Source organism: Epinephelus fuscoguttatus, linkage group LG4 (assembly GCF_011397635.1).
Source record: "Epinephelus fuscoguttatus linkage group LG4, E.fuscoguttatus.final_Chr_v1".
Lineage (NCBI taxonomy): Eukaryota > Metazoa > Chordata > Actinopteri > Perciformes > Serranidae > Epinephelus > Epinephelus fuscoguttatus.
Genome location: NC_064755.1, coordinates 30786372 through 31074729, shown reverse-complemented (window position 1 = coordinate 31074729; position 288358 = coordinate 30786372). Strand labels below are relative to the sequence as shown.

The 288358-nt window shown below is 40.6% G+C and overlaps 11 protein-coding genes, 2 long non-coding RNA genes and 1 other non-coding gene across 20 annotated transcripts in view; 9 read left to right on the top strand and 5 right to left on the bottom strand.

Moving 5' to 3' along the window:
• The window catches only part of LOC125887252 (uncharacterized), an 18358-nt gene extending 12060 nt beyond the window's left edge, over nucleotides 1-6298 (top strand). Inside the window, exon 3 of the long non-coding RNA XR_007449157.1 lies at nucleotides 4517-6298. This is a non-coding gene — a long non-coding RNA (uncharacterized LOC125887252). The remainder of the gene's footprint in view (nucleotides 1-4516) is intronic.
• Nucleotides 6299-10726: 4428 nt separating this feature from the next.
• LOC125888030 (neuroepithelial cell-transforming gene 1 protein-like) lies at nucleotides 10727-21648 on the top strand. The gene is made up of 12 exons (XM_049575198.1): nucleotides 10727-11006; nucleotides 13398-13464; nucleotides 13712-13771; nucleotides 14466-14567; nucleotides 16486-16653; nucleotides 17026-17088; nucleotides 17179-17275; nucleotides 17363-17439; nucleotides 17532-17789; nucleotides 17906-18076; nucleotides 18181-18367; nucleotides 20361-21648. Exons 1-12 carry the CDS (start codon nucleotides 10861-10863, stop codon nucleotides 20690-20692), a joined length of 1728 nt encoding a protein of 575 aa, XP_049431155.1. The 5' UTR covers nucleotides 10727-10860; the 3' UTR covers nucleotides 20693-21648.
• A 2627-nt stretch (nucleotides 21649-24275) lies between these two features.
• asb13b (ankyrin repeat and SOCS box containing 13b) lies at nucleotides 24276-35229 on the bottom strand. Its single transcript, XM_049574789.1, has 6 exons — nucleotides 30280-35229; nucleotides 28784-28983; nucleotides 28543-28693; nucleotides 27672-27806; nucleotides 25658-25849; nucleotides 24276-25560 (listed from the first exon to the last, which is right to left on the bottom strand). Exons 1-6 carry the CDS (start codon nucleotides 30320-30322, stop codon nucleotides 25307-25309), a joined length of 975 nt encoding a protein of 324 aa, XP_049430746.1. The 5' UTR covers nucleotides 30323-35229; the 3' UTR covers nucleotides 24276-25306.
• A 1201-nt stretch (nucleotides 35230-36430) lies between these two features.
• On the top strand, nucleotides 36431-62341 carry tasor2 (transcription activation suppressor family member 2). Of its 2 annotated transcripts, none has more exons than XM_049574782.1 (22): nucleotides 36431-36854; nucleotides 37159-37307; nucleotides 37632-37727; nucleotides 37823-37895; nucleotides 41268-41359; nucleotides 41460-41597; nucleotides 41773-41906; nucleotides 42013-42029; nucleotides 42254-42353; nucleotides 42465-42559; nucleotides 42670-42776; nucleotides 43261-43333; nucleotides 43464-43532; nucleotides 43627-45990; nucleotides 46403-47156; nucleotides 47374-47836; nucleotides 50520-54290; nucleotides 58610-58732; nucleotides 58820-58973; nucleotides 59088-59193; nucleotides 59446-59627; nucleotides 59876-62341. In XM_049574782.1, the coding sequence occupies exons 1-22, from the start codon at nucleotides 36821-36823 to the stop codon at nucleotides 59971-59973; spliced, it is 9192 nt and encodes a 3063-aa protein (XP_049430739.1). In that variant the 5' UTR covers nucleotides 36431-36820; the 3' UTR covers nucleotides 59974-62341. The 2 variants fall into 2 exon arrangements, with proteins under 2 accessions (XP_049430739.1, XP_049430740.1); XM_049574783.1 differs by having other exon boundaries at nucleotides 46841-47156; nucleotides 59876-62340.
• Nucleotides 62342-64274: 1933 nt separating this feature from the next.
• taf3 (TAF3 RNA polymerase II, TATA box binding protein (TBP)-associated facto) lies at nucleotides 64275-75940 on the top strand. Of its 2 annotated transcripts, none has more exons than XM_049574785.1 (7): nucleotides 64275-64652; nucleotides 65123-65365; nucleotides 66831-68659; nucleotides 68746-68828; nucleotides 70535-70790; nucleotides 70910-71016; nucleotides 75052-75940. In XM_049574785.1, exons 1-7 carry the CDS (start codon nucleotides 64487-64489, stop codon nucleotides 75164-75166), a joined length of 2799 nt encoding a protein of 932 aa, XP_049430742.1. In that variant the 5' UTR covers nucleotides 64275-64486; the 3' UTR covers nucleotides 75167-75940. The 2 variants fall into 2 exon arrangements, with proteins under 2 accessions (XP_049430742.1, XP_049430741.1); XM_049574784.1 differs by having other exon boundaries at nucleotides 70535-70805.
• A 5769-nt stretch (nucleotides 75941-81709) lies between these two features.
• On the top strand, nucleotides 81710-115423 carry LOC125887744 (CUGBP Elav-like family member 2). Of its 4 annotated transcripts, none has more exons than XR_007449200.1 (14): nucleotides 81710-81935; nucleotides 95200-95396; nucleotides 98539-98621; nucleotides 100345-100393; nucleotides 100939-101073; nucleotides 101999-102078; nucleotides 103268-103429; nucleotides 105963-106026; nucleotides 107207-107341; nucleotides 107977-108102; nucleotides 108476-108652; nucleotides 108770-108913; nucleotides 110643-110824; nucleotides 111769-115423. XR_007449200.1 is itself a non-coding variant. In XM_049574787.1 (13 exons), the coding sequence occupies exons 1-13, from the start codon at nucleotides 81823-81825 to the stop codon at nucleotides 110768-110770; spliced, it is 1596 nt and encodes a 531-aa protein (XP_049430744.1). In that variant the 5' UTR covers nucleotides 81711-81822; the 3' UTR covers nucleotides 110771-115423. The 4 variants fall into 4 exon arrangements, 1 of the variants encoding a protein (XP_049430744.1); XR_007449199.1 differs by having other exon boundaries at nucleotides 81713-81935; nucleotides 107204-107341; XR_007449201.1 differs by lacking the exon at nucleotides 81710-81935 and adding an exon at nucleotides 84268-84606 and having other exon boundaries at nucleotides 107204-107341.
• A 5666-nt stretch (nucleotides 115424-121089) lies between these two features.
• On the top strand, nucleotides 121090-146415 carry dhtkd1 (dehydrogenase E1 and transketolase domain containing 1). The gene is made up of 17 exons (XM_049574786.1): nucleotides 121090-121499; nucleotides 121678-121830; nucleotides 125411-125622; nucleotides 125713-125907; nucleotides 126098-126367; nucleotides 129156-129327; nucleotides 129494-129692; nucleotides 131808-132120; nucleotides 132211-132295; nucleotides 133651-133790; nucleotides 133921-134071; nucleotides 134166-134272; nucleotides 138576-138740; nucleotides 138834-138916; nucleotides 139155-139321; nucleotides 144415-144500; nucleotides 145405-146415. The coding sequence occupies exons 1-17, from the start codon at nucleotides 121328-121330 to the stop codon at nucleotides 145504-145506; spliced, it is 2772 nt and encodes a 923-aa protein (XP_049430743.1). The 5' UTR covers nucleotides 121090-121327; the 3' UTR covers nucleotides 145507-146415.
• Nucleotides 146416-149905: 3490 nt separating this feature from the next.
• Nucleotides 149906-187366, top strand: camk1db (calcium/calmodulin-dependent protein kinase 1Db). Its single transcript, XM_049574592.1, has 11 exons — nucleotides 149906-150639; nucleotides 166837-166968; nucleotides 168064-168138; nucleotides 173904-174042; nucleotides 174429-174555; nucleotides 174808-174883; nucleotides 178142-178254; nucleotides 179963-180041; nucleotides 180773-180860; nucleotides 180977-181139; nucleotides 183497-187366. Exons 1-11 carry the CDS (start codon nucleotides 150545-150547, stop codon nucleotides 183646-183648), a joined length of 1239 nt encoding a protein of 412 aa, XP_049430549.1. The 5' UTR covers nucleotides 149906-150544; the 3' UTR covers nucleotides 183649-187366.
• A 6-nt stretch (nucleotides 187367-187372) lies between these two features.
• Nucleotides 187373-199430, bottom strand: ucmab (upper zone of growth plate and cartilage matrix associated b). Its single transcript, XM_049574591.1, has 6 exons — nucleotides 198110-199430; nucleotides 197842-198009; nucleotides 197618-197683; nucleotides 197429-197524; nucleotides 190266-190364; nucleotides 187373-190183 (listed from the first exon to the last, which is right to left on the bottom strand). The coding sequence occupies exons 1-6, from the start codon at nucleotides 198129-198131 to the stop codon at nucleotides 190086-190088; spliced, it is 549 nt and encodes a 182-aa protein (XP_049430548.1). The 5' UTR covers nucleotides 198132-199430; the 3' UTR covers nucleotides 187373-190085.
• Nucleotides 199431-200266: 836 nt separating this feature from the next.
• Nucleotides 200267-247084, top strand: LOC125886881 (cyclin-dependent kinase 17-like). The gene is made up of 17 exons (XM_049573241.1): nucleotides 200267-200630; nucleotides 214444-214592; nucleotides 221328-221492; nucleotides 222319-222452; nucleotides 230064-230189; nucleotides 234137-234193; nucleotides 234332-234446; nucleotides 235414-235508; nucleotides 235716-235778; nucleotides 236213-236336; nucleotides 238022-238142; nucleotides 240614-240711; nucleotides 240871-240976; nucleotides 241389-241431; nucleotides 241626-241716; nucleotides 241888-241965; nucleotides 245776-247084. Exons 2-17 carry the CDS (start codon nucleotides 214466-214468, stop codon nucleotides 245811-245813), a joined length of 1581 nt encoding a protein of 526 aa, XP_049429198.1. The 5' UTR covers nucleotides 200267-200630; nucleotides 214444-214465; the 3' UTR covers nucleotides 245814-247084.
• Nucleotides 247085-247161: 77 nt separating this feature from the next.
• LOC125886882 (ETS domain-containing protein Elk-3-like) lies at nucleotides 247162-258089 on the bottom strand. Its single transcript, XM_049573242.1, has 5 exons — nucleotides 257712-258089; nucleotides 254653-254861; nucleotides 253480-254253; nucleotides 251603-251725; nucleotides 247162-247944 (listed from the first exon to the last, which is right to left on the bottom strand). The coding sequence occupies exons 2-5, from the start codon at nucleotides 254857-254859 to the stop codon at nucleotides 247846-247848; spliced, it is 1203 nt and encodes a 400-aa protein (XP_049429199.1). The 5' UTR covers nucleotides 254860-254861; nucleotides 257712-258089; the 3' UTR covers nucleotides 247162-247845.
• Nucleotides 258090-261487: 3398 nt separating this feature from the next.
• hal (histidine ammonia-lyase) lies at nucleotides 261488-270445 on the top strand. The gene is made up of 20 exons (XM_049573240.1): nucleotides 261488-261941; nucleotides 262144-262204; nucleotides 262617-262644; nucleotides 262725-262799; nucleotides 262889-262961; nucleotides 263088-263154; nucleotides 263241-263278; nucleotides 263408-263533; nucleotides 263677-263816; nucleotides 264005-264052; nucleotides 265970-266117; nucleotides 266221-266316; nucleotides 266728-266786; nucleotides 267386-267466; nucleotides 267812-267877; nucleotides 267968-268133; nucleotides 268373-268507; nucleotides 269415-269523; nucleotides 269650-269719; nucleotides 269854-270445. Exons 1-20 carry the CDS (start codon nucleotides 261695-261697, stop codon nucleotides 269983-269985), a joined length of 1965 nt encoding a protein of 654 aa, XP_049429197.1. The 5' UTR covers nucleotides 261488-261694; the 3' UTR covers nucleotides 269986-270445.
• LOC125886883 (uncharacterized) lies at nucleotides 266195-275645 on the bottom strand. Of its 2 annotated transcripts, none has more exons than XR_007449097.1 (3): nucleotides 275347-275645; nucleotides 273213-273264; nucleotides 266195-266330 (listed from the first exon to the last, which is right to left on the bottom strand). It is a non-coding gene; the product is annotated as an uncharacterized LOC125886883 (long non-coding RNA). The 2 variants fall into 2 exon arrangements; XR_007449098.1 differs by lacking the exon at nucleotides 275347-275645 and adding an exon at nucleotides 274484-275131.
• On the bottom strand, nucleotides 274636-274724 carry trnay-gua (transfer RNA tyrosine (anticodon GUA)). Its single transcript is given in 2 exon segments — nucleotides 274636-274671; nucleotides 274688-274724. It is a non-coding gene; the product is annotated as a tRNA-Tyr (tRNA).
• Nucleotides 275646-288358: the final 12713 nt, after the last annotated feature.

The window sequence follows — 288358 nt, the reverse complement described above, 5'->3', positions numbered from 1 at the left end:
GCCTGGTTCTATCCAAAGGTAAGAAACCGCAGTTTGATGATTAATATAAAGATATAAAATGGTAATTCAGAGGCAAGTTAGCCATTTCCAGCTGTTTCTTGTCTTTATGTTAAGCTATGCTACCTGGCTGCTGGCTATAGCTTCATATCGTAACAAACAGATACATGAGCAGTCTCAAACTTTCAGCAAGAAAGTGAATAAATGTATTTTTCCAAAATGATGAACTTCTCCTTTAACCCAAATGAACCCAGCTAGCACCAGACATCGATATGACAACAGAAAGACACTGGACTCTTACATCGGACAGACATGTTATTTTGTTTGAAACAAAAATTGGGTTTACAATATTTTAATCGTCTAAGAGCATTGTGATTTCACGTTCTTCATACCTCACAACTAAATGTTGTCATGCTACGTCAAGATGCAACCCGGTCTCAGTCCAAAGTCCTCGAAATCTGGCGCTTGCAGTGTCAGACACTGACGAAAAAAGCCGTCTTTTAATGTCGGCATGATACACAGCTGGTTGCCATTATAGTTTAATGGCGCTTGGCGGTGTCAGGGGGAAACACAGCAGGGCAAAAACGAAAGTTAATGCGGCAAAAGTCCCGAGTAGGGGGGTGGGAGTGGTGGTGGATATGTCCAACAAACACAGACTTTCAACAGGGAGAGCAGCATCCTGTACGATTCTAAAGCTAAACCCTGTTTTTTGCTAAACCCAACCGCGATTAGCTGATATGACTGGCGCATGGAAGAGAAAGTCTTGCTACACTAAGTCTCCTGAAAAATTGGCCAGTGCCCTCAGAGGCTTTTCATCATCAGAGTGATAGTCGACGGGTCCTGAGATTGTGATTATGCTAAAATATGTGGGCATGTCACATGAACAAAAAAGGCATTTTATTAGGAGTAGATCATCATCAGAATGATCCTCCAGTAATTTTTCTGCTTTGTTCCTGAAAATGGAGCTGTTGTTGTTGTGGAGGGTAAATGCTTCAAATAAATGGTGTGAGTCACCTGAAGGTGTGACTGTCACATGTCCCCCCTCACATGCTGAACTTCAAATTGACTAAATTCATCAGTCAGTACCTCAGGAACTTAAACGTCAATTCTGCTTTGCTTGGGTCAATAAGCCTCCATGCTCGTGTCATGATAAATAGAAAACCTTTCCACTAGATTCACTCCTTCCTCCCTTCCCTCATCTCGCTGTCTCACGAGCACATGATTGCACATATTCATGGGGTTATACCTTCCACCATTAAGGATAATTGCTCTGCTTGCCCCAGGCGTGAACTCACTTAAGCATGCTGAGGAGCATTCAGTCTGATACGAGCATGAAGCTGCAACGAGAGACACACCACCTTCAGGAAGAGCTCCAGGGAACAATACATTACAAGCATCATATCCTCCTCCTCCGTGAGTCTCTACTGGCTCCTGCTCCTCATATCCGACTGACTGACTCACACGCTCTGGATTCTTGGACGCTTGATGACTCCAGACAAAAATATTGAGAGTGATGAGAGATAAATTGATGACTACAGTTTCTGTGGATGCCTCCTGGGGTCACTCTCATTGAGCTGCGTCTCAGTCATCAGTCGCAGTTGGGTGATGCAGAGCATTTACCATCAAACCCAGAGGAGGGTACAATTTAATTTCCTTTCACTTAACTCATCCAGGGTGATGTGGCAGAGACTGTACCGTGACAAATCATGTCCTTGAATGGAAACACGATTTATCCTTTTGTCTCTGCGTGTTGTTTTTATATTTATTTAGATGGGATTTGGCTCATGAACGCGGTAGGAAAGAAGGGGAAGAGGAGGTGTGATGAACAGTGTGTCATATGATAAACCTTCACCCCCTTCAGCTCCTGTTCAAATTAAGCCATCTGGGAACAAACATGAGTCACAGCATTATTATTAGACCCGCTAGACCTGTTACCTTTATGTTGCACATTTAATGTCAACAGTATTTCTATAGCTCAGACCTGGTTATTCAACCATAATGCATGTTTTTAAATCACCTCTCGCTTCTCTTCCTGCTGCTGTTACCTCACAATATCTGTTGTCACATATTTTTTTCATATTAAGGCAGCAGTTCACATATGTCAGCAATGTTATAACACTGTTTTGACTAGTGTTTAACTTCACAGGCTGAGCCGTATGGAGGATTTGTCCTTGTAAGATGTCGACTGACACATGAGAGGGGCAGGATGGAGGTGTCCACCCTGCTTCTGCTTCCATTCATCCTCAGTTTGCCCTTTCCTCCAGCGCCTTCTACTCTTAAAGGAATAGCGTGACATTTTGGGAAACACGCTTGTTCACTTTTCCCCGAGAATTAGAGGAGAAGATCCACACCGCCCTTGTTTCTGTCTGTTAACCCTTTGAAAGCAGCACAAAAAAAGTGATGTTGCTCCAGGTTTCAGACGCCTTTCGCAAATATTTAAACCTTTGAACCTTGGTGCGATTTCTTTTCATTTTAAAATCATGTTACAGAATTACAATAATTTAACTTTTTTTTTTTTTTTTTTAGTAATTTTCTTTTTAATTTTCTCTTTTTACTAATTTCTTGCTATTTTTTGGGTCATTTCTTCATTCATTGCTCACTGCTTTCTTTCCATGTTTTTAAAAGAAATCAAGACAGTTTGCTCAGGTTTCAAAGAGTTAAACATGAATTTACAGCCAGCGGGCGGAGGTGCTGGTAGGTGGATATTGTTACCTTCAGACAGAGCCAAGCTAGCTGTTGAACCCTGCCTTCTGTCTTTAAGCTAAACTAAGCTAAGCTAACTGGCTGCTGTCAGATATCAGCTCCTCTCAGCCTCATTTCCACTGCATGCTTCAGTTCAGCTCAACTCACGTTTGGTACCAGGTGCTTTTCTCAATTTCGTTTTACACTGCAGATAGCACATGGTCAGTATACAGTGCACCAGGGATGAGGTTTGGCTGAAGGCCGATGCGGAATTTAGCATTGCACTGGTTCCCTCGTCAAAAAGCCTGTGGGATTTTTCCATTGGCTTTTTGATTATTGCCAAAAACAACCTCTGTAACAAACGTTTACGATACAACATGTTTTGTTCAGCAAAATAATCTTCATAAATGAACGCCACTTTCATGATTATTGAAGCCTAAATGCAGTCACCAGAGTTAAAAAGCTAACCTTAGGCTACTTAGGCTACTTATTAGCAACTGCCTTTTTAAAGATGCATAGAAGCTTCAAAGTTGACGAGTGGGTTGTTAGACATATTTTAAGTCATAGAATAAAAGGTGAAAGCCTCCGAAGCTTGTGTTAACCACCAACCTTATTTCAGACATCTAACCAAAAACCCATTCAAAAAAAAACATTGACTTTGAGACAAGGAAACCGTTGGTGGTAAAATGCTGACTCATTCCAGAGTTTCAGGACTCATTCCTAGAGCACTCTGTAGGCGGGATTCTTTACTGATCGTTACGGCCACACCATGTGAAACTGCCGTGATATTATCTTCAACGCAACGTGTGTTGCTCCATTCAGTTCCTGTTGGATCCTTTCATAGTAGTATTGCCAACTTGCCAACGTGACTTTTCAGACCCTCTTTAACAACTTTATTTCTAAAAAGTGACTAGTAAAAATTTAGCGACTTATCAGGGCCATCAGGGAAAAAGTAAGAAATATATTGTTAGTCAGGAGGAGATGTTGCTAGCTGTAGAAGTGGAAATTCAGTAGTAGTGAGTTTCCATGGTTACGTTAATGCTGAAATAAAGTTAAATTGGAAGCGCAAGACAGTGGGGTACTATAGTATTACCACCAGAGCTATCCTTGCATTTAAATGTTTTGCTGATGATTTTTCTGTTGAATCTAATTCAGTGAAGTTTAAATGTTTCCATTGTCTTACGTACAAATTAACGTATGATGATGTCATCAAATATATAAATGGGCATATGAAGTCGTGAAGGCTTTAAGCGACTTTTGGAGCTACTTTTATTGGCAATGTGCTGGCAGCACTTTTTTATCAGCAAATGGCAGGTTTGTACTGTGTTATGCAATTGACATTTCTAGTATTGATTCTCTCTGACCGGTCAGTGTTCTGTAGTGTTTTACTGTAACTCCACCTTTAGTATCGTTTCTATCTAAACCTCAACCAAGGTGGTACCCCTACCCCCTCTCTAACATGAGAGTGATTTTAATCTTCTCTTCTTATTCTAAGAAAGAAAGCCGGTAAGAAAAGTACCAAATGTCAAACTGTTCATTTCAAAACACCTCACCAATGCTAAAATGTCATGTCATGTTCCTGAAGTATCATAAAAAATGACACCATGTCAGTCTGAAACTTGATATGATTGTTTTTTACTGTAATGTTGTTGTTGTGATGAGTTTTGTCTCTTTAGGTGGAGTACCAGGAGACATGCGGGGGTTTCCTCCGCAGCTTGTCTCTACAAAAAATATCCCTTTGAACTTCATGACGTTCGCTTTAAACTCTCCCCCACTGCCGGGTCACTTTTTGGCACTGGCTTCTAATGTAACCACACCCTCTGCTGTTCGTTTGTAGAATGGGCCACTGTGCAGCGAGAAGAGCAAACACAGGACAGCCTCCCTCTGCAAACAACAGCTACTTTTGACCTACATCTGCATCCAATTAGCAGCACGAGGCCAAGACCAGTCAGTGTTACACAATACCAAGGATGTCTGTTCATGTACCCAACATGTCTTGTTTTGCTTGTCTCACTAATTCACTGTCGATATAAAATCAGAAGACTGCACTCAGAAACTGATTTCATCTGGTGACGTAGATGTTTGTACCCAGTCTCTAGCACCATATGAAATCAGTGCTCTGGGAGGTGGACTGTCAGCATGTACAGACTCTGTACATGAATATCCGAAATATGAGATGTTATTTTTGTAACGTCACAAAGTAGGTCACATTTGTATAAATTACTGTTCATTCACTAACTGCTCACAGCTGCTGTCCTGCTTATTGTTAAACCTTTTCCTCCCTTTCTCTGTCTCCCATCGACTCAAGCATACTTTTATCAGTAATACGCTTTCATTGATAAATTCTGAACCCATCGGCGTTGTTGTTTAGCACATTTTTGAATTTTCAAGCCACACTATGTAACTTTTCCTGAACAGTGGCCATAACTGGGATGTAAGAGGTGATGGTAAATGTAATGTAACATTCACAACAATACACAGCTTAAGCTTAATAACATTTGCCACAACAGGCCAAGGGCGTATATCTGGTTTGAAAAGTAAGGGGACCCATTTAAGTGTCAGGGGGTCCTCCCCCAGAAAAAAAATTGCAATTTAAATCCCATTTTCTGCATTCCTACATGGATTTAGGGACTGCTGTAACCAAAAACAACATCTGGGAAATATTTAAGTTGGTCATAATAATAAATTCTGCCAGAATAGTATTAAATATCCTGCTCCTTTGTGGCATTTCATCAGATCAAAGTTAGAAGCTCAGTTTACATTCTCAGCCAGAATCTGACAGCTAGCCAACCAGTAGCATATTTAGCACAATTTCTGTGGTAAAAAAATAATATGTTTTTGATATAGACTGTAAAAATAATAGATGTAGCTACTGTGATGTCACCTGCCTGTTCTGAAGCCTTGAGTTTGACATTTCAGCCGTCGCCATCTTGGTTTTTGGGAGCCAGAAGTGACCATATTTGGGTGACAAGCTGACACTGTGGAGGAGGGTTAGGGTTAGGCCGAGAACTCTATCAGCAGACATCCTGTCACTCAAATCAGCCTGCCCTTCATTATTCGTAACTTTAAGCCTTAATAAAATGTAAACGGGTGAGTTGCTTAAAAAAAACATTCACTCCCTACAGTTGTCGTAAATGTTGAAATTAGCTACAGAGACCAATACTGTTTTTGTACCAGGCTGTAAACACGTTTATTACTGCTGTGAAGTTGGGCATTTCAACATGAGGGTCTACAGGGATTGACTCACTTCCAAAGCCAGCCTCTAGTGGTCATCAGAGGAACTGCAGTTTTTGGCACTTCAAGTTGGTGCAAGTTTTCAGCCTCAGAAGTCAACTTTTTATTATTATTAGGGAGAATGATGTGTTTTTAAAAACTACATAGTCTCATTTAAAAGCTTCATTTCCTGACTTAAGTCTGGTACCACCTATCTTCATGCTTTTCATCCCATTACAAAGTTTTCTCTGTTTTTTTTCCAGCTGATTAAGAGATGTGCTATTTAGCATTTATCAGAACAGATGAATGCAAGTGATGGCTACCTTATACAGTTTTAAGACAATCAAATGTTGATAAAATACTGAAATAAACTTGTATTTTGTGGTAATAAAATTGTAAACTTACATTCAGGTGCCTGTTGTGTCCTTAATAATTCTCTCTTTGGCGCAGCTACAGTACTTGTCCCTGTTTACACTCATCTGTACTCAACAGGAGATGTAACTGCTTTGTTTCTTTATGAGCTCTCAAGGTTTTCTAGCTTCATCTGAAATCAGTTGAAAAGGCTGTACTTAATCCCATCTCCGTTGTTGAAAACATATTACATAAGAAACATTAAAAGCCTCGTCGCCTCTTTGATGGATTTAATACAACAAAAATGTGTCCAAATTGAGACTGAAAGTTCTCTTTGACCTCGGAAAGCTTTTTTGGAGCTGTTGATCCCTCAGTCTGACTTGTCATGGAGTTGTAGGTGTTCAAGTTGCTGCACTGTTCTTCTCGCCGTGTTGGCTTATAAAGTAAGAGATTAATTGTATGTGACTGAAAGCTCTGGAACAGCCACTGAATGGCCCCTGTGGTGAAATTATTTTGTCAAATGCTGCTTCCAAGTTCAAGAATGAGCGTTCACATTGAAGGCTCTCACCATAGAAGGCTGTTCAGTAGTCTTACATTTGCAGCCCAGAAAAACATATTGCTCAGGCGGGTTGATAACTCATCACCTACAACTGCCAGATGGCATAAAATAATATTTGAGTTAATACCAATGGAATATCTAACATACAGATTTGAATGTAAAGTGAGTCACTTTTTAAAGACTAGGCCATACTTTTTCAAATATAAACAGAAAAGACTCAAATACTATACTAAAGGGATTGATGGCATGGCCAAGCCATTTTGCCATGCTCTTTTAAGTGCAGCCCCCATGGCACGTTGAACTGACATGCACGGAAATTGGTAGGCACCTGTATCATGCCCTGACACACAATGAACCCTCTTGGACCCATAGGCCAAACCCAACAAGAAGTCAGCCATTTTGAATTCCATTATCATTTTTGGCATTTCCCACGTGTTGTATTATAACAAACTCCTCTGACAAATTTCATTGGATTGCCTTCAAAATTGGTTTGTGCAAGCTTGACTATTTTGTGATCAAAAGTTATCACAAGATCTACCTCACGTTGAAAAGCCCGCCTGCTGCAGAGCATTGAATTTTGATGTCTCGCCATGAAACACGAAATTGCTACAACTTTGGAGTAAATGGTCCGATCTGCACCAAACTTCACATGATTCATAATAGTCCCGCCTTGACCACATCTATATGACAATATTCAGTCATAGATATAGTGCCACCTAGTGGTGACAGGAAGTACGTCTTTTCAGACACTTAATTTTTGATTTACCTAAAATTTACATGCTGTGGTCCATATGCTGTACAAAAACATGATGTATCATTAGTGTGTTCTCAGGCGCCCCCTAGTGGATACAGGAAGTGGTACAAAATGTGAAATAGGTCATTCCAGTGCCCACACTCTGTGAAGCATATGCCATCTCACTCCTGGGTGCAGTGTCCGACTTTGACAGAAATGGACTCCCACGTCACCTGGTGTCCTGCCAGCCCCCCAAGTTGCACAGAGGTGCAAAGGCCCGTTCATCGCTGCTTGCAGCTTTAATTCATATTTATTTTCCTATCTCTTAATCAGATGTATTCAGTATATTGTGTGCCTTGGACATTTTGTCTGGGAGAGCTGGGTCAGATGTTTGGTTCTATTGGCCACTGCATTGCTGTGTTTGTGTTGAAAAACTATAATAAAAATATTGCAAAAAAAAAAAGGAACTTTCATTTTAAACTTTTTGCAAACATGAACAAGAAGTGTGCAAAAATAAATAAATAAATAAGAATGATTGATTCCAGGACATCTGCTGAGGAAGAGTGTCAGATACAACTGAAAGCTACTAAATGACCTTCAGGTGAGATTTTGTAAAATACATCCATGTGTTTGTGGGATTGTTTTTATTTCATTCAGCTATAAACACACACTGTGAGATGGTTTCTATGTCTTCTCACCCATAAATACCCATTACAAAATGCTTTGACTTTATGAAGACACTACAGCAGTGATGTCAGGCACCATATGTCATGTGACTGACATTTATGTTGATTAAAGTGGAGCGGATGGTCACACTGAGGTGATGATGGGCTCCTGAAGGACAGAGCTGTAGGGTCAGAGGAGCTCACCATGTCCTGTTTGACTGATGGTCATGTTGTCCTATGGGAGCTGATCAGACAGGCTTCTGTAAGAGCATCTGTAAGATCTGATCCTGATCCTTATGTGAGGGTAACAAAAAGGTTTATTGCCATCACCAGTCTTACATAAGATTATATTTTCCTTTGATTAAAACCATTTATCCAGTATCACCAAAAGCAATATGCATGAGATGAAAAGGAGCTACATGGAGGCATCCTGATGAAATATTTATATGATGACATAATTTTCATAATATTTGCATCCTTGCCTCTGAACACAAACACATCTATGTATTCAAATAAAATTCAAAGTATTTTCTTTTCCTTGTAATGCCTTACAAGCTTACAACCTTCTCTAGCCCTTTAGTTCAGCTCACACGTTGACTGTCATGGCAAAATTAATCCACAAGGGATAAAAATAAGATGTGGGCCCAGTTTGACCTCCTAAATTAGCTTTAGATCTTGAGCTGGTTTGCTCAGGATTTCTGGAACTTTGGTGCTATCTAATGAACCAGCCTGCGTTTCTACCAGTGTTGATCAGAACCTTTGTAATCAAGGATGAATCATCAACGGAGGGCGTTGTACGATTCACATCAGAAGCAAACAGTAGTAGCAAGATGGCAAATCACAATGATTACCTCACCTGTAAGCTTCACACCCGTTTTTTCTAAAGTTCTGGCACCTAATGTCTCTACTGTTGCCTTCAACATCCTCTATTGTTAACCCATAGAATATGACACACCCTCGCCACAGTTAACAGAAAATCTGCTATTCTGTGATTACAGCTGGCAACTAACTTTTTGAGTTCTGTACCAATTTATTTTTTGTGGACAGGCTCTGAATGGTTCAGAATTAGGTGCAGAAACAGGAACAGAACCCCATTTTGGTGGAATAGGGGTGTAAGTGTATGTGCCCTGTCTCCTTTATGGGTCCCTGTACAACACAGACAACGCATGGCAGCTGAATTATCAGAAATACAGTCTCAGTCAGAATCTAATTTATTGACTGAGTGTGTTTGCACATGCAAGGATTGAGTAGCTCTAAATATACAAAGCAGAGAACAAACATGATGCACAATATGAGATATACAGTGAAACAAACATAGTGAATGTAAACACAGTGAAGCTAAATATATGGCTGCAATGAGGAAAGTTTTTGACAACAAGCATTTAAGCAGCTAAACACAGGTCAAATTATCAAAGTATTTTGTTAATACAGAGTCATGGTTCAGTTGTGCTGCAGGCCTCCAAGCAGTGCAGAGACTAAGACTGTATACTAAATAAGTATTGTATTTATTTGGTTTTCACCTTATTGTTATTTTAGTATATTTGCACTCTTTGTATTTGCACTCTTCCCACTTTGTAACTTCTGCACAGCAATTTTCTTCAGGATAGATACAGTTTTATCTTTTAATATCATATTGCAATTAACAGATGCACAGCGCTATGTGCATTTATTGATGGATAGAGTATATGTGCAGTGTATAATCACTTCACCTTGTGCTCCAGAAACCCTCCAGTGCTCCACCTCAAGCAGTTACAAGTAATAATAAATGATTGTCAACTACTTTAGTACCATCTTCATTTTTGAAACTATAACTAAATATGACAAGATTATTTTTTAAAATTAACAATCTATCTATCTATCTATCTATCTATCTATCTATCTATCTATCTATCTATCTATCTATCTATCTATTTGATCTTTAAAATGACACACAGTAGCGGACAATGACCATCACCAGTTCAAGTTGATGTCTTTTGATTGTTTTGTTCAAAACCTAAAGATATATTCAATTTTGCAAAACAGAAGAGCAGCATTACATTTGAGGAGCTAAAATCAAAGGAATTCTAATTCTTTTGCTTCATAAATGACTTTATTAATTATAGATTAACAAATATGTTGACATCTTAATTTCTATAGATCAGTAAGTTAATTATTTCTACTGCTACTCTCTTGATGTAACATACTGTTTTTGGAAAAGAGTTTCTATGTTTGTGTTTATTCATTCCAAGTGGGATAACTTAATATATTTTACACACTGAACGGATAGTGTAGGTTTTATACAGTCCACCATTGTTTAATTCCCTTAATAAGATTCATTGAATTTGTAAATTATAATATTTTTCATGGTCGGTTTAGTTTCAATAATCCCCCGCTGGTTAGAAACACTGCTGTGCTACATTCAAGGTCGCTTTATATCAGTCTGCCGGCCCCTCCCACCTCCTGGTATCCTAGCAGCGGAGCTCTGAGCCCTCTCCTGATTGGTCCATTTCCAAAGATCCGCCGCATTCAAACTTCCGCCGTGGTGTGTGTTCTGTTGTCATCGGTCTTGTGTTTTCTTTGTACACATCGGGCCAGTTTTCATACGTCTTTACTTTAAATTTAGTCCGCTTAGCTATCAATACGCCTCCGTAAAAGTGATTTTAAACGAAGACTCCTGCAAAATGGAAGAAAATGAAGAAGTGTGTTTAAAGACGGAGGGAAACAAAAAGCCGAAACTTCGCAGGATGTCATCGAGGACGTCCAACACCAGTATCATCAGCGCCGCGGAGCCTTCTCCACAAACACTGCAGAGAAACAACTCCAAGAAGTGAGTAGAACACGGCAAATACATTCAATATACATGCATTTATTTATATAGAAGGTATATTTGTAGTGTAATATGACTTTAGCACATTGGAGCCAACGTTATGTGTTAAGCTAGCTGTGACGGGCAGGGCTGTTATTGTAACTGGCACATGATGCCTTCAAGTGCACCTCGGAAGCCATATTCGGATGTTGTCACCACGATTTGCCATGCTCTCAGCTGCGTGTGGTGTAACTAAAAGTAATTATAGTCTGTTAACACGATACACGTATGTTTTTAGTTGTATGATTCGTTTAAGAAGGAAGCAGAGACTTTTATATTTATGTCTATGATTTTATAATAATACACTGTTGTTAATTGTTTCTGAATTGTCACTGTCTTGAATTGTACTTGTGGTTTGGCACCACATTAAAATATCATGTCAATAAAGCTTATTAAATTAAATTTGGAGAAAAGGCTATCTACATCATGTGGCTTAACCTATTATAAAAACTACAAGTAAAACTAAGAATGAAGATATGATCACTTATGACTGCAATTACTACATTTTTTTAATCATTAATTGATGGATGAATAAAGTTAGATTTTGAGTAATCGTTAAGTCAACAAATAAAAAAGAAAAATCCAAAAAATACAACTTCAAATTGCTTGTATTGTTTGAACAACAGTCTAAATCTCAAATATATTCTGTTTACAATGATGTGAAATAAAAACAGCAACAAAGTGTCACATTCTATGAACTAAAACCAGCAAATGTTTGTCATATTTGTTTGATTGCTTGAGGGTTTTTTTTTCCTAATAAAATAACTTTTGTGTTGATTGTCAAACGCACTGACTTATCTTTTTAACAGCACAAGAATCAGATTGAAAGTAAGATGCCTCAATAAACTATAAGCATACTTTTAATATCTGCAGATCTCATCTCTATCAGTATGGTATTGTTTAACCTTTTGAAACCTGAGCAAATTGGCTTGGTTTCTTTTGAAAACATGAGAAGAAGGTAATGAGCAACAAAAGAAGAAATTACCCCCAAAATTAGCAAGAAAATAGTAAAAAGAGAGATTTTTAAAAAATGAAAATTTGTGAAAAAAGAAGAAAGAAAAGAAAGTTAAAAACAAACAAACAAGGAAATGACTTGGAAAAAGTGCTTGAAAAAATATTTTATTATTTTATATATATATGCATTATTAATTGTGGAACATAATTTTAAATATATGATAATAATAATTATTATTATTGTACATATATTTCTTTCCTAGCTTTTTTTCTTTTTTCCCTAGCTTTGTTAAAATAATTTCATTTTATGCAATTAGTGAAACATTTCTTACCAAGTTGCTCATTGCCTTTTTTTCCCACTGTTTTTGAAAGAACTTGCACCAATTTGCTCAAAGGTTCAAAGATATAAGTCCTGTGAAAGGCATCTGAAAGCAACACATGAAAAGTGATGTCACTCCAAGTTTCAAAGGGTTAAACTGCTGATACTAAGCAACTGTAGCATCGGCACTTTTTGCAGTTTATCTCTGCCTGTATTTAACTTAAAAAGTATCAGAGGCTCTTGAATGTCAACACAACATGTTCCTTGAGCTCACTCAGTTCCTGTAGAAGGTCATGTCTGCATTGTTAAACCTGTGCTGCACCTGTGTTTGTTCTTGCAGGCTGCAAATACAGTTAAGATAATACAGTATTTACGTTGGCTCGTTGCATTCCCAGAACGCAGTGATTACAAAGTGCCAAAATTAATACAGAAATATTTTAACCTACATGATTGTTAGCTTCTAATTATTACATCTCAATAGCCTGGCTTGCAGATAATTGCAACTTTATTAGTTATTTTTCATCATCGTCTTTAATCTTTCACTCTCCACTCATAATTCATTTCCAACACGATTTGAAGGCACGATTACAAGGAGTAAGTTGTGCAGCAGTGTGTTCAGCTGACCTTGGCCTTGACAGCCCCCTCAGGGTGTTGTTCGCTAAGAAGAAGACATTGTAGCGGCCTTGTTTTGCCACCATATCTAACTTTTTCCTGCAGCAGCAGAGAGCAGTCCAGCTCCATTTATGGTTTTAAATATTAACGTCCTTCAGTCGTCATCCACGGGGTTTGACATTTTTGAAACATAACAGGGACTGGAGCAGAAATGCGTTCAAAAGACATCCATCATATTAACAGGGCTAAGTGCATTTCCTATGAAAACAATGAATCTCTGCAGTCATGTCTCTGTTCCTTGACTTGATGTTTGCGGTATGTTTTAGCCTCTGTGTCTGCATGTATGATCAGATTCATCTACACAATAGAAGACAAAGAAACATCGTCAGCAGAGTGAAAGACAATGACTCGATATAAACTTGTCGTCATTGAGCTTGACCGTTGCTTATCTGTCCCATTTCCTGTAGACCGCCACTGCAGAGAGGCAGCTCCTTCACCTTTCTCACTCCTGGGACTCCGTGGGACTTCAGTCTAGTGAGTTACTGTTCAAAACATAACTCCACCATGTTAGATTGCAGTGGTAACATCCTTGCACCTATGATCTGTTAAAATAAATCCACACGTGACTGTTTATTCAGACCTTCTACATGTATTGCTAATATGTGAAAGTGCTTTGAGCTGTGACCCTTGCATTTATATTACAGATGTTGCTGCCAGTGTCTTGTTTGAATTTTCATCTGACTTGTAAAAGTAACCACTTTGTGTTCTTATGTTGCCGCAGAAGAGAAAGCGTAAAGAGAAGGATGATGACACGGTCAGTCTGTCCAGCTTCGACCTCAAGGTGAGAGTCAGGGCAGTTGGGCGCAAGTCTAGCGTAGCACCCTTGACTGTGTCCTCACAACAAACTATAATCCCTCTGCATGACTCAGGGACTCACCTCAGACAGCCATGAGTGCTCTCATGTGTTATGAGCTCAGGATAATCCCGCTGTCTGTTAGACTGGCACAAGTGTCTGTCTGAGGAAATGATAATGGTGACAGAACATCTGAGCCATGTTGTCCCTCAGCATGATCATAGTCTCTTTGCTCTGTGAAAGGGTTTTAATACACTTTCTATACAACATTTACAACTAACATTTCCATTTTGATACCATAACATTAAACTTTTATAATAGAAGCCAGCTGTAATATTTCAAAGCAGAGTTTTTTCTGGTGCATTTAGAGTGGTTTCTCAGCAGTACAAGTGACATCAAACAAAAGCATTGCTTCGTAATATGTCAAATATTATATTGTAAGTGATAAAGTGAAAAAGCAGATCTGCCAGAAACAGAAAATATCCAATTTCTGCAGCTACAGAACAGCACTTTTATCAGGCCTTGAACGGAATGAGTTGTTAACAGTTTTATTCACAGTATGTAACTGAGAGCATTGTTTAAAACAATACTGTTTTATTCAAGGTATTGTAAAACACTTACAGTATACCCGCCTTAGTATAACTAAGTGGAACTGACGGCATTTTATTTCCTTGATTCCCAGGAACCCAGTAACAAGCGTGTCCGACCGCTGGCCAAAGTTTCATCCCTCGTCAACTTGATTTCTCCTTCAAAGAATGTGCGCCGCTTTGGCCAGACCATCCAGGTAAATGCCACACCAGGGTTTGTTTCCATGTGTCCTGGGAAACCTTAAACAGCTGACTAATTTTCCAGTCATGGAAAACACATGGGAAATGAGAGACAAAGGAAAATTATTTCAACGTTCTCTTATTTTCCTTTAGCTGAGAATGAACTACTAGGCTGTCAGAGCTCCCAAAAACGGATAACATTACCATCTGAAAGAGTGAAATTATATTCAGGATCATGTAAATGTTTTAATGGTTTAAATGGTAGTTTATGGACAAGAGTATTTTGAGTAGGCTGCTCAGTTATGTTGTGGAATCAACACATAGCTCCAAGTAATGCCACATGATCAGGATTCAGTGTTAATGGTTTTTACACTTGTCTGTTTGAGCGAGTGGGTCAGAATTCTACATGCCAAAAATCAATTTTCGCTTGCCTCTGTGCAAATTGTTTTAGTTATTAGTGGTTACCTAATAACAACAAAGATGTAAGATTAAACGGCTGCTAATATGGCACTCCACCACCATGCTTCACAAACTTGACGTGCCTTTGTAAAACGACCCTGTTTTGTCCACCTTGCTCTCAGATTTGCAGCAAACTGTGTAATACATAGTCATTTGTGCTTTTGCCCATACACTTAAACTTATTTATCTGCCCATGAGTAGGAAGTGAGATTGCTCACACCTGAGCTACAACCATTATCAGCTCTGGAAAAAAAAAAGTGTCTCATTTATGAAATGTGAGCAGAGCAAATTTGTGTTAAAACTGTTAGCAGAAGGAAATTTACATGTATGTCAGCATTCATCAATAGTAGGCCATTGATTTACCTGTCCCTGTCACACCACTACTAACAGAAGAAAATAAAGGACAGGATACAACTATCCATAGTAATTATCACCTCCATATATGGTGGTCACTGGCTATTCATGGGTGGGGATGTATGCTAGTTGCTGACTAGCAGGAGCTGTCAAGTTACGATTGATTGACATACACACATGCCTAAGATCAAATCTGAGTTTTCCACAGCATTCGTGAATCCGGTGTAGGTTTTTAGTACCGAGATTTTTATGTACAAATCTACTCACAGGTTTACTAACATTTCATGAATGAGACACAATGTGTTTAATTCTTTTTACCACTTGTCTGATCAGTTAAGCTGTAAAAATTCACCTGCTCCTTCAGGCAAGTTTCGTCACGCTAGATTTATTAGCTAGATTTACTAGCCCAAAGTGGCATTTTACTCACCCCAGGCAATCCGGCAATCCTTATTGTTGAGCCCTGATGGTAGCAGCATGTGCAGGTTGGATGACATTACAACTTTAGCAGCTGAAACTTTCAATAATGTCAGTTACATAATCCTTCAAATGGAAATTCTAACTGTCACTGCAGGGTGGTCCCTGTGGTAGTTACCAGGTTCATAGATTAATGTTGCTTTCTTCCTAACTTGTTTTTAATGGTTAAATAATATTAAATTGGTTGTGTTTGGTTTAGTTAGTAAAATTGATATGCTTGTTATGCCTGCAAAGGTTTGATATTTGTGATTCAGCCTTTACTGGGAGCAATTCAAACGTGTGTCAAATGTTCAGATGTTTGAAATGTGTATTGGGATGCTGGGAATTGTCGATAGAGTTGGATAATAAAAGAATGGAAAGCCAGGGTCTAGGATCAGTTTGTCATAATATCTAAGCCTGTAAGACATGATTTCATAAATATGTTATAGCCACACACCGCACATCTTTTGAATCAGACGTCACAGAGAGGAACATATTAGTCTGTGTCAGGATCCCTGTCTGTCACAAAAGTTACATCGTCACTGAAAATGTCTGTAAAAATGTCTATGAAAATCATCTCTAGAAAAGAGTGGGAACCCTGCGTACTATATCGACACTGAGATCAGCAGAACTTGTGTTTGACTCTAAAACAATTTTTTTTCCTCCTAGTCAATGTCATTACGTTGTGACAGCAAGTCACCAGGGATGTCCCGCAGAGCCAGCAGCAAGGCAGTATGTCCCACACCCACTAAACGCAGAAACAGCACGCTGTGGTCGGAGACGCTGGACGTCCATCAGAAGAGCGCGTTCTCGACCAAAGAGATCAAGAGACAAGAGGTGCTGCAGTTGTCTTTGTAAAGTTTATAGTAAAGCTGCAACAATTGGTCGAATAATCAATTAGTAGATCAATAGAAAATTTACTAGCAACTACTTTAATCAATGAATAATCATTTTAGTAATTTATTAATTAGAAGAGCAAGATTTTCTGGTTTCCTGCTTCTTTATTGTGAAAATGTGATGCTTTTCTTTGTCATACATGATGATACACTGTATAGCTTTGGATATATACCATTTGAAGATGTCACCTTAGGGCATGTTTCAATATTTTCTGACATTTTATTGACAAAACCATTAGGCAAATCATCTTAAAAGTAGAGCAAGCAGAAAAAATTAACCTCTGCCGTTTTTCCTTTTGTGTTTCTTTTTCAGGCAATTTATGAGCTTTTCAGGGGAGAGCAGGATCTCATAGAAGATCTACAACTTGCACGAAAGGTTAGAACATTTTTATTTAAATTACACAAAGAATCCAAAACAATTATGCTCCTTTTTGTGCTCACACACTGCTGCTTTTCTCACATTCAGGCATACCATGATCCGATGCTAAAACTCTCCATCATGACAGAGGAGGAACTAGCTCACATATTTGGGGACCTTGACGCGTACATCCCTTTACATGAGGGTGAGTCACCACTGTCATGCTTGGACTTAAACTGCTTTAATCGATGCCTGAAGTGTGTTTGATCATGTGTGCTTTTTTTATTTGCAGACTTAATGATAAAACTGACGGAGGAAACTGGCCCTGATGGAACAGTGGCTCAGATTGGGCAGATCGTTATAGACTGGGTATGTGCTGATTTTTACCTCACATGCATTATCTTCAAATATGATCTCTTTCAGCATGTAAAATGATTATAACTGTCACTGTATCTTCTCAGCTGCCTGGTCTGAACGCTTACAAAGCCTACTGCAGCAACCAGCTCGCAGCCAAAGCCCTGCTGGACCAGAAAAAGCAGGACAAGCGTGTCCAGGACTTCTTGCAGCGCTGCCTGGAGTCGCCCTTCAGCAGGAAGCTTGACCTCTGGAGCTTCCTGGACATCCCACGTTCACGCCTGGTGAAATACCCACTGCTGCTGCGAGAGATCCTCAGACACACTCCTCCTGATCACCCTGATGTAGCCAGTCTGGAGAGGGCTGTAAGATATCCACACTGTTGTTGCTTACATCTAGCTGTTGAATCTAATAATAAAACAGCTGTTATTTCACTCTTGGGCATTTTGCCAAACTCACAGATCTTTCTGTAATTATCCAGATCACTATAATCCAGGAGATTCTGTCTGATATCAACGTGAGAAAAGGGGAGTCTGAGTGCCAGTATTATATAGACAAGCTGGAGTATCTGGATGAAAAGCAGCGTGACCCTCTCATAGATAACTGTAAAACCCTACTTTGTCACGGCGAGTTGCGGAACAAGAGCGGCTCGGTGAGAATCAGGATCACTCTCCTTATTATGAACATCCACATACATGTTGTTTGTCTTGTAATAAAACAGGTTTCATTCTCTATAAATGTGTTTCTTTTTCACAGAGGCTGCATGTGTTCCTCTTCTCTGAGCTCCTGGTTCTGACACGGCCGGTGACCCGGAACGACAGGAGCTGCTTCCAGGTGTATCGACAGCCCATCCCAGTGCGGGACTTGGCTTTAGAGGACCTGCAGGATGGGGAGATCCGCATGGGGGGGTCCTTCAGAGGGGCTTTCACCAATGGAGAGAAAGGTGGGTTGGGTTGCTCTCCACCTGGTGGCGGAGTGTGGCTAAGGCGTGATGTGTCGCAACATTTGCAGAATGACTGTTATTCAGAGAAAGCCATTTGAATCAAAATCAGAACAGCAATTGTTGCCAAAAAGATTTTCACTTAAAAGGAATTTGCCTCAGTTTGGTACATATAATAAACATACAATAACGTATAGAGTAGAACATTCACAATGAAATATGCAAAAATACTATATACTTTATTTGCAAAATGATCATTTGTATATTAGTTACTCAGCACGTTACATTCAGACTTTTTTTTTCCTGCACGCCTCCACAGTGAACAGAGAATCCAAATGAGGCGAATATTCCCGATGAATTGAAGAAAATGAGATACATGTTTGATAACAAGCAAAACTATATGAAAACATCAGTTTACAAACTCACAGCACAACTCATACAGTACTGTTTAAGTTTCATTTATCCAGTGGTATGCTCAGTACCTCCCAAACACATGCATTCTGCTAAAACATTACAGTTTAAGACACATTAGTACAAACAAGCTGTGTCTCAGTTCAGGGGCTGCAGCCCTCGAAGGCTGCATTTGAAGACCAATTGCTGAAGACCAAGGCTGTCCCATTTCAAAGGCTCCTTCAAGTGCGGCTTAGAAATGCAGCCTTCTTTCCCAGAATTTGGAGGATGCAACAGATGAATCCTTTGTGGCCCAGATCATCCCAAAATGCATTGCATGCTGGTGATGATTATATATTAAGTTAACTAAGGGTTGTTAATTAGCAAACAGATTAACTGTTGTTAACATTATAATTAGCAAAAAGCACACCGCTTAAACAATCTTAATTTAACTGAAAACGGTCCATCAGCCTGAAATATATCAAACAGCAGTGTCTCTGGCGGTGAATTATCAGTCTCTGGGTCCATGATTTAGGGCTACTAACTTTATAGCTTACTCCTTCTTTCGTTAAGCACAGCTGGTTGCTAGGTAACAGGAACACCGACAGGTCGGTGCAAGAACAACCGGTGATGCAACCAGAAAATCCTCCTCCAAACTGTCCCATTTTGGAGACCGTTTGGTTTGGCTGGTGCGGCCTTTAAAGGACCTCAGAAGATCTGATGCACTGCCAAGTGGCATGCCTGGGCACGCAGTCTGCTCAGGTGGAGCTCATATGCATGCTCAGGGTGCACCAATCATAGGTGGAATGCATGTGTTTGGGAAGTACTGAGCATACGACTGGATAAATAAGACTTTGATTTTACTGCAGGAGTTGTGTGAGAGTTTTTACAAAGATATTATAATATAGTTTTGCTGTTGAGCGCAGTCCTCGTCTACTTCAATTCATGATGAATGTTTACTTTTTGGATTCTGCGTTCACCGTGGCGGCATGTGAGAAAAAGATTTTCTTTGTGAATTAAATGTTACACACAGTGAGTAACTGATATTAGGGATGCACAATAATATCGGCACATCATTGTTATCGGCTGAAATCAGCTTTAAAATGAAATACTAGAATCGGTCAACATACTTTTTCTTATTTAACACAATGAATGAATATTACATACATTAAAAAGCATTCTATTTCATGTCTCCTGCTGGTGGGCCATCATGATAAGAGCATGCATGTCTGATATGATGTTAATTCCACTACGTAAGAGACTTAATGATCACTCAAATTAGGTGGGAAAGAGTAGATAAATCAAAATTGGGATCGGTCGTGCATCCCTAACTGATAGATAAATGTTCATTTTGCAAGTGATGTATTCTTTTCATATAATATGAAAATATCAACTAAAGTAGCTTAAAATTAAATTTGCTGTTCTGAATTGTGGTCCTTAACATTGTGTTGGAATTAAAATACATACTATATAGAAAGAATATGTGCAGGAGTTTATAATTCAGATGGTATGAGAAAAAAACTGTTCCATTATGCTTGATTTTGTATCCCAGGCTTTGCTGCCTTTAAAGATCCTGTTAACCGTATTTCTTTCTGTGTCCCTGCAGCTAAGAATGTTTTCCGTGTGAGTTCCCTGGATCCGTCCCACGGCCAGTCCCACACACTGCATGTCAACGATGTCTACCACAAGCAGCAGTGGCTCAACTGTCTACGCACTGCGATGGCCCAACAACAGGGGGCTCCACCCAGAGTTCAGCAGGGAGAAGCTGTCAGAGCCAAGCGTCGCTCCTCCACTATCTCAGCCACCATCTCTGACGAGGAGACAGATGAGAACTGTCCGCCTGTCTCTGGCCCAAAACTCAGGCCCCAGACACTGTCCAAAACCAGACTGGACCAGAAGTTTCAATGCTCGCTAAAGAGGAAGGAGACTGGAGTGTAGACATTTAACCCAGCGCAAGGGTTCCTCTCAGACAGACACGTGCGCAACATGAGTCCTGTTTCCTCACGTGTGTCTGGCAGTGAATTTTCATGCAAGTGCTGTTTTTGTGCTTTTGCTTCGTCCGTGTAGCTGCACTGAAAAAGTCTTTCCTCATTTCCGTCCACGTGAATTGTCAAATTTTAGTCTTTTAAAAAGTGTAATTAGTTTACAAAAAAAGTGATGTGTCTGAAATGTATGTTTACACTTAAATGTGTGTGAAGTTAGGGTTTTATTTGTCTACCTACATTTAAACAACTTTATACCACTTGTAGCAGAAAAGTAGTTTCATCGTCATTCCAGTGTCGACACTTTCAAACTTTGTGTGTCTTTGCTGCTGTCAAATGCATCTGTGTTATAGGAAGCATGTGTGCAGTTTTAAGTGTTATCTGTGGCTAGATAAGGGATCAAGAAACCGAGAAGCTGTGATGGCCTCAGCTGTCTGTGCAGGAAGCCATTGGGTGAGCTGAGTATAAAAATGTTAAAGATTAGACACGAGATAATGAGCCGAACATGAGAACACTGACCACGACCACGATAAGATAAAAACATTTCTCAGAAGAAAAAAAAGATGTATTCAGTGAAACGCTGTTAAATGGAAAAAGATAAAACGTACAGTTTGTACTTTAAAAAACAGTCATGAGTATGAGTGACCATGAGATTGTATGTTTCAACACACCAACGTCCTCCTGGTTGTACTTTGACCCCTCAGCCACTTCCTTCTGCTGTTGACAAAGCTGTTCAGCAGTGTGTTGCAAGATTTGTCACAAAACAGAAGCAGAGGAAAACTGATGTCTGCACACTTCCACTTTAGTGTGTTGAAATCCTTCATGTCCTTTATGTTTAATAATGTTTCAGTCCATAGTGATACAGTTGTAAAGACCATTTGATGTACTGTCTGGAAACATTAAAAACCCACTGGAAAAGACTATCGTTTTGACTTATTTTCAGGTCAGAAGAACGTTCAACTCCCATTTTTCAAAGCTGATGACTGTTTGGTGAGACTTGCTGACATAAGATCTGCCCAGTCGAGCTTGATTTTGACCTGAAAGGCTCAGAATACTGAAGACGAGTCTATGAAATGATTTGCATTTAAGATAGATTTACATGTAAGTACACTTAAGCTAAATACCCAGTGTTATGCATGTGTTTGTACTCGCTGTAAAGCCAATTATTATCAATGTTTGGTGATGCAACAGCGCTCCAAATATGACGTGATTTTATCAGACTTGTTTACGCAGAGAAAACAGCATTATAAAGTGTTTATAATCCACACAGACAACAAACTGACTACAGAGTTTCATTAGGAAATAAAAGCAGTTAAGGAACGGAAACTGAAAGTGCAAAGAGGAACTACCTTTTGAATCAATTCCTTTCTGGAATGACACAGACTCTAATCATCCTCCTGTGTACAGCTCATAGAGGAACAGAGTTGGATAGTTTGACTCATTTGGGTTATGAGACAAACTGGGTGTGACAAGATCAGGGTCCTACAGTTAAACCAAAGTGTCCGCAACAACCTGTGGCTTTTACAGTTTCTTTTCACATGAGTTACCTGGCTGCATTCCTCTCCTCCCTGATGCCTGATGGTCCTGCCACAACCCCAGCTGCACAATAAACCACCTAACCATTTGAGTGTAGGGCCTCTCGCACAGTATTTATAGCTCATGGTGAGCAGCCAACTGCTTCTCAACAGCCTTGCTGAAACCCTCTTCCTCAAAATGTATTTTTCTGCAGAAGTGAGACACGATATGCAGAATATTGCTGCCTATACAGTCTTTCTCATTGTCCCTGATTATTATTTTTGGTAAAGAGTTGCTCAGTGGTTCCCCAAGTAAAAAATAGTCTGCTGTCCTTGACACCCAACTCAAACACCTGCTTTCATTGGAGGTGATCAGTGGAAACAGCTGATATGGGTGCGACGGTTTAGGTAGGATCAAATGACAACAACTTCAGGATGTTTTAGAATTAACACCTTCAAATAATGTGGCTGAATTCCCTGTTCAGTAATTACTCCCTCTACTGTAACCAAGGCTTTTTTGATCTGCTTACACCTATCTGATCTTATCTTAGCTCTGGACTTGCACAAGTCCTGCCCTACTTCCTGTTTTTGGAAATACCCTTTATGTCATGTTTATCGGTCAGTTAGGACAATATCTCGAGAATTTTATTAAAATTATCATTCAGTATTGATTGGAGTTCATCATTTCAGCGCTATAAATGGGCTACAAACCCATACACTCAAGCGTGAAGCTATTGTGTTAGTAGGAACTAGTGTTACAGGTTGTTGTAGTCAGTCCGGTTAAACAGGAAGTAGCACCGAGCTGTTAGCATCAGGCTAGCAGCTGCGGTGTTAGCTAACATATAAACGATCAAAATGCTGACTTAACGCCGATATTGTCAAAACATAAGTGTTATCACATACGTCCACTTTGTCTTTGTTGCAACTGCAGTTTTTCCCGAGTGGTTTTGATGTTGCAGTTGACGTTATTTCTGTATTTATTTCCACTTCCGTAGCCGTCTGCTAGCTGCTAGCTAACGTTGGGCTAGTACTATTAACAGCCATCAGTCCAAGTCTAACCAGTCACTTTGATTTATTAGTATTTATTTTGTTTAACTGTTGAGGTATGTCAGTCTTTAATTCCGACAATTTTTACTTTCCAACATGAAGGTTTAAATGTCTTTGTTTTATTCTTGGCAATAAAATAAAGGGCACGTGGAAACCAGCCTGGGCTGACATACTTGGCCAAACTGATTGAATCCAAATACAGTTTGTATTCCCAGAGAAGAAATACTACATCCTTTTTATTACAGCAGGTTGACATCTTTATTTTTTAATTAAAACTGTTTCTGAAACCCAAAGTAGGGTGTTGTGAAGGCACACATTAATACCCAACTCGTGTCCTTCATCATTTTTCAGTTTATACATAACTGGAATCAGATAGACAACAGTTTTTAATTGTGGACTAAATTCCCCCTCCCCCCTTTTTAATATTTATTTTTTATCCTTGAGATCAAGTAGTCTGTAAAAACATCTTTTCTGTTCATGTAATAAGCCATCAATATCAAAGAATTTACACCTGTCAGGCTCTGTAGCCATGGTTCAAGTTCAAACATGTTTTTGGTGCATGTCAGACTGAATGAATGCTGTCATTGTCTGTGCTTGTGGGCACGCCTCACTGGAAATTGTGGCTGCAGGTTGCTCTCATCTAATCTTCTGCAGGTTCCCCTATAACCGACAATCCTGATATCTACACAGGGTATCGAGTATCGTTTACTAAATGAATAAGCAGACTCTTGAAACTTGCTTGAAACAGTGAACGTGTGTCATAACTTCTGACAGTGTTACATTACTATAATGGGCAGTAATGCATTTTTTCCGCACAGATTAGTTTGGAAAGTCTGGACTGAACTAACTAATAACAATGTAGTTTTGACAGGTGCAGTCCTTGAGGCAATATTCCTCTCAAAGCAACACTGTCATAAACAAACAAAAACAAGAACCAGTTTTGACTTTTGCTCCAACAGAGGACACAACACTGAACAATTCTTTTTAAAATTGTCCTGTAGTGGTCTATTTATTTATACAAATGTGAGAGGAGGTAGAACCATCTGTATTATTTACAAATTTACATGAAAAATAAATAATATATATACAAATACATACAGTGATATAATCTTCATAATCAAACTACTTCATGTTCCATCTGGGTTCAGTTCAGTGTTACAGGATCTATAATGAAATGACACTTACATTCACACTCAACTGGTCAGGATGAGTGAGCCAAGTTAATGTTTATATAGTTGACGCACCATTAAGCAATACTTTTTGACTCAAATGACGTCAAAATTGTTGTGTTGCCAAAGCTTCTTGGAATTCAAAGGCCCTACACACCCACATGGGTGTGGCTGCTCAGTATGAAGGTGGGCTGAGCTATGCTGGAAGTTATTCGAGGTCATCAGACTGGATGAAGCAATAATGAAGAGAATGAACCTTATAACTCGCTGCTGTTACGTGCAAAAAGATAACAGAACAGTCTGTGTCAATCAACAGTCTGTACATGCCCACACAGTCCTGAGAGGACGTCTGATCATTAAAATGATTAGTATCACCTGTGAACACACAGTTGATGTTAATTATGGGTGTGCATGGCCTTTAATTGCTAGGTGTTAAAGTCTTGTGCCCTTTACACAGACTGTATAGTTGAATTTCATCTCTCTTAACAGTCAGGAACAGCCTTTTCTTTTAAAAGAAGCTAAAGAGAAACAGTTGAAGTGGCTGGTGAGTGTATTTTCCTCAGGAGTCAGTGGACCACACTAGAGGTCACGTAAATACACATAAATACTGGACTCATCATTCATTCAGTGGCCTTTAACATGACTCCAGTGGGATGCTCCTGTTGCTTCGTGTTTGCTGGATGTCAAAACAGTCTTGATAAACTGATGGTACATATAAATCAACGCTGTCTAATTTACTTGGGTAAACAATCTGATAATTAAAGTTATAAAATCTCTCTGCACCTTGCTAGTGCGGCAGTGTTAAGACATTTCATCTGTGCTGCACTTCTGCCAACGTCATCATCCCGTCGTATGACTTTCTGTGGAGAGATCCACAGAGTCAGCAGGTGTAACTGGTCCAGATTTATCCTCCGAGGGGCTGCGGCTTAAGTTCCCTGTGGGTGATTCAATTTCTATAACCGGGGGTGGCATGTGAGAAAGAAAACTTATAATACGATTGGGCAAGTCGAGCTTGGAAACAACTTCACGTGCTCTTGCGCCGAGGGCCCCTCTCACAGCCACCCTGCTGATCTGCTGTAGACTGAGAGGGGTATCTGAGGAGGAGGAGAAAACAACAGAGATGACGTCTTTATCTGTGCTCTTAGATTATCTACATACTGGCAGTGACAGTATATAAATGAACAGACTCACTCTCATAGTACTCAAGGCAGAGATAAGAGGGAGATCCCTGACTGGTGTAGTGGATGGGTTTCTTGTTCAGGTTATCTCTGGCGTACACGTTCCCCCCAAACTCCACCAGTAGATCGATCAAGCTAACGCTCTTTGTTTTGGCAGCATGATGAAGGGCCGTCTCATGTAGCTTAGCAGCGTTCACATTTGCCCCTATGGGAGAGAAAGACAAGACAGTTTGAGAGAGAAGTACTTCTCCCGTCCATAGCATGTGCATGTACACCAACTAATATGGTGATGGTGTCATTATTCTGTGGCCATTAAAACAAAGTTGTCGCAAAAGTCTTGTATATTTCCACTTAAACTTTTAATCTAGGGCTGCCCATAACTAAGAATATTCCTAGTCGACCAATAGTCATCATTTAGGGCCATTAGTCGACTAGTCGCCCACATGTTTACGATACCAATTTGGGCAGGGCAACACAATGGTTTGAGTTGAAGGTGCGAGAAAGAATAGTATCGTTAACATTGTTAACACTGTGCTACATTACAGAGAAATACAAAACCGTACTAATGAACCTTCATTAATATAGGCCTATATTTTATCTACAAGTGCACGTCACACACTGAGCGAGCCGCCTGTTAATGACGCTGTGGGCAAAGCAGTAATGATTGTGCTAAGTGGCTAATGGGCATGTAGCTACTGACATGTTTCAGATGATACGTCATGTTTGTAGTCGACCAATGAAGATGAGTTTACATATCACCTTGGGTTCATCCTTCACCTTCTCAAAATGATCCCACACTTTGGATTTCCTGCCCGACATGTTATTAACTAGCCTGTGGAATAACTGCAGTTACCAGCCCTGGAAATTAGAGGCCATACACATGCCACATCTTTAACCACCTGAAAAGTGCGAGATCAGGTGCTGGGTGCTACTCTTGTGCCTTTTTTGTGCCAGCTTTCAAGAGCACGGTGGCAGGTAACAAGCACCATGTAGCCGTTTACCCGAAATCCTGAGTGCAGAGCTGATCTTCTTCTAGGTGCTGTTTATAAGTGTGTAGGCCTATTGTACTTGGGACAGATGTAAAGCTCTGGCTAGCCCTGCACTAACAACTTTTCTGTGTTTATCAGACTGAATATTTACAGAAGAAGGGAAAGATATCTGTCAGCTGTGATTGGTTTGTAGCGTGGCTCCTGTCTGACTGCTGAGTGTTGCTACTTCCTGTGTCTGTCGTTTCAAATTTAATTCCCACATGGTCCAGTCATATAGGTTTTGATTTATTTTGACAAGGAGCAGCTCCTAACAGAGTTTCACATTTGTTTTTTTTCTGTGACTAAGCAACCAATGAAATCTTGCTGACTGATGATTGTAATTAAAGTAATTTAAAAATGAATCCTTACAAAACAAACGTCATCAATACTGAGGGCGGGGGGCAGAAACTGTAGGTAATGTCTGATGACATCATGTCATGAGAAGACTGTGTGCTCTAACCAGTTAGGGCTGTTTTTTTGTAGTTACTGCTGTCATAGCTTGCAGGTGTTGGGAAGGGTTCATTTGACATGTAAATATAAACACACATGTTGTCTGGTGTGCCTTAGTATAATACTGAAGGCCTTTACTCTGGTGACTCTCTTTACAGCTGTCTGAATGCAGCAGATATCTGTTTCATCTGCTATCTCTAACTGAAATGATATTGCGCGCTGGCGAACCTCAGATCTGCTGCTTTCATTTAGTACAACCAGCATCTGACTGTTGTGAAATAAACACAGACCGCCCACCCTGCTATATCTTAAATGTCTTTTCTAAGATAACAAACCTTCAAAACATTTTATGACTGTTCTACAGTTTTCGAAAAAGTGGTTATTTGATCAGTCAGTACATAAAATATTTTTCAACTGCAGTCCCAACGACTAAAAAAAGACATCTACACAAAAATTGTTGCTGCCTTGAAATAAATAATATGAAGGAAGCACATTTAAGACATTTAATTATATCCAGCTCTGGTGCGCAGAGGACAAACATGAACTCACCTGCAATGAGGAGAACTTTGGCGCAGTCGTAATGTTGCCTCGCACAGGCCACATGGAGCGGTGTCCCATAGTGGCAGTCATGCGCCTCCATGTAAGCTCCTTGATCAATCATAAGCTGAACACAATCTGAATTCCCTATTGTAAGAGAAGTCACATAAAATCATATTTGATGAGTTAATATAGATACATTCATTTTCTGTGAGCTATACATGTGCTGTCATTTTTTGCAGGTTCATCCTTCACAGATTAGGGAAGCTGTTTTTCAGCATGAATAGATTTTGGCTGGAGTTTCACTAAAGCTTTCTCCTTACTGGTCACTTCAGTTTTCAAATCAATACTGCAACCATCAGTGTGTTCCAGTACCTTTGCCAGTACACTCTTGTCCCATAGTCTTACTGGTGTTTGTGTGATTGGGTTTCTGCTTTATCGCTACATCTTGAAAGGCTTTAAATTAACAATCAAGAGCTGGAGAGCTCTGGTATTGCATTCTGCTTCCCCTGCACTGCTCTCCCTTCCTGTTTTGTCTGCCACGTCCCTGCCTCTGGGAGAAGTTTCCCATCACAGGAGATTTTTTCAAATGTTTTCCAACTGGTTACAACACGAATTAAATGAGCCATGCGCATGAGCAAGCTGTGGTCCCTGCACTATTTAGGAAGAATTCTGAGGAACTTTGTGTAGTTACGGTCTGCCTTGATGATTCACTGATTCACTTTTTCCAGAAAGTTACTTAGTAGTCCCACTTTTCATCTGCATTAACACAGTACAAAAACACTGTGTGAAATCAATGCGAGACTGATAAGCGAATACATGTAGATGGACATGGCTCAACATTTACACATTCCTGTGTGATTTTGTACAGAACAAGACACACCTCCCATGCAGGCTTCATGAAGTGGAGAGAAGGTAAACAGTGGAGGATTAACGGTTGCTCCATACTCCAGCAGCAGCTTGACACATTCAAGGCTACCAGCTGCACAGGCATCACACAGCGGAGTGCTGCCATCAATGTTCCGAGCATCCACCTGGAGGGCAAAGAGCCATAATGAAGTTAAAAAAATATGCCAGTCATGCACTGACGAAGGAAGTCACCATCCTCACTGACGCCATCTCACCTGCGCACCAGCGTCCAACAGCAGCCTGACACACTGGGTCTGTCCCTGTATACAGGCCTCATGCAGAGGGGTGATTGAGTCAACTGCCACGATGTTCACTGCTGCACCTCCCTCAATCAGCTGCTGCAGCTGGAGGGCCCTCCCCTGTGCAGCAGCCTCATGCACTGCTGACCGGTCCGTCCAGAATCCAAGACCGTGAGCTGCAAATATGAGAGGTCAAACAAGACTGAGCCTTTGTATTCATGATGCTTACATTGTCTGGGTTACAGCAAGTTGACTTGTTATTAACATGGATCCCTCTTCAAATTCATGTTTATCTTTCTAGTCAAACCATTCAAACACAGCTGAAGTATTACTTATTTTTAGCCAGAGCTTTTCTTAGTATTCGTTCATTCGTTCGTGCATGAGAATTATAAGTGTGTCACTTCAAAAGCCCTAATTGGCAGCCAGTGTGAGGGATGATAACATTTAAAAGGAGAAAGCCATGAGTGGGCCGAGGGATCGCTTTATTGTACGGAGCAATTTGCAACTACGCACTAGCGAAGATGACCTACCACTGACAGAAAAGTCAGTAGACAATATCACAATATCTGTCTTATTTTTTATTATTTTTATTGTCTTATGTTGTGGTAAGAGTGATAACACATTATAGAAGCTATAGTGCACAGATATAAATACAGGTGTGCCTTGAGATTTTGCCTTAGGCTCAAAAGGTTTGAAAACCACTGCTTTACATAATGTATTATAGTGCATACACTGTACTCATATCATACCTTCAGCTGTTTGTTCTGTATTTGTCTGTTGTTAGCATCAACTGTAATTACACCTGCACTATATATTTTGCATTGCTTACCATGTTCATTCTGTCTATATCTGTATTCATACACACTATTAATGTTTATGCTGCTAATAATGTGTGTATCTAGTGTTCGTGTCCCTTACATTTTATTTACACTATATTTGATTGTGAAAATTACTGCTTTTTGCACCTACAGTTAGATGCTTAACTGCATCACTCTCAGTCGTGTCCTGTATTTTATTATGCTATGACAACTTAGTTGTATCTTATCTAATATGATGATGCAAACCCTAATAATAGCATTAGTGTATTGGATTGAATTACACTGTAATGTATGTGTTATAGAGTCCATTCACATGCACATTCATACAGTCTATGTTGTGTAACATCTTTAAGTGTGTCACATTCGCTGTTACACGTCAAAGCAAAGTGTACCGTTACACTTGTGCCTGCCGGCCTAACCTCGATAACGAGCTTACAGTTTGCTGCCATGCTTTCACACTAACGTCGGCCACTTTAATATAGCATGCTAGCTAACGTTAACCTAGCTATACGTCTGGCTAGCACTATAAGTTAGTAACCATGAAATTAAAGCTAATGACAGCTAGTGATAGCAGCTACCTGCTTCACCCGGTCACTCGGTTAGCTAGCTGAGATTTCTTGGGCTACCGTTGGTCACCAACTGTAAGCTACTTACCGATTTCTCCATACAAGGACGGTCTGGTCCGAGTGATCTCCATTTCATGTTACCGTTTTTTTTCGTCTCCGTTAATCACGTAGCTTCAGCCACACATGTCATTCATTTTAAAGCAGAAGAATAAAGACTCAAAGAGCCGCATTACTGTCAAAGCTGGGCAGCAGTGACGGCAGCGGAGGCTCAGTCCAAATAAACAATGGCATGGAATTCTGGGATATGTAGGCGACTGGCCTACAGAAGGCAGAGTCCAGTCAAGGTTTCCTTCAAGTTAAATAATTAATTAATTAATTTTTTGTAAAAAGACACCAACTAATAACATTGAAAAAAAAAACAAGACAAAAGTGTGAGGTTATTGATTATATTTTTACAATTAAAAAATAAATCCTTGTTTAGCCACTTGGGTTTAGCTAGCTTGCTTAACATTTTGGTTTTGCGCTAGCTAGCATATAAACCCATTCAAATTATATTTTTAACTAAATCAACATGATACAATACTGGACAGATGATAACATTTCTGAGAGCAAAGGTAGGAATTGTTGATTGTATGTGTTTTGTTTACACTAGTTAACATGGCTAATTTTAGCTAGCACTACCCTTGCTGACCTTGCTAACTCATGATTTGTGTCTTTTGAGGCTTTGGATTTGTTGTTTTTTTTCCATTAATTGCATTTCAACAGCAGCATCATTCATTTTTATGTTTGTTTGTTTTTTTTAAGTGTCATTTTTAAGCTGAGACAGTGTTCCCACTAAAAGCTATAGGCTAACTTAGGCTAACTTTGTGCTTTATCGCGTGAGAATTCAAAAGTTATTGTTGGGTAACGTTAATGCAAAATGTCTTGTATGGGAACGCATCATTTTTGCAAGGTACCTCAAATTATAGAGTACTGCAGGAATGGGTCATTAAACCCGGAGACAAGATAGAGTTTTTGCTCTTCCAGTTCCCTCTTCTTGAAGTCTGGGAAAAAAAATTTTAATGGGTTTTTGGTAAGCGCTAATGAGATTTTCACTTAACAGGCGGTTCACTTCTCTCCTACTTTCACGTTCTACGACATGAAATATGCCGGACTCATACATTTTGAAGCTTTTCAGGGTCTTTAAAAAGGTGGTTGCTTCCAAGTGGCTAAATAAGACTTCCCAATGTCATCATACAAAACAACATTGACAGTTTTACGGCCTCATTGTGGTGGCGACGTTGAAGTCATGCAACCTAGTGTAGTTTGTTTATAGCCTAACGTTTGTTTTTTATTTTTGGCAATTGCAGTTACGCTTCAAAAATCATGGAAATTACGTTCATGAGGATTATCTTGTTGAACAAAATCCAATGGAAAAATTCAATTGGCTTTTTGTCAAGCGAACCAGGGTGATGTTAATTTCCAGGCTGGCCTACAAATAAATATCCTGCACCACTTCATTGCAATGGAACACAAAACTTTTTCTTGTTGACTTTCAGCAACAGATCTACATCTAGTGTCATGATTTTTAACCTCCTATGGAGACGGAAATGTTGTTTTTCCCAGTGTTATCACAAATTGAAAATATCCAACATAGTAGATCACAGAGGTTTTTTGGAACTATGTACTTATTACAGTCTTGGTTTGTGGGTCATGTGATTAACTGTTCCAAAAATGTAGGCTAACTGATCACACTTTTAAGATCGATTTACCCATGTTGTTAGGACGGTACCTGGTCATATGTTGCGTCTTAGTAGCAACAGTTAAAAATAATCAAGCTTGAGTTCTAAAGAAAAGCTACAAAAATCCCCATGTCATTCAAGGGGCCAACCTTTAATGGCTACTGGAATGCTGTAACTAAATATGTTTTGGTGGAGCCACAGATGGCCCAGAAACTTTTGGAGTTCCCACTTTTAAACCATAATATTTGGGCAGGTATATGCAGTCCTGTGGTCTTACAACTCTGAGGTGTGTGTGCTGGATATAAGAGCTGTAAACCTATGCAAGTAGTAGATTAATTTGCCAGAACTGAATATATTGCGTATTCATTATGTGAGTTTTATGTATTTTGGTTTGGTAGGCATGTGGAAGTTTACATGGTCCTTCTTTAGTGTAGTCTCCATTGCAAGCATCAGGCAGGTGTGGTCATTATAATATTGTATTTCTGCGGCATTGAAAATGTCCTAACGTTGGTAATTCCAGCCGTCCATCAACAATACAGTGCTGCCAACATTTGTTTGTATTACATATCGGGCAACCAATAAAGCATAAAGTTGAAGGTTGAGGGCATTCCAGTCAGACTTTGTTGTAGCTATCTCATGTCTATACCATAACCCACGTGTAAATGTGAATTGTTGGTTCTGGTCCAACAGCGGCATCAGTCTATAGGTCAAAGAAGGACCAGTGTTTGTTTTGGCCTGTCATCGTAGCACTGCTCTTTTGGCCAAGTTGTGTTTGAAACTGCTGAATCAGTAGAGGCTTGATTTTATCAGAATATTAACACTGATATCAGAGTAAACAAATATTGTAAGTTGTAACTTTACATCAATCAGTGAAATTTTATGTCAGAATTTAGCATGACATTGTGGTCTGTGTGAAATTGACAGGCAGTCTCGAAAATTATATAATGCATGCATGAACAACTGAGAGAACTTAAACTTGTATTTACCCATATTTCATTGTGGTTAATAAAAAATGTATATCAATAGACCATCAACGTTTTCACAGCAGGTGAAGATGAGGCTCTGCTTAATGGGTATCCCTGCTACTCCCCGTGTGACTGCAGTAAAACTGCCATATCAGATAGTGAGAAGTCACTCTAACTGTCCCCACTGTCTACTCCACTGGCCATACTTGAGATAAAATTGCCAACTTTATCCAACTTGCAGTAGCTTAATACTCTTTCCTCTGTCGTCAAAATGTCATACCTGTCTTGTCCACCGTCCTGTCCTGCTGGGTGTCCCATTTACACAGACGTCGTTTCAGCACAGTTCTGCTGACAGTGTAAAGGCGAGCCCCAGAGGTTAATGTTTGGTCAGGCACTACTTCTGACCATTTAATATAGAGTGCTTCAGGAATGAGTCCTAAAAATGAGTTAGCATTTTAGCACTCCTGGTTTCCTTGTTTTGAAGTCAATGGGTTTTTCATTGGATGCCTGAAATAACACAAGGTTGTGATTAACACAACCTTAAGAGTCTTTCACGTTTTGTCCTACGACATAAAATAAAGCTTCTGTGTGTCTCATAAAAGCTGGTTGCTTACAAGTGGCTAAATGAGACTACAGAATGTCATCACGCCAAGCTGTGTCGGACATGGCTTTTCAGTGTATTTATGGTGGTTAGGTTACTACATTAGGTCATGTAACCGTAGTGTAGTTTGTTTATAGCCTAACGTTAGCTTTTTACTTTTGGTGTTGCTTTTAGGCTTCAGTTATCATGAAAGTGGTGTTCATTTGTGACGATTATCTTGATGAAAAAATATGTAAGTATCATACATGTTTGTTTGAGTTTATTTTCAGCAAAAATCCAAAATGGAAAAATCCTATAGGCTTTTTGACGAGGGAACCACAGGCCCCCAGGAAAGCTGCTCAGCCGTGCAGCAAATGTTTCCCAGTGGCCACTTGCAGTATTGCAGCTGAAAAAATCTCTTGCGGCCCAGATAGCATTTTCCCTACAGGCCACTATGAGCCTTGAGCCACGGTGGTTTTATATTTGTAAAACTTTCTTGGACTTTCTATGAAGTCATCACAATGTAAAGTCTATGAGCCAAATGGGAACTTGTGGGCGGAACCAGTGGGAGAAACATGACTTTTTGATGAGGGTGCCAGGGCGATGCTAACTTTCACATCAGCCTACAGAAAAACATCATCTTTGGAGCACTCTGAGTGTGTTTTGAATCGCAACCTTTGTCTTTTTACTTCTAGTAGGTTCTGCAGTTGCCCTTAAAAAGTATGTACTGTTGCATGCAGTATGGACACAATTGGGACATACTACTTTCTCATAACATTACGCCCTTAACTTTGACCCCTTTGCTTTTATATCCGTTACCTTAGATATAAAACAAACGCCACTTACAGAGTTCACTAAAGACGGAGATCAACCTGGAGAGCTCTGCTGTTCTTATTTTGCAATGTATGAAGTTTAACTTTAAAGTTAGAACTGCAAAGATTGTAGATTCTAACATATTATATTTGCGACAGTGAAATTACACCTAGAGTTCTTTTTCATTGTCATTTTATAGTTATGATTTTTTGTTGTATTAATGATTAGTTTGTTCACTTAATTAATATTCCTATTATTACTGTTTGACTGGTCATCAGTTACTTGAATGCGCTGTCATCCATCACTGCAACCTTTGTCCATCAGCTGTCAATGACTTGTCAAGCTGTCATCTCTTTGTGGCTGAGTCAATGTGACGTATAGTCCGCTGTGCAGAATAGCCAAAAAAGCATGCTGGCTTGCATACTGCAAAAACAGGCAGGATGTAGTAGAACATCCTGCTATTTTTGGCATTCTGCATTTGACACACTATGTACTAAATCTTATTTCTGGCATACTCTTTAGTATGATAGTATGGATATTGGAACGCACAGCGTGTTACACACAGATTCAAGGTCAACCTGTCAAATTCTGCTTGATGGAGCTTTGTAAGGTAACAAACCTCGGACCAGGTTATTGAAGACTTTGAATGATTCTCGCAGAATGGTCTTCAATCCAAATTCAGTCAGAAATCACCTACTAGTTTGTCTACATAAACACTTCACCCTAAATTATACAACTTGGAACTAAGGTTTGGTGGTGCCTCAATGAGTGTTTAAAATGTGTAAAATTAAATGTGTTAGCGCTCGTCTCAACTTTCCCTTCAATCTTTATAGTTCAAAAGGTGGTTATTAACAAGTGGCTAAATGTGACTACAGAACGTCATTACACTGAACATGCCTTTACTGCCTTGTGAGGATGATCTTGCTTACCAAAACATGTAAGTGTCATATACATTAGTTCGCCACAGAGTTTATTTTCAGTAATAATCTAAAATCCAAAATGGAAAAATCCTATAGGCTTTTTGATGAGGGAGCCAGGGATTCAAGGTCAGCCTATCAAATATTGTTTGATGGGGCTTTTAAAGGTACTAAACCTCATATTGGGTTATTGAAGACTGGATTGAATGGTCTTCAATCCAAATTCAGTTGAAAATCACTTACTAGTTTATTTACATACTGTAAATACCTCACCCTTAATAATGATACAACTGGGAACTAAAGTTAGTTGCTGCCTCACTGGGGGTATTAAAATGTGTAAAATTAAATGTGTTAGCACTTAGACTTTGACTTTTGGAAATTGCATTGAGGCTTCAAAAATCAAAAAAGTGGTATTAATTTGTGACAGTGATCTTGGTAAACAAGGCATGTAAGTACCATCAAGGTTTGTTCGCCACATTTTTTATTTTTGGCATTACTCCAAAATCCAAAATGGAAAAATCCCATAGTCTTTTTAACAAGGGAACCAAGGATTCAAGGTCAACCTATCAAATATTGTTTGATGGAGCTTTTGAAGGTACTAAACCTCATATTAAAGACTTTGAATGATTCTGGCAGAATGGTCTTCAATCCAAATTCAGCTAGAAATCATAGGCTTTTTGACAAGGGAGCCAGGGCGACGCTAACTACAGAATAACATAATCCTTGGCGCACTCTGCGACACAGGGATTCAAGGTCAAGCTATCAAATATTGTTCGATGGAGATTTAAAAGGTACTAAACCTCATACTGGGTTATTGATAATGTTGAATGATTCTGGCAGAATGGTCTAAAATCCAAATTTGGTCAGAAACTTGAATCTTAAGTTTGGTGCTTCCTCAATGAGGGTGGTAAAAATGTGTAAAATAAATGTGTGTAACCGCTGATCCCAACTTCCCGTTTAATGTTTCCAGTTACATTAAACTAGACTATACATAAATGGATATTACAGAATCCATATCATAACCTTCCAAAGACTGTCAGGCTTTACCAAGTTAAGGGTGGAAACAAAGGTTTTTATCAATGCCAGATCGTTTAGAGTCAGTAAAAATTCATTTTTCACTGGAAAGAGGAAAACACACTCACACACCCCCCGACCCCCCCCAACACACACACACACACACACACACACACACACACAGTAGAAGTGAACCGCAGGCGCAGACTAGCTTCAACAACTGCCTCACCACCACCAGTTTGGTGTAGACTTTCAAGATGGATGCTTTTGCGTCGATAGGTTTCTGTTTCTTTTTCGAAACGGACTCTACATGCGGCGATCCCCCCCACACGAACACTGAGGATATGTATTCACATTAACGGATTTACCACCCGTGAAACGATAAAAGTGGATTTAAGTGGATATTTTTGTGCCTACGTGTTCGGACTGTCGCTTATTTTGTAACTTCCTGGTTGTCGCATTAATATGTCTGTTGAAACTGCGGCGAGAGCTCAAGTTACGAAAGGTTTTCTGGACCCAGGATACATGGGACTTTATTATTCTGTTATGTTTAAAACCAGACACAGCTGTTTCCACGGAAGGGCAAAGGGAAAACGACAGATTTCATAAGTGCTCAGCAATGGAAAGTGGGAATGGTGGTGCCTCGAGTAAAGGTGACTGGCTTTTTTTGTAATGCCCTCGTGTAACTTTCATTTTAGGGTTAACAAGAAAACATAGGTTGGATGTTTATTTCCTTGTACGCATAGCTAGAAGAGGTATAGAGCTGCCGTTGATGCGTGATTAGACAGAAAAGGGACGCGTAGATAAGGTGTCGTGTCTCTCAGTACAAACAGTCCCAGCCTTGTGAAATATCTCGGAAACTTTTCCCCCAGCTGAAAAACGAAAACGCAGTTTGTTGTAATTTCGCCAGTATGGCGTGTATATTGTGCTAAAGTTTGCATTTGTGTCCACTTTTAGGTGTTTTAGTACCTGTCTCAGAAACTTCTGTCGTCTTTCAAAACAACATTTTGGCTCCACTCAAAAGTGCGTACTTGTATGAGGAGTCAAAGCAGTCTTTCAGATACAAGTCTGCTGTCCTGGTAAAGAATCCAGCACTGGAAGAAAAGGTCAGTCCACATCCTATTCCTCATTTCCCAACATTAGATGGCATTAAACATTAAGCCATGTGTAATGGTAAACCTTAAATGTGTGTACATGTAATCAACAGCTGCACAGGTTTTTAAAGCCTTTTAAATATCCAGAACACATCCTTATTTCAATTACTGTATCCTTTCACCCCTAGTAGTGATTTTATATTATATCCTGTATTTGAAAAGCCTTGGCCAAGAATAAAATGACTGCATGAACATAGGAACTGCCCCTTAATGCTATGAGAGGAGCTTCAAACATGACATTGACAGCTCCCAATCTGATTTCTTCTTTCGTGGTAGTATTATGCTTTCCGAGAAAATAGAAGAAAAGCAGGATACTCAGACGAGGACCTGAAGGAGTCCTATGGGTTTTTGCTGTTTGATGATGTCAACAAGGTAAAACACTTGAGACGCTGGCACACTTGAGACAAAAACATGCTCCAAAAAATCTCGCTGATGTTGCTGATATTGATATTTTTATTTGTTTAAAGGCTAATGCGCTTGGAGAAACCGGTGTGCTTACTGGAAACAGCACATGTACGACGCTGGGAGATCCTTCACATGGTAAATTATGATGAGTTGCCCCCCCAGTAGTGTGATCACAATGACATTGACATTTCAGTATGGGCAGCTCAAGCATGACCAAAAATGCAATAGTGAAAACACCAAGTTAAGATTTGTACACAAGAGTTTGTGTAGCATGTAACTCAGATATACTCAGTGTAGACTTGTTAAAAAAATTCAAAGAAGTACATCAAGTCTTTGTCATTTATTTGAAGTATTTTATTCAAAGTTATTACCTTGATGGCCTTATCCAGGACACTGCCCATGTATGCACCCTGTCCTGTCTGTAGTGCAGATCAAGCAAAGGAATAGTCCATGTTGAGTGTCTGGTGTTCCCCCTGCCTCTGAAAGTGAAAGCAACTTAAATAGCTGTATGAATGTCTGTAAATGAAAGTGGAAGAATTTCTGTTGTGAAACAGAAACTGTTGAGTTCAGGATATGCATTGTGTCGAAGGCAGAAAGAAGTTAACTATGTGTGTGACTGTGCACTGTAACATGGATCTCATTTAACTGTGACAAGTACTCCTATGATTTCTTTGTGACTGCACATTTAAAATGTTTCCTCTCAGAGATCCTGTCTAATATCTCTCAGCCTGCTTTAGGCTGTGATAAACATTGGTCAAAGTCCTTGTTTTCTCTGTGTACCGTGGTGCAAAATCACACTGGAGTGGCACATGAAACAAGAGCTTCACTGTGTCACGTGTAATTGAATGTTGTACAGGGTTAATCTGTGTTGTGCTTCTCACTCTGCCTGTTTTGATATGTTTTAGTTCCTGTGCAGATTGCAATGGTGTTATATCTTCTCATAACAGACACACTCATTCTTAACAGTATGACTGCATTTTAAATGGCTGAAAGAGACAGAGACATCTGGGAAGGTCATACAGCTAGTTTTTTTTTCTTCAAATATGTTGTAACTTTCTTCACTTTGTCAGCACAAAGCTTGCAGGGGAGTATAAAGGCTACACCGAACCTACCAAACCAGTTATTGGCTCTTTGTTTAGCCTCCTACGTTCAGAATTGCAACCTGAGAGACCTTATCTGTACCAGAGAGATCTTACCTGAATGTTGCTCATTGTTAAAAACATATTTCACTGCTTGAATGATGGTCTTTTCATAAAACTAGGCTGTCTGTGCTGTAGAAAGACACAAATACTTTTGACATTGGTGCTACATGACCATGACCAGAGAAAAAAACAACAGGAAAAGGGCTGTGGCCTTTGCTTTTGCTCAGGAGGTAGAAAATCTACAACTCCCAGAATGCACTGCGCTGCACTGGACCAGAAGTAACAGAATCTTGGTTCATATTTTATCAGCCCTGCTGAGTTTCAACATTTGATCTCAGCTTTTTCAGCCTCCATTTTTACAATACAGGAAATATTATGGCGCCTCCTTCCTGTTCAGAATTTTTTGTATTACAGCCAAACAGTGCACAAAAATATGTTTCAGAAGATATTTTAGGCAAGAAATAGGCAATACAGTAACAGAATCTTGGTTTATATTTGATCAGTCTGCTTGATCTGAGTTTGGTCTGAGTTTTAGAGGGAGCAATGGGTCTCTCTCTCAGTCTGCTACTATAGAGTTGTTTTTGTTTGTTTTTTTTTGTAGGCCGACACGGAAGTTGGCGTCACCCTAGTTCCCTCTTCAAAAAGCCAGTGGGATTTTTCCATTGGATTTTAGAGTATTTCAGAAAATAATCTTTGTGGCAAACAAGAGTTTATGATTCTTACATGTTTTGTTCAGAAAGATGATCTATGCAAATCAACCACTTCTATGATTTTTAAAGCGTAAATGCAATCGCTAGAAGTAAAACACTAACATTTCACTATAAACGAACTACACTACAGTCTCATGACCTAACATACTGACCTGGCAAATAAACTTTTATGATACTTGCACATTTTGTTCAGCAAGATAATCTTTGCAAATTGACCACTTACGTAATTTTTAAAGCGTAAATGCAATTGCTAACATTTGGCTAAAAACAAACTACACCACAGTCGCATGACTTAACGTCACCACCGCAATGCGTTTGTAAATCTATGTTCAAAGTGACAACATTCTGTAGTCTCAGTTAGCCACCTTTTAGCAGCCGCCATTTTTAAGACACCTTACAGCTTCAAAATTCACAAGGGGGTATTTATGTCATTTTATGTCATAGAACAAAAAGTGAAAGTCTCTTAAGCTTGTGTAAAGCACAGATCTTATTTCAGACATCCAAACAAAAACCCACTGACTACAAGAGGAGTGAACACGGAGTGTTAAAATGCTAACTCACCTCCTGGTTTTAGGACTCATTCATGCACCACTCTATATTCTCTGCCTCTGTGGTGGGAAGCATTCAAAAAAGTGCAATTTGTAGTTCAAGCCAGCAAAAATCTACAGGATGAGGAAAAAAATGCAAGTTTGACCTGAGAGATGGGCAGGCCAATCTGGCTGCTGGTAAGATGGAGGGAGGTTTACAACAGTTCATTTACACATACTGCCCACATTGTTATGAAGTTAGTTAAAAAATCTGCAAAGTATCCCTTAAAGTGTCTTATCTATCCCCATTCAGATGCCATTACATTGTGATTATTTAATTATACTGTGTGTAGTGCTTTTGTGTATTTCTAAAGCATGATTGACAATAACTTGACTTTTTTTTCTTCTTGCCATAATTGTCTCATGCCTCACCTCAGAAAGTACACTATGTTGTAAGACATGAACAGGCCTGTAAATGTGGCCTTAAATGAGGAAGCAGCAACACCCGCCCTTTGTCCTTCAGCCAGCTCATGTTGGACTCCTGTCAGTAATTTTAATTTTCACCAAGAGACAGTAGAAGAAGTGAAAGTAACTATTAAAGTCCTAGTATCTGGTGGCTATTAGAGGTACTTTCTGCTGATGGAAGACTACACTTTCTCCTTGTGGAATCAATAAAGTTTATTGATTGATTATTGCTTTGTGGGAACTGAGAATTAAGAGCTTGATTTTGAGTGTGAGATCTAGTCTGTGTAAAAGAAGCCTAAAGTATCTATAGGATTCCCTTCTCTTGTTGGTAAGCATAGAGAAATGTATGTATTATCACTTATCTAAAATATTTTTTACAAAGAATATAGTGTAACATTGTTTGGCGTTCATGTTCAACTGCAGGAACGAGGTCATTCAGATAGCTGTTAATGGTGTAGTGCGCCCTTGACAGCTGTGACACATTCATCTTTCAAGGTGTGGCCTTGCTGCTGTAGGAGTGTCAGATGTCTGTAAAGACACTTTGAAGTCGTGACTTAATAATTGTAGCTTTTTTATGGTTTCCTCAAATCTTCATAAGTGACCCTCCCTGTATTTATTTTTAATCAAACACACACTAAATGAAAGTTTTCTGTGTTCACTCAGGTGTTTACATATCAATGTACTCTGACTGTTTGGATCAAAATCGCTGGTATCATGGAAAATCTGGATACATTGCCATCATCAGGCTGACAAAGGTACTGAAGAAGAGCAATTGTGAAATATTTGTCTGAGGCGTTGTGTTTTTGCTCAAAGAAAATAATTAACAACAACACTGTCTTTTTGCGTCACCAACAGGGTAGAGTTAAAAAGGTTATAGAGAACTACACCCAGAATTTCACCGTGCCCACTGTGGGGTTTGACTGTCATGTGTCAGAACAGTTGCCTTCAGTGTCTGCCAATACCAGCTCCTTTCTTGCCTTCGAGAGAACCCAGGTGAGACGAGACATGTGACTAGCGATGAAACTGTGTTTCTCTCTTATCTGTCTGTGTGTAGATCTATCCTTGTGGGTGCATTATTGTTGAGTACATTAATGGATGAGTGCATGTTAAGAGGGTAAAATTGCAGAGACACCAGGCAGCTCAAGTGCCTCTTGTTTTGTCCTTGCAGTATTACATGTATGAGCGGCTAGATAATGAAAGCAAGGCAACGATTCAGTCTCCCAGCGCTGCCTGTCCTTTTGCCATTGTATCATTTTCATATACGGATACCAAAGCAACTTTTGCTGCACCACAGGAGAAAAGGTACTGTATCTCCACAGCACTACATTTACATGACCAAATACCAATTCATACAAACTGAGGGTAGTTAAATCATATTGATTTGTTGTTTCCTTATTTCTCTTTTCAGTGAGAAGAAAAAACTTGGTAAGTAACATGTAATTAATAGCATAGTTGTGTTTGTTTAAACATATTGCTTTCAAAAAGAAACAAAATAGCACTGCTATAAGGTAGATCAACCCAATAAACAGCTCATATGTACCACTGTTTAAAAAAATATGTCATTGTAATAAATATTTGGCAATATATTAATAAAATATTCTTACACCTACAGTATATCAATGTACTTATTTGATTTTTTTTGCCCCCAGTTCTTCATTACTTCCCATGGAAGGGTCAGCTTCAAATAGGCACCCAGTTCTATGATGTTGGGCTGAGGTCTACAGCAGGGGCCTTGATCCCTGCAGAACTGTAAGTTACAATATGCACATAGACATTACAGATGCTTTTTTATTCTTAACTGTCTAACAATTAAGATTATATAACCTATTTTCTGTGCTTTGTCTTATTTTTCCATTTAAGGCCACCAGTGGTGAAAATTGACAGAGCCATTTCCATGGTAGATCTGAGAAAGCTGTTGCCAAGGGCTGTCTTTGAAACCTGCTACTCTGGTGAAGGTGTGCTGTTAGAAAATGTTGAGGGGAAAAAACAGCCTTGTTGCACAGGATTTACATTTTCAAGGAGTGTCTCGACACAATTCTTAGATATACTTTTTGCTGTCTTTCAGTCTTTCTGGATGGCTTGTACTGCACCCTGTGTGAGCTGGTTTCTTTCGAGGCAGAAGAAACCAAATCACTCTCTCTGCTTCTGCGGGAGATCAAGGAGAAAGATCTTGTGAGTTCCTGTTTGTTATCAACCTTTCAGAGTTTGTAGGCCATAGTCAGTCATGCTATAAAATGTAAAAAAAAAAAAAAAATAATCACAAATACCAATCACAATTCATCAGAGCCCAAAGTTGTGTTTTTTTTCAGTGTGGCTAAGAGTCAGAAAACCTAAAGCACTTGATTTGTACTGATATGAAATGCAGAAAACTAAGCAAACATTTACATTTTTACAAATGTATCAAGGAAATGATTGTTTTTTGTTTTGTTTTTATCAAAGAATGACTTCAACAATTAATTGATTGTTAAAATTGCAAGTCATTGTCTGTAAATTGTCTAGTCAATAGTTATGGCACTGGCAATTTCCTTTGCCATACAACAGTTGGTCTACTTTTTATATCAGTATGCACTGCATAATAATGTTGTTTTTTTTAAGTTTAATTTTACTTCCTGTTCAACATCCAAAAACTCTAACAAACTTTTTCATATATGCACAGGCTCTCACCATTCAGCTGAATGATGGTGGTTTTCTTATCCTGTTGCACTCATCCCATTTCCTCACATATGATGGTAAGATATGAAAATGATGACATTATTTTGTTGCCAGTGTATGACAAAACTTGGAAAATTCTAACTTTCTTTACAACCATGATTCATCTTTATGTCAGCCACATGCAGTGCATTTGTGTTTTTTTTCCAGATACTGGGTCCAGTACTGATGTCCTGCAAGGCATGTTTGTGTTTCCAGTCTCACAAGTTATACAAAGAGGTGAATACAGCATGTGTGTATTAGTGGATATTTTCATTTGATATGTTGAAAAAAAGCAGAGATCAAAAACAAGTACTCTTTCTCGATTTTTCAGGCACAAAATCTGAACAGAAAAGGCCTGCCATGTCATCTGAAATCCTGCGGGTTCTACCAGTACTAAGTTATGCAGAGGGTGAGGTTGAGAAAAACCCCATTTATCCAGATGAAGAGCTGTGTGAAGTCTTGGCGCAGCATATGCAGAGTTACGCAGCTCTGATAAATCCTGGGTTGGCAAGTCCCTCAAGGGAAATCAGCATGTTTCCAGATCAGTATGATGTGCTGGATGCTCACAAGCACCTCTATTCTTCCCCAGAGTGGACTAACAGAGCATGGCAGAGCTTCAGGTCATACCTGAGCAAGCCAGTCTCTTTTCAACTGCCAGTGTCAAAGGCTTCTGAAATCCTGGCAGCCGGACAAGAGGAGCGAATGGAAGACCTTGATGATGATGTCTACATCTGTCTGTCGTCTCCTGAGGAGGCACCAGCCAATCCTGTTAGTATGGAGTTAGAAGACAAGCTGACAGGTCAGAGATCTCCTGTAAACATTGAAACATCAGTGGACAGTGGTATAACAAGTGTTGAGGCACAAGAAGACATCACACCTGTGTCCAAGAATGTTATACCAGATGATTTGCAAGATGGTGCAATATCTGTGCACAATGGTATAACAAGTGCTGAAGCACAAGTAGACGTAACACCTTTGCCCGAGAATGTTATACCAGATGATTTGCAAGATGGTACAACATCTGTGGACAGGGATATAACAAGTGCTGAAGCACAAAAAGACTTAACACCTGCACCTCAGAATGTTGAACCAGATGATTTGCAAGCTGGAGATGTTAGAAAAGACACTGGCAAATCTGATCTGACTGTGCTGATCACAACGGATAAGGGGGCAAGAAATCTTCTGATTCCCCCTACATCAGATGACCTTCCTGCAGAGCTGATTGTCAGCATCACTTCGGCAGAACGAACTGTCACTGATGAGAGTATAAGTATGATCAGTACGGTGTCTGCAACAAAGCATAATGACTTTCAGCTTTCTGGTGTTCCAGCGGCCAAATTGCAAACGGCAGAAGTGAACTCTCTGAATGATGACACTGTTACAACCAAAAAGGTTTTGGACTGCCCTGAGGTCACCAATCTCACAAAAACAAAACGGAGGAAATTACGCAGGGGTTATTACAGAAGTCGGAAGAAAGTATCAAAAGTTTGCCTTGAGACTCCCAGTTTGAAAAAATTCAAAACACCAGTGGAGTATGACAACTTGAACAGTCAGTTGGAAGGCCAGGCCAAGGAATCATCAGCCCAACAAGAGTTGAGTAATCCCTCAGATATTGGTAGAAGGAAAATACAAAGCGGAAGGCGCATATTTGGAAAATCATTGTCAAAAAATGTTGGTTTAGCAGTACCAGAGGAGAAAAAATCTGACGCGGGAAAGCAGACTTTGGAAAACACCATTTTAATGGAACTTGCAGCTTGTCCTCTGAGAAAAAAAATGGAACGCTGGGACTTGAAGCCGATCATCAGTGAATGTGGAAGAATCTTGGTTCCCCATGGTTCTGCAGATATTGCTGATCAAATTAAGTCTTTAAAGGATAAGCTTCAGCCTAAAAAAGATGAAGAGTGCCAAAGTAAAATGTCGATCAGTGCTTCAGAGAATGCTCATTGCGCAGTCAAAATGGAGTACAAGTCTAGCACAGCTCCAGAGACAGCAGTGGATGAAACAGAGGCCACAACATCTAAGGATAGAGGGAACTGTCTTCAAAATGGCAGTGATGTCAATTCTGAACACAGCATTGTGAGACCGTCAGATGATGGCAATGGTTCATTGACTTTGAATCAAGAGAGTAGTGTGCATTCTTCAAAGACTGATGGCACATCAACTCCTTCCTCAGAAGCAGTTCAGGAAAAACGCACTGATACCCTCTCCCCAGCAAAGTGTGCTACAAAAGGTGAATTTTTGTTAAGTAAATTGAAATCAGTTCTTCTAAGAGGAAAGAGAAAAACTGATAACCTTGCATCAGAGGAAAGACCTGCAGATACTGCCAAAGACACTGAGCCTTGTCTGAAGAAGTGCAAAATTGACTCAGATACTGGGATGCTGAAGACTAATTATGCAATTACAAGTGTCCAGGATACCAATGTGTATGTCAAGGAAGTTTCAAAGATGCTGTCAGTTGACCCTCTTTTTGCATATGCCCTTGGCCTTACCCCTAAAGCGACACCAGATAGAATACAGAAAACTGAAGGTCAGGACACTCAACAAAGGAAAGACTCATCAGATACACAAGAGCAAACCATTCTAGACAAACAACCTCAAATCATACAAAGGCCTCCTTCAATCTTTCCAAGAAGGGGAAGGATTAAAATGCTAAAAAAGCATCAAGGCATCTCTACAGAATATGTTAGAAAGAAATGTAAGTCCTATTTCAAAATTCTGAAATTTGGAATGCTTGTTTTTTGTGCATGATGTGTAAAATCTCTTCGGTATTGTGTATGACATTGAAACTAACTGACCCTGTCTCGGATCTGTCACCTTTGCAACTGTCCTCAGCATGCTATACTTGCGCTTGTTAAGTCTTTGCTAGTTCTTAGTTTGCTTTTGCTTTTCTCTTGCTTGAGCTGCATTATGCCTGTCCTGTGCATCTGCATCCAAACCTAACATTATTGGCTTAATAAACCAATCCAGTTGTTTGAAACGATGGAATATATTACATGTTGGTGACAGTTTCCTAATAGATATACATTGGTATATTTCAAATGCTTTCAATGTGCTACTTTCTATTTTCATGCAGTTTCTCTTTTTTCTCCTCTGTTTTGTCTTCACAGGGTGGTTGCATTTTCAAACCCCAGCTTGTTTTGCCAGTGAAAAACTCAAATACAAAGAGTGTACTAGGGATAATTCTATCAGGAAGACTGATAAGGAAAAAATGAACAGTGCTTGCTCATCTACAGATGCTTTGAACTTACTTGCTGACTTGGCACTCAGTGCCAGTAATGACCAGGTTCCACCACAACCAGACCCAGCACTTGAGAGAAAACCTGAGACAAGTTTGAAGAAAAGTGACCTTACAAACGATGTTACCAGTGCTGAACAAGAGTCAGTCCTTCATGCTCTGCTTAGACAGCCTGCTGCTAGACCCATGCAGCCTCTTGAGTCTCCTCCACCAAGCCATCTAATGGGAGGCAGTGAATTGGTTGGTTTGATATCTAAAGAACATGCTTACTCATTGCCCCCATCTTCCTCTCTACTGTTGGGTTTGCCAGGTACACCATTCCAGGTATCCCCTTTAAGTGGTTCTACAAGACTGCTGCACCATCACCAGACAATGTATGGCGATGGAATTAATACACTACACCCCTCTATCAGCCAGGATGATAGAAGTGAACAAAACCACAGGACTCCAGAATACCTGAAAAGACACATGGGGCACAGAAGAAAGTTCAGACAATCCCGTACCTTTGTTAGCAAGGATGGATCTATCCAAGTCACAAAGCAGTGGAAAGAAAACTATGACTTCAATCTAGACAGCAAGTTTACAAGTGACTCAAAGGATAAAACCATTGTCCGAGCCTTGCATGGGTATGTATGTTTTGTTACCTTTTTAAACAAGAAATTGCAACATAAAAGTAAAAGATGCATTTTACATTGACATAACTTCAGTACTATTCTTGTTTGTATCTAGTTGTCAAATGTGGGTGATAGTCAGTAAAGTTGACTTTTAGCTCAGATGACATGATCTGATTCACAATTATTTAACTGAAAGAGCTAATTTTTGTGCATCTCACATCTTCGATAGCCCATGGGATTTCTCAATGCAAGACACCAGTGAAGAGGTCCGGCTTATCGTCCACATGTGGATAGGTCTGTTCTACAGCAGATCAACAGCCAGACTCTTTCATGTTGACTCGAACTCATGTTCAGAAGAGAGAGATTCTTTGGAATTGTCCAATGGAATGGTATCAGCCCCGGCTCAGTCTGAGCTCAAGGCCAGTTCGTTTGCTCCTTTCCCGAGTGTAACAGACACTTCAGACCCTTCATTTTCAAAAGCTTTGGACCTCAGCAAAAAGGATGACTCTGTCTTGGACCAAGGACCTCTAATTTTAGACTTGTCAATGAAAAACTCCAAGTCAGAGATTGTCACTTCAGATCCACAATTCAACAGAAAAGACACTTCTGTGTCCGGTGATGGGAAAGAAGCTAGTGAAACGTTGAACACATCCAAGTCATCTGTGGGACTACCGGAGGCAAGCACAATGCAGGTTTGGTTCTAATGTTATTGTTACTTTAAAGACAAACTAATAAGGACCAGGTATGTGAACTTGCGACATAGTAGAAGACTTAGAATCATCAGCATAATTTATGGACAACTGATGAAGAACTACTGAAGGTAATAGGGTGAGTTGGTAGGGCGAATCCACTGTTTTCCGACAGTGATATGGCATCTGAATATTCACAAGCTCCTCTGCAAATCCCCTCAGACCTTTTGGCCACAGTTCCAAACAATTGTCTCTGCATTGGAGACTTTGAACATGGCTCTCAGACCTCATGTCTCCAGCTTCCTTTGGAATGCTGAAAAATCTTAGGCTGTGATGGACATCCAGAATTTAATTCACTACACCATTTAGGTTTATTCTGTCAATCTACAAGGCTCCACTACTATCTGATATAAAGATTCTGAATTGCTATTTGGCACATAGGTGCAAACCAATGGACTACCCTTTCAATTCCCCAGGGGAAACTCAAATGCATGAGCACACAACCAGAGCTTGAATATCCTCACACCCACAAGGCCAGCAGCCTGGACGACTCCGAACAAGGAGAGTCCAGTTTCGATCCACGAGCACAGAAATGAGCCCAACTAGTTGGTGTCATTTTGCCTCGTGGACAAATACAAATACAAATACAAATAGGTCTTTCAACACCAAAGGTGACAATTCACATATTGATTGCAAGTTTCAGTGGCTAGTGTTGAACTAGACAAGGCCTGCACCTTTGCTTGCTACTTAACATACCATGTACCAGACCCTTTATTCAATTTTTTTGGGCAGTGACTCCAGAACAGAAAAGGCTCTGCCTTTGTTCAGGCTCAGACTGGCAAAGCTGCATGGAGTGAGGCCAAATTACTAGGCAGTCCTGAGTAGACTTCTCTCCAAGGCTTGGCTTTACCAGGGATGCAAATATTCCACATTCCAGATAAGGTGGCTATGCCCTGTTTCAGCCTTCTCAGAACAACTTTCATATAACTCCTTTTCTGGCCTTTATACATGGACCAGTTTGCAATGGGAGACTCCGAAAAAAACTGTTGTCCCTGATAACACAGCTCCCACGTAAAATCTTCAAACATGGATACATGCTTCTGGTCCAGCAGAAATGAATTATTTACAGTTGACCAAGGTGTGAGCTTCAGAGATGGTCAACATCATCAGCTCCCTTTATCCCTTTTAATCTCCCCTTTTGGGTAGTCTATTGCAAGTTCATCCTACCACGCAAAGATGCCTCCTGTGTTCCTTATGGTTTGCGCTATATTAAACCATATACCACAATAAGTATTGATGATTGTGTACATTTTCCTAGAGCCCTGTGCAGTGTCTCTCATGTCACATTTGTGCCGTTTTCTGGTAATGCACAAATTCCCCAGATGGACTGCACAATCCATGCTGCTGACAGACTGTATGATAGCTACAGGGATTAAGCAAACTCAAAGTGAATACCTTCATACCCCAATTTGGTTTTTCTGAGCATAAAGTGACTGAATTTGGATGAAAGGTTGGAACTGACTCATGGACTGTGGTGACACCTTGTAGACAGCCTGTCACTTAAAGCAGCCATGCCCTTAATTATGCGTAACTTTAAGCACTGATACAATTTAAATGGGTGAGTTAAATAAAAATTCACTCCCTGTTCACAAGTCATGTACAGGGAAATTAGCCAAAGAGACCGAAACTGCTTTTCTTTATGAGGCTCTAAACATGCTAATTTTTGCTGCAAAGTTGGGCATTTTAACATGGGTGTCTATGGGGCTTGACTGGCTTTTGAGCCAGCCTCAGGTGGCTATTAAAGGAACTGCAGTTTTTAGCACTTCCTCATTGGCTCCATTTTTTTTCAGCCCCGGTGGTAGCCACTTGTTTATGACTGATGCACCTGCATGTCAGGTAGTCTCTTACACAGACGCTGAAGACATCAGCACGCTGGCTGACTCTGTCATCTGTGGACATTCCCATAGGAGAGTTGAAATAGAACTAGTGCTGGCTCCCAGCGGCAGTGATGTGATTGGATCCAAATCCATACTTCCTCGACCAAGGGCTGATTAGCTTTGCCTTACACCCGCCTACACCGGAATTGCTGTTCCTCGAATTGTTGTCCCTAGTACAACAGAAAATGAAGTGTTCAGTGCATCGCAAGAAGAGATTAAAATGTATATGATTTCATTTGATTCAGCTATATTGCAGAGCTGCAACATCCACAAGATTGGAGAAATTAAGGATTTACAGCGTGCTGTACCTATGGCAACGCCGTCACATGGTCTGGATATCCCTGCCCATTTCTATTACAAAACGAAAGACGAATGTCCCCAGACTCCATTCCGAAGTAAGGGAGGCTGGTCATGCGAGACTACATGTCAGGCAGCAATTATCTGGCCTCATTACGTCCACCAAAGGAGTTGTGTTTTCAGTTTGTTTTTCTGTTGCTGTTTGTTAGCAGGATTAGGGAAAAACTACTGGTCCAATTTTCATGAAACTTTAGGGTTTACCATGGGCCATGGACGAATTTTGTGTGACAGGGCTGATACTCTAATTATTTTTCACTTTTGATAAACATTGTTAGATGAGGCATTTGACCTTGGCGGGGGTCTGCCCTCTGCAAGTGCCCCTGTAGTTGAATGAAACACATTTGTAATAGATAATATGTCATTTTTATTCTGTTTTCTTCTTCATTTTCTAGTGTTACAAAAAGACGGTGCACTCTACAGAGATTATCAGTGAGGGGAATGATGTCAGAAGCACCTTTGAGGATAAGAGGACTTGTACCCCTTCTCAAAAAGCTGGGAGTCTGGACAACACAGATGTACCATCTTGTAAAGGAACATTCATTCTTGAACAAGAGGAAATTAAAAGTGCATCCAGTCAGCAAGAAAATGATCAGACAGGCCCAGGAAGTGGCCACATGTCATGTGAATGCAACGATAAGCCTGTTGGAATTGAAAATTCAGAACATACAGCTAAAAGCATAGTGCAAAAACAAGAAAGGAGTTCATCCAAATCTGTGACAGATGAAGAAGTAGACTCCAAAAAGGAAGCAGACGATGTGGTCCATGCTGTTGAGCATGATAAAATTGATTCCAAAGAGGGGGGAAACTTGGAAGTGAAAGAAAAGCCATGGCAAGAAGACAATGTAGAATCTTCTCCAACAGTTGTTGATACAGGTGATGATTCAACAAACACAGAATCCGGTGTACTCTGCAAAGGTCCTCTGGAAAATGAGAAGCAGTTATCTCAGGAGAAACCTACAGCAGTTTCCCCAGGCAAGGTTGAAAATGTAAATGAAGATGAGGGTTGTTCTGAAGTAAACACAGGTAAAGTGATGGAAGATGAAAATCACCTTGGAAAAGAAGACAGACTTGATGAGAAAGACAGATGTGATTCACCTGCAAAAGCTGACAGTGATCTGAGTGATCAGCCAGTACCTATGATGTGTGATGGCCCAGACTCAGTAAAGGATGGCATCATAGAGTGTTATCACAAACCACCATTGGATGAGGAACCACCTCAAGTCAACAGCGAAGAAGATGCTTGCCATGATTTACAGTTGAGACAGCTTTGTGCAACCAGCAGTGCGATGACAGACGAACAAGCCATTTCAGAAAAATCTCTTGAAGAATCCTTAAAAAAGGAGCCTATTGCAACCAGCAGTGCGATGACAGACGAACAAGCCATTTCAGAAAAATCTCCTGAAGAATCCTTAAAAATGGAGCCTATTGCTAAAGAAACTGCAGTTGAGGAACATTTGGAAAAAGATGTTTGTTTGGCAGATAAGACAATTCAAACGGCAGCATTAGCTATGTCTGATGAGAACAACTGTTCATTAGATGGCTCTAACTCAGCTGGGCTTATTCCCCAGACAAATGACAGTGTTGAAACAGGAAGCCAAATCAAAGTAATGGAAAACTTCAGTCTAAGTTGTGATGACCATGAAGATGGGGATACCCAATCATTTGAAGGAGAGCAAAAGGTTGATAATGTAACTGAGAAAGAGCTGTTTCATCATCAGTCTCATTCACTTCACAGTGAAGCCAAAGTGACACTATTTCAAGAAACAGATCTCAAACAGATTGACAAAATAAATGATGGATTGGAAAAGATCAATGGTCGGGTTGTAATTCCATTTATTGGAATAGACACCTCTGAAGACAATACAGTACAACCACATGGCTCACCCTCACCAGGCAAGGTTGAAGAAGTTGTTCAGGGCCAGGAAGAAATACCATTTATCAGTGGAACTAACTACCCTGAAACTGTCCTACCCACAGAGGTGTGCGGTACATTTCAAATGTACAGTAAAAAGGCAGAATTACCTGCTGGCAGAACATCACTATCACTTCTTCATGGAAGTGAAAACAACCAGCTGGTGGTTTCGGAAAATGAATATGACGACCGGTGTTCTACCCCAACTATGGATGAGAAACCATATGAGTACTTACCTTGCTCTGGCCCTAGTGCTAGTGCTTCTGATTTTAGTGGTGGTGAAACCACTGGAAACAAGGCTCATAAACCTCTTGATATAGGGCTGACATCTCAAAAGGATGAGATGTTACTTGAGAACAAACTTTGTCACAAGTCTACAGTAAACAGTGATGCCACACCTCATTGCGATCTTCACCCTGATCTTGAGCTAAGGACTCTAAGAGTTCTGCAAAGTATAGACAAGTACCTCCCCAAATCAAGCCACACTGACAAAACTAGCCAAATTGAGACAGCTGATATGAAACACTCTATTGATCAAACCCCTAATCCTACGAGCAAGTGCATACCCCCTTGCTTAGCCCTAAGACACACCTCAGCTGATGTCAACAACCAGAAAATAAGCAATACAAAGCCAGCAATGGGGGCAGCCCCTACCTCACAAGAACTGCAGACAGAATCAACAGGTCACTTTCTCATATCACCTTTCAAAAGAAACTTAGAGGAAGTACTTGGTGTTAAGTTGCAGTTTAAGAAAACAGACTCATCAGTTCCTCAACACTATTTTGAAAGAACAGATAAATTACAGGAAGCCTCGGTAGGGCAAGATTATTGTCATCCCTACAGATCCGTTCCCTCTACTGAGAGTTTGCAAGCTATTAAACCAAACATCATTGACCAAGATAAGCATAAGACAACATCACAGACCAATATAAGTCATGAATCACATTCGTACAGTCAGCGTCCTGTCATGGCAGTAAAACCATCTAAGAGTGATGAAAGTCAAGCAGACAGCATCTCTATAGACAGACTGATTGAAAAAGCTGCAATGTCACATTTCTTCAGAAATAAACAGGTTAAAACCCCTGTAGTCACACACACCACACCCACTACAATGCTCTTGGAGAAAAAGACAGAGAAACACAAGAGAAACTCTGAAAGACTAAATGATGACAAGCAAGAGACAAGTGAGCATTCTTCAATGAGCAGCTGGTTATCAAATGTCAGTGACAGTAAGTCTTACTCAGATAAAGCTCAATCTGTATGTCTAGATCCTTTCTACCAGCACCAAGGAAGGGGCAATTCAAAATTCAACAAAATGCCTTCATCATCTCTCCCTGTGCAGTCTTTTGAATCTGCAGGAAGTTCCTCTAAACATGTTGATGGAAACCAAGGTTTCATGACCTACAGTTTAGTTGAGAAATTTGGGCAAACAACTAAAGAGGGCATTGCAGTGGATCAAATAGGATGCTCAGACACATCGACTTCACGTGCGGATTACAAAGATGGTGGCATGATGGATGACAGTCTCCTCCTCGACCCTCAAAGCTCACTCATGTGTACGGTCTATAACACCAGCCGGAAGAGACCTTATTCTTTTCTTGAGCAAGTCTCTCGGAGGTGCCTACAAGATGACATCACTGAGGCATCAATGGAACAGGAGTGCCTTATCTTCTCAGAACAAATGAGACAGCTTTTGAAAAGAAGTAAGAGGGGACCCACCATGGACACACATGACAAATTGCACTTGTCTTGTGCCAGTCCTGTGACTGTGCAGTTTTCTAGTCTAGAAGAGCAGGAGGATGCAGTGGAACACTTGAACGCACACTTGGATCCACTGTCAGTTGTTGGACAAAAAATCAAGGTAGACATGTCAGACAGGAAACACCTGGCAGACACCACAAAGGAAGAAAAGACTTTTTACTCTAAAAAAACATCTCAAGGAACAGGGAACCCAATGGAACATGCTGGGATATCTTGCGTGACCTCAGAGTGTGCCAGGCTGTATGAGGCAAAGATGAATGATGTTTGTGCTGTCAAAAAGGTTCCATCCACACCCAAGCACTTCAAGATGGATCGAGGTTACCTGAAGACTGAATCAAGTAACCATTTTGACTTCTGTGATCAAATGAAGAGGGAGATGGATGAGAGTTTCCGCAGTAAACTGAATTCAGTTGTGAAGAAATCCTGTAAAACAAAGTACAGATTCTACATATTAGTGACATCAGATGATCCCTTCTTTGAGGAAACGAAGGTAAGACAAGTTTTCAACTAACTTCCAATGCAGTATTTCCTTTAAATATGTTTACTTTAATTTTCCAAAGATATACTTTTTATAACCTACATTCTTGAACTAAACCACCCCAAATGCATTTTTTGACAACAAAACACTTATCCCTTCTACAAAAGGAGCCAGTACAAGTTTGTCTGCTACTTATTGGAGTTTAGAAGTCAACTTGGATTCATGCCACATTTTCACGGCCAATTCCACAGCGCATTTTCACACAGGAAAAAAAAAAATCTAAATATCCATGCAAACTTCCAAGTCTTACCCTATAGAACAAGCTATTTATCTGCTGTCCATCTACAGTACAGGCCAAAAGTTTGGACACACCTTCTCATTCAATGCGTTTTCTTTTTTTTCATGGCTATTTACATTGTAGATTCTCACTGAAGGCATCAAAACTATGAATGAACACATGTGGAGTTATGTACTTAACAAAAAAAGGTGAAATAACTGAAAACATGTTTTATATTCTAGTTTCTTCAAAATAGCCACCCTTTGCTCTGATTACTGCTTTGCACACTCTTGGCATTCTCTCCATGAGCTTCAAGAGGTAGTCACCTGAAATGGTTTCCACTTCACAGGTGTGCCTTATCAGGGTTAATTAGTGGAATTTCTTGCTTTATCAATGGGGTTGGGACCATCAGTTGTGTTGTGCAGAAGTCAGGTTAATACACAGCCGACAGCCCTATTGGACAACTGTTAAAATTCATATTATGGCAAGAACCAATCAGCTAACTAAAGAAAAACGAGTGGCCATCATTACTTTAAGAAATGAAGGTCAGTCAGTCCGGAAAATTGCAAAAACTTTAAATGTGTCCCCAAGTGGAGTCGCAAAAACCATCAAGCGCTACAACAGAAACTGGCACACGTGAGGACCGACTCAGGAAAGGAAGACCAAGAGTCACCTCTGCTTCTGAGGATAAGTTCATCCGAGTCACCAGCCTCAGAAATCGCAAGTTAACAGCAGCTCAGATCAGAGACCAGATGAATGCCACACAGAGTTCTAGCAGCAGACCCATCTCTAGAACAACTGTTAAGAGGAGACTGCGCGAATCAGGCCTTCATGGTCAAATAGCTGCTAGGAAACCACTGCTAAGGAGAGGCAACAAGCAGAAGAGATTTGTTTGGGCCAAGAAACACAAGGAATGGACATTAGACCAGTGGAAATCTGTGCTTTGGTCTGATGAGTCCAAATTTGAGATCTTTGGTTCCAACCGCCGTGTCTTTGTGAGACGCAGAAAAGGTGAACGGATGGATTCCACATGCCTGGTTCCCACTGTGAAGCATGGAGGAGGAGGAGGTGTGATGGTGTGGGGGTGTTTTGCTGGTGACACTGTTGGGGATTTATTCAAAATTGAAGGCACACTGAACCAGCATGGCTACCACAGCATCCTACAGCGACATGCCATCCCATCCGGTTTGCGTTTAGTTGGACGATCATTTATTTTTCAACAGGACAATGACCCCAAACACACCTCCAGGCTGTGTAAGGGCTATTTGACCAAGAAGGAGAGTGATGGAGTGCTGCGGCAGATGACCTGGCCTCCACAGTCACCGGACCTGAACCCAATGGAGATGGTTTGGGGTGAGCTGGACCGCAGAGTGAAGGCAAAGGGGCCAACAAGTGCTAAACACCTCTGGGAACTCCTTCAAGACTGTTGGAAAACCATTTCAGGTGACTACCTCTTGAAGCTCATGGAGAGAATGCCAAGAGTGTGCAAAGCAGTAATCAGAGCAAAGGGTGGCTATTTTGAAGAAACTAGAATATAAAACATGTTTTCAGTTATTTCACCTTTTTTTGTTAAGTACATAACTCCACATGTGTTCATTCATAGTTTTGATGCCTTCAGTGAGAATCTACAATGTAAATAGCCATGAAAAAAAAGAAAACGCATTGAATGAGAAGGTGTGTCCAAACTTTTGGCCTGTACTGTATATGATAAATTCTTTAAAATATGGCTAAATATACTGCTTTTATTGCAGTCCCTGCAGAAAACACATTCTCTCAGACCTTGTCACATATTGACGTGCTTGGTTATGGATTTTCCACATCCACATACGATGTGCAAGGTATCCTTGGTGTGTTGGTTGTTGAAGTTCTGGGACACCGTGTCAAGTTCTGTCTGTTACGTGCATTGTCTTCTTTAAGATACAATTCTGTTTTCACAGCAAATTTAACGTTATATACAATCTCTTTCAAAATAAACGCACTACGTTGTTACAACACCACAAATTGACGTTTTTTTCCTTCAACAGCAAACACACGGTTAGGTTTAGGAAAAAAGAACAGGGTTTGGTGGGACGTGAACACAGCTCTCTCCGGTGAAAGTCAGTGTTTGTTGGACCTACCTGCTCCACTCTGACTTTTTCCGCCTTTACTTTCATCCTTGTCCTGCCGCATTTCCCCCTTACACCGCTGGGTGCTGTTAAACTATAAAGGCAACCGGCCTCGTATCATGCTGTCTTTAAAGAACGGCTTTTTTTTTGTTGGCTTCTGATGCCGCAAGTCACTGCAAGTCAGATTTTGTTCATTTTAGTTTTAGTTCACCTGTTAAAAGCACCTTAGTACAGCCATGTGCTAAGGCTGTGACCTGACTGCGGCGGATTGAATTCAGTACCAACCCAGGGCCTTTTGTTGCATATCGCTCCCTCTCTTTTTGCCCCCTTTCCTGTCACTCTTTGTCTGTACTGCCCAATAAAGGCAAAATACCAGAAAATAATCTAAAAAAAAAAGCCAGAGACAAACAGATAAACATTGAATAGGGTGGTAATTTGTGCTCGAATGAGTAGTCATACTGGTCAGGCATCAAAATGTAGTGTTTCTCCCACATTCTTTAACTTCCGGCGGCCTGCCACGCCTAAACTTTTAGGACTGGAATACCTCTTTGACCATTTCTTGACAATGAATCTGTCACTCAGATGGCAGTGTTGCAGTGAGTTGTTTTCTTTCTTTTCTGTTCACTTGCTGCAGTAAACTAGTCTACTTGTTTACTTGTATAGCTACTGTTAATGTTACCTAATGTGAAAGCATTTACTCAGAGTCTACGTAAATGTAACAAAACTACCAAGGTTGGCTTATATAATTAAGATTTGAATCACTAGAGATTACATAAACATTGACTAAAATATTTTTCTGCAATTTTTGGTCAGGAATTATGATCGAAATATCAAAGTCGCAGTGTTAAGATGAAATGTTGCACTGCTAACACCAGTTTGCAAGTTTTAACGAAGATTTAGATCATGCAATAAGGCATGCCTGCTTTGTTCTTTAATTGAATTGTCATAAAGATCTACAACGAATAAAACAACTTGTGAACGCACGTCAGAAAAGCCCAGACTCCATCTTGTGGGACTCTTAATGCCCAATGTTGATAGGTTCTGTGACACAGCCAGAAAGTTGATTGGCCACATCTTTTAACTCTGGCAGCAGCATGCGCCAAAGACAGTGACTTAACCAATGTACCGATCTGTTCCACATCACAGAAGTTTCTATGATATTGCCATAATAATGTTCTACAAGAGTCACATAGCCAGCAAATCATCTGTGGTGTTAAGGGGTCTAGTGAGTTCCTCCAGAGCTAAAATATAGTCATGCTTCACCTCTTGAGCACTGATTATCAAATTATGTTTGTCTTTTTTACCACTAAGAGATGTATTAAAGTGATAGACAACTATTAATGTTTTTTGTGCCATTTTAATGACAGTGCTCGCCTTACCACGTGCAAATGATTCATCAAAATAAATTCACCCACAACACTATTTTGCAAAGGCACCGTCCATGCATCCTGGGCTTAGTGCTGCTCAAGACGACTGCGATTGGTTTAAAGAAATAAAAACAAACACTCGCAACTCGCTAACACAGCACTGTGTAGATAGGTCTAGCTACATGAAACTAATCAAACACAAATACGCCTCGCTAAGAAAAGGAGCATTTCTGATATTTTCCCGTAAGCCCTTATTTCTTCCTTTTTTTTAATAATAAAGAACTTCTGATCATAACATTTAAAAAGGGATGAGTAAATATGAGTTCAGTCTGTCATAACTGGTTTGAATCCAAACTGATCACAGCCTCTGATCTTCTTATGAGTGTTTCATAACCAAAACATACAATTTGGCAGGAGTATCATTAAAAAAACACAGATGGTTTTAAATGGGGTTATGATTCAGACATCCAGTGTGTTTAAACCAAGGCTGACTCATTTCCAGCTTTACATGTCTTTATTAATGTAATGTCTAATGGAAAATGGCTTTTAACGTTTTGGTAATTTCTCCTTGATTTCCAAAAGGCACAGTTAGAAGCAGAGGGCCACACAGCTGTACAGCCATCCGAGTTCTTCCTTAGTGAGGATAGTGCTTCATCTCTACTCATCATTCTCAGGAATGAAGACATTGCAGAGCACATTTGTGAGGTAACTGATCAGCTGGTGAAGAAGATCATGATGGGACTTTTGCAGTAGATAATCATGAATTAATGACTCTGCTCACCACCACCTCAGGTCCCGCGTTTGCTCGAGCTGAAGAATACACCAGGTGTGCAGTTTGCTGGAATTGACGAACCAGATGATGTTGTGAATCTGACCCATCAGGAGCTGTTCACCAGGGGTGGCTTTATAATGCTCGACAGAGCAGCACTGGAGCCCCTCAGCCTTTGTATGTGCAATTTTAACTGAATACCAGCTTACTGTTGTTTAAGATGTTGTCATGAAAGCACCTTATAATTTATCCCAGTTTAACTCACAATATCATCTTTGTATGAATTTTAAGGCAACATGCAAAAAATGGCAGAAATCTTGAAAGAACTAAGCAGAACGGGGAAGTGGAAATGGATGTTGCACTACAGAGACAGCCGTAGACTGAAGGAAAATGCAAGGTAGGGGTCAACTTTAGAAACATAACTACAAAAAAACCCAGGTATTTCTTACTTCCCTATTTAGCAGGTGACAAGTGTTTTAAAAGTCTGTCTTTTTTCATGTTTTTCCATTCCATATATCACACTCTTTCACATATTTTCCTTATATTTTCACAGTCATTATACAGAGTGGTTACGCTGATTGTTTATTTTATAAAAGCCTTTTCATCAAATTGTTGCCTGTCCAAAAATTTTGTCTCTTCCCATATCCAGGTTGAGTGCAGAGGCAAAAGAGAAGAAGCAGTTCCTTAACTGGTGCCAAGAAGCTGGAATTATGGAGGTCATGCCGTACCATGAGTGTGACCTCACGTCAAGAGATCGGCCCGACTATCTGACATGTTTGGTCCGTTTGCAGGTCCAGAACATATCAGCCCGTTACCCTGTTTTTATAACTGGTGAGACATATGATATTGGGGTTCAATTCAAAGATGTTGTTAGCAAGATTTTATAAACATTGCAAATATGTAACTAAGAGTGATAGCTTTGAGTGCTCCGGTGCCTTAAAACCAGCAAGGTGAATTTGATCCCCGAAAGTCACATAGTGCTGGTTGAGTTTCGACACTGTCTCTGAGTTAACCTGTAAAGGTTTTATTTATTGTGCAGTGCATAAAGGAATGACATGTTTGTTTTTTTATTGTTACAGATTCAACAACTGACAGCACGTTCGGAAGGAATGGAATTTTAACAATGACTTTCAGCTCTTTCCTGATGTGTTCTCCAAGCGAAACATTTACAGCCTGAGCTGGAAAGGGTCTGATGGACACATTTAAGTTGTGCAAATTCAAGAACACAACAATGAGAACACTCACTGAATGTGAGGAGAAACTAGAGATTTACCCACAATTTCAAAAATACTACATTTAAAGGAATACTTCACTTGCAAATGACCATTTGTGTAACGGTCACTCACCGTGTTACCTTGACTTTGTGGAGAAAACTGGTCTTCTTGCATGTCTCCATCGTGAATGGAGAATCCAAAACAGGTGAACATACTTCATGAGTTGAAGTAAAGAGGGACCACTTTTAACAACAGCAAGACTATATCAAAACATTTGCTGACAAACTCTCACACAACTCCTGCATTATAATTCAAGTCTCATTCGTCCTGTCATTTGCTCAGTGCTCCCCACACACATGCATATTCACTAAATTATGATTTAAAACAAGTTAGTACAAACAGTCTCATTCACGGCTGAGTAGCATGCCTGGATATGCTCATGCATTTGAACTCTGATATACACACGTATGCTCAGGCCAAGAGAAAACCTGCTGTGCTGAAAAATGAAGTTTAACGTGCATGCAAAAAAACTGCAGTTCCTCTAATGGCCACTTGAGGCTAGCTCCAGAAGCAAGTTAATCTCCATCGACCTCCATGTTAAAAGGCCCAACTTTACAGCAGAAATAAACATGTTTACAGCCTGGTATGGAAACCGTTTTGGTCTACATAAGTAGTTTCCTCCTTTATGATAACTGTACAGGGGTGATTTTTTTTATATAACCCCCCAGTTTTCCATTTTATTAAGGCTTAAAATTATGCATAATTAAGGGCTGGCTGCTTTGAGAAAGAGGCTCTCTGCAGATACAGTCTTTGGCATCTCCACTCCTCCACAGCTACAGCCTCTCATCCAAATACGGTCACTTCTGGCTGCACAAAGTCAAGATGGCATCATCCCAAATGCCAAACTCAAGGCTTCAAAACATGAGTCCACAAACCAATGGGTGACGTCCATCCATTATTTTATACAATCTATTGCTCAGGCACACTCAGGGGTACTACTTGAGGGTGGAGGTGTTTTATATTGTCATGTTTAAATGAAAAGGCATGTGTTTGTAATGTACTGAGCATATGGCTGGATAATTGAGACTTGGACTATACTGCACAAGTTATGTGATTTTCTGTTAACAGATGTTTTGATATAGTTTTGCTGTTGTTAAACGCGGTCCCCATTTACTTCAATTCATGAAGAATGTTCACCATTATTGGATCGTTCGCTCACTGTAGAGGCATTAGAGAAAAACAGTTTTCTTCACGACTACAAGGTAACACACGGTGAGTAATTGATATACAACTGGTCATTTTGCAGGTTAACAGTTCTTTTATTTTTCTTGAATACATCAGTTCAGCTTTTTTGTATGAAGCAATAATTATTGATTTATTATTTGACATGTTTTGTGTTTGTTTCATTTCTCAACTAAGTTATCATTCAGTTAATGGATTGTGACAAAAATGCCAGTATACAGGCAGTTGTACTGTATATACTGTATGCATCTTGTATTATATTTTTTATTGTTTTTTACAGTGTATATTTAGTTTTTCTTTTCAGTCCTGATCTCAAACATTTGCTGCACAATCATTATTAGTGTTTGTTTTTAGGTATAAATTGACACAATTGCGACAAAGCTAAATTAGCCTGTTTGTATATTTTATATATTTAAGTATACTACTCTCGCTGTTTAGGTTGTTGACAGTGATTCTTAACTCATGAGTGTTGAATAGTTGGTGCACAGCAATGTAACAAACTCAGCACTTGTTTATGTTTATATTTCATGACTCTGTCAAGAGCAGTTTGACTGAGAATAAAGCAGTTTCTGTAACTGTTTTGCTTTAAAAAGAAAGAAAGAAAACATTCATACAAGCTGAAGAATGAACTACTCACACTACACTACGTGTTGCCACTCACAGATCATACTTCCAAAAATAAGACCTATGACTGTTTACAAAAGGATGAGGTTGCTGCCATCTGGCTGTAAATAGACTCAAATGAACTGTCTTTGTGTTTAGGTAGAGTGACACACATAATGGATACATGCAATGGAAAATGAGAAGTGAGGACTTTAACCAGGAGAGGGCCTCACTGAGAATAAAACTCTGGATGAGACAACACTGAACATAAGTTGGATTTATCCCAGAAAATCTTACAGCACAACTCACCGAAGATCTGTTAAACCTGAGATGTGATTTTAAACCAAATTAGAAAGATCCTTTTGATTTGTTATTCTTAAGTCTAGGTCATATTTTGCCCTCCAAATTTAAATGTTAGATTGAGGTGGTGAATGGTCTGTATATGAATCAGACCAGGTTTGTAAATTTGTTGAGGGAAAAAAAAAAAAAAAAGAGGGGGGCGGACATGAGTTTGTCTTGTAAATAAAACAACATGTTTGAAAAACTAATAGAAAATAGGACCTGAAATTAATGGAAATAAGGCAGCATGTCCAATGTCTGGCCCGAGAGCCCATTGTGGCCTGCAGACTGCTTATAAACAGCCAGCAGCTTGTCTTTTAAAATATACTACATGTGTCATCATACAATAGTGGTCAATCAGGCAAGATCATTTTGCATTTTTTACATTCAACTCACCATGCCAGGACTATCATACAATTTGGAGACATGCACCAAGAAGGAAATACATCAGCGGAATGTGTTTTCATAAATAGATGGTAAACAAGCAAACAAATGGTTACCTAACAACAGACATTTCCTGCTATGCAGAAGACACAGCAGAGAAGGTCATCGCTTTCAGGAGAGGTGGAGTATTGAATACACTGGAAGATGAAACAGTACCATTTGTCTCATTTGTATGGCTTTTTTTTTTTTCTTTTGATGACCCACGTGATGCAAGAAGCAGCTAGTCCCCAGGTACTTCCACATTTTCTAAACTGGCCTACATTTATAAAATTTTGAACACCCCTGAAATTTTTTTTTCTGGATTTAAATCCAGGACCACCCACTGTAGTTTAATTACCATATTATCATCATTATTCTTATTCTTATTACTGTTGTTGTTTTTATTTACAGTCAAAAACAAGCACATCATATCATATTTACATTCAAGTTTATTTTATTTACAAAGCCCAATATTAATATTAATTAATCACAATTTGTCTCAGAGGCCATTACAGCACACGACCTCTCTCTGTCCTCGGACCCTCACAGCCAAAAACATTTGAATACAAATGACAGTATTAACATAACCGAGCAAACTGCAAGACAGAAATAAATTATTATGTGTGACAAACAAAAAAGTGCAAGTGGTCATTCATGAATTAAGGTATAAAGACAAAGGGCCTTTCAAATTTTACAGCATTTTACAAATTTTTTGTATAGAATTTTCTCATTTATAAATGCAGGTTTTATAAGAAAAAAAAGTGAAAAAAATATTTTTCCAAAATAATTAAATTATGAATCCCAAACTCTGCTTTCTTGTCCTCCAGTTGGACATCCTTTAAATCCTTTATTTTCCTTTTTTATATTTCCTTTATAAACCTTTATAATTTAAAATCATAATATTTTGATTATTATAAGTCAACCAATATTGAAAAAAGTGTCCTAGTTAAATGTCCTAGTTAAATTACAAGTTACAGTTACAGAAAGTACAAACATTCAAATTTAAATTACACCTTTGATGTAAGAAGTCATTACGTGTAAATCTCATTTATTATTTCAAAGTGAACTGCTTAGTTTAGTTAATATTATGAGACTAAATTAGATAAATAGAAATTTTGGCAGCCCAAATTCAAGAGTGTGTCCAAGTCACTGCCTGCTTGTTATTCGAAAACAACACAACAGGAAATGAAATTGGACCCACTCTCTTGCCGCTTTTTAAAAATTTAAAATAAGTAGAAAGATTAGTCTTCACGCCCTGCACAACAATAACTACTGAATATAACGTTAAACTGAATTAAACTGTTTCTGTAGTTTTGCAGAGGCTTCAGATTCAGAAACTGCAGCCGGTGTTTCCTCCAACTTCAGTGTGACACAGCGGATGTGAAGCGGAAACCGAAACTGATCGTCGGTGTTTTTTACACGTTTAAAACTGGTTTTGAGCAAATTCCTGCCGCCGTTCACGACCAGTCCTCTTTATCCACGACTGCAGTGAACATTTAACACCAGTCCAACACGTTAACTGCGGCAGTTTGTGCCAAATATTAGCTACAAATGTGAACTAACGTGTGTACTATGACAAATGTGCTGCGCATCTTTAGACGTTGATGACCCGCTCGATCACAGCACAGCCGTGTAGGCAGACACTGATTTCTGCGCATGCGCGGTCTAGATTTCGGGGATGGGTCTATCGATGGAATCAAGATGGCGACTCTGGCAAAAGCGCCAATATATTTACTGAAGTAGATGTCCAAAATTAACCGCGGTAGCGGGTTTTCTCAAGCCCCCGAGGGCTTCCGTGAAACATGAAGACCGGGAACATGTTTTGGAAGAGGAACTGACCGGGATTAATACCGTAACAAAGTCAGCGAGATGTGTGAGAGCTATGCCCGCTCGCTGCTGCGTGTTTCGGTGGCGCAGATCTGCCAGGCTCTGGGCTGGGATGCGGTTCAGCTCACTGCGTGCGATCTGCTGTCCGATGTGCTGCATCGATATATCCAGCAGTTGGCCAGGGTCTGCCATCGGTACTCTGAGCTGTGTAAGTGCTCCCTTTAGTATCCTGATTACTTTTTAAACCCGTAAACCTGAAGTAGTCGATCACGTTGTTGTTGACTGGCTCTGGTGCTGGCGCCCCCTAGCAAAGGTTGATGTGTCAAAAAGTACAGTAGCTACATGGCTAAGTAGCTTCCATGTATTGTTGTTGTTGTGGCTATGATGCCTTGCAGCTGTGGTCACTGCATTGTGCCAGTCTATGTCACGTGCGTTAGTTACATAAGTACTCCTGTCTGTGAAATGATTCACTCAGTCAATCCGGGACCTGTTGAGCGTTACTTCTTGCTCCAGGTTGAATGTCAACATTAGTCAGGGCACCTTCTTGTATGTGCAGCACAGCCACCAACATGCTGTCAAACCTTTGTCCCAGGCTTTTATCAGCCCTCAGCTCAGTGAACAAGAGGCATGCGGAGTGTGTGCTGAGGTATAATGGCTTGTTATGATGCTGCATTTCAGATGGAAGAACAGATCCAGTCCTGGACGACGTCAGCCAGGCCTTCAGACTGTTGGGGGTGAGTCTGAGTGAACTGGAGGACTACGTCCACAACCTGGAGCCTGTGGCCTTTGCCCATCAAACGCCGCTCTTTCCTGTCAGCAAAAACAACCTCCTGCAGTTTCCCCAGCCTGGAGCCAGAGATGCAGAGGAAAGGAAGGATTACATTCCAGATCACATGCCACCTCTGGTCTCCTTACAAGAAGGTCAGTGCAGATAACGGCTATATGCACATCTCTGAGTGTGGCTGTGTTCAGTATTTTTTACATGTTGAGATTTTATCTGCACTGTATATAGAATATACATATTACGGTACACTCACTGGCAAATATTTGTACATCTAGCTGAAAGTGGACTTTATACTGTGTTCAGGATGGTTATAATGATCACTTCTTTTTATACCCACTTCATTTCTATCAATGAAGGTAGAGACACCTCTCAGCCAAACACAATACAATTCAGTAACACCATAAATTACATCAGAAGAAGAAAAATATTTACTACCATGTAGGTTTCCCTTATAAGGAATTGGCTTTGGTGTTTGGTGCATGCAGTACAATAAACCTTCAATAATATGAACAACAATAATTCTTCAAAATGATCAGTGAGTTGAGTCAAACATCTTTCTAACTGCTTTAACAAAAACTGAACTCTATAACCATCGTGAAGGTGGGATTGTATTATACTTGGGTTTTAGTTTTGGCTAGGGTTACCTAGTAAACTGGAAACTGAGCATATGAAACCATATGTTAAGATCAGGGCAAATTAGTTTGGGTAGGCCACCATAGTAATCTGTATATGTGTCAGAACTACAGATGAAACTGTATGAAAATGTCATGACATGAATTGACCAACTTTATCACAGTTATCAGTGTTATAACAGAAGAAATGTGCTAAAAATAGAGCTGCAGCTAATGACTATTTTCATTGTCGATTAATGTCTTGATTCTGTTGATTATTTTCTCTGTTGATTGATTAGTTGTTTGGTCTATAAAATGTTAGAAAATGGTGAAAAATGGCGATCAGTTTTTGGAAGCCTGAGATGATGTCCTCAAATTTCTTGTTTGGTCCACACAACCCTAAAGATATTCAGTATATTGTCATAGAGAAGTAAAGAAACCAGAATATAATCACATTTATGATGCTGGAATTAGAGAATTTTGACTTTATTTCCTTAAAAAATGACTTTAATCAGTTACTTGATTCTCAAATTAGTTGCCGATTAATTTAATTATTGACAATTAAGCAATAAATTGTTGCAGCTCTAGCTGAAAATATTCAAATATTCTGATGCACACACTGAAATCACCACCACAAGTAAAATCAGTAGCAATTTGCATTTTTGTTTGCATGAACACTAAAATAATAACAATAGCCAATAGCTCATGTAAACATATAAGTTGGCACCATTTTGCCATGCATCTGGGACACTGTTGCTACTTTTGGTTTATGCTGGACGGTGAGTTTTTCAAAGCTTGGTGATCAAACACAGTTTTAATGATAATTGAAATTTTAAACAGTAGTACTTACTGTAAAGAATTATAGCGCATTTTGTTATGAAACCAGTAACTGTTAAATCCCTTAATAAATCACCTGCTGTGGTTGTGAAAATCCTTGGATGTTAAAATTGAAAACAGAGCTCAACTAATATTTTATCCCTTTCCTCTCCAGAAGAGGAGGAGGAGGAGGTCCTTGCTGACATGGGCACCTCAGCCGAAGCTATGCAGGTGGCGCTGGAAGAGGATGAGGAGGAAATGGACGAAGACGAGACGGTTAATGATGAGAACCACCCACTGAAGAGGCACCTGGACAGTCCTGACGCAGCTATGGGCATGATGCCTACCTCCAAGAGACCACGCATGTACCCTGGCCTCAGCCCAGAATGGGGGGTTGAGCCCAGGGAGCCCCTTACCTCTCTCAACCCTCAACGTGTTCCCCCAGGCATGCTGCCTTCTCATGATAGCCTTGACCCCCTGTCACCTGAAACACCTTCTGGAGCTCTGCCTTCCTTCAGACCTCAGCCAGCAGTACCAAAACACTCTGATCAAAAGGGCCTCACCACTCCAGGAAGAAAGCCTAAGGTCTCATCCCCTGGCAGACAACGGACTAAGTCCCCGAAAGGGGTCATACCGGTTCCGGTGGGTAGTAGTCCCATCCAATCTCCAAAACCGTCTAAGGAAAGGAAGAAATCCCCAGGGAGGACAAAGAGTCCTAAAAGTCCCAAGAGCCCGAAGGTGGCTTCAGCCAAAGCATCTCAAACCCAGAGCAAGACAGATGGTGTGCACAAGCTACCGCTGTCTGCGCTGAGTGAAAGGATGGGCAAAGAGAACATCCATATGCGTCAGAACATAGAGGACAGGGAGTTGGCTGAGGGCCCCTTCAAGAAACTAGAGCCTGATCATGCAGCTATCGATGACTCCATTGATGCTGTGATTGCCAGAGCATGTGCTGAACGGGAGCCCGATCCTTTTGCTTTTTCTTCGGGCTCTGATTCAGATAGTAATGGATTCTCCAGCCCGAGGAGGCTGACCATCATGGAACCGTCTACACCTAAGCTCCCGACAGGGGCCAGCATCTCTATAAAAGACACGTCAACGCCACTTCACCTACAGACACACACAAGCCTTGGAAATTGGACTATGGATGATTCAATCAATGAGGTGATCCGAAAGGTCAACCAAGGGGGTCCATCCGCACCCCTGCCAAACCTAGGAGATTATGTCTCATCAGGATCAGCCTCACCACCTACTCCTGAACCTCTACTCAAGGTGTTTGAGGAGAAGAACAAGATTGTGTCATCAGTAGAGGTCAAGAAAAAACTGAAGAAGGAGCTTAAAACTAAAATGAAAAAGAAGGAGAAAGACAAGCCGAAAGACAAAGACCGTGAAAAGGATAAGGGCAAGCTGAAAGAGAAGAACAAGGATAAGAACAGGGATAAAAACAAGGACTTTACCAAGGATGGCAAGATGCCCTGGAAAGAGTTTGGACTGAAAGATGATGAGCACTTCCCTCAGCGAGACTTTACTCTGCCTGAGGGCTCCATCAAGATAAAAAACAGAGACGGAGATGGCCCTAAGAAGGAGAAGGAGAAACACAAAGACAAAAAGAAGGATAAAGAAAAAAGCAAAAAGGATAAAGATAAGAGGGAAAAAGGTAAAGACCGGAACAAAGAGGACAGGCAGAAACAATCTGCATTAGCCCCCTTCGCTCTGGGTGAAATCCCGCCACTGTTCAGCCCCTCCGCCTGCCTGCGCATCCCCTCCATGCTCCCTCCTTTGGCCCCCATCCTCCAGGATAAGGACGTAAAGACCAAGGAGAAGGACAAGAAGAAAGACAAGAAGGAGAAGAAGAAAAAGAAAGACAAGGAGAAGGACAAGGAGCGCGAGAAGGCCAAAGAAAAGGAGAGGGAGAAAGAGGAGAAGAGGAAAGAGAAGGAGAGGGAAAAGGAAAAACGAGAAAAGGAGAAGGAGAAAGAAAAAGAGAGGATTCGACTGGAGAAGGTAACTTTTATTTTGTTTGGTGTGTCATTATGTGTCCGTGTTAGAGTGTAACTGATATTTAACTTAAAGTCCTTCTTGTCTTCCAGGTGAAAGTGGACACTCCAGCAGCTCTGCCATCTCCAGTCATCCCCAGACTGACGCTCAGGGTGGGAGCAGGCCAGGACAAAATGTAAGCACAATGAAAGTTTGTTATTTCTGGTAATATTTCTCTTTGCATGTTACAAGAAATCCTCTTTTTAATCCTCTATTTAAAGAAAAAAACATGAAGAAATGTGAAGAAGATATGAAGTAGCATTATATTTTTTTTATTATCACTAGTATTACAGCAGTTTAGTAAACAATAAATAAAGCTTTTATCAAATGCCTGTTCAGATTCAGTGTTGTTTACTTATTTTTGATTTTAAAAAAAGTCCCTGATTTAAGTTTAAAGTGTTACTAATTGTAGATTATTTAATTAGGCAAAGTTCTTAACATCTGAAAAAGTTTGGCTTCTTCTGTCACATGGAAAAGGGGATTCTGTAGGACAGGGTATTTTTGTGTTACTTATTGAGTATTTTAAAAAGTATGTTGAGGTATCTATGTCATAACTAAGGCATGATATTGCTCTTCATATAAAAATCAAATATGTAGACTGTGTTTAATCAATGAAGTCATCCTGCAAGAGTCCCACATGTAAAAAAAATAATACACTGTACTGAAAAAAATGCATTATAATATAAAAAAAGAGTTTTTTAAAATAGAAAATAATATGAATTAAAACACACATATAAATAAGTTAAAATAGACATCACGTATTTTAAAAAATGTTCAAAATCTAGCTAGAGTTCTTTATTATCATATACAAAACAGTTACAGAGAAGCAGACATTGGTGATCTTGGATCTCAGGCTCCCTCTAACAATTAAAATTGAATAAATGTTAATTAAATGTATAAAAAGAGAGAATCCAAAATAGAAAATAGTGCAAGTTAAAAATACAAGGATAAAATAAATTTAAAAAAAAAAAATAATTAATTTTGGTCTGCAAATGCAGCATGTATTAATCTACAAATTCATGTAAATAAAGTCACAGCCTCTCACAGAAAATGGCAGATACTTAAATAGTACAGTGCAAAACATTACAATAAAGTAATTTAACATAACTTAGACAGCTTGTATCACCTACCTTTTAAACAACACATCAAATTCAGCAATGAATGACAAAATATAAACATAAATAAAACATACTATAAATGAAATTAATAATATTATTAAATAATACTCTCATATTAAATAAAAACATACATTTGTGGTAGGTGGTAATTGCAATAAATATCCTGAACAGGAACGTAGTAGATGTATATGCATAATGAGAAGCATAAATATATATATCTATATATAATTACAGAGGTAGGGCTGGGCAACATTTAAAGAATTACAGTACCAGTACCCTTAAAAGTGATACTAGTTTACTGATACCAGTAGAGTACGTCATTTTATACCTTTTTTTTGTACTCCATTTGATACCCCTCATGTGAATGGAAGCATTCACTTGCATAAAATGCCACCACTGCCCAAATGCAGGTATTGTTTGACTGGAGAAGTTTAAATACTGCTTAGTACTGGATTATTTTGGTCGATACCTTAAAGGTATGGAGTACAGATACCCAGCCCTATACAGAGGTGTAAACAACTTGTGAAACAGTAAGTGAAAGTATATAAATAGTAAAGGGTCAAAACATGTTGAGCATGTTCGGAGGATATTATCGCTACATATTTCATTCACTTGGTTTTTGAAATTTTGACGATGGCTCATATTCTTTAAATTATATAGTTTACATCGAGATATTCAAGTCTCCTATTTGTATTAACTTGTTTCTGTCTCTGTCCGCCACCAGTGTCATCAGCAAGGTGGTTCCAAATTCAGAATCCAAGACGCCGGCGCCCAAGACCCCCGCTGCCAAGTCTGGACCTGGGAATCGCCCTCGGACGCCCCCTCCGCCCCCGATGCTCACCCCAGTCGTCCCCACTCTGCCCCCACCTCCGTCTCCGCTTCCACCGGCTCCCGCCCCATCATCGCTGCTCCCCACCGTCCCGATGCTCTCTCCCGCTGCATCCTTCAAAACACCGGTCCGCAGCGTAGTAACTGAGACTGTCAGTACATATGTGGTGAGAGCTCGTACTCTAGACTGCTTTTTATTTACTGGTGCACATGATAACAGTATTTTCATATAGAGTGGTTCATATTTAAGAGCTGGATGTTTTTATTTTAGATCCGAGATGAATGGGGAAACCAGATTTGGATTTGTCCTGGATGCAACAAACCTGATGATGGCAGCCCCATGATAGGATGTGATGACTGTGATGATTGGTATCATTGGTAAGAGACTTAATTCTTTTTTCTTTTCTGGCCCAATGACTCACTTTGTATTGTGTTACTTTTTATATAAGATAATAGTTTTGCATAGTTAACAGTTAAGTTTTAATTGTTACCATGAACTACAACTTTAATTCACAGATTTTTGTGCTTGTTTTGGGATTTTAATGCTACACACAGTTCATGGTTTGATACATATTCGGTAGAGCAGTTAAAACAGAAGCACTTGTTTTAAAAAGTACCAAAATGATTGCTTATTGGCCATTGAAAGACTCAAGCCCTGTAATAGAACCATTCGAGTGATGGTGTCGCTACCAGTTTAGCTTGTTTGGTTGTTTTCAGAAAAGTAATGTCACCAAACGTCAAGTCACTAGGTCACCACACAGCTTTGTTTCCCTTCCAGTATTTGTCCAGTGTCATTTTATCTGACTGGGGGACCATAATGCTTCCAAATGATAGATCTAAATGACATCTTCAAGCTCTGGTCTCTCATTTGTCATTTGTAATCTTCAATTATCCCACTGCCAAAGATGTATGGATACAACTGTCTCTCTAGAAATGTTCCACACTCGCTAAATGTAATAAATAAGGGCATAAAAATCAAAACAAAGAAGTACTGCATGAAGCATCCTTATATTTTTTGGAATATCTGTAGTTGAATATGACAGCTTTTCCATGGTCAGGCACCTTGACAGGCTCTTCACACATTGATAAACAGCTGATGCTTCAGGTTTTTCCGATTTAAGAGTAACTTAAGCTTATTTGACAGTAATTATTTTGTTAACTGGGCCTATCCTGAACTGAAGAAAGTCTCAAATTGAAATTAAACGCACAGTATGTAATTTCGGCCACTTTGGGTTTCTCAATCAAAACAATAACATAGGACAGATTTTGACGATGTCATGAAGTAGCATCACAGGAGTTAATTGTCTTCATTGTCAAATAACCAACAATGCAGATGCAAATCATGCTCTTGGATGAGTAAATGTATTAAAGTTTTAATCACGTTAAGTTTAGTCAGGTTATGTAATTTCATTCCAGTGAAATAGCTAATAATAACATTAGCTTACGTAACGTTTACTTTCTAACTTACCATGATATAAGTTGACTACCCTAACAGATACTGTAGCTAACGTTATTTAGGGAATTCAGTCAAGGGGTAGCCCTACGCCCTCATCTGTGGTCTAAACAGTCATGCTAAAAATACCGTTATGAGCGTGTTGAATGGATATAAGATCACCATACCCATTAGCTTGGCAGCTGACATGAACTACAGTGCCCTCCAAAAGTATTGGAACAGTGAGGCCAATTCCTTTATTTTTGTTGTAGACTGAAAATATTTGGGTTTGACATCAAAAGATGAATGTGGGACAAGAGATCAACATTTCAGCTTTTATTTCCAGGTATTTACATCTGGATCTGATACACAACTTAGATGATAGCACCTTTTGTTTGAACCCACCCATTTTTCATGAGAGCAAAAGTATTGGAACATGTCACTGACAGGTGTGTTTTGTTGCCCAGGTGTCTCCCAATTACATTGATTATTCAAACAATAAATAGCACTGAATATCTGAGCTCAGTTTCAGATTAGGTACGATAGATTTTGCCTGTGCAGACTGCATTTAGAGGTGGAACCAACATGAAAACCAGAGAGCTGTCTATGGGTGAAAAAGAAGCAATTATGAATCTGAGAGAAGATGGACAATCAATCAGAGCCATTGCACAAACACTGGCCATAGCCAGTACAAGCATTTGGAATGTCCTGAAGAAGAAAGAAACCACTGGTGTACTAAGCAACAGACGTCGAATAGCTAGACCAAGGAAAACATCAGCAGTTGATGACAGAAACATTGTGAGAGCTGTAAAGAAAGACCCTAAAACAACTGTTAGTGACATCAGCAACAACCTCCAGAGGGCAGGAGTGAAGGTATCACAATCTACTGTTCGCAGACTTCATGAACAAAAGTACAGAGGCTACACCAGAAGATGCAAACCACTCATTAGCAAGAAGAATAGGAAGGCCAGGCTGGAATTTGCCAAAAGGTACAGAGATGAGCCTCAAAAATTCTGGGAAAAAGTTTTATGGACTGATGAGACAAAGATTAACTTTTTCCAAAGTGACGGAAAGGCGAAAGTTTGGAGAAAGAAAGGATCTGCTCGTGATCCCAAACATACAAGCTCATCTGTGAAACACAGTGGAGGTAATGTCATGGCTCGGGCTTGCATGGCTTCTTCTGGGACGGGCTCTTTCATCTTCATTGATGATGTAACACATGATGGCAGCAGCAAAATGAACTCAGAAGTCTACAGAAACATTTTGTCTGCTAATTTAAAGAAAGATGCAACCAAACTGATTGGGAGATCCTTCATCATGCAGCAAGATAACGACCCAAAACACACTGCCAAAACAACAAAGGAGTTCATCAGCGGCAAGAAGTGGAAGGTTTTAGACTGGCCAAGTCAGTCTCCAGACTTAAACCCAATAGAGCATGCATTTTACCTGCTGAAGAGGAGCCTGAAGGGAGTAACCCCCCAAAACAAACAACAACTGAAAGAGGCTGCGGTGAAAGCCTGGAAAAGCATCACAAAAAAAGAATGCAAAAGTTTGGTGATGTCAATGGGTCACAGGCTTGATGCAGTTATTGAAAGCAAAGGATTTGCAACTAAATATTAAGTCTCATTCACTTTAATCTGTTTTAAGTTTATATGTTCCAATACTTTTGCTCACCTAAAAATGTTGTGTTCCATTACAAATAATGCTCTCTTCTAAGTTGTGTATCAGATCCAGATGTAAATACCTGGAAATAAAAGCTGAAATGTTGATCTCTTGTCTCATATTCATCTTTTGATGTCAAACCCAAATGTTTTCAGTCTACAACAAAAGTAAAGGAATTGGACTCACTGTTCCAGTGCTTTTGGAGGGCACTGTACTTGTCGTAGTAGCACATTATCATAGGCTGCATCGATGTTGAAATAGCCTTTCATGTCAATAAATTAGGTCTCTGCTGGATAACTGTGTTGCAAAATGGCATGCAGTTAAAAAAAATAATATTGTGTGACAAAAATGCTGTGATAGTATTAGTGAGCAAAATTTAGTGACACTGTATGACTTATGATGACATATCATCTGGTGTTTCCCTGGAAGTTAGAGCAAGTAGAGGGGTTAAATGGGATGTGATGCCATTGACAGGCAACCAGATAAATGCACTGTTACTTGGAAAAAAATTACAGATTTGTCTGGGCTTGAATGTTCAAAGGCAAATACACAACTTAAAGTATATAAACAGGTTTAATCGGTTTTAACATTTTAATGCAAAAATGTACCTTTAATGTCCTTTACCGTTCTGGACTAAGACATGTGGTGTTAGATGTCCATCCATTTTCATCCGCTTATCCAAAGCCGAGTTGTGGAGGCAGCAGGCTGAGCAAAGTACCTCAGATGTCCCTCTCCCCAGTGACACTTTCCAGCTTCTTTTGGGGTATTTTAAGGCGTTCCCAGGCCAGATGAGATATGTAATCCCTCCAGCGTGTTCTGGGTCTGCCTCGGGGCCTCCTAACAGTTGGATGTGCCCTGAACACCATTAACCAGAGGCGTTCATGAGGCATCTTGATCAGATGCCCAAACCACCTCAAGTAACCCCTTTCGACTCGAAGGAGCAGCGGCTCTACTCCGACCTCCCCTCCGATGTCTGAGCTCCTTACCCTATCTCTAAGGTTGAGCCCAGCCACCCCACGAAGGAAACTCATTTCGGCCACTTGTATCCGTGATCTCATTCTTTCAGTCACTACCCAGAGCTCATGACCATAGGTAAGGGTTGGGACATAGTTGGACCGGTAAATCAAAAGCTTCGCCTTCCAACTCAGCTCCCTCTTCACCACGACAGTCCAGCACAGTGTCCTCATCGCTGCAGGCGCCGCGTCAAACCACCTATCTATCTTGTGATGTTAAAAACCTCAGTAGAAATGTAAAAACAGCTGCATCCTCTGCATCCTTTCACTAACCTGAACCCTCCTCTTCTTCTCTTGTGTGCTCAGGCCTTGTGTCGGGATCCTCACGGCTCCTCCAGAGGACCAGCAGTGGTTCTGTGTTAAATGTTCCAGCAAGAAGAAGGACAAAAAACACAAGAAACGGAAACACAAACTGCATTGAGACTATGCAAAAAGCACATATTTTGGACTTTTTTTGGACTTGAAGCCATCACTGAACACTCGTGGCACTGCTGTAACATAATAATAATAAAAAAAAAAAAGAAAGTTTAAAACTGTGGCTGAAACTAACATCCGATGATTTTTTTAAAATGACGTCAGCCATGATGCATTGTGAGTTGGTATGAAAAAAAAGGCTTTAACCAGCACATATCCAGCCTTAGTTCTCACATGAGCTCTGTGGTTTTCCCCTTTTCACCTGTAAATCGTTTGCTTGTTGTTTTGGATGTCCAGTCGAAGGAGATCATGACAGTTATGTTTGTATAAGGAGGCTTTGACAGTTTGTCTCAGACGAGCTCAACAAAGCAGAGAACCAGAGATCAACAAACATCCATCTTCTTTATTTCTGTTTCCCGACCAACAAGTCAAACCCCTCCCCCGGTTTTCTGCAGTATCATTGAAATGTCATGTATATAAGGATGACGGCATCAGGTGTGTATAAATGTGTCAATACCAACTTCCAAGCCAAGTGCATTTTCTTCTTAGAATTCTGACTTGTTAAAAATCCATTTTCAGATATTGGTTTTTAACTCGAATGATTTTCTGTAATTTCTGTACATTTTTTAAATTTAAAGTTTGTATTTTTATTTTTTTCTTCACATGGATTTGTCCTGGAGTTAATACTGTAGCTGTGCTTGTAATGTAATTCATTTCGCTGATATTTCAATATTAAAGATGAACGGTCTGTGTACTCACAGACTTTACGACGTAAATCTCATTACCATCACAACTGTACCTTTAATTTTCTGTCACCCCCTGTTCTGTGCATCCTTATTTAATTTTTAACCTGTACAGACTTCTCTAAAAGAAACCAATTTCCAGTAGCTGAGTGTTTGCATTTGCTTGACAAATAGAAAAGATTGGAAATATTTTAACAAACTGAGTTTCAGATGAATTTTTGTTCTTGCTCATTTCACTCCTGATGACAAAACAATTTGTCTTCGCACTGTGCAGCTGGTTGCAGATCAAATCCAGGATCCTCCCTTGCAGCAGTCTGTGCAATGCATTAGCCTAGATTTGGGGCTATTCTGCTGAGTTGTCATCCTGCATTTCACCTACATGAGATATGTGGGAGAGCTCTTGGCAGTCATGTTGCACCGGGTGGCATTTTTTTAAGAGATCGATTGTGGAAAGCGAGGAGCTGTTTTTTCTCGTCTCTTTCAGTGTCTGACAGTGTCTCCTGTGCCGTTTGCAGCAAAGTTGTTTTTGCTTTTCCCTCCATGACCACACGGTGTCATTCTTCAAGCACACACCCTATAGCACGCCGCTCAGTCATGACATGTACAGACACCACAGCAGGCTCACACAAAAATGTAGGAAATAAGAATGTAAGAAATGTGACAGGTGTCTCCAGTTGATGCATGTGGAATCCATATCTCGCACGTAGAACCAGCTCCACAAGTGCCATCCTTCACAACAGTATCTATAGATGACTGAGACTACAAATAGGATTTACAGTCCCTCAGCAGCTATTTGGACCTAGATCTCTATAGAACTGAATGTGAGGTCGTAAAGCGTGTCTCCCCAGTTATCAGTGGACTATCATTTTTATGAGTTTTGCACGTCTGGTCCAACTTTTTATATTCTTTGAAATCATATGCTCCGTGAACACTTTGCAACTGTATATCTATAGTGGACAGTTTTATTACCAGTCAAGCTTGACTTTACATACTGAACACTGAAAGGTCTAGATGTTTATCAGAGTCTCTTCTATTTATTTCTGGGAACAATCAGCAGACCGGTGCTGGCTCAACCTGAGAAGTCTACGTGGTTGATGCTATAGCACATCAGAAGGTTATCTTGGTGCAAAACCTTTAAATGATTTATGAACAGTTGCGGTATAGAGTCAGTTGTGTGACAGAGTGGTGTGATGTGCAGAGGAGCATTGTTCTGAATGAGCTGCCAGAGAGCTAAAGCCCATTAAAGTCGTTCTACCTGCTAAAGGTAAAAGCATGGATTAGTTTAATTCAGTCTTGTTGAATTTTTTTTTGTCTTGATTGCTTTTAAAAACTTGAATCATGACCACACTCAGTCTTTCTACTGCGGCTCAAAAGAAAAAAAATCAGTTTTATTCTCATTTAATTGCAGACAATTATGGCAGACCTGATCACTGACTTATTTGATGTGTGCAGTCACAGACAAGTTGTACTTAAGTAATAAACAGGATTAAACTGCAGGCCCTCAGATCAGGTACAAATGCTTAGTTTCAATTATACCTCCTTTAATTTCCTTTTTGTCAACATGAGTTTAACTCTTCTGCACGAAAGAAACCATCCACTGATACTAATCCTTTATTTTTGGTTTATACTTGCACTCACCTTTTGGCAAAATGTAGATTAACCTAACTATTAACCTACCATATTCCCAGTTGTTGCAGATCCTCCTATAGGCAACGTAAGCCACAACCTGGAGAGAGTATGAAGGCTCTGACAAACCAAGCTGACGGATGGCTGTCAGTGAGTGGCCTTGCGGTGTGTCCCACACAGTTGGCCCTTGTTGGCCCTTGTCAGCTTTTTTTCCCATCTGATTCAGCCTGTTGAATAGATGTCGGAACCTGTCAGTGAATGAAATCACTCTGATTGGCAGTTCCACACACTGCACCAGAAGAGAAACTGAAGTGAGGAACGTAAACAAACAGCAAAGTCAAGATGGTGAGACCAAAACAACCTTGAAACATGAGGTGATATTTTTTTTTTTTTTTTAGCCAAAAGGCTCTGTAGCAGAAACATTTCATGATGGTTTGTGTTTTTGCTCTGTTCTTTCAACAGATAATGTGCTAACTGGCTAACTAGTGCCCTGACGGTCTTCTGGTTTCTCTTTTTGAATGACGATTACAGACTACCACCATCTACTGATGTAGAGAGTTAACTCCTCTCATGCAGGCACAGAAGGTAAGTGCCGGTTGGCCGTTAGGTGTAGTCTTTGCAGTGTGTTCATGTGCAACTTCTTGGCCAAGACAAGACACGTGTGCCGATGCAACACTAGTTCTTTGATCTCAGTTTGGCGGGTCTGGGCCTTTAGAATAAGAGAAAATAAGCAGGCAGAATCCATTCTGGGGTGCAGTTCAAAAGCAAAGAGATGAAAACTCCAGATTTGCAGATACTTAATTCTCTCAATGTTAGTTATAAAGTATTAGTTTGTTAGTGTAGTTGTTTATTTGTGTTGATGTCTTATTAGCTCCTGTTCCTGATAGTGATAACAAGATGGAGGGGGATTGCCTGCTTGGGGCATCAGATGTGCTAGGTACAGCACTGCATATTCCGACAATAAACCTACCTACATGTACTCAGTACTACATACCTTTATAATTACCTGCAATGCTTGAATAGGAAAAGGATGATATGTCCAAAAATCTATCAAAACTTGGTTAAAAAATGTCTTGTCTGAAAGGTCCAGTGTGTCGGATGTGGTGGCATTTACTGGTGAGGTTGCAGATTGCCTACTTAAACTTGTCCCGTGTGCCAAGTACAGTATGTAGGAGAATTACGGTGGCCTGCATGAAAGTGTGAATGGCCCTATCTAAAGCCAATGTTTTATTTGTTTATTTGTTCCATGCTACTGAAGAAACAACATGGCAGACTATATGGAAGAGGACCTGATATTTATGGCTCATTCTATGATAACGAAAACACAAGGACTCCTATTTTCAGGTGATTATAAACGAATGAAAATGGAGTTATGAATATTATATTTCATTCGATAGGTGCCCCTAGATTTTGCACACTGGACCTTAAAAAGCATTAGCTGTATGTGTCTGATACCTGCAGACACCTGTCAGATACCTTAATTAAACATGAATGCTTCATTTATCTGACAGCACACCAGACTCATTCACTTATTGAACTTGTGAACTGTTCCTTTTACTTACTCGCCTCTCTCTCTCTTTGAGTGTGTTCCTGCCATAAATGGCTCTGATGGAAATCTACTCAGTGTCTTCCGATAACACTGAATCAAAGAGGAAGTGGAAAAAGTGATGTGTGGCCGAAGCAAAAGGGGAAGTAAAATGACTTCTGCCCATGCAAAACAAGCTGACATTTCAATGTGGTGTTGCTTTTTATCATACGAGATGCATCCACTCATGCAAGCCCACACAAACAGTCATTTCACACAGAGTCAGAAATACAGTATATTAATAAATAAATGCGTGATGCAGCACTTCCATGATGAATTGTTTGCAGATAAGTGAAGTTTTAACCCAAAGGTTATTGTTGAGAGGCTGATGAGACTTTGTGCAAATTAAAATGTCAAGCAGGTCATAGATAGCTGCTTCCTCTAATGCTAAAATGCTAACTGCACTCACTGTCTCTCTCCCTCTTCAATCACACATGCTGGTGTCAGGTCTCGTACAGTCGGAGCTTGTTGCTAGCATCTGTTGGATCATAAATTTTGCTGCCCAGTGCCAGCAAAGATAGAACTCTGCCACGTCTGACATAAAGAGGATAAAGTCTTTATTTCTTATAAGGTAAAGAATGTTTCCACCTCGTTCAGATGCATCTACTCTGCCTCATAAACAGTTTTAATTCTGATGTAATGCAGAAAATGAATTTAACTTCTTCAATGTCAAAACTCACATTGTGCAGCGCTGTGCATTAGTGCACGCCACAGAACACAATGTGCATCCATTCGGAACAGTTTCAGTTTTAATCCACATAAACACAGACGGTATTTGTTTGTGCAATCAGTCCCAAGAGAACCCACAAGTGGTAAAAAGGGAAAGCTAATGGCTGCTTTCACTCAACAGGAGGCCACCTGCAGCGCCATAAACATGTGCTGCTATTTGACTTATTATATGACATGCATGGATGCGTTATTTCTCCATGCACTGAGACCCGCTAACAACACCTTTCTCTTCACTGTGGACTTAAACAGGATGTGGTTGTTTTCTCGCAGCAATGCATCTTTGCTGCTGCAGCTTTCACAAGCTACACATGCGTTCTACGCAGCATTCACGTGCCATTTTGTGGTGTATTATTTTACCTCTGCAACCTCTTTAGAATGAGGGTTAAGCGGGAGAGCATGTGTGCACACTGTATGATCATACTGAGCGTTTTTTTTTATGCTCTTACATGTTGTTAGATCAGAGCTCTCTGAGATTCTGTGCTCAACATGATGCCTGTAGTGCTGACAGTCATACTAAGCAGCAACACACCATAAAGAGCTGGATTTCAACATCAGTGTTTAAAATATTCATGTCAGCAGAAAAGAGCAGCGGCTGAAATGAAGAGGGGTTTTTGTGCCGTGATGATCAGAGGAAGTGGAGCCCCTTCATGCTGGTCTTCTCAGCTATGATACGAGCACACATCGCCGTGACCCTGTTTCCGATGACTTTCCTACTTAATGTCACATTACTCTAACAGGACACAGCACCTATGGGAGGATGAGGCCTAGATTTGATTTCTCCTGGGTTTTGTGCAAAGATCATCGCGACAAATTGCTTTCGAATTTTTAATCTCGTGGCAAAGTGACAGCAAAACATGCCTCCACCGAGTTCCCAGCTGTATGGCTCAGAACACAGGCAAATGAGCTCTGTCCAATGCAAATTAACACGCAATGAGTGTTGTTTTAAAGCACTCTGTTGTTGAGCCTCTTCAATAGGTCATCCGTTGATGATTCAGGTTTCCAGTAATTTCATTGTAATGTGGAGAACCATTTTGTATCTTAGATCATTCTGCAGAATTGTATGCACGTCATGATGCTTTGGAGTACTGTAGGCGGGCTCATAGGTGGGCCTGGAGCAGAGTCACAGGCAGTGTTTGCAGGTTTATCAGTGGTAGATTGGCTTCAGTCTGAAATTGTGAAGAGCCGGGGCTGTACTGTAACCTGTGCTTATTTAACATGCTGACTTCTATGTGCGCTTATATTCTAGCAGGCTATCTTTATCCCTATCCACTCCAGAATAATAATGACAGGGGCTTGTCAGCTCTCTACCTGTCACCCTCTGGTTTATCATCAGCCAGCTCATGGAGGGACAGTGACATGTACGTCCCTACAGGAGCTGAATACAGAATGGTTGCAGTATTAACCTGTGTATGTACAGGTATTCGGTGATGATAAGCAGAGTGTTTCATGTTAAAAATACTTATGAAGGGGAGAGTTTTTAGGATATCAAGCTTGACAAACCCCCTTTGCAGGAGTGTGCCTTTCCTTGGCTTTTATTTGGAGCAGTTCACTGATTCATACATGCCAACATGCACAGGAGCGTGCCACAAAACCAGGACTTGTGGATGAGATCTTGTGGCAACTGTGTCGATGTTTCCTCTAATTTCCCCCAATCTGACAGTGGGAATAAATCATCCACGTCCAATTTGCTGAAGTTTTCCTAATATGGGTGTCAATTAGTGAAAGAGTGCTACTGTGGCCACAGCTTTACAGCCTGCAAACTGGGCTGCCGCAGGCAGCACAATGCATTAGCGCACGATGAGCTGTCAGAGAGGATTATTTCAGCCACGCCAGTCAGCGAAGGGGGTGGGCGCCGCTCTGCTGCACTAAACCGAGGAGAAAGAGTGGGCGGGAGACAGAGAAAGGGAGAGAAACACGTAGAGGAAAGAGGGAAAGAGAAGAAAGTGTCCATTACACCGGGTGGATTTTTCCAGAGCACCGATGTTGGAACACTCTTCTGAGCTGGCCCTGGTGCAGAGTTTGTATGCCAACAGCATGCGCTGTCCCCCCTCTGCGGCCGGGATCTCTGTCAGGAATGAGGACCTGCCTATGAGGTACGTTGGGGTTGGCCCCTCATTCAAATCTGGGCTAGCTTTTGTGGAGCAGCCCGTATTTGGACTGCTTCTTTGTCTGGGCTGAATATTGTCATAGGATGTATTGTTTCCAGTTGAGGCGTTCTCTCATGCTGTGACTGTGTGACTGTGGGCAGGGTGGTGTTCCTCTGGTGTTCCAATATGTTTTTTTTCCCTCTAGGATCCCAGAAACCATGTATTTGAATCTAATTAATTTGGCCTTTCATTTCAATACCATCTTCCCAAGACTGAAATGATTCAGTCAGGAGGTGGTGGATTAGTTTTAAATTGTGTCAGAACAGAAAAATCAATACCTTATAGCATTCTCACATCATTTAATTACCTTCATCCTCTCTGCAAAGTTCCACACTGGCTCAGATACTTGCATGAACTACAAATAAAGAGAGGAGAATCTGTCAGTGATGCAGGTGTTTGTCTCTGAAATGAAAAAGGACAAACCCATGTGATAAGATAGGCCTTTCTACTGAGACCAGCCCAGGCCTTACTGTACTCCCTCAGTGAGAAACCACAAAAGATATCAATTATCTTTAAAAGAACAAAACGACATTTACATCCATCTTGGAATTTGCATAAATTTAGAGGAACTGGAACCTGATAAGACGCTGTTATCTTGTGTGCTCAGTACATCTTGACCCAGCAGATTTCCTCTGGAGAGAAAGCATGATAAAATGAAGTTCTCTCTCCATTTTGAGAGCCTTTTGGTTGGTCGCCATTCTGCAAACGCTCTCATGAAAGGCAGAGCTGATGATAAAAAAAAAAGTGTGCCTCCAAGTTGGAGGTGACGTGCTCAAAAAGACATGATGTGGCCCATTTGGGATTGAAGCTGTCCTATTTTTAAACAGAGCAGTTTGTCACGAAGGGGTACAAATTTAAATGCTGGATGATGATGATGATGATGATGATGGGTGAGACAAGCATGAGGGGAAAACATTTGATGTAAACAACAAAAGCATGGTACGTGTGGAGGATTATGGTGGGATTACAGTAGTAATAATCTGAGATTAAGAAAAGAAGGCTTGTATTAGAAGGTGCTAACAACTAGACATCAGCCTCTAGAATCCACGCCAACTAACATCTCTAAGAAAAGACAAAGAGACGCATAAACTGATGGCATTGTGAACTGTACGGACAAACTGCGCCGTATATTTTACATACCCTCGAGAGAAACAGGAGCCGCTCTCCATAAGAATCCTGCTCCTTTTCTAACAAATCTATTCAATAAGATCCCCTGAGATCTAATTGAGTCAAAGGAAATATGTGGATGCTGCAGATGGGATGACATTATTGTATTTTTCCTCCATTTTAATGAAACCTGATTCTCCAGAGAGGTTTAGACTAGCTTTTTATAGCAGCCCCTCGAGCTTAATGGTAATGCATGTTGCATAGTGGGCTCGTCTGCATGTATGGCAAAATAGGTCGCATATCTCATTATGCATACAAACCTCTTTTAGGCACTGTTTAATAGAGCATACTCTGCACTGGTGCCAAGTTGCCTTGAAATTGCTATGGATACAAGGATTAAATCGGATTTCATGAATGGGATGTTTCTTAACACTCGCTATGAATAATATTTTTGGATTGCGCAGCTGCTGGAGCAATAATGACTGATTTGACAATTAGCATAGCCCCCCCTGACTCTCTGCTATGGCAAACACTTGACAACGGCCCCCCTACCTTTCCCCACCAAGTGTAGAGGCCTCGCCCTGCAAGTCCAGCGCAACAAAAGAAGATAAGCCTCCCCCTCCCCCAGGGAAACAACAGCCCAGCACAAAGGGGAACCCATGACCTATGACCCTGAGTGAAGACAGCAAGGAAAAACTGCATTTTAACCACCCCACTTGTGATAAGAACAGATTTATGGACCTAACTGCATTGTAAGGCAAGCTGGAAACAGCCTTGTGTATTTGTGTAATCCAATTTAAAAGAAAAGCAGGTGCCTCATTTGGAGTCCTGAGAAAATATGGAAACAAGAGCAGCATTATTAATCTTGATGATAGTGACCTGGTTGCTATATTTAAAGATTCACAGACCTACCAATGGAGCTAAGGAGGATCTGACTCTTCTCAATGTGCCATTTGTGTGTGAGAGTGCTGCAGAATCAGTCATTATAAAAAATAGATTGGTGATGCCACAGGAGCTGCACCATCCCAAACTACAAATAGGTCACTAAACTCTGTATATGACACCACGTGCCAGTCCCTATAGGGGCATTACAGTAATTTTACATCGGGGCAGAGGCGCTGTGAGGCTCGCTGAGCAGCAGCAGCAGCAGCAGAAGGCAGCATGGTTTCAGACTTTTGTTGAAAAGGCCACGCCTCTGGTTTGCTGCAGCTCGGTGTGCAGTGTGACAGCGGGCTCGCCTGAATTTATTTCAGTCGGGGACGCAAGAGAAATTAGGTGGAAGAAGCGAGGCGGATACCGGTGCCCTCTCTCTCATGCAGTTTTGAAGAAGACGCCCCCTCCCTGCACCTGTTCTGCTTCGTCTTGTCGCCCGTCTCGCAGGAGTTGAGCCTCTTGCGAGTGAGCGGACGTCTCATTGTTAGATAGACGTTGTTTTGAGCATGACTTCGGCGTACAACCTGGATTTCCACCCTCTCACCGAAAGTCGGTTAATGACTTCGAGCGACACAATGTAAGTAATCCAGCTATCGATCTGCGTCGCGTTCACGTCTCCCTTTGTTAGCAGCGCAAACATTCACGAGTGTTTTAAGCGGAAAAACAACACAGTTCAAGGCGAGTTGGGAGTTAGCTACCGTTAGCTTAACTGCCAACGGGGATGCTAACGTTGCTAGCCAAACGAGCAGTGGACCGTACGCTCACCTGGAGTTGAAGTAGTTTGTCTAACTTGGCTAATAACGGAACTAACCTCAAAAGAAGTCGGTTAAGTAGATATTAACCGACTCTTAACTACAGCTGAGCACACACAATCGAGGCTAATACATATTACTCGGAGGGACAGGGAGGGAAACGCAGTTTGCTAGCCTCGGTGTCGGATGCGAGGCGCGCTACAATAGTCAAGTGACATGTGCCTCGGGAGATCACAGGTTTCGGTATCGGACCAGAAAAACAGCTTCGATTAGCTTTTAAAACAACAACTCAGCATGTCTGTTTGTGTTACTTGTACAAACAGCACCACCGTATTGTTTGGCGGTTCAGTCAGTTGAACAAGTTTACGTTGACGTGTGCTTAAACGAAACGGTAAGTTAGGTGTTAAAACAGACAAGTGTGAACGGGTTTAAAGGAAGTGCTCCGAATAGAGTCACCGTGTTTATTTCGTGTATAGCTAGCTATTTATATGTTTAGTTGCCGACCAAAGACCGAGTTGGTTTTCAGTTTTATTGGCTAAAGCTCAACAGCAGTAGTGAAGCTTGTTTGTAGGCAGCACACGGGCTATTAGCTCTGCTCGCCTGGCGCACTCCCAGTCCCTCCCTGTCTCTGTGTTAGCCATGCTAGCTAACATCGCTAGCTGCACCTCCTGTGTGCTCTGGTACCCCCGTCCATGTTGAATATACAAGTGCTTACCCAACGGCAAAAAACACGTGGTTTGCTACATTATTGAGCCATTAATGGAAATCTTGTGACAGGGCATATACACAAGGGAGAGGAGACACTCACCGAGCACAGAGGTCCATATAATAACTCTGTCCTGTCGGCATAACGCCGGCTAATCCTGTTTGACAAAAACATTTCCAAAACCACAGCCTGCTTTTACAAGACTGTTTAAAATTTAAATGTTTGCACTTTCAGGAGTGCTATCTTTATGTTGCAGTCAAACGGGCCTGGTCCTTTATGATTTCATGGTCTTGCACTAAAGGAAATGTCACAATCAAGCTGTTTTTTTTTTGTTTCAGTATTTCCCCAAACTATTTTTAGTTGATATGTCAGTAAGTTGTGTCAGTATGGTTGACATGAATGAGTAAAACTACTGTGATTACTAGTCAAAATGACAAGTAGTGTTTTGATAATTGATTTATTATATTTTTGCAGTCAAAAATACCCAACAGTACCTAGTTTCAACTTCCCATAATTGATTTATTATAATTTTGCAGTCAAAAATACCCAACAGTACCTAGTTTCAACTTCCCAAATGTGAGGATTTTCTGCATTTCTTTGTCTAATGCAACAGTCAGCTGTACATCTTTTAGGTTTATGAATGTTAGTGCTGCAAAACAAGCAACTGAAGATGTATTCTTGGGCAAAAGGAAACTGATGGATGCCTTTTACCATATTTAACAGTTTAACAATTAATTGAGAAAATAAATGGCATATCAATTGTTCATGAAAATAATTTGTTGCAGCCCTACCTTCTTATGATAATCCTAAATTAAAAATGCTTGGGGAAATTAGTGGGTGTTTATAAATAATGGATGGACTGATTTTTACAATATTTCACACTTTCACAGGATATTCTTTGGAGAGTATTTCACGTGTTGTACGTGGAGATAGTGAGGTGGTGATTAGATCTTGTCCCAGCTGCATTTGATTGATTTATCCCCATGATTGTTGACAGTGAGAGTGACAACGAGAGCTTAAGTGAGATCCTTTGGCAGCCGACACAGCCATAGTGCTATGTCAGTAAGCTAAGCGTTACAGTGATCCTTTTTGTTGTGGCGGGGGAGCTGTTGATCTGTGCAAAGTGTAGGATCTTGGCAGAGGGTCTGATGGGGGGGCTGCCCAGGCCAGCTGTTCTGCTCACTGTGAGGGTGGCGGCGGCGGTGGGAGAGTGCCATGCAGCCAGATGTTGAAGGCCAAGAGTAGGAGGGCTCTGATCTGGCCTGTCACCTGTTTCTCTGCTCCTGCTGCGAGCTTGGCGCTGCAATAATTACATGACTGGCTGTCCTGGAGCTGCATGCACCGCCTTGGAACGCTCATAATCACGTACTGTATGTGGAGCGGTGTGATCGAAGGTTGAGCAAATTCCTCTGCAATCCTCGCAAACAACAGATATTGCGGGACAGGGTTGCATAAGACCAGATGCACCCACCATGTCCATGAAATTGACAGTACTGAGCTGCTGTTTAGTTATTAACAAAGTACATTGCAGGGTTGTTAAATCAGCAAAATAAGAAATGGGATGTCTGAGCTTGTGATTCTAAAATTGGATTTCAATTAGCGCCTGTGACCTAGAAGTCAGTGTCTGCGGTTCACATGAAGTCGGATGAAAAAGCACTGCTTGAGTGGACAAGTCAAGAGTAGCAGTAATGGATTGGATTGAGGGGATGTGACAACAAGAGAAGCTCTCTTCTGGATTGACGGCTTTGTGGGGGCAGAAAGCTTCTGTGCACAGTTGTAGGCTGTGTTGGAAATAAGTAATTATTTAGGCTACTATAAAGTATAAATGTATGCCTTTTCATTTTAGTGTCCAAACACAGAGCGAGAATTTTATGCATAACATGTTGACCTCATAAATGACGGCAGTGGAATGAAAAAACAGCATCCATAGCGCATACAGTGCTCGCTGCTTAGAGTTAAACAATTTACTGTGTCAAGTGACACAAAATGATGTTTAGAAAGTGTTTGCAACCTCATTTTACTGACTTTGCTTGCTCACTATAGTGTAGATGGTATATTAAGATGGACTCCATGACAGCTCCCCAAAAGTAAAGCCAAAACATCCCAGGTGGCTGGCTGCAGTATCGGTCATCTATGTAAGCAGACGGGACATGGACCACACTAAAAAGTCAATAGTAAAAGGCAGATAATTTTCCCCCAAAGATGGTTTCTGCCATTTTAGGTAGTTCTTATCACACTGATGTAAGTTCAAGTGTTTGTTTATCTGATAAGTCAGGCTTTAATTGGTTATTTGAGGCTATAAAAGGGGATTTGATGCCATGATGATGGCTAAGTGTGCTTATGATCAATGGCACTGCTCGGTTGGATGGTAGTATATGTGGGAACTTAATACCGCAGAGGTCATCACTGCAAACTTTGGCTCCAAATGATGTCGCTAGCGCTATCACTAGGATGTATCCTGGATATTTGGCTTCATTTTTGTACAATGGGACTAAGAAGAAGCACATTGTTAATTTTTATATGCAGTCTATGGTCTATAATATAGGAAGTAATGAACAAGGGAGTGATTTCACTTAAAATTCTGCAGTATTTGTAAGCATAAGCTGAAAGCAAAAAACTGCATGTTAAGTAAGGGGAGTTTTGTATTAATTAAAGACGTTCTGTTTCTCATCACGGGTTAGATTAATGGATGACTGAGTAAGTCAGGGCAGTAAGCACACTCTGTCAAAGTAATCAAGTGTAATTGCTGCTTTTAGTGGGTTATTTGTCTCTTCATTTGAGATGCATTGGTGAGGCTGCTGCCTGTTACAGTGAGCTCCACCTGAAGACTTAAATTCATGCTCCACCTGACGCTGACAGAGGTGTGAGCAGAGTTTATTTTGTCGGATGTGTGACTGTTTGCTCACACGAGCTTATGCTTTAGCAACGTCATCTATAACCGCCAGGGACGCTTGGTGTGATTATGGAGCTAATGGGGCGGGCCTTGTCATCAGATGCTGGCCGTCTGTTAACATGCGGCCCATTCAGAGGCTGATTGAACATGTCTGTCTTCATCAGGGGAAATGCAACAATGAAATCAGGCCATATTGAGCTGAATTGGATTTAATGCCAGGAGGAAAATATCTTAATAACTTCTCATCATAACCACAATGTGCTGATTAGGGTCGACCACTTGGTATGGAAATCAAACAGCACGCAGCCCTCCTGTTTCTGTTTTCTGGCCTCAAGCAACATCCATCCTTGGTCTTCATTTGTTCTTTCAAACCTGGGCCACGAGTCTGAGTATTTCTTCCTCAGGGGTCCTACAGCAAATATTATGTAAATCCTACTGCTGTTTTCTGTGACCAGTTTTTAAGTTACAACTCCAAGCCCGTCAGGAGGATATATTTATGCCAAGCTTGTGAAACCCTATTCAACCTGTCAAAGAATATTCTGCCTCTTTTTGTTGGAGTGGAGCAAATAGATGGAGCTAGAAGAGGGAGCCTTCATGTTCTGCTTGACAGCTGTCAAAGATATTACCAAGGCATTAGAGGCATTCTGTGTCTCGTTGAATCAGCTTATAAGGCCACTGGTTTCCTGAAAGAAAAAACAACTCATGATTTTTTTGAGGGCATTACTAGCAAACAGCTGTTTCAGTCGACTGATTTTCCTCTTTTCTCAGAAGCATTATGTGTGTCCATGTGATCTTTGACTATTTTCTATCCCCAATAAAGCATGACAGCAATGTGCTTTCCAAAACAGCCTAAGGCACCAGAGTTTTAGTATATTACTCAAAACGGGAAGAGACTCAGAATTATGTGTAACACTGCCCCAACAAGACTTGTTTGCTCAATATTTTAATTAAAGCAACATAGTCATAGTTTAATTGACATTGCACCAAATAGCATTAATAATTAATGATCAGTAATGATAAAAATCCAATTATAGCATTGGATTCTAATGTAGTGACCACAGATTTTGCTTTCCATCAGCAGTGGTGACAAAACAAAATCATGTGGCATGTGTTTCTGCTGTGACCCCTGGTGGTTTAGGGATGAGTAATGTCCAAACACACAACGCTGAGCTTTCAAAATCTTGTGTATTACTGGGCAAATTGGCTGGCTTTCTAATATGGGCACAGCAAAGGTGTCGCTGGCATACTTGGCCGGTCAGAGCTCACCAACAGGACAGACACATGGTCCAAATAAATCACCTGTTTTTATGGGTGGTGCAGCAGTAAGCATGCAACTGTCGCTGCTCTGAATGACTCGTCAGCTGCTGCAGGGCGTCTCGGAGCTCGATGAGCTGCCACATCGCAGGGCTGTTTTCTTTTTTGTGGAAGCTCAGCAAAAGACTTCATTATTCCTGTCTGGGAGTACTCTGCTGGAGCAAAGATGGGCAGTTAGGACAGTTTCACATATAGTATCTTTGAGTCAGTACCTTTATCAGTGCCAACATTTTTTGTATGTCTGTTTTTGCTCTTTATATAATACTAAATTTAAATTAGAGGCGAATGACACGATCAGTGAGGGGGAAAAGTGAATTAGATGTTCAAGCAGATGACAGTCTGTCAGCAGTCAGTTTAAAAAATGTCATGAGTGTAGTGCAGGCTTTATGTCCAAAAAGTAAAAGGCTTGGTTCACCCAGGTAATAAACATTTTCCTATTCCTAGTGTTATAAAGCCACGCAAATAGCATTGGTTATATTTGTTCAGGTTTTGAAGCGCACTAATGCACTGTCTGTCTTGAGATTTTTGGTCTTACCTCAATACAACAGACAAATGAAATTTAATTCATGCTGCGTTAATCTTTTGGGAATTTTTTTTTTAATAAAGTACCAACAGCAATTTGCCTTTGCTGAAACAATGTCCTGCTTACCCTGACCTCACTGAACCTGTTGTGAATATTTTTCATTGAAACAAATTGAAACAAGAGAGAAAAATATATAATTCCTGTGAAAACTGGGAGTTGTTTAGGGTGGATCCCAGCAGCTTTGTATTGGCATGTCACTGCTGTATTGACACAACATTATGCAGCTTTAAAGACTTGACAGTGTTGTTCCACTGATAGATACTCCTTAGTGTCAGCAGGTGTCACTTAAAACTGATATGCTACTGGCAGATACTGATCCTTGTGGGCAGCTGTCACCTCCTGGTGGCTAAGCTAACAGGGCTAGCCATAGATAATTAGAAGCCCTTTAGAAAGGAATGGTTCAACATTTTGGGAAATGCGTTTATTTGATGAGGAGCTGGACTGTTTCTTGGCCTGTGTTTTAGAGGTGTGATAGAGTTTTTTTTTAACTGCCTGTTTGTGTGAGCTTCATATTTCCCTTACAGATAATACAAGTGGTATCAGTACTTGCATCTAAAGCAGCATTCATACTTCTGCGTAAATGCCTACCCACTGTAGCCTGATATGCGCCTCCCCAAAAATGTAACCGCACCTTGTTGCGAGTCAGACCTACCCCTGTATATTTCTGTAAGCTTATTTATTTCAGTGGAAATTAAGCTTTTATTTACTTGTATTTCGCAGATAAAAACAGTAAATTGTGAAGACGATAAAGCCCCCTCAAAATAGAGCACAGTGTTTCCGCTACATTCATTTAGCAGTGTCGCCGCTGCTAAATTATTGCCGCCGCTGCTGCTCCTTCAAAACATTTTTGCAAATGCACCACCACTCTGAGACATCTGTGCACTTGCACAGCGCAGCAGCCAGTATAGTGAGGAGAGCAGCGGTGAGGGGAGTGGGGGAAGGCTCCTATTTACGGATGCACCAAATATATTCGGCCGAATATTGCAAAAAAACACACATTCGGTATTTGGTGGAATAAGTGAAAAGCAAGGCCGAATAATAGCGGCGTGTTTTGATAACGCAATCAAACAGCGTGCGGTGACGGACAGAGTAAAATGTCGGCAGTGTGGCGATAAACAGTAACGGCGAATCCCGCTGGTTGTGGGTTGAACGGGGGTCACAGACACGGACAGGAATACGTATTCCTGTCAAATACGGCGGCGCATTATAACGGCTTACCAGCAAAGAAGTCCGGCTCCAGGTGAATAACTTGTCATGACTGGCCAAAAGTACCTGAACAGCTGAGCCATGGCGGCACACAGTATGTGGCGTATCAGAGGAGAAACTTTTGACACCCCCCCCCCCCCCCCACCCATGTTAATTCCTTATTGATGCTGTTTTTTAAGTATGAATAAGTCAATAAGTAATTTATTCCATTGAAATATCATTGATGTATGATAGAAAAGTGATTTATCTTTTTATAAATGACAAAAAGCACATCTGCCTCATTTTCGCTGTGGTATCCTGATACTACTCAGAACCATGATACTTTCACTGGTATTGTACCGTGGGTCCCAATTGAGGGATGTCTCTCACTCACAAGTATAAATGCTCACAATGGCTTAGTCTACACCACAGAGTGTACACACAACTATAAATCAGCCATAACTCTCAGCAAGAAAGAGAAGCGTATTTCCCAAAATGTCGACCGATTTGTCAAGGCTAGTGCAGCAGCACAGACACTTTTGACTTGAAATGCATCCTAAGCTTTTATAGTCACCTTCCTGTCTGTTGTTGCTCTTTCTCTCTTTCCTCCAGTTTTAACAAGAGCGGTCAATACAGCTCTTAATGTGACAGTGCTTACTGTCTGTGCACTCGTCCACTTTACAGTGTAACAGCACTTTGAGGCAGACAATTTGAATCAATGCTTTTTATTACTGGAATAGTAAAAATGTACAATATATAGACATTGTTGCAGTAATTAAAGCTGTCATTTTTGTGTGGGTGTGTAGGAAGGCCAAAGAATGTATTATTGCAGTTACATTTCTCTTCAGCAGTCTCTTAAGCTGAGGAGACAATGCACAGCTGCAGGGGGCTGGAGCGTCTAATGAATGTTAAGGAGATGCTGTCAAAGGGAGTTGATTTTGAGCCTTGGTGTTTTTGAACGCTGTGACACAAATCCAGTTTTTTTTTCCAAGTGAGATTTGCTATTTTCTACGGTGAGATTTCATCAAAGGGCCCTCAGCAAAATGGCGTCGGAGTGGCACTGGTAAAACTGGATAAATGGTGTCACCCACCAGTGCTGTGGCCTTAGCAGACGTAGCCTTCGATGTGTTCCAAAGCATCTCTCTGACTTGGCCCATTGTGCTGTAGAGGAACGGTGAATAGTGTTCTCCAGCATGGGCGAACAATATGTGATTGTTCCCCTGCTGTGGTGAAGAAGCTGTAGGTTACTCTCTGTACCATCGCCAAAGCGCCTGAGGAGGAGATGTACCGCAAAATCGCTGTCTGCTAACCAGCGATTCTTGTAGGTTTAGACCTCTGCAGTGCTGTTTTCCTTTAGCTGTCGGAGCTAGTGGGAGGGGGGCACTCACCCCTTTTTGGTGGAGAGAGGCTTTTGTTTCACTGGAGCTGTGTGGTTTTTTTTTTTTTTTGTTAACTGTTTATATGTCATCATTCGGATGTATTGACAGCCTCCAGGAAACAAAACATTCATACTGAGGTGTGGAGTTGGATTTCGGAAGAACAAGAACTGAAGTGATTTGTTAGCATGTCGTTTAGGTCCCTCAAGGAGTTTGGTGTTTCTGCGGAGCGGCTGGGCTCAATTTGTAAAAGATGGATGGCTCGCGTCCAAAGGTCTGTGTGTGATTTTTTTTTTTTTTTTTTTTTTTACATTAGTGTATCTTTTTGTCAGTCACATTTTTACAATGTTGTTTTAAGGATTTTAGTACTCTGTGTGCCAGCACATCTTTTGTACCAGTCTACACAGATTTTGTTGCCCTCCTTGATCCTCTGTGGTTCTACATTGTGTGTTTGGAGCGAGGCTTTGTGGTTAACATGATTTCTCTGCCTCAACACCTGTGGATGGCTGTTGCTCCGGCCTTATGTCTGGTTTCCAGCATCTCTACACCTGTCTGGAAATGTTTGTGCTTGATTTTGTGTGTGTGTGTGTGTGTGTGTGTGTGTGTGTGTGAGAGAGAGAGAGTGAGACAAAGGTGCTGTAGTCGTAGGTACATTGGTGGGTATTGATTCTCTGTCCCTGAGGCTTGCCTCAAAGGAAAATGGCACGATTTAGTATTTCACTCAACTCCATCATTGCTCTACTACCCTATAACACCCAGATTGTTACTCGATATGTTGTTGACTATGCAATTCAGAGTTGTTGCACCATCCATTATTGTAAACAATATATTGTTTCAGCATCTGCTTCAGTGTACACATGTTTAATGGTCACATTGCAAAGGATTTTATGGTCTATAAACCACTTGACTCGTCGGTAGTAAAGTTGAAATATATGAAAACTATCAAAGCACATTGGATTCCATAAAGACACAAACTAAAGCCCATTAAATGAATCATGATGTTGCCTGATTTCAGTATGTTTGGGTTATTGTTTTTCACACATTCAGTCCGCCTGCATGGTGACAATGAAAAATCAATCTCCGTGCAGGCCAATTAGCAAACAAAAGTGTTGTTAAAACTGTCAAAAATAATTGATAAGAAAAGTTGTGTCAGCTATTTGGAAGTATTTAGGTTAATTTATGATAATATGGAGCTTTATTTGTCTTTGTCTTACTAAAATCATGTAATTAGTTTCACTGATAATTATGTATATTGCCAAAATTGGTGATACTGTTGTTACTACTCTTAATGTCCACAATTGGTTATAAAATGACATGAAGCTGCCTTTCAAAGCCATATGCTTTTATTTAGCTGTCAAATGCATTACAATGTTAGTTATTTGGAACCACATGTTACTGACAAAGTTTTTGACAGCATGTGTCAGAAACAATGCAGTTTGGTGATTAAAACTGGGGTAGGCAGTTTTGTGAAGAAGAAGGAAGGTGTCAGAATTTGAAAATCCACCCTCCTCCATTTTTTGTTAAAGGTTGGGAGTTCTATTGGTCAGTTTTGGCAAATTTACACACTTGAACTGCTAGAGGCACAGCAAAACAGTCGCCACTCAACAAAAAAAAAGGATTATGGGACTGATGGGAGCACCAGGTTTCACAGTGACCGTGTGCTAGGTCTAACCTGTGTAACAGCAGCAACAGAAAGTTGCCCACTCTCCTCCTGACAACATCATCTATAGTGGCGGGAAGTGAGGCAGATGACATACAGTGATTTTAAGGCTCTAGCTAGCTTCATAAACACAAACTTATTATAAGACGCAGCCTTGACCCTTTGGCTAAGGTTAGGAAGCTAAACTATTTGCAACATTTTCTTTCTATCTTTGAAACACTTTGCCGATATCGACACATGCTTTATTTTGTTTATTGCTAGACCCTCTTTTGGATAAGTCTGTCTTCCTTCCTTCTTTGGTTGCTTTGCAGTGTAGGTAGTTGTTGCCACTGTTGGAATAGTGACTTTTCCTGCTTAATTTTCCACCATTGAATCAGGCTTTTACCATCTGAAGGGCCATGCACACATGCCTGCATTTGTGGAACAGCAAATAGTAACACCTTCTCAGAACATGACCTGTGATTGGCCAAAGTTTTCCGTGACAGGCCAGATTTTCTAAAGCCTGAAAACAGAGCCAAGAAGAGGTGCAGAAGTCTCATAAGCCACTTAAATTACAATATGTTTCAATTTTATTATAGGAAAATAGCAAAATAAAACTGCATACCCCAGTGTTAACAAAATATTTTAACATCAGAACTGAATATTGTTTTAGACCCGAGTAAACTAACAACAGATTTCTTTTTGTTTTTTTCCTCTCACAGCAACGGCAACGGCAGCAAAATGAACGGGTCGCTGGAGCATTTGGACCAGCCCGACCCAGACTCCATCAAGATGTTTGTGGGCCAGATCCCGCGGTCCTGGTCAGAAACAGAACTTAAAGAGCTTTTTGAGCCCTTCGGAGCTGTGCACCAGATCAACATCCTCCGTGATCGCACCCAGAACCCCCCTCAGAGCAAAGGTACGGTCAGGACACGAATTATCCCTTGATGAATGTTAGAATCTTGAAATTATTGTATTTTTAGAATATATCATTGAGATTAGTTCACTAAGTTATCAGCTGCTTACATTTCACATTATAGATGATTTTATTGAGAGGGGTAAGCAGTTGTAAGAGATTTTAGGGTTTCATAACTTGGCATGAAATGTTCGTATTCTTTACATTATATACAGTAAATGATCTTTTGTTTCCTGCAAAACATAAATCATTGATTTATTTAATTATTTAATTTGTTATTGCCAAAATAAACTGGCTCATCTAAATACTGGTTGGTTACCTTCCAAAGTGCAGAGAAACGTAGACCTTTATATAGCTGCCATTGTCCTCTACCTCTATTTGCCTGGCTTTTAGTGGTCAAGCACTATACACAAAACCCTGTTATTGCCACGTCACCTACCATCACATTTCAGCACAATCGCCTTAGGCAGTGCACAGCATTGCTTGTCTGCACACGCAATGCAGCTGTTTTTTGTGCTTACAGACGAGATGATTCAATAGTCTTTTGTTTCAGGGTTAAAAAGTAGCACCTTTTTTCCACAACCCTGCATTATGGGAATATTTTATTTCTTTTACTTTGGCGTGCTGGCTTAAAAGCAGCATTGTAAGGAGGAAGTGTTACTCAACTGCAATTTTCCATTAAGACATCTATCGATGCGCTCACCTTAGAAATGGTGCTCGAGTTGAGCGATTCAGTTTAGGTTCCAATTAGAGGAGACGGTGAAGTGGAAGCCTGCTGTCTGCAGAGAGCTGCAAAGTGCCACTGGAAGTGCTCAGTCTCCCGTAACTAACTGCAGGTGAATAAAGTAAACGACAGTTTCCCTGATGTAACTGTCCTAGGTTTACGACATCACCCAAATTTCAATTCCCTTGATGGTTGGATGACTCACCATGGCTAAAGGCACTAATCTACTCTGGGGTTTTAATGTGGTGGGGCCCTGGTTGATGCTGGGCTCTAAATGGAACCAGTTTTGGGCTACCAGTGGTTTATAGGCCCTGACTTACCAAGCCAGACTAAGCCGTTTGGCTATCATTAAAGGTTTCTGGCCAACCGATACCAGTAGTATTTGAGGTGTGTCCAAAGCCATTTGCATTATTCGGCCCTTATAAGCTGCTGTTCCGCAGATTGAGTCTGCAAACTTGATGGTGGAGGCAGTATGAGTGAGTGTTGCCTGACTGGCTGTTCAGCCGAGTGAATCAGAGATTTTACCCATTTAGTGCAGTCTATCCTTACATTTCTTGCCTTTGCCCTTTCTTCTTTTACAAGTGAAAGACATGCTGACAACAACGCTGCTACTTGGAGACAGACATGTTGCCTTTCAGGCGCTTATACTCTCCCTTTTCTGACTTTTTTTCCAGAACTCATTCAAACATCAGTCGTGGAGCGGTAAATCACAACATCTTGTTACAAAAATGTGTCTCAGACAAATCGGTTGCCTCTTAACTGGTTATTAGCAGAACAGTTTGCTTAATGGCTATGAAATGCGAAAAAAGGAACCTTTAGTGCCTGATTTAGATCTTGATTCAGTTTTCAAGGCTCCTCACTTCACTGAGACTGCTTGGTCAAAAAGAGCCTAGTGTGTCAGGGCCCTAATGGCAACCCAGCATGTGACCAGGATAGCACTTGATTCACATGATGATGATTTTTACAAAAATACACACACATCTTAGCAACGTGAGTGTGATCAAAGGTATACTAGAAAATCTCTGGGGTGCTTATTATTCTGTGTGTACGTAGATATACGGCCAACACTGCAGTTCATTGGGAGGCTGAGGAGTTCAAAGCCCCCTTTTTTTTAGCAGAGCCCTCCTCTGTTCTATGTGGAGTGTCAGCTGTGATGGCCTATTGACATGTTAATGCAATGTTAATGTATTCTAATAGATAATCTGGCCTGATCACAGCAGTCTTTGGCTCGCTCAGCCTGTGTGAGGTGAATATGTTGCAGCAGCACCCCCACGCCCATTTATCTCACTGTCGTCCTCCTTTCCCAGTGGTCCTACTCCTACTGGGAGAAATGGGGGCAGTTTATTAAAACACGATGGCCTGATGATATCTGGCTTATGTTTATTTGCATGGCGGATAATACACCCTCCGCCCCCTTCCTGTGTCATCAATCTTGCTTTTGTTTGATTTGTTGGTTGAAATTGCTGTAATCCCACTTCCATTTTGGTTGTTTACTTTGCCACAGATCTATTGAGGAGCCATCAGATTTGTGGTGTTTTTTAGGTCACATCTACCGCAGGTCATGAAAAAATCATCTGATAACTATCACGCCTCTCTGGATGGTTTATTTAGCTCCAGTAAATTGGAGGCAGGGCTAAGCAGCAGAGAAAGAGAGAGCTCAGCTGGTTGTGAGAGAGAGAAGAGAGCAGCTCGATGCATATTAGAGTTCAACAGCCCTCCCCGCGGCCTGGGAGCTCCAGTAACAGCATAATACACACTATGTAGGTCAGAGACGCTGCAGTGCTCCACTTCCCCAGCCCAGTGAAACTGACAGGCTGGAACGCCACTGGCGGTCTGCTGGGACGGAAGGATGAGAGGCTTTTTTTTTCCCTCCCCCGCTCTTCTTTTCTTCATCCCCCTCCCCCACCTCCTCTCTCCTCCTCCCATGATTCCTCTTCTTTGCTTTCACTTCTGCCTTCTTGTCTCTTGGTGCTGTTTTCATGCCTTCTGTATGTATGTTTGTATGCGACTGGGTTCTTACGTAACAGGGCACCACTCTCTCTGATGTGTTGGTACGGTGCCGTGGCACGCCCGAGCGCTGTTGACCCACGGACTGTGCATCAGTGCCTCCTGACAGCTATCTCACCCCGTGGTCATCTCTATGGCCATGTCACACAACAGCCCTCAGCTATCTCATTACTCCACTGTCCTCGCTGTGAGCTCCTACATGAGCAGTGTTGCACCATCTAACAGTTGGTGCTAAGAATATCCTGTCACATGTTTCTAACATGTGATCTGCGGAGAACATACACTCATCCGTTTAGCTTCTTTCCTGCTCTGCAGCAGTCCTGGTATCACATTCACTGTCTGTATGTGCTGCGTTTTTAATGCTGTTTTTGTCTCCTTCCCCCGCCCATTGTTTGTCCCTGTTTCTCTCTGCAGGATGCTGTTTTGTAACTTTTTATACAAGAAAAGCTGCACTGGAGGCCCAGAATGCACTGCACAACATAAAGACTTTAAGTGGGGTGAGTAAGCACAGTATGGGCTGCTTTTAGCTGCTTGAGCCCCTCTACATCCCCGGTGCAGGCTGTGAGCTGTGTGCCGGCCGATAATGAGCTCTCGGCTCACTGAACGCCTGTCTGGCCTGAAAAATATCTCGGCCCCCACTATGCACTAACACTACACAGAGGACTGCCTCTGAACCTCAACACACTGAACTGATAAGCTAGCTGACCGTACACACTCACTCACTCACACACACACACACACACACACACACACACACACACACACATATGCAGGTATCAGGTAGAGTGTGCTTGACCAGGCAGCAGGTTATTCACTGAGGCACAGGACCGGATCGCCACAAAGTGGAACAAATTATTAATGCTTGTCTTCATGAATCATTGATGCACATCTACATTTTTATTTCCCAAAGTTGGAGGTACAAAAGGAGGCGAGTTCAAGTCTTTTTAACAATGAGGCTTCCTGAGAGCGAGTGTGGTCTCTTAATTCCTTACCTGATTTATCTAGAGATTAAAGCCCAGTCAACCGGAATAAGTGCAGTTGCTTGTTAAACGTGTACAAATCTGCCCCGCCTATACACCGCTCTAAACGACTTTCCTTCCAATCAATTAAATCTATAACAAACAACTGCACCCGTCGATTAAATCAATAGCTCAGTCTATTGGAAATGTCAGGGAGGTTACAGGTAAATATTGAACCGGGTTGATAAATGAGTGTAGCAGTCTGAGTATACAGGCCCAGCTCTCTTCACTGGAGAACTATCAATCAGCCAGACATTTCAAATAAAGTGTGGTCTAACAGCTCAGCTCTCAAATCCCAGTCCCCGATCATACTGTTACTGGCATTGACTGCAGGTGACTGAGTTTGGTTTGCGTGACAGTGGGAAAAGCTTGTTTCTGTTCCTGTTTTCTCTCCCTTCTGTGCCTCGCTCTCCTTGGTCAGTGACGCTAGCCAGTACCCATACTGAGCAGGCCATCTGTCCGCTTCTCTTTAGTGCTTGTCAAAAACAAACCCACCACTTTTCATAAGTACAACCTGCTCGGGCATCTCGCGGCTAGATTTATTTCCTCTCTTTCACATCACATGGCAGGTAAAATGCGCTAAAAATACATTTCACTCAAAGTTCTGAGAGTCGCCTTGCACCGATGTCTTCATTAAATAGCGTGAAGTGACAGATCCTAAAGCACTTTCTCACATAATGAACACAGCGCGAGGGAGAGCGTCATGTTCAGAGATGTTAGGCTGACTCAAACGAGATTTTTCACAGCTCTGGTTCGCCACACCTTGTTATGTTTGTATGTGATATAATGGTGTATAGGGGAGGTGAAAGGCAATCATTATCTCAAAAACTTAAACTCACTGTACATTTTAAGATATACTGAAATGGCTCTGTTGTCAGTCATCTCTGTAAGATTGTTCTAAAGATGATGAGGGATGTTGACAGGAAGAATCGATAAGTTCAATCACAAGTCTACACTACAGCGAGAAGTGAAATTGGATACCGGCGAATTTGATCCCCGCCATCAACTCATAGACACTTCTTCCTGAATCTGGCAGCGGTGAGGGATGATGGTGTTTTGAGTGAGAGAACAAAACAAGAGGCAGAGAGGGATGCTTGAAGATGGAGGGGATGAGTGTGAAGATATGAGACCAAGCACCTGCATAGTTTATAACAGTGACAGGTGCGGTGTTAACCATTTCTCTTCCCCTCTTTATTTCCAGATGCATCATCCTATCCAGATGAAACCCGCTGACAGTGAGAAAACAAGTGGTAAGTGGATGCATGTGTAATGTAGGGTGACATCAGCAGCAGGGCGGGAGGGTACAGAGATGACTTCTGTAGAGGAAAAATCGTTTGAGATTAAGCCAAGACGAATGGGGTATGAGATTTTAAAAGAAGGCGGGGGCTGGATTGCGACTGTTTAATGCGAAAATGAAGGCCGGAGAGGGACTTAGTTCAGGGAATGTACGGCAATACACAATTTCTATATGGTGTCAGGGGTTAGGAGGATTAAGGGCTTTAAAAGGCACCAAGGGGAGAAGAGTAGAGCAGGTACAGAGGATCTGGGCGAGAGCACAAATGGATGATACAGTCATCGGTCTCGAGAAGTAGACACTGAGGGAAAACAAAGCTGCGAGTTGCAGAGATTTGTACAAGAGGCTGGCACCTTGAGTGAGAAGCAGAAAATGTGGTAGCATGACAGGGAGTGAGCTTGAAAAAGAGAAGTGCAAGATTTAACGCCTGATGTAACTGCCGCTTTCATAGCTCCATGATTGTTTGTCTGAATAGCTTTCCTCTTTTCATCCTCTCCACAGCGGTAGAAGACAGAAAACTCTTCATCGGAATGGTTTCAAAGAAATACGGCGAGAACGAGATCAGAATGATGTTCTCGTCTTTCGGGCAGATCGAAGAGTGCCGAATTCTCCGGGGACCAGATGGTCAGAGCAGAGGTAGGCGTGCTTTCAGCGCTGGCACAGTGTTCTTTGCCTCACAGCCGCCACCTTCAGCGTAGCCGAGTACATATTCTCATCAAGTATTTATGCAGGCCCCTCCCTGCTTCTCCCTTTCAGCCCCCTCCACCCCCAAAATCAAGTGCTATTCACCTCCAGTGGCACCCATTCCAGTCCCCATAGTCTATCCTCCCGTCACTGTTACACTCAGCCTCCACATCTTTCACAGCGAAGGGCCACTGCTCTCGCTGTCCGGCACAATGGCCCGTCGCCTTGGCAACCGCTGGCTGCTGGTGTTCGTGGGCTCAGCTGGCAGGCGGCTCGGCTCAGCTCAGCTCCTCCTTTACCGCCTCCTTCATCACACTCTACAAAGGCAGGAATTAGCTTGTCGTCGCATCTCCTACATAGCTCTCGACTGCATAAAGCCTTAGATAGCAGGCAGCACGAGGCTTTGCGATAAAACCTCACTGCAGAGACAGTTGGACATAAATTTCTCTTCCCCTTTTTTTAGTATATGTTCTTAATGTAAGCACAATTTGAAATGGGCCTTAAATACCCTTTGATGTTTGCAGATCTTGCACATTTTACCAAATCAAAGCCTTTCAGTGTGTATATATGTGTGCATTTTATGTGTTTATAATCACGTTGACTGTTTCACCATGACACCACATAGTCAAGCCTCTTTGGGTGGCAATTTAATCCGTCGATCACTGTGCTCATGTGACACGTGTTACTGTTTTCCTTGTTGTGTTCTTTCTCTGTGTGCTAACCAGTGAGGGTGGTTCTGTGTGCTTGGGAGTTGCCATTCTCTGTACTGTAATGTGTTTTTTGGGGTTCATAACGAGTTGTCCAAACCTTTTGTCTTGTTTTGTTTCTTCTTGTCCCTACCTCCCTCCCCCCCTCTCCTATTGTTCCCCCCCTACAGGCTGTGCGTTTGTCACATTTGCTACCAGGGCAATGGCACAGAATGCAATCAAAACCATGCATCACTCTCAGACTATGGAGGTACTGTACCCCTTAGCACCTATTTCTCATTTCCCCTCCCCCCCCCCCCTCCCCTCATACATTCTGCTGCCCCCTTGTGTTGGAAAGATGAACATGTCCAAGCAGATGGCGTCCATTCATCACAGAGCATGAGTCATTTCCAAAACCACTCTTGCTAATTACAGAATTACATTGTCGTCTGCAAAATAATTGAATAAAACGTGAAACATTACCTCGCATAGCCGCTGAATCCAGAGCTAACAGCACACAACTGTCATTTCCAATTTTGGGCTGAACTAAATGCATCTCATTTATTAATTCCTATCATATTTTGAAACCTAGCTATCACAATCATCCAAAATCAGTCTATAATTTGGACCACAGGGAAAAGAGCCCACACTATCAAATATAGGTTGACAAAGATTTTACCCAGATTGGAGCAGCTACCCTATCAGAGTTCGTCGAAAACTGGGTCCATGTCATCGTGTAGCCAATGGTATCTTTTTGGAAGTGGAGCAGCAGTAATTTGACAGCTAGCAGGTCAGAGGCTCCCCAGTGAAGCAGCAGACCAAGTCTAATTAGGAGCCCAACCAAACATAACACTCCTCCTCCCGGATTAAACGCAGGCTCCAGTGGTGCTTCCCCCTATATCATAACCTCCCCAGTTCTCAGCTGCCATGGGAGGTGCTGCTGGTGCAGAAGCCATTTTCCCTGTTCAGCCTGGTCCCTGTCCGGCTCTCAACTCTCAAAATACTTTAGCACCGCATGCCTCGTGTCCATGCGTCTGTTTGAACAGTGTGGGACTATCTGTTTGTGAGAGTGTATTGTAATGCATTTTTCTTGTTAATGTCTGCTGACATATCCTCATTTGAATGTCTGTTTTTTTTTAAGTGTTGTCTCCATCTGTCGTGTGCTTGTCTGTGGACTCGATTCAGCTCCTCAGAGTGCTAAAAAGATTCACTGTCTGCAGCATTGTCCTGTGCCCCTTTTGGAATGTGGCCTGGCTCAGCTATGCATGGCAGATGTCCTCTGTGTGTTAGCTTTGATATGAATGCAACAGGCATCAGAAAAACTGTCTTGAGGCATAGATGATAACCCCCTTTTCAAAGATTCCTTGCAACGACTGTGTCCTTGCATTGATGAATGAACTGTGGATTCTTCAGTGTGCTCCATAGTCGGTCTAATGTCTCTGACCTCTTCACTGCTTCAGGGCTGTTCCTCACCTTTGGTGGTGAAGTTTGCCGACACACAGAGAGATAAGGAGCAGCGGCGCCTGCAGCAGCAGCTAGTACAGCAGATCCAGCAGCTCAACAGCGCCTCCACCTGGGGGAACCTAGCTGGCCTGGGGAGCCTCACACCGCAGTACCTGGCAGTAAGTGTTGCTCAAACACGCTATCCTGCAGAGCTGCACAATTACTCATATTATCATATGGCACAGTTTTAATTTCAGTATGTATTATGGGTTTAGCCATGCGTTTATCGTGTGGGCCTCTTTAGTTACACAGTACAAGTGTAGAAATAAACTTCCTGACAATATGAAGGAATATATGTGAGGTAATACATTAGATGTGACGTCTATAATAGTAGATGGAGTATAGATAGAGTCAGATCGCAAAGAGGTGTCAATTTCTATTGTGGTGTATTGGTGGTTATATTGTGAGGTGTTAAGGTTCATGTTTGAACAGACCACACAGTCTCAACAAAAACTGAAAAAAGGCAGGATCTTTCTCAGGGATATGTTGTGTTAAATCATTTTCAAATGATCCTGTTTCGTTAACCTGCTGTTTGTTAAACATTGAGTGTGACTGTTCTGGATGGAAATGCAGCGGCCATTTTGTCTCCAATATAGACTGCCTCGTAGCCCTCAAACCTTTGCAAAAATCCTCATAAGGATATCATAAAGTTTAGCTCATCACATGGTAGATACATATAAACAGTGCAATGGTGTGGAATGCAAATGGATTAAAGGTTTAGGGCTCATACACATGCAGCGTTTTTTTGCATCCTCAAATCCATTGTTTTCCAATGTAGACACGTGCAGGCATACTCAAAAGTGAGAGCAATGCCGTGGCAGCACACAAGTGTTACCTTGTGCCTGTTTAACAGGACGCACCAACCTCACCCTTAGATAAACAAAGTTTAACTTTTGGAACACAGCATCGTGCACCACATGTCATGACACAAGGAACAACCAATCACAGATATACCAGATACAAATACAGAGATGTTGTTGATCATTTCAGTACAGGTATATAGTCTGTCCCACAGACAACATTTTAGACCTAGTACACCCTTAAAAAACATCACCTGGAAGATGATAAGCTTCAAACTTGGGATGGTAAGAAGGATATGATACAGTGCTGTTTATGGTTACTTAGCAACTTCAGGTGCAGCCTGCCTCGCGCCCCTGAAAGTTGGCACAGAGTAGCCACATGAACAGCACCCAGCACCCCCGACCTCGCATTTTCCAAGCACTTAGACGCAGCATTTGTCCCTGCCCTTAAACTGATTGTCTTCCGCTCAGAATAGGAATATCTTGTTTCAGTTTGTGTTCTGGCTGAAGGACACTGGCATGTGACTTGCATGTGCTCACTCTAATTCAGAGCCAATAAGCATGTGACTTGAACATGAACATAACATGAACAGCTGAGCTGTTTGTGTTTCTGGCTGGAAAACTAGAAGTAGTTACAGGCAAGAACGGATTAAAGTGACTGTGCTGGTACTTGATATATCCAAACACCACATACGTTTTGATTAAAGGGAAATGGAGAGCTGTTGTAGCATCAAAAGCATTTGGTGGTCATTTCTTAAGAAGAGAGTAGGGCTATACCTGACTGAAAATTACGTTAGTTAAATAGGAAGTGGCTGTTCAATATGTTGATTCGACTATACGTTCCCTTTTTTCCGTAAATAGCTAGAGACTTGGAACGGGGTCCAGTGGGATTTTCAGGGTAACAGCGATGTTCACGTAATATAGTGAAGAGCCAAGTAAAACCATAGAGCTAAAGTTAACTATGCTAACAATGAAATGAAAATGTGAAACAGCATTTTTTTGATGATACTAGATACAAAACAAAAGCCAGAGACTGTGCAGTATTAAGTTGCTGTGGGCTTTAAATTCACCAATACTAAGCAGGAGGCAAAGATACCATTATCTCTGAGCCTGAACGGGCAGAACCTCTCTTCCTCCAGGCAGCTGCCTCCATCTCACCTCAGCCTCACCCTGGGTCTGGGACAGCAGCTGCCTGTGGCAGAGAACAGCATGAAAGCAAAGAGTGCTCACTCTGCAGCTAAATCTGGGGGGCAAGAACAACTTGAAGAATCTTAAGTTGACTGAGGGGATGATTTGAACTTTCAGCTTTCAGAGCAGTCATACAAGACAGTGTCCATGTTAGTTTTTGTACAAACCTTGCTTTGCTACTGCACCTCAAACTAAGACCCCATTTACACGTAGTCACTTAATGAATACAATACAGCTTCAGGTGCATTAACACCTCTTCCTGGACTGGAGCAGAACTGACTGGGATTTGCACGTAGCCCGAGAAAACTAAGACGGAAGCGCTTTATACATTAAGTGGCTAAGTGTAAATGAAAGTCTCTCAAATCTTATCTGGAAATTATCAGGATATGAAACACTTGAAATATAAATGGGCCCTAACTCACCAATAAATTCTGCTTCTCAGTAAACACATAAGCAGATCAAAGCATCACATATTAAAAGATGAATGTATGAAAGCCGAGATTTTAACATCCAGTCTTTGTCCTCACATTTACTGTCTAATGGAAACATGTGAATAATCAACGTTATTCTGAAATTTAAGAAAACAAGCAGCTTTAATTACACTGATTGATTTTTCTTTTTCTTTTTTTTTTTTTTAATCAAGTCTTTCTTTCCTTCTCCACAGTTGCTCCAGCAGGCCACATCCACCAGTAACCAAGGCAGTTTCAACAATATGCAGAGGCTAGGAGGTGAGTTCACCCTCTCAGATGTCGAGACCACTGTTACTAAGTCATCCTCTGTAAAGCCGACACTTCTCGTGTCAGCAGCCTTGTGACTCACTGCCTGACGCCCACATGGTTTTAACTACCGAAAATCACATGACTCTTTCAGATCAGTGACACATTGATAATCAGTGCTGTTATTCCAGGCTTGTGCAGGCTGCTTAACGACAAACACGACACACATTACTGTGATTTGGTTGATTAAAAACCAATAGAGCAGTGAGGAAAGATGTGCCGTGTTAGAATCAAGAAACGGCAAACACCATCATTTTAATGGGGCCAGGTTTTTTTTTTTTTTTTTTACACTAAATACTAAAACCAGTACTGCATTTTCCCATTGGTATTAATAAAGTACTCGATGTAATACAGCCCTGAACCCAGTGTGAAACTACAATAAACGCTATGATTGGATTTGGCCAGAGTGACCAAATGTAATGATTTAAATATGGTTTTTAAAAAAAAGTGACTGAGAGAGGGAATATTTTCTAATAGGTGACACAACATTTATTTACTGATCAATTACTGATTCTGCTCATCAGTCAATTTTTTTAATCAGTTCCCTTTTTGACAACTGATCCATTTTTTGTGTGGAAAACGTTAGGCCTCCACAAGTTTAATGCATCAACGTAATTTTGTTACGTCTGGGTCTGTAGACGGTGAAATGAGAAAATATTTGTGCAGAGTTTGTTTTCATTAAGGTGTTCGTAGTCAAATAAAAAACCTGCTAAGCCTGCTTGTGTTGTGCTAATGTTACTTGAACATATATATATATTTACCCCCAGTAACAGACCAGCACTGTCTATCATCTGTCTTTGTGAAATGAAGCCACACTGTTTCCTCCACTCTGCTGTGACGACTCCTTGTTCCAAGTTTCCAGCAGTTTAGATGCATGAGCTTCATGTCATTATTTTTGCAATGTGCAATTGTCAGAAAACAGGCTGGCACCGATAATGGAAGACAGATTGGACAATTTTAAACCAGTTCTCAAGTGGGACTTGCTCTCAGTTCCCACTCTGATTCTCCGTGCTTACATTCTGGAGAAGTTTTTATCCTCCAAGACTTTTTAGAAAGGCGTATCTCAGTGAGAACTTGAGTATAACTTTGGACGTCTTTGATAATCACCTCTGTTTCTTTGCTCTCGCAGCAGGTGTGAACCCCCTTCAGCTGCAGAACTTGGCCACATTAGCTGCTGCTGCGGCTGCAGCCCAGAGTTCTGGCAGCCCGACCTCCACCAGCGCCCTGTCTGCAAACAGTGCAGCCCTGGGAGCCCTGGCCAGTCCAGGTAATTAAACATGAGCTGTAGTGTGTGTGTATGTACTGTATATACAGTGTAAAGCAAACACTGCGAGTCAGATCCTGTGATCATGGCTATTACAGTTCAGTTTTGTTTTGCTTGCTGAGTTTTGTTTACTAAATTCACCTGTGTCTGTTATCTTAAGTTTATATTTACACGTAACATTTAAATCTAAGTGTAAATATAAATCCTTCATCCACTGAGATGGACATACATTTCCACAGTTAGCCCCCAGGCTGCTCTGATAGTATCAGCAAACTGCTCTGCAAACCTCCCTCGTCTGCTATTTGCCTAACGGCCCTCAGCCATTCCTCATTTATTTTATGCGAGTTAATCAGCCACATATAAAATTTTATGAGAGCCCTCATTTCCCTTTAATCTGTGTAAATATACATTGGCTCCATCTGTCTGAGTTTAGCATATTGCTGCTGCGGTAATGACCTCTCCTCGTTAAGGGACAGATTTTTAACTGCCCCCCTCACTGCTGTGTCATCCTCTCATAACCATAACAGTTTGTGGCAAAGATGCCAGACGTTCAAAGTGATATGAGGTGTTTTGAACATGCGCTAGTCGCCCCTGTGGTAATCTAGATGTCCTTATTTTTGATTTGTGTCTTAAAACAGCTGGTTCTACAGCAGCGTCCAGCGCGGGTGCTGCCATGAACACCTTGGCATCTCTGGGCACCCTGCAGGGTCTCGCTGGGACCTCTGTGGGCCTCAACCTCAACGCTCTCACCAATAGCGTCAGTGGTAAGAATTTCCTTTTCTGAATAGCTGCATAAAAAATATAAGAAAGCTTGTAGGTAACAGTTGCACACTAGTACCAGGAGCAGAGCAAGACCTAAAGCATAGCTATATGTTTATTGGTGAGGCTGTAGTTTGCAGTTTTAAATGAGGTGTTTTTAATATTTTGCAGACTCAATTTAGACTTTACATCAGGGAAGAAGAATATTAGAAATGCATTTCAATTTAATCAAGTTCAGTGAGACATCACTAACTGCAACCTCAGCCTTGTTTTTCTGCCCCCTGGTGGCCAAACACATGTAATTCTTCAAAATAATTTTCTGAAAGTGGTAAATTGTTTGAGTTATGAGTGTACAACACGTGTGTCTCTGTTTCATAGGTATGGGGGGCATGAATGGAGGCCTGGGAGCCTCCATGGCCAACGGGTCAGCAGCCAGCTCCATGGACGCTCTGACCCAGGCCTACTCAGGGATGCAGCAGTACACAGCCTCCGCCCTGCCCTCCCTCTATGGCCAGTCTCTCCTACAGCAGAGCATGGCAGGCAGCCAGAAGGAGGGTGAGCGTGATCAGTTTTGGTTCTGTTTTTTAAATAAGATAAACTCACTGATTCTGTAATTGTGTCTGTGTGTGTTGTTGATATAAATTTGACTTGAGTATCTTATTTTCTCTCCAGGGCCAGAGGGCGCCAACCTGTTCATCTACCACCTGCCCCAGGAGTTCGGGGACCAGGATCTTCTGCAGATGTTTATGCCTTTTGGAAATGTGGTCTCTGCCAAAGTCTTCATTGACAAACAGACCAATCTGAGCAAGTGCTTTGGTAAGCGTGTTGACACCGCCGGTCTCTGAAGGCCTCTTTATTCTGATTGATATACCTGCTGAGTTGTGTTGTGGATATTAGGCTGTTATGGTGCCACCCTGCCTCCCATTGAAATAAAGCTGTACGCACTTTGTCGTCAATATAGTGAACCTGTGACATTAGTCCTTTCCCCTCATTTATCATACTCATTCTGTGGCATTGCCCTCCCATATTTGTGTCTTTTGTTTAATTGACTAAAGAATTAGGATTGCTGTTATTACTGTTCAAACTATAAATGTTTTTTCATGTATTTAATACAAAATGAGTGCAATATTGCAACTTAAAATTGTGTAGGTCATATGGACAGATTATATTACAGAGAACAACAGCTGGTACTCACATAGAGGAAGCTGTAACCAGCAAGAGATTGTTTTTTTTAACTTGATAGGTGATGTAACCAGCTTTTCAAAATAATCATCAGTATGTTTTTGTATTAGTTTTATTCACTACTGAGCCAGTATTGTGACTTTAGGCAGATGTAAGGCCTGTAATACAAAGCGGGATTTGAGGTTAGTGAGGTAACTTCAGGGTTAACTCTGGGTTTTCAGTACTACAAAGCTGGTTCACTTTTTACCAGGATTTATTAACTTGCTAACTTGCGCTGGACCGCTTTTCTGCTCCGGAGCGAGTTAACTTTTGAGTATCTGATCATAACCTGTCAACACCCAGACCACTGACGAAACAGATCACTTAAAAAAATTGTTTGGACATAGTCAAGAGTCCTGACATGTATTTTTCTAGGTCATTAGAATATATTTATCATTTCAGACTGATTCCTGCAGCTCAGAAAAACATGAGGCACCTGTGTGATGGAATTAAAATCGAAAGTGTCTTTCATTAGAAATATTATCCACACGCTGTTAATTGGCTCCTGTGATTATAAATGCAATGTTTCAGTCAGATAGACCTCTTCGATTGTTACATTTCCACTCTTAACCTTTGATGTAGAAACAGTCTGGCGTTTCTTTTAAGTGTTTTTATGTGGCGTAGATATATTCTGCATCATCCAATTTAAAAGCAAAAAATACTCACTGTATACATAAATCATATAATAATACCTCCACAAGTATTAAGCCTTGGCCTATTTTTAATATTTGGAAATGATTTCCAGTGTTCCTTCATGTTTATAGATTATAGACTATTGTTCAGATGGCACTCTGATGAATCTGAAACCCAGAGTTGACTGAGGTAGTTATTAACCAGCTTTATGACACTGGTTATTATCTAGATGACCAGTGCAGCCATATAACACAAAGATACCCTGGATATGTTGAACTTGTTTCATAGTACAGGCCGCTGTTGCGATAGCACCATGTAACACAATTTTTATTTATTTATTTATTTTTTTTGAGTTATTAAATAATATGTGCAGTATCTTTTTTTATACTCTTGGTTGTTTCTGGTCCCAGTCTTCAGTTTTCGCAGCAGTGGCTTTTGCTTTTTCCAAAGAAAATCCAATAACTCTGTCCTCTAGACCAAAAAACATCTGAGCAAAGTCTGTGATGTGTGCACCGTACCCTTGAAGTACAAGGCAAGGTCGCCTTAACTTCAGACCAGAGCTGTAGTTTAAAAACAGAGATTGTGACAGACAGTAGTAAGGTTGAAGCATTTTGTTAACAGTGAAGGGAGTGTGTTTAATCGCTCTCTAAATGTATGTGTAACACGTGTCCTCCGCCGTCTTTGTTCTCAGGGTTCGTCAGCTATGACAATCCTGTGTCTGCGCAAGCTGCCATCCAGGCCATGAATGGATTCCAGATCGGAATGAAGAGGCTGAAGGTTCAGCTGAAGCGCTCCAAGAACGACAGCAAACCCTACTGATCCTAGCCCCGGGGCCTTCCCCCCCTCCCCAGCTCTAATGCTAGCACTGCTAGGGTAAGTTCACCCTCCAGCCAAGGTCACCACAGCAGAGACTCAGTGGGGCAGGGGGAAAGGAGCCCACCACAGGAGGGAGACTCGCTCTATTCCTAAAAAAAAAACAAAAAACCATGGTTGCAATGATCTTTCCATATTTTACTGTATTTCATTCCTGCGGTTTTATCATGTACTTTGAGTCGGATTAAATATTTTAATGTATATGATTATTTATGACTATCACTGGAGTCAGTGTTTCGCTGGAGGTATTTTGTGTCACTGTAATTAGTGGAGAGCATCAGGTGTGTTTCCATGCCATTTCATTGCCTTGAGGTCAAGCTAGACAGGTTGACTAAGGATCAGTAGAAGGGCTGAAGCCAGGCCACGTAGACCCCGAGCCCAGAGCTTCAACCTGCGTTTGGCTTTTCACTTGTAGTCTTGTCTCGTCCGTTTGTCATTCTTAATGTGAAAATCTTTTGCACTCTTCGATCTTTGCTCCCCCTCCCCTGTCTTTCCTCCTCCTGTCCCCCACTCTTTCTCCGTCATTATCTAAGCCATGTTGAGCTAGGCTACCTCTCTCTTTTCTCTATTAACAACCTCTTCCAGTCATTCCATCCATCCTCCAAGTCTCCCACCAGGGGGGCTGGCTCTAGATGGATCTCTTTGGGTGCCAAGTATACAGTTTGTGCATGTTGGAGTCTCTGCCATATGTCCTGGTGGTGTCACTTCCTTAAATCTGTGTTTTTGTGTGTCGGGGGAGAGAGGGGGGGAAATGTTTACCGCACTGTCCTTACTGTATGTGGTGATTGGCATTGTTTTTGTTGTTTTTTTTGTGCCTCATGGCTAAACGATTCTTGTGCTGTGCCCCTAACTTTCTCTCCTCTTTGTCTTCTCTCTCTCTCTCTCTCTCTCTCTCTCTCTCTCTCCCTCTCTCTCTTCCTTTCGTGTTTTTGTTCCTTTTTTAGAACAAATCTCCATGCCTGTTTGCTCATCATTAGCCTAGCATGTCTTCATGATGTTGAAAGCCAAGCCAAACTCCTGGCCTCATCATCCCACCATTGTCTGTGATGTCTCTCTAAGCTCGCCTGACCAATACCTGGCCACCCACTGACCCTTGACCTTAGCTCAACCTGATTTTTCTGCATGTATATTCATTTTTGTTTTGTTTTTTTGTTCTGTATAGAAATGTGACAGGTGGGAGAGAGGTCAAGCAAATCAATGTGAAAACTTACCTGCGTTGAATTCATTTAAAAGACCTTTTTTTGTTATGCGAATGTTTTTTTTTCTTCTTTTGCGAATGTTTTAAAAACCTGTGGGATTTCTTATTTTTAATTTAGCTTTGATTTTTTTTTTTTTTTTTTTTAATATGTTTCTTTCTTTTTACCTCTCTCAGTAAAGTTCACTTGAAAGTTGAATACAGGGATTGGCACACAGCTGTGCTATTTGGTGCCATTAGCAATATGTTGGCTTCTTAAAAAAAAAAAAAAAGCTACAGACCACTTTCCAACACTTTTGAAAGTCTGACCAGTTAAACCCCTCTCAGTGCTCTGTAATGATCTCTACATTTTGCGGGCAGTGTGAAGATTTACACCAAGGCTATTTAAAACTATATTTTCTTTTCATTTACAAAACTATCCAGTGTATTTACCTTTTTTTGAACTATTGATGGCACAATAAAAAGGTACATTTGCTCTGTTTAGAGAAATGACTACCTACATGAGTCAACTTTTTTAGAACTGATTCACAAATAGACAATCTGTGGTTTAAATGCACACTTAGATTACCTATATTTTATACCATTGAATCTATAGAAGTTTAACTAACAGAACCCAGGCAAAACTTTGGGTTTTTTGTAGATTATGTTGTAATGTCATCTGTGTCGGGGGGGTCTTCAGTGTACTACATTTTTAAAGAGGACTAAAAATCAGTTTGATCAGTGTGACGGTTTGAGGGTCATTTCTAAGTAAATTTAAAAACACTTTAAGTCAAAAAAATTCCTCTGCGTTAATTGTAATTTCAACTTCTGCGGATAAAAACTTTTTTTCTCTTAAGTGTCACTGTATGTAGACTTTTTTTTCCTGTGTTAAAGAAAAAATTAGTGTTCAACTTCCACGGTACGTCATGTTGACTTTCTGTGAATTTATTTTCATTAATTAATTAATGGATGTTTCACTTTGGTTTAGTTTGGATGCCTCATATTGGTGAAAGATGGTGATTTACAATGTCTGTTAATCATACAGATGCCAGACAATGTCTTTTTGTTTTAATTTGTTAAAGTGCCCATGTGTCAAACTCAGTGTTTTTGAATTCACACATTATTTTCCTGTAATATTACCTAGTTTTCTTTACACACACACACACACATCCACACACGCACATACAAAACACTTTCTGTGATTGCAAATGTGGGAGCCCCTGAAGAAGAGATCACTTGGACACAACACACAACCCATGGGTCTCTGCACATTTTCTACACACACACACACACACACTTGCTTTTTTATTTTAGTTTTTTAGCTGATTGTTCTTTTAAGTGACTTCCAGTATCATCGTACACGATGCACAGCACATTACTAACGACTAAACCCACCACAAGTAGTGTTGGTTTACAAATACATTCCATTTTTTCAGCACAAAGTTTACACTTTTTTTTACTGGGGTGGTATTTTGTCTGTTGTACTACGACGTCATGGAGACAACCCTGGTAAAATAACAACCACTTCACCCCCAAAGAAGGGTTCCCTAAAGCTGCGTACCTGATGGCGCTGAAGAGTTGTCAACTCAGGGGCTTTTTTTGTGTGTGAAAACGAGACACTCACACAGGATTACGATACACAAAATGCACAATTATCACCATTTGACCTTTTCGGTTTGTTTGGATTTTTTTTTTCTTTTCTCAAAATACATAAATATTCCAAAAAAACCATATATATATATATATAAAAGAGGTACCAAATTTGAAACAGTGCTCGAGGAAAGTGTTGTTTTTGTAAGGAAACGTTAAGCACAATTGTGGGAGCTAATCACTTTTGCAGAATGTTGTGTGTGTGATTATAATCTCCAAATTTTCAAGGTACCACTGATTTCACTTTTTAATATGGGCATGTGCTTTTTACAGTGTGTTTTTTCTATCCAAATGCAATACAATATTCAAAGTGCCATATATACGTCTAGAAACTGCCTACACATCCTTATCAGGCCTTGGTTTAGAGATTGCTGCAGTTCGCCTTTTTTGTCTATTTATGCCAGTGTCATGAACGCTCTTGTCACCTGCTCATGTCCCTCCCCCTTTTTCTCCTCCCCCCACTCTGTGTGTTGAGTTATTGGTAAATGTGTATTGTGATGTACTCAATTTGAACAGTTGGTTAAAAAAGTTGTAGATAAACAATAAACTTCCCTATACGTTTGAAGGTTAAACCTCTTTCTTAGTAAGTGTGAACACGTGTACTGTAACACTTTGCGATACAAACGATTGGTGAGCAGATGTGTCGGTGGGGAAAAAACTAAAACTCAAGTACACAGACGACTTGGATGCCATGTTAGATCTTTAAATGCTAAAGCTGTGTGTCAAACACTGAAATGCAGATCTGTGGTTGGTTTGCAGTGTATGGTGAAGTGTTACTGTGAATGAATTTTTTTAAAAAAAAGCACAATGTACAGTCCACAGCGGTCCGAAACAGGAACTTGACTCACTTCAGGGGCTTCCATCACAAATCCCGTTCGAGCTCTAACAATCACTTTCTTTGTTCTGTTGTTTTCATATTCTGAAGTGCTATTTTTTGACAAGTGTGGTAGCTTTGCATCTCTATAGATATTGTCTTGATCCAAAAGAAAAGAAGGAAAAAAAAAATCTTTTCCTGTGTTATTTTCTTGTCTGATAATCGGTAGGACTTTGTTCATGTTCCACCAATAATTTAATAGATGTTTTATCTTGTCTTGATGAAAGCCAAAGTGGGTGCATCTTGATGTGATCTGTATTATACATACAGTAGTTTTTTCTTTCTGTTCAGTCAATATCAATTTTTTGAAACTGGGTGGGATTTGAAAAAGAGAAAAAAAAGACATACACAGGCTTTCCAATTTCTACAACTGGTTGTTCATATGTATTTTGTACCAGTGAAGCTTTTTATATTGGAAATTAAAGAAAAAAAATCTATATTGGAAAAAAATTGTCTGGCCTCTCAATGTGGCCTCGCCTTGACCAGGTCTTGAGTTTGGCCTCTTGGTGGTGTCAAGCAATTTTTTTTGTTTGTTTTTTGTCTCTAAAAGATGCCTGATTTTGATTTTACTTGGATCTCTACGTGTTCCTCACTTCGTTAATTTCAGTTTCGGGGGGGGGTTGGGATCCTCTAAATCGTGGTAAGTTTCATGTTAGTATTTGTGCTGTCCACATAGTTTAATGGTCATCAAGGATTTCGACAACTTCTGTGGATAATTGTCTTAGTTGAAGAGTTAACTATCTGTTTAGTTTGAGCCTTGCTTTTTACCTGTGTAGAGTTTTCTGTTTTTTCCCATAGCGGAGTGTGTAGCCGAAAGACTCTGTGTTCTTTTTTGGTCAATGTTTGTTCATGTGTGGTGTGTTTCTTTGCCTCTGTCTCCAAATTAAACCATTTCCCCTAATATGGACTGTGTGTCTTTGTGTGTTTGTGCTCGTCCAGTGTTGTAAAGGCATTTTACAAACCACCCCTCCCTCCCCCCGTGTGTCATGTCTCGCTAACTTGTTTCTCTTCGTTGTGCTTCTCTTTGCTTATTTCTGAGCAGTGACAGATGAAAGCAGGTTTATCTGAGTCCTAATGTGAACCTTCAGGTGTCTGATGGGTGTTACAGATTATTATTTTGGGCTTTAATTATAAGACGACATTCTACAGCTAATTTGGGTCTGGTGTATGTCTGTGGAGCTGCACCCTGAGGTGATTCCACAAATGAAGGAATATTTGTGTGAAAATTAAAACCTGCCGATATAAAGCTGAATTAATAATTAACACTTTGAGTTTAGACTGACTTCTAGGGTCGAAACAAGCAACAGAGGATTCAGCTTTTACAGGGTGTCTGCAGGGCCCTGCTGTTACAAACATGCAATTATCCAGATTTGGAAATTCCATGTTTGGTATCCAGGATCACCTTATCGGTCTTATTTTTGTGCTGGTTTTTCAAAGCAACATTGGATCGGATCACCGTGATCCAGATGCAGACCTTGTGCAATTACCAAATCTAATAAACCAGTGCTTTAAATGGGGCATATCATAATGTAGGCTGCCAGCTAAAAACTGGTAAGAGGCAGAAAACAAGATATTGTTAGAAACTACTTTTGACTGTGTCTTTGTAATTAACAAGGTGATAAAGTTAAAACGAATGCTTTGACATTCCACCCAACCGTTTGGTAGAGCACATTTAGAGTCACTGTCTTAATGAAAAATGTGTTGAGTTTAACTCAACCTGATTGGGCTATCTCTACCATTGGGTTAAGGCATGTTATGTTAAAAAATACCCACTAGATGTCGCTGTGTCCGTAAATAGTTTGCCTCTGCAGCTCACCTCCAGCAGGAAGTTGGTAACAAAGTCACCTTCAGACATGAGGGCTCAGTGTGGTGGGATTTTCAAAGGTAGGCATGTTTGTTTGACATATTTTAGCTTACTGAACAGATTCATGTAACTTTATACAAAAATAAAAGTCCAATAAGGGTCAAACAACATTTTTGAAACAGTCAACCAAATGGTTAGTTTGTCCTCTTATAGTAAAGGTAATGAAGCTAAGCTAATGCCATTAAAAAAATATCTTCTGATCATTTGTTGTCGTTAAATGATCCATTTAATGTTATCCATTATACGCATACTGAAGTAATTTTTTATGCATGATTTTTTTTTTTTTTTTTAACTGTCTAAAGCCACGATCACTCAAACACTTGCATTGTGATTTTACAGTAAAGGTAGTGATGCACATATAATAAATTCACAATTTATATAAAATGAAAACAGGATAAAGTTTCACTGTTGTTAATACCATATATTTAAAGTTATTCCATTATATACTTGATGAAATAGGGATTAGTGATGTTTTCAAAGCACTGGAATGATAAATAATGCGTAGAAATAATACTAGTGCTGGTGTTACTACTAATTCAGTGGTAACAAATTGGTATATGTTGGTATGCTAACATATTTCAAGTATTATAACAATGCATGATTTTTCATTTAGATTTTTTTCTTTCTTCTGTACCATTACCATGAAGGGCCATCTCAACCGTTTGGTAGAGGCCTATATTTAAAAATCTGTGGAGTCTGTTCAGAAAAAAAGACAGATGTTTATTATAAGTGCCCCAAGAGACTAAAAATGCATGAAAAATTAATTTTAAATTTTTTTGCCGCACACGGTGTGTCCAAGGACCATCAAACATTTTTTAAAAATCCAACACCAATTTCTGTTTTTCTCATTTCTGGCTGTGCTAAATTGTGTAATTCTGGCAATTTTTAAAGAGTGTGTGAGAGGCATGTTTCCCTTAAAAGTCAGTGGTAACATAAATACAAAATACAGCCATTTAAAGTTGTATGCTCCTCCCCTGAACCAAAATAAAAGCATAAGTCCCTCCCCAGTGCTTAAAAAATTATTTGACGTGTCCTCCTGTTTGCACCACCTGCACATAAGCTCTACCTGCGTAGTTCCTCCTTGATGCATGTCTACAAACACTGCGCGGAGAAGGGAAGAATGCAGCCATGTATATTATATTTTAAAGTCAAACTGAGGGCCATTTAAAATTGTTCTGCAGGCCACAATTGGCCCCAGGGCCATACTCTGGACATGTCTGCTATAGACCAAACAACTGACCGATAATGGAGATAATCATTAGGTGCAACCCTGAGAGTAAAGATATCAAACATTTGTGAGTTACAGCCTCTCAAATACGACCATTTGTGTCTTCTCTATGTTTATCATCACTGTACACTGGAGATATTTAGATTTTAGACTGTTGGTCGGACCAGGATCTGATGCTGTCACGTCAAGCTTTGTAAATTCTAGCGTGTCTTTTTCTCTATTTTCTGGCATTTTATAGACAAAATGATGAACACATGATCATCAGATTACCTATTCATATACATGATTATTAGTTGCAGCTCTACTTCATTAAAAAGCTCCAACAGTAACCCCAGAACATCCTGAATGTTCTCCAAATGTTCAGTGACTCAGAGTACATGCAGTTTCCTGACAGCACACATGTCACTGATCAGTCACTCGTTTCCTTTCCAGGTCAGTAATGTCCACTGACTCATATCATCAGTCTGCAGTGTTCTCCCTCTGAGGCTGTTATGAAGTGAAGTATTCACAGTTTGTAGGTTAGTCACCTGCGTCAGCTACATGAGACTGTTCCCAGACGACCCCTATACAGCACCATGAGAATGTTTTTATCTAATTATTATTGTCTGTATGTCTGGAGAACCATAGCTTTAACAGCACAGTGATGTAAGTGGTTTAATAAAGTGTTGCTATTGGGACAAAAAGCCTCACCTGCCTCACCCCTGAACCAAGACACAACATGTCTTGCTGCTACATTGTGCCATGATCTGATGACGTGGAGAAACTGGCATCTCTGCTTCAATTACTTAACAGTTTCATGTTGAAAACTTATATTAAAACTGTTTATATTGAGCTGATATAAAGTAGTTGCTTTGATCTAGAAGCTTTTTATTCCTACACCAGAGTTTAGGATTCCTGAAGATGCTTTTAAACACAGTCATGCAAACAAAATGGGTGCAGATGTGGCAGCCAGCCAGAATGTGAAAAACACTTTTAATAATGTGATTATTTTCAGGTTGAATTGTCCTTTAAAGGGATTCAATGGAAACATGATGTTGTTGTTTCTTTTTGTTTTCTGTTCTGTGCACAGTTCACACTCTGGGCAGAGCAGTTTAATGATTTGCTAATAGTCTTTAAAAATGCAAAAACTCCTCATCATTTTTTCCTTTTCAGCCTCTTAAATTACAACAATTTGACAGATAAATCCTCCCCCGAGTGAAAACTTATATATGTCTTCTGAAAGCAATATAAAGTAACTTATGACTTAATAAATGCCTCTGATGGTTTACTTCTTCTTCTACCAGGAAGTACTGTGAAATATCCAAAAGTGGTCAATAGCTGTCTCAGTCTACTTTGTAACTTTAGCTTAATGTCTTGTTATTATTTGGAAACACTTAGATACCAGGGCATTTAGGGTCAACATCACAGGAAAACTATACATTTACAGTATGGGTAAATCCATGTGTTACAATGGAGCTACTATAAAATACAAAGTATTGATAGTGTCTCTCCCTTATTAAAAGGGTGGAGATTGTTCCGTGTGTACTCAGGCTGTCCTTAAATACTGATTAAACAAAGATGATGGTGATCTAAAGGAAACAGGAACAATGAATCAGAATAAGGCTTATTGCCAAGTAGATAACTAACAAGGAACTGTCCCTCGTGTTTGTGCCAAGGCCGTAGTCATGGAGTCAACATTTGGTGGGGAGACAAAATCTGCCGGGGAGTCTAGGGGTTCCCCCACAGAAAAAAAGTCAAAATTTGAAAACAAATTTCCTAAGATATTCGATTATTTATCGTAAGGGGAGGATCCCCCGACCCCCCATGAGGTCAGGGCTAAGCCCCACATTTCCTCAGTTACTATAAAACTGGCCCCTGGACTCCTGTCATTTTGCATGAGTGTCCCTTGGGCAAAGAAGATGAGTATCCCTGGCTTACTGGCACATTGCTCCATTTTTTCATAGCTGTCCAGCTGGGTTGAAATCTATGAAGGCCATAACATGTGATCCACATAATTTGACTCACTTTACTTCATCATCTATATGATATTTATTTTGTCTCTGTCTTTCTTTCTGTATCATTTTGTCATATGGATTACTGTAAATTTATTATGTTGATCTGCTCTGTACACATGACATCTATTGCACGTCTGTCCGTCCTGGAAAAGGGATCCCACCTATGGCAAGCCGTTTTAACATTTAATCACTAAGTCCGACTATCCGGAATTACCATTATAGATATCTATAACGTCATTTTGACTAGTAGTAATGTCATTGTGACTAGTATGAATTTTAATTTAAGATATCTGTAACGTCATTCTGACTAGTCAAAACTGAATTACAGATATCTATAACGTCATTCAGACTAGTCAAAACTACAGTTACAGATATCTGTAATTCAGTTTTGACTAGTAAGATTCAAACTATTTTTGCCATTCATGTGTATGGGATTTGTCATTATAGATATCTACAATTACATTATGACTATCTATAATTCCAGTTTGAGATATCTACAACGTCATTTCGACTAGTCATAATTCAAATTCAGGATATCTATAACGTCATTTCGACTAGTCATAATTCAGTTGCAGATATCTACAACGTCATTTTGACTAGTCATAATTCGAATTCAGGATATCTACAACGTCATTCTGACTATCTGAAATTCAATTCAAGATATCTAGAAAGGACCATGTAGATATCTTCAATTGATGATAATTAAAGATATCTTGAACTTGAATTATGACTAGTCAAAATTAAATTGTAGATATCTCAAACTGGAATTACAGATATCCACAATTCAGTTGCAGATATCCGCAATAACAATTGCAGATATCCGCAACTACATTGGAGATATCTATAATGACAAACCCCATACACATGAATGGCAAAAATAGTTTGAATCTTACTAGTCAAAACTGAATTACAGATATCTGTAATTAGAGTTTTGACTAGGCAAAATCTAATTACAGATATCTTGAATCAGAGTTTTGACTAGGCAAAATTATGTTGCAGATATCAGCAATGAATATCCAGTCTACCGATTAAATGTTAAAACGGCTTGCCATATCCCACCTCAGTTGCTCTTCTTGAGGTTTCTACCATTTTTCCCTTGTTAGAGTTTTTTGGGGGGAGTTTTTCCTTATCTGCTGTGAGGGTCCAAGTACAGAGGGAAGTCATATGCTGTAAAGCCCTCTGACGCAAATTGTGATTGGTGATATTGAGCTTTATAAATAAAATTGAATTGAATTAAAAGTAATGAGAACTGAGAGCAATGAATTACCAGAGAAAAAATATACAGAAAATAGAAAAGGGTTCGTTTGTTATTAAAACCACTTAAAATCCCGCTCCGAGTCTGGAATTTACAAGGAGCACCTGAACGCAGCAGTGATTGCCTTCCTCGACACTTGTTGCGCTACGTCACAAAAGCTACTTCAGGTACTTCGGATTTCTTTATCTAGCTTAAACCTGGGAAACCGTTGCTCCAAAATTTATCGCCGTGAGCTAAAAATATAAAACGAGTGTTTTTAATTTATGTGACATAAACGTGACAGAAAACTTAAAGTGAAGTATTTCTACGTAACAGAGTTGTGAAACGAGTAACGTGAATCTCATCCAATCGTCTTCCGATGCGGCGTCACCTCCCACACCGCCCCTCTCTCGGCAGTATGGCCGCCGTCCTGTAGCCGTTGTAGCTGCTGCTGATGTAAGATTATAGGTTAACAGTTTAAAACAATGTCGGCCGTACTTTTCCTGAACAAGTCTCTGAGCAGACTTCCACCGAGTGTGGCTCGGCAGGTGGTCGGCTGCTGTTACCACACCGAGAGAGGTGTTTACGGGTACCGACCCAAACAGACCGAGAGGAGTCTGAAGTTAGACAGCGACCGCATCGCAGCGCTGAACCAAGGTCAGTATGGGGTTAATACACAGTGTGGTCAGTTCTGCATCACCTGGTGACACGACACACTGTGCTAATGTCACATAAACGTGCTTTATATTGTCACTTGGATCATAGTTAATGTGTGTCAGTGTCTGACACTGTGTTTCCTGCACTGCTCCTCTGACTGTTGCATGTTGTTTTGCAGATCATGGTCTTGCCCGTCTGGTGGAGGCATACAGAGCACATGGACACAAGGCTGCTAAAATTAACCCCCTACTGCCCCAGAAGCCTGTAACTGACAACATCCCGGAGATAAACATGCTGAATGGCACCATCACAGGGAAGCTCAACACCTCAGGTACATGACAGTGTGTGTGGACACCTGCAGACCACATGCAGCACAAGTTGGGTTAATAACAATATCCTCTCTTAATCATGTTTTATTGCTTTTATACATGCAACATTGTGTCACCTATCATTTTTATGCATGCATTTTTTCATGCATTACAGGATAAACACTACCAATGATTCACAGATAGCATAAGAAGTCATATTTAGATATTTTAACTTTATCTAAGTATGACTTTAATAAAAGTGAAAGGAGCAGTACAACCATGTTGAAGGACTCTAATGCAAGTAAAAGTTATGGATTTAAAATCTTACTGATGGATAAGTAAAAGTATTTAAGTGGTTTAAGCAAAATATACTTCTACAAAAAAGTATCAGAAGAAGAGAAGAAGATATACTATAGATATGCTTTATTGATCCCTGAGGAAAATTCAATCATCACTCTGTCATCATATACACACAGGCCTGAAATACACACACATGCACAGGATGAATTAAATGGAGGGATGTCAGAGTGAGGGGGCTGCCTTGGACAGGCGCCCTGAGCAGTGTCAGAAATTAGCAAGGGCCACGGGCCATTTGGCCTGCAATTTATCCAAGAATGCCCCCAAAAGCCATGTTCTGGGGGCCAAAATTGCCCCCAAGTTTTCGAAACAACTATATGTATTTATATTTTTAATGGTATTACAATCTGACATTAAAGTATAATTTTATTTTCATTAAATTAATTTACTGAGCGCCACAGGAAATCATTCCTGCCTGTGGCCATCAAACTATACAACTCCTCCCTCTGAGTGGCACTGAGACTTTTTCACACACTGCAATAATTTAATTTAACTTGTGCAATAACCCCATTCACCCTGACTGTATATATTCTGTTTGTGTAAATAATCTTGTTCAGTTTACAATAAATATATGTATATTTATATATATATATATATATTTATTTACATTTATGTTTGTTAATAATTCCTGTTTATTTAACTATATAATTTGTTAATACTATTGTTTAAATTTCTTATATTTTCACTTATCTTTCCCCTCTTGCAAGGAGCACCTGTAACATAAATAATTTCCCTTTGGGGATCAATAAAGTATTTCTGATTCTGATTCTGATCCGTCATGTCTACAACTCATTTTCCAGACATAATCAACGAGATTGCACTGATTACGTGAGAGTAATCTGACAGAGAAGGGGATGGGGCTTTGCTGTACCATAAGTATAAATTAACCATTTCTTAGGTGATCTGTGTCTACACAATGACAAATTAATGAAAAATTAAGGTAGAATCAAAGTTAAATTTTAAATTAACTTACTTCCAGGATGGCATCTAAGGAATTTATAGTAATTTGGCCTTTTTAACAGTAAAAGTAACTGTAATGTGGTGAAACATTAGTACTGCTATCAGTAGATTAATGGTTAAATCATCACATTTAAACCGGTTGAATTATAGGAAATCTGAGTGATATTTTGCAACCATAACTTTATGTAACCCATTATTTATTTCATTTATAGTGGTTTCTACTGAGGAGTGAAGACACTAACTTAGTTGGTTTTGCTTTTCATGTGCTTATTGTTAGAACATAATTACAATTTTTTGATGGCCCCCAAACATTTTGAAAATGCCCCCATTTTTTAGACCGTGGGGGCCAGAATTGCCCACAGAATATTTTGTTAATTTCATATCCTGGCCCTGAGCAATTTGGGGTTCGGTGCCTTGATCAAAGGCACCTTGGCAGTGCCCAGGAGGAGCACTGGCGGGTCTGCATCTACCCGCTGCTGCCCCCAATTATATTATATTATTACTATACAATTATACAGTTATTTTATTCTATTAATATGACAGATGCAGTAACGTGTAAGTAGAATTATACCGTTGTGGGGCGTCGGTGGCTTAGTGGTAGAGCAGGCGCCCCATGTACAAGGCTGTTGCTGCAGCGTCCTGGGTTCGACTCCAGCCTGTGGCCCTTTGCTGCATGTCATTCCCTCTCTCTCTCTCCCCCTTTCACGCTTGTCTGTCCTATCAAATAAAGGCTAAAAGTGCCCCAAAAAATATCTTAAAAAAAAAGAAAGAATTATACCGTTGTGATTGCGAGAGCTGCAGCGATTAATTGATTAATCGATTAGTCGTCAGCTATTAAATTATTAACCAGCTAATGTATTATTGATGAATTAGTTTGAGTATTTTTTTAAAGAAAAAAATCTCTGATTTCAGCTTCTTAAATGTGAATATTTCTGGTGTCTTTATTCCTCTGTGACAGTAAACCGAAAATCTTTGGGTTGTGGACAAAACAAGACATTTGAGGGCGTCATCTCTGGCTTTGTGAAACTCCACTGACATTTGTCACCATTTTTTGACATTTTATAGACAAAACAACAAAATGATTAATCGGGAAATAATGTAAATAAGCACTAGTTGCAGCCCAGGGAGCCGCTCAAGGTGGAGCTAATTTGAACTATTTTATATAATGTCAGGTAATTGTATTATTACAATGTATTTTGCCTATATGACATAAACAGCTGGATGTCCCAAAACTTCTTAAAATTTAACTCTGAAAAGTTTTCATCCTTGGCCCTGAACATATATCATAACAAATTCAGCCGCTCGTCAGCTCCCTCGCTCCGAACATAAAATCAGGTGTAAAAAATCTGTGTGTTATTCTGGACAGTAACTTGACGCTGGAGCAACATGTAAAGAATGTAGTCCAGTCTTGTTTTTACCAGCTGAGGAATATCTGCAAATGTAGGTCACTTCAATATCACAGAGAAAGTCATACATGCTCTAATGGAGTTTGCATGATCTCCTTGTGTCAGTGTGGGTTTTCTCCAGGTACTCCAGCTTCCTCCCACAGTCCAAAGACATGCAGGTTAACTGGTGACTTGAAATTGGCCATAGGTGCTTGTAAAGCATGAATGACTGTCTGTCTCTAAATGACTACTTGAATAAATTTAGTCACAGTAGTTACACTCCACCACAGTTATTGCCTAGTGAAAATGTAACTCTCACAGACCAGATTTACAGAAACCTGGTAATCCTTTTTAAATTGTTTATTCTTAACTCCACTTTGGAGTTCAAGGGACAGACAACAAATTTAGTGTATTTGATTGTTGAGAGCAAGCTGAAGATTACAGGTGATGTAGTTCAGCCACAGAAGAGGGAGGCTGACTGAAATGCTTTGTAAGTAAGAATAAGAATTTTTTTGGGCTTTTGCATTTAATTGACAGGAGAGAGTGAAGTGGGGGAGTGAGAGAGAGTGGGGGGACGACATGCAGCAATTTTGATGGATCCTAAACTCAACAGGGAGCCAGTGAAGACATTTCACATCGTACATGGTTTTGTTTTATAAACCAGGATGTGAAGAGCTGCCGGACAGTGTTACCTTTCAACTGCGGTGAAACTAAAAGTGCAGATGAGTTTGTGAAAAGCCAGTTAGTTAATTTCATTCACCATTCACACCAGGGATGAAACAGTTATTGATTAGATAAGATTAGAGCCAACGACAGTGGTGCTTCGGTCCCAAGGAGTAAAACATGACAATCACCCATCACTTGTCGGTGTTATCACGACTTATTAAATGTTCTCCTGCAGGTCTAAGACACTTTGGCAAGGCGGAGGCTTCAGTGGAAGAGGTTCAGGCCTACCTGGAAGGAGCCTATTGTGGCCACCTGTCAGTGGAGACCAGCCAGCTGAGCAGCATGGAGGAGAGGGAGTGGTTCGCTGATCGCTTTGAGGAACTCAAGAAGACGAGTTTCTCCACCGAGGAGAGGAAGAAGCTGGCCAAGCTCATGCTGGAATCTCAGGTCGGTCCAAGAAGAAAGAGGAGGATGCAGAAAAATGGCACGTCATGTGTTTTTAATCTGTTTCTTTACTTTCTCTCTCACCACCTGCAGGAATTCGACCACTTTCTGGCCACCAAGTTTGCCACTGTGAAACGTTACGGAGGAGAAGGAGCAGAGAGCATGATGGGCTTCTTCCATGAGCTTTTCCACCACTCAGCCCACAGCGGAGTTACTGACATCGTCATCGGCATGCCGCACAGAGGCCGACTCAACCTCCTGACAGGCCTGCTGAAGTTCCCACCCGAGGTCAGTCAGCCATATTCAGCGTGACGTATACACTTTGAAATCATCCATGACCTAACAGGATTAGACTGTTTATTTAGCATGACTGTAATCAGCAGCACAAGTAAACAGAAAGCCACAGCCAGCTGCCAAACAGTAAACAGGGGTGCAATCACATCAACCAACACTGATCCTCCATCGTTTCTCTCTGCAGCTCATGTTCCGTAAGATGCGCGGCCTTAGCGAGTTCCCGGAGACCTCACCTGCCATCGGGGACGTCCTCTCCCACCTCACCTCCTCAGTGGAGCTGGATTTCGGAGCTGAACACCCTCTTCATGTGACAATGCTGCCCAACCCATCTCACCTCGAGGCGATCAACCCCGTGGCTCAGGGCAAAACCCGAGCCAGGCAGCAGCTCAGACAGGAAGGAGACTATTCACCTGAAGACAGCGCCCTGCCTGGGGACCAAGTCGTCTGTCTGCAGGTACACAACAGCTGATATAGACACGCAGCCAAGAAGTTAAAGTTTACAAAAAGAGGAAGAGCAGTTCAATGCTTTTGCCTTTATTTGACAGTAACAGTAGAGAGACTGTCTAGAAAACATGGAGAGGGACAGAGAGGACGGTGACGTGCATATTTATTTTGTGTGATCAAATTTTTATTTCCCATCACTTTGCAGCAAAACAAATCTATCCAGCGATTCTGATAATATGCCAGTGATCAGCTTGTGTGTATATACATATGTATTACTGCATATAAAGTATTCTTATTCTCCTTTTAGTACCACCGTCTGTCCATATATCTGTCCATATATATGATACAGTATATAAATGCAGTGATTAGCAGCCCTAAAAGGAGCTCCAGTCTTTAAATCACCCTCCTGACTGTCCATCAATACATTTTACTCAAGATGTCCCGATCCGATCTCAAAAATTGGTGTCGGGGGTGATCGGTCATTTTTTTCAAGTGAACGTAATCGGCTATATTGAGCATATAGAGCTCGATCCCATCCTTTATTTTACATCTGCAGGTGTTTTTTACTCACGAAGCTTTCATGCACAGCAACACAATGAGTGCAGCCGTCATCAACTCCCCAACTCTCCACTGCTCCTCTCTCCTCTCCCTTTCTCTTTCCTCCTCTCTGCTGAGCTCCTTTGTGCAAACTGAGCCCCGACCGTGGCAAAACACTACACAGCTTAAACAAAAGCAAAATGCAGAATGAGGCCATTTATTGTGTTACTAACCAGAGTTATGAGCACTGTTTCATTTCAGTTCAGTGTGACATACTGCTTGTTTGTCATCTATGGCACAAACTCACCACACCACTTCAAACTAAGAGTAATTTCTTAATTAATGTGTGTAAAAGAAGTCCGGATGATGAAAGTAAACACTCAGAGGAACACAGCTGATTCAGGCGGCTCAGACACAGGCTGCACCGAAGCAACCAACACTGGAGAATACTCTCCTACAGAGAATTCCTTCAAGCCAGCGACAAGGTCAAAAAGATTAGCCAGAGGGTTTGTTATTTTATACTTTATCTTTTTTTTTTTTTAGGACTTTATTTTTATTGTTTTATACAAGAAATGAACAGACACAACCAGGGACACCAGGCAGGGACATAGGTGAAGGTGAAATGCTTAACATTGTGTAAAACAAACAATGAAAAGAAGCAGGGTTACATTGCAGCATCGAGGACAATCTCAAATGGATCCCTTACCATCAGGTTAAGAGCTAAACTGACGGAGAATTGGGACACCACTTCCCCTCACGTGAATGCTTAAAACCAAGGGGAAGGGCCAAGACCAGGGCTAGTCTGTAAGGGATCCATTTAGGATTGGGGGAGTGGGTCCTTTATGTCCATGATTTTCCCTTAAGATCACAAAGGTTGTTACGGTCCATGACTTTAATTCATGGAAGGATTTTTTTCGTCTTAACACCTTGCAGAGCTATTTAATTGTCAAGAATATAGGTCGACACAGGCGCCTTTACAGAATTCTCCATGGTCTGGCTCCGCCTCCGTTAGATGAATTTATGAAAAGGAACTCTATGAGGTCAACGAGAGCCGGCTCTAGAGGGGACTGTCAAGTCCTGCTCAGGAAAAGTATTTTCGGACAGATGGTGTTTTCATATCGAGCGTCCCAGACATGGAACATTCTACCAAGAACTATACAGGATTCGCCAACTCTTGCCTTGTTCACTAGACATTTCAAAACATGGCTACTAGAGAGTCAAATTTGCACTCATGCATCTTAAGAATTTTATTTTATTTATTATTATTATTTTAATGTATTCTCTTATTATTGTTCTGTGTATCTGTGCAACTGGTTTGTTGGGGTACCATATTTGTATGTGCAAGTATGTCAAGTACTGTAGGTGACATTGTGCAATGTGAATTGGCACTTAGCAAATTGGCACTTTACAAACTGCACTATGCACTTTACTCTGTTATTGCACTATGCACTTTACTGCGTTAGGGCTTATGCAATATACTGGGGCATCTGCAATACGCACTCAGCACTTTGGCACTCTCCACTTTAACTAGCACACCTGCAATTGTAATCAGATTGAAATTTCTATGGTCGCCCAACTCTTCACCTGTTGTGTGTTTTGTGGTTTACATATGTTGTCCTTATGTTGTTCTTCTCTGTGTATTTGGTGTATTGCCAATGGGACTGGAGATGGAAATTAGCCACCTGGCTATAATCCTGTGCATTTACATGTAAATGTCCATTAATGCATATTGTCCCATTTTTAAAAAAAGACTAAATCTCAAATCTCAAAATCTCACAATGGATTGAGTTTAATAACTTGAAAGTTCTTATAGTGTGCACTGTGCAGCCGTATCATCTAGGGAAATAGAAGTATCAGATTGGGACATGGCAGATTCTCAATATTAATTGACTCAGATCAGGGGAAGAAAAACTTGATCAGGACATCCTTACATTTTACTATTTTAAAGCATAATTAAAACAACTTTGCAATTTTCTCCAGTGCAGACCGTCACATGTCCCAGCAGATTAAACCTAATTCCCAGTCAAAACAGGACAGAAATTCACCCGATTCACAGAGAAATAAACATGTCCGCAGCCCTGACCACAAGCTGTTGATCTTCAGTAATGGACATCTGAGTGTCTTCTGTCCTGATCCAGGGTTCAAACTCTGCAGGGCGTAATGACACTAAACCCCTCTGGGCCTTGTTAAAGGAGTCATTATCAAACTAACCTGCTGTGTTACTGACAGCTTGAAGACACTCTCTGCTCTCCTCTCCGCAGGTCCACGGTGACGGCTCTTTCACTGGCCAAGGGATCGTTCCAGAAACCCTGACCCTCTCAAACCTGCCTCACTATAGAGTCGGTGGGAGCATCCACCTCATTGTGAACAACCAAGTGGGCTACACCACTCCATCAGACAGAGGGAGATCCTCTTTGTACTGTAGTGACGTCGGTTAGTGAAAAACGTGATTTTAATATTTGCTTCTTTCTTATAAAGCACAGAAACCTCTGTCAGATTGTACTTATTGTATTGATACCTTTTGAATTGCTGAAGTCTAGAGATTTGTTTTCATGTATCGTGTTTTAATCGGATACTAACGGTCACATTTGCACCACAGGTAAGATGGTGAACTGTGCTGTGATCCACGTAAACGGCGATGATGCAGAGGAGGTGCTGCGGGCCACTCGGCTGGCTGTAGAGTACCAGCGGCTCTTCAGGAAAGACATCATCCTGGACCTGATCTGCTACCGTCAGTGGGGCCACAATGAGCTGGATGAGCCTTTCTTCACCAACCCGGCCATGTACAAGATCATCCGGTCAGTTAGATTCACCTGCTTTACTTACGTTACAAAACCTATTCACTTAAAAAGTTACTGTAGCATAGATAGCATATTCCTCAGGATCCTTAAGCAGATGATAAAACTCTGAAACATGTTCAGATTACAGATCGTCAGTTATTGGACAGTATTCACTTTAAAACATCACTGTCTGTCTTATCCTATCGATTTTGGCAGTGAAATTGCAGGAGCACCAGAAAATTTCAAAAAATGTAGGGCAACTTGTTCCAGTGAGAATAAAACCGCACTGCTCTGAGTTTGTGATTCATACGGCCCCAATGTTCCCGCTAACTATGCAGATTTAATCTAACTCATCTTGATTCTTTCAGCTCTTGGAGCAGATCTGGATCCTCTGTCATAGTGATTTGTCTTGTGTGCTGTCCATTGTGTTTCAGTCGTTCTCAGGGTGTGTTTTTCGGTACAAAAGTGTTTTCAAATCGAAGTTGTTTGTGTTCCACCACAACGCTGCTCACAGGGAAAACAGTTTATCCCCTCCTTTGTGCAGAACATCAGGAAATTGGTCTGCATGTTCTTTAGCAGTGATTTTTGTTAGTAAATGTGAGGCTGTGTGTTTTTTTGGCATTGTTTTGGCCTAAAATGCCAGTTTCACAGCAGTTTTTCTCAAACATTATAATGCATGTTGAAATGATTTTAGATTTTTTTTTGCAATTGAATTTCAGCAGCAGGAGGAAAAAAAATTATTATTCATTAAAAACCAAAGGCAACATGAAACAGCCCTGAAATCAAGTGTAAAATGGCACTGTTCTGAGTGTTTGAAGGAAACGTAACAAAAAGACTAAAAAAGCTTTCACACCATGTTTAAACATTTCTTCGAGACCTTTTATTCTTAAAATAATCTTTATCCCTCACACACACACACAGTTTGTCAAGCAAACAGGCAAACACACCTCCATTATTTTGAGATTTACACCTCACTAACTTTGCATATTTAATCCAATTTACCTTGATTCTTTCAGCACGCGCAGTAGATCTGGATGCAGCAACAGCCTCTGTCTGTCATGGCCATTTGTCCTGTCTTTTCTGCCGATGTATTTTGCTGCATAAGTGTTGTCATTTGATAACTTTTGTGTGTGTTGCACCACAACAGTTGATCTAAGCTTTTTGTGCAGAACAACAGGGAATTGCCGTGCACAGTCTTTGTGTTGATAAATAAGAGATGTTCATTTCTGAATCTTTACAACCAGAAACAAGAAAGTGAGTTCGCTGATTTGCGGGAAACTACAATGATTGGTTAAACTTGCGGAAAAGTTGCGGTAGTCGGACACAATTGCAAGGGCAGCTCACAGGGATGGGTTGAGTATGTGTTAATTGTTCCTGGAGGGGCTGTCATGGTCTCAGGTAGCATGGAAAGCCTTTTCACACAAAAAAACCCCATCACATTTGTTGCTGTGGGTGGTAACATGCTGTGTCATTTTTATTGTCCGACCATTTTTAAACAACAGTTTGAATACTGAGCAAAAGTTCTCTAATTCAAATTCCTGATAATTTATCAATGGTCATCACAGCAGCATTTCCTTAAAAAAATTGTCTCACTCAACAATTTTATTGCGATTACAACTGCTGTAGAGAAATAATGGTGCAACAGGCTTTTCTATGTGATGTGCAGAGGCTACATGTTTGGCTACATGTTTGGGCTCTGACCAGAGAGACAGAGTTTATACAAAAAAAGAGGTTTCTGATTAATGTAAATCTTTAAAATGATAAAATGCTTTGCATTTAAAAGTATACAAAGTTCCTTATGGCAGACAGACTACAAAAATCCACACTTTTTTTGCTTTAACTGAAATTTTTGTTAGCAAGTGGACCTGGTGGGAACAGTAGCACTGGAAGTTGCATCTCGACTGACGTGGTTTTGAGTATTTTCAATTTTATTTTATTTATTTATTTATTTTTTATTTTATTTTTTTCAAAATAGAGTAAAACTAGCACAGGTGGTTTAGAAGCTTCAGTATCTCCCGAAGCACTTCTTGGATCATTAGTATAGATTAATAAATGATGTTATTCCCCCACAGACATATTGTGTCTATCATGTTCTGTTGACTGAATCCTTGTCACGTTGTTGCATCCTCATAGATCTCGTAAGAGCGTCCCCGACTCCTACTCAGACCTGCTGATCTCTGAGGGTCTGATGACCGATGTCGAGCGTGACGAGATCAAGTCCAAGTACTACAGCATGCTCAACGACAAGCTGGCCAACATGACCGTGTACAGCCCTCCACCCACCAACCTGCAGGGCCGCTGGGGGGACCTGGTGGAACCCCAGGCCAGAGTCACCACCTGGGACACGGGCGTCCCCACTCCCCTGCTGCAGTTTGTAGGAGCAAAGTCTGTGGACATCCCTGAGCAAGTCCAGCTGCACAGCCACCTTGGAAAGACTCACACACAGGTACGGTCACCGGCTCTGTCATTTCTGTTAGACTGTCTGTTGACACAGCAGCAGGAAGATAATTTCGTTCCTCTTCCTGTGTGAACTCAGGCTCGGCTGAACAAGTTGGAAGAAGGAACCAAACTGGACTGGTCCACAGCAGAGGCCTTGGCTTTGGGCTCTCTCCTCTCTCAAGGTCAGTGTTAACCAGAAAATACACCAGGTCAAATTTAAATGGAACATTTTCCACCTTTTATGTGGATGTCCAACCAGTGTTGATTGTAATAGAGAAATACAAAACCGTACTAATGAACCTTCATTAATATAGGCCTATATTTTATCTACAAGTGCACGTCACACACTGAGCGAGCCGCCTGTTAATGACGCTGTGGGCAAAGCAGTAATGATTGTGCTAAGTGGCTAATGGACATGTAGCTACTGACATGTTTCAGATGATACGTCATGTTTGTAGTCGACCAATGAAGATGAGTTTACATATCACCTTGGGTTCGTCCTTCACCTTCTCAAAATGATCCCACACTTTGGATTTCCTGCCCGACATGTTATTAACTAGCCTGTGGAATAACTGCAGGTACCAGCCCTGGAAATTAATGTGATTCCTGTCTGAGTGCTGAGTGTGGCCACTTCCTGTGTCTGTCCTTTGAAATTAAATTCCCACATGGTCCAGTCATATAGGTTTTGATTTATTTTGATGAGATGCAGCTCCTAATAGAGTTTCACATTTGATTTTTTGTTTTTTTTTCTGTGACTAAGCAACCAATGAAATCTTGCCGACTAATGACCTTTGTGGTCGTCTAACGTTTGGTCGACTATCGGGGGGCAGCTCTATTAGTAGGCTATTTTTAGACGGCAAATCAATAGCATTTTATGAATAATGACTAACAGACTGACAGGCGTCTTGTTCAGTAATGATATGGGGCCTTAATATTGTGGGACACACTTTTTAATTGCCTCTCACAGTATGAAAGCAGAACACGTTATGGTCATGGATACATTTTACATTTTTTATTGTCCTGACTGACTGAGATATTCAGCCATAGTTGCAGAGATTGAAAACCGTACCGTTTATGCCAACAGAAACTAAATCATTCTGCTGTAATACGTTTCACTGTAGGCATCTTTTGTTGGATGATGTCACAGACACCAAGAGAGCCCGTTTGTGCATGAAAGTTTTACTCCAGGTGTACTGGAGACCTTCAGGTTCCCGAGGATAAACTGGAAAAGAAAACCAAGACTAGCGGGGCCAAGAGAGAAGACTGGCAGATTTTTTGTCACGCTATGTTTTAGTCAACAAAGTCATAGCTATAGGCTTGTAGACCAGTTAAAGCTCTGGGTGTCAGAAGCTTGCATGCAATGCCGTCATGGCTCCATGAGCAGGAGGACTCAGCTTTCAGCTTCAATCAACTACATTTACCATCAACACTAATTGGACAGCCACGTTAAAGGCAGTGATTTTTCCCTTGAGGAGTAATTGACTTTTATTTCTGTAGAGGAAATGGATTTGTAGATTTCAAATTATTGTTGTTACAGGCTTTAATATTCGAATCAGCGGACAGGATGTTGGAAGAGGCACGTTCAGTCACCGACACGCCATGGTTGTTTGCCAAGACACTAATGACATGTACATCCCTCTGAACAACATCAGCCCTCAGCAGACAGGTTTCCTCGAGGTAAAATCATTGTAAATCAGATAAATTGTTCTGAACATAATCTGTCTAAATCATTTAATATCTGTAACCACAATATTAAACAATTTCATCCTCTCCTGTTTCATATTGTGATGTCTTCGTGTGTGTTCAGGTGTGTAACAGCCCGCTGTCTGAGGAAGCGGTGCTTGGGTTTGAGTACGGTATGAGCATCGCCCAGCCGAAGCTTCTGCCCATCTGGGAGGCTCAGTTTGGAGATTTCTTCAACGGAGCGCAGATCATCTTTGATACCTTCCTCTCTGGAGGTAAACTTCTGACCACAGATTCATCATTACTCTCATTATCTTCTATTTCTGGAAGAATGTTCACACATCAGATGTGACACTGCTGTGTCCCCAGGTGAAGCCAAGTGGCTGCTGCAGAGCGGGTTGGTGATCCTGCTGCCTCACGGGTACGATGGAGCCGGACCTGAACACTCATCCTGCCGTATGGAACGTTTCCTCCAGGTCTGTGGGACTGACATGTAACCAGTGTCAAATCAAGTTACCAGTTTATGATTTGTGTCAGTAGCATTCATGTCAGCATCCCAGATGTAATTAGAAGTGACACGTCAGACCTGGCACTCAAAGGGTATCCTGTGTATCCAGTGAGTAATGGGATCAACATTTTTTGAAAGTGGTCTGGTATTATAGCGACAGTGCTGCGGTCTGCAGTAGCTAAACAGGCTGCCATGTAACCACTCGAGGTGTTCTCACTGTTTAGTTATGTTTACTAAAAGTGGTTGTTTTTGTCACTGACAGGCTCAGACTGTCATTATAGTTGTCTTGGGAAAGGATCCCTACAGAGTTCGACCTTTTTGTGAAGGAGAATGGACAAATTCACACTGACGCTACTTGGTCCGCTTTAAATGAACCCTCGCCGCTTCCATGGATAGTTTGGTTCGTTTGGAGTGGTGCGAATGCTCATTTGAACTCTGGTGCGGACCAAACGAGCGAACCCTGGTCCATTTGAAAACTGAGGGTCTCGGTTCACTTGAACGTGAACCCTGGTGTGGTTGTCTTACAGTGGGAAATGCAAACAGACTATCCAGCAAACCAAAGAGAGGAAGGGAACCAAAGAGAGGAAATGACGTAGAGCGCAGTGCATTTTGGGTTGAAAAAAAAACAAACAAACAAAGCCGACAGCACAAACCAGGAGAAGCAGAGGTAAAAACGTAAAAACAGAACCCCATGACTGCATAAATTTGGTGTTACTACATTGTTTCTGTGGTGACAAAGCTGGCTGAAGGGGATGGATTTCCGTTTTCAGTCCTGGCCAATCGATGAGCCCGGTTTTCTTCTTCCTCATGCTTTTTTTCTTCCTGGTCAGTGGCCATTTCGGGCCATACTGCCCCCACATGAGCATCTGTTGTAACTGCTTGATGTTGTCCAGGCTGTTTGAACTGAACCAAATGGTGTGAAATTTTTCGGCATTCCCCACCCAATCAAACCGAGTCCCCCTGGACTATCCTGGTGTGAATGCGCCCTAAGACCCTTTTTGTTTGACCAGGAACAGCTTTGAAATCGCCACCACCAAATCCACCAAACTGTGATTTTATCATCATAAAACACACTTCATCCAGAGTTTAGAGAAACAAAATAACACATACAAAAACCATCTATGTTCATTTTTCCAATGTTCCAACAATAACCACTTCTGGTTTGGTTGAAATAAACCCTTAATTCACCCAGTTAGATGTTAAAACATGCTGTCCATATACACACTAAAATTACTGTTTATTTAAATGGAGTCTGGAGTGTTTGGCAGTAGGGACTTCCGGGCTGTTTCTGGTCAAACAAAAAGGATCTTACTCTTTAACAAAAAGATCCTTTCCATACTGTTGTCAGACACTTAAAGTAACAATCTGAGCCTGTCAGTGGACAAAACAAGCGCTTTGAATGGACGTGAATTGACGTTGAGAACATCCCCCGAATGGTTATACTGCTGCCTGTTTCACGGCTGCTGTTGCGGCAGCTCTCGCTCAATACTGGACCAATTTCAAAAACTGTTGTCCCCATTATTCACTTTGACACAGGTTGACACCTAACACTTAACTTACCCTTTAATATTATGTTACTGCTGGAAAACAAAACAAACATGGACCCCTCAGGTCAGACAAAGGTAGTTGAGTCCAAATTACAGTGCGAGTTGTACACAGTACACAGCACACAGTATTTCTTCTCACTCACACAACCAGCTTTGCCGTCATTCATTCGATTTTGAGTAGTCAAATGACGTGAACCATCACAAGTGGTGATCTTTTTTTATCTCTATTTGCATCCCATGTGACATGAACACTGCATGACCACATGTTCAAGTTCTGCAGATTCATCTGGTGTCGCTTTATGATACGCTAAAAAACCTTGGAAGTTTTCATGGAGGTTTAATGTTTCACCTCAGCCAGAACAGAGGTTATCTTTTCATTTCAGTCCAGTTAAAGCTTCAGTCCAGTTAAAGCTTTGAGAAGAAGAGTTTTAGATTACACTTTGTGGACCAGCGCCCCTTGGCCCCTTGATTATACTGTAACTGTTAAACTGAGTTCATGTGCTGGTGCAAAGATCTAAATAAACAAACAGACACCTGCATACTGGGAAAACTTAAGAAATGAGCTAATGAATCACATTTAAATGAAATACTGTGTCGTGGCCAGTCCATGACATCTTTCTTCAGTGCAAAGGAACATGGTGCAGCTCAGAGGATATAATTAACAGGCCATTAACAGGAGTAATCAATAACAAATCAGCGGAGATAATGTATCCTAATCGTCCATTAGCAATCAGCAGACAACAGGCATCAGATTGTGTCGGAAATCACTCCACTGTTTACTCACATAATAGGCACTCTGTCGTTTACACTGTAGTGAGCGGTAAATAGAGACTTCAGACACTTAATGATCGTCATTATTTTGCGTCATCACAGCTTTAGTGACACACAGCTGTAATTTTATTGATCTCTAAGTGTGATGCAATGTAGGATTGTGAGCTTAAAGTCACACACATGCCCTGCACTCTGCTTGCACTCCACACAAGACCAGTTTTGGGGCATCAAAGCTTCAGTAAGAAATATCCAGGATTAATAGAAGCAGGGGTGGTAATGAGAGATAAGACGACATTTTATGAAAACATCAGTTTTCAGTAAGTGCACCTAAAATAGTGTGACGGTTAACCACTTTGTCAGCATGCAGTTCATAGTAGCATTATCCATAAGAGCTAGAAAAAGAATACTTTGCAAGATGGCTGCTGTTACTAACACTTTTCAGGTGATTTGCAAAGCTGGTTGTAGGTTTCTGATTTGCCAGTTTCCTTTGGCTTGTCTAGCGCTCAACTTTTTGGGGTTCATCTTTGTAAATTTTGAAACTGTTTCAGAAGCTTGACTCTTTTGATACCTTGCGTATCTTTAACCCTGTCATGGGTGGTCAAAGAGCCTGTTTAGACCTGGTATTAACACGAGTCTTGAGTGATCCGGTCACAAGGGGACTGCACTTGTGTAGCTTTTTTCTTTTACACTACATGTCACATTCACACACACATTCATACACTGGTGGCCGAGGCTACCATACAAGGTGCCACCTGCTACTCAGTAGCCATTCACACACACTCACACCGATGGAACACCCATCGGGAGGAATTTGGGGTTCAGTATCTTGCACAAGGATACTTTGGCATGCGAATTGGAGGAGCCGGGGATCGAACCTCCGATCTTCCAATTAGCGGACGACCTACTCTGCCTTCTGAGACACAGCTGCCCTGTAGTGTTGTAACAGGTGTAAGCGACCACAGAGATGCATTGTGATCCAATCTGACCACATATCCTCTGTAGTGTGAACTCTAATGCGTCCTGATGCATCCCTGACAAGGGCTACATCTTCAGTGTCGGTCATGGTGGTTGCTTTGGTGACAAGGGGTTATTGCTCCATAGCTTGCCCATTTTACAACAAGTTGCACTAATTGTTGCATGATCGTCCATCATTTTGCCCTGTGGAAGGAGACATGCTGAATTCTGTTGACAGCGATATCTCCAGCTCTACAGACACAACTGCTAATGTGACTAGCGAGCAGCTAGTGAGAATGTAGACGTAATAACAGTGTGCTGGGCTCTTAAACGTCTAAGGCTAGTGATGCGGCCAGTGATAAAATCTCAACACACACAACAAGTGGTCAGCTGGAAATGCGTAATAGACACAGGTGTGTACAGCGATGTGTCTCAGCTTTCCACTTGTGTTCAGATCACAGAAACACGTGCTAATAACAAGTCACAAGACTGGGCCTGTCATTAAACTTAAATGTTCGTGTCTGAGTTAACTAATAATTAATGTTAATGCATAATGAGTTACGTTGGATTGTTATATCTTAATTTATGAGCTTTTTTGGATTTTCTGGGTAAGGGTATAGAAGAATGGAGCTTTTGAATACTGATTTGGACATCGGTTAACATGGCAACCATCGAAGCTTCGAAGGCTTTAAGTCAGCCCTGGTGCACAATTTAATAACTAAGCGGAGATTAAAGACATAGCATTTGTCTGAAGTCGGTGGCTTTTCATGGGATGGTCCACTATGTGGCATTTTAGCTGTATTTTAACATCTAAATGTGATGGAAGATCAAGAAAGTGATGGTAGTACTGTTTTCAAAGCCTTGATCTTTCTCTGCTCGTTTACTGATTCAAGTTTAGATGTTTCTCAACTGACCGGCAGGTTTCTAGTCAGTTACATGTTATGTTAAACGTTAGCTGTACAGTAAATGATTGCTAACTTGTCCTGTTTTGTCTCCTAGATGTGTGACAGTAAAGAAGAGGGTGTGGACGGTGACAACGTGAACATGGCTGTGGTCAACCCCACCACATCTGCTCAGTACTTCCACCTGCTGAGGAGGCAGATGATCCGGAACTTCCGCAAACCTCTCATTGTGGTTGGACCCAAGATGCTGCTCAGATTCTCTGTAAGCACTGCAGAAACATGTAACATGCAAAACAAATTCATTTTCTCAGATATTTCCGCGCAAGTGGCCAAATAATGTGTGTTGTTCTTGCAGGGGGCAGCATCCAGTCTGGCTGAAATGGCACCAGGAACGTCTTTCAGACCAGTGCTGGGTGACACTTCAGTCTCACCTCAAAGGTACAGAGAACTTTGATGGAACTTTTAGACCTCTTCAGTTATTGTAATTTATTCTGTAGTTTGTCCTCAGTGTGGTGAAAAATATTTAAAGGAATAATTAGGTGTTCATGGACTTTCCCCCCTCCAAAACGTGGATGTTTTGAACAGCCCCTTAATACAACCTGCTAAAACAAGGAAGACCCTTACAAAGCATGTCCCATACGATCCACTGAGTCCATTTTTCTGTTATTCCACACAGTGTCCAGAAGGTGGTGCTGTGCTCTGGGAAGCATTACTATGCCCTGCTGAAGCAGAGGGAGACAGCCGGAGCCAACCAGAACACAGCGCTCATCCGACTGGAGGAGCTGTGTCCATTTCCACTGGACGCTCTGCAGCAAGAGCTCAAAAAATACCCCAACGCCAAAGGTATGTGTGGGACCGCCACCTCCACTGTCAGTGGGCACACTTGACTGCAGAAGTGACATCACAACTACAGTTTGATTTCAGTCCAATCATTGAGGAAAAGTTCATCCCCCATTTTATTTAGGTTTTTGTTAAATCAAATTAACCCTTTAACAACATTGTTTTTGTTGTGAACAGTTCAGCCTGAAGCACTTGACTGTGTTCCTCACCATATGTTATAATATCTGGTCTTCAGTAGAGTATAGAGGGTAAAAAATGACATAAATATCAGTAAAGAAATAAAGAAATATTGGAACACAGTAATAAAGAAATACATATGGAAATAAAAGAAAAAAGAATAAATAAATGCTGAAATAAATATGGAAATAAAGAAATAAAAAAATACAAAGTTAGGGCCTTCTACCTCATTAACATACAGACACGGAAATATAGAAATTAATGAATTCATACAATGGTAAATAAATTCAGAAATAAATAAATAAATAAAAGAAGAAATAAATGCTGAAACAAGTATGACAATAAAAAATAAATAAATGCAAAGGTTAGGTCCTTCTACCTCATTAACAAACAGACAGAAACACAGAAATAGATACATATGGACATAAATAAATTAATACAGAAATAATAAAAGAAAAGAATAAATACATGCTGATATAAATACATTCTGAAATTCTAAAAAGAAAAAATAAATTAATAAATACAGAGGTCAGGACCATCTACCCTATAAATAAATTGATTTATATAGAAGTAAATAAATACAGAAATAAATGAATGAAAGCATAAATACATGCTGAGATATAGAAAAAAAAATGCATATGCAAGGACCTTCTACCTCATTAACATGCACGGAGGAATACAGAAATGAATAAATCCACAAATGAATAAATAAAATCTGAAATAAATTAATAAATGCGGAGGTCAGGATCTTCTACCTTATTAACACACAGACAGAAATAAATAGATGAAACAATTAATTAATGCTAAAAAAAGGGGGAAATAAATTAATAAAAATACATGCATATGTTACGACCTTCTATCTCATTAACATGCAGACAACTACATAAAGAAATAATTAATTAACTAAGGCAGATGTCAGGATCTTCTACTTCATTAACATACAGACAGAAATAAATAAATTCATACAAAAGTAAATACATGAATGAATACGTGAAATTATGGCAATAGAAAATAAATAAGATAATATAAACATTAATAATATAATATACATAAATAGAAATAATTGTGATAAAATGTACTGTTAAATTTAAGATATTTATTTATGTCCTGTTTACTCATCAACTTTATTTATTTATGCATTTATCTATTTATTTCCATATTTATTTTACCATTTATTGATTTGTTTGTCTATCTATTCATTTATTTATTTATTCCTATATTTATTTATGAATTTTAGTATTTATTAATTGATTCTTCAGTCATTTTATGTCCTCTACAGTAAGACAACTAATTAATAGCCCCTACAACAACCCCAAACTTAATATAAATGTATTAAAGTTCATAATACGTGATTTAGGGCTTCACCTGATGATTGTTTGTATCTTCAGTTATTGACAATATAAATTTATCTGATATATTTTTTGCCTCAGTTCAGTAAAATGCTTGCTTAAAAAACATCATAGGCCAAATAGACGTTTTTAAGATGCACTGAAATGACTTATAAAACAAATTTTAAGTCCACTGTATGTTCGATTTTCATGTATACAGTCAGTATATTCAGCTTGATGGTAATTCTGTCAGACAGCAGTGTGTAATGTAATCTGTTGTCTCTTTGTGTCCACTGTTCCTCTTCCCTAACGTGCTCGCTGTGTTTTGCATAATGTCATAATTTCTAAGGCCCTGTGAATATGCACATTACATCATACTGCAGTCTGACTGGTGCACAAGAGGCAACACAAGTTTATTTATATAATGTTTTTCCCACACACAGACAAGTCGTAGTTCCTTACCCCGAGCTTAAATATGCTGTAAAACAACGTCTGATAAAACTACATATTCTGTAAAGTTTCAGGTCTACGTCCTGCTGAGACATATGTTATTCAATTCTCTTTATATTTTCATGATGACACTCTTATTTGCTCTCAGTCTCCAGTGAAAGTGATTTAAAGTGAGCATTGACCTTCGACCTCTCACTGACAACACAAAGTAATTTCAGTTTAACATTGTTTACTTGGAGGAGAGTGATTTTTCTTCAATACGCTCGGGACCACTTGATGACACAGCCGTCTAAATTTGAGCGTCGGGGAGAATAACAATTACAAAAGCTGCTCTTTAAGTGAGTCACACTAAGTTGAATGCCACTCAGCGGCATGCGGCAACTTCAATAGAAGTCTGACAGTCGCCACTTTCAAACAGAGTCCCGAAGAAAAAACATTAGACAACTTACAAAGAAACAAGAAATGCCGGTTCATCAGTGTTTCTGTCAAACAAAAATCTAAAGCATGATCTTCAGCAGATTGGTTTTCACTGCGGGGCTTTTGTGTTAAGTGTCTCTGTTATTTTGTCCATGCTGAATGACTGTCAATCCAGACTCTGACTGCTTCACTTTGTTATGCAAGACTTTCCGAGCATGAGGAACTAAAAGCTATCAGTGTCAACATCCTTCTCTTTACCCAGACATCTTTGCAGCTGTGGGTTAAGTGTTTTTAGTAAAGACGATTTTTGCTCTTCTGACAAACTGCAGCACAGTTACATCACGTCAGATGATCCTGAAGTCACCTCTGAGTGTTTCTTTAACCCTATGCAATCTTTGTTTGAGAGTTTCTTCCGTCAGGCTGTCTAAAAACGTCAAACGTGTTCCTGGGTTCCTTGTCCTTCAGGTCAGTCTTAGATGAATGGACGAATAACTCGATGAGTTTCTTACAACACAAATCTGGACTGAGAAGATCGTAAACACAGTCATAGCAAAAACTTCATACCAACAATCACCACCACGCAGGAGTCAAAACAATGATAGGTAACTTTTGTTCCAGTCTATTTATCTTGGGAGTCGGGACATCTGCAAGGTCCTCATCTTATCTTAACCAGCAGACACACAGTCTCTTCACATAATGTACGCCAAGTGTGAAGGACTCCGAGGCCTCTGAAAATACCAAACCATGACCATGGACAAATTATACATTCATGATGACACTCATATACCTTCATGTCAAATACTTCCTTCTACCAAACTATCCATATTCTAAGGGTGTTGTTCCTTTTCAGCCCTCTAAACAGATTCATTCAGACCCCTCTGAAGCGAACCAGACGAGTTTGGTTCGCTTCAAGTCTGCGGTGCGGTTCACTTGACCTGTGCCTTGCGAACACTCCAGGTTCTCTTTACTTTTTAATACAAAATCAGGTCCGCACACTAGAAACTGCTCCTTTTGGAATTTTAATCGTATCACGTGATGTTTCTGGCACCAGCCCTTCATCAGAAATGAACGAGATAAGGAGACACACCTCTACATATACAACCAGTGGTGGTCGCCCAACAGATAATGTGATAACACATGTAGCTATACAGAAACTGGGAACAACACACTGCAAAACCAGAACAAAATTACATCAAAGTAAAATCAAAACTATGTTAATTATATATATAAGCTGTAGTGTGAAAATAAAGAGGACTGAGGCCCCATCAGAGCTGAAGTTGACCAGAAAGAGTCCTCTTTCAAATGAAGTGACAATGTGACCACAACAAGAACTGAGTCTCTTTTCTGTTGGTCCACTTTTAGGTGCACTTTAAGAGGACTGAATTCAGTTTGTTGAAAGAGAACCATATGTGAAAACACCCCAAGAGACTTTAGTGTCTACTACAGCACTTGTTATTATTTTGATGCTGTTTGATTTGAAGTAATACAACAATACATTTCTTGGCTTCCATTAAGTTTTATCAGCACAACAGCGCACATGCTTTCATCACTGTAAATGTTTCTCCCTTATCCATGATATCCATCCACACCAGGGTGTTACCTGCCATTATACAGTTTATCACAGTGCCTAGGGGTTCTGTGCTGCGTCTCTGCATGAACATAAAAACAATGTGGAGAACATCTGGATGAGCCGACGCATGAGACGGCTTTTGCCAACAGGAGGGGTCTCTACCTTTCTTCTTGTGGCATGAGCAGGTGGTTGGTAGGTGTGGGGCAGGGAGGAGGACGCTACTTGCTGCAGTATTGGGAATTCAGTCGTGGGTTTCGATGGTTATGTTGACGTGCTCACTCTGAAACTTTCTCTTGACTGGAATTTTTTAAGAGCATGAGGAGGTGGTGCAGATTAATATAAATGCAGTAGCTCTCATACCATTCAAAGGTTTTGTTGAGGATTTTTCTGTTGAATCTAATTTGGCAATATTGTACACCCCATGTAAAAAGGCTTTGTCCTTGCCGCCGCAGAGGCCGCACGTTCAGTTCCAACCCATGGCCCTTTGCTGGATGTCGTCCCCCCTTTTGCTCTGGATCTGTCCTGTCTAATAAAAAAAAGCAAAACGCCAAAAAATAATAAAAAAAAAAAATAATAGTAATACATAATTTTGTTACTAAAATGTCCTAAAATAGTGGAAACAACCATCACAATTTTCCGGTGTTTTCCGGCTGCCCATAAACCAAAGATAATCAGTTTAGCACAACAGAAGAGCAAGAAAACCTGCAGTATTCATATATGAGAAAATGTTTGCTGATTATCTTTCTATAAAACAGCTAATCAATTATTTGGGTTATCGTTAGAGCTTAAAAACTCATATTAAAATATACTATTTTCCCTGTCTACACAAACAGTGAACCACTTGAAATCTTGTTGAGTGAAGGCACTGCATGTTCCAAGGCTGGAGTTTTAGTTATTCAAATGTCATTGAAAGCTGACATTTGTAAACCTCTGTAACCTTGAAAGTTCAGGTTTCACTTCCGCTCTCACGATTTCATTGTTCTCACCTCCCCAAAGCGAATCACAGACAGTTTCAGTTTGATCTGGATCAAACCGTCCGCAGTTGCAGGGTAAAAGAAAAGAACTCCCCAAGCTGCAGGAGCAAGTCACATGTTTGATGAGTCATGTCTTCTTTTACTTTCATTATCAGTAATTTTAAAAAATATCCCCCTCAGAGTTCGTGTGGAGTCAGGAGGAGCCGCAGAACATGGGTCCCTGGTCGTTTGTAGCACCCAGGTTTGAGAAGCAGCTGGCCTGCAAGGTGAGCAAACAATTTGAAGCCTAATGTTTCAGAAATTCTTAAAGGGACAGTTCAGCCCAAAATCAAAAATACATATTTTTCCTCTTACCTGTAGTTATATTTACTAGTGTAGATTTTTTTGGTGTCAGTTGCAGAGTGTTGGAGATATCAGCTGTAGAGACGTCTGCCTTCTCTCCAATATAATGGAACTAGATAGCACTCGGCTTGCGGTGCTCAAAGTGCCAAAACGTTTCATTTAGAAAACTCAACAGCACTGTCTCTTTCCAGAAATCATGACCTGGTTACCATAGATAATCCACAGACCTTGTTGTGAGCAGTTTCATTTCATTCATTTCATTCATCACTTTTTTCTTTCTACCAAACTACACCCACCAACTGTATCACTGCACAGAAGGAAGCCTGCATCTACTTCTAGCTTACCTAGCACCACTCAGCTAGCTAACGTTACAACTCAGCCGAGGAGGACGCCAATAATGTTTACATCGCAAAAGCATGAGCCTCTTATCCGTGAGTAGATGCACTCTTCCTTTTGTGCAATGATACGGTTGGTGGCTGTAGTTTGGTAGAAAGAAAATAGTTCCTACATGAAACTGCTCACAACAAGGTCTGTGGATTTTCTTGAGTCACCGGGTCATGATTTCTGGAAAGAGACATTGCTGTTGAGTTTTCAAATGTATTTTTTATGGCACTTTGAGCACCACAAGCTGAGTGCCATCTAGTTCCATTATATTCAAGAGAAGGCAGACATCTCTACAGACGATATCTCCAACACTCGGCAACTCACACCAAAACAATGTACACTGATAAATAGCACTACAGATTAGGGAAAAAATATGTATTTTGGATTTTGGGGTGAACTGTCCCTTTAATGCTACACAAACTAGACCTCCTTTGTCTCTTTCAGCTCCGGTTAGTGAGCCGACCTGCTCTGCCCGCTCCTGCTGTCGGTATCGGGACCCTCCATCACCAGCAGCAAGAGGCCATCCTCACTGCGACCTTCTCCTGAAAGACTCAGCGAGACTAAATGGGAACTAAAATAAGCACTGCTGCACGAGCATCAGCACTACACTACATACTGGTATCTGCCGTGGTCCACCAAACCATTGCTGCTACATGTGCTGCACGGCAGATACTCGGGACCTTTTAGACGATGCATGTGCAGCTTAAAAGATAAATTGGGCACTAATAAACAGAACAAAGGAAAGGAAGTGTTTAAGAGAATAGTGTTGGAATTTTTTTTATCTCTTACAGTCAGACACAGGGTTTTAATTATTATTTTATGGTTTCGAAGAAAGGCTTATATTCCCGTCTGCTTGTTTCTAATATATTTCCCCCTCTCTCTCTCATTTAATATGCCTGTACTCTTTATGTGTTCAACGGCAAGGCACTGTGGTAGCACAAAGAACAACTGCTGATGTGTTTCAGATGTGAATCGAGGCCTTAGAGACGATGTTTACAATGTGATTGAAGTAACTGTTGGCTGACTAACGTATTTGTAGCACTTGGGACTGTGTCTTACCTGACAAACTGGCACATGCTTCACGTTTCAGGAATCAAAACTGTTACATCATCTTACATTTTCAGTCCGCACAAGTTGTCCATGTTTGTAGTATTCTCAACAGACAGTATCAGTAAAGGTTGTTAGAAATATCCTTAAAATGATTTATGTAAGAACAAGATTTCTGAAGACACACAAAAGAGTTGTTCCCATTTTGACTGCTGAGTGTTGTGTCCAGGTGTATTTGGATATTTCATGGCACAGATTTGGGCTAATAAGTACTGGATCATTATCATTATTTAATCAAAGTTCAAACAAAGGCAGAAAAAATAAAGGCATTAAGGGCTAATGTGAATACACCAAATCGGGTAGATATTAAATGGAAATATTTTCAAATAAATCTATTTTCATGTTTCATGCATTGTGGTTTTTATTTCTCCTATCATACTCATGTAAGAGTCAACAGACCTGTTAAATTTTGACTTCATGTGATTAGAAAACGTTTCTCAGGTAGTTATTTATATTGATAGTTGTTTGTTTTATGTACAACTAGAGATTATAATAGTATTCTCAGTGGGCTCCACTGTTAAAGCCAATATACAACTGTGATTGGAGCCAAAAAACATTAGCTGCTGAGAAAAAAGACACTTTATACTGTCATATATATTGTTAAATTCATGCAGTAGTCTCAACTGATTTAGCTTTGCACTCCTGTAACACTTCCTGGCTCATGACTGACAAAGATATTGTCCTTTTATTTCACGCACTCTTCTTTGTCTTCCTGGTGACATGACCTGTACGCCTCCCTTCAACACCCGCTCACATCTGGCTTTTGTATTTACAGGGAAAGGTTACAATCAGCATTCATCCCCAGGACAGATGACTCTGCAGTAGTCATGGGTATTTATCGACTCCAGCTCCAGGTGACTGATGGAAACATGACACCCGAGTGGACGTGTTAATTTTCAGCCCCTTGCAGCATGTCTCTTCCTTTCTCTGTCATGATGCACCACCACAAATCCATCTGTCTCCGTCCAGCATTGTTACAATTTAGTCGCCACCTAGTTTGAAAGAGAGGCTAAAAAAGCAAAAGATATAAAAAAAGAAGTAACCACTGTAACACTTTCACAGGCCTCTGTGCTGCTTTCTACTCTTTATTAACTTGTTTTCCAGTGCGTCCGTGATGTTGAAAAAAATTACAAATTACAAACAATATAAAAAATACAATAAAAATATTGTAAAAAGTATAGTAAAAATATAGTTAAAATATAGAAAAAATATATAGTAAAAATATAGAAAAAAATATATAGAAACAAATATAGGAAAAAAAATAGTAAAAATATTGTAAAAATATAAAAAATAAAGAAAAAATATAGAAAAACAGAAAATATATTAAACAATATAGAAAAAAATATAGTAAAAGGTATAGTATAAATATAGAAAAAATATAGGAAAAAAATAGTATGGGAAAAAATTTTGGAAAAACAGAAAATACAGTAAAAATATAGAAAAAATATAAAAGTATAGTAAAAATATAGAAAAATAAAGTAAAAATATAGAAAAAAACAAAAAATACAGAAAAAAGTATAGTATAAATGTAATTAAAATATAGAAAAAAACATGGTAAAAAATATAGTAAAAGATATAGTAAAACATTGTCAAAACAGAATGGCATGCTCGTCTGCTGCAGTGCGGCAACCTCTGAGGCTGAAAAATGAAGCCAATGTGGCAAGTGCCAAAAACTACAGTTCTTTGAATGGTCACTTGAGGCTGGCTTCAAAAGCGAGTCAGTCCCCACAGACCTCCATGTTAAAATGTCCAACTTTACAGCAGAAATAAACATGTTTACAGCCTGGTACAAAAAAACAGTTTGGGTCTCTATAGCTAACTTCAACATTCATGACAACTGTACGAGGATGTCTTTTTTTACAACTCACCCGTTTACATTTCATTAGGACCATGTGAGTGACAGGCTGCATGTGAGGCGTCGCTCAGATGAAAACAAGCTCTCCAAGACTGTCAACAATGCAGGGAAGGTGATTGGGCTTCCTGCATACAGCACTGTCAAACATATTGCTGAGTTGTTTCTGTGACTTGCCAAACATGTAATTGCAGATGCCTCACATCCATTATACTCAGTTTGAGCTGCTCCTGTCGATTTAAGTTCCATAGAACAGTCAGAAGGTATATAAGAGGTCCTTTATTCCCTGTGCCATACAGGCAATGAACAAAGAATGACTGTATCAAGGACACTACTATTATAAGATGTGCTCTCTTTTACTACTTATTGGTGCATTGTGTTACGTGTCCGTGTCTGTACCTTTGATTTTTGAGAGGAGCCAATGACAAATTTCATCTATCTATCTATCTATCTATCTATCTATCTATCTATCTATCTATCTATCCCCGGTAACATGGCCCCGTTTCCACCGAACGCTTTCAGTATGGTACCTTTGAAACCAAAAGTAACCCTTCACACATGGTACCTAGACCCTAGAGTTTCCATTGCAAACAGTACTCTTAAATGTGGGCAGGGTTGTTGTCACTCACTGCTCCGTCCAGCACTCACTGTATTTCCTCCTTTATCAGTCTGCACCTCGTTTATCGTCCACAGAACAAGGCTATACGCCGACATTTTCATAACAAAATAAAACAGGCTGCAGTGAGACTCTCTCTCCATGGGATATTTAGAAATAGCAGGTTTGTGTATTTAGTCCTTCTCAGGCAAGCTCAGGGGTTTAGTGTTGCCGTAGCCCACAAGAACGACACTCTGCAATGCTTTTTTTTTCTCTGAGTGAGGATTAGACTGTCATCCACATAATCTGGTTGAAATTAATTTATATTTTGAAATGCTTGAAGATCCACTTATTACTACAAGTGTATGTCATATAAAAACTAAAGTAATGGTCAAAGTTGTCACATTGATATTTAAGATGTGCTGATGGATTCACGTTGTTAGCTCTTATATTGAGTAACATTACAAGTTAACCTTCGACCTTAAAAAGCAGTTGGCCCAGTGAATGAAGTTATTTTTTTCAACGATTGCAGCTGCTGCAAGAGGCAGCAAAACATAATTTCATTTTATAGTTTACTAATAAAACTCTCCACAGTATGAACAGTGGTTACATGAGCCTCAAAACCAGCCACAACTCAGCCCTGATCAGAGTGACCGTCCTCTATTGACCAATCAACAGACTGCAGTGTTCACAGCTCCACCTTTTAGTACCAGATCTGTGTGCTAGGTGAGCCTGGTGTCACTCCGAAGTCATTGAAATCTGGCACTTGGGCACTGACTTGCAGCATCAGTAACCAATGAGAAAGGGTGTCCTTCAATGTCAGCATGATACCCAGCTGGTTGCCGTTATAGTTCAACGGCGTCCGATGGTGTCAGGGGAAACATGGGGGGACAAGGACGAAAGTTAAGGCAGCGAAAGTCTGTTGGGAGAGGTGGTGGATGGGTCCAACAAACACCAGCTTTCACCTGAGAGAGCTATGTTCGCCTCCTTTAAGATTATAAAGCCAACCTGTTCTTTATTCCTGAACCTAACCACATGTTTTTGTTGCCTAAATCCAACCATGTGTGTTGCTGAAGGACAAAAAAACGGTAAACTTGTGGTGATGTGTATTGGCTAGGTACCCCAACAGAGGGGGGACCAAAAATGGCGACAGTATGGAACACTTCCATTGGTACCATCCACAACTTTTCACAGTGGAAACGGAAAAAAGCGTACAGAACTGAACTGTAGCATACCGTACTGTTTGGTGGAAGCGGGGCTGAAGGTGGCCAGGGGTCATCTTGTGTGAATGGGCCCCCATGGCTCCTAGCTGCGCCCCTGCCTTCACATCCCAACTCATATGAAAATGAAAGCATCTGTGCGACACAAACATGACACTAGCTTTCAGTGTGTTTTCAGCTGAAACTCTGATGAGTCCGACAGAGTTTCCACCGGGCCGGTGATTTGGTGCAATGCGAACACTTAAACCGTTGATTGTGCACGCTGTCAGATAGACAGGCGGGAGCAGCAACCTCCCACTCCTCCTATTGCTATAACAACCACAGGGCGGTCGGTGTGACTCGATGGCACACAGCGGCTCGGATGCGACTGCCAAGTGTCATCCTCCTGCCAGCAGCCCGACCTGAGCTCACCGCATCGCCGCTTTGACACTGACTGAATCCCTCCCGGGGAAGAAGAAGACGAAGAGGAGGAGGAGGAGGAGGAGGAAGGGGGACAGCCTTGTGTTTCCCCGTCACAGTGATCTGAACAGTGGGGAAGCTCAGACTCGGGATCCGCTACGTCAAACAGATTAGTCAAATAACCTCTCGGGGTAGGACATACCTCCCTCCTTGGGCTTGCCTGGCTGCATGCATGCACTGAGGAAGCAAGACAGTCTGACAAAGAGCCAGGAAGCCCTCGGCGAAATACAGAAGTGCACTACTTTTCTTTTTCTTTTTTCTTTCTGTGTCTGGGTGAGACGACAGTGGTGCTGGTGGTGGTGGTGATCCTCCAGTTTCTTCTTCTTCTCCTCTCCCCACCCCTGGTGCGAAATGGCGAAAGAAAACGGCGAGTCCAGCGATGGATCTTGGAAAAAGCATGTCGATGATATCAAGAAGATATTTGACTTCAAGGAAGTCCTTGGCACGTGAGTAACAGAGATAACGCAGCCTTGCAGAAACTTTGTGTCCAGTTGTGTAGATTAGCGTCAGACTACAATGACACATTGTTGGCGATTTAACGGAAATGAGGAGCAGACTGACAGCTGTTGAATATGCGCTCAACACACACACACACACACAAACACACACACACATATAAAGGGCCTTTGCAACTTAGACATAGACATTAAATCCAGCCTTCAGATAATTGTGCAGGGAGGTGGAAATAATGCTTCATGAGACACAATAATGTGTGAAGTCAGACACGCGTGATGCCCCTCGTTATGTCACAGTTCATTCAGAAAAAAAAAACCCTGCAGCGTGTTTTTATTCTCCTCACAGATCAGATCAGGGCTGAAGCTACACAAGAGCAGGCAGCCATTTATTTTTGGGGCTCGTTTTGTCCAACATGATACAAGTATGACAAAGACAGCAGGGCCTATTTGCAAGTGATGAAACCAGTTCCCAAATTAAGGGGGACCATCTGTGATGACTTTATGTTCCTGTGCTCAATCTCTCCTCTTCAAACAGAGGAGCAGCCGAGGAACATGATGTCTGGATTTACTGGCTTGTTTGCACAGTTAAAAACACTCATCATGAGAGACCACTTTGGGTTGAAGTTATTCTCTTGCCCTTGGATCACAGAGCAGACTAAATTCCAGAGTTTATTTTGGGCCGCTGTTAGTGCTGCTTGACTTCATGTTGAATAAGTTATGCTGCAGACACAGAGGAAGTGTTCCCCTGAATGGATGACCCCCCCCAAACTGCTAAAGGTCTCAGGCAGTCAATCTTTGTGCTACCACACTGTGTATTTCTCATTTCTCCTGCTGGTCTTTGGCCCCTGAGGACATGTCCGTCCTCCCCTGGGTGGGAGGAATTTAATGAGGTGGTGTTTGTATTGTTGGAGATTCGGGGAAGGGCCGTGTTGAGGAAGGAGTCTCCCTGGGGAGATATGTTTTTTTTTCTTTAAAAATGGCCCCTTGTTATCATGTTTGGAGCTAAACTGGGAAGCTTAGTCATTCACAGATGATAAAACACAAGGGCGAAGGCACATATGGGGGTTTGGGGTTCTGCCGCCAGAAAATTTTGAGCGTCAAACACTTAATTTCCTGCATGCTGGGGAAGTTTTATGCACCAGTGTGTGTGTTTTCTGATTCATTCATGGTTTAAATAGGTATGGGCATTTTAAGGAACTTCCATATTCGAGTATAGAGTAGTCAAGTACTCCCAAAAAAACAAAAAATAGTGTTCGAATAGGAATGTAAATTGGTGAACAATGAAAAACAAGTGCAGTTTGAAATGTATTTATCGAGCAGACGGCTTTATTTAGCCTATAAATTGACAGTTAACATGTTGCTGCCATTACATAGGTTAGACGCAGTGCTGAAGGGACATCTCCTGAGCCGCTCTCCTCGAGGTCAATTCAATGTCTGTCGAGTTTGAGTAGGTATAGCTGCAGCTGGTGAAGCTACATGCCTCGCCCACCATCGGTCCACCATCAGCCTCCTTTGCTTCTTGGTCTGGAGGCTGAAGCCCTGGAGAAAATGCTTAGTGTTTAGTTAGCTATGAATCGTTAGCTTATAAGAGAGGTGGTTAATGTTGGCATTATTATAATCTCAAAACTTAAAAGAAGAATGACATCATTGCTACATTTGGCCTCATATGTAGTCACTAGAAATAGCATTAAAGGTTTATCTTGTACTGGTGTGCGTGTGGTTTTTAGTGAGCGTGCTGTGAAGACTTCAAACGGAATGTAGCTGCAGCGGTGCATGTCTCACTCGGGTTAGCATCAGCTAACACAGCAGCAGCAGCGAACATCAGACAGCAGGCCGTCTAATGTTCCCAACAAAGTCATACCAACACTGAAAGAGCTCAACTCTGTCCTGTTACTGTTAGGTATGTTAATGTTAGCCTGGTTGTGTGATGCTAGTAGTTAGCCCTGTCACCTTGTGTGTGTGTTCCCTGGTGCAGAGGTCATGCTCCCGTAGCAGTAGTCCCATGATAAACACGGATACACCTTTACCACCAACATGGAACCATTTTGTTTTGGTTACGAGACCTAATTTTGAACCATTCATAGCATTTCGGCCAAATATAAGTTTGTTTGGAAGGCGAGAAGTTCTTAGCTGCAACCAAAAAATAAGTTTTACTCGACCTTAAGTGCGAACCGTGACGACATCAGTGGACGTGTCATATTCTACAGAATGGAAAGAGTGGAGAAGGCAAGTGAGAAATTGTCAGGGTCAGGGATGAAAAGAGCGTGCAGTCTTATGACTAATTGTTCCATGCATGTTTTTTTGGGTAAAAACGAGTATTGGTTATAACAGGACAAAAGATCGCAGGTAACTAATTAAATCCGCCATTTTGCTGCTATCGTTTTACTTCAGTTATTGATTGTGCAACGTGCTCTGTTGGTGACACAATGGTTCTGCTCAAAACTGGTTGATACATGGGTTGGTTTACTCAATGGCACCAAGGTCCAAAGAATCCTGAACAGAGCAGGTTCAACAACCAGAGCTAATTTGGTGGAAAAGGGGTACGAGAGAAGCAACACAGCTGCAAGGAGGTGCTGAGCAAAGCAATACACTGCACGCAGCTCGACAATTAAATAAGATTTCACCTGTTTTAAATAGTAAAAAAAATATCTAAAAGTCATGTTCAAATGTGGGAGGTTGCCCTGTGATTACTTTATGTTGGAACAAATACTGACGTCCAAACGAGTGCTCGAGAACTCATGCCCGACCCTAGTCTAAATATCTTAAATGTCAAAATAAAAGTCGTCCACTACTTTCATGTTTTTACTGGGGTAGACAAATGCACATGTTCTAAATATTGAGGGGGACGTGTCCCCTGTCCCCCCCTGAAATCTACACCCATGATAAAAGAGACACACTGTGGTTTGCTGATGTAATACATGCAACCTCATCTTGTGTAATAATCTGTGCCTTCTTCACCATCATCTCCTCATTCTGCGCTGCCTGGCATGACCGCGGACCTGTTTTTCCTGAGGAGCAGCATCACAAAATTCTCATACAGATCGGTGATTCATAAAGCGCACTCGACACTTCATCTGTTGTACTAAACAGTCAGACATTCCTACCTGGAGGCTGTTCTGATTTCCCCAAGGCTTTCATCTATGTGTGAAGCGCCTCTGAAAAACAGGAGTGAATCATCGTGATTTACTGTCCACACAATGGCCAGGTTGGAGGAACACACATCCCTCGCCCACAAACTGTTCGGCCCTTATGTTACATATCGTACAGCCTGTACTCGTCCTGATTGACTTTAGGAAAGTCCCATTTACTGGGTCCTGTGTGTTCTAATCAGGAAGCATCTCGTTGCAGCACAGTAGTGTTTCGACAGGCCACCTGAGGCAGAGAGGCCCTGCAGCTTTGCTTGGGGATTAAAAATGGACAAGGAAGGAGTGTCGGCCAGAGGAAGACACACAGATTATCCTCCTCCTGCTGCTCCACCTTTCAACTCTGGCCTACTAGTCAGGTTTCCCCATCAGCGTCCCAGAGGGATCATCCCTCTGCAGTGTCCTTATTCATTAGTCTTTACACACCAGCAGCAAAAGTACATTTACTCAATTTACTTGGGTATTTCTATTATGTGACTTTATTCTTCCATTCTAATACAGAGAGGATGATGTCGTACTTCACTACATTTATCTGGCAGCTATTTGCAAGATCAATATTGCAGAGGGGAATTTTACAGCTAAATTTTTAATGCAGGTAATTTTCCTGGTAACAGTATTTTTGCCATTTTGTACTCAAGCTCAGGACACATTTTCCACTACTGCTACACAGAGATTTGATTTCAGCAGCAGCTGGAGGCCGGACCATCTGTGTGTGTGTGAGCGTTATGACTGATTAGATATTGATAGGAGTTTGGGGAGCAGGAAGCCTGCGGCGATGTCGGTAGAGCTTTGGCCGACACTTCTTTCCCGTGTTTCTTTGCAGTCGGTTTTGTGAGCTAATGAGATCTTTGCCACTGAAGCCAGTCTTCCTGCCTCAGCACCACTTTGCCTTGTGGCTAATTTCAGAGCCTTAAGCTGCTCTGTGAGAGCAAATTAAGTAACCTGACCACAAGTACTCTCAGAGATCCCAGTAAGGGGGTGGTGTTGGAAATGTGCAGGACGAATCTGGTTGCTACTCAAAGAGGGGATGTTTGTCTGAGTTACGTTTTTGCCAATATACTAAAGCTGGCTAATCAATGAGGAGATAAATCCGATCCAATTTGTGTACTTCACTGCACGTTGCTCCTATGAGCATCATTTTTATGTAAGGTAACATGAGGATTACTGTGGCATTAAAAACATCAGTGTCTGTCGGGCTTGAAAATGTAACAGACAGCGGAAACATTGACAAAGAAATGGTCACATAATGGCCAATACTCGATCTGCCTAAAAATGTGCCTGTACAGATACACTGTTTTGGATCGGTTCAGCCCCACTGATTATTGAAGTGGCTGATAGATCTGCCAATATAAGCCTATCATCAGTACATTGCTATCTGTATCTACAGCAGATAAACGAAAATATACGTTTGCTATAATTCAGAAACAGTGTCTCGATTATATTGTAACAAATTTGTTTTTTACAGTAAAATGTTTTGGCAGTATATATGTTGGGTACAGAAACAAGCTGCAAACACAAGATAGACATATTATCACTTATTAAGTTGATTTTTTCAACATCTAGTATTTACAGAGCAACATTATCATTAATTTGGAGTCATGTTTACGTCCACATGTTGAATCTAAGTCCAGTATTTACTCTCTTTTAGCTCTGTTTTTGGTCTCCACAGACTCCTGATGGAAATATCTGACCCTTTGGCAGCTAAATGCTCCACTATATTCACCAGCTAGCTGGTTACGTTGTCTGATGCGAGGCAGGTAGCGTAGAGCAAAGCTATGAGAGCTGTGAGAGTCAACCACAAAATTTAAGTTGTGGGCCAGACAGCTGAACAGTGAGTTGAAAGATGCTCAAAGGCTCCGTAGAGCTGTGGATTCCTCACTATGAGTGACCCCTTACATTTTGTGATCTGTTGTTAATATAGAAATATTGATTCAGTGAAAAGAAAATTGACGGATATATCATTATATAGCAACTCTCAGATATCAGCATGTCATCAACCCAAAATAAATCCAGTACGTGTTGGGTACTGCAACACACCTAAAGATCCCCTCTACTCCAAAATGTGTTTTTCCTCTGTTTATGTCCCCTAAAATGTCTGACCTTGACTATATTGACTTGAATTTGTGGAAAGTTTGTCACTAGAGAGATGTTTTCACATATTTGGATGTTGGATGTCTACCAAACACCCCACTGTAGCAGACATTGTATGTTTTACACTCACTAACACACTGTCAGCCACTGCCAGTTAGCCTCCACCAAACAACAAAAACAGATAAAAGATGCTAACTGCACTTAGGTTCTGATACGTCTGATAGTTGCTGATTTTGGTGAACAACAGTCTTCTCATCTGAGTCTGGGTCTGACATGTACGGCTGAATCTCTCTGATATTTCCTCTCATGCTACTGTTAGCCGTCTTGATGGCCACTGCTCTTTCACTAGTCTCCCATAGCCAGGCCTGTCTCCACACTTTGTTTTAGCTCTGTGCCAGTGCTGGAGAAAGCAGAAAGTGAATGCAATCAGCACTGGTGGGTGGGGCATGGGGGAAGACCCAGAATTTCTCAATGAGGGAGAAAGAGTAGATCTACTTCCAGCCACTTTCAGGGTTTCTTTTTTACCTTTAACATAGGTAAAACCACGTTTAACAAAATATTATCTTGTGTTATCTTTTTATATTCTTTAAAGGGTCTGTATGTGACATTTTGAGCATTAATATAATAGCAAACCACCATATGCCATGTAAAGATGTAGTGAAATAATGGCGTACTAAGCAGAGAATGAAGTCATGCTATCTGTGTGTGTATCTTGTTATCTGAGCCAAGGGTAAGCTGGTCCAGCTGTGCATGCATATTGGTGCGTGTGTATCTCACTGGCTAGCTCATCACCGCCACTTTGCACTGCTTCATACAGCGGTTACTGCAGAAATGGGTGCAGCATTGTTGCTGAAGCATAGCACCCAGCCTCCAGCTCGCCCCTGGTTAACACTGTAGGCTCCATCTGCACTGTTGCTGTTGTTTAGCGCTGTTTATGGAGTTAGCACAGTTGCTTGCCACTGATTTAGCCACCTACATTCTGAGAAACATGTCAAGACAACTCATACACTCTGAATTTCACATAAAGCACCGTTAAAACTTATCTGGAGGGGGATTTTAATCATTTAAATCACTTGAGAAACGCACACTTCATTTATTTAAATGTCATGGATAAAAAGCAGTCCAAAAATGATGATTTCAGTTTAAGTTCTTTGTCATGTTTTTGCAGAATCCCACTTTCGCAGATTAAAGTTGTCCTCTGTGATCTCCCTCTGCAGATCACTCAGAGCTGAGCTGATTCATTCATGTCGCTGATTTCCCCCTGAAGCCTAATTTTTATGATTCTTTTTGCCAACAAAGAGAAAAAGCAGTTCTGAGTTTGATATAGATAAATAAACAGGCCTCTACATTGGGTATTAAACTGACCCTGACAAATCCGTCCGAGATGTGTTAAAGTGACTGCCTCTGTGCATTGATCATTTTCTGAAAACACAGCTTGTGCAGAGACTCATTGGGTCCTTGATTCAGTGAAAATGGCAGCTAGGCAACTAGGATGATGTAAGTCCTTGGTTGCTCCTTCTGAAGAAGACACTACCTACCACCACCACTGTCCTCCAGCTACATTCACTGTGGGCGGAGGTACTTTGTCATTGACCACAATGATGGAGAGTCAGATATGCGTAGTATGTTCTGTGCCTCCGAGTTTCCATTTGTATTCATGTCCCTCTGACCACATTGAATACCAACAAAGCCACAGTGTACCATCCTCTGCACTCAGGGAGCTGAAGTGTATCAGACTGCCCTGTATCAAAGCACAGGACATGATAATCACCCCTTATTAAAATAATTCAGCTTCTCTCCGACAGGCAGATCTGTGGCTCCCGACAGATATCTGCCAAACATTTCCCTCGAGCGATAGATATTCTTGCTTTTTAGTTGTTTGTGAATGTTATCAGCTCTCATTGCCTTGTGAACCGACCATCTTTCTCTGTTTGATCAACATTCCTGGAAAGTAGCCTCGGGTACAGAGTTGTGTTGGTAGGTAATGGTTTCCAGCTTCAGGTGTTGGGACTGTGAGAGTTTCTGGATTTCATTCTTGTTGAATTATTGGAATTGATTTAACTCTGCAGCATCAGATCAATGCTGTTTACTACCTGGAATGACTGAAAACCAGTGTTGGCTAGTGTTGCAACAAGAAGCAGAGACAAAAACCACAACTTAACTAAGGACATTTCTCCTGTGCAGTGATGGAAAGTAACTGAGGTACAGTTTTGAGGCATTCGTACTTAACTTGAGTGGCACCATTTTATGCATCTTGTGCTTTTTACAAGCCACAACATCGTGACAGCTGGTATTTTTTTACCCCATTAGTCTGTAGCTTTTTTCACATACTGATCACTTTGGATGTGGAAATCACAGATGCCTGAAAGACAAAACTCAACAGAGATGGTGGATAGATAAATGATTGGGTGAGACAATCCAATTACAGCTGGCAGCTTCTTGTTGCTGGAACCTACCGATATTGGCCCAAAAACTGGGCCTGCTGCGAAGATAAGGCGGCGGTAGGTTTGTGCTGGTGCGGTTTCTCTCACAGGTGTATGGCAGCGTCAGGGCGCCACTCTGTTGACTTAAAATCCAAGTGTCCAATGACTTCAACCTTTTGTTCATTAAGAGGACTTAGATAAAAACAACCATGAGGGCTTAAAAACTGGATAAAAAGTCGATTTACGACAGAGACTCTGTTACATGGCGGCTGATCTGGTCCTCTACTCGGAAAGTAAGGAGCTCCTGAATGTCATTGATTTCCTAATTTGTGGACATTTTATGCAGCTGGTCTTCCTCTTTGAGTTAGCCACTAACTGCTACGTTTTAAATCTTTTAACACATAAGCCATTTTTAGTATTTTGCCAGGTGTTTATGTGTCTGTCTATGTGTCGCAAAACTTTACAGCCGTGTAGTTGAGACCAAAGTCAGAGTTTGTAGATGGCCATCGTCGAAGCAAGGGGTCTGGAAGTAGTGGTGTAGGAGGTAGGGAAGGAGCCATTGGCCAACCCACTTTATGCTCTGGGCTCATGAAACGTAACAGCTGTACAGCTGTGGTCCAAGCAAGGGCGCTGGAAGTAGAGAAGGGGCCAATGAATGCAGGACCTTTACTTGTAATAATGTATAGATCTATAATATATTTGAAATTATAATCATTGCATTATAAATTGGCCAGGCTTAATATACCAGCTTTATTTTTCAACTGTAGATCTTTAATCATCGAAATGATAAGTTCCTATCAAAAATGTTTATCTATAGAGTGGTGCACAAATGAGTCCTAATATCTGGAAATGAATGAGTGCTTTTGAACTCCCAGTTCCCTCGTCTCAAAGTCAGCTTTTTTGTTAGATGCCTGAAATAAGGTCTGTGATTAACACAAGCTTTAGAGACAGTCAGTGAATACCTCACTCGTGAATTTTGAAGCTTTTATGTGTCTTTAAACAGTGGTTCCCAGCTGGTGGGTCACGGTCCAAAAGTGGGTCACGGTCAATTCTGCATGGACCACAAGTGACTCTGAAACATATCAAGTTTGTAAAACTTGAATAAAAGTGAATTTCCGGCACTTAGTTTTTATTGTGAAGTGCTGTTTCCTGCTGTAGAGTGAGTGAATAACAGACAGATACTTGACAAAGATGGCAAACTAGTTTGATGACATGGCCAAACGCAAGAACGCTGAATGTATTAAACTGTGTGGACCTTGACCTAATGACGAAGGAGAAATCTGGAGCCTGTGGGGAACCACTGTCTTAAAAAATATGGTTGCTAACAAGTGGCTAAATGAGACCACAAAACGTTATCATACAGAACATGGCTTTACAGCCTCATTGTGGTGTCGACGTTGAAGTCGTGCGGCCGTGGTGTTGTTGCTTTATAGCCTAATGTTAGCTTTTTACCTCTGGTGATTGCATTTATACTTAAATAAATCATAAATGTGGTGTTAACTTGTGAAGATTATCTTGCTGAACAAAACATGCTAAGTATTATAGATGTTTGTTTGCCACAGATATTATTTTCCACAATAATCCAAAACCCAATGTAAAAATCCCATTGGCTTTTTGATCCCTGCACCACTCAAATTGACTGATACATGTTTCTATCCAGTTGTTTTAAACTCTTACTCAAAAGTCCAGTATCAGTTGCTATAATGGATTATTTTAACATTATTATATCAGGACTTTTCCCTAATGTAAGGGTCTAAATACATCTTCCACCACAGCCCCCTATACAGAGTCTTTACAGCAAACATAGAGAGCTGATCCAGGTGCAGGTATGTTCCAGATTATGGCGAGAATAATGATGCATGTTGCAGAAATGGTGTCATTTTCACCTCGTCTGTCTGGCTGACACTATACAGTTTACAAAACTCTGTGTAGACAGCGTAGCATATCGCAGCTGAGCAGATGGTGGTGTGAAGTCTGTTAAAAAATAATAAGTATATTGTGTAACTGTAAAAGGTGTCTGCTGCCAGCAAAACTTTCATCTCCAAATTTTAGAGATGTTAGATAAAATGTGTACAATTATGTTTACTATACATGACAGATTATTTTTATATGCATGTAATTATGTTAAGGAAAAATAATGACATTTTCCCTGGATTATAATTCCTTTAAAAACTGTAGACATTAATTTTACTTGTGTATTTTTAAGCATAGATAACACCCTTTGTTATGTTTCTGTTTGAAGCTGTAGTTGCAGTGATGAAAAGTGACTTTGACCGCAGTAGGTCACACCAGTGATCACTCCACCTGGATTATTAGGTCTGACTTCCGTCCCATATGTTGTGTAACAGGCCGCTGTAATGCATCTTACACAAGATGGTTCAGTGTGATTACTCAGCAGCGCCGCAATACAGTTAATGTGAATAAACCAGACTTAATCGTCTGGACCCCCACCCCCACTCTCTCCATCAAAAAAACGTCTCCCATCATCGGTGACCCTTCATTTTCATAATTGCCAAAGGATGACCGGCTGAGGTCGCGGCTTTAAAAAGTTTTCTGGATGATTATTTGATGCACTGCTTCACTTTGCATCTGCAGCATCAGGCGCGGGTTTCACACAGAGCACAGCCCACATTCACATTTCACATTAGTCAGCCGCTTTGGCTTGGCTGTCCTGCACACAGTGTGGTGGTGTTGTGTGACTGCACATACACACACACACACACACACACACACACACAGAGCTCATACCGTCATCCAAGAGCCGTGAAGAGGGAGCTCTGTGGCTCTAAGAACTTAAAATTCAAATATTTTGTTATTCAACCGAGTGAGTCAGTGTGCTGACTTGATTGTGCAGTCTGTGTGACACTGGGTCAGAAACATTTTTGCAGCCATACACTTGTATTTATCTTGCGTAATAGATTGAGATTAGTTTCAATAAAGGGTCCAGTTTAGGCGGAGCTTTCACTCATCATTTAACGCTCACCATCACATCACATTTGGGATTAATCCAAAGATGAATAACACTTGCTGGAGCTGTTATCAATAAATCTACTGATCATTTTCTTGAGTTACTGTTCAGTCTAGGGCTGCACAATAAGAGGAATATATGCAATATGCAATAAAGTAGTTGAATATCATGATAAATACTTGGAGAGGTACTCCTGTATTTTTCAACCTGGACCCTATTTTCCCAGGTTTTGGTGTCTAAGACAGTTGTGAGTGCAGCGATCCAGTATTGAGAGAGTGTGCTGCAGCCTACAGTGTAACCACTCGGGGCAGGTGTGCCTCGTCAATTTACGCCCATTAAACGTGCTTGTTTTTGCCACTGACCAACTCAGATCGGTTAATATGAGTGTCTTACAACATTACAGAAAGCAGCCTACAGAGAAATGTTTTTCTTTACCTTTCGCTGTTGTTGTCTGTTTGGTGTCCAGGGGTGCGTTTTGAATCACATAATTTTTCTTTTTACTTTTAGTAGGTACAGCTGCCCTTAAAAAGTACGTACTGTACTGTACTGTACTACTACAATCGGGACACACTACTTTCTCCATTACCTAAGAGATTAAACAAATGCCACTTACGGATACAGATACAAGATCAACCTGGATAGCTCTGCTGTTGTTACTTTGCAGTGTATGTAGTTTAACTTTAAAGTTATAACTACACAGATTGTAGATTTGAACATATTATATTTGTGACAGTGAAATTACATCTGCAGTTCTCTTTCATTGTTATTTTTATAGTTACGTCCTTTTGTTGTTTGTGATATTTATGATTATTTTGTTCACTTAATTGATATTCCTATTGTTACTATTTGACTGGCCATCAGCCGTCATTGCGACTTCTGATAACTGTCAATCAGCTGTCAATAAGTTGTCAAGCTGTCAGGTGTTTGGGCTCAGTCAGTGTGAGTTATCGTCCCCTGTGCAGAGGATTGTGGGTAAGAAAAGCATCCTGGCTTGCATACTGCATAATCGGACCAGATGTAGTAGAACATCCTGGTATTTTTGGCATACTGCATTTGACATAGTATGTATTGGGACACACTAAATCTTCTTCTGGCACACTATATAGTATGGTAGAATGGGGATTGGAACACACAGAAAGTCTCGCTGACAAATCAGCTAAATATTCAGCTGTGACACTGAAAATCTTTTAGATGAGACTGAGATATGCTTTCTGTACTCCAACATAAACTATTACCAGCACTACTCTCTCAAACTCTCACACACATTTACACCATTTATTTCCCTCAACAAGTTACGTCCCATGAGATATTATATAACAGGACTTCTTGTCAGCGAGACTTGGACACAAAATAGACTGGAACAAGCGTAAGGTGAGGAAAAATGTTTCATTTCTCTGTAGGGTCTTTCTTGTGATGTTGTAAGACTTTCATATATTAACAATCTGAGCCTGTCAGTGGCAAAAACGAGCACAAAGGCCCCAATAAAAAAAGAATAATAGTTAAAGTTTATAGTGCAGTTTTCTACTGCTACTCTCTCTCAAGTGACTCAAAATATCCCAGAGTGCAATATCATACACTGTGTTTCTATTGCCAAGTTGACATGGCAATGACGACTGAAAGGGATATGTTGTGAAGCCCTAGTTTAGTCTATGAAATATTATACAGCAGAGAAAACTGGATGAAATTGGCATCCTCATGTTGCTTTATTAGTTCAGCAAACAGTCCAGATCCTAAAGATATTTTATTAACTATCATATATGACCAAACACCAAATTCTCACATTTGAAGAGCCGTTATCAGCATGTTTTATATTTCTGCTTGAAAAACACTGAAAAGACGAATCAGTTATCAAAAGAATTGCCTTTTGATCGACTAGTTGTTTCAGCTCTGGAGTTACGTGTGATTGTTGTGGCTGTGTCACTGTCTCTGTGTGTATGTATGTGCAGAGAGAGCATGTGGGCAGTCGGTAGCATCACCATATGTCTCCAACAGACATCACACCTTTCTCTTTCCTGTGAATAAGGCATTAATAGATTGAATGCTCGCAGCACAGTTTGTCATGCTTCATGCATCGACAGAGCGAGGGAAGTCACAGGCTTTGGATCCTGTCATATTGTCACTCACAGGAAGTGATGTTGCTGCTTGTCAAGGCGGTGAGCAGGGGGGACCGAAATGGTGCTACGTGCTCTAACCACCCTCTCAGTTAGCTCACAGGTTTCCTGTGGTTTTCATCATTGTGTATCTCCGGCTGCAGAAAGCAGAATGCGTGCACTGAAAAGAAAAACGTGCAAGAGAGTCATTTGACGGGCTCAGCGTGCTGGTGGAGGAATTTTCTCCTAATGTCCACACAGCTGGGGAAATCGGTGGCATGCACTGAATAGAAATGATGTTCATTGTCCTCACGGCAACAGCTGTGGTAGGAAGATAGTGGCAGCAAGTACTGCATCGACTCCCTCCCTTACACAAGCCCTTGAATTTACATATTGTCCCACATCATGTGTCACAATGAGGTCAAAGTCAGAAGGGCGCGCGCTCTAAGCCCTCTCAGCTCTGTTTGTTTGAGTGTATTCCACCTCACCACACCTGGGGCCAAGCTTTGTGACCAGGTAGTGTTTGTGCACAGTCTGCTTATATGTCGTGCCTCTGACTGACCCTCCCCCCCTGCTGTGTGATGGTGGAGTGAGGGATTAGCGTGGATTTGATGGCCTCGGTGGGACTTAGTGTGGCGAGCGGCGCTGAGTTTAGAACCCGCTGGGAGGAACTGATTACACTTTGAGAACATAATGGACCTCTTGATGTTTGCCGTCTTGTTTTTTGTAAGGTGGTGGATCATGTGAGGTGTGTTTCCTCTGTGTTGTATAACTGACGATGATCCAACGAGAGACTTATTCCAGCAATTAAACACTCTGTCAGAAAGTGAGGAAACAAATGCACGAGGCAGATGGCTGCCATTTTCATATTCTCTGGGTTTGTCCTTTTTCATTTTGGCAAGAGATTACTGAAGAGATAATGATGGATTAGAAGTTGATTGCTCTTTTGTTGCATTATACCCTTGGCAACACCACAGACACATTCATGGCACAGTGTAAATATTTCCTTAAATACATTTGGCAGCTAGATAAAGCCATTGCAAAGAAATGCTTCTAGCAAACGCTCCAACAACGACAACTACTGGGCTGAAACAAACAGTGTGGAGAAGCCGATCTTTATCCCAAGACTGTGATGTGAACTAAGCGTAGAATATTGGGAGAAAATCGACCATATACAGCATAAATATTTAGTTCGGGCAGCTTCCTTCATACCTACAGATCTGCATCTTACACAAAGTATTTTAAAATCAATCCTTTGTTGTCTCTGTTTTATTGGGAGCCTGTGAAGAGAAGATAAAACATGACTTATATGATCAGACCTTTTAGTTTCTGTTAAAACTCTGCTGCGTCCCTGATGTTGAAGTCCCCTAAGTAATAAACAACATGAAGAAAGGTCCGCACACTGCAGCTCCCTTAAGTGCAATTTATTACCACATCCACGTGTGCTGTTGTGACATTTCAAGCTAGTACTTTTCTTCAGACTGAACTGCATGTGTAAAGACGCCACCTTTAATGCATATGCTCCAACCACATGACTGTGATGTGATGATCCCAGTGAAATTCCCCCCATTTGCTACACAAAAAACTATTTTAAAAAACAACACAGCGCACAAGACAAACATCAGACTCAGAGCCCTCCTAAGTAGCCTCAGTGTACCCAGACACTGACAGTAAAGGGAAGTGGTTAAATTGTTTACACTGCATCCACATTTTGTTTTGTCTGATGTGATATACACCGATCAGCCAAAACATTCAAACCACTGACAAGTGAAGTGAATAACTTTGATTATTTTGTTCCAGTGCATTGTTCTGCTGGGAAACCTTTGGTTCTAGCATTCATGTGGATACCACCTGACATGTTCCACCCACTCAAACACCGTTGCAGACCAAGTACCCCCCTCCCAGGCAACAGTACTCCCCAATGGCAGTGACCCCCCAGCAGGGCAGTGCACCATGCCACATTGCAAACATGGCTCAGGAATGGCCCAAGGAATGTGACAAAGACCTCAAAGTGTCAACCTGGCCTCCAAATTCCTCAGATCCCAATCTGAATGAGCATCTGTGGCATGTGCCATTAACCCACCTCACAACCCACTGGACTAAATTTATCTGCCACCAAGGCACTGGTGCCAGACACCCAGGACACTACCAGAGGTCCTGTGTCCATGCCTCGTAAGATCCAAGGAGGCCCCGCCTTGGATTACGGGCCCATCTGGGGCACCAGCACATCACAAGAATTCTTGAGCAGATTAGGACCTGGGAAATTTAGAAGCAAGGTCGACACCTTGAGCTTTTTGTCACGCTCCACAGGCCATTTCTAAACAGTTTTTGTAGTGTGGCATGCTGCTTTTTTCTGCTGGGGGGGCACTGCCATTGGGGAGTATTGATCGGTGTATAGTTTTTGTAATATGATTTTGTTGTTTGGTTAAATGTTGTGTTTTGTATTTATGTGTTATGTGAAGCGGTGTGCGTCCTGAGACAGACGACAAAATATTCTGATAGTAAAGTGAAATCAAATCAAATGTTATTAAGAGACCATTTTGCCGAACACATATTGTGTATCCAATGTCAGCCCACTCATTTACACTAAAAAATATTAATGAAGATTGAGTTCAAAGAAAGAAAACCTTTATGTCAGCTGTTGTAGATTAAAATGCTGAATTATAAAAGGACAAAACGAAAAGAAAATGTAAAACCACAGAGCTGTAGCGTAGAATATAATAAAGGGAAACTCCATGTCTTTGTAAGCAGAAGAGTTGATTAAGAATTTATAAATTGGGGAAGGACAGAAGCGTCAAAAAAACAGAAAATCTCAGTGCTTTGGCCTCAGGCTCAGTTTTTTATTTCTAATTTCTCAAACAAGCCTTCATCAGAGCCTCGAGTTCAGTGGATCGAGGATTAGTTCAGTCTTCTTAGATCATATTAGTTCAAATGAGACGATCCTTTTTCAAACATCTTCACATTAAACCCTTCTGACGGTGCCTGTGAAGGTGCGTAATGAAAACAAGAAAGGTGGAGGGGGAAAAAAAGCAATCATGCTGCCTGCTCTGTGAGATTTATTAAGGTGGACTGACTGTGGTATCATAGCAACAGATACAGATTGCTTGAGCAAATATTCCCTTAATTCCGTATTTGTTTTTAAAGGCTCTCATGTATGGAGACAGATGGCCCGAGGAAGACACGCTATCCGCCGTCCTAAATGGGTGTTTTTTAGAGGTTTTAAAAGTGTTTGCCGTGCTTTTGGCTGCACACAAGCACCGAGCGTAAGCCAACACAGACGGCTGCCGGCCATAGTCAGGGACTTTGCCAGTTCTCAGTAAATATTCACAATATGCTGTTTGTGTACTCTGGCCTGTCTGCCTCTGAGTGCCCTCTATCCACTCACTGACGATGGGTTTTCTGTGTCAATATTGGCCGAGGGCATATAAAGCAGGACTAACATGTTTCTCTGTCTCTGTCTCTGTCTGTTGCAGGGGCGCGTTCTCTGAGGTGGTGATGGCTCGGGAGAAGACCACGGGAAAGATGGTGGCAATCAAGTGCATCCCGAAAAAAGCGCTGAAGGGGAAGGAGTCGAGCATCGAAAATGAAATCGCTGTGCTTAGGAAGTAGGTACCGCATCACTGAGCCGCGGGGGAGTTTGCAGAAGAAGAACACCACTTTAGAAAGGGTCACCACCTCGCAGCGTCCTCGGGGAAGCTCTTGTGTGTGTGTGTGTCTCTGAGTAATGACTCAGAGTCGGGATGCTGGTGCCGCTCAGTTTATTTAACAGTCATTGTCAGGCTTAAGTGACTTCCTTGTCGAATCCCATCTATCCACCATTTTGGGTCTTTGCAGTGTACACACACACACACACACATTTGCACACTGACATGATAGGATTGCGCTGACACCAGGTGACACTCCATCCTCCTCCAGGGCCTGATGGGTATTTCCCCTGAGAAGCTCAGTTATCAGTCACTCTCGAAGTGAGCACGCCAGTTGTTGGGTGTTGTTGCCTGGTTACGGTTGCTATCCTTTGAGTTCCTCCCTCTTTTTCTTTCTCTTTTATTATTTCTCCTTCTCTTTATAATCTTTACTCGTCTCTGTGAGTCTAACAGCCCTCTAACTGCAACCTCATTTTCTTTCTGGACTTTGCTCTGAAAGGAAGTTGTGAAGGTTGTTTAGTCCTTTGAGACTTTCTCCACCGCCTCCTCTTCCACCCCCACCTTTTCCTTTTCAGCCACCTGCCCTTGCGAACACACTCTGTCATCTGCATATCTCTTTGCAGAGGTTTTTTTTTTCTCTCCTGCTAAAACCTTGTTGTGTGGTTGCCTGGACACAGACTCCCAGCATCTTGATCCATCCTGTGCGATTTTCTTCAGGTGCTCCCGCTGACGGGGATTGCCACTTAATGACTCATTGATTCGTGTCCTTTTCAAGAACCCCCTCTGTCACACACAAAAGGTCTCTCCCTCGTGTGAAGGATACAGTGTGCCAGGTTTATTTTTGACAAGCGTGAACATACACATGTGCACAAACACACACACATGGTATAATTACAAAGTGCTGCAACCGAAAGCAAAAAAAAAGCTCAGTTTTCATTTGGCAGGGCATCATTTCAACAAAAGAAAAGGCTAATTGCACCTCATTAGTGGCCTGTGCTGAAATGAACAGAAGCTGACAGCAAGCAAAGTGAATTTTCTCTATATCTGTCTCTGCAGGATAAAGCATGAGAACATTGTGGCTCTGGAGGACATCTATGAGAGCTCAAACCACCTGTACCTCATAATGCAGCTGTGAGTACATCAACCCACCACATTGTTTGTTTAGGTCAGCTCTTTGTCTCCCATTCGGCCCGTCATTTTGATAATGTGTTGTGTCTTTTTATTTTTTTTGCTTGAATAAGCGTCTGTAATGTCCTTGCGGCATATTTGCCCTCAGATGAATGTCTGAGCGAGGCACAGTGATGCTTTAAAGATGAAGGAGAAATGAGGAGCGTGTTTATCCGGGGGTTAGATAAGAAGATTGATATGGGGGTCATGTGGAGGATGAGCCCCTGTTTGTTCCTGTCAGGTATTATTATTATTATTATTACATTTGAGTCACAAAGCTTAGCATCTGTTTTTCAGAAAATAAATACCTTGTTGATCTTTGAAAAACCCACAAGGTCATTTGAAATCACTTCTTGCTGCATGATACAAAAGATTTTAAACCTGTTTCCCAAATTGTGACTGTAACTGTGTTTTATTAGTAGTTACACTTCCCCTCATTGACTTACCCTCAGCCCTTTGGTGTTACGTAACAGCAAACGTTGCGCGGAGGCCACTTGATGAGCAGAGGGGAAAGTGGGTGGGGGAGGAGTGAGGGATTTAAATGGGACGACCTGTCCTTGTACACTTTCAGCCCAAACTGTCATGATTGACCGCCAGATGTAAACTTGGTGCTACGCTGCTCTTTACAAATCATCAGAAATACCTGCAGATTGGTGTGCTCAGTAGCTCAGTAGGTAGGGTGCGTGCCCCGTGTACATAGGCAGAGTCCTAGCTACAGTGGCCACTTGTTCGATTCCAGCCAGGGGCCCTTTGCTGCATGTCGTCCCCTCACTCTCTCACCCTGTAACGCTTCAAAACTGTTCTGCCATTAAAGGTAATAATCTTAAAAAAAAGAAATACCTGCAAACTAATTTAAATGAGGTGAAGGCGTCTGCTGGGGACAACTGCAGTTGTTGGTTGCTAGCAGGCTGAAAAGTGAAGCCAACGCAGAAGTGCCGAAACTGCAGTTTATTTACGGCTTGCACCGAAACAGAGTCAATCTCCATAGACTGCCATGTTAAAATGCCTAACTTTACAGGAGAAATAAACATGTTTACAGCCTGGTACAACAAACAGTTTAGGTCTCCATAGCTAATTTCCCCATTCATGACAACTGTAGGGGTGCTGAATTTCTTTTTGCTCTTAATCAAGGCTTTAAGTTAATGGCAGGGCTGCATGAGTGACAGACTCTCTGTGAGGCATTGCTTAAGTCTATAGCCCCGTTTCCACCAATCACTTTCAGTATGGTACCTTTGGAACCAAAGGTAACCCTTCAGACATGGTATCTAAACTAGGGATGCACCGAAATGAAAATTTGTGGCCGAAGCCGAAGCCGAATAATATTAAACGCTTGGCCGAGTACCGAATACTGAATATCGTTGTTTAGTTTTTCATTTGTTTTTGCAGATGAACCCCCTCCAGATTAGTGTTGTCACGGTACCAAAATTGGATCCCACTGTACGATACAACAGTCCCTAAAGAGCGGTGAGGTTTGTGGGCCGTGAACGGCTCGTTTCTCCTCTGACACGTCACATACCTGTGTTCGGCTGGCTCGGCTGTTCAGGTACTTCTGGGCAGTCATGACGCCAAGAAGAGGATATTAGCGGAGCCGACTTGTCCGTCGCCGGTAAGCCGATGGCCGCCATATTTGACAGGAATACATTACTGTCTGTGTCTATGACCCCCGTTCAACCCACAATCGGTGGGATTCGCCTTTCGTTTCTGCTGCTGGTTGAAATCTGTAGGCTGCTCGCACAGTGTGCTGAATGATTTAAGCCTGTTTTGCTCGCTCAAAACTATTTTTAGTCGCAAATGCGAGTGCGGTAACGGACGGATCGCCACACTGCCTACATTTTAATCCGCCCGTCACGGCAAGCTGTTTGATTGCGTTATCAAAACACGCCACTATTATTCGGCCTTGCTTTTAACTTATTCCACCGAATACCGAATGTGTGTTTTTTTGCAATATTCGGCCAAATATATTCGGTTACCGAATATTCAGTGCATCCCTAATCTAAACCCTAGCGTTTCCACTGCAAACAGTACTCTTAAATCTGGGCGGGGTTGTTGTCACTATCGGTGACTCAGATGGAAGTCTGCACCGTGTTTATCGTCCACAGACCGAGGCTACATGCCGACATTTTCAGAACAAAATAAAACAGACAGCACTGAGAGTCTCTCTCCATGGGATATTTTAAAAAAGCAGGTTTGTGCATTTAGTCCTTCTCAGGCAAGTTCGGGGGTTTAGTGTTGCCGTAGCCCACAGGAATGACGCTCTACGACACTTTTTTTTTTTTCCTCCAAGTGAGGATTGGAATATAAGTTTTAAAAAATTAATATATATAAATGCTTGAAGATCTACTCATTACTAAAAGTGTATGTAATATAAAAACTTAAGTAATGGTCAAAGTTGTCAAAGTTGTTGTTCCACCTTAAAAGTTGCCGGCAGTTGGCCCGGTGAATTGAATTATTTTTTCTACGACTTAAGCTGCTGCAAGAAGCAGCAAAACATTGTTTCTTTTTATAGTCATAGTTTACTAATATATATAAAACCCTCCACAGTATGAACAGTGGTTACATGAGCCTCGAAACCAGCCAGAGCTCAGCCCTGAGCAGAGTGACTGCCACGTGGCTTCGGAGCCTGAGGTTGCCAACCCCTCACCTAAACTATTAGAAAAACTAAAACTGGAAAGCATGTCACATAGTGAATTAATGAATTTAAAAATATATATTTTATTTGTTTTCCAATTTATTCATCTTTTCCTTCAGTGGTAGGCAACTGGAGTTTTATGTGTAGTTAGTGTCTACAGCAGGACGATGGTGAGCGCTTCAGTCCAGCACATCATAAAAATGCTCCCACTTTTTGTTTGTTTTTTCAAATGATGTGCTGCATGTCGGTTTTGTTTCTATGACAAAAATATCTTGACATTAACGTTAGCTAGGTAGCTAATGACGTACCTGAAGTGAACTGTGTCCTTGGAGGGTTTCATTTGTGTGTAAGAAACTTGCTTTGTAGCCATTCCCATGACCGTTATCAGTAAACGTGAGGCCTCCCTTTTGCTCCTGCTCCTCTACATTTTAATTATACCACGTGACTGACTCTGTTCTGCTTCGTCAGACCTACAGAGGACACTCCAGGTTTCAGAGCTCTGACCGTTCAGCTGAAATAAGACTGACTCTGTTATAACTCTTATTATTCTGTTCTATCATTTTATTAAGTAACACAAAAGACAACTTGATCGTTTCACTCTTTACTTTGTTCACTTATGCCGCCACACACTTCAGTTCCTCAGACAAAGGGAATGACACATTGGATGGTGGTGGGGATTCCCCCTGAGGGCTGGTGCCGAGGGGAAGTCAGTGAGGGCATGTTGGATGACTAATGAAACACAGTGTTTGTTTGTTCTGTGCTTGCACTTTTTATGACACAAGAAATATATGAAGATAATGTTTTTATTAAAATATAAAGTAATAGAAAGTAACAGAGACAGGCTAGCTGTTTCCCTCTGTCTCTAGTCTTTGTGCTAAGCTGAGCTCCTCTGGTCTCTGCTTCATTTTCACTGTACAGACATGAAAGTGGGATAAATCTTCTTGCCTAATTCTTGGCAACGAAGGGAATAAGCACTTTTTCTTTAAGCTCTTCAAGCTCAAGCTTTTGTTGAGAGCTGTTGATTCCACTTAACGGTCATTTCGAGGCTGCAGTTCAAAATGTTTATGTAGCAAGTGTCTTGTTGCTAAATGTATTTCTGTGTTTGTGAAACCGCGTGTGTTAAAACCTCTGTAGCCGTTTTCCTGTGTGACATATGTCGTCATGGTTTCACAGACCTTTCCCCCCTCACCACATAATTTCGCAGTGTTCGTGACTAATGCACAGCAATTTCGGCAGCGATTATCTGCCATCACTGTACCTCTGCACGGTGCGTACCGTTGCCTTCAAGTCTCAATTATGAAAAATGGTGATTGCCAGTCTTCCTTGAAAACGGGAACATACTGTAATTAATGCTCAATTTAATATGAGTCACTTGAGTCTTTATGCCTTCTGCTGGTACATCAGCTGCAAACGCTTCAAAGTTACATAATGTGACAAATGGACAGGTTTCAGAAGTCAAGATGGCATGTGATGAATACCCAAAAACTCCACTTTAAAAAAAATAAAGTGTGTTAGCAGAACTGGTTGATCCAACAACACTGTAACATACAGCCCCTGTACTTTTCCTTTCATGGCCCTCTCCAGAAGCCGAAAAGTTCATGCCCCCCCACCCAATTTTTTTGATCAAATATCAATCAATAATTGGGGAGGCAACTAATAAAAAAGCACCCATGTTGATTTTTAGTGAAATAAAGGTCAGCATGATGGCATCGGAAACCTCTTTTTTGTTTATTTTCCCTATATTCCACTGTACATGTACCATTGACTACTTTTACATGCATACTAACATTCCTCTATCATATGACAATATTCAGAATTTGATAGGGGTCATGTAAAGAGTATATTCTGTCTCTTTGGATAGTAGTATTGCACATGAGTTTGAGAAAAAGATATTGCACTGCATAGACATGTGATCATGATGTTGAAAAATAATATTGTACAAGATATTAAAAAGTAGTATGATGTTGAGATGTGTGGGATATGCTGATATAAGTTCTGCTTTACCATATTTTGACCAGATGAACAACACATTAGGGCAATCGGAGTGTGCAAGGCCGCATGTAAACGGGAATAATAGTTGAATATTATATATGTGTTCATTAGCTGTGTAAACAGCTTAGTAGGAATATTGTCTTTTTAAAATAGGGTCAAAAATTTGAATATTTTGTGCATGTAAACGTAGTCATCGTCATTGTTGTGTCACAATAATTACAACCTTTTATTTATGAAAAATTTTGTAAAACAAAGGTACAAAGTGCTTCAGTCATAAATAAGAAAGAATAAGTAAATACATGTCATAACGATAAATAACAAAAATTATTTGGACAGTGGAAGTGTTCTGATCCATGAACAAGCATCAAATTCATTTTAAAAGGAAATGCAGGTGTTTGCAATTTGTTTTTGTTTTGTTTTTTAGGATAGATTTAAAGGAACTGAATCAACAAGGAGGCTTCTATTATTGTTGTTATTATTATTATAATTGTTATTTTTATTGGTGTTATTTTATTATTATATTAGTATCTGTGCCAAATTTCATGGCAACAGCTGTTGAGATATTTAACTATTACTACTACTGTAATAATAATGATAATAATAATAATAATAATAATAATAATAATAATAATAATAATAATAAAAATAACAATTTAAATTAATAAATTATTGTTTAATCAGTAATATCATTATTTTAAATAAAGTTTAATTTTTATTATCATTATTTAATTAAATTATTTAATTATTAATTTTATTTATACACAACTTTTTACAAAGACCTAAAAACAAGAGAAATTGCCAGATAAAAAATAAATAAAAGTATAATTGATACAATAATAATGACAGGTGAGGTGTGAATTACTGAAATACAATAAAAACAAATAAAAGCAAAACAGAGGAATAACTGACTTGAGAGAACGCATGGCTACAAAATTCAGAAATGAAAGCAGAGCCGTATTTTTCTTTATTTTGTAGGTTAACCTGGTGGCTACATGTCAACTATACTTGTGAGCCAATCAACAATTTGTATTCAGATTGCTTTTACTTTAAATCACTGATTTGTGATCAGGTAAGTGTCCAGAAATAAACCAGTGTTGTGTGCTGACAGGGTGTCTGGAGGCGAGCTGTTCGATCGCATCGTGGAGAAAGGTTTCTACACAGAGATGGACGCCAGTCGGCTCATTCGGCAGGTTTTGGATGCAGTCAACTATCTGCACTCTATGGGCATCGTGCACAGAGACCTGAAGGTACGGCTGTGTCTGGTATTCAAAAATAGTTCCTCGCTAAATCCAGAGTGTTTGTTGTTGTTGTGCCACTGATCTCGTCAAACTCACCGAGAGGGGAAATCCCTGCTATTTAACCTGTGTGTACGTGATATTACGTGAGCGCCTCATGAAGTTCACCCACAGAGGTTAAAGTTCGGGGATTTTCCTTCTCAGTAAAACTGATGAAGCCTCTTGGATGAGCCGTAAAACTCCCCCTAACTCTTGACTGACAAATCGAGGGGGATTTAGTTTCATATTTTGTCTGATATCTTCCCGCCTGGATGACTGAAATTAATCTACACAGACAGAATGTGAGGTCATACGAACACAGACACAGTTATTTAAAACTATTTTTGTCTTATTTCCAGCCAGAGAACCTGCTGTATTTCAGTCCCCACGATGAATCAAAGATAATGATCAGTGACTTTGGCTTGTCAAAGATGGAGGGAACAGGTGACGTGATGGCAACCGCCTGTGGGACTCCAGGATACGTGGGTGAGGACGCCCTCTGAGCTCTGGAAACTTCCTCCCAGATAATTAGATGCACTAGTTGGCTAAACATGATCTAATCTGATCTGCCAGGAGCCGCAGGTCAACCTTAGCCATCTGCTACCGGCAAACACACAAACATTTACGTTCTTCTCCAGCCTCTGTGTCATGATGAAAACTGTTCGAATTGTTTCATCTGATGAATATAGTTTTTCTGACCAATTTAAAAAGAAAATAATCATGATTGTATTTTTCCAGCTCCTGAGGTTTTAGCTCAGAAGCCCTACAGTAAAGCTGTGGACTGCTGGTCTATTGGGGTCATCGCTTATATCCTGTAAGTGCTCTCTCCTAAGTACAATATGATCATTAACTGAGGCTTCTATTGTGTGTGTGTGTGTGTGTGTGTGTGTGTGTGTGTGTGTGTGTGTGTTATCTTTATCTTCTTGTGCTGTTATTTTTAATTTTCATTTAATCAGGAAGCCAGAAACCACCAGTGAAACCTCAGTGAGATTAGAAACCTCTTTATCAAGAGTCCTGACCAAGAAAGGGAGCAAAGTCAGAGACACAGACAAACGTCAAATGAGATTAGAATTGAAAAGTAAACAAGAGTCTACAGCCTTACTAACTCTGAACTTAATCCTAAGGTTCAGCCTGCTCATAATGACATGTCGATGTTAAGCAGACACAGTATTTAGGATACCATGTTCACCATCTGACAGTGGTGAAATTCAATTTCAATCAATTTCAATTTTATTTATAAAGCCCAATATCACAAATCACAATTTGCCTCACAGGGCTTTACAGCATACGACATCCCTCTGTCCTTATGAGATTATGAGAAATTCATACTATACTACTAGTAGCCTACTACCACTACATTATCATTTTATTTTTTAGTACTGTGTATAGTGTATGCACACTAGTATTAAATCTTTGGGAACACATTTTTTTATTTTATGTATCTATTCATGAGGTCAGCATTAATTAATAAACATTTCTGTAACTGTATTAATCATCTAGCTAAGTTTTGGTTGCAGTCCTTCAGTGAGATGTTTTAAAACCAGTGCAACTGGAAATAATAACATTTAGTACAATAATAGAGTGCCCCAGGGATAGGCTGATGCAAAAGTTAGCATTGCACTTGTTCCCACGCCAAAAAGCCTATGGGACTTTTGGATTTTTGACGAAAATAAGCCCTGTGGCAAACCAGAGGTAAAAAGCTAATGTTAGGCCATAAACAAACTACACTAGGGTCACATGATTTAACGTCACCACTATAAAAAACACTGTTAAAGCTGTGTTCGGCGTAGGTCGGCGTGATGACGTTTTGTAGTCTCATTTAGCAACTGCTTTTTTAAAGACACGTAGAACCTTCAAAGTTCACAAATGTGGTATTTACAGATGTATTTTATGTCGTAGAAGAAAACATTAAAGTCTCTTAAGTTAACCACAGACCTTATTTCAGGCATCTAACCAAAGCCCCGTTCAAAAAACCCGTTGACTTTGAGACAAGCGAGTGTTAAAATGCTAACTCATTTCCAGGTTCTAGGTCACTCCATACATCAACAATATCCACTATTCACTGCATTTAGCCATGAAAGCGAGCAACGTGAAGCAACAAAACACAGCCAAGAAATGCTGATTACAGCCATTCTTTGGCTTTGGCATATACAGAAATGTAGGACTAAAGCAATCATAATGAGGATATTGATAAAAATGTTAAAGGATGCAGTTACAAGTTGGTAATATGACAAACCATATAATAGCCATGCAGCACAGAGTTGTAAGACACAACTATAGAAGAGCATATGAGATTGTTAAGGTCACCCTTAACTTTTTGTAATTGTGAAAGGTATAAGCTAAAGCACGTGACCTGTCCTCTAGCTACATGACTCACCCACCTTAACCTACACCCTAGCTAGCTATGAAGTATTTCATTAAAAGAAAAGTGGTCAAGGTTAGGGTAATGGGAAGGCTACATCTCTTCACTCATGCTAAGTTAGCAGTTAGCTAGCTATGAATCAGAATCAGACTTATTGATCTCCAAGGGAAAATTGTGAAGTATTAGGTTAAAAAAGAGGTGGTTAAGGTTAAGGTTAGGGAAACGGGAGGGATACATTTCGTTTCTTATGGTAATGCTAGGTTCGCGATTAGCTAACATTAGCTATGAAGTATTATGTTAACAAAGAAGTGGTTAAGATTAGGCTAATGGGAAGTCTACAACTCGTTACTGTGCTATTGCTAAGTTAGTAGTTAGCTGGCTATGAAGTAATGTTATTACATTAAAAGAGAGGTGGTTAAGGTTAGGGTAATGGGAAGTCCACATCTTGTTACTTATGCTAATGCTAAGTAAGCAATTGGCTAATGTTAGCTATGAACTATTAACTTAAAAGAGGCGGTTGAGGTTAGGATAAGGGTTATGGGAAGGGTGACGTCTCACTACATATAAAGTGAATCATGGGGGTCCAGATAACTGTTGTGTTGGTCATGTCGGCTAAATCACTTTGATCTGCATATGACTGCAGTTTTTTCTTAAAAAAAAAAAAAAAAAAAGCTTATGAAGCTAAATGATTGTCAGATGATAGCTGGTGGATTCTGAGATTGCATTTTGGCTGTTTCTCCTTTCCACAAAGACTGTTTCCTACTGCTCAAACATGGTTGGTCATGTGCACATATCTGTTTATAGAGGTTATCACCAAAGTATCCTCAGGAGACCATGAATATTGATGCCAAATTTCATGGTAACAGAGGATGAGATATTTCTATAAAAACAGAAATGTGAATGTCATGATGGTGCTAGATGAAAAGTCAAACGATCTGGGGACCATGAATCTCTGTAAAACCATCATCCGATCATTAGTAAGATATGACGTCATCGTCAGCGTCATCCCTAGAGTTACACCATATTGTGACTGAAATTGTAAAATACATAAATAAGAATCATGTAAAAGATCTCACCCTGAAAACAATACTGTGGTTTAAAGACGATCTAAAATCCATCAAACCTGAAATAAATCCAGATTCTGAATAACACCATTAAAGCAGAATGACTGTTTGTAGTCTGAGTGATTCCCACAGCCATTGTTCCTGTTTTTAAAGAGCCTGCAAAGCTTTCAGTGGAAAGTGTTACATGATGCTGCCAAATAAATTAAGTGGTGTTGCTCGTTAGCAAAGAGAAAATCCCTGGTCTCGTTATCTATTCAGTAGGTGTGAGGAATTTTAGGGTAATTAAGTGGAAGAGTTTCTAAAGCCCTCACAAATTAGGTTTCTGCCTGGTTGTTATGGAATAATTAGACTGTTTCATAATCAGGATCACAATGTAAATATAAAGCATGAATTTATGTTGTCATTTTTTACTCTATAACATATGAAAATGTGTTTCCTGGTTTTCTCCCTCTGAGTATTCATGTAGCATCCGTAATCCCTCTGAAACGTCTTCTGTTGCATGCCATATAAAAAAATATAACTGCCAGTGAATGAGATTAGGCTGCAGCAAATCCTTTTTAGATTTGGGTTAAAGTTTCTAACATCAGCTGCATGACGGCACTCACACAGACTGCGGTTGTGTAATCGTTCATCTTCATATTCTCAGGCTGTGTGGTTACCCTCCTTTCTATGACGAGAATGATTCGAAGCTCTTTGAGCAGATTCTCAAGGCAGACTATGAGTTTGATGCACCATACTGGGATGACATATCAGACTCAGGTGAGTTATAAGTGTGTGTGTGTGTGTGTGTGTGTGTGTGTGTGTGTGTGTGTGTGCCACTGTGTTTATTTAAAGGTTCCCATTGTTATCTCACCATTTTCAATAAAGGATCTTATGTGTGGAGCTCAGAAACTGGCAAAAATGAATGAAAAAACAGAATTAATACCTACTTAAAACTGAAGATAGTTAAAAGTATGCGACATTCAGAACGTTAACATAGCAGCAAACCACTATTTGCTATGTAAAGATCAAGTGAAGTAATGGCGTCCTGAGTAGGGAATAAAGTCACACTCCCTCTATGTGTGTGCTGCAATCAGAGCTTCTCTGTGGTTTGTGGTGGTAAGCCAGTCTGGCTGCATGTACATGTTAGTGCATGTATGTATCGCAGTGGCGAGCTCATCACTGCCGCTTATATTGCTGATGTCAGGACGGCATTGTCACAGAAGCGTAGTGCCCGCCCTCTGGTTCTCCCCCGGTTGACACTGTTAGCTCTGGTGCAGTGTTGCTGCTGCTTAGCTCTGTTTATTGAGTTAGCACTGTTAGCTGTAAGCCGCTGGCTCAGCCGCCTCCACGTTGAGAACTATGGCTGCACAACTCGTACACTCTAAATGTCAAACAGAGCCCCTTTCACTAGCTTGAATGGAGTCTATATTTTTCCTTTAACCTGTTGTCCCATCCCTTTTTGCTCTGAACATGTCTAGAACACAGCAGAACTTCTGTCAACATTTTACTGTTCCTGTAATACGTAGGGTGCGTTTGTAAATCCAATCTGACACGCACTAAGTGTTCTATTTCTACATGAATTAACATACAGATAAGTTAATCACACATTCACTCTGCTTGGCACTCTGCTGCTCCGCAGCAGAGCGCCCAGGGTAGCTCTGCTGCTCCGAGAGTGTGGTGCTCTGAATAACCAAACAGTACACTCCAACAGCGCTACAAATTTACGAACGGTCCAGTTTGTGCCAGAGTGCACCCTGGCATTTAGAGTGAGTATTTCCTTACACACCCTTAGATAAACTATGTGCTTGTTAAAAATGTAAACTGATCTGGGGAAACAGCACCTTTACTTTACTTGCATATTTGTACAACAATGATGGTCTTTTAAGTTTTGAAGACATAAAACAAAAGATTGGATTGATTCCAAGCACTTCTCAGTATTAGAAACTTTCAGAACAAAAACACAAGACTCACTCGGTATGCCAAATGTCAACACTTGAGAAAAGATGGCTAAGTCTTCTTATGACAAGTGGCCAAATCTCCCAGGACTTAGACTCCGTCAATAGACTGGTAAAAATGAAGAAAATCTTTCCTTCATCTCAAATCAGTTGATGAAATTAATTAGACATATATAAATATATGTATTTGATTCCCACCTTGGGACCTTTGTTGCATGTCTTTCTGTCTCCCTGTTTCACTGTCATCTTTCAAATAAAGGCAAAAATGCCAAAAAAAAAAAGGGAAATTCTTTAGGTAAACATCCACATGTTTTAAACCCTGCACAGCTGCTGTAACATTATCTGGTTCCTCCTTGAATACTAAACTAATGAAGCTGGTGTTTAGTATGAGTGCTGCCACAGCTGCGTCTCTATTGTCCCTGTAATTACTACTAAATTACATAGTTCTTTCCAGGACCTTTCACTGCTGCAGAGTATACAACATCCTCTTAACTGGACGTGTTGTTGACCTTTTTCATTTCCCTCCTCAGCCAAAGACTTCATCAGCTGCCTAATGGAGAAGGACCCGGAGAAGAGATTCGAATGTGACCAGGCTCTTCAGCACCCTTGGTGAGAAACTAACCGCCGCCACACTGCGCCTCAACCAGACAAACACAGGGAACCACACACATCTCGCTGCGATTAAACAGCAGTATGACGCAGATTGCCAGGCTTACGCATTTGTCATGGAGAGCATGTCCTCCCACTGTCATCTGTCGCCATGGCTCCGAGCCGCGAACCCACCTCTACTTAGCATTGCCAGCCCTCAGAGAGAAATCTGCTGAATAAATGGCTGCCAATTAGTGGCTGGCGTCCTGAAGGATCCTTGAAGAATGTGGAAGCTTTAATGAACAATTAGGATGTCTTCCCAGGCCTGAGCTGCAGCTAACGAAAGCGAGCGGCGTGGGCTGCTGTCTCCGGCTGAGGTGGCCAATATGAATAGGCCTGTTAGCCAGTAATGGGCCTTTTGGGTCCTGGGCAGGTGGTCCTCCAGATACAAATATGTGGTTTGTGGCAGCGGTAACAGGTGTCATAACAGAGAGAAATGGCTTTCATTGACAGGGTTTCATACATAGATATTATGATGAATGTGTTAGAGAGTGATGCAGTGTGTGAGCTCCTGCAACAACATCACCCCATCAATCAAGATATCTAGCGGAATGAAATTTAATGAACCGAATGAATAGGAAATCAGCATGATGACGATTCCCAAAGGTATTACAGATATAAATATAAACCATTCAGGGTGAAGCTGTGTGTGAATTCTTATTTGCATCATCTAAAAGGACTTTAATTTTCAGGATTGCCGGAGACACAGCTCTCTGCAAGAACATACATGAATCAGTCAGTCGACAGATGCGGAAAAACTTTGCCAAAAGCAAATGGAGGGTGAGTACACAAGATAAATAAAGACAGAATATTCTCTTATCTTCTTCAACAGCTAACATACAGTGCTATGTGTGTCTTTGGTATCACATTCGTCTGTTTACATCCGCTCTTCACAGCAAGCCTTTAATGCCACGGCTGTGATCCGCCACATGAGGCGCCTGCAGCTGGGCACCAGCTTTGGCAGCAACATTCACAACAGCAACTCCATGTCCAACCCTCAGAGCCGTGCTCCGGCCAAGAGCCAGTCTGTGGACTGCGCCCCACTCTCTCTGAAGGACTGTGAGTGACACTTTAGACATCTCTGTAGACACTAACACGTCCATCTTTTAGTGCCGAGCTCTGTTCACTCTGCTGCCCTCCTCATTGAGATGATTGGAAATCTCTTGAGACGTCATTTTCAATTAACCAATTCAATGATTTGACATGAGCCATGTGGTCACAGCATTTCAGGTGCCATTTAATTTAACATAAGATCTAGTACAGTACCACACTTTTGCTAGTTACTTTAATTATGTAAATTATTTATCAAACAATAGAACAAAACAAAAAACATTTGCTTTTTTTGACTGTTGGTGGAGACGTCACCGCTAGATCTGAGAAAGCGTTAAAGCAATTAATAGAATTTATTATTTGCTGTCTTAATATGTTCATCATATTATTTATTGTGTTGAAGTATTTTGTATTCTTTATACTGTAATGGAGTCTCTCAGTGCATTCTGCTGTGAGTTACAACAAAATATGTTCAACAAAGTAATCTTATCTCCACAAGCCAGTCCTTGAATCACATTTCATGGTTTTCATCCATAGAGTTTGCTCAGTTGTCGTGCAGAAAGCTCAGCGATGTTTTCACTGTTTCCAAAGTCAAGAACTTCAAGAAGTAGTCTAGTGATGGTCTACATTTTTCATTGCCAAAAATCCCATGAAAAGAAGCAAAAACCAACAATGAAGTGATCCAATTGTATCGTCTGTGCAGCCAAAACCTGATAAAGCTTACGCCTCTGTGTCATCGAGCTCGGCCGCTGTCGAAAAACTATTAAAAATACATAAATGAGTCACACTGCTACACCGGGTGACCTCATTACAATGGACATGTCCAGTGGAGTTTATTATGAGTCAATCAGCTCCAAATGTGTTTTCATTCATGGCTGAAAATAGCAGTATTTTACGTTTGCTAAGAACTACAGTGCTCAATTGTTTCAGGGAACTAATTACGCCTTCAGTAAGAACCAGTGGGACAGAACCAGCTTGGGATTCAGTGACACAGGCAGGCTCAGGGATTCATAAAGTATTCAGTTTACAAAAGTGCACACATCCACATGATGAACACTAGGTGCTGGACGAAACATCACGCAAAACACACTAGACTAAGCTTCAGTAAACCTAGAATGAGACATGGTATGCACCAGATTGAATGAGAAGAGATGATGGGAGAAGGGAAGGGAAGATGAAGGAATGAGGTAGGGGGGATGATGGATGAGGGGAAGGGAAAGGGAGGGTGGGTGAAGAAATCTGTGATAGTATAAGTTGGCTTGGTAGGTAATTAGAGGTGAGGTTAAGGTGTGGCCCTGCTCCCGAACCTCAGTTAACAAATGAACTTCATCTGATGAAGAGCATGAAGTTTGAAACGTCACCTCCGTAGTAAATCTTTAGAACATTTATGGGAGCTTAGTCCTGTCTCAAGAACTATGTTATTCCATCAATCCTTAAAGTATTGACAAGTGGCCTGAAGGGCTCACTTATGCTCAACAATAGATACGGATTATCTGTATTTGTGCATGTTCCCTGAAAGCTTGTGGATAGGGACAAAATGGAGCAGTACCACAGGAGGTCATGGAGGCAGTGTAGTTCAAGCGAGATACGACCATAGGAGACTATTTAAAAAAAAATAGAAAAATGGCAGAATCGGTCACATACGATAATCAAATGCTCTCGCCTGGAAGACACTAAAAAAGCAACCTTGGAACTAATCGGCCATCAGTCTGAAGACCAATTTAGCCTCTGGGGGCAACTGGTAAAACTGGAGGTTCCAGTGTAGCCAGCAGATATCTGGGGCAAGACTTCCTCTTACATGCACTAGTGTTTATACAGTTAGATGAGTAAGTTGAGACATTCTATCAATGGATATCTGCATATGAATTTAGGTAAATTTGCATGCAACAAAAGCCCGCTCAAAGGTGATTGGGCAATACTACTGGGACTACAAACAAAAACCAGAGCGCTTAAAAAAAACTTCAGATATCTATTTATAGAGACCAGACCCAGACCCTGTTTCCTGACTCACCTCTGCACAGCTGGCCAATGAAAGCGAAAAGCGAGCGTGAATGTAGTGTCAGTGTCAAAAAGGTGTGGGGGGAAAGGGCATCTCTGCGATGCCTAGTGACATTTCTGGGGAGGTGCACGTCAGGCTACGGCGTTGGGTATGGCATAGGCTTTATGTTGACACAGAGCTTAGGTACGGCGTCAATTTAACGTAGAAGTATAAATCCCGCTTAAAGAATCACCTGGCTTCTTTAACGCATTAGTGGTTTTGGTCTTTTCACTGGATTTGTTGACAGAAAACAGAAGATTTCCAGATTTATCCTTTAACTTGTATCTAACTCAGTAAATGAAATGCAACTCTACATTTTCTCCCACAGGTCCTCCAATAGCACCTTTGCCCTCCACTGTTCAAGTGTACAGTCAGGACTCTGATGCCTCCTCTCCTGTACGAGAAGAACCGTCTGTGGTGGCTGAGCCATCGCGGCCACGACCCTCCACTGTTACGGTCATCCACACTGGGACTAAATGACGCCAGGTTCCGCGGGAGGTGAGCTGGGAGACCACCGAGCTTTGAGAGACGGGATTCAATAATCCCGGGCCTCAATGTCGTCGCCCAGTTTGCCCATCCCGCATCCTCCCATCTGTTTCTGCTAACCACGGGGGGAATTTGAGGAGCGTTGGCTCAGCTCCATTTACCATGGCTCAGCTAGGCACCCCGGCTGCTTCCCCCTGCCACTGTCACACCAGACCTGGAAGTACAGAGGGGGGAAGATGCTCACCAGACGTTGTTATTGTGGAAGCCATGTTCAGGCTGGATCATGTTTGTGCAGCAGATAAACAAGCAGCTGGGAAGTGCCACACTGAAGGGAACTCTTTATTGAAGCTGCTATCAGACTGTGAGCGTGTTGAGAGACGGACGCTCCACTGTATGCCTTGTGTAAATATCCTGCGTGGAACTGTTGAGTGGAGTCGTGTTATGCAAGTGAAATATAAGCTTCAAGCTGTGGTGAAATAATCGTGACATCATCTGCACTCTGAACTTCTTCTCGTTTCTATGACAGCTCTTGTTAATTTGCTGTGGTATTTGCTACAGTGGCTCCCAACAGTGTGATGGTATGTGTTATCTCTTTGCTTTAAAGTGTGCGGACGGGAAGTACGAGCAGGACAATTGGCTTCAATCACGGCAGTGATTGCTGAGAGGGCTGGTGCTTTGCACTTAATGTACTGGATTATTTATTTTCTTACAATCTATAATGACTTTTGTAAGAAATGTGTAAATGTGTTATTAGACTGGACTGAGAAGCTTTTTGTTTGGATGAGAAAGACGCAGTATCTAATAGATGTTACTTTGTAAGTGCTGTTTTGTTTGATGAGCTGATTTTTTGACGTGACTGTGAAGTCCTCCATGACCACAGGAGGGCAACCACGTGTTGTTGCTGTGTGACCAGTTCTCAGGGATGTGCTCCAACATGAAGCCAACCAAACCCCTCTCACTGCTGACAAGGACTGTGGCGGGGAAATAGCTGATAAGTAAAACCTCCAAATAGTGTATATTACTCTTTGCCACCGGGACACTTTGACGGATGCTTTCTTTCTTTAAATCCATCATTACTGACAGTATGAGTGATAAATCACACCGAATGGATTGTTTTTCCCTTTACAGGTCCAGTCTGTAGGATTTAGGGGGATGTGTTGGCAGGAAATGGAATATAATATAATAAATGTTTTCTTTAGTGTATAATCACCTGAAAATAAGAATCATAGTGTTTTCGTCACCTCAGAATGAGCTGTTTATATCAACATAAGCAGTGACTCTTCGTCAACGGAGATTGCCATGTTTCTACAGTAGCTCACAACGGACAAATTAAACACTGGCTCTAGATCGGGCCATTCCAAAACCTCATACCAAGTCATCAAATACCACTGCTTTGTCAGTGGAGCTACATGCTAATATACGTGCTAGGTACCCTTTTACGTCAGTTTTAGACGTTCAGGGATAGCATTTCAATTTATGCTTCTTCAGGCCTGTGTCCACATGGGGGGGGGGGTTTGGGTTGGGGGGGGGGTGCGTGTGTGTTTGTAGAAAAGCACAGGCAGGACACTGGGGAGTGCTTCATCTCAGCGCTTCATAAAAATTAATGACGTACTGCGTGTGGTTTTTGTTTCTATGACAAGAATATCTTGACACTAACATTAGCCAGGTAGCTAACATAATGCTACATTAACAGAGGGTTGAATACACTGTCAACAAACAGTGATAAAAACACAACGCTCACCGGCAACATCTGGTGTCCACTGACTGTTCTGCCCCCCAAAAATGAGCTTTTCAGACTTTGTTGTGACAGTAGACAGTAGCCTAGCTAAAGAAGCAGCAGTGACGTCACTGGCGCCTTACCCAAAAGTGCAGAGATTTTCAACTTAAAGCATTTTGAGCGGCAGCACAAAAAAGGCAGAGCACTCTGAAAAAAGACACTGGGCGTGGCGCTTTTTCCCCAGGCGCCCACATTAGGACACATATGCTCACTCCTCATTGAGAAGAGTTAAAAAAAAAGATGCTATGTGGACACAGGCACTTAAGTGCATTATGTCCTGTTACATTTCTAAATAAACTTCAATTACTTACAGGAAATGTACAGTTTCTGCTCATAACATGCACACAGTCTTTTTAAATTAACAACATATGCAAAAAAAAAAACTCTTTAGGTTTACTTCCTTTAGGTTTAGGTAACAAAAGCATGTGATTAGGGTTAGAAAAAACATAATGGTGTAGGTTTAGCAAGTACAGTTGTTACTAATGTAATGTCACATTATATATGTCACTAGCCTAGCATGCTACACATACTAGCACACTACTTTGTTAACATAATAACTCGATTGACTTTTGGTTTCACACTGGAGATAAACAGCAGGCTCCAGGGTGAAAGTCCAGAGTTTGTTTGACACATCCACCTCCACTCCCGTCCGCCCTATGTGGACTTTATCGCTTTTTATACTATGGTAGTTGCCAGCAGCATCACCTACTGCCACCACCCGGTGCATATTACACTGCTGCGAAGGGTGCCTCTGTGCTTTAGTGTCTGATGCAGAGGTCCACTGACAAAGCGGTGGTATTTGATTGGTTTGGTTGTTGCCTGTTGCATGAGAAACAGCCGCCATTTGGCTCGTATCATACTACTGTGAAGGGTGCCTCTATGTGTTTGTGTCAAAGACCAAGATACGCTGATAAATGATGGTATTTGACGAGTGAGCAGAGAGAACGTGCTGACTATTCGGGTTTTCACGTCATTGGCAGCCCCTCTGCGACAAGCAGCATCAAAAAACACTGATTTTTTTTTCTTTACGGAAAACTGCTTTATACAGTGTTTTTTCAGGGTTAAATGACTGGGTCCGTTTGTTTTGGAAAGGATGAGACCTGAGGATAATTTGGCTTCTGGCAAAAACCTCCTAAAGGTCTGGATCTTACGTTAGCAGGGAAAAAAGGTGAGCACACATTAACATGTTCTTGGCTAGGGGCCCAACTCCCACATGCTGAACAGTGCCAGAGAAGCTGATTTGTAACATGAAACTGTTTTATTAATTGTTTTTACCAGTTTATATCACCTGGTTCATTTGTTTTGGAGGGAGAGACCTCTGTGGTAAAAACCTCCTGAACAATGAACACTGAAGGAATTCTAACCAGGAGAGGTTTAAGCTGGTTGCAATCTGCAATTCTCACTGCTAGATGCCACAAAATCCCCCTAAATCTTCCACACTGTTCCTTTACAGATAGTGTTCATCAGTGAAGTGCACATTCACAAAAATGTAAAATGACAAATAAATGAAAACGTATCTCAATAACGACTGCAGAATCAGTCAGATCAGTAGTGTACAGTCCAGTAGTCGTAATATCGTGCTCTGCTTCTGTGGCTGGTCTGAGAGCAGCTCACTCACTCTGTGTTTAACCACTGTGCTTTCATACCACCCTGTTGAATTTAGCAGAAACACTCTTCCTCCTCCCCTCTCCAGAGACTTTCACACAGAGATGAGAAGGGATCTGTCTTTGTATTTTCTCTGTGGTACCTCTATTTCATTTTAACATGAATGAGCGAAAAGAGAACACTCTACCAGAACATGTCCACTATCGAGGACTCTGCCATCTTGAATCATCTAAAATGTTGTGGTGAATACTGAAGTCTACTCACTGTAAATACAAATCTCAACAACACAGCTAGCTTGGGTCTTGAGTGTTTATTTTGGTCTTCCCTATATATCCCAAAAAAAAATCTGTCAGCAGAAAGCAAAAATATGAAGCATTTACAGCCCCACAGTTTGCATGTATTACATATTGTTGCAGAAATGTGCTTTGGAGTTGTAGAGATTTATGTATTAAAATCAGAGTCTTGTTTGCATGAGTTGTTGCTTCTTTGACAGGAAATAAGGTTAGTAACAGTTTGTACTTATGTCTTTAAGTAAAAATACAGATATTTAAAGGATTATGTTAGAATATTAAACACATGACATCACAAGTGAGTAAATGTATAGTAAGAACATTATATGTATTTGAGTAAATACAGATTATTCACATGTATTCTTTCTCTGGTAATATAGCATGAAACATTGCACATCTATTTAACCCAGGCCCTCCTTTACAGCTAAAAACAGCTCAGTACTTTATAATTTTGTCTAATTTTATTTATTTGAATTTTATTTCAAACTGATGACATGTTTAAGACATCTGCAACAGACTTGGGTTTGGGGTTATTGGCTAGTGGCTATTAAATACAATGGATTTTCATCTGCTCTGTTTCTATGACTGGTGTTGACAGAACTTTTTATGCAACACTGCATCTCCATAATCCCGATTAAGTCTATTTGGGTGTCTGTTATTGAAGTTTTATAATAATTTCTTATAAGAAGTCTAAAGCAGGATTTATACTTCTGCGTCGAATGGACGCCATACCTACGGCGTAGGCTCTGCGTCAATAAAGGGCCTATGACTGCCTGATGAGCACCTCCCCAGAAATGTAACATTACCTTTGTTAAATGTTGCTGTTGTTCCTGGCGCCATACAAGTAGAGGAAAAGTCTGCTAGCTGCTAGGCTAATTTATACAATGTAAAATGCCATAGGCTTGTGCTAAAAACATTAGCATGTCGTATTTGTGGGGAAAATGTGTCCAGCAAAAGACAAATGAATGCTGTGAGTTATAGTGAAGCTGATTTGTGTACTTGTGTTTGAAATTGTCTCTATTTAGCCATGTTTGATGTGAGTTTTGAATCAACTAAACTTTACAGCACTTCACAGAAACCTCCGCCGCCGACTAGTGTTTTGGAGGTGTAACTGCAAAGTGACACAGACACACCACCGCACAAGTGTAAATGCTCACAACGGCATAGGCCACGTGTGTAGGCAACGGTGTAGGCTCTGCATAGAGCTGACGCACAAGTATAAATCCCCCTTAACAAGAACCTTTTTAGGCTCTGATTGACTCCAAACATAAGTAACTTCACTATTTAGTATGAGATAGATACTGTAGCCTACATTTAATTGTCCGTCAATGACGTTTTTGAAGTAAAACCAGTCATCAGAAGAAAAAGTTGGCATTGTTCGTTTCTGCAAACCACAAATATGTTATTTGCCCATTTCATATGTATCATTCAATGTTAGTTTCTAAAGCAACAGTATACAAACATAGCTGACCTCTTCATTGGTGGGTGGAGGGGATGGTGGATGACATGTCACCTAGACACCTGCCAAGCTTCAGACCACTGTTCAAAACCAACAAACAACAACACTGGGTGTTTTTAGGGACCTGTCACTGGTTTTCCTTCAGCTTTTTAGCCACAAGACGTGGGTGTTTATTGTTTTTTTTTCAGCAGGGATAGTGGCATGAAAAGTAGTTGCTTTTAACCAAGACATCCCTTCTTTTCCAGCAGGGATTGTGCCCCCAAAACCAGGTATCTTAAGCCAACATTTGATTTTTTCTAGCCGTAACCAAGTAGTTTTTGTGCCTAAACTTGCATTAGTGGAGTCCATCCTTTTAGTTGAAAGTTGAAAAAAGTGGTCAAGTAGAGCTGTAGGTTCACTGGTGTTACTTAATCTACAGCATCTGTATGAAGAGAGGGTCACCTCTAAAGCTCGGTCTGTCGTCTCAGACTCTCAACATCCCCTCCATGGTGTCGGTGGAGGTTTTGCCTCTCTAAACACAGCACTAAGCATTACAGATCCTCCTTTGTCCCATCTGCTATCTTAACCAGCAGTGACCACTAATGTCCGTGATTTACCCCTGACAGTTTGTGATAGTGGATACTGTGTGTTATGTGTTGTTCTCTGTTATGACTGCTGTCTGTATCTCAAATTGGCCCTCGGAGACGTTAAAGTTTACCTTACCTTACCTTACCTTACCTTACCTTTAATGTTACCACACATTAATCACAGAGTTGTTGAAGCATAAAATTTCAACGTATCTGTAATGTAACGTATCTGTGATTTGCAAAAACGTACATTGCAGACATTCTTCTGTCACTTAGCGAAACAGTCAGATATCCACCGGTTCCATTTTCTCAAATGTAGCTAAATATTTGCTGGTTGTCTTCGCATACTACAACAGTAAAGTGTGTTGGTTGATCTTCAGTTTTTGGGTTTTTGACTGCTGCTCAGACAAAGCAAGCAATTTTATTGTTATTATTTTGGTCTGTTTTATTTATTAATTGACAATGAAAATAATCTTTATCTATAACCCATACAACACTCGATGTTTCTTTATTGTGTCTAATATCAATGATTTTTGGTTATCTTTTATGCACTGTGTCACGGTCATTAAATGCAGGGAAAGGAAAAGGCACTTCAGCACCTTTCTACATATTGTTTATTAATTCAAAAGTTAGCTGTAGTAGTCTGTGGCTGATGTCTCTGCTGTCATCGTCAGAGGACAAAGGCCTCACTGGTGTTCCTATAAACTCTTACAGCACCACCTCTCCCCTCTGTCTCAGATGGACTGACGGTTGTACTCGTGTGGGGGATGCATCCCATCGTAGTGAAACTCCCTCCACTGCTCGGTGCTCTCTCTGCTCCTCTCGTTTTGCTCTGGGAAGATGATGAGAATTTTAGTGGATGAATGAGCCCGTCGAGTGAATGAACTCGTCGCTCTCATCTACATCAGATATACCATCATGCTCCTCTTCAGCGTAGCTCTCAAACTCGTTCCTCTTCTCTTCGTGGAACTCTCTCTTTCGTTCATCTGCAGCCAGCATCAGCCTCTGCTCAGCTGCAAGCACAGAGGAGGAGGAGGAGGAGGAGGAGGAGGAAGAGGAGGAGGAGGATGAATTAACTGAGTGTAGAATGATAAACATCTCACATTCAGTAGTTTATTGTCATATTAACACAGGAGGAGGATTTGCTGATGAAGCAGACAGAACATCAGACACATAAAGTGCACATAAAACAGCTGCTGAACCAAGAAACTGACTTTAAAAGACACTGTGAGTTAGCTTGATTGTCCCTTTATTTGTTTATTGTTGCATTTCATTTGAACACTAACAACAAAAGAAGATTTAATAATTCTAATTGATCCATTATTATCAATATGACCAGGATAATCTTGGATTTTAACTGATTAGCGACCATATTTTCACTAAAAAATGTCTATAAAATGTAAAATAGAACAACGAAATCATGCTAATTTAATATTTGTAGCTAGTTCCTTGTGAAATAACCTTAGATTTATGACATTAACAACAGTTTACTATCAGAAAACTTTGTTTCCTGTGCTAATATTTACAAAATGAACATTTCAGCTGAGTGAGCTGGTAGTGTAGGTTTTGTAGAAGATGATTACAGTCATCTGACGTTTTTTCGGGGGTATTTATTTATATCGTCCTGCTCGGTAAGCTCTGTAGAACTGAGCTAAATAAACCACCTGTAAAAACCATAAACAGGGGAGGGGTGGTTTGTCTGCAGCTAACTTCCTGTATAGAAGCCACTGGGGATTTTTTAGGCCTAACATACTTCAATCAACTCTCTCACGTACAGCTAATTTTTCCGAACATGCTCTCTCAAAGAGAAGACCACTGTGATGACATGGTCTGGAAATAAACTGCTATGTAGAAACAGGAAGCACAGTTTCACCTGCAAGTATAGACACACATATGCTCAACACAATGACTGTTAAACATCTCAAAACTACAACCTCAAAAAACACCCCAGGACTGAATCACCGTGTCTGAACAAAAGCTGCTTTTTTGTGAACTTCATAGCGCGGGTATTTGTGGTGAAGCTGTGATTCACAGAAGCTGTTTGTTGCCAAGGCCGAATCTTGAAAACACAAAAAACCTGGAGCCCCAAGTGATGGAGAGAAATCTAATGAGTAACGTCTCACCCCTCTTACTAGATCCAGAAATATGCATGTGGGTAGAAAGAATTCAACAATAGAATCACATTTTTTTCAAGGCCATCTTAATATAAAACTCACAAATGCACACTGATGTCATTGGTTTTCTGCTGAACCAGTGATATGAGACTCCAGCAGACTTTTTGATACTACAGAAATATGTTTCCTAACTGCATTTAGGAAAAAATCAGATCTTTGAATAGGTATTTTGTTATTACAGAACTGTCCTACAACAACATAAACACTGAAATGTAATGATTGAAAGGCTCCTCAAACTGTATGATGACGCTTTAAATGTCCTGGACTTTTTAAATGGAGAATATCGACTGCCAAGATGATTCATTTTGAATTCATTCTGTCTATAACAGCACAGCCTTGCATCTCATGCAGCCTCACAGAGGTCACCCAAGTTATCTGTACTGTGGTGATGCAAAATATATTTTCCACATGACTCGTACATCTCGAGTAGCCTATCCGTACATTCTGATCGTGTACATTCTAAAAATAGATACAAACTGAAGAATCAAATTTACAGTCATAGTTAGGATTTCTTAAAGGTCCAGTGTGTGGGATTCAGGGGCATCTATGGTCAGAGATGGAATATGTTATTCCTAAATATGCTGTTTTTTAGGTTAGAATCACCCGAAACTAAAAATCTCAATGATTTTGTTGCCTTAGAATGAGCTGTTAATATCTACAGAGCGGGTCCAGGGCCGCAGAGGTGTGCTGGACTTTGAAGCCAATTTGACAAAGAGGCCAGTGGAATTACAACTTCTGGGTCCATCATGTGATGCAATAGGGCCCAACAGGTCCTTGCCTCGAACGCTATATTCAGTAATCTTTATACCTTCATAAGCGGGTCATCTTTCAAGGAGTCCATCATGTTGTTTCTGCAGTGGCCCAGAACGAACAAAACGCTGGCTCCAGACACTTGGCACACAGGAGGAGTTTCAGTTGGTTGCAATCTGCAACCTCACTGCTAGATGCCACTAAATCCTACACACTAGATCTTTAAGTTAAGATAGCAGGTCTGAGATAGGACACAGACACGAGTTTAGGAACTGCCTCTGTAATGGAAGACATGACGTTTCCTGTCTTTGAAACCTATCACGTTCAGATTCTTTGTCCATTCCAATAAACAGAACTTTTCTAGGATGCCTCGATCTATGATTACTGTCATCTGACTCCACAAAAAGTGCACAGATTTATTTGTCTATAAGCCAATCACAGCATTCCACATCATCTAAAGTGGACTGCAGTAGAACCACGCTCCCTTTTTCAACAAGTGTGGCCGACGGTGAGGCAAAGACGAAGTGTAAGGTAAGTTTTAGTCTATTAAAATACATAACTTGTGTTTAAACTGCATTTAAAGTAAACATGAGTTGTTATATAACTTCTAAATGTCAAAAAATCATTAAAGATTTGTAGCTTTTACTCAGGACTTTTTCAAAAATATCCGTCTATTGGAATGGACAGTGAATATGAAGTGCGGAAATACTGTTCTAATTTGATTTTCTTAATGACTTTATAATGCATTTTATTGATTATGTACACACAGTATTCATCTCAGGAAGTTTTCAACATACTGTTTTCTGGATATAAGTATTAAGGATATTTTTGGTAGTGACAATACAAGCATAAGGGCAGTGTGTTGCTTTGAGTAAAACATTCATGAAAAATAAATAACCTTGTGTTTTTGGTTGAAAAAAGGTCTATTAAGACCATTTATTGCCATTTTTCAACCCGGTCTCACTTCAAAGTCATCTAAATACAGCACCTGGGCAGTGACTTGTGGTGTAGTGGTGGTGACGACGAAAAAAGACGTGTTTTAACATCTGTATGATACGTGGCCGGTAGCCTTTATGTTTAATGGTGCTTGGTGGTATCAGGGGGAAACGCAGTGGGACAAGAGTTAAGGCGGCGAAAGTCCAAATAGAGAGGGTGGGTGGGGTGGTGAATGGGTCCAACAAACATCGACTTTTCTAAAGCCAAACCCTGTTCTTTTCTGCCCAAACCTAACCACGTGTTTTTGCTGTTGGAGGGAAAAAATGTGAATTTGCGGTGTTGTGCCGATGAAGTGCCTGTATTTTGAAAGAGACTGTATGTAAACATTAAATGTCTGTTGAAAGAAGACAATGCATGTAACAGGCAGACCTTGACATGGCATCCCAGAACGTCAACAACCAACACACTCAGGGTACCTTGCATGACATATGTGGACGTAGAAAGTCCATAACCAGATGTCAATGTGTGACGAGGTCGGGGTGAGAATGTGTTAAGATTTTTCATCCACTGGAATGAAAAAAAAATACCCCCACATAATTCAGTATCCTGATCTTTAATGAGTGCATTTAGAGTAGAAATCCACCATTACACTATTTTTTGTGTGTTTGGAACATAATTAGATCTAAACAGGTTAAAATAAGAGAAGCAGTTAGGATATTTTTCTGTAAGGAGACCCCTGGGTTCATGTTAGTATTAATATAGCTATAGAGGAGTGACCTGCCTCTGACCTCTGATCAGCAATATTGGATATACGGAGCACATTAACGTCCTCATCTGTCATGTTAGTGAGACACACACACTGACTGCAGTAACAGAGAGAGCCATTAGCTGAGATAAGAAAGGTTTGGGATATTCACGCTAACCTTTCCAAATGCCGGTCACAACCTTTGACCTTTCAGCAGGATTCCCAGCACAAGTCTGTGCATGCAGTGGAGCTGGAGCTCACGCTGCAGATTCAAGACACTTAGTTTTATGTTACAGAGTTTAATGTTTATAAGATTTACAGATTAGCTGCAGATCAGTATTCGTGATTTGCAGATAAAAACATTTGAGGGCACCTTCCTCCTGTTTTTGGGTTGTTATCTTTCTGCACAGCAGTGTTAATCATCCATTGTTTTCTTCACCTGATACGCCACAGCAGATCTCACCAACTCCCACAAAAAGTCAAACAGCATATGAAGTCTGATGTCTACATTTTGATGTCCATACTTTGCCTGAAATTTACTTTATCCACCTACTGAATGCCTAATACATTTATCAGATATTTTCCTTTGCAAATTTCACCTGCCCGCCAGCGAGATGTTGTGCTTTTATGTCATTATGTGGCAAGAGAGGCTCTTCAAAGTGCGCACAATTTATTTGTCTCACTTTTTTTAACTTGGCTTTTCTCTGACCCCTTTCTGCCTGTGTGTCGGCACATTCCACATTCAACTCCCAACCAACCGCTCACCCACTCACTCTCAGTCCATCTCGGCCTTTTCACTGTGTTTACTGCTTTGTGTTCACTTTATCCCTGCTTTTAACTGCACAAAGTGTCTTTTTGTTGTCGATACACACACACACACACACGCACACAGACCCACGGCATGTTACACAACCCAGACTCAGAGCAGCAGTGTGTGTGCTCTCACCTTCCTGTTGGCAGAACTGTACATAACCGGTGCTGTTAAATCACTCGAGAATGTCAAACAGTGTACAGCATGTGAATTTTCTCAATGCTCGTCAAGGGATATTCACTGATTTTATCGTGAGGTATGTGTGTGTGTGTGTGTGTGTGCGGGGATGAGCTCCATGCTGCCCTGTGGCTCCTGCTGCAGTCTCCAGCAGTGGGAGCAGAGCTGCTGTGTGATCAGACAGGTCTGAGGTGGTCTGTGGTCAGAGTAGGTTCACACAACTGTTAACAGCTGCTGGCTGCCATGAAAACATTCAGACTGTCAATAACATGTTGGCTCACTGTCCAGTCAAACTGCAGGAAAAAAATGTTTCAAGAGTAACTGTCTCTGTCTATACAACAGAACAGCACCCAAAAGCAAAAGGAGTGTGCATTGAATAATCTTGACTTTGTCTTGAATGGTCTAGAATCATTTATTGTCTTTTTCAATTAGCAGGCAAACCATAATTTACAGTGTATTTAGGAAGATAAAAGACATGCATGCTAATTCATATTTAGTTTGCATTATTTTATATTTATATGCCCCAACTGTAGCCATTTTTAAAACTAAACTTAAGACTGTTTTCTTTTCCACAGCTTTTTATTAAAACTTTGAAAGCTGAGCAAACTGATTTGATTACTTTTAAAAACATGGTAAGAACGCAGTTAACAATGAAAGAAGAAATGAGCCACCCCAAAATAGCATGGAATTAGTAAAAAGAAAGTTAGGAACAAGAAAATTAATTTTAAAAAAAGGGAAAAAATAAAGTTAAAAATAAACAAACATGCAAATGACCTGGAAAGAGTGACTCAAAAATTCTAATAATTCTGTAACATAATTTAAAATGTAATATAATAATAATTATAAATACATTTTTTGCATAGCTTTTTTCCCTTTTTTTCATTTCTGAATTTTTTTCAGTAGCTCAGTGCCTTTTTTCCCACGTTTTTTGAAAGAAATTGCACCACTCTGTTCAGGGTTCAAAGGTTTAAATACTTGTGAAAGGTATTGGAAAGCAGCACAAGATAAGTGATGTCACTCCAAGTGTCAAGGGGTTAATCCGTTTTTATGATACTTTTATCTGATCACTTTGGTTTTTAAATTCATCTGTACTCTTATTTGTCTTATTTCATTTATTTTTCTTATCTTTTGCCTGTAAATGACTTTGAATGACACTTGTGTATGATAAGATGCTATATAAATAAACTTTTCTCTCTTATCTGTGAAGCTTTTAGATAAGACCGTCATGTTTTTTTAACCACACCTGCACGTGTATTTTATTACAATGTCCTTTTTTCTGTCTGACCTTTCTTTGTTGCAAATAAAACATAAACCATATCTATCACTGTGCCCAAAAAATACATTCTTTTTAACAACAGAGAGAAATATATCAGTGTGGTTAAACTGTACAATGACTGATTATGTTCAGAGGACACAAAGAGGTATTATCTCTGTTTTTCACACAGTATTTTAGATGCTTAACACACTTTTTTTTTACCCTGTTAATAAGATGAATGCTTTGTTTTGTTGATGTCGAGCATATTTACCTCGTTTCCCCCAGTGATATCCGCTGAGTTTGTACAGGTCTATACTTTCTCAAGAGCTACTTCTGTGAGACGACTTCTTTTAGGAGGCAGTAAATGTTTTACTCAGATCAGTTCAGCCAAATCTAGTAAACTTTTATTGATGGCAGTGCAGCAGTCCACCCTGTCCTGTCATGTTTGAGGAGAATAACACTTACTTCTGTAGTATGTCAACCTTCACTTGATTTATCTCAGCCCTTTTTTAAAGAGGTAAAAATTGTGACAATGTTTTTGCGCACCATAAAGTTTTAAAGATGAGTGTGTGCAAGGCTGTAGTTTTTGTATTAGCATTGGGGGGCACGTAAATTGGGGGTTTGGAGGGCCTCTACAAAAAAATGTGAGCATCAAACACTTAATTTCCTGCATTCTGGTGAATTTTATGCACCAGTTTGTGCTTTTTCTGCATCAATTTATGGTGTAAATGTTTTAAATTTTGTCAAAATAAAAGTTCTCTGCTACTTTAATGTTTTTATTGTGGGGGATGAATGCACATTTTTTAAATATTGAGGGGGTCGTGACTCCTGCATCCCACCAAAATCTCCACCTATGGGTGTGTGTGGGATCACAAACAGTTGACTGTGAGGGAATCAAAGAATTTCACATAGTTTATTATTTAAACTTGCTTTTTTCCATAAAATAAATCACTAATAAATGTGAGTGCAAGTGATCAAGAGTGTGCAGGATTATTTTTCTTGTTTCAAGAAAAACAAACATTGAATGCTATCATTAATTTGGATGCAATATGATGACTTCAGCTGTGGCATAACAGTGAAGAAATTAGTGTGGGTGCGTCTCTGCTGCCAAAATGTCCTGCATTATAAGACACGGATGCCAACACTCACCACAAACACACAGACGCACACCACCTCAGCTGACCTGACCTGAGTTCAAACTGCCACAAAAAAACCCAGAGTGAACTCACTGTTAATCTCATCCTGAGACTTTGCTCCCCGTCTGCTGCGTCTCCTGAAGAAGTTTGAGGCATCTGCCTCCTTTAAGAAGATCTTCCTCAGCGGACCTGCAGCGGGGGAGCAGGAGGAGGTTCAGCTCACAACATAAAGGGATAAAGAGATGTAGGGATGCTAGAGATGCAGCTGATGCAGCTTCTCACCTTGTGGATGTTTAGCGCGGCTTGTGCTGCTGCTGGGCACAGCTGCAGAGTCGGCCTCTGGAGACACTGGGTCAGAGGACAAAACATGAAGTATCTAAATTAAAACACAGAATCTAGGCGCCCGTGCTTACCTCTGCATGACATACAAAGAACACAAACATCTATCATCACACAAAACCCCTTTAAAGATGCTCCTGATGTAAATTCTCCTCCATCAGACTCACAGGAAAGTGCCAGAAGCACAGCGAGGAGAGCCAGGAGGGCTGCAGACGTCCAGGACATCTTCAGCTCTGTGTCTGAATGTGTTGAGAGATGCGGACTAATGTGGCAGACCAGGAGGGAGAGGTGAGTATGTGAGAGGTGGGGTGTGAGCCTGGAGGAATATTGACTGCCTGTCAGAGAAGAGGGAGGGTGCAGATCTGATAAGAGGCTGCAGAGAGGGTTTCCAAGTGACAGGAATTTAATTTTGGCTCAATATTGTGATCTTCTTACCACTCAAGGGCCTTTTAGTCATAGAGAGAAAACCTACAGGCCTCACTTTGGAAATGACACCATGCACCACTTGCCTGGTTAATACCCACACTTACAAGAGAAAAGATGAATGATAGACAGTAAAAACATGTTTCTGACATTTCTGGGGGAAAAAGCGACTGAAAACAAATTGAGCTGGAGCAGGGATTTTCTTGCCAAATGTCTCTTTTGCAGATTCAGCTGACGGGGGCCCCTCAACAAGGCCGCCCTCTCTCTGCGTCTTGCATAAAGTCCTGCAGGCCGGAAAGTATGCAGCCTTCTGTTTGCTAGAGTTTTTTTTCTTCTCCTTCCCACCTGAATTCTGGCGGTGCCCCAGAAAAGACTGAATGTTTAAATTGTTTTGTGGGGCAATCCAAGGAGGAGGGATTGTTGCTCGGGGAAGTGAGAGGAAATTAGTGGGAGGGTTTCAGAATATGTGTCCTAAGTTTGTTCAGGTAAGTGAGGAGAGCGTGTAGGAGGAAGGAAAGTTATTCTGATTTGCGCCAGCTGAATGCCATATGTGATTTAGGATGCTAAATTCAGCAGAGAGTCTGTGAGCTCTGAATCCAGGAAAAATGTCACATGTTTTTGTGACCTGTTTTTTTTTTTTTTTTATCTGCTCCTCACAGTCATCTTTTCTTTGTCTCATCAGTAATAAAACAGCCACTTATTTGGACATGACTGAATTCTGGTCTGTTCCTCCTTCTTGTCTTTTATTTAGTTATAATTATGTTTACACAGAGGCATCATACAGGCCAGAACCAGCCCGTCAAAGTGTCCAGTGCAGCCCACTAGATGACTTTGCAGACCTAATACTGATGCACTTGTGAAGGCTAAGAGGTGCCAGGTATATATAGAACATTGTGCAAAATATAGTAAATCAGCATCTCTAGTCCAAAATAATCTGTATCAGCCTTCTATCTCAAAACAGTATTGGTGGTACTCTGTTGTTGAGCCAATGACAAAATGTCTGATCTGTAAATGATTTGAAAAGCATTACAAAATGAGTATTAGTAGTAGAAATCTCACGTGGCACTAGCCAAAGTTTGCTGTGTCAATCTTTTAACAGAGTCTAGATGGTAAATAATTTAGGAAAGGGCTCCAGATCTTAAGAAATGACTCATCATCATCCGTAAGGAGAGCACTTATTCTTTCATGAGGTAAGACATGAAAAATCTCCCTGTACCAGACTGTTGGTGAAATATCTTTACTCCATTTTAACAGGAAGGAAAAAGAGAAAATAAAATACATAAAAGAAGATGATGAAAATAAAAATAAAAATAAAATAAGAAAGCAAAGGAAAGAAAAAGAGAAAATAAAATAAAAGAAGAAAGATAAAAGAAAAGAGGAAAGGAAATAAAATAGAATAAAATAAAATAAACAAGAAAGGAAAGGGAAGAAGAAGAGAAAATAACACAAAATGAAAGAATGAAATAAAATATAATAAAATAACAGAAGAATATAAAAGAGAATAAAAAATAAAATTAAATAAAAATGAAATAAAGTAAAATAGAATAAGAAAGGAAAGGAAAGGAAAGCAAAGGAAAGAAAAAGAGAAAATAAAATAAAAGAATAAACAAAATAATAAAATAAAAGAAGAAAGGAAATGAAATAGAATAGAATAAAATAAACAAGAAAGGAAAGGAAAGGGAAGAAAAAGTGAAAATAAAATAAAATAAAAGAAGAATATAAAATAGAATAAAAAATAAAATTAAATAAAAATGAAATAAAGTAAAATAAAATAATAAAGAAAAGGAAAGGAAAGCAAAGGAAAGCAAAGGAAAGAAAAAGAGAAAATAGAATAAAAGAATAAAATGAAATAAAATAAAAGAAGAAAGGAAAATAAAGAAAGGAAAGAAAATAAGATAAAACAAAAAATAAAACAAAAAAGAAAGGAAAGGGAAGAAAAGAAAGAAAGGGGAAAAAGAAAAGAAAATAAATGAAGAAGAAGCGGAAAATAAAATAAAATAAAACAAAATAAAAGAAAATAAAAGAAGAAAGGAAAAGAGAAAAGGAAAGACGAGAAAAGTACGAGTACATCATTTCCTCCACTAGGGGCCGCTGTGACGCCACACTGACAGTCTCCCTGCAGTTCCCAGCACCGGCCGTTGGGTGTCGCTGTTTCCCCGCTGACATTTTGATGACACGGCTGTGTGGTGGCAGCAGCAGCAGCAGCAGCAGGCAGCGTCAGCAGGCAGAGGACACACACTCAGATCAACCAGTAATCACCATCGTCTCTCACACTGCCATGGTCGAAAAACCAACAACAGCGCTTCCTATTTCGCACCGGGAGTGAAACTTTAAAGCCTGTAAGAAACATGCTGCTGGAAGCTGCGACCCCGCGGATATAAGCGACAGTGAAGAGCGGAAAGTAGCTCCCACAACGCCGAAACCACAAAGAAGAAGAAGCTCTTTTTTCACGCTCGGAGGGAAAGACGGCATCCGGCCTGAGAAGAAGCTCCGAGGTCGGGGACTCCGGTCGGAGCAACGCTCATCGTTTCTGGTGAGGGTCACTCACATATTTCGGTATAGTTTGGGTTCATTTACCGACGGCTGAACCACCGGTTAGAGCCGCGGTGACACCAGTAACATTCACGCCGCCCTGCGTTGACACAAAACGGGCTTAACAATGTTTACTTCACTGCCTCAGTGTGAAAGCAGCCGTTTGTTGTGTGTGAGCTATTCAGTTTGACCCATTCACCGGTGAATGGCCGCATTTCACTAAAACTGTGACGGGCAGCTACGTGCAGCGTAAATGAATGGTAAAGTAAGTTGAGAGTGGCTCGTGCTTCATCATGTCCGCGCTCACGGTTAAACATTTGTGTCAGCTTTGTTGTTAAACGCAAACACAAACAGGCGGCTGGTTTAGTTGTCAGTAAACTGTACGAGGTCTGGTTGTAAGAAGGAGAAGGGCTCTGCTGGCTGCTCTGCGTGTATCGTCTTGCATACTTGCCACCAAAACATTCACTGACCCACATTTTAAAGATGTCCTATCTCCCTGGTCCAATTTTTTCCCTCTAACTACTTGGAAGCACCGTGAAAACTGCACCAGCCTCTGGACTCATGCATACACACACACACACACACAGTCAGTATTAACAGCTTTAAGCCGTCTCAGCTGTTTGTGTGGAGGCCAGGAGGAGAAGACAGCAGCAGCCTGCATGGGAAACAGTTTGAGAAACACTCAACAACAGTTTCTAGGAATCTCACCCCCAAGAGGAAGCTTTCACTGAGCTCCTGCACTTATGGAGTTAACCTGTGTGGTATGTGCATGTGTGTGGGTGAGAGATGGATGTGAAGTTAGCAGGATGTCCAAGAGGAAGGCATCATTGTTCTGGAGGAGGGGGAGGGATGCTCATGGCAAACTGATGAGGAAGTTCGTTTGGTGTGAGAACACCCAGGAGCCTATGTGGTTACATATTTATTGTTCTCGTGTTGTTAACAGCCTTTTTCTAAGTGTACTGACTCAGGGCAAATAAGGGAAATGTTGTGTTTTTATGCAACTGTGCTCCACTCTTGTGCTTTGCACTAGACTTCATAGGTGTTAAACAGAAACTAACTTTGGGTTTTAAGTGCGAAATGACAGGCAACTGGACTTCCATGTGGCAAGCAGGTCCGGTTGCCTATGATATAGCACTGGATCTGGATTACTGAGTATCTTCACCAACATGTTTAACTTAAAACTTTAAAAAAAATCACATTGCAGTAATTTTGACTGAATTGTGATAAGAGCCGCAATTTAAGTGGGAATAGTTATATTTGCACTTCAGTTTTATTGAAGAAAATATAAAATGATGATGATGTGATTTGTGCTGGTTTCCAAACAAGCATGTTCCCTTACATCTCGAAAGGCACCACCATGCTTGATTTAGGTATGTTCTGACACATTTTACCTTCATCAAAAAATGTATCTCCTGTGATTTGGATTTTGCACTTGGCATATTGTGATTTGCATCATACTGTAAAACTTCAATTAATAGCCTGGGCTATTATTTGCTTAAATCACTGAAATCAACAGGCCTGTATTTGGGACAGGCCTTAAATTCTTTCAGACAAAACTGCTGCTCAGCAAAGATGGGAATGCAATCAAATTGTTTATGAATATTACTCGTATAAAAATAAGCCGTCAGATAATGTATCAATTATGAATCATTTATTTGATCTAGCTCTGACAGAAAGCACTTCAGAGAAACCTGGCATACCAACACAACACCACTTTATCCTGTTAAAACTATACTCACAACTCTATAATGGACACAAAATTTGAGGTAGCCAATAACAAGAACTTATATAAAAATGAACTGCTTGGCAACCAGACCAGGCGTCTAACTGAGACAGGCCTTTATTTGTAAAAATGTGTAGTCACACAGGGCGAGTAAAAGGGACTTGGCGTTTGATTGGGACTAGGCTTTTAATTTAAGTTTTATGGCATTTCGATTAGCTGTGTGGCCATATTTTTTAATCATAGCATGCTCAGAAACTATTGTAAACTAATGTATTTTCATTATCCGATAATTTGCTAACTAGTTTCTCTATTGCTTGATTTGTTAAGTATATAAAAATACAGAGAACTGCTCATCAGAATTTCCTAAATTCCAAGTCCGTGTCTTCCAGTTTTTTTGTCTGATCAACTCTCCAAAATCCAGTATATTCTGTTAACCATCACAGAGGACAAAAAAACAGACAAATATTCACATGTTAGAAGTAAGAACATTGTCACTTTTACTTAAAACATCACTTGAACAATTTGAAACTGGTTTCTGATCAATGTTCTGTTGGTTTGATTTATCAACTAGTTGTAAAATAAGATCATATCTTTAAAATTTGATTTGATAGGTGGTGATATTTAACCATCACCCTGCCTACTGTTTATATGAGAGAATAAACTTTGCTTCTACGGCTCTGTTTCATCACAGCAACGGAATTTCTAACTTCAATATAATACCTTGAAATATCTAAATTTTTGATACCACATGGAAACAACGACTTGGTCAGTAGCAGAGAACAGCAGAATGACCGTAGTAAACTTTAACCATAAGAGAGAGTGAGAAAGTGCAGTTGATACAGGTCGATATTGTGGAAAATGAGGATTTAAACTGTTAAAAATATTCTGAATGTATAAGTATTGATAAATCAATATTTTTGACAACAACTCTACAGCTGAGTTTCATGTTTTTGATACTTGTGCTGATAGTTTCAGCCCAGATACCAAAACAATACTTTTTCAGAACTCTATTTTGATGAAGTCTGTTTTCCTACAGAGCCATTTTTCCTCTCTGAAATGTTGCATGCTGTCTCGCAGCCAAACAACAACTTAGCTTAAATAATTGCAGCCAAAAATATGATTAAAGCCAGAAACCCTCTAATCAAAGAACAAGTATTGCAGCAAGCACTCAGTGAAAGCTTTTGTCGCTTTCAGTCCTGTGCTACGAAAACATTTTTGGTCAGGACCTGATTAAACACACTGAGGTTAAATACCCAGTCCTGCTTGTCCTTCTTTACAGTTTACATTGTTTTGCTGAGTGAACGATCCGTCAAAGGACTTTCTCTCATCTCCTATGAGCAAGTTTCAGTTTGATGGCCACTAGCTGCTGAGCTTCCATGAATGATGCGTATCACTCAGCAGCTTCAGGAAGTGTGTCATTTTTTGGGCTCAAAATACCTCGTGTTGAGCCGGCTACCTGCAGGAGGGCAGGGAGCTCTCGGGGCACAGTGTACCCGTGTGTGTTGGTTTGACGTGGGGTCGTTCCCTTGGTGAGGGCCTTGGGGATGGTGGTGGCAGGGTAACCTGACCCGCTGTGAAACAGCTGTAGCCACGCGGTGCTGATCCCTCGAGTCCCAGTGCAGATCAGATGATGGTCCAGTATGTGTATGGGTGTGTGTGGAAACGTACACATGAGTGTGATGTGGTTTTGACAGAGAGTCAATGTCTAATTTTGGACACACACTGATACACAGAATTATGTCAAACCAAACTTAACTGACTTTTTGGCTGATTTGGTCAAAGTACAAGGACCTGTATATTTAAGTGTGAGTTCTCCTTTAGTGTGTGTTTGTTTGCTCATGTTTAAGCGTCAGGCCAAGACAGCTGGCTGAAGGTTAATGTGTCACTGCTCTCCGGGGAGCAGCTGCTATGTCACAGGCACCACTCCTGTCTATAGATAGCCATGAATACAAACTCTTCCTCTTTTCTTTGCTGCATTAACACAAGAACTCTGGCACCGGCATGCAGCTCAGGCCCCTCACATGCAGTTGCCCCACAGGACAAATGCTGCTGCCTGCGAGCTTGGCCGCCTCCACTCCCTGATTCTCTATCTCAGATTCTCAGTCTGAATCTTAGACGTGTCTGATGATAGTAAAGACCCCCGCTGCGGCCACTGAGCCAGCTGGCTGCGAACCTGTTTGATCGAGTTATACTGTAATTCCTTACACCGCATATCTGGGTCGTCATCTGAAGTATTAATGTCTGAAACAGGTGAGGGACAGATATTGCCTTTTTTCCTGTCACTCTTGGCAGGATTTGCGGGAGCTGTCTGAACACTTGTCTGGTCTTTATTTGGAAGCACACACATGTGCTCCTTCAAACCAACGTTATTACAGCTAGCAGAGCTCTGCATATTTGAGATGTGCTGAGGTGTTCATAATTAAGTTCTCAGTGGTTTAATAAAAGACCACGTTAAATCCATGTGTTTGGTTATTTAATTAGCTGAATTTAGAATCCCCCCTCAGGCCCGCTCTACCTTGGCTCAGTGGGTTTCTAATCAGGGATTGAGAAAGTAGACCAGTGTTCAGCACCAAAAAATAAGTTCCTTCTTAATAAAATTATCAATTTTCCATTTGATTCACAGCTGAGTGAGTTTCTCAACACTCAAATGGGAAGTAAAAAGGAGCACTATGGAAGCAAGTTTTTCCATAACCATTTCTTTTAATTAAAGGTATATGATGCAGAACTGTTACTGTTTGTAAACAAGCGTGCTAGCAAAGTAAAACCAAACCCAGATTCACTTGTTTGGCGCTTTGCCTTGCTATATTTGTGGTTTTTCTGCACAGTGTGTCTCATGGATGCCTGCTGCCTTCAGTCTGCCACCTAGTCCCTGACTTTTTATAAAGCCTGACTTATAAGGGATATAAACGTATATATATTTATAACATATATTAACGTCCCAGGCTCAGAAAATAAGGAGATACAGGCAGAGGGTAGCGTCTCTGCAGAAAAATACACCACCACTTACCTGTAGTGAGTCATAAGTGACGATTGAGAGTGATTACTTTTGCATGAGAGACTGAAGCCATCCCACCTCTGCATATGTCGTAATCTGAGCTCCTCTGTTATTTGTTGTGGTAAGCCGGTCTGGCCACGACCGCATGTTAGTGAATGTATGTATCCCACTGGGTAGCTCATCACAGCTGCTTAACACTCATTCATCAAGCTAAAATCCCAAACGTTTGCGGGTTTTAGCTTCACAGATGTGATGATTTGCTGTGTTTCATATTAAGTGAATGTCTTTGTGTTCGTTGGACCAAACAACAAATTTGAAGACATCACTGTGGGCTGTGGAAAACTGTTAAGGGGATTTTTAAAAATACTTGCTGACCTTTAACATGTCAAATCAGATTAGAGCTACAACATGTAGTTAACAGATGTCTCACCAACTGTTTTGATAATTTATTATATATTTCTGTAGTTTCTCATCCCAAAATATCAAACATTATGTGGTCAGAGCATCTCATGAGTGGAGATTTGCTTCTTTTCTTTGCCATGTATGAGAGAAAACTGAATATCTTTAGTTTTTTATCTGTTGGTTGGCAGTTTGAATACTGCAGTTTTGACTCCAGCTGAATGCCAAAGGAAATAATCACCAGATTAATAGATATGTAAAGAACAGGTAGTTGCAGCCCTATCAAAATGATTTGAAAAGTAGTTTCATGGAGCCTTAACAAAGACAGAAAAAAAAGTCAGTTACAAACAAGATACCGGCTTAACTTTCTGCAGGGTTTCCTTCAAGTGGTGTAACACACAACTGTGCTTAGCATGCAGGCTGTGTGAAATTACTACGAAGGCTGCTGAGAGCTGTTTGTGTTTGCAGTTTGATATGGAAGCTGATATTCTGATAACCCCCGTCCTGCCGTCTGCCCTTAGTTAGATAGTAGCCTTGCCTGTTGTTCTCTTTTAACAGCCATGAAAGGCTATCAGGACCTGCCGGGGCGGCTGGTGTGACAACGAGCCCAGACGAGCAGGGAGGGGGAGGCTAATTGTCGCTCTCTCTGATGCTAATGCTCTGCTCACAAACGGACGCCAGGTGACTTGACTCAGGCTCAGATCAGATGAGCCCACGCCTGGGCGATTATCTCCTGATGAGCCAAACAGAAGTCTGTGATAATCGTGCTGCCTTTTATCTAGAATAAATGAAGGGTATCAACATGACTAAATAAATGTATTTATGGAGAGAAATTAACACCTGAAATCCTTCTTGATTTTCCAGGATCCAGCCTGAAAAAATGTTTTATTTGACCCTTTTTAATCCACAAAGGATTTCAACATATTAGATTGGACAGAAAAGAAACTGTATTATATATTGGAGTGACACAAGTGTGCCGTCTGCCAGATGATATCAGGCCCTATCTGCTGATCTCAGCTGGGTCCACACGGCTTATCTGTCACAGTTCATGCGGGCCTTTCATCCCATTCATAAACTGTGTTATCATGTGAAGTGTGAGTGGTGCAGTAGATGTATCGTTTTCATGTGAATGGTGTGTGTGTAATGTCAAAGTCCTGGTTTATTCATGACGTGTTTATGATGGGAATTTAATCAAAATGAGTTTTGTCTTGTGGTTGTTGTTGTTTTTTTTTTTTGTTTTTTTTTGTTTTTTTTTAACTTTTTTTGTTGAGCTAATTCTGGGTGTGACTGTGTATTTAAAGGAACAGTGTGAAGGATTTAGTGTCATCTAGCAGTGAGGATTGCAGCCAGCTAAAACTTCATAGCAGTAGCCAAATAATCCGCAGAGGTCTCTTCCTCTCAAAAACAAACAGACCAGGTGATTAAAACCAGTAAAAACACTGAATAAAAGTTTTATTGGGGTGCCTGGTGGCTTTGTGGGTAAAGCAGGCATACCATATACGAAGGCCATGTCCTTGCCGCAGCGGCCACGTGCTCAAGTCCAGCCTGTGGCCCTTTGCTGCACGTCACCCCCTTTCTCTCCCCCACCTTCATGCTCAAAACTATCCTATCCAATAAAGGCATAAAGCCAAAAAAATCTTAAATAAAGCAGTTTTATTTTGCAAATCAGTTTCTCTGACACTGTTAAAGCTCGTCGCAGACTATCCGCTTGCCCAGCACCTGCTGAGTGCTCACCTTTTTTCTCTGCTAACCTAAAATGCAGGTGTTCAGGAACTTTTAAAGGGAGCCAAATTGTCCGCAGAGGTCTCTTCCTCTCCAAAACGAGGACTCACTCCTTATGTAGATATAAACAGCTCCTTCTAAGGTAACGAAAACATGACACTTCTTATTTTCAGGTGATTATACACCAAAAAAACATGCTTATTGTATTATATTCCATTTTTGCTAACATATCCTCCTAAATCCTACACACTGGACGTTTAGGGCAACCTCAGAAAAGTCCACATTTGATATCGGAGCCTACAGTTATCTAGCATATGAATAGCAGTAGTAAAAGTGACCCTATTTCTGCACACATGGCCTCCACAACGGAGAGTACCTGCTCTTCCTGGAGTCTACAAAACCACATTATGGCTCAGTAAACTATTAAACTGCAGCTACAAACCTGCAATATGGAACTTGTTCATCTACTGTCTAACCGCAGGCAGTATTGGGCCACAGAGGAAGCTTAGAGAGGAGCACTCCTGTCACTCAAGCCGCTGTAACCATAGCAGCAGTGTTAATCAGCTAGTGTTGAATCTTATTGCCTGTGAGATCTGTGGCTGTGCGTCACCGGTCTGGCCTGGTCTCCTTCGGCCACGGGCTCTGGCTGAGGTGTCTGCTGTATTTCCCACATACACACACATCAGCACTGACTTGTCTGTCAGTGCCGCTCAGCCCCTGCGGACGCAGGTGACACGTGTGACAAGTGTGAAAGCAGGGTGAGGAGAGAGTGTGTGTGTCAGCGAGGATGGAAAAGAGCAAAGGAAAGATGAAAATTTGATAAGACCTTTTTCGTGTGCCTGGCTTTTGATTAAGTTCAGCCAGTGTTGAAGTGAAGCCTCACCTGCTGCAGTGTGTGTGTGTGTGTGTGTGTGTGTGTGTGTGGGTGGGGAGGGGGGGGGGCATGCCTGCGTGGTTGTCATGCTCAGCTCCGCACCACGCAGCACACCACTACCTCCTGCGTCTCCTGAAAAAGCCTACTTTTTACTGTGCACAATGCAGCCTTTATGTAAGGCCCCCATAATGGAGCCAGCTCCTTCACTCATGTCCTCATTGTCTTGGCCAGGATGAGAAAAGGCTGCTCTTTAGAAAAGCAAGGCTGAGCTCACCCGTGAATCATGCCAACAGTCACGCTTGTTCTCTGTAGTCTCCTGTGTGCGAGGCAGCCAGGGGAGGAGAGACAGGCGTTTTCTAGGACCCCCGCTCTCCTGAAGGCGGTGACGTTAGCTGGTTTACTGAACCCTTCAGGGGTTACAGAGAGGCTGCGACCTTGCTTTTCCTGTTTCTGTGGGTGGCCCAGTCAGAAGGCACCCTGTGGCATTGATGGTGGCGGTTGTGTGATTGGTTCGTCTGGCAAAAGTGGGACATTTACACAGACCTCTGCAGTGATGGTGGCTTGTGGAGCTCCAGTCTGGCATTACAGGGCTGCTGTGGGGGGTGGTGGTTCCTCACAGCAGGACCTCTTACCCTTTAAGTAGCCCTCTGTTCATCATTAGCACAGTTTCTGCTGGCTAGCGGCTGCAGCAGTAAAAGGACAGAATCCATAGGAAGCATATGTTTATTGTCACCACTGCAGCATCCATAAAGCTCCACGCCCCCCCGCCTCCCTCCTGTTTCCCCTGCATCCCTGCCCCGCTGCCTCCTGCAGACTGTACTGCCAGGAAGACAGAGGTGGAAAATGAAATTTAGCATACAGCTGGAGATGTCAGCCTGTCTGCGAGGTGAGAGTCGTGTTGTGGTGGGTATTGATGGCAGTTTTAAGTGATGAAAATGCAGACGTAGTCAGGTGGGGAGCTGCAGGACTGGAGGGGGGGTTGGGGTTGCTATAGGGTGTGAGATGGAGGGAGACGGAAAATCAGCATGCATGCAGTCTCCTGCCGTGCTCTGCATTTTCAACATGGAAAAAGCAGTGGGGTTGCCGTGGCAACAAATCCAGAATCAGCGCAGCGCTCGGACCCCTCCACTCCAACCCCCCCTGTCCTCCTCCTCTTCCTCCTCCTCCTCCCTGGCCACCTCCCAGCAGATCTGGAGCTCAGACCTCAGACCAGCCTACTTAGGGGAGCAGGGATAAGGCTCGGAACAGGGATCATGTCCAAAGCTCCACACTCGATCCCAGAGCAGGAGCGTGGGCCAGCGAATACGGGTGCACAGTGGACGGACCCCCCTCCTCTTCTCCTCCTCCTCCTCTCCCTTCTGATGCCATTAACTTTCCACTGAGCACTCAGAAAGTGATTTGTATCCACAGACTCGGCTGGATATTAGGTCATATCCCGGTTATTTATGAGATGTTAATGCGCCCCCTCATATCCACATCGTATACGTTCATAAATCAGGAGGGGATTCTGGATATTGCCATGGAAACTGAAGAGAGATTTACTGCAAAAAACAACAGTGACTGGCCTGTCAGTTTATCCCAGTTTTGGTGCCAGATAATCCTGATTTGATTGTAAACACATCATAGTGGTTTTTTGTACAGAATAATATCAGGGCTACCACTTATTAGAGTTTACAATTTACTGAGGATTTTTGAACGATTTATTTAATCACCAGTTTATTTGATAATCCATTAATCAGTTCGAATAATTCCAGCTTCTTAAATGAGAATATTTTCTCATTTCTTTACTCTAAGAAAAAATCGTTTAGCTGTGGGGAAAAAAAGGACATTTTAGGAAGTGAAGTCAACAGTGGAAACACTTGTTAGTTGCAGCCCTTCAATTAATAACTGTGTTAATGTGCTCATTATCGATTAATGAAAATATCCATTTCAGTTTCCCAGACCCTAAGGTGACTTTTGTAAAATCTTGTTTTGTCCTACAAACCGTTAAAAAAATCCCCAAAATATGTATTTTACAGGGCGCACGGTGGCTTGGTTGGTGGAGTTAGGGTTAGGGTCACAAAGGCTTTGTCCTTGCTGCAGCGGCCATGGGTTCAACACTGACCTGTGGCCCTTTGCTTCATGGCCTCCCCCCTCTCTGTCCCCCTTTCACGCTGTATCTGTCTGATCAAGTAAAGGAAAAAAGCCCCCAAATATCTTCAAGAAAATGCACTGTAAAATGATATATAACAGAAATCAGCATGTCCTCATGTGTAATGCTCGAATAAGCAAATATTTGGCACTTTTGCTTTATTAAATGACCGATATAATGAATCAGTTATTAACTTCTTGGAGATTAACTTTGTGTTGACTCATTGATGACTTGCACATAACTGCGTCGAGCATGTCGCTCGCTGTGGGCAGAAAAAGTCAGAAAACAGTCATTGCAAACTCCTAACTTTGAACTCTGATGTCTCCTTCAGGGCAGCCTTCAACAGCGGTGAATAGTTTTCCGTCTGTAATGAGCGTACTCTCTCCGTATAGCGCGCATGTTGCAGGCTGCGTGTAAAGCTGCAGAAGGCGAGTGGGTAACGCAGCGAGCTGTTCAGGAGACGACAGGCTGCTTGCCCATGCTGGAGCTGATGTGTCACCAAGCGGACTGATGTGAAGCTGTTATGACAGTCGAGTTGACGTCCTGCCTCATCTCAGTCCCGAGGATAAATTAGATTGATTGTTGACTGAGAGCACAGAAGGGCAGTATGTATAATAAATGTAGGCAAGGCATGATTATGATGTGAAAATATATATTCTGACTGGTCTGGATTGAAAAACAAGGCTGCAGTGGAGAGGAGTGCTCCTTCTCGTGTACTTATGACTCCGTAGGTTTGACCTATTTGCCAAAATGGAACATTGATGTTGTGACAAAGAGTGCTGGCCAGAGTCAAACCACTAACATCACGTCTGCATGATGATCGTAAACCATTCATCCAACAGGAGAGCCCTGATGCATTTTACTGTCCTGTTACAGTTCGTGGGTATTCAGACTTTCATTTACCTCACTGCTATCTGGAGCTGTGAGTATATGAAGTTCCCCCGTCGAAGTGCTCATGATCTAGGCTACAGTTTAATATTTCGTCTTTGCACTGTCCCAGTTTGCTTTGGCCTTCAGCCCAGTTCAGACAGACGGTTGCTGCTGTCCGCTGTGCGGCAGGGAATGGGGGCAGGCTCACTGCCTCTTAAAACTCTGTGCACAAACTTTATAAACCAGCCGCTGGATTGCTAAACTCTCACTATCTGGGGTGAGAAACAGGCCATGCAGCTGCTGAATCATCTGTATTTTCACTAGCCAGTTATAAATCAAGGTGCCATGTTGGGAAACCAGTTTCATTCACTGATTGGCTGCTGCTGTTGTCATGTTTTTTTGGACTTTAAATCTTTCACCGCTCTAATGTTTTTTCAAGTCAAATCTGATTTGGGGCTGATGCTTCTCCCAGTCTCCACTGCAGTAATCACCAACAGTCTGTTAATCATTTAAGTCTTTTATTGAGCACAGATGCCAAACATTCTTTGTTTGCAGATCCTCAGATGTAAAGATTTGCAGCTTTTCTCTGTTTCACATTGTTGTAAATTGAATCTCTTTGGGCTGTGAGATGCTAGTTGGAGAAAACAAGCAATTTGGTGACATGACCCCGGGCTCTGGGAACTTAAAGTTATTGTCCCCAGTTTAACAGAAGAAATAACCAACAGATGAATTCATATTGAAAAAGAGTTGTTAGATTTAGCCCTTGTTTGTAAAATGTTGTCATGCTCCTGATCCTGTTGTTCTCTGTGTACAATGAAACTGACAAACTTAAGGTCAAATCAGGACATCCTAAAAGATTGCATCTCATATTCTCAAGTCTGTCTCAAAACAATCGTCACATGCCTATTTTATTTATTCATTTATTTATTTGATCTTTGTTTATCCAGGAAGTCCCTTTGAGATCGAAAATCTCTCTTACATGAGAGACCTGGCCGAGGTAGCAGCCAATCAAAACACATTTACAATGAAATAAATACAACTTATAAGACAAAAAATCCACAATAAAACAACAACTACTCAAACACAGCGGCCTCTCAAGAAAACCAAGCACATGTCTCTGTCACCACATTCTTTATGATGTCCTTAAATTCATCAGTGGATGGGAGGATGAATGGATGATAGTGACTACAGAGTCCTGCGTGTGTCTGATTTGCAAGACCTGCTCCTGAACTGTAACCACGTTTATGATCAATTCGTTCCACAACCTGACCCGTCCCACTGACACAAGATCAGTGTCCGACCCAAAACTGCAAATCCTGCAATTATAACAACATGCTGCTGGAATAGTTTATTCAGGCAGCATGTTCATGATGTAGGGACAGTTCATACATGTGAAACTAAGATGAATATATTATTATTCTCATTTTATTTCAATATATTTATCACCCAGCACTTGTGATATCATCTACATGTTCCTGTTTTCACTCAAAACCAAACCCAGAAATGAAATTAGGAGGAAAGAACACCCACAAATCTCCTATTTTATGGGTCACCCACCAGGTACTTGAGAGTACCTTACCCAATGCAAGACTCTGATTTACTATTAAACAGTTTTTGGTTGCTTTCATGTATTTTTCTATCAATACTGGCAAAGAAGAGAACCCTAACTCCTGCAGTACCAATGGAAATGGTTGGAAACAGCTGTCGTTTTATGCAAAAATGCATTCGTAAATTTTTCCAAAGATAAAATGAGGCTTCCACGGACTCAATTACACAAATTCAAAGGGTGCTTGACAAGAACTTGCCTTTTTAGTTAAAGCTTTTGCTATGGTTAAACAGGAAAAAGCTGTCCGGGGAAGCACAAAGAGGGAATTTTGTTCTAAAAAAGACAGTAACTTTGGAGATCCCCTCTTAATTTGTCACACATTTCCCTTTGTTGAACTTTGAATGCTTTTTTTCACACTGTGGATTTTATCTCCCAATCACTCGCTGTGAAATTACACAAATCTCTTTGCAGCCAGTGTGGACAGGACAAAAAATGTAAGCCACTTAAAGTGTTTAGATGTACGTATAGCAATGTGAGTATTGTTTTAACAAAGAGTCTATCCTAACTGATTCAAGGGCAGCCTTAGTTTGAGCCGTAACCTACTCTGTGACCATGTTCTCATTATTTGTCTCTGGCTGTGTGAGTCAGCTGTTGCCTCTCTGAACAGAATTCAGGTTATGAGTGATATCTGGAAAACAAAAGGCTGTCGGTAGGTAATGGTTGACAGGCAGCGAGCCCCGAGGGGCTGCACTGCTCATGTGTTTTCATGTCTGACTTTACTCATCATCGTCACAGACAGACACTTGTCCAGATCTGCAGTAGTAGTGGAGTCATGATCTCCACATTGATGTCACAGGGAGAGGCTGCTTGTAATCTGCTCCTGTCAAACATTCCCAAATACCCTGATGTCTTGATTTGAACTCTTTTCCATCTCCTCACTCACACTCTCTCACACACACTCTATCAGACACACACAGACTGTCTCCAGCTCTCACAATCAGTTACTCTCATGTACACAGTAAATGCGGCTGGAATGTGTGATGTAGACTCGATGCGGCCCGGGCTAGTCCTGCTCCATTCAGGAGCAAATCCCCCCGGTTTAGGATTTGCTTTTACAGTCCGCTGTGCCAGGGACCGTACTCTAAACTCACCCGTAAGAATCTCTCACCAACTTGTCATGTTTTCCCAGAGGGAGGAATGTAAAGTAATATGCCCGAATGAGCTGAGTCATAATTAACGTCAGAGTGCTGATTTGTCCGTGTCATTGTTCGCCCAGTCGGATACCTGGTGATCTAACAGTGTCTTTGATTTCACTTTGACTCTTGGTGTGGGATTGTGAAACATGGCTGCGGGCGGATGAGGCATACTCTTTTGAATTAAAGGCATTGTACATTACAGATTTTATCAGCTAAATGTCACGCTCTGCATCAACACTGCAGCTTTCAGATAGTGGAAGTGTTCCTCTGAAACTAAAACAAGCCATATCTCTCCTTATCATTGTCTTACATGGGTTAAAACCACTTCTCACCTATCTGTTTTATTTGTCATCCTCAGGCCTCCCCTTCCCGAGAGCTCTATGGAGAAGATGAAGCGGTTCAAGCGACGTCTGTCTCAGACGTTACGAGGCAGCCACACCATTGACGAGTCGCTGTCTGAGCTGGCAGAGCAGATGACCATAGAGGAGAACGGCCTGAAGGACAGCGGTGAGTTTCAGAAGCAGTTTACAGAAGTTGATGGTTTAAACCTCCTGGTGGTTGGTCGCACACATAACCAAAATGGCACACACGTTCCTTCCATGGTCTGGACCTGTCCTTGGCGGCACAGTGCTGTAGTGGTTAGCACGGTCACCTCACAGCAAGAGGGTTTCTGTGCGTTTTTTCTCCAGGTACTCCAGCTTCCTCCCACAGTCCAAAGACATGCAGGTTAACTGGTGACTTTAAATTGTCCGTAGGTGTGAATGTGAGTGTAGTCTGGTGACCTGTCCAGGGTGTACCCCACCTCTCACCCAATGTCAGCTGACATAGGCTCCAGCCCCCCCCCGCGACCCTCAAGAGGATAAGTGGTTACAGAAAATGAATGAATGTTACTACTTCTGCTGCTGGCATAATGGCGAGACAACTCTGTGCCCTTTTGCTGTGATCATACCTTTTATACAGAACGGTGAGGTGGAATATTAGCACGACATTCCCGTCTTGAAGAGGCAGTGTAAAACAGACTATGGTATCCAGAAGTATTTTTCACTTCCTGTTTGAATGTTTTATAATGTATAGTATGGCCAACCTGAGTGCTTTGAAGTCTCAAAGTGTCAGTCACTGCCACGTTAATCAGCATCCAAATCAAGTTGAAATGCTCCAATATCTTTTCTATAATGGTGGAATGAATTGAAAGGAGATGGCATTCAAATGTCTTTGTAATATAAATTTTCTTGTTTTATTGAAACATGACATAACAATTATCTATATGAGATTTGGCTCCTGTTACATAGAGTTGGAAAACAATGATATTAAAGAATAAAAGTGCTCAGACAGGCTGCATTAGTTATGGATTTTAAAACTTGTACTGTAGCTGAATGACTTTTTATCCCCGTCACTAAGTGAAAAAGGGACGCAGCAGTTGAACCATTTACCACTAGTACTAACCAGGATCTCCGTCATGACTCGGGTTTATCCACCAGACTGACGTGTTAACTTCACAGCAAGTTTACGTAATGAAGTGCGTGTCTGAAATGGGATTTAGCTGCTTAATTTTAATGGACTATATTTATACGGCACTTTTATCCAAAGCCAAATCCAAATTTTATCTAACACTTATCAGAGTCTGAAAGAGCGCTGAGTTCAACTGCTGAATATGTCATCAGGTTTCTACAGAGTGTAATCTTTGGATATTGGATATTTCTTACTGACATGGACCCTCTGAGTTGTGGTTTACTTTTGTTGTGAAGCTTTTACGTACGTCCAAGCCTTGAAAATCCACTATGTGTCCGTCCCTTAACAATGGCTGTTCAGAAAGTTGAAGTGACTTAAATAACTTCTCAGTCTATATTGTCTGACATAACTCTTTATCTATGTTCCCGTAGACACACTTTGTTCAACAGGCGCAGATACTTAAGTTGGTTACATCACACTCGTTTGGATGCTGCTGAAGGTTGCAGCCTTCAAGGCGTCAAAATAAAAGCAGAGTGGCGCAGCAGCTTATCTCTGCTGATATTCACAAAATCTGCAGGGAGCGAGGACGGGGGGGGGGGGCGGGGGGGGGCATGACTCGGTGTGCTACCACATCGTTGCCATGGCGCTCAGGATCTGGAAACATTCTAGAGTTTCCATGACATTGCCACGGCAACTTGGATGACTTGGTGAAACCAGCCAGGCATCTTGATGCACTTTTCCTTCTTTTTTTTAATATATCTTTCAGCTCCTCTTCCTCTCTTTTGACCACCCAGTGGCCCCCCCCACCACCACCTCCCACCTCCCAGGCTTCTTTCAAGCCTGTCCTCAGCTTTCCCTCTCTTGTCTTTTGTCCAAATGAGAAGTTGTTCCCCTTCTTCAATCAATCAGATCGTCCAAGTCCGCCCTCCCCTCGCCCACCTCCCTCTGAGAACTAACTGTGCTTTGTAAAGAGCTTTTTGTATAGTGATTAACACCAGGTTTGGCCAGAGTGTTCTGTGCTTGGTGAGTGGGGACACGGAATCATGTTGTGTTTGTGTGTATATATGTGTGCGCCAATGATTATTTTGTGTGTGTGTGTGTGTGTGTGTGTTAGAGAGTGTGTGAGAGGGGATTTTAGCAGCCTGTGTAACAGTAAGTAGGGTAGAGAGGAGACAGAATGGAGTAGCCAGATGAGATGTGATCTGAACTCTGTGATTGGGGAAAGCGTTCTGGTCCTGATCTGATTATGTAACACTTATAACTCAGGCCAGCGGCTGCAGCAGCTGCACAGAGATAAGGGAGAGGTGGCAGAAGGGTCTGGATATTACATGTGGAGGCTGTATGTTTTTTACATGTTCATAGGAAATCTAGGAAATGCCTCATTGGTGTTGATGTGTGCGGAAAAAAACTACAGCAACAACAACACAATAACAAATGAATGATATTAATTATAATACAAATGTTCCAAAGTTTTGAAAGCCATGCTTACAAAACTGTTACATAGTGAAATCTGTTTTTTTAGCTTAACAAGATCTGCACGCCCACAGCACTGACTCAGCTCCGGAAAGCAGCATGAACTCTGAGCTCAATTTTGTCAATAACATTTAAGTCTAAAAAATGAACTGAGAGTTGGTTGACCCTGGAAACAAGAAACCAGAAAAATCAGAAAGCCGTAGAGGGTGGTTAAGATGGTGACGTGGATTGCTTCCCCTCGAATCTTGTTAAGTATTTAGGCACTGCAAATATAAAATGAGGCATGACTCTGCAGCTACATGTCTTATTTCCTGTCCCGGATTTATTCAAGTTTAAGATACATTTGACACAACAGTCGCCCTCTTTTTCCAGCTTTGAAATCGGAGCCAATGGTTGATGACAGCCCAGTCAGGGGTGCATTTATCTAATCGGGTGTGGGAATGCTTGCTGTGATGTCTCCTGTGAAGGAGAGCACATTCAGTCATCTGTTATACAGACCAAAACAAATACCCATTGAGGCCAGCGAGACTACAGTGACTGAAACGGAATATTAGTGTTGGCTGTGTCCTTCTAACTCTCAATGAAAAACATAATGATCTTATTACCTTTATGATGACCCTTTGAACCTCACAATGCTTTAAAGGAAAATTTTTGCAGATGAAGAAGATAAAATGCAAAAGTATTTCATAATATTAATGCAATGAATCCAAAAAATGGGGATCCCCATTTTTTTGATTCATTTAAGGACTCTTTTTGGACAACACACCCAGAGGTATGAGCGCAGTGGCCTTTCCCAAAATTGTTATAATATTAATGCAAGAAATCTTTAAAATAACATAAAAAAAATCCAGTATCGCCATCAGTCAGGTCTGCTTGGTCATTTGCATCTTTGCTCACACTGACTAATTAAACCATAGATATTAAAGGGATAGATACCATGGTTACCCTTGTTCTCACTGCTTCACCCTGACATATGAAAAGCCTCTACACACCTACTCCATCTACTCCACCTCTGCTTACATGTTTTGGTTGAGGGTTGATATTAATATTAAGGATGTACTAGGCAGGATTTTCTTAAAAAAATGTATAAACTCATATAGAAGTAACCCCTCTCAATCATCACTTATGAACCACTAGAGGTGTGTAGTGGTGTATTTTTCTGCAGAGACTCAGCCCTCCGCCTGTATTTTCTTATTCTCTGTTTTCAGGGTATGTTTATTGGTGTGCAGCCCTACAGCACTCAGGTGCTCCTTTTGATCATGCACATAAAGTCATAAACACCAGGGGTGGGAATCACCAGAGGCCCCATAATACGGTATTAAAACGATACTTAAGTCGCGCTATAATATTATTGAGATGTTGCAATATGCTGAGTATTGCGATGACATATATTGCGATTTATTACCTTTTTTTTAACTGTATAATATATCCCTAAAGGAAAACTTTATCAATATGTGTTTTATCTAAAAGGATAAAAAGTTTTCAGTCTGTCCATCTTACTTCAGTCATTTCTATTTGAGCAAGTTGTGTCTAGTGGCTTGAAAAAGCCCTTGATTGTATTATTCTAGTAGGCTACCAAAAATTGAATTTGTACTTGTAATATTAAGAAATGATACTTGGTGCCTGTGTATCAAGTCGAAATTACCAGGAAAAAATATCGGTATATTATGCTGTACCAATTTTCCCCCACCCCTCATAAACACCCTTAAATTTTTCTGATTTCAGAGACTCATGCACATGCTTAATAACCATTTTTCTTTTCTGATACTCTCAAACTGTGTCCTTAGTGTCCTCCTGCAGTATCCTGCAGGGTTCATATGGGTGCTGGACATACTTGAAAACACTTTGACGTGGTGTCTTGGTGCTTGGATTTTGAACGAAGTGCTTGAAACTTCTTGCATTGCATCACTTTCATAATAACTTTCTGACTAAATATTTCCCATCTTAGATAAAGAAATAAAATAAGTTGGGTTGTACTAAATTGCACCAGTGAACCTAATAAAGTGGCTACTGAGTGTGCTGTGTATACATATGCAGTTTGTCTTAGCACTAAGGTGCTGGAAAAGCTTAAAAATGCATCTTGAAAAGTGCTTGAATGTGACTTAAGGTAAAGAGTAGGAGCCCTGAGTATCCGTCTGTCTGTCTGAGCCCTGTCTGACTCCTAAACAGTTTCTCTGGGGCTCCATTTACTCCTCGCTTTCACAGTTGGTGTTTTAGTTGGTGCTGGTCTGTACATAATAAATCTTTCACCTCTGTCAGCTCCATTCTTGCTCTTGGACAAATGCTCCTCTGTCAGGCAGTTTCAGACCCGTTTCTCCAACCAAAACACACAGCTGAGACCACAAGACGTTGTGTTTACATACGAGACTGTCTCACTTCTCTGCTTTTGATACTGGTTATTTACAGTATAAGGGTCAGACTGGATAAGAGAAAGGACCACATTGTAATTACCGCAGCTCTGTTTATGATTGGGTAACTCTTGTTTCAGTGAGAGGCTGCAGGAATGAGATGTTATGGAAGAAATCAGAGTACATAAAGGTTAGACCGAAACAAATCTGATTGGTTTTAGTCAAGTTTTTCGAATAAGCAGAACAAGTTCTTTTTAGAGGCTCCATTTATATTTTTTTTTAAGATTTCAGGTGTGCTAAAAGTATGACAGTAGCACAGATTAACACATTATAATACCCTAAACTGTTAATTTGCAGTACACAGTCTACTGTATAATCTATGGTGTAACAGTGCATCAGTTTCCTTGATGAGTTGTTTACTTTTATTATCTCCATTTCTCCATGTTCTTTTAAAATGTTGGCACAGTTCTTTGTTTTCAGACATGCTGTTTTCGCTACTGCTTCTCACTCTGACCCCTTCTTCTCAGTTTTAAACCTGTGAAAAACAAAATTTGATTTGTTCAAACGCACTTTATGTGGAAAAGTATATGTTCAGTATGTTGTCCAACTTATCTTTACTATGTCACTGCAGTTAACTAATAACATGCCAATCTAAGCATCAGTAGATTACCAGTTAAAACCTCTTATGTAACGGTCATTATTTTATGCAATCTGGTGTTATGTTATGGAACCAGTAATGTATTGGTAGTACACAGATTGTGTAAATAATGGACGTAGATGCCGTGACGCATCCCATTTTTTATGGACTGTCATTTTGAGGCCTTGAGTTCGGCATAGCTGCCGTCGCCATCTTGGTTTTGTTGAGCCAGAAGTGACCATATGTGGATGAGAGGATGGTGCTGTGGAGAAACGAGGGGAGGATCTGATGCAAGGACACTATAGGCAGACAGCCTGTCACTTAAAGCAGCTCGCCTTTAATTATTCATAACTTTAAGCACTAATAAAATGTAAATGGGTGAGTTAGAAAAAAATTCACCCCGGTACAGTTGTCATGAACGGGGAAGTTAGCTACAGAGACCAAAACTCTTTTTGTACCAGGCTGTAAACATGTTTACTTCTGCTGTAAAGTTGGGCAAGACCGAATCACAGCCTTGACGATATACAGTATAACATCACTCCCTCTCGTGTGATATTGCTTAATTATATCACTACTTTTTGTGCAGTGTGAACAAGGGAATTAATAACTGCCTGTATCAGTAAAACATAAAATGAAAGTGCTTGCAGTATTCTTTCAGTAAACAAATTAAGAAAATAAATTGTAAACAACTACAAATCCATGCAGTGTTTTTGAGGATCGTCACAGCATAACAAAATATAATATTGCAATACTCAATATTTTCTTAAACCCCTTGGTAAACACTCTCACCAGTGGAAGCTAAGCCCAGATTTACCCTTATTTTGGAACAAGCTTTGTCCGCTTGGCCTCGCTTTATTTGCATTTTTTTTCATCTCTGTGTCTGCGAATTTTCTTAAGTCCCGACTTCACCTGCACACTGTGTCCAGGAACGTCCCTAACATGGCACAATAAGAGGAAACTAAAAAATACTGGCCGAGGACAGAGTTTCTGGTGACAATTACTCCACCACACACCTCTAGTGTTTCAAAGGTGGTGATTAAAAGGGAATTCTTTTGATTCTAAAAAAGAAAAAGCTGATGAGTGTACCTTAAATGAACTTTCAGCCGACTAGATGTTGAATTTGTTCACTGAGATTTTGATGTTTGAAAGTGGTTAGAAAAAGGGACATGTATTACACTCTTGTTTAAAAAACTGTTTAAAATATGTTTATAGGATTCAGTTTCTGTTACTGTTGAATTGATTCAGTCACAGGCACCTTCACACACTTCCTCTGTCACATTTTGTCAGATTTTTGTCATCATTTGTCAAACTAAATGTGTTTGTCTTCTTCTGCAGAGCCCATAGTGAGGAATGGTCGTCCTCCATCAGCCCACAGTGTCCACTCCTTCCTCCACCAGTACACAGGCTCCTTTAAAAAGCCTCCGCTGCGACGGCCTCAGAGCGTCATTGGAGGAGGCCTGGGCTCTCTCATGGTCATGCCTCGCAACGGCAGCCGCCTCGGTGAGACACACACACACACACACACACACACACAAACAGGCTGTGTGATCACATGTGGTATTTGTCTTTCCTGTCACTCTGAAAGGAGATTTAGTAGAGGAGATGTCTTTTGTATGAATAGGTAGAATCTGTGTGGAAGTCTTATGCAAGATTTTATTTAATGTGGATGTGAAGCTGCTGGATAAAAACTACATGTAAAATCATTGTATTTCCTATTTATACTGAGTCAGTTGAGCCTACACACACACACACACACACACACACACACACACACACAGATATATTATGTGCTCAAACAAACCACTGCTCGAGGCCTGTATTAGTGCAGGAACAAACATATCAGCACAATATCTCCAGTCACACAATAAGCCATTTGTTAAAAAACTGAGACTAAAAGTAATGACTTTGGACACGAGTAAAACAGCAGCCTGAATTCACAACCCAGATACAAAATTTAAATTCACAACACTCCCTAATATAAGCACAAAGCCTGCAGGGAACATGCCGTCATGTGTGAAACCTGGGTTTGTTTAGGCGTGAGAAAATTACAGTGTAATATATGGATTTCTCCTGTACAGTAAAGCCCTGTGGCGTTGAAATAAATTAAATCTATCAGTCAAACTTATTAAACCTAATAACACTTCTCGTCTTCTGCTCGACACAGCCAGGAGCGTGATAAGAACAGAGGGACTTGTAAAAGTGTCCAACTGTTTTTCTTTCCTGTTGAAGTCATCAGACGGCGCAGGGCGCTGCCTTGTTTCCACAGACCTGCACCATCTGTCAGACTCAACCTCTCATCCTATTTTTCTTTCTGTCCCTGCTCCAGATATCGTCCATGAGAACCTGAAGATGGGGTCAGACGGGGAGAGCGACCAGGCGTCGGGGACTTCCTCCGACGAGGTGCAGTCGCCTACGGGTGTGTGCCTGAGGAACAGAGGGAACAGACGCATCTCTGCAGAGGTGGGGATTGTTTCTGAAATTTTTCAGAATTTGATTTTCCTTGCACTGCCTTTTTAAATGGTAGATATGTTGCTGGGGATATGAATCACTGGCTGCTATTAACAGCTTTTGATGTTTAAATGTGTTACTGCCATAAATCGTGACATTTAACCTGGCTCGGCGGTTCAGCCTCCTCTTTATAGCTAATGATATGTTTTGAATAACTCTCTGATAGGGAAATGAACCTGAGCGTTTGATCATGGACTTGTTTCCCTGCAAGAATTGGTATTTAATGATGTGTGCATTACAGCACCATGCTGTAACTAAGCGTAGGCGTGTTCTCGTTGTGTGTCATGAACACACTGAAGTCCTCAGCTGCCCACAAAATCTCAGCAGGGGACACACACACACACACATACATATGCACACAATGACTTCACACAGTGTACTGCTGAACATACTTTTGAAATCTGTTTCTAAAAGGTTTCACAGCCGTTAACACCACCACCCACCCTTACTTTCTCTCTTTACACACACACTGAGTCAGTAAAGAACAGACAAATTGTGACATTCCTCTGGCGGTTACATAATGTCATCACATTATGGAAAGACTTCTCGTCGTGATTGTTATTTTCTTTGGTGTTGTCTAAGAGGGATTTCGTTTTACCGCAAGCATCCTTTGAATCCAGGGCGTGTGATGATTTTGTGTTTATTAAATACAGCACAGTGTTGTTATTATCACAAATTAATAAAGTTTAAGTGAACGAGAACAAAAACAAGCCGCTGTAGAGATGAAGTCAACATGGAGTTTTATTCAGCGGAGCATATGGAGGGACAGACGTGTTCACAAATGTAGAACCAGATCAAGAGTGAGAGCTTAAATCCAGCTGGCTCGTAGGGACACATGAAAGGCAGCAGAAGAGAGAGGAGAAATCAAACTGCTTCATCTTAAGGTAACAGATAAAGTGCGCTCAGTGGGGTTTTCTTGAATTCCACAGGTTTCTCACATTGACTTACATCAGATTGTTTTGTAGGTTCCAGTAGTAATCAAAGAGAATCAGATGGACAAAAGGGCATCAGAGTTTATGCTACTTTCATTTGTGTAGTGTTCAACACAAATATATTTTGACATGTTTAGATTGTTTTTGAGGTCTTTAAACCATCCAACACATCACTCATTGTCCAGAACCGGCCCGCTAAAGAGTCCAATTCAGCCCACTGGATGACTTTGCACATCTAATATTGATCGACAGGCTAAGAGATGCCACGTTTTAGGAGAAGCTTCATGTAAAGTACTGCTTCAGAGGCCAGAATACACTTCTCTGAGAAAACAGTGAATACTTATTGCAGTCATATTTAAAGATATTAAATATTGTGCATAATATCATCAGACAGCAGCTTCAGTACAAAAGAGTCTGTATCAGACTTTCATTTTAAACTAATACTGGTGGAATGCTATTCCTAAGGCACTGCCAAAATGTTTGTAAATGGTTTGTACAGCAGGGGATAACTTAAAAGACATATTTCACTGCTGGAAAGATGTCCTTTTAATAAAACTAGAATGTCGATGCAGTATAAAGATGCAGATATTTTTGAAAGAGGTGCTACAGAACCAGGGAGAACAGAGGAAAAGGATGCTTTTTCTAAAAAGGAGAAAACCTACAACTACCAGAATGCACTGCACCACATCAGACCAATAAACTCTCCCACTGTTGGGTGAAGTCAGGCCAGCTGTCGGGTGGGGTCAAAGGGTACAGATGACCCCGGCCCAAGGCTCAGGGGAGCCCATGCAAAGGTTTATGCACCACTGGCAGTGCTGGAGTGGGCGTGAATGAGGGGCCCAATTTGGAAAATGTTGTTCCCCTGTCCATAATTTCTAATGGCTGGCTGAGGTGAAGTAATGCGAACATGTCACTTTGAAACAAAGGTGGTTGCCTGGCAACAAACGCTCTCATATTACAGTTAAACAGTAAGCTAAAACATGTCTGAAAACATTTGAGGCGAGAAATAGGCAACTCAGTAAACAAGTCTTGGTTTATATTTGATCAGTGCTGCCTAGTTTTACCTTTTGATCTCAGTTTTTCGGCCTCTGTTTTCACTGTGCAGAAAACAGCATCACACCCACTTCCTGCTCACAAACTCTCACTATTACAGCTGAACACAGCACTAAAATATGTTTCTGTAAACACTGTAGGCGAGAAATAGGCATTACAGTAACAAAATCTTGATCTTCATTTGATTAGCACTGCCTAATTTTACCATTTGATCAGATTTCAGTCTGAGTTTAAGAAAGAGAAAGAGGCAGGTCTGTCTCTTGATCTGCTTCTATACTCTTTGTGTTCATAAGTGGCAGCATGGGTGGTAGGCAATATGAAAATGCTTCAAGTACAGCTTGTAGTTCGAGCAACAGCCCGAGAGCCTGTGAAAGTTTCGCCAGGGGGCAAGGGGGGTTATCTAGGCACTGGTTAGATGGAGGAAAGTTTCCCTCAGGTCATTTACACAGACTACCCACATTGTTTCGATACACAGCTGGTTGAAAATTGAAGAAGTGTCCATTTCAACCTGCTTCCTCAATAGTTTTGTGTGTTGATGCCAGCATTACTACACAGCAGTGCACATGTATGGGGTAATGCACATGTAATGACTGTAACCAGTGGACTGAATGTGGGGAAAACCTGTTTTTCATGAGACATCTCAGGCCGTTCATGATCTGTTTTGTAATTGGATGATGTTTTCAGAATGTACTTCAACTTATTTACACTAAAAGTGTTATCTATAGGTTATTATGTACTGGTTTTACTGGTCCGGCCCACTTAAAATCAAACTGGGCTGTATGTGGTCCATGAACTAAAATGAGTTTGTCACCCCAAGTTTAAACATTTCCGACACTGTGTGTTTATCTCTCTCTGTCTTTTAAAGGCAAGACTTGGTTCGTTCAATCCATCTTAATGGCTGCTAATGGGATTTGAGGATGTTTAACGACTGTCCGGGTTCATAGTCAAAGTGAATAAGAAAATTACCTCTCACCCTCCACTTTTCTATTTAAATTTTCATTGAGTTTAATATTTTTAAACTTACAGAACCAATGATTGTTTAAAGACAACATCTCTGATTTTGACGGTGTTGTTTCCAGTTTCAGTTGTCCTTTCCATTTTCATTATCGCTGTTTTAAGCCTGTGATGATCTCCATTCTTTCCCTGTCTACATTTTCACATATTCAAGTGAAGATGGAGGTCTCAAACATCCAGGGACTGCTCTCAAAATACTGTTTAAGTGAAGTGATGTCATGTCTATTTGCTCATCCTATAATCCCATCAGCAGCTGTTAAGACGGGTTGAACAGACCTGATTTTTTACTTTGTATGAACACACACACTTTGAAGGGGAATGTTGTTTAAAATCCTTGAGGTATTTAATTTTAATCAAGTTTTCCTGTCAGAACTCAAGATATGATTTGTCTGCTCAAGGTCTTTTTATTGGTATTTGCAGTAATAAAAAATGCAATGAATCACAGATACTTGAAAAACACAGTATAAAACCCCCACCTGCACCCCACCTCCATGTTTCTACACCAACAGAGTCCCATCTACATTTTACTGGTTAGTAATCAAACAGAATCAATTGCATGAAGAATTACAAGTACACAAAAACACTTTAATACATACATACATATAACATATAACAGGGGTGGTAGGGTTGCCAGAGGACCCACGATACGATATTATCACAGCATTGGGATATGTTGGTTATTTCAATACAGCAAATTGCGATATATGCATTGTCTGTTACAACGACATGGTTTGTGTGTCGGCAAAACTGAAATATCAGTGGAGTCCTTTTTTTTTTTAATTTTTTTTTATTTTTTATGAATGACTGAACTTGAATGACTGAATGAACTGTATTTATATAGCACCTTTCATACACAAAACGCACATTCAAGGAGAAAAGAGAAGAATAAATAAATGTATCAATCAATAATTAATCACGTAATAAATACATATATACAAACATTTTATGAACATTAAAACAGAAAGCTGCTCGTTATAGGCTGTGTTAAAAAGATATGTTTTGAGTCGTTGTTTAAAACTGTCCACTGGGCCAGCATGTCTAATATTTAAAGGCAGGGTGCTCCATATTTTGGGGGCGTAGCAGCTAAAAGAAGCATCTCCAAAGGTTCTTGTAGCGACATTAGGATCAGATAAAAGAACAGGTTAAAAATTGTCACCATGTAGCATTAAAATTCCTGAGCACACCCTCTTGTAGGATAACAGATTTTCTGCAAGTCTTTAATGCACAGCTTCAAGGTCGGAGCAGTTTTTCCTTCCATTCAAGCTGTACAAGTCGTCTCGCTCAAAGAAATACAAAAGCGATCATATGTTGTTGCCTGGCGACTGAGATGTATATCTTGTGGTGCTTTCTTCAAATACTGCAGAGGTAGCAGGTTTTATTGGTTCTCCCAAAACATCTGAGAATGTTCAGAAGTCACATTTAATGTAAGAAATCTGACAGAGCAGCAGACACTTGAGTTTCTACTGTACTGAATGTGTATTTTTCTGTGGTTGATGTTGACATCGTGCCAGTGAACCACATGTTGCACAGTCTGCTGCTCGGTGATCATGCAAGGAAACATCTTGTGATTGAAGAACACACACTTCCCTCCCTCTGACAGTGTTTATTGGTCGGTTTGATTGCAGGACCTCTGGGGATTTACGAGCAGATAGCAGTAGCTACACAGACGAACCAAACATGCAAGACTGCACGAAAAGAAAAAAAAAAAAAACCTTAAACACGTAGTTAAGCAGCTTACTCCATGTGGGGCTACCCACACACAGAGACATGACACATCACCTCTCGCTGTGTATCGACACAGCGTGCAAGCAGTGCACCACACACTTCCTGTCCCTGTTTCACAATCAGAAGAGGTTTATTTGGACAGAAGCACATTGTACACAAGCACACACTCATACTCAGATTCTTCCTCACAGCCCAGCAAACACTATGTGTATTGTTTGTGCTGGTATGAGCCGCGGGATTGACCGAGGAGCTCGTTGCTGATGAAGTGACCCAACAGTGAAATCACTGTGTGGCCTTGTGCCTTTGTGCTGATGTGACACCCAGAGGAGGGACAGTAGAAGAAGAGGTGAAGGAATAGTGAGGAAACCCCGCTGTCTGTGGTCAGGTGGAGGATTGTATGTCTCTCACTGGGGAGGAAGCAGTGCTGTTTTGGGATTACATCACAAGGATTACTGTAATACGGTCCAGATGGGCCCCTGTTGTAACAGATTAGGATGGGTTGATTGGACAACTGGAGGGGTGGAGGAGGGTGCAAAGGTCGGGTGATGGATGGCATCGCCTGCTCTGGGGACAAACCAGCAATCCTGATCCAGTACACAGAAACTACGGAACAGGACATTATGTCTTTCAAAAATAAAGATACAGACAGACTTCATGACATTTTTACCACGCAGCTAGGGCCGAGATCAACAGAAATATAAGAGACAGCTATTTTTATAATTCATTAATCATTAAGCTACTCTAAGCTGCATTTCTTTGTCTTACGTGACAATAAACTGAATCATCTTTGGGTTTTGGACAGTTGGTCAGAAAAAATAAGCAATTTGTAGCCGTTAGCTTTGGTTCTGGAAATTTATGATGGAAACATTTCCCTATTTTCTGAAAAAGCGATGAATCAGATCATCAGGAAAATAGTCAGACAATGAATATATTTGTTAGTTGCAGTCACATGTTGGTTATTAAAATAGTTGAGGAATTTTCTGTCTTTTAACTAATTGTTTCAGCTCCACGGCAGTATAAGCTGAGATGTAAATTAGGCTTGTGTGGTATCAAGGTATTATGACATAGTGTGGTATTTAGAAATCCCAAAGGTTTCTTTTCCTTTTCTTTTTTTAAAAGATTGTTTTTGTTCCTACCTTTATTCAACAGGACAGTTTGAGGTATGAAAGAGAGGGTATGACATGCAGCAAAGGGCCGCAGGTTGATGACCTATGGCCGCTGGTTTCTATTAAACTGATACAGAGATGCTGTATTGAGGTGATGCATTGCTGTTGGAACTGAGCTGAGAAAGATGATGGTTGCGAGTGGTGGGGATAACGTTACAGGAAAATGCCTCTGCATTACATTTAGGGTAGGTCCTGATATTAATGATGCTGACTTATGGACCTTTTTCACAGCAGACTTTTTGACTTGTCACAGCAGGAAAACCACAGGTTAAACTGATAACATTAACGAAGGCTCAGTTCTATTATGAATGCCAGCAGGCTGTTCCAGTGAGCCAGCAAGCACAATACCAGCACCTCCCATGAATGTAATGCAGCTCTCATTAATGTCATTGAATATACCTGTGTTTTTCCTACTATTGACATGTCAAAAGGTCTGCTGTGAAAAAGGTTTATTGGAATAATTTACTGGCACACTTAATGGAACTGAGCCATTGCTTTTCTTACTGTGACCTATATATGTCCTATATATATTTAGGTAACTAGTTCTAACAGTCCAAAACACAAAAATATTCACAAAGAAACACATCAAATCAAACGTTAGAGAAGCTGGAACCAGCAAAATTTTGCTAAAGATAGTTTCCAATGACCTTTAGATTACAGATCACAGATGCCCTCCCCTCCCTCACCCTCCTACAGATGCTGTTCACTGACACTGTAGGCATGGAGAGCGAGGAACGTGTTAGTTTGGAAGATTTGGGCTTTGATGGTGCTGTTTTATTGTAAATAAAAAAAAGACAGTATATTTGTGGTGGCAGAAGTTTTGATCGTGGCCATCCACAGATAAATGAATGTTTGGGAAATCCTGCTAATTTACTGAAGCTCTGATAAAAACATCACCTCCTGTAAAACTGAGCACATGTCTGGATCTGTCAGCTGTGGGCAACAACACAGGCAGAAAGCTGAGTCACTGCAGTGGGTTGAATGAAAGGCTGAAGGGTCAGTTCACCCGTTCACAATCAGTCACCCTCAGTTACAGATTGATCAGTGAGCTTGTTTTTGGAATGTGGAAAGTTCAAAGTTGCGTATTGTTTGTTGGTGTTGGGGGTGGGGGGTGTTACTAAGTGTCCAGTGTTACCTCAGAGGGAGTGAAAGATTTAAAGCATCTACAGAGAGAGAGAGAGAGAGAGAGGCCGGATTAACAGTAATCTAACAAATAGAGGAAATGCATGATGGGTAGATTCCAGGCGTTGCATTGTGAGTGTGTGTTTGATTTTATATAACAAGTCATTAGGATCATGCTTTAGTACTTTGTTGCTCTGGGAAAGACTTTACCTCGAACTCTTAAAGGGCTCGGAAGGCTGCCTTTATTATGTACACAAGCCTGCTGCTCTAACCTGTGTACACTCAATGCTGCTGCACGTGTATTTATACACACACATATTCACACACACACTGCCCTCTCTGTTGACCGGTGAGGCCTAAAGCTGGCCGGTTCCTACAGATTCTACTTGTTTACTCTGGGTTTCCGCCATTTTGTTGTCAATCACTGGTGTTTATTCAGAGCTTTGGCTGTTTGCCGAGGGTTCACTCCTGTTATTTCACGGTTTTACACCATGTTGACACTGTTTTTCAATTAGCTTCTCTGTTGTTTTTATCCATTTGTGTGTGTGCAGGACCTGAACAAACGCCTGTCTCTGCCGGCTGATATCCGGATACCTGACGGTTACCTGGAGAAGCTGCAGCTGAGCAGCCCGCCCTTCGACCAGCCACTGAGCCGACGCTCCCGCAGAGCATCACTGGTGAGACAGAGAGACAGTAAAGTGTGGTGGCAAAACAAAGAAGGAAATTGCAGACACTAGTCAAATGGATAATGAGTACAAAATAAACATAATTTAGGTTTCAAGCTCTGATAAACCCACAGTGCACTACCTGCTCATCACCAAACAGTAGAGCCGGAGCCTATCACAGCTGACATTGGGTGAGAGGCGGGGTACACCCTGTACAGGTCACCAGACCATCACAGGACTGACACACAACCATCAATGCTCACATTTACACCTACGGCCAATTTAGGGTCACCAATTAACCTGCATGTCTTTGGGCTGTGGGAGGAAGCTGGAGTACTCAGAGAAAACCCACACTAACACGGGGAGAACATGCAAACTCCACACAGAAGGGCTCCCCCACCCTGGGTTTGAACAGGAACCCTCTTGCTGTGAGGCGACAATGCACCACCATGCTGTCAATTTGCCGCAATTCTGTGCTAAACGTTTTTTATTTGCCTCTTTGAGCGTGTCAAGTGTGTCACAGCCGTTGCTGCTGTTGACTATGTAAAATGGGTCAAGTCAGCGGAGCCAAACTGCAGTACAATAGCTAACTTCCTGTTGTTGTACACTTGACACATTGTCCCTTTCACCTCAGTCCGTAACTTTGCAAGGAGCTGCAATGATTTATCAATTAGTTGTTGACTATTTTTTATTTATTTATTTATTTTTTTTAGATTTTTTTTGGCTAGAATCAAGCCCACGGCCACTGTGGCAAGGACAATGTGTTGGTGCATGGGACGCTTACTCTGACCACTGAGCTACTGGGTACCCCAGTTGTCACTTGTTACATTAATCACCATCTAATCTGATAATTGATTAATCAGTTTGAGTAATTTATAAAGGAATAAAGTCAAAATTTTCTGATTTAAGCTTCTTAATATTGTCTGGTTCTGTACTCCTCTATGACAGTAAACTGAATATCTTTGGGTTGTGGACACAAGACATTTGAGGATGTCATCTTGGGCTTTGGGAAACACTGATCAACATTTTCCATCATTTTCTGAGATTTTATACAATTAATTGATTAATTAAGAAAATACTCAACAGTGAAAATGATCGTTAGCTGCAGCCCTATTTGTCTTAAATCTCCTTAAATCAATTAAGAAACCCTTACGTCTACCTTTGGCTAACAAAGGACATTAATACCTGACAAGTCAAGGTACGTCATCACAGTCCTGCCCAGTGATTTTCAGAATTGTCTACAATGATCTAATACACACAAAGACTGACATTTGACAAAAATATATTTAACATTTCATCGTATTTTGTTGTGTCACCCAGCCATCATCCTGTCTAACATTTTTGCAGCTTAAATCTAGATGCACAGGGTCGCTAATAGCCTCAACTCTCAGATAAAGGTAGTGGAATACAAAGTTAAGTATTTCCCTGTGAAATGTATTAAAAAAACTCAAGTGCTGATACTTCCAAACTGTGCTTATGTAAATGCACAGTACTCGCTGCCCACATCAGAGAGTGAGCAGTTGTGATTTGAGAATCAACAGTGGAGGAGAATCAGGCAGAAACAGAGAGAAATAGACACAGAGAGGTTGTCAGGGAGAGGCTGCAGAACATAAAGATAGTCGTGTTTTATTTAAAGGCAGCGAGAAGCAGAAGTGAGAGAGCGAGAGCTCACACCTTGCCCTGTTTTATCTCCTGCTCTCAGCCTGTTGTGGTGTCTTTACATTTCACCCCAACATTCTCTCTGTGAGCAGCCTCAATAATTGGCACATGGTTTCACAAAAGAGGACAAGTATGAACGCTGAGCCTTGCCCAGTCCACTGTATTTGCATACATGCTCCCCTGCAGAGCTGTTTATAAAGTACGCAGTGGCTTTGCTCAATATGTGCTCCACCCAGACCTCTCTGCTGCTGGACTTCATGCTGAGGGTCAGTTTGTGCTTATAGTCTTTATGCTCCTGGTTGCTGGAGAAGCTTACCTACGGACTCAAGATGACTCCCACTTATTTTTAAAATCCGCCTTGCGTAATGTGCATCTCAGCTATTAAATAGGTTTTGTGTGACCTTTTTGTTATGGAGCAGTTGCGAGTGTGACTGTTTTCTTTTAGGGCTGCAACTAGTGATTATTTTCATTAGCAACTGATTCACTGATTATTATTTTCCTTTCCTATTTCCTCTGTAAAATGTCAGAGAGTAGTGAAAAATGCCTGTTAAAATATCCCTGGCCCAGGGTGATGTATTTTGGTAGGTAGGTTCTTAAAGTCCAAAACACAAAAATATTCAGATTACTGTCACACATGACAAAGAAAACCATCAAATCAAACATTAGAGAAGCTGGAACCAGTGAATTTTCCCGTTTATGTTAAAGATAGCTGCCAATAAGTTTTCTGTCGATTGACTAATTGATTTCAGGGTGGGTCCATCTGTGTTCTCTTCTGTGGTTTTCAAATGGAAACTCCCTTTAGCTGTTAACTAAAAGCAGGGATATAGATCACAGCACTGATGCCCTCCTGTCCCTCACCCCCTACAGATGCCATTTCCTAACAGTGTAAGCATGGAGAGTGAGGAAAGTGTTAGTTTGGAAGATCTGAACATGGATGGTACTGTTTTGTTGTTAATTAAGCTTTATTTAACCAGGCAAAGACATTTATAGATCAGCAGTCAATATATTACCTACAGTCAGATGGCGTGCTCTCAGTTTGGAGAAGCAGACAGGAGTACTGGGGCACAGAAATAAAGTAAATGATAAATGGGCTGACTGTGCTTGTATAATGCTTTCCTAGTCTTCTGACCACTCAAAGTGCTTTTACACCACGTCACATTCACCCATTCACACACATTCATACATTGGTGGCCGAGGCTACCACACAAGGTGCCACCTGCTAGTTAGTAACCATTCACACACTCACACACCAATGGAACAGCCATTGGGAGCAATTTGCTGTTCAGTATCTTGCCCAAGGATACTTCGACATGTGGACTGGAGGAGCCAGGGATCGAACTGCTGATCTTTCTTCTGAGCCACAGCCGCCCCAGCTAAAGTAAAACCGCAATGCAGCCTAGAGCTATGGACGACCTGTCAGTTTGGTTCCCAAAAACACACAATAACACAAACTAACTAACCTATCAAGGCAGCAATAGACCAGCAGCTCCTGTGTTCTGCGAGGTAAGGATTGTGTCAAAGGACATATATATACATCTAAATCACTGTAAGTGTACGCCATATTAAGATTATTTCACTGCTTCACCTTGCTAGCAGATAGCCCTTTCTGACAGCAAACTGAGGGAGTTGTTTTGCCTTCTTCAAAGCCGCCAGACTCCGCTGACAGAAACAGTAATTTTACCTCACAGCACACAGGAGTTGCTGATCTACCACCGTCCCAATCATTTTGTTTGTTTGTGTAATTCAGAACCTAATTAACGGGGTATCCAAAGTCCTATGTAGGTTTATATGTAGCATTGACATTGTGCAGAGACCTACGTCAGGTCACATGGGAAAAAGTTTTTAGAAGAGCATGGGAAAATATTTTTTTTGACACTACAACGTTCATACTTTGACTCAACTTTTATTATTTTGGATGTGAATGCATAAAGAACACAACTGGAAAGTTACAGAATGATTAAATTATTTTTTTTTTTTAAATAAAAGCAGCCACCCTTTAATTAACTAATTGTTGAAGCTCTAAAGCACATTAGAGTTTTCCATTGTGAACTAGGCATACTTTATAAATAAGACTTGCCTTTGCGTCCTTATAAACAAACACATTGTAAAAGCCAAAAGCTAACGGTCCTTTGTCACAACAGATTAGCTATGATGGTGGTCGGGTGTGTGTGTGACCTCCTTACATCCCCCCTCTGTTGCTGCAAGGCCGTCATAAGGATTTGCTGTAGTGTCTGTAAGCTTGTCAGTGCTAATAAAGACGCTGCCCTCATTAATGCTGTTTGTCCTTTTCTCTCCTCCAGTCAGAAATTGGCTTTGGGAAGCTGGAAACCTACATCAAACTGGACAAACTGGGGGAGGTACGTGAGAGTGTTTGTTCACTTCCTCACAGGTGCTATTGTTCTCACAGATATAACGTGTAGAGACACAGGTACAGCGTTTACTTTTAACCCCCTGACAGCCTGACTCACCTCTCTCCTTGTCTTCCTGTCCTCTAGGGCACGTACGCTACAGTCTTCAAGGGGAGGAGTAAGCTGACAGACAACCTTGTGGCACTGAAGGAGATCAGACTGGAGCACGAGGAGGGGGCGCCATGCACAGCTATCAGAGAAGGTATTGAAGGTGCACTGTTGCACCAAAACAGTCATACTTTACCAACAGCTGCCTCCAGTTTTAATAACTTAACAGGAATATATCACTCTTTTCCTGAGAATCCTGGGATGTCTCGCCAAAAACAGAAATTTGACCTAAAAACTGAACTCTAGATAATTAATTTTTAACCTTTATTGTGATATTTGTTATATTATGAGACAGTAAAACAGCATTTCCATGAAAAAAGTATGCTGTTTTCAAGCTGCAGTGCTCCTTTCTCCTTCTTTCTACCCCCCTACTTCTGTTGCCCCTTGCTCAGACCACACCAATCTTCAAACTCAGCCTTTATCTTGATCTCAACTACACACCTGTAAAGTTTCGTGGCTGCGTCTTGCACAGTTGGGGCGTTATTGTGTTGACAAAATCAGCCCACTGACAGACAAACAGAAGCACTTGACAAAATATTCACAGCAGCTTCTGTAGTAGTTCCTGCTTCAATAGGTGTCACCAGGATCACATTTTGCAATGATGACACACACAGACTCAGAAGGTGAAAACAATCTTGTCTGCTAGAAAATGTTTATACGGAAAGAACTTCACCAAAGTGCCTGACACTACAGGTTGCCAGGAGAAATGCATTGTGGTTAGTTAAGTGAGAATTCAGACCACCAACAGGAAAAGTGTTTTTATAGTGATGTAACATCTGTGTACTTGCGTTTTATTTTTCTTAGAATACTGTATTTTATCTTTTTGTTTTGTGACTTTATTGATTAATTAAATCTGTGAGGCTTTCTCTGTAAGTCTGAAATTTGTGTGTGATGCAAGTCTTCTTCTTCTTCACTTGACTGAGTCAGTGTAAACCCAGAGATATCAGAGTCAGATAAAACAAAAAAACAAATAAAACAAAGGAAACTTTATGGTTCAGATAAAAAAAAAAGTGTAATCAAATCCTCACTGTCTGAGCAATCTCCTCTTTCTTTTCCTGCAGTGTCGTTACTGAAGGACCTGAAACACGCCAACATTGTGACACTGCATGACATCATCCACACAGACAAGTCGCTCACACTGGTCTTCGAGTACCTGGTGAGACCAGCAGAACTCGACCTTCACTTCCTGCATGACTCACGTGTTATTCTGTGCACGGATGCTAAAATGAATACATTTTGCTTCACTATTATTCATGACCCTCTGCAGAGTTGAGGATGATAATACAGGGGCACAACTGTTGCTGTGCCTGTAGCCGTTCTACTCTAACACCCTCCCTTCCTCCCCTCTCTTCCTCTTGTCTAGGACAAAGACCTCAAGCAGTACATGGACGACTGCGGGAACATCCTGAGCATGCAGAATGTCAAGGTGAGCCTCTGCAGGCGGCCCTGCTGGCCTGGCCAACTTCATCAACTGCCATGACTTTGTGGGTGCTAGTGTCAGTGCAAGAAACACTGTTCGTGTGCCCCCTGGTGGTGGAGAGTAGACAGTAAAGGGGAAAATGAATTTTCTGTATCATAGTTTCCTCAAAGATTTATTGTGTTTGTGAGCATTTTGTTTAAATTTGGTTTAATGTTCCCTTTGAAAAGGACCAGAAATACTTAAACTGCATATTAAAACTCAAATTGGGCTGTTTGGAAGGAGCACGTAAATGCTATGTTTCTCCAAGCATCAGTCAGAATTAATTGATTTTGTCTGTAAAATGCATGTAACGTAGCAACACACTTTATTCCGCACCACTATTTGAAACTGATTTAACTGATTTGATGATAGTTGCTGATCTAAATTATGTCTTTCTCCAGATCTTCCTGTTCCAAATCCTGCGAGGCTTGGCTTACTGTCACAGAAGGAAAGTTCTCCACAGAGACCTGAAGCCCCAGAATCTGCTCATCAACGACAGAGGAGAACTCAAACTGGCTGACTTTGGTAAAAAGAACTAAAAACAGCACTTACATCAGTTATTAATCTACGTAAGATTAAAGGCCCCATTTAAACGATCTGTGCTTAATGGTTCGAAGTGCATTCAGGGCATGTCCAACTCCACTTTACTGGTTAAGTTGTGCATAATTTGGATACACATTAAGTTGCAAGGGACAGAGTATTGTATTTAGTCCCTCAACCACGCAACATGAATTCAACCAATTTGGGCGCAACATGAATTCAACCAATTAGAGTGTCGTCTCCCATTCCCTTTAAAAGCCGGTTGCGCCTGCACCTGGCACACTTTTACTTACATGGTGGTTTTTAGCAAATTAGAGAAGCAAGCAGTTTAAGTAGTGCAGCAAGAGCCATAATGTCACTGCAGCAAAAACTGTGAGATGTTTAGGCAGCAACAGTAAAAACTATAGTCGCAACCGTGACAGAGGAAAGCTCTAGACTTGCTGTGGAAGCCCTGGACCTGGGTAACTCCATCAAGGCCTTCTCCAAGCGTTAGTTCATCAAACACACTGATGCGCAGGGCAGGGTCAACCCCAAAGCCGACAACTAACTTGCAAACACAAAAACAAGAATGTCATTGTTATTAGCAGGCAAGGACACCTGTGATACTATAAAAAAAATCCCCAGTGGTGTCAGAGGAAGAGATGGGAGGTTACTGTATTATTACTGATTATTTCTAAGAAGTCTAGGTGGCAAATTATCCAAAACAACACATCATGCAATTATCTCATCTTATCAGCTACATGTTGCAAGAGATGGTTAATCAGTGACAGCCCTGTGTCCTACCTGAGGAGGCGCAAAATATGCCGAGAACCAGAAATAGCTGTAATAAGCCCATGGTGAATGTATAAAAAAAAATTAGTCCATGTTTTGTCCACTTCCGAGAGACAGTATTGTTCAATCACACGCGAATGATGTATCACCCTCGCGCAGAAGGCTATTACCAATCCCAAATGCTGAGCGGAGGCATCATCACAACTTTAGATGCCCGATGATGCATGACGCAAATCCGGATAGAGGAAGAAAGGTGTAACAGTGTGCAAATTATTCCATGTAACGCAGGGTCTGCTCCACCAGCACCGTCCGCGGCTCAGGTGGGTAATGGAGGATGCACAAAGCGATGTTACACTGCTCCTCGTGTGTAAATGCACACAGCGACTCTTTCACTATCTGAATAAGGTGCCCTTTAAATAGCAGGAAAATACAGTGACATTCTGACTTTTTTGTTGACCAGGTTTTTGTTGTCGCAGTCACTTTCTGCTGCCTCAAAATAGTAATGCTCCAATAAAGCGCCTGACCACACCTTATGGGACCTCTGTGCCCATGGGTGCACAGATGGGTATAAGTACACTCACACAATGTGGGCTCTGGCTGTGAAAATTATAACTCTGTCGGTCTAAAACTAACAATGACAGTTGCGCTGTGCACCGCTTTGTGCCGGGTGTAAGATAGAGACCAAAGATTCTTTAATGTCATGAATTATCTGTCATTTAGATGAACTGTGACTCTTGTTTCTACATTTCTGAAGCTGCATTTATCTTTATCTTACAAATACTGTGTTGAGTCACATAAAAATTGGATGAATATTAAACATTTTGTAATTAAACCCTTCATATTTTCTACTAAATGTGCCCATTACATCTGTTTTAATTTCTCCTATTTCTGCTCCACAGGCCTGGCGAGGGCAAAATCAGTGCCCACTAAAACATACTCTAACGAGGTGGTAACACTTTGGTATCGGCCTCCCGACGTGCTGCTGGGCTCCTCTGAGTACTCCACACAGATAGACATGTGGTGAGTGGGCCTCACTCAACAGGGGTGATTACAACTGTTAGAAAACACTTAATAGACTCCTAGCTCCGCTCTGTTTACATCCATGTGACGGAGCACAGTGAAGGTGTGGAGGCAAACATAATCCTATAGCAGGAAGAATGTCTCATTCCTGTCTGTTTATTTGAAGTCTCTTGCCGCTTCAGTGATTTGAGGAATAAGCGCAGATGTTTGGAGCCTCTTTGATGCTTTAATGTCGAGCAACTTACGGAGCGCGGCAGCAGACAGGTGTCCTAAAGGGTGCAGCAGAGAGACTTTGATGTGGCACACGGCTGTTAATGAACAAGCTGTTATGGAATTTAAGTATGAATGGTTTCCCTTAAACTTCAAAGTGCACTGCTGCTTTATTAAATGGATTCTTTGATTTTTCATTCATTGGACAGATTGGAACCAGACAGTTAAAGAGGAACTCAGGTATTTTTAACCTGGACCTTATTTTCACATGTTTTTCTGCTTAAGTGAGTCGTGGTAACAATTTTTGAAATTGCTCCAGTATTAAGAGAGAATGCTGCAGCCTGCAGCAGCAAGACAGCCTATAATGTAATGTCTCATTCTGAAATCTTGTGAGAGGTGACAGAAAACAATGAAAACATGAGTGAGATTTGGAGGGAGAAGTTCCTGCAATAGCTTGTTGTGTTTGAGTACAGAAAGTGTATCTTAATCTTATCTAAAAGATTTTCAATGTGATGGCAGAATATTTAGCCAGTCTGTGAAGTGTGTGAAAGTCTGTGGAAAAGTCTGCAAGATTTCATTGAGCAAGACTTGGTCACAAAACAGACTGAAACAAGTGAATGGTATGGAATAACATTTTATTTTTCAGTAGGGTCCTTCCTGTAATGTTTTCAGACATCTCTAATCTGAGACTGTCAGTGGCTAAAATAGGCACTTTTAATGGACGTACATTGATGGGCACACCTGCCCCAAGTGGTTGCATCATGGCCTTTGTCGCTACAGTGCTCTCTCTCTCAATACTGGACCAGTTTCAGTAATCGTTGTTCCCAAGAGTCACTTTAAGGAGCTTTTAAATCAGGGACCTGGGCCTAGATCTGAGTACACTTGACCCCAAAGTCTAGTTTGAACACTGTGTACAGTACCTGAGCATGGTATGCCGACCCCTGCTCAATTCCACTTGAAAAGGTGGTCTCGAGTATGGTTCATGTGCATTCCTGTACGGTACGCATCAGGTGTGAACACCAGCTATAGTGGACTGATATTTAATGTGACTACTCGGAGTTTTTAACCAGTTATAAAAAACAGTCTTAATGTAATACTGATGCTTCTATATCAGACAACAGTGCGGCCCACTGCGACTGAGTCAGTCACGGCTTTCACCTGCAGTTGGGGCTCTGGTGGGAGGTGTAGAGTTCCGTGCCCAAAAACAGCGGCTCCTCCTGTGGCCAGGGGCAGAGCTTTGCCTTGCTGTTCTGATGGTCCCCACTGGTGACAGTCCCTGGGGCAGCAGTGTCCATCAGCGGCTGCATTCCACAATGTAGCACGACACCAGTGTCACGTAGATGATAAAACAAGTGTACCCAGGTAGTGATTACATTGCAGCCTGTTTCACCACTGCCGGCTGCAGCATTCTCTCTTAATACTGGACCAGTTTCAGAAATTGTCGTCCCCAAGAGTCACTCGGTCACTTGGTTCGCTTCAGTCAAACTCAAGTTTGTTTGCCCCCTAAGTGCGGCTTGTTTGGGCAGGTGTGAACACACCAATCACACTCAGATGCACACCAAAACAACCAGACCAAGACCTTCTTGAAGAGGTGGTCTCTGTCCTGTTACAAACGGACTCTGGTGCAGTTTGTGATGAGAACGTGTTCCGACCTGGATCTGAACCAACTGCAGTCATATGACACATTGTTTGGGTTAAACATGAGCATGTTACAGTCCTGGAGGATTATTAATGTGCACCTCCTCCTGTACTGCCTTAATATGCACATTCAGCACATCCAGTGCATCAAAACATTGTTTTCTAGTTGGAGCCGCGCCTTGTTTTCAAACTGTATGGCTTGACTAAAATGAACAATGACAGCAATATAGTCCACGATGAGCAGCGCCAAAATCAACCTGCGTAGTTGTCCCTCCATTGTGACATTAGAAAGTGTCACATTTATCTTGCAAGTGTACTCTTCTTCAACGTTTGGTTTACTTCCTTGATTTGACTCATATGGAAATTCTGACCAATCAAGAGCAATCAACTTTGCAACAAAATTAGTCCCTGATTCAGACCAAAGCTAGACAACTCTAAGTCTGAAAGCACCCGTAGACACAAACAAATGGGAAAATACGGTCCAGAGCTCCCCTTTAATGAAAAAATGAGGGAGTTTGTTCCACACAGTTAGTGGTATTACAAATACAGAAAACCTGTTGATATGAGTTGGTGTCCAACATCTCGTCATGACCTAATCCCTCCTGTCTGTGTCTTCCTGTCAGGGGTGTGGGCTGTATATTCTACGAGATGGCTGCCGGCAGGCCCCTATTCCCAGGCTCCACAGTGGAGGACGAGCTGCACCTCATCTTCAGGCTGTTAGGTCAGTGCTGCCCCCTGCTGACAGGGGAGCACTCACACTTTTAATATGAGCCTTTAATCGCATTAACCCTGGCATGCAGCCCCTGTGGCAGCGTGAAAAGCCCCTCCAGCTGCCACAGTAGAGCCTGACTAACAGGGTCGATTGAATGTCCCTCCACAGGCACTCCCACAGAAGACAGCTGGCCTGGAATATCTTCCATCGACGAGTTCAAGTCCTACAAGTTCCCCAAGTACAAGGTCCAGCCTCTCATTAACCACGCACCCAGGTGAGACTAAAACTTATATCCTGACCAGCTTTTCTGTCACTGTCAGATTTAGCTTAGCAGACAACACATGAGGTTATTTCAGTTATTTCCATGGCAGTTACAGTTTCCTAACACTCCCTCGTCACCTCTGTTGTTAGCTCTCTATTCATTGAGGATGGAAATGATGAAATGTTTCTAATCAGACCCAGGTATCAGAGAAGTTCCTGTACATAGAGGTTTTTAGATTTTAGAGAGGTAGACATTAGTGTTATTGGTTTGTTTAGTTAGGAGTGTGTGCTCTTTGTCACTTCCTGTAAGGAAATCCTGTGGAATAGTTGACTGTGTTTCCTTCCTTACACTCGCCAGCATCTGTGAGTCACCCCACCTCTACTGACCTCTCTCTCTCCGTCTCCCTCTCTGTCCCCCCCCCCAGGTTGGACACTGATGGCATCGACCTGCTGATGTCATTCCTAAAAGTGAGTCTCATGATGTCTGCCAGGCATTGCTGGGATGTTAAAAGCAGTGTGACACATTTAGCAGCTATGTTAGGACTGTATTTTTGGAGAGGAGTGCATCAAGGCGCAATCACAACATTGCTGACCCCATTGTTTTTGTCGTTCTTTAATTATGACTTTTTTTTTTTTTTTTTTTTTACTGCCCCAATTTTCAGTATGAGTCGAAAAAGAGGATCTCTGCTGATGAAGCAATGAGACAGCCATACTTCAGGAGCCTGGGGCCACGTGTGCACACACTGCCAGAGAGTGAGTAATGAAATGGCAACGCAGTAATACAGACTTGGCAGGCTCCCCTAGGTACAAGTTGAAGGATATTGCAGCGTACAGTGAGGATCAGTTACAGCCGCATAACAAAGACACTATTCTCCTGGCAAGATGTGATTTCTGTTGCACTGACTGACTCTGTATGTCTGGCAGGCATATCCATATTCACACTGAAGGAGGTCCAGTTGCAGAGAGATCCCGGCTACCGGAACTCATCGTACCCTGAGTCAGGTGAGGAATGATGCTAGTGCTGTGACTGCTTGTGTTCTCACTTTGAAACAGAGGTTTTCATACTGTGAGATGCACCTCTCCAGGGGACCACTGGAGAGTTGAAGGGAGACGTGAGGCAAAGATATGGCATGTGGTGAAAGGGACAGCTGCATGCTAGTATTTTAACAACAACAGGAAGTTGGTTATTGTAGTTTAGCCTGTTCACAATTAATGGTTGCAGCTGTGACACAGCTCATTGAGGCATTTGAGGGACTCAGACCGTATTGTCACAAATGTGCGTTTTGTTTTTCTTCTTAGAATTTACTCAGTCAACTTACAGACATGATGCACACTTTACTCGTGTCAGTGTGAGTTATGCTGGCCGAAGAATTCATTATCTCTGATGTCCACCACAAATTACCATCCGTAAATTGATTACAAATGATATAAAAAGATGCTCCTGTATCTCCAGGACCTGCCTGGGAATCATCACATTTTTAATTTTTTTTAATTTTTGATGACTAAGTTCCAGTTTGGGGAGCCAGTATAAAATTGAGGGCTGCAAAGAAAAAGTGTACAAATATTTTCATGACATACTATACTATGACTTTTTTTTTTTTTTCATTTTCATGACATACTATACTCTGACTTTTTTTTTCATTTTTATGACATACTATACATGATGTTTTTTTATGACTTTTTTTTTTTAAATTTATGACATACTATACTATGATTTTTTTTGCATTTTTGTGACATACTATACTTTGACTTTATTTCTGACTTTTTTCGACATACTATACTATGACCTTTTTTCTGACTTTTGATGACATCCTATACTATGACGTTTTATTGACTTTTTTTGACATACTATGCCGTGACGTTTTATTGACTTTTTCGACATACAATACTATGACGTTTTACTGACTTTTTCGACATACAATACTATGACGTTTTACTGACTTTTTTTTGACATACTATACCGTGATGTTTTTCTGACTTTTTTGACATACTTATACTATGACTTTTTCTAACTTTTTTGACATACTATACTATCTCGTTTTTCTGACTTTTTTGACATACTTATACTATGACTTTTTCTGACTTTTCGACATACTATACTATGACGTTTTTCTGACTTTTTTGACATACTATACTATAACGTTTTATTGACTTTTTTTGACATACTATACTATGATTTTTTTCTGACTTTTTTGACATACTATGATGTTTTGTTGACTTTTTTGACATACTTATACTATGACTTTTTCTAACTTTTTTGACATACTATACTATGACTTTTTCGGACTTTTTTCGACATACTATACTATGACGTTTCTCTGACTTTTTTGACATACTATACTATAACTTTTTATTCACCTTTTTTTGACATACTATACTATGATTTTTTTCTGACTTTTTTGACATACTATGATGTTTTGTTGACTTTTTTGACATACTTATACTATGACTTTTTCTAACTTTTTTGACATACTATACTATGACTTTTTCAGACTTTTTTCGACATACTATACTATAACTTTTTATTGACCTTTTTTTTTGACATACTATACTATGATTTTTTTTCTGACTTTTTTGACATACTATGATGTTTTGTTGACTTTTTTGACATACTATGATGTTTTATTGACTTTTTTGACATACTTATACTATGACTTTTTCTAACTTTTTTGACATACTATACTATGACGTTTTTCTGACTTTTTTCGACATACTATACTATGATTTTTTTTCTGACTTTTTTGCCATACTTATACTATGACGTTTTATTGGCTTTTTTCGACATACTATACTATGACATTTTTCTGACTTTTTTGCCATACTTATACTATGACCTTTTTTTTTACTTTTTTCGACATACTATATTATGACGTTTTATTGACTTTTTTCGACATACTATAATTTTTTTTCTGACTTTTTTGACATACTTATACTACAACGTTTTATTGACTTTTTCGTCATACTATATTATGACATTTTTCTGACTTTTTTGACATACTGTACTATAATGTTTTTCTGACTTTTTTCGACAAATTATACTGACTTTTTTTGCATTTTTATGACATACGATACTGTGACTTTTATGACGTTTTATTGACTTTTTTCGACATACTATACTATGACATTTTATTGACTTTTTTCAATATACTATACTATGACATTTTTCTGACTTTTTTGACATACTGTACTGACGTGGTTTTTTTTTTTTTTACTTTTTTTCGACATACTATGATTTTTTTCTGACTTTTTTGACATACTTGTACTATGACGTTTTATTGACTTTTTTTGACATACTATACTATGACATTTTATTGACTTTTTTCAATATACTATACTATGACATTTTTCTGACTTTTTTGACATACTGTACTGACGTGGGTTTTTTTTTTTTTTTTACTTTTTTCCGACATACTATGATTTTTTTTTATGAATTTTTTCTGACTTTTTTCTTCTGTCATAGAATTGCAAAAAAATGTCATAGTATAGTATGTCATAAAAATGCAAAAAAAGGTCATAGTATAGTATGCCATAAAGACGTCACAGAATAGTATGCAATAAAAACGTCATAGAACAGTATGTCAAAAAAGTCAGAAAAAATGTCATAGTATAGTATGTCGAAAAAATAAAAAAAACGTAGTATAGTATGACGAAAAATGTCATAGTATAGTATGACGTAAAAAATCACAAAAAAGGTCATAGTATAGTATGTCGAAAAAATTCAGAAAAGAGGTCATAGTGTAGTATGTCGACAAAAGTCATAAAAAAGTCATAGTATAGTATGTTGAAAACGTCATAATATAGTATGTCGAAAAAAGTCCGAAAAAAAGTCATAGTATAGTATGTCGAAAAAGGTCATAGTATAGTATGATGAAAAAGGTCATAGTGTAGTATATCGAAAAAAGTCAGAAAAACGTCTTAGTATAGTATATCGAAAAAAGTCATAGTATAGTGTATTGAAAAAAGTCAGAAAAACGTCATAGTATAGTATGTCCAAAAAAGTCTGGAAAAAAAGTCATAGTATAGTATGTCGAAAAAATTCAGAAAAGAGGTCATAGTGTAGTATGTCGACAAAAGTCATAAAAAAGTCATAGTATAGTATGTTGAAAACGTCATAATATAGTATGTCGAAAAAAGTCCGAAAAAAAGTCATAGTATAGTATGTCGAAAAAGGTCATAGTATAGTATGATGAAAAAGGTCATAGTGTAGTATATCGAAAAAAGTCCGAAAAACGTCTTAGTATAGTATGTCCAAAAAAGTCTGGGAAAAAAGTCATAGTATAGTATGTCGAAAAAAGTCAGAAAAAAGGTCATAGTATAGTTTGTCGAAAAAAGGTTATAGTGTACTATGTCGACAAGTCATAAAAACCGTCACAGTATAGTATGTCGAAAAAAGTCATAGTATAGTATGTCAAAAAACGTCATAGTATATCGAAAAAAGTCAAAAAACGTCATAGTATAGTATGACGGAAAATGTCGTATAGTATATTGAAAAAAGTCAAAAAACGTCATAGTATAGTATGACGAAAAATGTCGTATAGTATATTGAAAAAAGTCAAAAAACGTCATAGTATGACAAAAAATGTCATAGTATAGTATGTCGAAAAAAGTCAGAAAAAACATCATAGTATAGTATGTCGAAAAAGTCATAGTATGTCATAAAAAGCAGTCACTATGACATACTTTCATATTTTAATTGAAAATTAAATTAAAATTAAATTAAATTTTTATGACTGATAGTGTCTGCTGTAAATAATAAAATAATAATAATCATAATAATAATAATACGTGCTTTTTTCCATTGTCTCCTCTCAGGAAACGGAAAGAGCAGAAGACAAAGCATGCTGTTTTAGATTCTCTGGACTGTATTTTTTTTATTTGGGGAGGATCTCCCAGCTGTACAGTCTCGCAAAATGGATCAGAAACCCGAGATGGATGTTGGCGTGGAGCATCATCATCATCATCACTCACCCCAAACGACTTGGGAAACTCGTCCACAGTGCGACCGACCCTGTTTCCAGGTCTGGCCTGAACCTGGCCCAAAAGAGACATTTATATACTGTACATCTATATTTATTGAGAAGAGAATTTGCTGCTAAATCTAACTACTGTCTAGAATTCTAACTGGCTCAGTCACTTTAAAGAGAACATGCAATGTGTATAGATATTTTTTTTTTTTTTTTTTTGAAGTGGTGGTATTTTAAGTGATTTTTTTTGTCATTATTTCCATTTTCATACATAAAAAACTCCATGTCAGAGCTCCTCAGTGTGTGTGGGTGAGTAAAGCACACAGACAAGCAGACGGATGTTTCTGTAGCAACTCCTAAGGGTTTGATCCTCCGTCTCTGTTGCCGCAGTGCTGTTCTCAGCTGCACACATCGTATGTGATCGTTTACTCTGAAGGTTTCTGAGGCCAGCTTTGATATAACTGATCATTTTATCCTAACTGGAGGCTAATATGAGAGCAGTGCTGCCAAGCTCTGTGCAAAAAAAGATCACATTCTTGTCAGATGCTGGCATATCATTCCAGGATGCTGCGGTCTCTGTCGTGACCAACGAACAAATGCAGGAGGGAAAAAGGCAACGTAGAAATAATAACAAGGGCATTACAGGTCTAGTTACGTCTCCAAAATTCTTGAGAAAACCTAAATGTAACCACAGTGAACAACCTCCTTGTCCTGTCACACCTCAATCTGACACTATATCTCCTCCAGCTGGCTCCAAAGAGGAGGTGCAAAGTGACTCCCCAGTGTTATAATCTGCTGCCATTGTGCATTACAGATGTGTTCTCCTCTCTGCCATTCCCATCTCCATCAACTGTAAAAAAATTATCCTTTTTTTCTGGATTGCCTCCATCATTGTGTTGCATGCCTGCTCTGTTGTATGAGGAAGCACACAGCCACTGAACTCCTGATTCAGGGAGCACTAGCTATAGTCCTGCCCCTCGTGAATACGATACTGAGTCACAGTCTATTTAACAGTGTTACAAGAGATGTTTTGTATGATATTCTTTAACTTTATTTGTTGATAATTGTTATTGGTGTGGGATTTCGTTGCAGATGCCCTCCCATTTGAGCTTTTTTTCCCAGAGTAAAGAAAATTAAATCTAAAGTTTAAAAATAAATCATGTGAACTGGTTTTCTTTCCCTGGTGTATAGGCACATTTTGTTTCAGGTACTATAGAAAGTTTAAGACACTGTGTTCAAGCATTCAATGCTTTGTTTATTGAAAATGACAAAACATTCTTCACAATACAAAATTATACAGAATACAAACTGTATACCAAGTCCAGTATAAAAAAAAAAGGAACATTACAAGTGTTACAAAGGTTTTTCATTGATTTGAAATCTCGTCTTCATTAAAAGATTTTGGAAAACAAAAAGTAAAATAGGACAACAAGGCACAGCCGGTACTATCTGAGAAGCATAGTGCATACAATACATACAATACCACATGTGAAACAACCTGTTCCACGTTGTGATGAACACTTACGGAAAAAAAAAGTTTTTTGGTTTTTTTTTTGTTTGTTTTTTTACAAGATTAAAACAACCAAGCTCTGCGCATGATGAGCGGCTGGCTAGCCTTCTGCAGCTAGCTACACGTCACTACTGTCCACTCTGGACAGGGTCATGTGGAAATGTGCTGTTCTATATCACAAAGAGCCAGACGTCTCACAGACGTCGCGGCATATGGCTTTTACCAAGTGCTTTCAACCACTGGAATCTGAAGCAACTCGAGTGCAAAAAAGTGAGGTCACATACTGTCTCATAGGACTTTTCTGAAGTAAAATTTATCAAGATGGACAAAAGATGACTGCTGATGATGATAATGACGGTGAGAACAAGAGATGGATGAAGATGCGAGGGTTTTTTCACAGACCCTGGATCAGGATTTGTGGGTGGTGGGGGACAGGAGCAGGGAGGAGGGTGTTCCTTCCAGGTTTGGCAGGGGGACAGGCATGTGTCCGTTGATTAGGCTGGGGAACTGTGGAGGAAGAAAAAGGGGCCGAGAGTTAGCGAGGAGGGGACGGAGGCTCTATGAAAGCCGCTTTCCGGTGAGGAACTGCAGCATTGTCACTGCTCTGGTTTCCTGTTTTTTTATTCATTGTGCCTCTTCCTTTTCGTCTCTGTCCCCTGAACCTCCACAACAGAAGGAGAAGTCAACATTATTTGTGCACAAAGAATCCGGTATGGAGTGTGTGGCTGTGGTGGGGGTGTGGTGTGTGTATGTGTGTGCTTCACAAATGAGGAGCAGCTCTCAAACCAGTCCACCCTGTTCAGACTGGCTCCCCTGGGCTCAAACAGGAAGTATTCACAGGATTTCCTCTCCCTCTCATAAGCGCTGAAACAGGACACCTCTGCTGGACCTGCTTACCAAGTCTCAACTAGTTTCACAACCCCTGGTATCTGTAATTTTGCAGAACTAAAACATCTTGTTTTTGGGTTTTAAATATACTTTATGTGAAATAAATATCTGCATGTAGAATGCAAAATCTATTAGACTAAGAGATGCACTTCCTTACACTGGTACTTAATTTTGAAGACACAACAGAGGAGCACTATAAGTATAAACTCATATAAAGCTAATGCCTCTCAATCATCACGTATTACCCACTGCAGAGACTCTCCACTGTGCCTGTATTTTCTTACTTTGTTCTTATTTCCTGTGTTTGGCACATTAATGGGCGTGTACTCCACAAACCTCACGTGAGGTTGGGGCTTAATAAAAAGGAAGCAAAGGTGGGCATTCAAGAGACACAGCACCAAAAGAAACAAATAAAGCGAGGCAAAACACTGAATGAGAGTGAATCTGGGGTTGGCTCTTACTTTCGCTTTCAAATGTGTTTACAAACGGTAACCAACAATCCTGCATTGTATACCTTTAAAGGTTCTGTATGTAACTTTCACAGAATGGTTGTATAAGTGACACCTCTCTTTGAGGTCGTTAAGTGAACTGCAGTCAGCATCCTGTTGCTCGTGGTCCAGTGCATGCATCGGCCAAAACAGTAAAAAAAAAAAAAAAAAAAAAAAACGACACTAGCCACGATTGACTGGCATCAGGGTATGAAATTAACAAAATATTTTGGGGGCAATTTTGGCCCCCACGGTCTAAAAAATGGGGGTATTTTCAAAATGTTTGGGGGCCATCAAAAAAATTGTAATTATGTTCGAACAATAAGCACATGAAAAGCAAAACCAACTAAGATAGTGTCTTCACTCTTCAGTGGAAACCACTATAAATCAAATAAATAATGGGTTACATAAAGTTATGGTTGCAAAATATCACTCAGATTTCCTATAATTCAACCAGTTTAAATGTGATGATTTAACCATTAATCTACTGATAGCAGTACTAAATTACTATAAATTCCTTAGATGCCATCCTGGAAGTAAGTTAATTTAAAATTTAACATTCATTCTACCTTAATTTTTTATTAATTTGTCATTGTGTAGACACAGATCACCCAAGAAATGGTTAATTTATACTTATGGTACAGCAAAGCTTCCTCCCCTTCTCTGTCAGATTACTCTCACGTAATCAGTGCAATCTCATTGACGATGTCTGGAAAATGAGTTGTAGACGTGACGGTAAATTAATTTAATGAAAATAAAATTATACTTTAATGTCAGATTGTAATACTGTTAAAAATATGAATACATATAGTTGTTTCAAAAACTTGGGGGCAATTTTGGCCCCCGGAACATGGCTTTTGGGGGCATTCTTGGATAAATTGCAGGCCAAATGGCCCGTGGCCCTTGCTAATTTCTGACACTGACTGGCATCGTGTCGACAGAAGGCTGGAAAATTACAATCAAATTTAAAATAATGTTACTATCCCCAGTGTTTCTATATTTCATTTAGACCATTGTCTCCATGAAACTAAGTAGCTTACAGTTTGCAAATTATTTCCACAGTTGATGGTACAAAGCAGCCAACTGCAGATCCATGTAGCGTAGCAACGAGCTGGCTAACCTTAGGATTAACCTTACGATTAGCTCATTGGCCGCCCCTGCATTGCTTTGACTAGTAGAAAGTGCTTTGTATGTTACATCATTTATTGTTTGCTAAATTAATACTGTTCGTCTTAATCCACTACGTTAGTATCAAGAATCAAACTATACAAAAAAAGATATTTTTGGCAGATATATAGACGAGGACATGTTGTGTTAGGGGAGTGCATATTTATTTTGTAACACTGGGTGGTACTTGGACTGTAAATAAAATGGGTACATTACGTATTTATTTAATTGGGTGGTAAATAGACAGGGGATAGTTGTGTATTAGTTGTAAATAAATTTGGGAATTTGTTGAAATAATATATGAGCTAAAAGAAGAAACGCAAGAAAGACGTAGGGACATGTAAGTTTTACTTCTACCTACTCCTTTTCAGACACTGTTATCTTTGTCATGTTTGTTTTTTATTATGTTTTTTAATTTTTGGTTCAAAATAAAGTCATTCATTTGTTCATTCACTTTAGCTGGGGAAGTAATTTGGCAAGGTAATCAAATGATAGGTCGCTAGCAAGCAAGCTAAGTTAGCCAGCTACCTTTAGCCAAGATACTCTGTATTGTTTTGGCTTTGGTTGCTTCAAAACATAAGCTGATAAATTTGCAAACGCCAAGCTAGCTAATTTTGCAGCCAGATCAGCCCTGGAGTCTGGATGAATTAAATGATGTTAACTGCTCAAGACAGTATTTTGCCAGCAATCTGTCCACATTAGCAAGCTAACTAATATTAGCTAGCTAAAACCACAGCATCACAAAATATTTCACTTGTCAGTGTTTCCTTTTCAGTACTGAAGGGCCCTAAATTTTTAATATGGGACACTGGCTTTACTATTTGTTAGACTAGAATTAGCATGCTAGCACAGCCTGCTGACGCTCTGCCTCACTCCCCACCAATAAGATTTATCAGGAAGCTGATGGCAGCTCCGACCTTAGTAGCTTTAGCAACTGTAATTTAGCCAATGTTGACCCCAGCCCCCAGGGCTCACAGCGTCTCTGCTGCAAAATGTGTAACGAAAACACGGCATGTGTGGACTTTGGTTTGTGGTCGGTGCTTGTTGCTTGTTGGTGTTAGCGGACACCATTTCTTAGCTAATGTTAGCTAGTTTAGCACACATAGCGCTGTAGTAGAGCTGAACAGAGGCGACACACAGGAACAGGAATAACATGACTTCCTTTTGAAAAAATTAGGTTCATGTTCTTTACGTGGAAGTCAGTTCCCAAGTTGCTATAGACAACCAAGAAAGGCGAGGACAATGTCAGTTTAAGTTACATTACAACCTGTTTACACACTGTCAATAATATGTCAAGTTACATACAGAGCCTTTAATATACAAGATGGGCATAAGAAACAAGTTTGCACTAAAAAACTGGAGCCAATCATGTTATTACTCGTTGCAAATATTAGGAAATTCCTTCGTCTTAATCTCCTGGCATGATGTCAATAATGTCACCTGATTTAACAACTGCTGAGAAGAGAGGGGATTTTGCAGCAGCACTAATTTCGCTGCAGCCTCTCAACTTCCTCCTCGGCCTTCAAACAGTACCAGTAAACAATAATCCTTTGAGCACACCTTCTGTTCTCTTCTGCTATTTTTGTACCCTGTGTGTGTCTACACCTGTGTTTGCTTCTTACCTGGAAGAGGGAGCTGTGGCCCTGCAGCCGGGCGGGGCTGAGTGGAGCAACGGGGCTCAAACTGCTCCAGAAGTGGATGCCTGACAAAAGTGGACTGTGAGCCAGCAGCAAACCAGAGGGAGTCTACAGGGGGGGGGGGGGCAAAGAAGGAGGGAGGCTCCATGTAAATGAGAGGAACTAGTGAAGACAACATATTTTAAAATACAAACACAGAGACCCACTGGATGGAGAGCGTCGCTCTGAGGGCTTCAGTAATGCGAAACATGTTGAAACAGTAAATGGACGTGTATTGGCGTTTGGAAAAACAAACTGACGGAGCAGGAAGGAAGTCTGTGGTTTCTCCCCAGAATACAGGGGTGACGTGAGGAGGAGGTGGGGGTTGTTGTTGATTGGGGGGGGGGAGAAGTGGGGAAAGGGGAGGAGGGGGGTTCCTTAAGCACTTGTTGGAACGCCAACTAGAGAGAAAACATATGAAATCAATTTCTGCCTCTCTCCCCTGGTCTTGTCTCCCCCTCCCCCCGACTTTCCCCCTGTGTCACCTCAGAGAAGTGAGCCAGTGTTGCGGAGGGACCCAGCCCTGCTCCCATTATTAATGGAATTATTGGAGCATATGGCATCACTTAGGGCCTCTTCCCCCCTCTCATAGGTTGGACTCGCAGAAGATTCCTGTAAATTGCTTGTTTTTCTCTGATCTCACTTTTTGCGCCCTCGTAAACAGACAGTGTGAGCGTGGTATTAATGGCTCGCTCAAAGTGTGCATAAACCTCTGATGTGGTAGAGACACTTTGCTTTGTAACAACTCCAGTGTAAACACATTATTAACTTAAAGAGATTATTAAATACTAGTTGATGCTCGTAGCAGAGCCTTTGGGGTTATCGCAAAACGAACCAAAAAGTCACGGCTGGATTAATTTGGCTTTAAATCTGTGGCAGAGCACACTAAAAGTTTTACTGTAAAACCAGAATCATCCTTACAGCAGTCATGTCATTTACACTGAACAACCACACAAGTAAAAAACAGCTACTGAATGTACCGCATTTTACACAAGCAAATTTACATTTTACAAGCACTTTAATTTCCCAAATTTCAAATTCAAGTACAGACGTACTTCTATAAGGCCTGTAATTTGCAGCGCATAAACATTACTGGCTGTAATTTCTGCTTTTACCCCACAGAGCTGTTTATTTTCAAGGGTTTAATCCCAAACCAAACGCAGACAATGACTCACTGAATTAGTCTAAATTTGCATCTTTGCAAAACTATGTAAAATGTCTTTCTGCCCGTGCACGATTTACCTTTAAATCACACCAGTTTACCTTTGTCATACCTTTTCTTTGTCTGTTTCTTATGGAAATTTGGCTCAAGTGACTGCTTAAATAAATATAGCAGTAGTCTTTCCAGCAGCACACGCCAGGCTGTGTCAGATGTCTCTTGCCCTCGCTTTAGGGACACTGACATCATACTCTGGACAGATCCCATCATGTCCCTGTGGCTACCAGGCCACCACACACAGAGGGGCAGAGACAGATAGCATCATGCAGTCTTTTTCTGTCTGTCTGAGATTTGATTATTTTTGGGCTCACTGTATTTCAGCTGCAGTTGGCACAGAGCGACAGAGTCTACCTTTAACTAATGGAAGCAAAAATACGAGAGCTAGTAGACGTGTGGAATGGTATCACTGCAAGTGCGTGGACATGTCTGGACTAGACAGAGAGGAGGCAGGTTTTAGAGGAGTCTCATGTGTCTGCAGAGCTCCATGCTCACAGTACCTAACATTACTTACATGTTGAATGGATCACCAGCACCCCAAAGCGCTGACCCTAAACCAACAGACAAGAAGTGACATCATCTGTATCATGTTAATAAATCATCTCACCTGTGCAGTGAAGAAGGCAGGAGTGAGGGAGCCAGACGGCAGCGCCGGGCTGTTGAGGGCGATGGAGCCAATGTCGCTCCCTGCGAGCATCAGGGACGGGGGTGAGATCTCCAGAGCTTTGGGTTTTTTGCTTTTTGGAGGGAGTCCATCTCCTTGGTTACTACTACTACTAGTGGAGCTACTTCTACCACTGCTGCTGCTTCTCTTCTCAGGAGGCTGCAGGGCGCGCTCCCTGTGCCCAGAGGAGAGGTTGAGGGGCTGAGCGCTCTGGTCTGAGTCCTCCTCTTCCTCTTTGGCTGCGGGGCTCCAGCTCTGGGATGGCTGGGTCTGGGGAGAGGACGGGGAGCGGAGTTTGGGTGGCCTGGAGGAGACGTAGGACTCGGGTTTGGCGGAGGGAGGGGAGCTCCTTTCGTTGGCGTTGGTGCCAAAGCGGATGACGGAGCGCGGCTCCTCCTGGCGCTCCCGCAGGGCACGAAGCAGCTCAGGCTGGTTCTGCAGGGAGCTGATGCTGAAGGAGGAGTAGAGACCCGAGCGGAGGTAGTCATTGCGACACTGTTGCGCCCCCAGGGCTGCCAGCGTCCTCCTCTGGGCCTCCTCCTCCCCTTCCTCTTCCTCCTCCTCCTCTACCTCCAGCTCAGAGGCCTCTCCTTCCTGGAGGGGGAACCTTCCAGAGGCCAGGCCCATCTCCACCGCCTGGGGGTCCATCTTCAGGATCTCAGGGAAGGACACAAACTTGTAGACGAACTTCTGGCCGATCACCTTCTTGATGATGTTCTGTAAAACAAACGAACACTGTTAATGATGAGGAGAGTTTGTTTTAAAATATACGTACAGCAAACACATACGAATCAAGACAATACAAAAAGAACATATGTCGACTATCACAGAGGGCATTGACAACATTTCAGTCCAGTGAAGGCAAAACACCAAACTGAAACAGAATGCTACATCACAGCCGGATTTACTGTGTGTTTGCTGATAAAGAGGAAGTGGAAGTGTCTATCAGGGGAGATTGTGGTTTTAAGAGAAGTGCGACACAGAATGTGTCATAGTGCTACAGTCCTCTCTCACATCTTCAGGTCTTAACAACTACAAAAAGCTGCAGTGAAATGACCACTTTGACCATAACACAGAAGCAGCTCCTGCACATTAACCAGAGACACTTCAATTCACCTTGTCATAGTAGTAGCGCAGCGCTCTGCTCAGCTTGTCGTAGTTCATGTTGGTTTTGTTCTTGCGCAGCCCCCACAGCTTGGCCACTTCCTCTGACTTCAGGAGCTTAAACTCTCCGTCTGTGGACGTCCAACATATCAGGTGCTTGTGACTTTGGTCCAGCAGCAGCTGCAGCAGGAACTGCCACAAAGTGATGGCACTGTCCATACCTGCGGTGAGACACGGTCAGCGTGAGTGAAAACATTTGACTCGGCCGGAGCAGAGCACGTAACATCAAAGCCCTCACTGGTTATTTTTAAAATCATCATATGATGTCGCTTGAGTTTGTCCTCCTGTGGCTTTTTTTTTCTATACGAGATAAAAATGGAACATCGTCACCCAGAGATGTCAGCTGACAGAAAAAGCACCAAAACTACCTGCACATGCTCTACCTGCCAGATGCTACGATGACAGAATAAGCACAAAACTCAAACCTCTGGGGGAAACACGCCTGGTAGCTCTTTGCACTCTGTGCTCATTACTTTATATATTCTAGACCTGTGTAAAATAACTGCTGATGAAACAAACTGTGTGTGTTTACGGAGAGTGTTTAGAACACGAACAACTGATGATTCACCTTAATTAAAAGCTTCTTTTCCTGATTTCTGTCTCACTGCTGTTCTTTACCGCGCACAGCCTAAATTAGGTTAAAGGCTGAGGAAGGAACGGCCTGAAACATGTGGTGTAAGGACGAGTAGACCGGTGATGAATAGAACAGTGTGTTTTAAAGAGTGTAGTGTAATGTAGCAGCAGCAGCAGAAGAGAAAAAAAATATAAGGAGGAACAACAGCTCAAGCCAGAAATATGCTGCGGTTCAACCTGGCCCTCTCTCCACAGGAAGTATGACGGGCCCAGGGTGGGTTATTCCTTTAATAGAGGAATGTGCAGCCTCGAAGCTCCTGTCTGCCTGCTCGCAGCTCCATATATTAGTAGTGGGGTGGCGGTGGGGGACTGTTTCTGTCAACAGAGACAGCAACACCAGAGATGTGCTGAAAGGATTAATCAATTAATGGATAATAAACTGGCACAATTACGATAATTTGTCAATCATTAAGTCATTTATTGAGCTAAAATAGCAAAACTTTGTAGTTTTTCAGCATCTTAAATGTGAGAATTTGCTGCTTTGATATCATTTTTAATTCAAAGTTTGAGTTTGAGACTTTTGATCATAAGAAACAAGCAATATGAAGACATCGCTTTGGGTTCTGAGAAACTGTGATAGCCATGTTTTACTAGTTTTTGGCTGATAGAAAGGCACCTTGGCCGATATATCTGTGCAGCAATATTAAAAGTAAAATTAGAGGGCTAACCTCGTCTTTACTTTTTAAAGATATTTAAGAGACGAATCCATGAAATTGCTAGTTGGAAGCCTAAACACCAGAGAGACACATATAAATAGGGGTCAAACTTATAATTTTTGACACAGACTGCAATGACTATGTCGCACAAAAGTATTAAAACTGATACCAAAAGTTGGCGTTAAATTCCTGATCAGGTTTGTAGTTAATTTGTTGTCTTTAGTTTTACCAGTTTAGAATCAGTTGTTTTTATCCAGAGATATTCTTTGGCTGTTTTTGTGAGAAGTTTGGCTTCTTTTGTTAAATAAAAACATATTAATGTTCCTCAAAGTGAGGTGAAAGGTTATTTTGGCTTTGCTCAGGAACTGTTCTGGCAAGGGTATTGAAAAATTTGGCACCACACACAGCCCTACATTCTGACAAACCTCATCTTGTATTCTTTGCCGTCTTATCTAGCTATGGATGTGCAGAGCGATTAGTCACTGATGCTCTGAAACAATGATAACAGACCGGCCTTTCAACCACATCATATCTCTGTCCGGTGAGGAGAGAGGGAGGGCTGAACTCATTTCCGACTCGCGCTATCCCCTGAGTTTTCTATCTGCCATGTGAAACTACAAACCTGTCAAAGTCAGGACTTCCTTCTATTCTACTTCCAAGGACAAATGTTGAGGAGAGGGGATCCCACAGCAGGGGAGCATTTCCCCAGTCCTACCACACTTCCCTCAAGAATCCCAAAGGGAGGGGGGTCAAGAGATCAGATCATTGTCCCCTTTCCACAGCTCCACCCTTTAAACCAATCTGAACCTAGACTTTGGTTTGGCTTTTAGAGCTTGCCAATGCAGTGCCGCCTTGCTGACAGGTCTACAATTAGGCCGGCGTGACTTATAAACATTCACCTTTGCAAGATGCTGCAAATAGCACAGAGAGACTTTAAAGTATGGGGCCGCTACTGAAGGTCAGACATACCTCCTACAGACACCACTACACCATATTTGACTATTAGAGTGATATGCTGCCACACAGAGAGATAAAATCCCCTACATGGAGGCAACATCAGTCACTGAGAGAGCCGCAGACATGGTATAACCCTTTCTAGGAACATTACAGGGACATTGTGGTGGTCCTGCTCGGGAATCAGGAGCCCTGCTGCGGATGCTCGGACTGAGAAGTCTCGCAGTGCGCACAAAGCCATCCAGTGTTGGCTGAACGGAAACTGCTAATGAGATTAGATGGTGTATGCAGACATTACTTAGCCATGACTAAATCTGCTCTCTTCCTGTTCGCAGACAGTGGAAAATTCAACAGGGGCCCGTAAAAATCAGCATCTCTAAACATCGGCCACGGGCTGGTTTTGCATTGCTCGTCTTTTGTTTGCCTCTCCTTCTGGGGAGGCTACAGATGTATCCGGGACTTGAAAGTTGCAGTGCTGTTACGCACAGAGGTCTGGATCACTATTCTGCCCCACTGACTCATTTTCAAGATGTGGCTCGGACCGGAAGACGGCACAACTGTGTCCGCATCTAAACCTGAACTATTCTGGTTTAAAACTTAAAATACACTCGCTCCTTACAGATTAACACAAGGTGAAAACTTTACATAAAACATAACTCCTATTCAGAGTTAACACAGTCGCTATTACGCCTAATAACCAATGACTTCTCTCTCTACAAGCCAACAAAGCGCAGTTCATAGAAAGATGTCCGTTTACTTTTACGTTACCTGCGATCTGTGTCTCGGTGTTTTCCCTCCGTGAAACTTTACGGTGAAGCTTGTGTGATTCCTTGTTTTTCCATGCTTGCTTCTGGTCTACACAGTTGTGCTGGACTGAAATAGGATCCTGGGCTTTTTCTTTTTCTGAGCAGGAAGTTGGAGCAGGCAGACACAGAGCCGGCTGACTTCCTCTCCCCGACGATTCCCCAGGCAGTTTGCCGTCTGTGTAAACACACTTTTCCTCCCCTCCTCTTCTCCTCTGCCTGCCCGCTGACGGCCAGCAGTAGGCCTACTCTGTGGTGTCGGCACACATGGTGATACAGAAACTCCTACAGCACAGAGACTGACATCATCAGTCCGCAGGCTGCCGTGATGCTTTCAGGTGCGCCTCGGTAGTTACAACACTTCCATCTGTGATCATAAGTCACGTGGTTTTTAGGGCTCGTCATAATCTTGCTCATTGTCGGCAGTGGTGAAAAAAGTATTTACAGCTTTCGCTAAAGTACCAATACTACAATTTAAAAATATTCTGTAACAACTTAAAGTTCTGCATTAAAAAAAATCTAAAAAAAAAAAAAAAAAAAAAAAAAACTCAAGTAAAAATACTCAAAAGTACAAAAGTATTATCATTAAAATATGCTTAAGTAAAAGTAGCAGTACTACATTGTAAAAATACTTCGCTACATATACAATTCAGCTATTATCTACTACCAAGGGAGGCTCAGGTGAAGTTTTACAGTCCTCACCTCACAACGCGGAGATCCCAGGAGAAAGGGGGTACAACTTTTTATGTCGGGGCTTCAGGACACTTGGGTCACTACGGACGAGCAGTATGGAGATATTTTGTGGTTTCAATTATGTGTTTTTTTTGGATGTTTGAATCTGGGGCGCTGTAAACATGCATTAGGTGGAGTTGTGTTGCTACCCCCTCTCCCCTGGGATCTCTGCAAGTGTTGTGAGGACTCTGAAACTTCACCTGAGCCTCCCTTGGTATATGGGTGAGTAGATAATGGTTGAATTTTCATTTGTGGGTGCACTATCCCTTTAAAGGTAGGACAGAAGCACTGTGATTGGACCATAAGATGTTAAACTATTTAGGGCAGAGCTTTGAGATGGTTACATTTATATTTGAAGTTCATTTATGAGGCATTTGCCTTTATTTGATGTTAGGGATAAATAGTAAGAGCACAGAGGGGTGACGTGCAAGAAAGGTCCTCAGCTTGAAGCGGTGATGTTGCAAATACATGGTGTGCACTTTTGACCACTTGTCCCCAAAGGTCACTTAAGACATGGTCACATAATAGCAGAAAGATTTTTAAAAATTTGATAGTACTGCCTCAGATCCCTAATTTAATTTGTGACTATCTGCTTTTGCCATGTAAGAGTTATTGTTTGTTTGGACTGAACAGATAAACTCTTTTGCTCCTCAGTCCGTCAGTTTGTTAAATCAGAGTATGGGCTCTTTGAGCCTGTGCAGGTCAAAAGGTGGAAGAGGAGGGGTGTGATGACATTGGCTGTTTTGTAAGTTTTCTTTGTTTAGTTTTTTAGTGTTAACTCTGTGATGCAAGAAGCGTTTCACAAAAATCTGACAAAGCAAAATGAATCTAATCTGAGAGAGTGATTTGGGACTTGTGATTTTTTCGTATTATTTATTTGCACAGTATTAAAACAATTGGTATAAAAACATCAACAACAACCACAACAAAAAAAAAAACAGATTGTGCAACTGAGATGAAAAACTCCTTAAAGGGTTATAAGTTATCTCACCTAAATATTCAATAAAACAAAAAGACAGAGATTTAAAATTGCCTATAAAATAATCAATAAGATACAATATAGTACCAATAATAGAATATAAAGTAGAAAAGAAACATACAGTAGGCCATCTAATAAAGTCCCTAATCAATGCTGTGTGTATGTGTGTATGTGTGTGTGTGTGTGTGTGTGTGTGTTTTGTATATTTATCAGAAACAAACAAAATCGAGAACAGGAACAAATACTAATCAAATGTACCACTGAAGGTGTGACACTAATCTGCATTCAAAAGATCATCAAAGCACCATAGTCAAATGCAAAGTTTATCCTGCATCTAAACAATTTTATAGTTCATTTTGAATATAAAGAAACCAGAAATTGTTTTAAATTATTTTTAAATATTGAGATGAAGAGATGTTTACCAAGTGTTGACGATAATTCCACAGCTCTGCACCACGACACTTCAGCAAAAACTGACCCCTTGTGGTGAGATTCTTAGGCAGATGTATATAATTGGCTTGCCGGGTACTATATTGATGAACGTCAGAATTCAGTGTGAAATAATTCTCAAAACACTCAGGCAAAAGATCTCTCCTAAATCTGGTTTTAGAAACAAAAGTACAAATTTGAATTGTGTTTATGTCATAAATTGTTAAGACCTTAAGTTTGTGAAATAGTGGCAAAGACGGAACAAATGCATTTGAAAAAGTGGCACTTCTGACAAATCTTTTTTGTAACATGTAGATCCTCTTAAGACTAGTGTAATAGTTTGAACCCCATACAATGTTACAGTAACTAATATATGGAAAAATAAGACTATAATACAAGATCAGCAAACAAGACTTGTTTAAGAAATAACAAATTTTCTTAATTATACCAAGGGATTTCATAGCCTTTGTATAAATGTAATTAATATGCATTTTCTTATGGAGTTGGTCATCAACTAGAACTCCTAAAAACTTCACAACATGCTTAACCTGATTTCCATCTATATTTAAGGATGCAATTTGTATGTTATATTTTCTCTTACTGCTGAAGATCATGAAATTTGTTTGTTTTTTTTTACATTCAAAGACAATTTGTTTATTTTAAACCAATTTGAAAATTCTTTGAGACCCCTATCTGCCTCACTCATAAGACAATCAAAATTTCTGTTTGACATCACTAAATTAGTATCATCTTCAAAAAGAACAGGTAAAATGTCTTTAGATACAGTAGCCAAATCGTTAACACAAATAAGAAATAATAATGGTCCAAGAATTGAGCCTTGAGGGACCCCACACTGGATGGTAGCTAGTGGTTAAGGTCACGCAGGCTAATACTTGTTATTATTTCTGCTTATATATGAAGTGGGATCTGCTCAGGTTTTATTAAGACATGTAAGTCTTCAATCACACTGGTGTTTGAATGTTTGAATTGACTTACACTGACAAAACACACTGCAGAAGCCTTTTGACTTTTAGATACTTTTTGTGAGCTCCATTCTGCAGAACAAAATAATGGGAAATATTGGACCCATAAAGAAATTACTGAAAACATCTTATAAAGCATTGTAACTAAATGCCATTTTTTGAGTGCCTTTGTGTAAGGACACATTTATTAAAGTATTACCTGAATTATTTAAGTTATTTTTTGGATATACATTGTTTTATTTTAATTTTTATTTTAAATCTGATTAAATGTAACTGTGGGTGGACGGTGGGATGTTGATGCACTTAATATTTACAGTAAAAAATAATAAATTGTTGCACCTCTACAATTTAACAATGTGTTGAATCAACAAACTGAGCTGTGTTCATATCCATCCACTTGAATTTACATGCACTCAAAACGTCTGACAGCAAGTGAAGGCATCAGTGGTGACATACGTTCTCTATCATTTATTTTCAGATTAATTTGTGATTACATTTTTAGTAAGTCACTTTGAGAATAAGACTCAACTGATTTTGTTGTGAGCAGTAATTAGTTTAGCTGTTGCACTTTTTGTCAGCTAGTACCCATAAAAGTTTGGTTCCCTGAACGCATCCACTTATGACGCATCTGGGTCAATGTGTCCAAACACTTGTATCACTAACCTGCGGCGGTCAGTGGCCCCCCAGAGGTGTCACACCGACGAGGCGTGGCTCCCAACGGTGCGTCTGATTGGCGGCTGAACTTAAGACGACCGAAGGTGGTACCCTGGGGAGAGGTGAGCAGCTCTCACTGCACCAGAGTCCCGCTCAAGTCAAGTTAAGTCAATGCCTTGTTTCACGGTGCACATCCGAGATGAGTGGCTGGCAGTGCCCTGCCGGGATACCAGCAACACCATCCAATGGCTTGGACTCGAAGCTCTTAAACGTTACATGAAGAACAAACCAGATAACGGCGGCATCAAGGCGTTAAAGGACACTCGGTTTGTGGTGCGCAGGTGTCAGGGTTTGGGTTTACTGGATGCGGATGACACTGTCGAGGATGTCCTGGAGGATAATGACTTTGTGGAGCTCGGTAAAGACCATATGTTTTTAAAATTTAAGAAATGCTCTGTTTATTTATTTTATTGCAATCATCTTATTGTGCATCACATTTGGGGGCAGTATAACCAGTAGCTGTGCGTAATTGCGCATGGTTAGTTATGTACCGACGATCTGAGACATTAAATGTGATTAATAAGACGTGAACAATGTGTTTTATTATCCTGCACTTACAGCCATTGAAGGCGACACCATGTCTCCTGACTTCATCCCGTATGAGCCTGGAGTTTCTCACCTGTATCCTTTCACTTGATGAGTATTTGTCATATTCATTATAGAGGGTACTTGGGTGCTGTAGTTGGCACTTAATACTATTTATCAAATCAGTTTTTAAATCAAATCGTGGGCGACAATTACTTTTGTCTAACTTGAAAAAATAATGATTTTAATGCTGCAACATTTCAGTGACTCACTCGTCATCAAGCACACTGAGCTGTGTTCTGCTCGTCCCTCTCCAACACACCTGTTTGGAAATAGATGTGCAAAGTATTCCTTTGTTCAATAACTGCTTTTGAAAGAACAATATTAATCTAAGTCATATATTTAATCACGTTTTTAAAATATATATAATTTCTGTTACAAAATAATCCAGTAAAGGGCACCACTGTATGTTGTTTAATGTTATCCTTAATTAAACTGTGTGAAATAGCACAGCAGCATACAAAGAACCTGGTGAAGTGAGTCTTTACCCATTCTGTTAAAATTTAAAACCTATTCAATGATTACTTCTGTGTAACACAGCTCTCTCCCTGTGCAGTACATTTCCCTGGATGGCAACAGCCTGACGACGACAGATCTGGTCAACTTAGGAAGGGGACTCTACAAGATAAAGGTAATGATCGACAAATTGCGTTTGTTGTCACGGCTGCTCTGTGCAAACTTTGACTGAAGATGATCTCTTGTCTTTACCAACATTTTCAGCTGACTCAGGAGGCAGAGAACAAAGTTGTGCAATCCAGAGAGCTTTTGGACACCATTGTCAAAGAAAACAAAGGTTAGGATACATTTAAGCACAAAGACCTTAAATGCACTGATATTAACCAGCTACTGCAAACGTATTACAGAAATAAATCATGCCATGTATTAAGTTCTCTGCATCTCTCTCTGTCTGTTCCCACAGTCGTCTATGGAATCACTACAGGTTTTGGCAAATTTGCCCGAACAGTGATTCCTGTCAGCAAGCTCAAGTAAAGACGATATTTCACTGTATACCACTACATCTGCTGTTGGAGAATGAGCTGTTTCTATGTGCTGATATGTTCTTGTTTCACAGGGAGCTGCAGGAGAACTTGGTGCGGTCACACTCAGCAGGTAATAAAGCTCTCCGTAAAGCTCTATTACGCGTCTAGAATTTCAGATTTCAAGATAATGAGCACTCCTGACAAAGTGTTTTAGGTTTAATTCGTATCAGCGCCATCAATGTTATGCTGTGGTGTGTAGGTGTGGGAAACCCGCTCAGCCCAGAAAGGACCCGCATGCTGCTCGCTCTGAGGATCAATGTTCTGGCCAAAGGGCACAGCGGGATTTCTCTGGAAACTCTTCATGCCATGATCCAGGCCTTCAATGGTGAGCCACCAGCCTCACTTTACCTTATCTGACCTTGGATATCGGCTGCTGTTGACTGCTGATAACTTCCTTTAGGGATCAGTGTTGGGAAAGCGGACAGTCACCTGACTAATTTTCATGTCTAACGCACTCTGCCCCTGCAGCTTCCTGCCTCTCCTTTGTCCCAGAGAAGGGAACAGTGGGTGCTAGCGGAGACCTGGCACCCCTTTCTCACCTGGCCCTGGGGCTGATGGGCGAGGGGAAAATGTGGTCTCCTAAGAGCGGGTGGGCAGATGCCAAATATGTAAGATCTTATAGCTTTCTTCATAGTGATTTTTTCCATGGTTATACAACAATAACTTGCTCACTGCTGCAGGAGATTTATTTTTTGCTTCTAAGAGTCACAGGTCACAAGGTCCAATAGGAAAACATGTTTGTTTTTCGATGAACCTTGACCTTCTACATGTTTTGTCCCCTTTCATCTCTGGCCAGGTCCTCGAGGCCCACGGACTGAAGCCAATATCACTAAAGCCCAAAGAGGTAATGTTTAAAAACCAGCCATGACCCCTCATATTTGATTTGCTTGCACTAAAGAACGTGACCCAGGCTTCACTGGGGATGCATTGTGCTTTGTCTTGAGGTAAAGAATTTAGGCTCTGTCTACATGTATAGATATTTTTAGGAACAGATATTTTCTCTCTCTATTAAGAAAAAAAAAATCTCTCCACACGACCTTTGTTATACAAAATATCTCTGTACACACTAGTGCTGAAACGATTCCTCCAGTAACTTGAATATTTTGATTACTAAAAAGCCTTGAGGCTTCGTTAAAACCAGTGCAACTACACAGCTCACTGTACTGTAACAGTCCTCTGTTACTTTCGCTTTTGATAGCCTACGCAGCTGTAACGTGGATGTGAAGCGCGGATTGAAAAACGATGGAGGAAGAGGGACAAGAACAGAGCCAAAGACAAAAAGAGGAGACACGCCAGAGAAAACAACTGAAAGTGTCAAGACTGTGAGATCATTACAAGTTAAAACAAACAGAAAAAAGTTCAGTGTGTATTGTAAAGCGGAGTTAGCATACCATAATAGCACAAGTGCAATGCTACAACATCTAAGTAGAAAACATCCAGTGTATGAACTGAGTTTGCCAGGCGGACCTGGCACAAGGTAACGTTAACGTCACGTTTAATTGCATTTAACCTCAGTCAGTGATTGCTAGCTGAGATTCATAACGCATGTAAAGAACTTACGTGTATTATGGCTTTATAATGGCTGATTAATAACAGAAATCAATGCGGTGGCTAATGTTACCTGGTGATGTATCATGTGTTTTAGCTAGGTTTTGCTAGAGAAAATTGCAACATGTGGAAAATAAAATGCTGTATGCAACTGGTTTAAGTCTTTACAGACAGCAGATGCATCATTTGATCTCACATAACTGTTAAAGTGCACACTGCAAACAAATGTTTTAGCAATTAAAGCATTTTGCAATTGTTGCTTATTTCTCTCATCTCTCTCACTCTTATTATTTTCTCTTTTATAAATTACTATTGCCCTTAAGTAAAGCTAAAGTAATTTAATGACAACACACAGTATTTCTTATCCGATTACTCGATTAATCACCAGAATAATCAATAGAATACTTGATTACTAGTACACACTATGAAGCAAAAACAACTCTAAATGCTCGCTGGCGTTAGCCATCTTCTCCAGTTAACTGTTGTTGTGAAGATAGTTAACTGCACAAGTTAATGTTTCCCATGTTAAAATGACGACTGGATATCTCATTACCGTTCCCTTTGATATAAAGACAGAGAAACTTGCTCAACGATACGAGTGATGCTCTGGTCATGTGAAACTTTTCCTTCCACTCCTCATCAACAGCAATCCCACTCTAGAAGGTGTACCACCATCTGCTGGATTGACCGGGCCTGCTCCAAAACTGTCATTTCTGACAGACCACATAACACTGGGTGCAGCAGACGGCTCCGTTCATCCATGAAGTGTTGCAGCAGTACTAAGTTAAAGTGTAAAGTAGTCAGTGGACCGAGCAGTGCAGACAAAACATAAACAATATAAGTAGTCTACTGTTATCATTTCTGTTGCAAACTCATTACACAAAGCAGCTGACGTGCACACAGAGGTGATGATGTTTCCCAAACAGATAAACAGTAACTAGAGTTTTGAAAAATCTGCAACTCAGTCAAATTTTTTTTTAAAAAAAAATCAGTTTTAATGACCTAAAATTCAATTTGCATGAAGACGAAAGGCCAAAACGTTGAGGGAATTATACCGTTTTCAAAAATATCTGTATAAGTTTAGGCCTTCAAAGAACAATAACAGTGTTTTTATTTACTATTATAACCCACAGTATTGTGCACACTGCATTGTATCCTCCCTGGGGCTTCTGAGAGTGGAAAATATGTCCCTCTCACTCTCTTTCCCTCACAGGGTCTTGCGCTGATAAATGGGACCCAGATGATCACCTCTCTTGGGGCGGAGGCCGTGGAGCGAGCCCAGGCGATTGCTCGGCAGGCAGACATCATTGCTGCTCTGACCCTGGAGGTGCTGAAGGGGACCACCAAGGCCTTTGATAGTGGTGAGCAGCAGCAAAATCACAAAACTACATGGAAATATTTACCTCAGACTTCAAGGTTCTGCATCTGTTTCATCCATCCTCATTTTCTGGTCTCCTCCTGCAGACATCCACACGCTGCGGCCCCACCCAGGACAGATAGAGGTGGCCCTACGCTTCCGCTCGCTGCTAGACTCGGATCACCATTCGTCCCAGATTGCAGGTCAGAAGACAGGCCTATATTGTGAAACAGACAAGTAACACACCATTATGTAATAATCAAACAAAGTTATCATACAGCTAACATCTGGGTAGCACCGTTCACAGTAAGAAGTGTGTCCTGCGTTCAAACATATGGGTTATAGAGCTTTACAGTACCGCCATATTTGTGGGTATTTCCTCCCAACCAAAACACATACAGGAATATTTTTACCACTTGATCAAGGTACTGGTTTCAGAACTGGAGCGCTGTGGCTGCCCGCAGCTCATAAATAGTTAGAGTGGTTCAGATGCAGTGGGTGTATCTCCCCAGATGGATTAATAAAGTATAGCCTTTGGTAACATTACGCCTGCATTTCTCCCTTAAACATGTTGCACTTAATGTGTGTCATCTGGTGTTGGTATGTTTTTCCAGAGAGCCACCGGTTCTGTGACAGAGTCCAGGATGCCTACACCATGCGATGCTGTCCTCAGGTAACCTCAAGTCAAGTTTATTTATACAGACCAAAATCACAAGTTTCACCCTCAGGACTTTAAAGTCTGTACACCCTCCATTCTTACACTTTTAATTTGGAAAAAGAAGTGTGGTGGATTTTCTTGGGCTAGATCTGATATGAGTGATTGTCCTGAGGCACAGCAGTCAGATTTTTGGAATTTGAGTAAGACTGTGATGGCAAGGCGATGCAGTGGTTAGCATTATTGCCTCACAGCAAGAGGGTTCCTGAGTCAAACCCGGGGTAGGGTTCAAACCCCGCAGTGGGAGAGCCCTTCTGTGTGGAGTTTTCAAGTTCTCCCATGTCATCTTGGGTTTTCTAGGTTAACTGGTGACTCTAAATTGTCCGTAGGTGTGAGTGTGAATGGCTGTCTGTCTCTATGCGACAGCCCTGTAATAGTCTGGTGACCTGTCCAGGGTGTACCCTGCCTCTTGCCCAAAGTTAGCTGGGATAGGCTCCAGCCCCCTCGTGACCCCTAACAGGATAAGTGGTTACAGAAAATGAATGACAATGGGTAGGACTGTGCTGAAAGTTTTTTTCAGTTATTTCTGAGTATACCTTTTTTGTTTCCGTACACAGGTTCATGGAGTTACCAATGACACGATAAAGTTTGTCCAGAACATCATCAACACAGAAATCAACAGTGCCACTGACAATCCTGTATCCTTCCTCTGCATAAAGATGAGAAGACTACACAAATAGTCTGAATAGTTTGATTTCTTTATTCCCTTATTGGATTAGCTTAATTTATGAATTATATTCATCAAAGAAAGTTCATTCAATATAAAAAGGACTAATTTAATCAGATGAGTCACTATTGAACAGACATTTGAAGCTTAATTCGCAAACCTCAATAAAAGCATTAAAAGTAACCTAAGTATGCCTCTGTTGTCTCTGCACTCAAAAACTGCACACTGGTTTAGCTACAGATTCTAGGTTCTGCCACAATTATATCCTGGATTTTACTGGAATCAGGTGATTTATTTTTCTTAACAGATGAACCAGATGGTATTTGCAGAAAGAGGGGAGACCATTTCAGGTGGGAATTTCCACGGTGAATACCCAGCTAAGGTACGTAGGTTTGTGACTCATAAAACATCTTGCTGGTATTTGTTGTAGTTTTTGTTCTCCACTCTATCATCACTCTTCCCTTTCTTTTAGGCTCTGGACTTTTTAGCCATTGCAGTCCACGAGCTGGCCTCTATCAGTGAGAGGAGGATCGAAAGGTTGTGTAACCCGTCTCTGAGTGAGCTGCCTGCCTTCCTCGTCAATGAGGGCGGACTCAACTCAGGCTTCATGATTGCTCATTGCACAGCTGCTGCCTTGGGTTAATATCAGCACCTGAATTAAATGTTGTTGTTATATTTATATTGAATGAAGTAGATTTTTTTGTTGTGGGAATTAAATAGGTTTTAATATTGAATAGTGAATTTCAGGTAGAATATTTTTAACATAGATTAAAACAAGTAAAACATTTGATTATTATATTTATATGTATTTATGTCCCTTTTTACTCAGTGTCTTATCATGAACTTTAACTCTTATCTTCATTTTTGTACCATCTAGTTTCAGAGAATAAAGTTTTGTGTCATCCGTCGTCTGTGGACTCTTTGTCCACCAGTGCTGCCACAGAGGACCATGTGTCCATGGGAGGCTGGGCTGCCAGGAAGGCCCTGAGAGTCGTGGAGCATGTGGAGCAAGGTTATAGTTCACTTGTATAAAGCTCAATGGCCATTAGCATCAGCAGTTTTTAAAAAAGATCTGATAACCCCCTCAGTTTAAATAAGCTATAAAAAGCAAGTGACTGAAGCTGGTGCTTCAGTCACAAAAAGTGCAAAGGTAACAGTGTTGAAAATCATGCCAGTGAACACCGACAGTGGATAAAAGTGCTTCAGCAAACATTTGCATGGTTATAAATCAAAGCTTTCCAAGTGGATATAGTGGTTAACCATAAAACTACAGGCAAAAAACCCCACATGACTAACTCAATAATTCTCTAGCTAAATTTAGAGTACAAAGGGCTTTCAACCAACAATGTTTTATTCTCACCGTTGAAACTTGTACTATCTTTAATTGCATTGAAAAGGTACTGTGAGTTTTGTTGGGTCCAGTGGCTACTCTACATGGACATGTAGCATTCCCCCTGGATTTACGTAAAGTTATTACAATTATTGCAAAACTAATTCAAGAATTGGATGGAGTGAAGCATCTTCAATGGGCTCCACAATCTCTCCTTGAGGAACACATAGCTTAGAAAATTTATGACTGAATCCAAAGGAGTGTTGAAGCCTTTCTAAAGCACCATTTGTGATTTGATAATGCTACATTATTTGCTGTCAAGTCGTATTAAGATTTGGTCCAGTCCCTCACACACTATAATACACTCAAATATGTTCAGTATGCAGTGCTGCACCCTTATTGCAAACTCAGGACTGTCATTTAACAAGCCAAAAGTAGTGATGCCACATGTAATGTTTTAACTTTGTGACTGAAATAATTCTTACTAAAAAGAGGACTAACCTACTGATTAAAAAGATACGATCCTTTTAGCAAATTAAGTCAAAGTGATTGCATTTTTTCAAATCTAATGGAAGTTTTCTGTGATCAGTTCTTGCTATAGAGCTGCTGGCAGCCTGTCAGGGTATTGAGTTCCTCCGCCCACTTCGTACCACCACTCCATTGGAGAAGGTCTATGAACTTGTGCGCAGTGTGGTCAAGTAAGTCAAACAGATGTGGGCAAGGTTCACAATTTTCAGTCCACTGAAATGATGAACGCGATAGTTAATATTTATCCATTGTTCCACTTCTTACTCTCAAACTCTCAACTATTCTGCCTTTAACAGACCTTGGATTAAAGACAGATTCATGTCTCCAGACATTGAAGCTGTTCACCGTCTTTTACTAGACCAGAAGGTAAGTGACAAATCTTATGGAGGAATAAATGTTACTTCTTACTGCGGATGTGTTGTATCTATTTGTACATAAGCTCCACAGGGATGAAGAGGGATGATACAATTTTAAGTAACAAGTTTATATTTTCAACTCAGGTGTGGAATGTGGCCAAACCTTACATCGACAAGTATCAGACAGAGTACATCCCTGAGTCCCGTCCCGTCTCTCCTACTGCCTTCTCTCTGGAGTCTCCAGCATCACCGAGGAAGCGTGTTCGCCTTGAGTGAAAACATGTCCAACCTTTGTTACTTTGCATTAACTATAATTCAAAGAGTCACTTATTGCAACTTTTGTGGATTTAAATGAAACCCCCCAACATTTCTGATTGAAGATCACAGACTGATTTGATGTTGTTTTGACTCATGTAGACTAAATTCATACTTTGATTCAGGACATTTTTATTCCCTGATGAAATCTTGGTAACTTAATAATTGGTATTGCTCTTGTAATTATTAGTGTTGAACCTGCATACAGCTTGCTCTGCATCACGGCGCAGTAGAGTTGTATTTATCTAAACGTTTGTTTTCCTTTTAAAATATGTGCCTAATTTAGTTTTTATTGCCACATGTCTACCTCAGCTGCTGTACCATTTTCATAACAAATAGTTTTTAATGACTGAACACAAGCTATGATTTAATGTTTTTTTCTCTGGCGTAACTATAATAAATCTTTAATGATTTCCATCTGTATTTTTCCATCTTTGACAACAACAAAAAAAAAAAGCAATAAAAGTATTAAAGCTAATGCATTACAAGGCCATTCATGGTGAATTAAAATGCATTTATAATGCTCTATGACTGCACTCATAAACACACAAAATACTTCCACAAAACACTTCCTGATGCACTTTATCAACAGTCAGAAAACATTATAGATGTAACTTATAATACATACAGTGTCAAGTGTCTTATGGATGCTCTTGACTAGATATAAACTAGGGGTTGGCTGATGGGGCTTACAATGCATTATGAATACTTGAACTAACCTATACACACTTAAGCAATTAATTGTATTAAGGACTCATAGAATGTTAAAACAGTCCATGTACTATCATAAGTTATCACTGTACGTGTTAAGTAAAGTGACGTACATATTGACGTGTCAATAATAATCTATGCTTCATTATAATGTTTCACTGTTTCATTGTAAAGTGTAATGCATTTTCATTTTAAAAGAATCTATGCTGCTTCATAAGTGACTCATGTCTATCATACACTAGAATACTTTGAAAAAATATTAAAAGATTGAAGTCTGACACGCTTTCACATCTTCAGACATGTCATGTCATGAGTCAGAGAGTTTTTCTCAAGTTCACAAAAAAAAACTGGGCATCTTGCAGAGTCACTATTACAAGATTGTTAGCCTCAAAAAGAAAAAAAGTGGACAGACAAGATTGCTTGTAACCTAATGTTAGCTACTGGAATGTCTGCAATAGCACACGAGCTACCTGTACACTTAAGCTGAAGATTTCTGTTTTCAGTAATATAAACGTTTACATGAAGTAATTCTTTAAGCTAGCAGGGTTCAGCTGAAACATAGTTAGCTCATAGGCCTCTAACAAACATTCCAGTAGCTTACTTAAACTTGCAAGTTGCCCCTACGGTGGTTAGCTAGCTAGCTATAGCATCTGGCATACTTACTGGGGATTTCAGGGGCTGCAGCAATTTCTGTCTACTTCTTTCACTCTCCACTCTTGTTTGACATGCCCTCCCATTTGTGCAATGATAGAGTGGAGAAGGAAAAAGGGGAAAACTGCTACAGCCCTGAAAATCCCCCTGTATGTATAAATATGCTATAGTTAGCGAGCTAACCGCCGTAGATGTGGTTACTTACTAGGGATTTCAGGGGCTGCAGCAATTCCTGTCCACTTTATTTCTTTTTGAAGCTAATAATCTAGCCAATAGAAATCCTGCAAGACCCCCAGTCTTTAAAAAATCTTACTCTGTGACTAAAAACTCTTTGACTCATGACACACTGTCGTTAGAAGTGAGAGTGCATCACACTTTATAATACACCAACAATGTAACATTATGATGAACCATAGATGCATCAATACATACTTCACTTTACTTAACACATACAATAACTTATGATACTGCATGGACTGTTATAACATACTGAGTCCTTACTACAGTTGATTGAGGTGTGTATCAGCACGTATAGGTATTCGTAATACTTCATAAGCCCCATCAGTCAACCTCTAGTTTATAACTAGTCACTAGTTATATTTCGATTTAATGCTACTTCCACTCAAATCTATTGTATTTTTTACTCCACTAAATTTATCCGACAGCTTTAATAACTATGCAGATTTAGATTCTGTGAACAAAACATGATCTATAAAATGCAATACTCTACTATAGCTTAATCTATGCAACAGTGTATAAAGTAGTTATAATGTGCTCCACCTCCACTACCTCTAACAAACGTGTTGAAGCTCCAAATATATAATAACTCTGAAAAGGTATAATTCACTCCTACAAATATTTTTACTGTAAAACTTAAAGTAACTTTTGTATTTTTTCCTGAGTGAAAGTTTGAATGTTGGTCTTTAACCTTGCTACTTTTACTTAAATAAAAATTATGACTACAACCACTGGGCAACCTCCGTAACACATGATCATCACTTTTTAAATTACAGGAAACCTGTAAAAAAGTATTACAGAGTAGAATATAAAACACCACACAGCTACATGAAAAGAAAAGCAAACAAAACCCTTTAATGGTGAAGTCAAAAGCACAGTAAGTTCAGAAATCCATATTTAATGTAAGTGAGCTATTGTATAACAGTACGTTTATCTGTCAATTGATTTGACCTGAAGTTCGTGATGATGTCTGGCCAAAGTCCAAGAAGAGTTTTGGGGGATTTAGAAAATAAGGTTACGTATGACTATACGTTATGACACTGTTTACCTCATAAGTTGCAAATTTTAAGTAGAGCATCAGGTGTAGTTGCAGTGAGTCAGCAGTAATCTGCAGATACATTTCTAAATTAACTGTTTTGTCTATAAAATGCCATAAATAACTGAAAAAATTCAAAGAAATTCAGTCTACCATCTTGTATGACACAGTAATGAATACAAATCTTCACATTTGAGATTCTGGAACCAACAAACGTTTTGTACTTTTGCTTAAAAAATGACTGATGAATCATTATCAAAATGTTTACTGATTTTCTGTGGACCTGTTTGTAATGTAATGGTCAAATAAAGCAAATGTTCATAAATGAATAAAACTAATAAGAGACAACCAAAAGAAAACTATCAGTCTCTGATCACAAGGCGGGCATCTGTTTTTCTTAAACAAGCACACCTAAATCACAAACATGCTCAGCGTAAACAGAGAGAGGGATGTGTTATTGGGTTCACATTCACACTGCTTTTGTTCTCTGTACGCTGAACCTTAGGGAAGTAGGATTAACACAAGCTTCCCAGTCCAGTTAAACAGCACCTACCTGTCCAGGCTGAGAGGCCACTCTGCCACCTTGAGGTGCTGTGATGAAAAACCTGAAGAAGATAAAAGTGGTATGTAACAGACATCCAAAGACAGCATTGGTCAACAAATTCAAAGGTTACACAAACAACTCCTTACAGATGTTAGCACAAGGGGCAGAAATCTGCTGTGCACAGAGATACCTGAACCTTGCAAAAAAGACTTTGTCACTGTGTGCTTAGACTAACTGAAAAAGTTAAATTGAGTAATTGAAATCTCATCCTTGTCTTAATAAAGTGTCAAACTAAACGGCTGAATTCTGTTCTCTGCAATAACTTGACTTTGCAAATGCTTATCATTGAATGAACGTCAAAAGTGTGTTTATATACGATGCACAATCACATAGCATTGAAGTCCAGTGCTTCCTGAATAAGCAAAGAGAAATCTGTGTTACTGGTAACACCAAAAAACATTACTAGCATTATTTACTACAGTTGTGGTGGTGTAGTAGTAGTCGGTACATGGGTAGGTTACCTCGGACGATGGTATACTCTCCTATGTATTCAAATGGATTTTTGGCTGATAGGTGGGTATGCTGTAAACCAGGGGTGTCAAACTCATTTGAGTTAATAGGCCACATACAGTTTGATTTGATCACAGGTGGGCTGGAGCTGTAAAACCATTGCATAACATTCTAAAAATAACAAAGGCCTCCAAATGTTTCCCTTTTTTTGTTTAAAGAAGTTCATTTTAAAAACGCTAATCCATTTACAAAACAGGTAACAGGTAAAATAAATGCAGTTTCAACAGTATTTGTCGGTTTTTCCATATTCACTCTGTCTACTACTTACTGTTATTACATGTGCATTTTTCTATCATCACCACACCAAACTCAAGTGAAAGAAAAGAACTGTATTCTGGTCGGGGTGAAAAAGGCTCTGCAGCAGCATTTTACATGAAGAAAACCTGTGTACACCCTTTCCAACAACACTGCGGTTAGGTTAGGCCCATGTAGAAGTTTTATGAGTCAACATTTATGCACCCTAATGTAAATATTGTAAGTTACACCAGGTATAACAAGTCTGTGATTGTATGAAAACATCCATTCCTTCATCCAGTAAGTATAAGCAAACCATTAATCCTATAAAGGGTCATAAATGTTTGCAGGAACACTTAACAAACCTAATGACACAAGATACTTTTTAAGTAATGACCTTAAACAAATTCCTAACATTCAGAGTTTATATAGACACCACATTAGCATTACAGTCTCATAAATGTGTGGGTACTCACATAAAAATCACTTTCAAGTCCAGAAATGCCGTTGTTGGCATAGGAAAACGCAGCGAGGAGAAAGTACTAACGCTACAATTTGAAACAACAGTACGTGTGTTGTCGGTTGGATGGCACTAAAGAAAAGTGGTTGACGGTAGGAAAAAGGTGTCTCCTTCGAGCCGGATTCGAACCAGCGACCTAAGGATTTCAGCTGTCAAGCCACTACAGTCCTCCGCTCTACCAACTGAGCTATCGAAGGGACGCTGTGTGCTATTGAGAGGGCACTGAATTTAAAGCCCAAACACCAATATTTCACCATATTGTCAAATAATCTTTAACCTAATAACGTTAGCTTCTTAACAAAGCTTAAAAAAAAAAAAAAAAGCTAACCGCTAACATGACCAAAGTGCGGTCGCACGCTCACCTCAATCAGCGAATGTTAGCTCGCTAGCTAGCTAACGTTTAAGTGATTTAGCTTTTCGTGAAAGTAAAGTTCAAGCTGCGTCGACTGAAACTCTGTTGAAACTCACTGTCTGTTGCTTTAGGTTCAAACAAAACCCTTAAATTGGTCTAAGTCCAGTGAAAAACAGACTAAGCTAAAGTTAGCCGTTGGTGTTTGTAGCTCAAGTGAACGCGAAGGCCACCGCTACGCTAGCATACCTGTTAATTGACGTTAACGTTAGCTAAGTTGCTTTAAGTTTCTGTTTACGGTAAAAAAAAAAAAAAGAACTGCCCGCCCCTTCTTTTCCCACAAAAATAAAGAAAAAAGTGTTTGAAATACACACTAGATGGCACATTTCACCCACCCTTGTTTTTAAAAAGTAATAAATACATAGTTAAAGATGGGGAAACTATACGCAGAAACGTTAAACGTACGTTACCTTTGCTTTCCTGTACACAGATTGAAGGTAGATGTCATGAAACCTGTTGCACTAAGGAGAAGTTGGGGATTCACGGGCTTGTTCAAACTGCACCTCAGGTGTTATCATGGATGGGTCTCTTTTTCCCTTTTGCCAGTTCAGTGTTTCCTGCTGGTCTTGGGATCGAACCATCGACCTTTTCATCACACAAGACAGGTTCTGCTCTCCTGTTGCTGTGATACAAACCAGCAGAGGATCAGCGCATACTGAGGCCCAACCTAAGAACCACACACCATTGATGCCTAATAACATAATTTGGGAGTTATGGTGACAACATAACTGTAATAATCAATCAGTCAAGGGTTGTTTTAAAAGCAATAATTGCATAAGTTGTCTCCACAGTGCACATTTAGGAAGGCGCCAGTTTAACTCCTCTTACCATCACTGCCATACAGTGCACTGAACAACAGGAAACAGTACAGTTGTTAGTTTGTGGAGGACTCATCTTTGCAGAGCAGAGGACACTTTGCCGTGTCTGCGTCTGATAGCTGCTGTGCATGGATATTAATCATGGTCATCTCTGTAGAGTTCAAAGATGCATATTTGTCTATAAATGGCTCATATATATGAACAAGACACATGGGGCATTTCTGGAAAACAAGCTCACTACAGTAGTTAAATACAGCTTTTATGATTAATCTGAGCAATGCAGTTAAAGAAACACTTGACTGAGGATCTCATTATACCAGATAAAGTCATAGCTAGGCGTGGATTACTGCTGGACAGGCCAACCAGGGACAGGCCCAAGGGCTTAAAGTGTCAGGGGCTCCCTGGCATCAGGTGCACAATGTCACTCAAATTAGCACTTAATGACCATGAAGACACTCAAAATGACAACAAGGAGAGAGGCAAAGAGGTACGAAGAACTGCAAAGGTACACAAAATAATAACAAAACAGGCAAAACAACCACAATAAGATAGAAAACAATCACAAGGAGACACAAAACGACCAATACTGGACATAAAATTATGGGGTGCTGTTTGTAAAGTGTCTCACGCTGAAAATAACATCAACATTTTGCCACATTTAGCTTCAAACAATGTTTAAAAAAGTATTGTGATTTTTTTTAACGTCACCTTTTACCACATTTACAGCAATATTTGTTAACTTAGAAATATATTAAATAGTTAAATCTAAATATTAAATGTGGCACCTAAATGTTAAATGTTAAATCTAAATATTAAATCTAAATCTAAATGCTAAATCTAAATCTAAAATCTAAATATTAAATCTAAATCTAAATCTAAATGCTAAATCTAAATCTAAATCTAAAATCTAAATATTAAATCTAAATCTAAATGCTAAATCTAAATCTAAATATTAAATCTAAATCTAAATCTAAATGCTAAATATAAATATAAATATAAATATAAATATTAAATCTAAATCTAAATCTAAATGTTAAATCTAAATGTTTTGGGTGAAACTAAATATTTAGCTAATATGCAAATTCACACTGCCGGTCACCGGAAGTACCAAAATAAAAGCTCGAGATGGTCAGACTGTTTATAGAATCAAATAACGAATTAAAACCAACTTATCGGGGGAAATGGACACTTGAACATACATTAGCGTGATAATAACTACCTAAAATAACAAGAAACGTGTTTGGAGAAATTTTATTTGATGTGTACTTTGAGCTGTTAGTGTCCCTTCGGAGGGAATCACCTTGTTGTTTACAAATACTTCCAGGTAGAAAACCAGCGGAGTTTAGCAACATATATATATGCACATCTCACGTTTTTCACGTCACTGTATTACCGTTTAGACTAATCTGGTGTTTGTAAAGCCTATAAACACTATGACTGAACAAACATTACTATCACGGTCTGAAATTAATAACATGGTTATCGTAGATTAGCGGGGCTAACTGTTAGCTGTTAGCCCCGTTAGCGGTGTCTGTAATGACTCATTAACTCTAAACGGTCCGTGAAGAAAATATTTTTTCCAGCGGATGTCTTAGTTACAACATGATTGAGCTAACTGGAGTAGTTTCATGTCGTATCCGACAACGGGAGACATTTAACAGATGACGTCCTGATAGCTTTGCTGCTGCTGCGGCCACTGATGCTTTCTAGACATCGTGATTTCCCAAAACTGAATAAATACCACACATCGCAACACAAAACTGCTTTGCTAGCTCAATCATGTTGTAACTAAGACATCCGCTGGAAAAAAATATTTTTTTCACGGACCGTTTAAGAGTTAATGAGTAATTACAGACACTGCTAACGGGGCTAAGAACTGACGGTTGTTAGCTTAGTTTAGGTTGTTAATCTCTCCGAAGGGACACTAACAACTCAAAGTACACGTCAAATAAAATTTCTCCAAACACGTTTCTTGTTATTTTAGGTAGTTATTATCACGCTAATGTATGTTCAAGTGTCCATTTTCCCCGATAAGTTGGTTTTAATTAGTTATTTGATTCTATAAACAGTCTGACCATCTCGAGCTTTTATTTTGGTACTTCCGGTGACCGCAGTGTGAATTTGCATATTAGCTAAATATTTAGTTTCACCCAAAACATTTAGATTTAACATTTAGATTTAGATTTAGATTTAATATTTAGATTTAACATTTATATTTATATTTATATTTAGCATTTAGATTTAACATTTAGATTTAGATTTAGATTTAATATTTAGATTTAGATTTAGCATTTAGATTTAGATTTAGATTTAATATTTAGATTTAACATTTAACATTTAGGTGCCACATTTAATATTTAGATTTAACTATTTAATATATTTCTAAGTTAACAAATATTGCTGTAAATGTGGTAAAAGGTGACGTAAAAAAAAATAACAATACTTTTTTAAACATTGTTTGAAGCTAAATGTGGCAAAATGTTGATGTTATTTTCAGCGTGACACACTTTACAAACGGCACCCTATATAAAATTACCTTTAAGACACACAAAATTACCGCATTAAGACAAAAAATTACCTTAAGGACACCCAGACAACTACAAACGGACACAAAACAAACACGAGGAGACACAGAATGATGGCAAAGAGACATAAAATTACCTTGAAGACACTCAAAATTACCTCAGTAAGACAAAAGAAACACAAAACAACTACAAGGAGACACAAAACAAGTCATCATATCTGCTTAATATGTCTCTAAATATTCACTTTATTTGTAATTGGAGACATGAGACAAAAATAATCAAAGGTTTATTATTGCCCCAAGACAATATGTGGAAACACACAAGCACTGAGGAGCTTAAGGATGACTTGTATTTCTCTGTATTAAAAAAAAAAACACCATTTCTGTCCTCTAATTGTTCCTTAATATAGTCATTTTAAAATCTAAATCACCCTTCTTTCAAACTAGATCCAACTTTAACCACTAGGTGGCAATATCATCCCATTTAAAGAAATTAAACATATTCCTTGAATACCGTGCAAAGAGATAAAATTACTTCCTTTAGAAAAGTCAGATTTGGGGTCGGGTCACATAATGTCCTGTTTTGAAATTCACATAATAGGTACTGTGTGCTTTCATCAGTATCTTTTCTGGAATTTCAGTATCAGGATGTGAAGGGGTTTACCAGGTGATTGTGTGTAATAAGGATTTTCCAGGTGTTGTATCACAATCCTCTTATGTTTTTGCCACGCTGACAGATCAGCCGTCATAGCCTGCCCGTAATGTGACTGCTGATAGGTGGGTCATGATTCTCCCGAATTCATAAACTGAAACAAACTGCAGTTCTACACATTGTTCTACACATTCTACTACCTCATCTCATAAGCTGCAGGACTCAAATGATCTGCCACCAACACCTAGAAGTTCCTGATGACACCACAGGACATCTCCAGGGGTCCTGTGGTGACCTTGACCAGTGGCCTCAACTAACCTCAGCCAAGTCTAATCCAAGGAAGGAAGCCCCACTGCTGATCGTGCTTGGTTTTTGGGTATTGACACGCCCCACAGATGCTCAAACAGATTGGGATGTAGGGAATTCGGAGGCCAGCTTGATGCCTTGAGCTCATTGCAACATTCCGCAGGCCATTCCTGAACAGTTTTTGTGGTGAGGCATAGCACACTGTCGCTGGGGGAGGCCACTGCCATTGGGAGTGCCTCTGCGACGAGGGGGATCTGGTATGCAACGGTATTTGGGTGGGTAGTCCACATGAGTGCCAGCAGCTACTTCACCTGTCAGTGGTCTTCATGTTGTGGCCGATGGGTGTATATTTGTTGTTAACAATTGTGTGTTGGTGTACTTTACTTGTAGTATTTTTACAATTTGATAGTGCTATGCACCGCTGGGAGAGGGTCACTGAGATGTGACCCAAAAATCAAAGAATCAGTTGAGCAGCAAAGTGACTATGATAATTGCTTTCAGCAAAGTTTATTAAAGTCTTGTAATGATGAACAGCAGTGTTTGCTGTCGGGCTGCCCTCTGTATATCTCCATTTACCCAAAATAAAGATGTATTAATCTCATCCTGACCTGTCAGACAGGAAGGCAGCTTGTTACCCAACATACAGTACATTACAACAACATGGGGACAGACACGGAGCCTGGAGGAAGGTCACACTTAGTGAGGCAGCAGACATTCCTCTCATAGCACAGGCAGACTTGAATCTTCTCCATCCCTTACAGAGATTATCATCCTGTCTGCCGCTCAACTGAGAACCCACTGGGAGCTACTTAACCTCACTCGCCTGAGGTAAAAAACCTGCAGGGTGGATCTTCAAGACGTGTCACCGTCAATCACAACCGCTAATGGACGGCTTCACAGCACAAACATTATGGTTATCTTCAATCTAGCACCAACTTTCAAATGTTTTACGGCGTCTTCGTCTTCATTAAAGTGTGTTTGGAAGCAGTAAATACTACGACTAAATGACACAGCAGGTGCAATTTTCTCTAAGTAATGGAGCTATTTTCTCTCAGCAGAGTTTTTACTCCCAACAGCCAACAGGCATCCTCATGATTAACAACTGCCAGCGGTCTTCAATCTGCTTTCCAAGGTCACCATGTCCAACACATCCTCATGGACCATCCTGTGTGACCCATGAGGCCTTTGGAGAGACTTACACCCTCAGTGTTTTGCTATGCACCATATACAACTGGCACTGTTACATGGACATTTTCCAATGAGCCCTGCACAGTGAAGACCAATCACTCATAACACTCTGACGCTCTGCCAACCACATCACTCTGTCCCGTTTCCATTCTGCATGCCAATACTATAAAGCATACACTTAGCAGTAATTTTTTATAGTGCATTGTTTTGGAGGTTAGCGTGCAATGGATTTATTTACTTTAGACTTTAGTGCTGACAGGAAATGACAGAACTGTGCGCGCCAATGAATGTCAAGTGAGCTGTCACTGTGGAGCACTGCGGCCAAATTCATATTTTAAAAGTCCCCAAATAGCAAGTACAAATGTATTTTCCCAAACTGACCTGTGTGTTTTCAGGCTGTAAGAAGAGCTTCCACTTTAGGACTACAATAGCTACAACTTAACTGTCCCCAGTAGAGGATGTGAATACATCCTAAGAGAACACAACATTCAGACATAAAACAACAATGAATTGTAAAGCTACATACAGTTACGACTGATGGTAAACATGGAGGGTGCTTTCCACCAATAGTATGAGTGATGATGCAAATGATAGCAAGCAAATACAAAAAAAAAATACATAAGTAAATAAACAAACAAAAACAACAATTTCGGGTGCTGCTAGGCTGCTAGGCTACGAAAGGCAACCGACCCGACCACCCGAAATTATCGGTGGCAAATGTATCAGCATCACCAGTGGCGTAAGGAAAGTTACGACAGGCCACAGTGCTCGCTATTGTGCATGTATTGTCTTGACACAAATAGAGACTTGACATTGGACAACATTAACACACATATTGCCCAGTATTCATCATTGCATAGCTGAAAATAATATCAAAAAAGTAAGCAATGTAGTAGTTTTACTCATAGACTTTATAGATTGGATAGAAAAAGTGTGTTTGTTTTAGATAGCTACTGATTATTTTAAAAAAAAAAAAAAAGACAACCATGACACAGATGGCTTTGCCTTTTTGAGGACATATATAGCAAACTGCTTTAATGTTAATAAAATTCTTTTTTTAAAATCATTTATCTTTAAACACAGGTATATTTCCGAGGTGGCAACCTGAATCTCTTGCAAGGGCCTGCTCTCTCTACAGGCCCCTCCACCCCAGGGGCCCCAGTGCAGTCACACTGCCTGCACTGTCTATATTTACACCCCCGACAATCACAAATACACTGAACAAATTCCCAATGTTACTACTGTCTCTAGTATTACAGTGTACTGCAGTTCTGTCTGTGGTTTGTCCATGTGGTGTTGCCGTACCCCAGCAGAGGTCAACACTCAACATCTGTGTGTGGGTACAATTACTTCAAACTCTTTCCTGTCTCTGTATATCATTACTGTCAAATGTATTAAAAAGTGGAAAACAAGAATGTAATGTGAGTGTTAAAGGTCCCATATTGTAAAAAGTCGTATTTCCTTTCTTAAAAATATAAAGCAGATATAGGTGATATATGAACACTGTCAAAGTATCAAAATGCTCACAGAAAAATGCGCACAGTCCATATTCACAAAATGTGCCTTCAAATGACCCGTCAGGACTTCTGTTAAGTTGTGATGTCACAACTGTTGCAGAGTTATACAAGTCCAGGTTAAAGGTCTACAAAGATAGAGAGTGCCACTACAATGCCATTACAGTTATTTCCCAGCTGCAACGACAGTGCAGGGACGCAGAGAGTGCAGATGTGGACCTGGAAACACTGACCAATCAGAGTAGACTGGGCTCCTTCAAGAGGGGGCTTAAAGAAACAGGTGCTAAAACAGAGCAGTTCAGAGGCTGAGTGGTGGTATATTCAGACAGAGAGGATGCAAAAGTTATTTTATTTTATTTTATCTTATATTTTGGCTGGACCGTAGAGGCAAGGCCAGCCCTATAAACAGGAAACTCTGTCCGTTCTAGTAGAAAACCCACAACACAAGTATGAACCTAAAAATCGGCCATATGTGGGACCTTTAAAGTGCCATTTATGTTGCGTTGCATGTGTAAACATGTTTCTGGCACAACTTCACCTACTTCCAAGAAGCGCGGAAAAGGGCATGAGGTCTATAGGGGTCAATATTCAAGAAAAACAAAAAGAACTTTATTGTAGGACGAGTTTCATCTTATGGCCTTCATCATCTCTTAACTACAAGTGTTGCTGGAGCTTTGACCATATCAGTAATATCTGCCTGTATCTGGCTGCTTGTCTGCTGTTTCAGTGATCACCTGTCAGATACACAGAAGAAGAACTCACACCTGTGGTATGTACAAAGTTAAAACACGTCACTGTTTCCTCTCCCACTGTTTACCATACTGTATGTTGGGGTTTTTATTCACGCCATGTGGCAGATGACATGACACAGGTACACTCAGCCCTCTGTGGGCTTTCCGTTCCCCTCCCATAACACTAAAAAATAAAACTGGGACACATCCGCCTGCCTGGCTTTTATGAAGGTGAAACTCCCCCAGTTTCCTCTGTTTCTGTGTCCACTAAAAACCAGGCTTGTGCTCAGTCATCTGTTGAGTCTTTCCTGTGCAATAAGAGAGCGTGTCAGAAGGTGACTTAAAATATAGAGTATAAACTTCCAGAAGTGTCTGGATGGAGAGGGCTGGGTGAGGAGTGTGTGGAGAGGTAGCGGACGCCTTCGTTGTGCTAAGTAGAATCAAGAGTCTTAATACTGTCACAGCATAACATGAATAGTGTTAATGCCAAATGAGTTACATCATGGGAAGAGCTGCATTCCAGGACTAGTATTTACATAACGCAGACCCTGTTTCATTTTTCTGTCATTCCAGATTAAACCATCTGATAAAACGTGGGTGAGGGGGATGTTATGGCTAGGAACGAGCAGACAGATAGCCACGATAAACGTCATAAAAATGGAGGTGAAGAGCGAGGGAACCAGCGGCAGAAGGTGTTTAATGCCTTTAGCCTGTGGGCAAGGCACCTACTCTCCTCGCCTGGAGCATGTCTGGCTTTTTGTCTGGCTTTTACAGGAGAGTAGACAGATTACTTGCAAGGGTTGAGACGGTTCAGTGAGTTGAAGGTACTAGGTGACATGGCAGCATGAGGGGGGGAGGGAACCATATCCTTTTACAGTCTGGAAATAAAGCTTACCAGCGGCAGTGGAACGGCCCCGCGTCTGTCATCTTATTGGGCCATTAGATGACGAGCCCACACCAGCACCACTGTGGGGGTCCAGCAGCAGACTGTAGCAGCCGTTTAACATGAGAGGAGTATTTCATCCCAGTATATTTCATGTGTTAATGAACTAACCCCTCTGACTGTACTGTAATGCTGACATTATTTATAACTCCACTTATCTGCAGTATTCTCACACAAAAACATGAGCCTGCAGTTGTTTTATCATACAACAACTTAGTCTATGTTTTTTAAGTAAGAGAGGAGCGTTTTCTCTTAAAAGAATAGTTGGACATTTTGGGAAATACCTTTATTCGCTTTTGTGCCAAGACTTAGATGAAAAAGCTGATACCACCCTCATGGTTGTTATGTAAGAATGAAGCTACAGCCAGCAGCCTGTTATTTTAGCTTAGCATAAAGACTAGAGACAGTTATCCTGGCTCTGTCCAAATGTAACTAAACCCACCTACCAGCACCTCTAAAGCTCACTAATTAACGCATTATAAATCTCGTTTGTTTAATTCACCCAAAACCGAAGTGTAGAAACAACAAATTGGGATTTTGCATGGGGAGTGCAGGACTCAGCTGGTTTCCTAACAACCTCACAGTGACGATGTGACTCCTGGAAATCACTGCCCATGGATGTACAAAGAAAACTCAATAGAGCATTGGAGGGGCCTCGTTCATTCCTATGACAGTTGCTTAGTGGCACATGAAGCAAAAAAGTTAAACTTCACAGGTGTAAAATTTCCCCAGTCTTCGGCATCATGGGGCTCATAGAGCAAGCACTCCTGACACTTCTGCCAGAGCACCTTTGTTCTGGTTTAGCCCATTTTTCTAGACTTCAGAAATGTTATCAGACCATGGGATCAAGTTCTGATTTTGAAACGAATTATTTCTCAGGGGCTGTGACTCTCAAAAAAAAAATGTATCCCCTCATTTACAGACATCTCTTTCACATTGTAAGTCTATGGGAAAAAGGCTTTTTGGGCCTCATGGCATCAAGTGACGGACCTGGAAGTTGTAATTCTACACTTCGGCCGCTTTGTCAAATTGGCATCAAAGCCTGGCGCTGTTCCTCGGGGCTTGACTTTTCAAGGACCCGTAATAAGTTTTCTTCTTGCACATAACATATCAGATTCAAACTCTATTTAAACATTATTTCAGCAAGCAGGCATCCATAAAGGTAGAGACAGATGGCTGGGAGAAAATGGAGAAACATACAAGATAGTGAACAAATGTTTCCACACATCGACACATATTAGAGCTACGTTACATCACCAGCTAGAGAAAATAAATTTACACTATCTAACTTTACATTACGTGGAAGATTATTATCCATAGAAGATTACTGTAACAATTTCATAACACACAGCAAAATTCCATGACTTTTCCAAAACTTTCAATTATTTTTACTAATTCCATGACTTTTCCAGGCCCGGAAAATGTGACTTTTCCAGGTTTTCTGTAACTATGGAAAACCTGTATGCAACATGTTGATCAGAGAGGTGTATTCCACAGATTTTCACATTGCATTACTCATATAAATATGGCCCATAGAGTGTTTTTTTTAGGAGATTTTAGCAAGTGGTGAATATTTGCCCTTATCGGTTATGCTAACGATTGTGCTAATTAACTGGGGTAGGCAGCTAACGGCTAACATGATTTGCCATAAAGTACGAGTGATAGCTGGAATTAAGTGATGTGAACATAGTCAACATGGATGCTTGGCTCTCTGAACCAGTGTGAACAAGACGGCAACACACTTCATTATTTTTTATATCGTCTAAGGCAATGCATTACAGCGTCTTCCATTGTCTACTTTTCACTACAACAACCAAAATAAAATACTCAGAGCATTTTGTTGAGAAACAACTCAACAAATAGCTTACACAAGTCACAAATACATATTTTGAAAATTTGCCATGTATTTCTATGGCTTGATTCACTTTCTTTAAAGCCCTCTCCCCGTCACTTCTGTCTCTGTACAGTAGTGATGTTGACTAATGGAGATCCAGGTGCCCACAGACAGCAAAATCGAGTTTGTTCTCCATGTCTAATTCTTGATAATATCAGGAGACTCACAACTAGATCGATTCTGTTAGGTCTTTGTGACACAGCATTGCAAATTTTGCCTCATAGCGTAACTATTTCGCCCTGTTTCCAATCTTGAAGCTAAGCTAACTGGCTGCTGGCTCTAGCTTCACATTTACCATACAGACATGGTCTGATCTAACTTTTGAGTGAGAAAGCAAATATTCTCCCAAAAATGTCACACTGTTCCTTTAATGATTTGTCTCAGTAGAATTCGAGTTGTGTAACAGAGGAAAACAACAAACAGCTGGAGTCAAAGAGAGAAGAGGAATTTGTTTGTCATGAGCGTTGCTTTCATCCTGCCAGGGGAATACACACAGACTGGCTGAGATTAGACATCCTTCCTCTGAAGCATTTTTCCACGGTGGCTCCTGGGAGTTGAGGATCGAGAAACATGCGAGGGACGTACAAAGGGAACAGCTCAAGGTGCATCACCCCTTGCCCCGGCGGATCATCTGGAGACAACCGAAACAACCCTTGCAAATCTAAAAACACACAGACATGAACCCTGTGCCTCTTTAAAGAGAGGAGGCCGTCACTGTGACGAGGGGAGCAGTATTCAAGGAATGTCCTGATCCGGGATGCCTTTAGGGAAAAGACAGGGAATGCTCATGACCCCCCTTCTTCTTCTCCTTTAACGTATACAGACTCACATATATGAGAGGATGAGTCATACGACAGGCCGTATTCACTCATGACCTCATGTATTCACAGGTATGATGCATTTTCTCAATGACTCATCGTCACTCATCAGCCTGTCCCATCTGTGGCTTTCTACTCCACACTATAAAGCTTTCACATGGTATCAAATGTTTATGATAAATTAGTTAGCCACCAGCAGAGCAACCTGTAATATCACATGACCTTTTATTCCTTGAAATGTCTCTTTAGACTCAATGGGGTGATGTCACTGTGAAAGTTTTCCAAAAAAAATGGCATGCAACTGGATAATTATTGGGGTCAAGGGTTGTGCGACCCCCTCAGGTCCGGGGCTGTTGTCAGTCTGATGAGGCAGGTAAAGCGTGGTTAATGAGTGGCAGTTAGAAATAAGTGGTGATGTATGGAAGGAATGCAACACAATGACATACTTGTCGGTCAGTGCTCGAGTGCCTGGGTGGTTCTTGGAGGCAATCTAAATGTCTCACTTTCTGTTTTAGACCAGTGCTTTTCTACTCTACATCTGATAAAAGAACAACCTCTCTCATTATGGGTGTTTATGGAGGAATGCAGACAAAAAGTAAATGCTGCACGAGGGTAAAATATGCATTTATAAGTCTGAGGCTGATGCAGATGGGCCTTTGTGTAAGGTAGATGATTGTTAAAGAAACAGTGTGCAAGATTTAGGGGGATTTTGTGGCATCTAACGGTGAGGATTGCAGATTAAAACCAGCTGAAACTTGTCATTCCTTCAGTGTTCATTGTTCAGTAGGTTTTTACCGGGAGCGAAATTATTAACAATTTCTACAATCAGGCTTTCACCTCACCATCTGCGTCGGCAACTTCCCATCTCCAAAATGTTTGTAAGCATGGGTCAAAGTTTCTCCCATAAAGTCTGTTGTTATAGATCACATTTTCTGAGTGGAAAGTGGTGTAGGCCTCTTTCAGGCCTCGTTTTGTTTGTACGCAATTTTTTTAAATGTGACCCGAGGTGAATAAACCAGTAAAAAAAAAAACACTAAGAAAAGCAGTTTCATACACAAATCAGTTTCTGCGATGCTTTCCGTCAGGTTAGAGACGGGTAGCTTATCCACCACATGCTAATATGTGCTAACCTTTTTTGTAGGAGCTAGAATTTGTATTTAACCTCTGTTTATTATTTGTTTGGCACAGGGGTGGGTGTGGTTTCACATTGTTTCACCTGTTAATTCACTGACATGGTGATTTTTAGACAAAGAGGGTGAGTTTTTGGCTCTGATATTTTCTGTTGACTGTAATCACATCACGTAATATCACAAGACATAATATTTCATTTAATCTCTTTTTGCTTCAGTTATCTCAGTTGTTTGTTTGATAAATCACCATAAAAGGCATCTTTGGAATTCAGCATTTAGAGTCACAGTTATGAGCCTGCTCAGCTTCTTAATGTTTTTTTTCACTGATAGTAGTCACTACATTTTTTTGTCTGATAACTTAAGATCCAGACATTAAGAACCTTTTTACAAGGAGCTGAACTATCTGCAGAGGTCTGTTTCTCTCCGAAAACAAACAGACCTGGTGATTTAATCCGGTTAAAATCACTGAATAAAGCTGTTTAATGTTAAAAAAAGACAGTGTTTTTCTGATGCTGTCGTCGCCGAGGGGCTGACACAAAAATGCAAATGTCCCTATATAGAGCCAGTGTTTGGTTTGTCCATTCTGGGCTACTGTACAAACATGGCAGTGCAACATGGTGATCTCTGTAGATGAGGACCTGCTCCCTGTGAAGATATAAATTAATTCCAAGGTAACAAAAACACGATTGTTATTTTCAGATGATTATACACTAAAGAAAACATACTGCATTTATTCATTTTCCGTAACCGCTTATCCTCTTTGGGGTCATGGGTGGGCTGGAGACTATCCCAGCTGACACTGGGTGAGAGGCGGGGTACACCTTGGACAGGTTGCCAGACTAGGGCTGACACATAGAGGCAGACAACCATTCACACTCACATCTACAGGCAATTTATAGTCACA

Bases quoted from the DNA above. Each gene is read 5' to 3' on its own strand.
- LOC125888030 (XM_049575198.1), top strand. From the start codon at position 10,861: ATGGAAGAAAATGAAGAAGTGTGTTTAAAGACGGAGGGAAACAAAAAG. The intron at 17,089-17,178 runs GTTAGAACATTT...TCTCACATTCAG, and splicing joins ATCTACAACTTGCACGAAAG to GCATACCATGATCCGATGCT. The intron at 18,368-20,360 runs GTGGGTTGGGTT...GTGTCCCTGCAG, and splicing joins TTTCACCAATGGAGAGAAAG to CTAAGAATGTTTTCCGTGTG.
- asb13b (XM_049574789.1), bottom strand. From the start codon at position 30,322: ATGGAGATCACTCGGACCAGACCGTCCTTGTATGGAGAAATCG. The intron at 28,694-28,783 runs GTGAGATGGCGT...TTTGCCCTCCAG, and splicing joins TGTTGGACGCTGGTGCGCAG to GTGGATGCTCGGAACATTGA. The intron at 25,561-25,657 runs GTGAGTCTGTTC...CCTCCTCCTCAG, and splicing joins CTGCCTTGAGTACTATGAGA to ATACCCCTCTCAGTCTACAG.
- tasor2 (XM_049574782.1), top strand. From the start codon at position 36,821: ATGGAAAGTGGGAATGGTGGTGCCTCGAGTAAAG. The intron at 43,334-43,463 runs GTAAGATATGAA...TTTTTTTTCCAG, and splicing joins CCATTTCCTCACATATGATG to ATACTGGGTCCAGTACTGAT. The intron at 47,157-47,373 runs GTATGTATGTTT...CATCTTCGATAG, and splicing joins ATTGTCCGAGCCTTGCATGG to CCCATGGGATTTCTCAATGC.
- taf3 (XM_049574784.1), top strand. From the start codon at position 64,487: ATGTGTGAGAGCTATGCCCGCTCGCTGCTGCGTGTTTCGGTGGCGCAG. The intron at 65,366-66,830 runs GTCAGTGCAGAT...TTTCCTCTCCAG, and splicing joins TCTGGTCTCCTTACAAGAAG to AAGAGGAGGAGGAGGAGGTC. The intron at 68,660-68,745 runs GTAACTTTTATT...CTTGTCTTCCAG, and splicing joins AGAGGATTCGACTGGAGAAG to GTGAAAGTGGACACTCCAGC.
- LOC125887744 (XM_049574787.1), top strand. From the start codon at position 81,823: ATGTTGGAACACTCTTCTGAGCTGGCCCTGGTGCAGAGTTTGTATGCC. The intron at 95,397-98,538 runs GTACGGTCAGGA...TTCTCTCTGCAG, and splicing joins GAACCCCCCTCAGAGCAAAG to GATGCTGTTTTGTAACTTTT. The intron at 101,074-101,998 runs GTAGGCGTGCTT...CCCCCCCTACAG, and splicing joins ACCAGATGGTCAGAGCAGAG to GCTGTGCGTTTGTCACATTT.
- dhtkd1 (XM_049574786.1), top strand. From the start codon at position 121,328: ATGTCGGCCGTACTTTTCCTGAACAAGTCTCTGAGCAGACTTCCACCG. The intron at 132,121-132,210 runs GTACGGTCACCG...GTGTGAACTCAG, and splicing joins TTGGAAAGACTCACACACAG to GCTCGGCTGAACAAGTTGGA. The intron at 134,273-138,575 runs GTCTGTGGGACT...TTTGTCTCCTAG, and splicing joins GTATGGAACGTTTCCTCCAG to ATGTGTGACAGTAAAGAAGA.
- camk1db (XM_049574592.1), top strand. From the start codon at position 150,545: ATGGCGAAAGAAAACGGCGAGTCCAGCGATGGATCTTGGAAAAAGCAT. The intron at 174,884-178,141 runs GTAAGTGCTCTC...TCATATTCTCAG, and splicing joins GGGGTCATCGCTTATATCCT to GCTGTGTGGTTACCCTCCTT. The intron at 181,140-183,496 runs GTGAGTGACACT...TTTCTCCCACAG, and splicing joins CCCACTCTCTCTGAAGGACT to GTCCTCCAATAGCACCTTTG.
- ucmab (XM_049574591.1), bottom strand. From the start codon at position 198,131: ATGACTAAAAGGCCCTTGAGTG. The intron at 197,684-197,841 runs GTGAGTCTGATG...CCTCTGACCCAG, and splicing joins TGTGCTTCTGGCACTTTCCT to TGTCTCCAGAGGCCGACTCT. The intron at 190,184-190,265 runs GTATATCTGATG...TCATCTTCCCAG, and splicing joins CGCTGAAGAGGAGCATGATG to AGCAAAACGAGAGGAGCAGA.
- LOC125886881 (XM_049573241.1), top strand. From the start codon at position 214,466: ATGGAGAAGATGAAGCGGTTCAAGCGACGTCTGTCTCAGACGTTACGA. The intron at 234,447-235,413 runs GTATTGAAGGTG...CTTTTCCTGCAG, and splicing joins ATGCACAGCTATCAGAGAAG to TGTCGTTACTGAAGGACCTG. The intron at 241,966-245,775 runs GTGAGGAATGAT...GTCTCCTCTCAG, and splicing joins CTCATCGTACCCTGAGTCAG to GAAACGGAAAGAGCAGAAGA.
- LOC125886882 (XM_049573242.1), bottom strand. From the start codon at position 254,859: ATGGACAGTGCCATCACTTTGTGGCAGTTCCTGCTGCAGCTGCTGCTG. The intron at 254,254-254,652 runs GTGAATTGAAGT...TTTGTTTTACAG, and splicing joins TGCGCTACTACTATGACAAG to AACATCATCAAGAAGGTGAT. The intron at 251,726-253,479 runs GTGAGATGATTT...CCCCCCCTGTAG, and splicing joins CTGCCTTCTTCACTGCACAG to ACTCCCTCTGGTTTGCTGCT.
- hal (XM_049573240.1), top strand. From the start codon at position 261,695: ATGCCTTGTTTCACGGTGCACATCCGAGATGAGTGGCTGGCAGTGCCC. The intron at 261,942-262,143 runs GTAAAGACCATA...CTGCACTTACAG, and splicing joins TAATGACTTTGTGGAGCTCG to CCATTGAAGGCGACACCATG. The intron at 267,467-267,811 runs GTATCCTTCCTC...CAGATGAACCAG, and splicing joins ACAGTGCCACTGACAATCCT to ATGGTATTTGCAGAAAGAGG.